The sequence below is a fragment of the Rhamphochromis longiceps genome, linkage group LG4, assembly GCF_057381845.1.
Source record: "Rhamphochromis longiceps isolate RC_006_pf linkage group LG4, R_longiceps_female_GT1.1, whole genome shotgun sequence".
NCBI classification, from domain to species: domain Eukaryota; kingdom Metazoa; phylum Chordata; class Actinopteri; order Cichliformes; family Cichlidae; genus Rhamphochromis; species Rhamphochromis longiceps.
In genome coordinates this window covers 33,152,798-33,441,155 of record NC_140560.1, presented here as the reverse complement: position 1 = coordinate 33,441,155, position 288,358 = coordinate 33,152,798, and the positions used below count along the sequence as shown (strand labels likewise).

General features: G+C 41.1%; 12 protein-coding genes, 2 long non-coding RNA genes and 3 other non-coding genes across 25 annotated transcripts; 9 read left to right on the top strand and 8 right to left on the bottom strand.

Moving 5' to 3' along the window:
- Nucleotides 1–2,320: 2,320 nt before the first annotated feature.
- On the bottom strand, nt 2,321–30,189 carry LOC146672132 (protein kinase C and casein kinase substrate in neurons protein 3). 2 transcript variants are annotated; one of them, XM_085404635.1, is made up of 10 exons: nt 29,952–30,189; nt 27,304–27,371; nt 12,520–12,676; nt 12,154–12,389; nt 9,946–10,101; nt 8,347–8,522; nt 7,487–7,607; nt 7,335–7,405; nt 7,158–7,237; nt 2,321–5,519 (listed from the first exon to the last, which is right to left on the bottom strand). In XM_085404635.1, the coding sequence occupies exons 2-10, from the start codon at nt 27,361–27,363 to the stop codon at nt 5,410–5,412; spliced, it is 1,167 nt and encodes a 388-aa protein (XP_085260761.1). In that variant the 5' UTR covers nt 27,364–27,371; nt 29,952–30,189; the 3' UTR covers nt 2,321–5,409. The 2 variants fall into 2 exon arrangements, with proteins under 2 accessions (XP_085260761.1, XP_085260762.1); XM_085404636.1 differs by lacking the exon at nt 29,952–30,189 and adding an exon at nt 29,503–29,789.
- A 2,021-nt stretch (nt 30,190–32,210) lies between these two features.
- On the top strand, nt 32,211–34,108 carry LOC146672128 (uncharacterized). Its single transcript, XR_014911535.1, has 4 exons — nt 32,211–32,313; nt 32,915–32,955; nt 33,738–33,779; nt 33,985–34,108. It is a non-coding gene; the product is annotated as an uncharacterized LOC146672128 (long non-coding RNA).
- Nucleotides 32,746–32,837, top strand: LOC146672131 (small nucleolar RNA SNORD88). Its single transcript, XR_014911646.1, has one exon. It is a non-coding gene; the product is annotated as a small nucleolar RNA SNORD88 (small nucleolar RNA).
- Nucleotides 33,567–33,658, top strand: LOC146672130 (small nucleolar RNA SNORD88). Its single transcript, XR_014911645.1, has one exon. It is a non-coding gene; the product is annotated as a small nucleolar RNA SNORD88 (small nucleolar RNA).
- On the top strand, nt 33,820–33,908 carry LOC146672129 (small nucleolar RNA SNORD88). The gene has a single exon (XR_014911647.1). It is a non-coding gene; the product is annotated as a small nucleolar RNA SNORD88 (small nucleolar RNA).
- A 1,986-nt stretch (nt 34,109–36,094) lies between the features above and the next one.
- On the bottom strand, nt 36,095–109,139 carry shank1 (SH3 and multiple ankyrin repeat domains 1). Its single transcript, XM_085405364.1, has 28 exons — nt 108,684–109,139; nt 89,060–89,263; nt 88,420–88,491; nt 87,937–88,045; nt 83,783–83,937; nt 80,403–80,570; nt 80,016–80,101; nt 78,916–78,937; nt 77,814–77,930; nt 77,515–77,592; nt 76,221–76,287; nt 75,815–75,981; nt 75,011–75,132; nt 74,276–74,448; nt 70,802–70,915; nt 68,583–68,658; nt 55,628–55,710; nt 55,411–55,535; nt 54,720–54,855; nt 53,842–53,922; nt 50,567–50,575; nt 50,266–50,292; nt 50,099–50,155; nt 49,769–49,884; nt 48,424–48,547; nt 44,289–47,817; nt 41,943–42,833; nt 36,095–38,735 (listed from the first exon to the last, which is right to left on the bottom strand). Exons 1-28 carry the CDS (start codon nt 109,137–109,139, stop codon nt 38,648–38,650), a joined length of 7,452 nt encoding a protein of 2,483 aa, XP_085261490.1. The 3' UTR covers nt 36,095–38,647.
- A 44,355-nt stretch (nt 109,140–153,494) lies between these two features.
- On the bottom strand, nt 153,495–168,552 carry kmt5c (lysine methyltransferase 5C). Its single transcript, XM_085404634.1, has 9 exons — nt 168,174–168,552; nt 167,641–167,773; nt 165,120–165,285; nt 164,880–164,989; nt 164,609–164,772; nt 162,877–162,896; nt 162,528–162,664; nt 162,233–162,405; nt 153,495–160,180 (listed from the first exon to the last, which is right to left on the bottom strand). Exons 2-9 carry the CDS (start codon nt 167,751–167,753, stop codon nt 154,941–154,943), a joined length of 6,123 nt encoding a protein of 2,040 aa, XP_085260760.1. The 5' UTR covers nt 167,754–167,773; nt 168,174–168,552; the 3' UTR covers nt 153,495–154,940.
- Nucleotides 168,553–175,079: 6,527 nt separating this feature from the next.
- Nucleotides 175,080–189,871, bottom strand: ppp1caa (protein phosphatase 1, catalytic subunit, alpha isozyme a). The gene is made up of 8 exons (XM_085404633.1): nt 189,713–189,871; nt 189,352–189,469; nt 178,160–178,291; nt 177,689–177,919; nt 177,468–177,572; nt 177,140–177,363; nt 176,533–176,667; nt 175,080–176,342 (listed from the first exon to the last, which is right to left on the bottom strand). The coding sequence occupies exons 2-8, from the start codon at nt 189,404–189,406 to the stop codon at nt 176,226–176,228; spliced, it is 999 nt and encodes a 332-aa protein (XP_085260759.1). The 5' UTR covers nt 189,407–189,469; nt 189,713–189,871; the 3' UTR covers nt 175,080–176,225.
- Nucleotides 189,872–193,615: 3,744 nt separating this feature from the next.
- Nucleotides 193,616–196,496, top strand: cldni (claudin i). The gene is made up of 3 exons (XM_085404631.1): nt 193,616–193,734; nt 195,079–195,211; nt 195,428–196,496. Exons 1-3 carry the CDS (start codon nt 193,616–193,618, stop codon nt 195,929–195,931), a joined length of 756 nt encoding a protein of 251 aa, XP_085260757.1. The 3' UTR covers nt 195,932–196,496.
- A 74-nt stretch (nt 196,497–196,570) lies between these two features.
- coro1a (coronin, actin binding protein, 1A) lies at nt 196,571–205,241 on the bottom strand. Its single transcript, XM_085404630.1, has 11 exons — nt 205,113–205,241; nt 203,809–204,012; nt 202,305–202,427; nt 202,087–202,216; nt 199,735–199,916; nt 199,204–199,323; nt 198,336–198,440; nt 198,097–198,242; nt 197,523–197,580; nt 197,209–197,424; nt 196,571–196,912 (listed from the first exon to the last, which is right to left on the bottom strand). Exons 2-11 carry the CDS (start codon nt 204,004–204,006, stop codon nt 196,820–196,822), a joined length of 1,371 nt encoding a protein of 456 aa, XP_085260756.1. The 5' UTR covers nt 204,007–204,012; nt 205,113–205,241; the 3' UTR covers nt 196,571–196,819.
- An 11,866-nt stretch (nt 205,242–217,107) lies between these two features.
- paqr4a (progestin and adipoQ receptor family member IVa) lies at nt 217,108–234,333 on the bottom strand. The gene is made up of 3 exons (XM_085404629.1): nt 233,186–234,333; nt 220,590–220,808; nt 217,108–217,891 (listed from the first exon to the last, which is right to left on the bottom strand). The coding sequence occupies exons 1-3, from the start codon at nt 233,457–233,459 to the stop codon at nt 217,458–217,460; spliced, it is 927 nt and encodes a 308-aa protein (XP_085260755.1). The 5' UTR covers nt 233,460–234,333; the 3' UTR covers nt 217,108–217,457.
- A 5,867-nt stretch (nt 234,334–240,200) lies between these two features.
- On the top strand, nt 240,201–243,420 carry LOC146672121 (perforin-1-like). The gene is made up of 5 exons (XM_085405292.1): nt 240,201–240,225; nt 240,499–241,081; nt 241,177–241,315; nt 241,414–241,628; nt 241,836–243,420. Exons 2-5 carry the CDS (start codon nt 240,549–240,551, stop codon nt 242,716–242,718), a joined length of 1,770 nt encoding a protein of 589 aa, XP_085261418.1. The 5' UTR covers nt 240,201–240,225; nt 240,499–240,548; the 3' UTR covers nt 242,719–243,420.
- A 3,035-nt stretch (nt 243,421–246,455) lies between these two features.
- Nucleotides 246,456–248,632, top strand: LOC146672120 (perforin-1-like). The gene is made up of 4 exons (XM_085405291.1): nt 246,456–246,988; nt 247,084–247,222; nt 247,321–247,532; nt 247,750–248,632. Exons 1-4 carry the CDS (start codon nt 246,456–246,458, stop codon nt 248,630–248,632), a joined length of 1,767 nt encoding a protein of 588 aa, XP_085261417.1.
- Nucleotides 248,633–250,901: 2,269 nt separating this feature from the next.
- LOC146672119 (uncharacterized) lies at nt 250,902–254,511 on the bottom strand. Of its 3 annotated transcripts, none has more exons than XR_014911533.1 (6): nt 254,469–254,511; nt 254,216–254,347; nt 253,738–253,801; nt 253,227–253,379; nt 252,769–252,859; nt 250,902–252,174 (listed from the first exon to the last, which is right to left on the bottom strand). It is a non-coding gene; the product is annotated as an uncharacterized LOC146672119 (long non-coding RNA). The 3 variants fall into 3 exon arrangements; XR_014911534.1 differs by having other exon boundaries at nt 253,738–253,773; XR_014911532.1 differs by lacking the exons at nt 254,216–254,347; nt 254,469–254,511 and having other exon boundaries at nt 250,904–252,174; nt 253,738–253,999.
- Nucleotides 254,512–259,192: 4,681 nt separating this feature from the next.
- On the top strand, nt 259,193–262,561 carry LOC146672118 (perforin-1-like). The gene is made up of 5 exons (XM_085405290.1): nt 259,193–259,246; nt 259,565–260,147; nt 260,243–260,381; nt 260,480–260,691; nt 260,909–262,561. The coding sequence occupies exons 1-5, from the start codon at nt 259,237–259,239 to the stop codon at nt 261,789–261,791; spliced, it is 1,827 nt and encodes a 608-aa protein (XP_085261416.1). The 5' UTR covers nt 259,193–259,236; the 3' UTR covers nt 261,792–262,561.
- Nucleotides 262,562–263,072: 511 nt separating this feature from the next.
- On the top strand, nt 263,073–269,647 carry LOC146672117 (perforin-1-like). 3 transcript variants are annotated; one of them, XM_085405289.1, is made up of 7 exons: nt 263,073–263,166; nt 263,740–263,851; nt 266,739–267,290; nt 267,378–267,516; nt 267,615–267,826; nt 268,159–269,056; nt 269,149–269,647. In XM_085405289.1, the coding sequence occupies exons 1-6, from the start codon at nt 263,073–263,075 to the stop codon at nt 269,036–269,038; spliced, it is 1,989 nt and encodes a 662-aa protein (XP_085261415.1). In that variant the 3' UTR covers nt 269,039–269,056; nt 269,149–269,647. The 3 variants fall into 3 exon arrangements, with proteins under 3 accessions (XP_085261415.1, XP_085261414.1, XP_085261413.1); XM_085405288.1 differs by lacking the exon at nt 263,740–263,851 and having other exon boundaries at nt 263,134–263,166; XM_085405287.1 differs by lacking the exon at nt 263,073–263,166 and having other exon boundaries at nt 263,738–263,859.
- A 213-nt stretch (nt 269,648–269,860) lies between these two features.
- Nucleotides 269,861–286,292, bottom strand: LOC146672116 (uncharacterized). Of its 4 annotated transcripts, XM_085405282.1 has the most exons (24): nt 286,163–286,292; nt 284,838–284,885; nt 284,162–284,191; nt 283,870–283,929; nt 283,747–283,779; nt 283,467–283,541; nt 283,261–283,344; nt 282,665–282,694; nt 282,387–282,431; nt 280,016–280,936; nt 278,307–278,369; nt 278,152–278,199; nt 277,977–278,033; nt 276,711–276,764; nt 276,411–276,440; nt 276,249–276,308; nt 275,879–275,923; nt 275,595–275,636; nt 275,334–275,393; nt 273,340–273,411; nt 273,070–273,102; nt 272,889–272,927; nt 272,340–272,396; nt 269,861–270,225 (listed from the first exon to the last, which is right to left on the bottom strand). In XM_085405282.1, the coding sequence occupies exons 1-24, from the start codon at nt 286,227–286,229 to the stop codon at nt 270,221–270,223; spliced, it is 2,058 nt and encodes a 685-aa protein (XP_085261408.1). In that variant the 5' UTR covers nt 286,230–286,292; the 3' UTR covers nt 269,861–270,220. The 4 variants fall into 4 exon arrangements, with proteins under 4 accessions (XP_085261408.1, XP_085261410.1, XP_085261411.1 ...); XM_085405284.1 differs by lacking the exon at nt 276,249–276,308; XM_085405285.1 differs by lacking the exon at nt 280,016–280,936.
- Nucleotides 286,293–288,358: the final 2,066 nt, after the last annotated feature.

Here is a 288,358-nt window from a genome sequence, read left to right as displayed (position 1 = left end):
GTCAAAAGTGAGTGGACGCACGCCGGCGCATCATATCTAAAAAGGTAAGACACTACCTGTTGAATTATTTCCAAAGTGTGTCAAATTGGGCTGTGAAAATTAAGTCTACTCACTGAAATTACTGGTGGATGTCTGTTTTGATTTTGATTTTGATGAAAGTCTCTTGATAGTATTGAGGATATAAATGATTGAATGCGGTTGGACCGCTTAAGGATTTAATACGGTTGGACCGTGTAAAGCAGTTGAAATGCTGAGTGGATTTAGTTTAATAGGTAATTGGTGAAGTGTTTGTGACAGTAAAGTCTCAATTGAATATAAAGCCGGGCTTGGACATCAATAGAATTGCTGGCGTGATTTTATGGGGTGTTTTCAAAGTAATTAAAGTTTTTAGGACGGGAGCGGTGCTCCTAGGACTGCACCAAGTTCAGGGGTGGGAACCCCCTCCCTTTTCCAGACGTGGAAAAGGGTCCTCCGGCGTGAGGTTATCCCAGGTGGCACCTGCCAATGACTTGGGACCTTGGTTAGAAATAGCCACTGGTATCTACCAGTTTGTCGCCCGGGACGACGGGGTGCAGTGTTTGGACAGGTAGAAACCGGGTTTCGGGCGTGAAACCTTAACTTAAAACTTCGGGCCAGGACTCTGCAGTCTATTTACACCTACAGGCCAGTGGAGGATTTTTCCATGATGAGGATGTACACATCCTGGACAGGGAGGAACGCTGGTTTGAGTGCGGAGTCAAGGAGGCCATTTACGTGAAAAGGGAAAGACCACCTCTGAATCGAGGAGGGGGCCTAAGGGTACATCTTTCGCCATCTTACAATGCTGTGATTGCAGCCATTCCCCAACACGCTGATCAATGGCCATGAGTACCATTCACAGTGGTTGTTGATCAATGGTCATGAAGATTTGCATAATTATGATGAAGGAACTGACCTCACTCTACCTCATATACTAGCTTTATGCAGAGGTTAGAAAATCATCCTTGCTGCTTGTAAACTATCTGGGTGTATCTTGTTTTGCTGAATTCAGATGTCCAAGTCCATAAAAAATCAGTGACCATAGCATCACAAAACAAGTTATTATGAGATTGTAAGTAATGATTTTCTCTGTGTTGAACTGCTACACCCAATGCTGTGTTCCTCCACCTGCCAAATCCAACTTTAACCTCTGATCACTGTCCTATTTTTCTGCTGCAGAAGGTAAAAGTCGCTCCATAGGCTAATTGAGTTGTTTAAAACCAAACAGCAGACATGCTTAGAAACTCTCTGCTGAACATTTGAGTACATAGAGGCTCTACAGCCTGTTTGTCTCTCCTCACTAGCTTGTGGAAAAGAAAACAAATGCTTGAGTTACATTCATCAAGTGGCTATTAAAATGAATGAATAATGATCTTGGACTGTAGCTGCTGCAAACAAAGTGTTTAGCATCAGATTACCAGTCTGTCAGTGTTCACAGCTTCTTTTTGCTGCGCCCAAATGCCAAATTAAAACAAGATTGGAGCTTTGAAGACTTTCTTCTACTCATGCCTTTTGTTTGCTAATGCAGCTGCTTTTCTGTGACTATCAAAATCCCAGATGAAATCCATCACAGCCCTTTTCAGCATACCTTATGCTTGGTTTTATTTGAAGTTTGTACCATTTCAAAAAGCACTGGCAAACTGTAGAAAAAGAGTGTCAGAGCTCATGTGAGATCGTCCGTGACTAAAGATCAGTGTGTATTTGCTGCAAGCAACCAAACTGTCATCAGGTATGAACGCAGAAGGAAATTCCTACTAGGGTGACATCATTATCTCCATTACTGCTATGGAAACAGACGTGCCACTATCCTCCCCTGCTTGTATTCAAGGCAAAACAGTGTGAGAGTGAGGAGTGTAACAATGCTCAGTCTTATCATTTTCACGTTTTGCTATTGGCCAGCTTAAACATAAACATCAGGGTGAGGTAGTTTTCTTGGCTGGCGGCCATGAGCTGATGTAAGAATACATCTGACGCTGCAGAGGAGTCATCGAGATAAAGAGCAGCGTTTGACCTGGACACAGCTCTCTTGACATGGACACAAGACTTAAAAATGACTGTGTGTGTGTGTGTGTGTGTGTGTGTGTGTGTGTGTGTGTGTGTGTGTGTGTGTGTGTGTGTGTGTGTGTGTGTGTGTGTGTGTGTGTGTGTGTACATGTAATAACATCCACAGGGAGGACTGTGGGACTCCAGGGGGTGATGTCATAGTGATTCATAACACACACACACACTAATGACTCTTTTTCTCTGTCTCACACAACACACACTTTCCATCCCACATCTAATAACGCTTCTTTTGTTTGTGTAACAGGTTCGGTTTTTATTTTAAAAAGACAGGGGATTTGAAAGGTCATACATTTACATGACAAAGAATGACACACAGCAACAGCACATATAGAGATACTATAATAGGCAAACCCAGCACGTTCCTCACTTTGGTAAAGATGCTCTCTGTGATAGTTACAATCTAATAACAGAAGATTAGATATTACAGACAGACAGAAAGACTAACTGTTCCCCAGGAGTTACCCAGAAGGAACAGTGTGACATGCTAAGAAATATTACTATTCCCCATGACATTTTCTCCTTTTCTAAAAGCAACTCGATGCTTTAATGACTTTAGTCCCATAGCAAAGATCATTGTGAACCATAATGACAGATAATAGGGCTCACCTGGATGTTGCACCTTTAACTAAAGGTGCAACATCAAAATTTTTAAATTATGAATGGACTTCATCTTTAAGCACTTTTCCTCTTTGATCTTCATGCACCTCATTTATGATTTTCGTGATAGAGTTGCTAAACTTTGAAAGGCCTTCTAACCAGGAGGGGACTCCGAGGTTCAGTGCAAAGGCGCTTTCACATCTAAACCTAATATTTTCGATTACTTGTGCTGCAGAGTTGAACAAATTTGAACTTAAAAATGAGGCAGGCAGCCAGCAGCAGGCAGGTGAGGTGAAAAAAGGCTTTCTTGGAAACAGATTTACTTCTTGTATGCAGGTTGGATCACATAGCTAGTTGGGCAGTTTTCTGTTCTCTCAATTGCTCTACAGATCTTTACATTTGTATCTGTTTGAAGTTGTGTATATTTATCTGCTAAAATGTTTCCTATAATGAACTTTCACCTCTGTACCATAGTCGGGTCTTTATCTTACAAAATAAAAAGGGGAATTTGTTGTGATTTGGCGATATATGATAAAGCTGAACTGAACCTCTCCCACAGTCTTATGGTGTTTTACATGAGGTGGCACATTGATGTGCAAGAGGTAACTGATAGTTGTGTGAAGTCATATGTATGATCCCTGCAATCCATGATTTCCATTCCAATCCATTGCAGGTTTTTGTTTAAATCTACATTGCGATGTTCTTTGCAGATACTTAATGCCCAAAGTGACAATGAAAACAGCTCGTGTTAACACTGGAAAATCTATCACAAGTAGAGGAATAAGCAGGTATAACAAACACAAATAGAAATGAAGTAGTCCTGAATAAACATAACGGGGTATTAAATAACCCCACTCAGACATTTTAGTTGCTAAAATAGCTCGGGCCCAGCCTTGCACAATGTCTTTTGTGAAAGCCCACAAGCCACTGGCTGACCCACTATCCCAAAATATGGCTTCTAATGACTGTAAAGCTGTCCTGTTTATATGCTGTGTGAGTGATAATGAATAACAAAGCGTAGGAATACAAAATTTAGGGAGTGTGTAAAAATAGAATGCAATGTATGCTAACAAGGCCCAGCTAGGAAGTTTTGTTGTTTATGTCAGCGTGTTATTAAATCTGTTTTTCAGCCTTCATCATATTTTGTAACAAGGCGTGAAAAATAAGTGTGTTTTATAATAACCTGCAGTTTAATATACCTGCTTGTTTTTAATGTAATACGTGTTAACAGACCTCTAACAGTTACTGGTTCAGTTTAGCAGGTACAATACTGGTGAAGAAATATTACACCATAAACTGTTTCTTAAACTGCAGTGTCATTCCAGCGCAGGGTGTTAAACTTGGACTGACTGATTGGGGTCAGTGGAAACAAACTAGTAGTGATCGTGTTGCCTTCACAAAGAGTATATGGCAACCCTGACTGCAAGCATTTCCCTCACTGATGCAGAGGCTGGGCAGAAAAGGACAAGCAATAAGAATTTCAAAATGATGAACAGCTGCAAATTGATAAACACATTTGAAGCAATATAAAAACATTTAGTTGTGTTTTTAGCCTTGTTGGAAATATTTGGTGTGTCTGTTTGTCTGCTGTAGCTGGTGCTGCTAAGGTCACATTGAGTGGATTTTAAGAGCATTTTCTCAGCTTGAGTAAGAGTGAACCAAAACTGTAAAGCTGTGAGCCCGAAAGAGTAAAACCAGCGAGGTGAAATATTAAGAGTTGCTTGAATATTCTCTGGATTCTCTTCTGGGTTTGCCACTGGGTTCAATCTCTTTCGCATACAAATAGTCAAGCAATAAATTCTTAATAGGAAAATAGTGATGAAAGCTGATTTAAGTCAACTCGGTATGAACTAAGACAGCATTGGACTTTGTGGGGTGTGAGTGGATGCTGGTGTGGGTAAAACAGCTTCACTGTTGGCTAACTGAGGGTTATACAGGATTCCTAATGACTTTCTGTTCCTTTAAACCACAAAAACAGAAGAGAAATACAGTCGACATGGCTTTCTGCATCTATTAGGCTGACTCCAACTGTACGGCTGCTTCGGAATAATTATAATCACAGTTTTAGCAACGCTTTCTTCATATATTGTGAGGCTTTGTGAGCATTTTAATTGCACGAGGCTTAAAAACAGCTTAAAGAAAATAGCAGTCCCACACACATTTTATTCAAGGGATAAGCCAAGGGGTGGCAGGAGATGGCTGCTGTAGACTAGCCCTGTGGCCACCCCACATAACCAATAATGACACCTATTAAAGGGCTATGTACAAACATACTCATACATTCTCTGACCTGCAGTGATTTTCCATGCAGGAAAAATAAAAATCCATGTGACGATGGATGTAATGGTCTTAGCTTGGCCACCCCTTTAAAATGTTCTGGCTACACCACTGACTCCAGCACCAAATAACTGTACCGTTATACTCCAGCATGTTATTTCTTTCTTTACATTAAAGCATTGTTTATTTATATGGCTTCAATACAAGTGGTCTATGCATAGTGTGTATATTAAAACATATATCAAAAGTCCTTCAAGAGATTACAAACCTGGGCACTTTTAAAAATCTCTGTATGTCAAAATCTCCATCGTCTTGTGCTGACACGCTTCTTTGGCTAACAGCTACTTTATGTGGACTTTTACAGCACTGATTTTGTGTTTTTTAGATGTTTATATATTTACTCAGGCTGTCATGTGGTATTTGATATAACAAAGATCTTTCACATTCAGGTAACTACACCACCTCCACGTAGTTGGCTGGGTAAAGCCCCTCCCACCCATCATCCTTCTTCCCTCGACACCATCCTTGGTCATCCTCATCCTCGATCTTTAGAAACTCTTCACCTGGAGGGAGGAAGAGAAAATTAATTTCTGTATTTGTTTTTTAAAACTATTGCAACATTTTTTTAAACATCAATTCAATTCAATATTATTTATATATAACAGTCACCTCAAGGTGCTTTATATTGTAAGGTAGACCCTACAATAACACATACAGAGGAAAAACCCAAAAATCATATGACCCCATATGAGCACTTTGGCGACAGTGGGAAGGAAAAACTCCTTTTTTAACAGGAAGAAACCTCTGGCAGAACCAGGCTCAGGGAGGGGCGGCCGTCTTCTGCAAACAGTTGGGGTGAGCGAAGCCTTATAACCCTTATTTGTTTTGTCAGGCCAGCAACCATAAAAAAGAGCCTATAACAGTTTAAACATATATTTTATTTAACTGTAAAATCAATGATTCAAACCATTCTGCTTAGTAATTTCATGTAATAATAGTCGTAGTACATTTGAAATAAAGCTGCTTTCAGCAAGTAAGGCACCAAAGTGCAGTTTCTCTAACGGCCACTTGAGGCAGCCTTCAAAAGCTAATACCCAAAGATTCACCGATAAAGTTGCGATCGATACATAAATATGTTTCTAGCTTTATTTTCAAGCTGATATACTAAAGTTCAGAGAAGGCAAGATGGGTAAATAAGGGCAACTAATCAAAATGTACAAAAGCTATCAAATAATCTGGGAAAACTTAAAGAGTAACAAAAAAAAAAAAAAGAGGAAGACCCTTGGGATTGAGACACAGATGAAAAGAATCACTAAAGGAAAAAGGAAAAATAATGCAAGGCATGAAAGGAACACAGCCTTCAACATATAAAAAGAAAACAACCAAAAGACACACTAAAATCAGACCAGACCTGAAAAATGTGGTGCAGACACTAACAGAAAGATGAGATAGAGGAAGGAACTGCGAAGTATAACTGCAACGAATAGCAACCAAGACATGAAACAAAACAATGCTGAAACTCATTACCAGAATGATCGTGAACTAGAAACAGGAACCAAATAAGGCGCACTATACTAGGATAATAAAGATGTGAAACAGGAACCCAACAATAATCAAAAACTGTGAGAAAAAGAATCTAAAAACTTAAAATCAACTTAAAACATTGAGACCAAAATACGTCGGCACTGCTGGTCTCTGTATATTTCATATACTTTTGTATACTTGGATTGTTACCGGTTTTTTTTTTTGATGTACAGTACAAATAAATGGCTTGACTCGACATTAATGTAGCAATGTGGCCTCTTTGAATGACAGCTTCAGGTCACTGAGAAAAGCTTTTCTGCTGTTGACCATATAGGATGCAAAAACCTAACAGAGGGTCAGTTCTGACTGGCTACCCCATTGGAATTGAAAGTTTGCGAGCCAATGAGTGTGCGGTTTCATACGACAGCTAATCCTCCACTTTGAAATATGGTATGGACTTAATTTTGTATTCAGTGTGAGCCAGAATGTGTGACTGAGCCCATACACTAGGCAGGAAAGTATTTATGTGAGCCCTGCGCCCTCTCCTCCAAATATGGTCCACATTCTGGCTCCAAAAACATGACTGCAGCCTTAAAGCCAAAGCTGAGGCTTCAAAATATGAATATACAGAGACGCGGCTGAGTTCACAGTGACGTCATTCATCTTGCAGTGTTTACCTGCTTTAAAGGACAGCTCATCTGTCTCCTGGCCGACGTAATCATACAGAGCTCTTACTTTCACTCCCCCGATCATCACGCTGTCAGTGGAAAAAAGAGAAGAAAGAGATTAATCTTTGATTGCTTCAAAAAAAGCTAGACAACATTAACAGTTCCCGTTCGGAATAATATCCTCACCTCTTCTCTATTGTTCCTGATTTTTCCACTTCTTTTTTCCCTTTTTTGCTTTTCTTTTCAGGTGTCCATTCCTGAAAAAACATTGGAATATAAGTAACTAAAATAAAGTGCACAGAGTTAAACTTAAAATGCTGGAAAATAAAGGGAAATACCTGGAAGTGAGGCCAGTCAGTTGGCATGCCCGGGCCGTGGGTGTTTTTCCACCAACGAAGGTCCTCTTGCTCATCGATGGCCATCAGTGTGTTGTGGAGCTCATTGTACACGGCCCGCACACTAAATGCCGAGAGATAAACACAAAAATCTCAAATTTGATTTTAATCTATGCTGATCCGTTCCTAAAATTTTGCTGGAAGAGATCATCTCTCCTCTAATAGTCCTACTTATCAAAAACAGTCGTGCTGTCTCGTGTGAATTTTGGATATTTTCCACAGCTCTTTTCTCACATTTAGCTTCAGAGAGGTTCACACTGCTGGAAATACCCTGTGTCCTTTAGGTATAGTATGTCTCATAGTACTTAATAAACACCATGCTATAAGAAACCCAATGATCTGGAATATATGTTACAAATTTTATGTGTACTCTGGATACTGATGATTATATAATTAAAAACATACTTAATTCACTTACACTGCAATCCGGGACACTTTAAGTTAAGTGTTCCCCCCAAATTAAGCAGATTAATAGTGTATATAATTTCTCTCCTCTCCCTGTGGCTTTGGCTCATTTTTATAAAGTAATTAAGTTGCCATCGTATCCAGTATTTCCTTTATCAGAGTAGAAGAGAGTCGGTGATGTGCTAATATGTAGTGGTATAGCTTTTAATTAGAGGTAAATTAAGTCAAATTATTGATTTCAACATACTTAACTCTAAAGACAGCCCGACACAAGCTGCAGGGTTCACACATAAGACGAATCTGTGCTACTTGTTTAATCAAATACATCAATCCTCTAATCAGCAGCGGCAGCAGCACCTTTTCTCAACACCGCACACGTACAAAGCACCGTGCTTCACCTCTCATTGTTGGTAATGTCCAGGTGTTTGTGGATGGAGAGGAAAGCCTGTTTGAGAAATACAATCCTCTTGCGCTCCTCCTCCTGTGATTGGTCAAAGACGGACTCCATCTCCTCCATGTAGCGAGGAGCATAGTTGTTCACCTCCTCCAGGACCTTCTCGTAGCGGGCACGGACCTGAAAGTATTTCAAACCAAATTGGCAAATAAAACTTGAGCAGTGGAAATCTAACTGTCAAAAAAGCAAAACAAAAATTGTATTAAATGTGTGTCGAATGTCTTACACAAAACATTTCATCCCACTAAAAACATGCGAAACAAAGAACTTCAACAACAGTCTTCTAAGAAAAAACTTTGATAAACTGAAGCTAGCTCGCCAAGATAAACAAAACCATTTCAAAATGATTTCACCAGGTTCAGTCAGGTGATTAACTGATATAAAAATATTAACAAAGCAAAAAATTGCAACATTTAACCTCCCATAGACTATGCAGTCACAACTGGTAATGAATTTTAACTTGATATAACGCTTCACCCCAGTGCTGACATCACAGGTTTCCTGTGAAGTAGACATTATTACAGTACAACAGCAGAAACCACGTCATAAACTTGTGAGAGGATATGAAGATGACTGATTTAAACCACACGAAACATTTCCAGCACTCTTGCACTCCTTGGTCGCTCCACTCTGTCCCGTTTGTATAATTTGACTGTTTTCTGCGCTACTCTGGAGACTAACTATGCTGCTGATTGGTGCTGGCACCTGTCCGTCATCCTGCCTTCCTCAATTGTTTGCTCCTTCTGTGTTTTACCTGCTGCCACTTTGATTCATCTGGCGCCGTACTCCAACCGCAGCGGGGCTAATTATTGCAGCTGCTTTAAAAGGGGCTGTCAGGCCAGGGAGCAGTCTTTTCCATGTTTGGAATGGTCACTTGTACTTTGGTCACGTAATTTATAGTGAAGGGTTTACGCCTGCTAGGTTCTGATTCATCAACCTGCTTGTTTTGCTCTCCACTTGGGGGATTTGTAAATTAGGAAAGGTAACAGTACTTCTACTTATTGTTCACCACACAGTTAGATTCCTTTTATTAGAGATACTAGTAATAAGGGTCTTTCTTTTCTCTCTAACGTTTGCTTTGGACAGGCTAGTAAGACGTGTAATTAATTTCTTTGCTTTTGATAACTAGAATACAGATATTACATACTTAGCATGTGGAGTTGCATCCACATGCCCTCTGATTTATTAGTTTAAAACCATAAAGGAACACAATAACCTACTTAACAGTCACTAAACCTTTTCCCTGTGGTTTATTAATGTCACTCCCCTTTCTCCTGGTAAACCAGGATTGTAACAGGCACCCTTCCACCGAGCATCAGTGGTAAGGTACGGATCTACTCATGTTCCAAAGTGAGATTCCTTAACTCATCATTCATGCTTCACCTGTTTTAATTAATTAATAATTATGCAATAGTATTTTTTTTTAATGCTCCGTGGCCAGAAACTCCACAGTGCACGTAAGACAAAACTTACAGAAAGTTCAAGAAAACAAAATTAAAAAAATAAGGAAAAAAATAAGAAAGCAGTGACATGTGGTGTGCACCTTCTCGGCCTCCTGTTGAGCCACTTCTCTCTCCTCCTGGATCTTCTTCTGTTTGTCTATGGAGACGTCCGGGTTTCCCTGAGCGTGTGCCTCTCGCTCTCTGGCTACCTGCTCTTTACGGCTCACTTTATGGTATGCTCTTCTTGCTTTATCCAGCTGTGGATGCAAACCAAAGCACAGACTGACTATATGGAGTCAATGCACAATAGATAGGGATAGAAATACACCGATTACACTAACACCAATTCACTTACAGGCACTTCAGAGGCACTTAAGCTAAGATGCACCTGACTCTGAAAAGCACATTACTGAATAAATTCATTTTGAAATAGCAGTGCATTAGCTTCCTGTTTTCTAAATATAGTATTTGAATTGAGGCCATTTACTTAATGAGAAACCATCTGCGATGCCACAGTCACTTCTAGTATATATGAAAAATTGATCCCCTAAGGGCTCGTCTTTTGAGGCAAAATTATATTTTTGATGCATGTCCCTTGCTGCTCTCATTTCACTGTAAGGTACAGATTCAAGTGGCTCATTGCATCAGAACACAAACACTCTTGAGAACTGGGTTTCTGGCACTGGCACAAAATAAGGCTTGGGAATGTCACAGAGAAAAGGCTCCCAGAAGCGAACATTAAAATGTCATGATGACCAGAGCTGTCTGGAGTGGAGCTGTGAAGCCATGGACTGTATATAAAAGATGTATTGATGCCCTCTAGTGGTTACAGAGACTTTACATGGACTCCACTAGCACTAAGTTAGACTCCAGAGTAAACCTCCAGAGAAGCTAAGCAAAATGAAGTTAAGCAGGAAGTAGCAAAAACTGTAGTTCCTCTGGTGACCACTTGAGGCTGGCTTCACGAGAGTGAGTGAATCTCCACAGACTTCCATGTTAAAATGTTCAACTAGTGTGTGTTGCACCTGGGTAGTTTATCAGTTTATGAATGCAACTTGCGAACCAAACATGCTAGCATTCACTGATTACTTAGCATCCTTTTACTCATATAAAGTGCAACAACAACATGGCAGCTGACATTATGGCTTCAAAATGCAGAGTTCAAAACCAATGTGTAATCTCAAGATGGCTACATCCTCATTTTATATATTATCAACAGTTACACTGCTAATAAAACATGTGCGTAGCCTCTCAGGTCTGATAAATGAAGCTAATGTGGTTGCTAAATCTTTAGAAATCTAAAACAAAAACACATGACTTCAACCTCTCTGATCACTTTGGGGTTTTAACCACTAGAAAAACTAAATTAAATTGAAAAAAAAATATTAGCTACGTTTTTCTTTAGGAACAGGTGTATTGCTGCTGGAGCGCGAGAACTACACTCCACTTTTATCTCTCAAAATCAGGAAGGAAAATATTGCATCGGTGAAGCTTATTTCATTAAAGATTTCATTAAATGAGAAATAATTTCAAAATGGTAAATGAACTGGTTCTTATATAGCGCTTTTCTACTCTTCTGAGCACTCAAAGCGCTTCACACAACTTGTGCATTCACCCATTCACACCAGCACATTTTTCTAGATGCTTTCTAAGTAACATTCATACACATTCGCACTCCGATGGATGCTTCGGAGAGCAACGTGGGGTTAGTATCTTGCCCAAGGATATTTGGCATGCAGACAAGGAGCAGCCTACGATCGAACCACCGACCTTCTGGTTAGTGGCTGATCGGCTCTGCCACCTGAGCTACAGCCAAATGGTCAAAATGTTGATTAAGTAAAAATGTGAGTGAGTGAGTAAGATGGTAGCGGTCTTCAAAAGCCTCCAGGCTGCAAGTTTATTGTTAATTTACATATCAGTAAAAACAAATTCTTTATTTTTTAAGACTGAATTTGGGAAGAGCTTAATTAAATGTAAAATAATACTGTACGTTTTGAAACTGCTTCTAAAACAAAGTGCTCAAAGAGGCAAAAAGCATGTGTGCAGAAAAAAGAAAAATAAGAACATATTGTTCAAAGATTATCCCAATCAAAGCAGTGTGACAAATAACAGCTGCCACAAGCACCAAGACAAACTGTACTTTAGTGGCTGCCTCAGTATGTAATTTATTGCTTCACAACATACTAAACTAACTTTAACGTGGCATTTTATATCTTTGTACACAGCTCAGTGACTGAGATCAGACAAAAGCTTTTAATTAATATGACGATGTGTAACTACCATAAACAAATCTGGAAAAAAAATCTGACCTTTTTAAGTCGTTTGGCCCACGGCTTCTGAGCACGTGCAAACCCCGTCTCAATGTCGTGGGACTCCTTGAAACCCCCAAATAACTTCTTGTGGAAGGTGTCCTTCTGCCAGGTCCTGACCCGGTCCCCATCCTCCGACACCAGGGAGCGACAGATGGTGGCGTGTAGGGCGGCAAGCCTGTCGGCGGAGGACAGAAAACACTGCCAAGCCTTCATAAGAGAGCCATATAGAGGACCTGAGGGAGGGAGGAGGAGAAGAAGATGACACACCATTAAAATTACTGTTGTATTTCAGTAATAATTGGGACATGATTTAGAAATAAGATCATTTCCGCGTTCATTATGTGTTGCGGTTACTGATCTTACTAGAGTCCACCACCGGCTTCCACTTGTTGCTCCATTCACTGAGCTGCTGGGCGTACTGCCTCTCCACGCGCGCTCTCTCTTGGAAACATGCCACTATGTCATTACAGGCCTGGAAAGCATCTTCTGTTCGCTTCGCAGTGCGCTGATAGTTCCCAGGCTGCCAGGACACAAAGAGAGAGGAAGATTTGCTTTCCACATCATAAACACATGAAGTGGATGGAAGGTTAAATTGATTTGATGCTTTAAACTCTAAGTCTTTTAATTTTTTGGCTTTAAAAAGTTAGAAGTTAACAAAAAATGTTCCAGTGTTCAGTGATTCAGTTTCTTTTCTTTAGTTTTATTATTTCAGTGCCAGAGAATCCAAAACGGTACATTTGTTCGGTGTATTCTTGGAAATATGGAGACCCAAAACTGAATAACACAAACAAAAAGATTACTCCAACTGGTATTACAAGCACACTGCTACTGTTGCTTGTTACTACTACTGCTTCTAATTTGTAATACTAGTAACATATTAAAAATAGACTAATATTATAAGTAGAAATATTAGGGCAAATATTCGCTGCCTGAAGCTTCGTTTTTTATAGTAACTCAGTTTTGTTGTTTAGATTACTCAAAGCAGACCTATTATGGTCATTTCCAGCGCCATGTTTTTAATCTCGGGCTCTACTAGAGTAGCTTAGTATGTGTCACAGTTTAAAATAATCCTTATTTAACCTATGATGGATCTTGGTGCAGACCCTCAGTTAATCTTGTGTCCACCCCCTTTCCTTTAACCTAGCCGTCTTCTGATTGGCTGCCCCTCGTAAACAGAAGGTTTGAACAGCAAGTCATTTTGTCCTCAAGAAAAGGGAATTCAAATCTTTGTCTAAATTGTAAATAAATTTGCCACATATTTTAAGGGTAACTGTTTAACTACATTTAGTACAGTTTAAACCCTCAAACCCTTGAATGGAGCCGTGGATCCTGCATGTTCAAACCTTACTGCACACTACTAACATATCAGAAGCAATTTTCCTGGCAACAACTAATAATCTATACTCAAAATGAGATTTGATTGCAATACTGTGGAAGCTCATTGAGAGAGAGGTGAGAAGATTGAGCCCTCTCTTAACTGTTCCCTTAATATATGACTGCTCTCAGGAACTGCAAACAAAGCTTGGCTTTGTTTAAAGCATGGCTTTAAACAAAGCCTCCAACACATCTAAAGCTCATCAAAAGCTCACTAATTACATTTTGTGTTTAAAACAATGATTTGTTTTAATGGTTTTGTGCCAGAATATTTGTTAGCCAGAAACTGTAACTTTCTGGAGGTTTGCTGTCAGTTGCTTCAGCTTTCTGCAATGCTAAGCAGACTCCAGCTGCACACATTCACTCTACATATGTATAGTAAATATATATAGTATTGATTTCATTTACTTGTGTGTGTTTCTCTAAATGATCCTCTAAATCATTGTCATAATGACGTCTTACTAAGTTCCACTGAATAATGCACAGTACTGTGGTGGATCATAAATTTGATTAGTTTTGAAGTTGTACATCTCTGTTCCTTATATTTCATGTGATGCCCTTATTAATGTTTTATTTGTTGCTTTGACTGTTTTCGAATAGAATATGCAGTGGGAATATAGAGGGAGATAAGCAGTGAAAGTTTTGCCTGGGTTGATTGTGCGTCGATCCATTGTTAATGCCTCAGGGCTCCAGTAGGTGGGTTCGCGCGCTTCCTCCTTCACTCAATACAGACGAGTGAGAGTGAGAGCTGCGTGTCTGTGCCGTTCTTTCACCTCTCCTCACTATTTCCCCTGTTTAAGGTAACTGTCATGCACAAATCTGTATAAATGTATGTTACTGTTGATTATTACATTGTTATCATTGTTCATTGTAGCGGAAGATGTGAATTGCAGACTATTTTGCTGAAAAGTTCCAGTTAATCTCTGTTGCTGCGTATGCTAGTTTTCGCTATTACTCCGCCATATTGTGTGAAGATTTTTCTGTTACGATCTGTATAAGTTAACTACTGAAAGACATGCAGTACTTAAAGTATTATTTCATTGCTGTGAAAAGTTAGTGACTGTGTCAGCTAACATGTGCGAGTTAAAAAGATGTTTTTGTCTAATGCTACAGTTCATGTTATCTAAAGTATTCTCATCAGCTAATGCAGCGAACAATAGTGACTTAGTTTGGATACAGTTGTCCTGAGACTGAGTGCATCCATAAGAATATTGTTTTGGTTGTATTGCTTCTGAAACTCAATACAGACGAGTGAGAGTGAGAGCTGCGTGTCTGTGCCGTTCTTTCACCTCTCCTCACTATTTCCCCTGTTTAAGGGCACAACATTTGGAGGCACCGCTGGGATGATTGATTCGAGGACCATCCCTGACCTGTAAGAGAAATCCTCTCGTTGATCATCCCCCCCAGACGACCCAGGTATCAGAGAGGAGCATAGTAAAGCAGCAGAGACATCGCTAGACCTACGTTGGTATCTGTATCCTGAAGTGAAAAAGTGGCCACTAGGGGGCAGTAAAAGCCAACTAAGTCTGATCATTTCTCAACTGACTGCTTGTGCTAACTCCTCTGACAACATGGAGTCTGAATTAGAAAAGCTTCAGCTGGAGATTAAAGGAACACTGTATCAACTGACTTTAGAGCAGCTGACTAAATTATGTGATGTACTTCAAATCTCAGGACCAGGAAAAGAGTTTGTGATTAATAGAACGCGCAGTCAGCTAGTCTGGCATTTAGTTAAGCACCTTGAACGCACCGAGCTGGCTACCCGAGAGGATGAAGGTATGTCAGAACTTCTTAATGTCCAGGACATTATAAGTGACATACAAATAGATAAAAAACAAGGTGTGAATGAAACAGTGGATCCAGCTGTTCAGGACCAGGAAAGTAGCCAGGAGGAGTTAGAGACATTAAGACTGCTCTTACAACAAAAAGAGGGTGAAATGCATGACTTGATGAGGAATAGCATGAATCCTGCCTTAAGTCCTCGCACCCCAGTGAGAAACATTGTTCCAACAGCACCAAACAGTTCCATGTGGCGCAAAGATTTTAAGATATCAGGCCAAATAGGAGAGCCGGGGCAAAAAGACAGGCTGACATTCTCCAGTCTGGCCAGACAAATTGAAAGCGGGCTTAATAGAGGCTACCCAGAATCAGAAATCACTGATGCTGTAATTCGTGCTATCACACCAGGCTTGCAGCTAAGGAGTTATCTTGAAGGAAAAGAAAACCTCACATTACCTGCTCTTAGGAGAATCCTCAGGTCTCATTACCAGGAGAAAGGTGCCACAGAGTTATACAAACAACTTACCTCTGAGGTTCAGAGTAGTAAAGAGACACCCCAAAATTTCTTGATCAGGACAATGGACTTGAGACAGAAAATCCTGTTTGCTTCTCAGGAAGTTGAGTCCAGTCTAAAGTATGATCCAGCACTAGTCCAGAGCCTTTTTATGCATACTGTCCTGACTGGTCTTCAGAATGACAATATTAAAAGTGACCTGCAACCTTACCTCCTGCAAACAAATACTTCAGACGAGTTGTTGCTCGAGAAGGTAAATATTGCAGTCGCAAATGAAAAGGAAAGACAGGACAAAAAGAAACATGCCGCTCCATCACGAGTAACAGCTGTAAATACTGTCCAGTCTAATGATTCCCCAGTGGGAAAGAGAAGCACAGCTCAAGAGAAACCAGCCCCTCCACCCCCTGATCTTCTAACAGAAATAAAGGAAATGCGTGCTGACATGGTGCTGCTGAAAGACTTGAGGGCTGAAGTTTCCCAAATCAGAGAAACCATTCAAAAGACAACCCCAGCACCTCAGCAGCCTTTCCCCATTAAGGCTGAACAAAACTGCATGCCATTTTACCACCAGCACCCTCCTGCAGCAGCACAGGAACACCACCCAGCACATGGACCTGGGCATGTGTATGGGACAGCACAGTTTCAACAAAGATTCGCACCACAGCGATATTATCCCTCACCAAGTCACCGTCCCAGATGTTTTGCATGTGTGCAGGCAGGTGAGGCATATTGCCAGCATTGTTTTAGGTGTGGGAGTAGTGAGCATTTACGTGCAGGTTGTAAAGCACCTAGACTGACAAAATCAGATAAAGGGAGCCCTTTAAACTAAGGGAGGTTGCTCCCACGGGACATGGGGCAACCGACAGCATTGAAAAGTCCCAATATTGTGCTAACTGTGAGGGAAAGGAAGAGAGTATGAAGTTAAAATGTTGTTCTGTTTGTAAAATAACATTGTACTGCTCAAAAGACTGTCAAGAGACACACTGGTCTGTGCACAGAAGGTACTGTAAGCCACATACATGTTCATCTATTAAGAAACAGGAAACACAGTCAAGTTGCAAACCAAAGTGTAGGAAAAGAAGTAATCCAGTGAAGATGCCTACTGTAAAAGAGCTTGTAGGAGAGAAATGTCTCATTCAGTGCTTTCTGCACAACCAAAGAATCCAGGCACTTTGGGACACAGGTTCACAAATTTGTGCTGTAGATGCGGCCTGGAAACAGACCCATTTGCCTGATGTCCAACTAAGAGATATAGCAGAACTAGTAGACCCACTTGAACCACTGCAACTTGAAGCAGCCAATGGGACGGAAATACCATATATTGGTTGGCTCGAGGTAAGCTTCAGACTTGCTGCTAATGATAAAGATCTGCTAATACCTGTGTTAGTGTTAAAAGGCAACCAACAGTCATGCCCCATAATTGGCTTCAATGTGATTTCACACCTAGTTGCAAACAGAGTACAGGATAAGACAAACACTAAGAATAAAGAGAAACTCATGAAAACAGTAAAAGTAGCTTTTCCTCACCTCAGAAAGAGTAGGGCAAGAGCTTTTGTTAATGCAGTGACAGTGGGACAGCCATGTGAGCACAGTGTAAGAACAACAAATGAGAGAGTTGAAGTGCCTAAACAGAGTTCCGTCCAAATAGAGTGTCGTGTGCAAGCCCCGCCTTTCAAAGAAGATAGAACCCTGATCTTCGAGCCTCATGAGAACCCACAGTGGCCTGAAGGACTCGAGTTCTGTGATACCCTTGTTTTAGTAAAGACTGGTATGACACCAAAAATTGTCATTAGTGTACAAAATCCCACCAGCCATGACATCACACTGCCAAGTAGGACTGTTATTGGAACTGTGCAGTCTGTTGCATCAATATATCCTACTAATGTATTCAAAACTGACTGCCTCCCTACTGCATCAGTCCGTCCCATCCAGGCTAAGAGCTCAGGTGAGAACACACCTAAAAGTGAACAATGGGACCCACCTGTTGACTTGACTCACCTGAATGACCACCAGAGACAAGCTGTTAGTCAGATGTTAAGAGAAGAGTCAGAGTCATTCTCTAAATCTGATGATGACATAGGCTGTGTTGAAAACTTGCAAATGAACATTTCGTTGAAAGATAATGAGCCAGTCACACGGACTTATCTCTCTGTACCAAAACCCTTGTATCAGGAAATGAAAAACTACCTACAGGACCTAATAGCTCAGGGGTGGGTGGAAAAATCAAACTCATCTTACTCCTCTCCAGTAGTCTGTGTGAGAAAAAAAGACGGTACATTGCGCTTGTGTATTGACTACCGAGAGCTGAATAGGAAGACTCACCCAGACCGCCACCCCATTCCCAGAGTACAAGACATCATGGACAACTTAGGTGGCAACACTCTCTTTTCTCTACTGGACCAGGGTAAAGCATACCACCAGGGGTTCATGGGCAAAGACAGTAAACACCTAACAGCTTTTGTGACCCCCTGGGGCCTGTATGAGTGGGTCAGAATCCCATTTGGACTGATGAATGCTCCGGCAGCATTTCAACGCTGCATGGAGGAGTGCTTAGAAGGGTTAAGGGATGAAATATGTGTGCCTTACCTCGATGATGTCCTTGTCTTTAGCAGAACGTTTGAGGATCATGTTGAGGATGTCAGGAAAGTGCTGCGCCGACTCAGGGAGTACGGAATCAAACTCAAACCAAGGAAGTGTGACCTGTTTAGGACAGAAGTGAGGTACCTTGGCAGGATTGTGTCAGCAGAGGGAAGCAGGATAGACTCCGCAGACACTGCTGCTGTAACAGCTTTGAAAAACAAACAGCCAGGTACTGTTGGTGAACTAAGAGCAATGTTGGGCCTACTAAGTTATTACAGACAATACATCAAGGATTTTGCCAGAATTGCAAATCCTCTGTATGACTTGCTCAAGGGACCTGCAGATGCTGAAACCCAGCGAAACACAAGATTAAAGTGGCAAACAAAGCGAAACAGGTGTAGTGTCCCTTCGAGTACACCTATTGAGTGGACCGACATGCACCAGTTAGCACTAGAGCAGCTGATAGACTGTCTAACTCAGCCCCCTGTTCTAGGCTTTCCAGAATTTTCACAGCCATTCACCCTTCACACTGATGCGTCAAACCAGGGATTAGGTGCCGTGTTGTACCAAAAGCAGAATGGAAAGCTTCGTGTGATTGCTTATGGTTCCCGCACTTTAACTGCAGCTGAGAAGAATTACCATCTGCATTCAGGCAAGTTAGAGTTTCTTGCTCTCAAGTGGGCTATCACAGAAAAATTCCGTGATTACCTATATTATGCACCATTCTTCACCGTGTACACCGACAATAATCCACTTACCTATGTACTGTCCACTGCCAAACTGAATGCAACAGGGTGTCGATGGGTAGCAGAACTGGCAGATTTTCACTTCACAATTAAATATCGCCCTGGTAAAGAAAATGTGGATGCAGACAGCCTCTCCAGGATGCCGGTAGACATGGAAACGTTTATGAATGAATGCACAGAGGAAATGGCATACGATGTAATTGGAGCAACCACACAGGCAGTGGAAAGGCAGGATGACTCCAATGTGTCATGGTCCATGGGTGTCTCAGTCAGGTGTTCAGCCATGGCCACAGATGTTTCCATCATTCCACTGACAAAAGGCCAGATCAAACAGGACCAGAGAAGTGATCCGACTATTGGACCTGTAACTCAGTGTAAACTAACACAGGAAAAACCATCACGTTCAGAACTAAGAAAACTCAGCCCACAGGTCATATGTCTCCTGAGGGAGTGGGACAAATTGGATGGCCCTATATGCAACGGGAAGTAGAGGATTATGTGACCAGAAGGTGTGTTTGCATAAAACAGAAGAAGCCGTGTCATGAGAGCAGAGCACCACTGACTAATATTGTCACTATTCACCCATTTGAACTTGTCTCAATTGATTTCCTGCACCTTGACAAGTGCAAAGGGGGTTATGAATACATCCTTGTAGTCATTGACCATTTCACATGCTTCGCCCAAGCGTATGCCACAACTTCCAAATCAGGTAAAACGGCTGCAGACAAAATCTTTAATGACTATGCTTTAAGATTTGGCTTTCCAGCACGAATACATCATGATCAAGGTGCTGAATTTGAAAATCATCTGTTTGCACAACTAAAAAACTACTGTGGAGTTGCTGGGTCCAGGACTACTCCCTGCCATCCCCAAGGGAATGGACAAGTGGAGCGGTTTAATAGGACACTACTCCAGATGCTGAAAACACTCTCAGAGAGTCAGAAAACTAACTGGAAGGACTCTCTTAACAAACTGATTTATGCCTATAATTGTACCCGCAGCGAGGTAACTGGATTTTCCCCTTTTTACTTGTTATATGGACGCTCCCCACGATTGCCAATCGACATGCTGTTCAGCTTGACCTCAGAACAAGGAGATGGCAATCATCATGACTACATGGTAAAATGGAAACAAGGCATGGAAGAAGCATATGAGATCACGAGAGAAAATGCTCATAAAGCAGCTGTAAGAAGTAAAAGACATTATGACAGCAAGGTGAAGAGCTCAGTATTACAGCCAGGTGATCGTGTTTTAATAAGGAACATGACACCTCGAGGAGGTCCAGGCAAGCTGAGGAACCACTGGGAGGATGTGGTTCACACAGTCGTTCGTCAGGTCAGCAGAGATATCCCAGTTTATGAACTCAGACCTGAGAAAGCAAAAGGGAGATCAAGGATATTGCATCGCAATCTTCTTCTGCCATGTGACTATCTGCCTGTTGAAACTGAAGTGCGACCACGAACAAGAAAAAGAGCCGTGGAGACAAGTGAGGAAGTGGAACAAGCTGAGGAAGAGGATGACGATGATGAGTACTATCCAGTGTCATCTCAGCAGCCATTTGAGCCACTTTACCCTCCGACACTGAATCCTATGAGCACTGATGAACCAGCCAAACACCTTCAAACAGTGGAAAACATGTCATCTGAGCCAGAGAATGAACATGAAGTACTGAACCAATGTGAACAACTACCCGACCAAGAGGAAAATTATGTCGAGGAACCATCAGTGGAGGAACCTGTTCCTGCACCTGTTCCAGACAAACACAGCAGGACCTGTGAGCAAGAGCATCAGCGACCGAGTAGAGAGCGCAAGCCACCAAAGATCTTCACATATGATCGGCTTGGTTCACCAGCTTGTTATAACCTGAGAACACCATCACATCATACACACTTCATGGTTCCACGGACTGTTCAGGCATACTGCCACTGATAACTGTATGGACTTGAGTGAAAAGAAACATTGTGATCACACACGAAACACATTACTGAACAGAGACAATGTACTTACACTCCACACCAACCACAAGGAAATGGACTGTTTAACACAGAATTCATATTCAAAGTGACTTTTGGACATTGAACTGATTCATATTGTGCTTGCAGCTTAACAGACACATCCAAAGCACACCACATGGCTACGGCCACTTGTATCACTCTCATGGACATTTGTCAAAGGAGAGAGTGACTGCTTTGACAAGCTGCACTAAAATGACTTTGTTCTCAAGCCAGCAGCAGACTGTGTTAATGTAACTGCATGGACACTGTAATTCATACAGACTGTATGAGAACACTGAAAGACTTTGGGTAATAACCCACACTAAAGAATGTATGAAAAGAGTTCCAGCTTGTGAAACTATTTTTGTAGAGTACATATAAGGTACAAGAAACAGTTATAGTATGCAATGGTTTATTGTATGTGGTTTTGGTGATATTAATGTTCATAACTCCACGTTTGTGCTAAATGTTAAACATTTGGATGTTGAGGACAACATCTATTCTGAGGGGGAGTATGTGGTGGATCATAAATTTGATTAGTTTTGAAGTTGTACATCTCTGTTCCTTATATTTCATGTGATGCCCTTATTAATGTTTTATTTGTTGCTTTGACTGTTTTCGAATAGAATATGCAGTGGGAATATAGAGGGAGATAAGCAGTGAAAGTTTTGCCTGGGTTGATTGTGCGTCGATCCATTGTTAATGCCTCAGGGCTCCAGTAGGTGGGTTCGCGCGCTTCCTCCTTCACTCAATACAGACGAGTGAGAGTGAGAGCTGCGTGTCTGTGCCGTTCTTTCACCTCTCCTCACTATTTCCCCTGTTTAAGGTAACTGTCATGCACAAATCTGTATAAATGTGTGTTACTGTTGATTATTACATTGTTATCATTGTTCATTGTAGCGGAAGATGTGAATTGCAGACTATTTTGCTGAGAAGTTCCAGTTAATCTCTGTTGCTGCGTATGCTAGTTTTCGCTATTACTCCGCCATATTGTGTGAAGATTTTTCTGTTACGATCTGTATAAGTTAACTACTGAAAGACATGCAGTACTTAAAGTATTATTTCATTGCTGTGAAAAGTTAGTGACTGTGTCAGCTAACATGTGCGAGTTAAAAAGATGTTTTTGTCTAATGCTACAGTTCATGTTATCTAAAGTATTCTCATCAGCTAATGCAGCGAACAATAGTGACTTAGTTTGGATACAGTTGTCCTGAGACTGAGTGCATCCATAAGAATATTGTTTTGGTTGTATTGCTTCTGAAACTCAATACAGACGAGTGAGAGTGAGAGCTGCGTGTCTGTGCCGTTCTTTCACCTCTCCTCACTATTTCCCCTGTTTAAGGGCACAACAGTACCACAGCTAAATGAAATACACCCATTACCATCTTCCTGTTAATCGTGTTGTGCAGACGTTGGCTGCAGTTAAATCTGGGGTACAGCAGAGGGTGCTACCAAGGATAAGAGTGAATTGAGCTAAACAGCTAAAATAATTATTTCCACATGCTTCTTAATAAAATACCAACATGAAAAGAAAACTGAATTTTATTTTACTTTTCACAATTAATGTATGGAAAACTGTCTGACCAGATGATGACTGCTACATGAGACTCTTGCTGCTGTTTAATGCATGAAATCAAAATGTTGGATTCAGTAAGTGAAAGCATCCCCTATGAAACTGAAAGTCCACATAAGCGTGATTTCTTGAATGTTTAGTATTCCTTTGTTTTGTAGTACAAAAGACAAAAATATTAAGGTAGAAATGCTACCCTTCCATCATAGTCCTTCCATAGCTGTGACGCTGCAGCAGCAATGTAAGGCTAATCCTCCCACGTGCCACGAGTGACACTTCACTGGCACTGAGTTTCCGCTGGTAGCACAAATGCCGGCCACAGTGTGAGGCGCGGTCGAAGCCCGTCCATAAAAAGCCAGACAGAGTGAGGACAAGAGAGCAGCAGAGGCAGGGCCCTAAATGTAATAACATCTCTGAAGCAAGTGTGTTGTTTGTGGATGTGGAATTTGGAAATCTCTGCAATTTTCCTGGCAGCTGTCATCAGCTCCTTCTCAGCACTGACTCCTACTCTCTTTTTCACTTTCTGTCAGACTCTATCTGGTTGTCACTGACACATTTAGACAGCTGCTTCAGTGTGATTGTTCGCCATGCTGTTTTAAATTACTTGAGGCAATATAGTTGATGTAAATACCACAAAAAAAAAAAAGACATGAGTGAACAAGACGTCCCTAAAGCCAATGTTTTACCTGTCAAACACACATGTAACTAATAACCTCAATATTGGGGCTCTGGTTACGGGTTTTGTACGTGTTGGATCACAGACATGGCTTACTTGGATAGCTCCAAGAGACTATAGTAAAACTGTCTGCGTGCTTTCAGTGCGTCATATACTTTTGGATACTGTAACACAGAATACGCTTCTTTACTTATTTTCTTTGGCAAATTCAGTGTAAGATGATAAGCCTCTAGAGTTACAACAACAGCCTTTTCTTGCAATGTCCAAAGTCTGTAATGGGACTCTTAATTAGTAGTTAATTAAATGCAGGGACAACAGAAAGGTCAGTTGTTGTTTGTGAAAAGTAGTGCTAGCAGCAAACATTAAACAAATATGCAGTTTTGTGCTTCAGGTAACTAAAGCAATCAACCGATGCATCTTTATTATAATGTGACATTTTTCTTAACTCATATTTTTCATATATCATACATATATCTCTTTTTCATTCTAATTGCAAATGATTTGTTTACTAATCCTGCATTTTAATGTTTCTGTTCAAGTGTAGTTTAGAGTGCTTTAAAGAGTGCTGCACGTAGAAGGACAAAGACCCTGAATGTAAAAGTTTTTCATTGTCTGTATTAACACCCTTCAAAAAAAGCAATCAGAGCCCTCAGTGTGCCTTTAATGAAACACTGTAGTTTTAAATGCTTTAATCACGAGGAGTGTTTCACACAAGCGCCCTCCTCCTTCCTCCTCTATCCTTCCTTTCTTTTTGCCTCTGTTGTGGTTTGCACTGACTTTCCTCACTCGTCTGCGAATTAAGCAGAAACAGCTGAGGAATCCAGTTTGAGGCCAGCGGCAACGCTGCAGAGACCCAGTTGGCCAATAACCGAGGCAGATGCAAATCCGCTACTAGAGAATCAGTCCAAGCAACAAAAGCGGTATCGAAGGAAATGACTAAAGACTTCTGCTGAAAAAAAATTACCTCTCATATAAATAAATGATCGCATTCAAACTGTTAAAAGCCTGGCGAGTTTTCATTATAGAACTGCATTAGTGTTAAATGTAGATGAATGGATGGGATGATGAAATTGACATGTTCCAGATTTTATGTTTCACAACCTGCATATGTGTGTCAAGTTAAAGTATTAGCTGGTAGTAGTGTAGCAGTACCACAGTAGATGCTGCTCTGATGCTTCGTAGCTGTGATAAAGTTTTAAAGTAAATGTATAATAAGTAAAAGGTAGTGAAAGCAATGGCAGTAAAACTATTAATAAAAGATGAAATGGCATAAAAGAAACATTTCCAGACTACTCCAAAGTGACTTTACCGCAACTCAAGCAAAGAGCAGATGACAGATTCAGGGAAAGCGAGTCAAAAATGTTTGTTCTAGAAAGGAAAAGAAAGTCTGTTACAAATCAAACTCTTAAATCTTTAGTTTTCTACTTGAAAACAATTGAAAATGTGTTTGAAATATGTGATAATCGCATTTTTACTTTAGTAGCAGACATGCAGGTGTCACAGAATGCCCTTATTTAATATAACAAAGCATATAATAGCATATATAATCCCTTTATATAACTGTGGCATTAATGTTTTAAAAGGGACATGCACTGGGTCCAGAGACTGTTATCACTATGTATAAAGTTGAGGTGACTTTGCCAATGCAAAACCGAAATGCTGAAGTTTGCAGTATAATGACAGGCAGGCAGCCTTTGAGCACGGCGGCAGGATGACACAGACGGGAACTGGCCTGGAAACACATCCAGCACAACAGGAGGCTTCCAAATTACAGGAGGGGAGAGATGAAAGTGGGGCAGCCAATTGAGGCCAATAGCAGACAAAGCCAATATTAAAGCGGCAGCACACTCAAATTAGACAGTCAGGCACTCTGAAATGTTTACAGCCTTAAAATATGGTGGCAAAACTGGGCTATGACTGGTAAACAGAGTGTACGGTAGTTCACAGAGATGGGTATATGGCCGATATGCTGTGTGTACATTTAGGCTTCGGTGAGAGAGATAATGCTTAGGATTTATCTTTTATGTTTGTGGAAACAGGTCTGTTCTACAGACTGTTTATTTTTCTCATTCTGTCTACGTTGGTGCTGTGAAATAAAAGCCACTTTTGTATTGTATATAAAAATGCAGCAGAAGGTCTAAACTTGATCCCTGTTTTCCTTTTGTGCTGCAGATTTTATTCTGTACCTCTCTGATGTCTCTGTTTAGTGTGAAGCTGCAGCCTGTTAAATGAGCTCGGCACTTAGCCTGCAGCCTCGTTATCACTGCACCAGGTAAAGAAACGATCTGGGACTGGGACACATCCATCATTAATATATCAGCGTGTCCTAAGCGTACTGTTGTTTTCTTATGGATTAAATAAACATGTTAATTAGCGACATCTGGAGATGCTGGTGGAATAAGTGCAACAATGTAATATAACCAAGAACTTTTTAGACTTCTTCTTGATACAGTTTGCACTGAATGGATCCCGATGGACGTGTAGCCCATTTTGGAGAGGAGGTTTTGAAACAGAAAATATAGTTACATTTTTAGATGATTTTTTAACTTAATATCTTTCTTTCTTAAGATTTCATTTTGACAGTTTTGCAGGGAAGCGTAGAAAGGAAAGAGGAGGAGAGAGAGTGGACTCAAACTCAGGCTTCTGCACTTCAGACATAAGGTAGAGACACCTGCTTAACTGCACCAGCCAAACCAGAACCCTAAGTAAGGCCTTTCTGTCAGTACTGGGAACACTGAGGCACCATGAGATACTTTACAGCACTCGTCAATTTATATTTATTCATCAAGCAGCAGCAGACCCCCTGATAGCAGTCACCTTCAATCACCACAGCCAGCTGCTTTGTGTATACATGTGGAAGTTTCTGCTATGGCTTGACTTCTAACATCTGTTTTAGTTGTCATTTGGAAATGTGTGCTTAAGAAAGTGTGTCACGTCCAAAGACAGAAAAAAAATGGAGAAAGCTTCAAGGTCTGAAAAGTGAAGCCAGCTTGAAAGTGCGTAAACCTGATTTCTTTTTTCATGTGCACCAGGGGGTGATACCTGTGGCTACAGAAAGACCTCGTGTCCCATATAATTCAATGGCAAGACAGTCCTCGGAGCTGATCTCTGTAAACACTTTTCTGATAAGTTTATGGGCTCAGTCAGCGATTTCAGCCCGTACTGAATAAAACATTAAATCCATTTTGTTTTAGAAAGGAGGATAATCCAGGATACGCTCGTCTCATCTTTGTGGTCCTGATGTAAATTCTTCACAAACAAATTAAGATGTATTAGCAGAATGCAAGCATTTCAGGTTTCTTTTTTTTTCCTCTACAAGGAGCTGCATAGAATTATTTCAGCTGTATTTTCATTTGCTACATACGGGCTGTCACTGCTGCTCCTGAGACTGAATTTCGGCCAGTTATGTTCCACAATGGGATCAACAGGAAGTGAAATGGCTCCCATAGTTCTAAGGCTAGCTGGTGGCAAGATATTAAGTATATATATCAAACTATTCTGTTAAGTCTCATGCAAAAAAAGAGCACAAAAAAAACAAAGAAAATAACTTTCTGTGAAAGCATTAAGTTTTTATAGGAAAAAAACATTTTTTATTTGGTCCCCAGACTCAGTCCAGACAAACACATAGAATAAGTCAATGAGCCAAAAGCCTTCAGCGAGAGCTGTGTTAAATCCTTGCGAGGCGGTTCGGAGAGTAACTATTCATACTTAAAAATGAAAACACAGCCTTGTTTAAAAAGTTGTGTTGCCTGAACGACAAAACTCTGGACTGTTTTGGCTGCATGTTCGCTCAGACTTGAGATACGGGGGGGAGCTATCTTGTGTAGTATATCTCCCTGTCCCATCATAAGGTATAAACATGTAAACACACAAAGCCAGAGCCCCGCACACACACACACACTGAGTACACATACCATCCAGAAGCTGCGATTGTAGGCATCTTCAAGGCTGTTTTCTGATGGCAAGGTCGACATCCTGTTTTCTGAGAAAGTAAAGAATATCTGATTAGTTTGGACTATATTTTCTATCATGCTGCCTTTCACTGTGATCTTTATGTAGCTGCCATTATCACCTTTCATTTATTGGCTTTAGATTGTTGCAGCTTCAGTATTTGGGACAAATGTTTGAAATAAGGGACACGTTTAGCCAAAATTATTTTCAGGTACAAAATGTAGATACTTCATAAAATTTAATACTTGAGTTCTTGTTTTATCAGACATGCCCCACAGACCTGACATCACTAACACCACTGTTATAATGGTTACACGATAAACTACTGGATAAAACAGGGATTTTACTTTTATAAATTTAAGCTGCAAATATTAATTTAAGCTAATTACCAGTCCACTCTGTTATTTTAAATGTAGTTATTTTTACATATTCACTGTTTTCAAGTCTTTATCTTTTACTTTTATGTATCTATTTAACAATTTCCTTGGTTACTTTTGATGGACTGTTTCTCTGTCTACTGCATTTAGCTATCCCTTTCTCCTTGTTGTGTTTTTCAGTGCTCTTAGTGATAGCTCAGTGGGTGGAGATAACTCTAAATTAAATCAGCCCTTTTATATAATAATGTATTTGATCAAATTACCACTTCCCATAAATCCCTTGGCACCAACATGATTCACCACTGGCACAAGTGCTCCGGGTTGGAAATCAATTCTCTCCTGCTATTTTAGGCTCCATGACATGAAGGCATTTCATATCTGTTCAGATAAATAACTAGTTCAACACATGTCAGGACCCATGTGAGACTATACAGCAGGTGTAACACAGTGACTGAATCAAATATGGAGGCTTTGTACGCCCATCTAAGCGTTGGAAGTTGACGTGCACGTTAAATAGGACCGGGATAGTGCAGAAGCTCTGACAACACCAGCAGACATGGACTGTCCTCTCCCAGCATTCCCAGCTTCTGAAACATGAGCTATCCAAAAATAAACAGGGGCTAAGGGTCGGCACATCCTATCACACACTCATTTTCTTCCCATGCTAGTCGCGCTTTGCTCATTTAATATTGACCCATAAACATCACACTTTCTTTGAACGTAATCATGCTCTTAGCTGAGTGTTACTTTATGTTCATGTGGTTCTACCTCAAAAAAAAGAGAAAGTTTTCCAGTTAAATATTTAAGCACACAGCAGCTTTGCTTCAAATCCTCGAAGCACCCAAAAGCTGAACTCCACCCTGACAGAGCCTTCGTGACTGGCCTGTTTTTCCTGCCTGCAGACATCTCCCCTCATGGCTCCGTTATGCTCACAATTAGATTCAATGATCTTCCCTCAACATCCTGCTGTTCACGGGGCATCACATGCTCCGCTAAGAGAATAATGTCCTGCCTCTTCCTGGCCTCAATCTGCCTCAGTTTGCTTCATCACCACCACTGAGGACTTGTAAATTACGCAACCCAGATCTCTGCAAGAGGTCATGAAAATAAAGAATACCCTCTCTTTTAACCCGTTTGACCCTGACTTCCTTTCCCTCTTGCTTTCTGGCTTTCCTCATTGTATGACCAAGTTTCCAGATAAAATGTGGGAGTGGGGTAGCTCCTGTCATGATATTAATTAATGTGACTACACGGTTTACTACAAACGGTATACTTTTTACTACGTTTTAGAGTTGCAACCACACTACTTGTGTCTGTGTAATAGCAGATTTATGTATAAATCCCTTATAAGCTGGTAGGAAAGTAAAATCTTTAACCTCCATTCTGGGTTAGCTGTGACTGACTTGTATGTCTCTCCTCAGGTTTATCAGCATTATGCTTCAGTTTATGTGTTTAAAAAAAAAAGAAAAGAAAAGTATGCCGTGCAACTCTGTATCTACTGGGAATGTTTTGTTAGTGACATACGCCTTTCAACAGTGATTTCATAACTCCTTAAATCGATTTTGAGATCCTCTAAAAATGTGGGACTGGCCTAAAGATTTAAAAACCTCCAGAAATATTTATATAAAGATGAAATAAAGTGATCCCTAGTGTCATTTCCAGTTAGCTCACTGTGACGTCTGTGGTATTAGTGAGGCATACCCCATTACTTCTTACTTTCTGACTAAGCCACAAACTATGCATCACGTGGTTGCTTTTTCACACAAAAAATATACTACTACTTACCGCCTACAAGCACAAATCTATATCCACCATGAATCCTCCAGACTTTGTATAATATATGTGCATGTCAGATATAAAATTAGCTCCCCCCGATTCTAAAAGGTTCGCGGTTGATTATCAGTATCTTGCATTAACTCAGACTTCATGGATCTAAAACTCCAACTTCTTCACTTGAAAACCCAACCAGCTGAACCCAGAGCCCGTTCAAGTCCATCTGGAGCTTTGATCCAACCAAACTCTCTCACATCTGTATGCTGAACGCACTTTTGCACACACACTCACTCCTCCCTCTGTCCCCGTTTCATCTGTCATGCATAACTCAACACACACGCATTGCATAGAGGAAATATATAGCAACAACTGAACACAGAGCAGAAATAGGAGCGCCGTCACTCCATCTGATCTCACTGAAATGCATCCATTCAGCCATGGCAGGCTAATAGTTTCCTTACCTCTGAACGCTGGGGCCCCTCTCTCATTCACCCCCTGCTCTCTTCTTTTGTTTGCCTAGTTAAAACAGTTTTTTCTTCCCGTCTCCAGTCTGTGTGGAGTCTCTCAGGCTCTTTCCCTCTCTGTCTAGTCTTCTTTATGCTCTTCCTCACTCTCTCCAACTTTGATTTTTCCACCCCTGTTGGACAGTGTTGCTCCTGCTCTTCCCCTTTCTTTGGCCCACTGTTTGTGTCAGATGAGTTGGCTTTTTTCCCCCCTCCCTTCCTCCTTCTCCTCTTGCCTCCCTCCCTCAACGTCTCTCACTCTCTCTCTCCTCCTCTCTCAGTAAAACAGCTACAGGAAGCGTATTCCTCTTGTTCTTCGTCAAATATCTACTTTGTCTTTTTCCCTTTCATTTGGTCACTTTACCTCCCTCACACCACTGTTAATGAAGTGTAGCAGAACATTGGTTTGAGGTGTTTCTTTGTGTCTGTGTGTGTGCATCTCTAAGTGAGTCAGACAATAGCTGATTCACCGAACCAAAGTTTATGTTTGGCATGTGTGTTTGGGAGTTAATAACCCTAGTAACCACCTTTTAGAGTTTTAAAAAGAAATACAAAGCAGCATGGCCAGATAAGGAAACTCCATCTCTCTGCGCTTGCCTTTAACCCCCTTTTTGCTCCCCACTATTTTCCCTTGGGATCATTTGGTAGGCCTGCTTCCACAGCTGGAGGACACATCCGGTGTGTGAGTGTGCATATGTGCATGTTTATGTGTTAAAGGCAGAGCTGTTTGAGTGCAAAGCCCTCTAACGAAAACTTGCCCGCACTCACATATGCTGCTTTTGGTGACATAAAGCCCCGTGCAGTGCTGAACTCATGAAACTTCTCCTTGCCAGAACATGCCATGTAAATAACTAGACAGCTGTACATTGCAGTGCTTACACACAGCTGCAACCTGCTGTTAGGAGACAGTAATCCTATGCTGGGAGTACTATAATCAAATGTGGAAGCATAGGAGACAGATATCATGACAACACCGTGAGATCCTGTCATTAAAATGATAATAGACATAAATGTCAACACCTGATGTCAGATCCCACTCAAACAGTACAATTGTATTCACCATGTACACTTCATATGTTTAACCCTCAAAAAGCCAAGATGTTTTAGTGATTAAAAGGACCCAGTGTGTTAAAGTTTTGTGTTTATCATGTGCTGTTTCCCTTGTGCAAGATGTATTGCACATATCTGCAACATGGAGTTAAAAAAAAACAAAAAACAAAAAAAAACTGAAACACTAAATCACATTTATTTAGGAATTCTTGTCTCTTCTTCTTACAAAGCAAATTTTCTTGTTTCAATAATACCACAAAATCATACTTTTAAATTTCAGGCATGTTTTCAACTATCCTTGCATCATGTTCATCCCAAAATGCAAATGAACTGGTGACTCAGTAACATCGCCTGTTTCTTCCATGCATCCTTTTTAACTTTAATTTAAAACTTTTTTTTTGTATTTGAGGAATATTTTAAAATACTTTGTGCAGAAAAAAGCTCAGAATACTTATACATTAAAATATCTGAAAATCGGGACTTTAAAAGTGAGGTGCACTATGTGGAATAGTTACAAACAAATACATTTCAAAAATAGCCCAACTCCATGCATGTGTTTGGACTGTGGGATGAAGCCAGAGAACCCAGGTAGACACTGGGAGAGCATGTAGACTTCACAACCCAAGACCTCCTTCACCACAAGTCACAGACTTTGGTCTATTGTAAATGACGACTCATCCACCTGCATTGTTTTATAGTCCCAACGACTGCAGAAAACAACAGCCAACCACTGACCACATTTTGGGACCTATGAATAAAACTGCCCTCTACTGGTTACTAAGGGTAACTGTACCTGCAACCCTCTGGTCTAGCCTTAACTTTAATGGTAATAAAGTAGTAATATTAATCATTGTGACCACCAGGGGGCAGAAATCCATACAAGACAAAATTACAAACACAAAATCACGTTTTTCACTAACTCTACTCCTCACAGATTCACTCATTACAACTGCTTCCCTTTCATTCGCATACATATATTCTAGATTAGAATAAAGAAAAAAATAAACATTTTAATAAAGTATGCTTTCAGTTTTATCTATTGTTTCAAGGGCCTTTTTACCACATTGTAGGTTCAACATCTACAATCGAAACTGTTTCTGAAGTCATGGTGCTATTATACTCTGGTACAGTAGGTGGCGACATACGCCTTTAAATAGCTTCACAGTCTGCCACTGAAGCCAAAGAAGAAAAAGAAGACGAAGACTACCGCGGTAGCAGAAGCAGAAGCAGAAGCAGAAGCAGAGGCACGCTTTGTTTTCTGGTGGAAATGGTAAGATCATATTATGAATGTTGCTCAGGTTAAGGTTTGTTTTGTGTTGTTATCTGTGGCAGTTTCAGGTGAAGCGGTCCGACTGACGGCACATCTGTAGGTGGAAACAGTTGCGACCTTTTGCTCGGACATTACATTTTTAAGGTCTCTTCTAAGTATTGTGAGCAAAGGCACCTTTGAACATATCTGAAGTAACTTGAGCTGGTTGCGATGCTGTTGTTGGTTCACATGTTTACTAGCAGTGGAAGTAACCCGACCATCGTGGGCCTGTCTCCACGTGGTCAGCCTTTAGCATGGTAGCTCACAGTGTGTTGCCATGTGAGGAGTAATTGGAGTATGATCAGGCAGTAAGACTTGAATTAATTTTGGGTTGTAGTGATTAGTAATACTGCATGATCGCTTTTATTTCAAGCGGTATGAGGATGTGCTTCCCCCCTCCCCTGATGACTTGCACTGGGCTCTGAGTCTGGATGAAGACAGCTGTGCATCTTTGGCCCTGACAAGCCAGAGTTTCTGAGGAGAAAGCAAACCAAGTGTTACACGTGCTGAGCTTCTTTACACTTCACTGACTTTGTTTTTTCTTATTTGTTAATGTTTTCAGGACTTTGAGTGAAACCGCTCAGCTGCAGCGGAGCCTTAAAGGTAAGGATTATTTGGGGTTTTCAGCACTCATTCTTTAGTTAGGATGTGTAATCTTATGAGTCCTTGCAAAATTAAGAGACAGATGCAGTTTCAGTCTGTGTCCACTTGAGAACATTAAAGACTTCCTGAGGACTATGATGGTGGGGTGAGCATCCATCCATCTGTTTATTCATTTTCAAATACTTGTCTGGAGCATGTGGGCAGCAGTCTAAACAGAAAGGCCCATCTCTACCCAGCTCCTCCAGGTCTTTTGGGGCTGTTCACATGCCAGCTAAGAGATGAAATCTCTAGTGGGTCCTGGGTCTGCTCCAGGGCCAGCTCCTTGTTGGACATGTATGGAAATTCTAATGTTAATCTGTGCCAGAGTAAATAAAAGCACCCTTAAAAAATAAGTATTTTATTACAATCCTTCGGAGGAAAGCCAAACCCTGTTAGGGTTCACAACAATCATTTGTATTCAGGAAAAAAAGATAAAACAGGATCTGTTTTATTGTGACTGATCAGTTATTAACCAATAGGAGTGCAGCGTTCCTCAGTTTTTCAGGCAGATCCTCCTTACGTTCTTGGTGGCTGCTCTGTTTTATATATGCTGTCTATGATTTGTAGCTGTCCTTCTCCCCTGATGACTTGCACTGGGCTCTGAGTCTGGATGGAGACAGTCGTGCATCTTTGGCCCTGACAAGCCAGAGTTTCTGAGGAGAAAATCAGAAACTCTGCTGTAAAAGTAATGGCTGTGACAAAAAAAAAAAAAAATCCCTAACTCTTTATTTTTGTCCTTTCAGTTCTGAAAAGGTGGAAATCCTCCGAGGATGGACATTAATCAGGTTCGTGTCATGTAACACTGCTTTTTCATATCTAAAGTCTCATTTCTGGTGATGCTTTGCACTGGGCTCAGAAATCAGTGGTGACAGAAGTGCAGCTCTGCCCTTGACAAGGCGGAGTCTGAGGAGATGAGCAAGCAAAAAATTAAAATTGTAGGTCTTCACTGACTGAACTGTTTGCCTGACTGCTGTTTTGTTACTTTTTCAGGTACTGATACTCCAGAAGAGAACTTCCTCATAACAATTCTGTGATTATTTTCTTATTTGTTGTGATGTTTTAATTGTAATATCTCATATTTGCTCTGATTCATCAAATAAAATCATACATCTTATGTTTGTTTGGTCTCTCTTCTACAAATATCAGCTGAAGATGTGGTGACTTTGTGTTGGATAGCAAAAGTCTTGAACAAGGGGGTTTGAGTGAGTCATCACAGGTAACACACCTGTGATTACTCAGTTTGTGGTGTCATGCTCACGTGCTCATAACAGCAGGCATGTATCCAGGATTTAAAATGGAGTGGTGTCTTTGAGTGGATCCTGGTTTAACAATCGAGCAGTTAAAATACCCTGACATGTGCATGCATTGAGAGACGTGGCTACACTGAAGCACCATGGGGATTCTATTGAAGCACATGACATAGATGGGTGGCTCTGCTAGGAGGCCTAGGGGTACCACTGTTCACCTCTGGTACTCTAAGGCTTTTTTTTTTTTTTTTTTTTTCCTTCTGTCATTCACCACAGCACTACATGTCTGATTTGACATACTTTATTTTATTTACATCAGGTAACTTTTCTGACGCAGCTGAGGAATTTATCTTCTCCCAGATCTGAACCAGCGATCTTTTGTTTGTTAGGCCAGCATGTAAACCACTGATTCACTGTGTGTGTGGTATTGTAGTATTACTGTTATGTATTTTGATTGATCTAGTAAGGTCAGCGCTGCTTCCCAGGAAAAAAAAGATGATTATAAAACAGTCAGGAAAACACCTTAGGCCGGGCTTAAAGTACAGAACAGCACCACTGCTCCTTTGGACATTCAGTAGCTAACATACGAGGACAAACAGGCCAAGAAAACTTTCACTTGTACCTTACGATTTTCTGTTACCTCATTAAGGGTATAATGTGATTAGTTTGTGGGTTTTTTTTGTTTTGTTTTTTTTTTTTTTTGCTGCTGCTGCAAGAATTACTTTGTTACGGCTGTATTTGCAGATTAGAAGTGGATAACTTATTTTATTTCTGTTATTATAAGATAGTGACTTGTTCTTACACAGTATTGATTTAACAAATTAAAAAATCGGAGGCACCAATTTGATGATCTCAAGAAAATATCACATATTAATTTGGACTGATATCTATCTGGAGATAGAGTCACTTAAAAGAAATGATTCTAAGGCCCTTTAATATTACATTTTTGCTCTGTTATTCACCTGGGTGTAGACAAAAAGTCTACACCCAGCATATATTCTGCACTGTGGGATTATAAAGTAACACTTTCATCCCTAAGGTTGCTTAATGTGCTAAAATATTGCTATGCCATGTTTTTTCTTTAATGGCACAGTATCAGGCTGTTGCCAGATTAGCATGAAGTCTTCAACAATTTCTTCAGATGATGATAAATTTGTGACCTAAAAAGTGAGTTGGGTAGATGGAAAGATGATGAAAGAAATCATTCAAGAAATTACAAACCATTAATTAGAACTTTGTTTCTGTATCTTTATTATAATTCTAACAATTTATCTCTTAAAACATTTGAAATTCATATATGTTTTATATGAATGTGTGTATATGCATATCACATATACATATATATTCTGTAAGTTACTTTTCAGCAGTTCATATTCTCATTTTTTTAAAAGATCTCTTAAAGGAAAAGAAGTGCTTTCTATAGAGTCAGACCGATTCCCTCCGATATTCACTTCTCCAATGCGACTACGAAACGCAAAGAAAGGCTTAAAAAACAAAAAACAGCATCTCACCAGTCACTTAACAAGATCGTTGTATGAGCAAGATGTTTTTTTAAATCTTATCCAGAGTTCTTAATTGGCCCTATGTGCACTAGCAGACTTTGAGACATGTAGAGTCACACTCGACTTGTTCACCCCTTCAAAACCTCCGAAAGGGAAATGTGAAAAAGCTGGTAGTGGAAATGGGGCCGTTGCATATTATGCTGGTAATAAAACAATGAGCTATGAGCATACTAGCACATGTTAGCGACTGCAGAGGGTGCTCTGTACATACGGGAAGATGCAAACGATGGGTGAATACGGAGCAGAGCTCCTAATCCCATCAGATTATCAACAGTGGGAGGAGGGGGTGGTTGCAGAGAACAGGTCGAACTGTATAGAAAGCAGAAGAGTTAAATAAATACAATTTACCTTTTCATGTTAAACATTATTTGGAAGACAGAGATTCTTTAGAACTTTTGAGATATTTTTTTCTTTTTTACATCTTAAACCATAGTTAGACCATTATTTTCATCGTCCTTATTGCTATTTCCCTTGAATTCAAATATAGTCTTTCCTTAGCCATCTGCAAAGAGCAAATACAAAAACTGTCCCCCCTTAGTTACCTTTGCTAAATCGCATATATAGTCTGTATGGATGCATTCATGCATGTGCACTTTTAAGCAAGGTGACTATGAAAATTCTTAAATCTTTTGGCAAAAATAGACTGACGAAAGCAGAAAAAATGCACATTTGATATGTGTTCATGGACTCAAAAGCAGCAGGAGAGGTGAAGCGTTGTTCAAGGTAGAGAGGTCATGACAGAGCCCTTATATTTAATCTCAGCAATAGTAAGACAAGCAGGACTTGGGGATGGGATGAGATGTAAATGTGCCACAAAAGCTGATGTCGGGGGGATCACACCGGGTCACAGGAGAAGAGTTAAACTTGGGTCTCAAATCAATCGCCAGGGAGTGAGATATATATATATATATATATATAGATTAGAATGTTATAGAGAATTTAAAAAATATTATTTTGTATTATTCTAAATCATTTTCACTCAGAGCAACAGCTGCTACATTTTTACAGCATATTAAGTGGTGAATAACTTTTAAAAGCGTGAGAAAAATATATTTTGAGGCCTTAAAGGTTAAAAGGTGATTTTGATTAAAGCTTCACAGTCTCACAACAAGAGAAACAATAAGGAGAAAGGGGGGAAAACATAATATTCTTAAATGTGCTTCACATTTAATTGCAGTGCTTCTTGTCACATAGAAGCTATGTTAAGGGTACATTATGCATCTTTCAGTTCAAAAATACCTACATGTACATATATATATTTATATATCTATATAACCACAACAATTATCTTCACTTCACAGTCAGAGAAATAAGCTGACTGCACGAAAGCGCCACCTTAGCCACCAAAGGCAGAAACCGGGACTCTCTGAAGATCCAATAACAGTAAGGACGATGATAGTAATGATAGATAGTAACAATAAATCTCTTCATATCAATATCAGTATTCCAGTATTCCCATTTAAAGTTTAAAAAGTGTAAGAACAATCATAGTATTAAAACTCGATATAAGCGTTTTTCTCTGGGATCCCCTCGGCCGGGTTTTTCCTCCTGGGTTTCGTCGACAGACGGAGAGAGGCCACTCCTGGAAGGAGCCGGGGGGATTAAGTGGGAAAGAACAAGAAAATGGCAGTTTTTACTCCTTCCCTCCCCTCTCCTTTCCAGTCTGCCTCGCACAGAAGGCCTGAATGAGAGTACAACACTTGCCTTGATGCTGAGAAAGTCTTTCTCCGTAAATAAAATCAGTCTCTTTGCGTCGTCGCAAATCCCAATGAAAGCACAGTCTGTCTCCGTTTTGTACATCTCGGATCCAAACGTAGCGTGTGTGTCTATATATAAGGTGTCCCATAAATTCTAACACAAACACAGGGAAGTGCTTGTGTTTGTGTTTACATGTTGGTGTATGCATGCAGGCATGGATAGAGTAACTCGGGTGCCTGTGTGTGCATATCTGTGTGTTCATTTACTTTTATGTTGTTGGTCTGGGCACTTATTTTTGCTACAAATTTGTGATACAGTGACCAGTCTGTATATACGTCATTATAAGACTTAAGATAATAAAGAGCTATAGAGAAACACACACATACACGCGTGATCCCGATCACAGGATCTGCAGTGAGGACAGAGCCCTACCAGTGGTGAGGTAAAAACAAGACGCAACCAAACACGCAGCTTATCCACACGCAGCTTATCCACCGGCGACCTCGCCTCGTTTTAAAGAGACGCGGAGGCCGTCGCGATAACCTGCCCTACGTTCACCATTCACACAGATAAAGCCTCACTCTGGCACACATTCATCCTCATTCACCCTCAAGTACTCAGTCCTCTGGGATATTTATTATGAAGTCAGCATCCGCTCTTTAATCGTAAACTTTAAACCAGCCAGCTGAGGGGGTAAGAGCACTACTCAACAAGATGACTACGTGACACCTTTTCATTTCTTCAGGCTGCCTCTTTTCCAGTCTAACTGGCTTATTTTTGTTCCTCTCAAGTATTTGTAATCTCTGCTGCAGCCACAGACATTTTGGATGAGAGGGCGTTTGCGTTAATTGTGTTGATTGGTGTGACCGTGCGTGCGCGTGGGGAGTGTATTTGTGTAAATCAGCCTGCCACATGTGAGCAGCGCCAGCCGGTGTCTTTATGGATCGCCAGCCCTTCCTCCATCCCTGTGTTTCCACCTCCCCTTGGGCCTCGACTTCCTCTTTCTGATGCTCTCTGTGTGAAATCTGGCCCCCCTTCATTTGTTGTGTGAATCCACCATGGATAGCAGCAGCAGTTGTGTCTTCCTCCCTCATTGGCTTCAACCCCTCCTTCTGTGCCTCTCTCTCCATCTCTGTATTTGCAGCCTCAGCTCCGACTCCCGTCGTCCCTCCTCCTGTCCGTCTGTCCATCCCGAGGTGAGAGAACAGAAATGGGAAAGGGGCTGCTGGACAGCCTGCGGACAAAAGAAAAAACGCAGGACACGCGTGATGTTTCCAGCTTTCTGTGTTTGTTCGTCCGTGGTGTGGTTGTGTGTAGTTCTACCCTCTGACCCACGTTTGTAAAATGGAGAGAATAAATTGGTAAATCTGCTGTGACTCATGCAAATGGACAAGCAGTGTGACTAAGAAAACCGGGAAAACATTGGCCATCGCACTTGATGCCTGAGCAGTTGGGTGTATCTAAGTTCACCCTATTCTTCCTGTAACACTGTAGTTAATGTTGCTCCAGGATCGTCACTGCAGCTGACCGATCATGGTGCTCGGAAGTCACAGCTTTGTGACACAAGTTAGGAAAAGTTTGACTTTAAAGTTTTCTGGAAGTCAGGTGAGGTGATAAGACCAGCAAGATGGCAGACGAAGCAGAAGTCTGTACTAAAAGGCCGAATTTGGGGCTTGGCAAGATAACTTCATATTTGACCTTGAGTTGTGTGTTACTGTTCCATAAACCCCAACTTATGATCTTATAACAGGGCAACTATTTGTACTCGTTGACCTTATATCAGATTTATTTATATAGTGCTTCTGTATTCTTGCCAACCATTCACAACACTTTATCTGCCTCATATTCACGCCGATTTAAAATCAGAAAAATCTTTATTTTTATATCTGTATAAGCTTATTGGTGCTGCCCTGCACAGCAGTTTCAGTTTCTGCATGACCCTTGGAAAAATTAGTTGCCACTCTTAGAACAAATAATTATTATATCTTTGTCAGATCTTCCTGTATCTAATGATAGAGTTATAATACTAACATTATCGTGAAAGGTCTGCCTTCTGTTCAGATTTCAAATTAATTAAAGTGCACACTCTCTCATACAGAACTTTTATTATCACACATACTCAGTTATGCTGTTTAAACTCTTCAGATATTTCTAACATTACAGTTTGCTCTGTAAAATATTCTGGTCAGCTGCCAGTAGAACCGTCCATACTCATGGCTGGTCATAATGCTGACAACATGCATTCTCATAGCCACATTGGGAAACCCTGGTTTGCTTTATGGAGTTGGTATCCACCTTTCGGTCACCTCCTAGCCTGATTGGTAAAGTTGGGAAAAGTGTATTCACACAAGGAAAAGATATCGTCGGCAAGTTAAATTCAGTTCCAAGCACAATCTTCAGGTTGTGTTTGTTAAATTTCACTGCACAGACTGTAGTTTTGTCCTATGCAAATCTAAAAGTAATTGTTAAGTTTTTATTTTTAGACATTCTGGAAAATTTGTTCATGCATTCATGTCTAGTGGGCCTGATTACTGCAATGCTCGTTTTGCTAGAGATAAGTAGGCTGCAGTCTATTCAGAATTCAGCTGTAATGTTATTAACTAAAACTCACTCCAGTTTTGGAAGGGCTAAACTGGCTTCCAGTATCCCATAGAAGTGATTTTGGAATGCTCTTATTGTATTTTAAGCCCTAAATGGTCTTGGACCATGGTACAACAGTCTGTTACTTTACGTCCCATCTCGCACTCTTAAATCTGTCACTGCCAAAACGTTAGACATATAATTTCCTCGGAGAGATAAATTTGGGATGTAGTGTTTTCTGTTGCCAGCTTATCCTGCCCAAAACGTTGGAACAACCTACCTCAAAATATTCAGGAAGCAATCTCTAAGAGTTTCTCGAAAGCATTGGTCTTTAATCTTGCAATTAACTTGTGGCCCTACTTGAAATTAATCACTGAATCCAATTCAAGCAAGAGGGTGCTGTTCTTCAGTGACAATAAATCTAAAGCTGTCAGGATCCTGAGGTAAGAGGGGTCATTCTAGGAACCCACCGGGTGTCCTCTGCTGACTTTGCAGGGCTTGCAGTGTAGCCAGCAGATATTTCTCCAAAGACTTCCTGTGCCACTAATTGATTAAAAATCCAAAGGATTATTTTTTTAAGGACTATGATAAGCAAAATGATGTTAAAGTGATGGTTAAAAGATTGCATTACAGCAGTCATTTGTTCTGAAAACTTTTTTACATGTATGCACCAAAGTCAGTTCACATATGATTGGTCAACAGAAGTCACACCACAAACAGGAAGTGGAAATCGCTCACCTACAGATGTCTAGACAGACAACCTGTCTAGACAGGGCTGACTAGTTTAAAGGGCTGACAACCTTTAAACTATAGTAACTGGCCCCATGTTACTTTTCCCCATGGTGTCCCCAATCACCACTATGTGTAGACTTGGAGATATATAACAAAATAAGAAAAATAACCCGAATAACAAGGAGTAATAACACAAAAATCTTTTATCTTTACCTAATTCCACTGATAATGAAAAAAGTAACATTGATGCAATGTCAGGTCAATTTATGTCTTGGCAAAAATCATTTTAAAAATACTGAAACTGCCATGTTATTTTTATCTTATGGAGCCCTGGAATTCCCAAAAGGTGAGCTTTTTATCTGCAAACAAGATCACTGAATTGTGGTGAATTAATTGTCTTGTGCATGCAGAAATTAATATGCTGCTCTAAAAGCTTAAGCTACCCTCAGCCACATTACAATGGGCAGAAATAAAATAGCAAAGTTTTATATTGACGAATATAATTTACAGTGAGTCTCTAACACTTTCAGATACACTATATTTGGTAGCTGTCCACATTTGAAGTTGTATGTATGTCAAGTTATCAAAGTAATAGCTTATGTATGCACAAATGAGAATAATTTAGTGCATATGAGTACGAAATTTTACGACATAGGACTTCAGTAGCATGTGGATTTTTTAAGGTAAGATAAGGAGAATGCTTATTATTGGGGCGATCGTGGCTCAAGAGTTGGCAGTTCATCTTGTAGCCCCAGCTTGGACAGTCTCAGTCGTTGTGTCCTTGGGCAAGACACTTCACCCACCGCCTACTGGTGATGGCCAGAGGGGCCGATGGCGCGATATGGCAGCCTCGCTTCTGTCAGTCTGCCCCAGGGCAGCTGTGGCTACAACTGTAGCTGCCTCCACCAGTGTGTGAATGTGAGAGTGAATGAATAATGGAATTGTAAAGCGCTTTGAGGTTCTCGAAAAGTGCTATATAAATGCAATCCATTATTATTATTATTATTATTATTAACATCGGGTGTAAGTGCTATAAGCACACATAGTACTGAATGGTATTAACCAGATAGAAATCGCATTTTAAAGGTGGCATTAAAGAGGCTTTACAGGTTGCACTTAGCAGCCATACCTGTCCATTACACTCCTCAGGGCTCGTTCTATATTCATGCGGTGACCCACTCGTGTCACACCCAAATCCAGATAGTCGTCCTTGGTCAGGGAGGGCAGGTGGGTGCCATCAATCTCATTATCCAGGAAACGCTCTCTGTGCTCCCCCAAGTTCAGGTATCCCAGCCAGTCTGCGACGTCATACTTGGTCCAGTAGGGCAGCGGCTTGGAGGCGAAGGGCTTTGTGGGAGAAGGGGGAGGTAAATGGGGGTAACTCAAGCAGGGAGGCGGAGGGAGAGGGTGTAGAGGTGGAGAAGAGGCCCCAGACAGGAAATGAGTTGGAGAAAGTGATCGAGAAACTACTAAGGTTGAGTTTGGAGGAGGCGGCGCGCCAGAGGGGGCAAACAGGGGAGGCGAAGGAGAGAAGTAGGGGTCTCCGAGAGGGTTCCCAGGTGATGGCGGAGTGACCGAACCGCGGAGATCATAGATGGCACTGTACAGAGGTGAGGTAGGGAGAAGTGGAAGGGATGATGGCCGTGGTGGGCCCATATTGGGTCTCTCTGAGGGTGAGATGAGGGGGCTGGGTGCTCGCCTTCGCTGGAGAATGTGTGATTCTGCTTTACGGGACTCACGACTGGGGATAAACTGGAATTCCAAGGCTTTGGTCCTGTAGACAGGTCTGTGTTTGGGAGAAGTAGGATAAGGGGAGTAAGATGTCGGTGACAGTGGGGAATGTGAACGTGGCGGCTGAGAAGTTGCTGGAGGCTGCGGAGATGGTGATCGTCCCCAGTTGGGGTACTGGGAGGCAGGGGTGGGAGACAGTGACAACGATGGCTGCGATAATGAGATCGGCGACGGCGACAGAGATCGAGCTGAGGGCGGGCTCAGAGCTGAGGCTGAGTCTTCTGAAAATCTGTGAGAAGAAAGAGAGAAATTATCACAGGGGAAAAACAGTGATGTAAAAAAAATTACAAACATACACACACTAAGGGAAACAGTGTCCAGCTATTTTAGACCGTGTGGAGTAAAGTGCAAAAAATTGATTTGAAGGTTAACATTTTTATATTTTTTCCTGTCACATTATCAAAGTTATCACAGCCATGAGTCCATGATAATGATAATATCACAATATTTACACAAAATTAATTCCTTAACCATAGTTTTACAGTATTTTACAGACAAAGGGCTTCAGCATGGTTTGGTATGTTGCATTCAAAATGAGAGGAAACAAAATAAGCAGAGTGTATTTAAAACTTTTTAAAAGGCATTATAATATTCAAAATATTATTATATCTTGGTCAAATCATCACAACCTCCTAGCATTAACCAGGCTCCCAGTCACATCATTTAGATTAACCTCCCTCTTTATAAAGATTTCTTATAGAGATTTCTCTAGTTCTTCTTATAAAAGAACTGTGAGGCCACTAAATACCTGAGACTTCTCATTTCTGATTCTAACTTGTTTAGCACGTGGCTAAAATGCAACCTAATCCTATCCCCGGTGGACGTTAAGTGACAAAATAATAATTCCCTATATATTTGTAATGTTATATATGTAGTGTTCAGTGTGTAGACAAAACATCATCAAAGGAAATAGACCAACAAACTGCAGAGACTCAATCAGGTCAGCCACAACATGTGACACACCTTTGAGTCAAGCTGCGGGGCAAAGTAGTGTATTTTAACGGAGCTGCGAGTAGTAGAGGAGAAGCAGCAGCAAGAGTGGACAACAAACTGGTCATTAAAAAGAAAATAAAGTCCTCAAAAGCTTCACTCGGCAGTGTAACAGCTTAACTGAACCTATGCGAGTGACTCAGTGGGTTTGTTTTGGAACGTGAATATCTCCCATGTGAGAAAAGGAGCTGCAGGAACAGAGAAGCGTAGTAATCTCCCTACTTTAGTCAGCAGTAGTTAAAGCAGTTACTGAAAAGCAGGAAAGCTGTAATTAACCAAAGCACAACTCTCTAATAATGACTGTCCTGGCATTGGATTGTTTTGTAATATTATTATGTGCACATTTTTATATTTATATATATATATATTTTCATTTTTAATTATCACTGTCAAGACAGTATGCTGCAATATCCTTGATTAGAGATAGAAAACAAAATAGTGTGGAAGTGCTCTATTACCTGTTTCTGCTTCTGAGAGAAAAACATGGAAAAAGCCAGAGAAATAAGAGAGGTTTACACAGTATAGACACACTTACGCAAGACATAAACAGACAGTGCACAGTTTGAGGTTTTTTCCACAGAAGCTTGCACATCACAAGTGATGTATTCAGACATTGACAGAATGACAGTAACGAAAAATGAAGTTCATGCTTTGACGAGAAAACATAATGCAGTCAAGTTACGGCAAGCCGTACCTGTGTCTGCTCAGCTGTGTCTGGCTGCTCCAGCTGTCCTTGGTTCTTTGCTGCAGCTTGCTGCTCAGTTCATTGATGATGCTGGGCTTCATACTGGATGCGGGAGGGTAAATTTTCTTCCCCTCTAAAAGCGCCCCACGCTGGCCGCTCCCATCGCCAGACATCTGACTCTCTCCCCAAAGAGGCTTCATCTCAGGAGTGCGTGGCCGCTCAAAATATGGTGAAGTGGGACGTCCCAGATTCTGCATGTCCCTTACTCCATATCCGTCCTGGCCGCTTTCGTCCTCTGCCACTCCCTCCTCGATCTCATCCTCTTCCTGTTCATCTCGCCGCCTGTGGGAGTGGAAGGACGCGGGAGCAGTGCTGGTTTGTCTTTGTAGCTCCCCGGCACGACCTCCCTCTCTGAACCTGCTTGTTTTAGGGTAGGTGGATGCTGCTGCCGTAGCGTTCTGCATCTCAAAAGTCTGTCCATCCAGGTAGCTCATGTAAGACTCCAGAAAATCTCCTGCCCTCTCTGCATCCCCTCCCCCTCCCATCCGTCCTCCAGGTCCTCCTCTCTCCCCTCTATCTAGTCTGTCTCCCCTTAGAGCCAGGATGCTGTCCAGGTGGTGGTCACTGCTGCTGCGACTGTCCAGCTCTTCGATCCCAGAGTCCACCACAGTCTCCTGGGACTCTCCTTTCTTGGCGGTCGGGGGAAGACGGTGGTGCTCTCCTGGCCTTCGGCTTCCTGTGATTGCGGCAGAAGATGCTGAATGCGTGGTGTGTGTTCGCTCCTGGTAGAGCTGCGTGGAGGTGCTTGTTGTGGTGGCAGCGGTGGTGGTTGTAGCAGCACAGCTAGCGGTCGTGGCATGAGAGGCAGTGCCCCTTTGTGGGACAGTGGTGGCAGCAGTGGACGAGGGCGCTGGGGGACCACGGTAGGCTGGAGGAGGAGCAACAGTGTGAGGGGGAGGTGTTGGTGAAGAGCGCCCATGAGTGTGAGTGCTGTTGTAAAGATGGTGGGACATAGAAAAGGGTCTGTGGTAAGAGCCAGGAGGAGGTGGGGGTGAGACTGATGGTGGAGGTGGAGGGCCCGAGGTGGGCTGCAGAGTAGAGGGTGAGGGTGGAGGCTGTGGGTTGGGTGATGTTTGTGATGGGGAGGGAGCAGACTGAGTCAGGTTTGCCACCTCACTGTCATAAGATGTGAGACTAGAGGCGGTGGAGTCCCCGGCCTGAGGTGAGTGAAGGGGTGTATGAGCAGGAAACCCACTTATAAATTGTTCTTTTTGGGGGGGCGGAGGGGGCGGTGGTGGAGGAGGTGGGGGTGGTGGTGGAGGGGGCGGGACCTGCTGTTGGCGGGAGGTCAGGTTGTTGGAGAGCATTGCGCGTTGTGAGTATCCCGATATTCCCCTGTCGAAGCTGTTGGCGAACTCTAAAGGGGGCGGGAGTGGGTCTGCGTAGACAAATTCATCATCTGCATCGACTGAGGGGGCAGGGGGAGGGAGAACCATCAGCCCACTTCCCGTGCTCCCTGTAGTGCTCCTTGTCTGCTGAGCACTGGTAGGAGGAGGAGAGGGAGGTGTGAGGGATAGTATAGTGGCATCACTTTGACTTTCCATCCTGAGAAAAGTGGGCCTCCGCGGCTGCTGTGACTGAGCGGCCTGGTGGGCGGCGCTTTCAGCCGCTGCTGCATTAGCAGCTGCCTGTTCCACCCTCCTCATGTAGCCCTCTCTCTCCTTGTCCCTCTCCCTTTCCCTGGACAGCTCCCTCTCCCTTTCTCTCTCCCTCGATCTCTCCCGCTCCCTCTCCTTGTAACTTGGCTGATACGGCTGAGACTGATAGTGGTGTGTGTGGACTGTTTTGTCCTCTGAAAAGCGAACTCTTAGCCCCTCACGGGCCCCTCCTCCTTCCCGCTCCCTCTCCCCACCGCCACCGTCCTCACCCCAAACTGTCCCAACTCCTCTGAGGATTCTGGGTGAGGGTGGCCGTCCGACAGTGGCTGTTGTGGCCGCCAGAGAAGAGGAGGTCACCAGGTACGAACTTGAAGACTGGGAGGCGGATGACACTGGTTGAGAGGTGACACTAGATGAAGGAAACACCACGCTCGACATTTGGCGGGTAAAGTGATGCTCCGCTCCCCTCCTTAACCTGCTGTCATCTCTCAGAGCACGCTCTCTGGCAGCTAGGGCAAGGCCTAGTGGCGATGTGGGGTCAAGAGCCTTTCCTGTTAGAGGGTGGATGAAGGTGGTGGTAGTAGCGGGTGCTGGCTGCCTGCCTGCTGCTGTGTATAAATCAGTAGGCACAGACTTGGGCTGATAGTCCAGAGCAGATGAAGAGTACTCAGGTAAGCCAAAAGCAGGAGGCATACTGCGAGTATGATGGATGAAAGTATCCCCAGAGAACATGCCCTCATCAATGGACTTGGACGGGCGCAGCCTCGTTGATGAACTTTCAGCCTGTGTGTTAAGCGGTTGCTGTGATACCTGAGTCCGTGTTACTCCTCCTATTCCATCGCTCACTCCTCCGAGGCTCACATCCTCCTCAGCAGACATGAACAAGGAGGCACTCTTTCTGCGGGCTTCGTGAAACCGCTCCCTGTCTCGCCGAGCTGCGCCCACAATGGCGGCCCCAAACTGGCTGGTAAAGTCCAGATTATCCTGGGCTCGAATAGAAGGCAAGGATGGAGGTGGGGGTGCTGGAATGGATGGTGGAGCAGGGGGCTGTGGAGCAGGGGTGGAGGGTGGAGGACCATGCGGTGTTTTGGATTCATCTGCCTCCCCTGATGCTGGAACGTCAGCCTCCACGCTGCTGCCCTGGCTGCTCCGCCCACTGCTGCTGGTTGAGGGGGCCTTAACGATGATGGTGGGAATAGGAATGGAGCTTTTCTCCATGGAGCCTTTGCCCCCCAGCGTGCCCTGGCCCATACGCAGGTCCTCCACTTTAGACTGCTTTACCAATGGACCCTTACCTCGCCGCGCCCCTCCTTTAGGACCACCTGCTCCAGCGCCAGCTGCACTGCGGTCTGCACGCTGGGGTTGACTCTGGGTAGTCTGTTGTTGCTGAGGCATTACAGTGGCAATGCTAGACGGGGGGACAGCAGTGCTGTATCCTCTCCTAAGACCAGCTGCCTTGGCCCCTGCACCAGCCCCTACGCCAGCTCCAACAGGCTCCCCAGTGTAGGCAACCTTCCGCGAAGCAGTCCTGCTTTGAGCAGTGTGGGCAGCTGCGTGTGCATACGGGGTTGTGTGGTCCACCGCTCCAGCACTGGGGCCTGTGCTGGCACCACCAGTCCTCTCCCTGCCTCCATGAGTGAAGTGTAATGCCTGGGAGTAGGGCTGGTAGTGTGCAGAGGTGGATGTGGACTGGGACACGGAGACAGAGGGCTGCTGCGATGTTTTTGTTCTCCAACCGAGTGGCGGAGCAGAGGAGAACGGTGGATCCGGTGGGGCTGTGGTGGGAGGAGGGGGGATGTCATCTGGGCCAGGCACCGACAAACTCCGGGCAAACTTCATGGCTGGAGGATGGAGGAACTGCTTCTCCTCCTCAGGCACCCCTACATAAAAGGAAAAAATAGGGATGAATTGGGGTTTAACTATGAGCATATAAGAAATAAGAAAAAAAGAAAGGGGGGGGGGGGGGGGGGTGTTAAATGTACAAAGGTAGAGAACAAGAGAAGCTGAGAGTAATATATGAGAGTGTCTGTCTAAATCTGCCTGCCCAAGCACCTGCCAGCAAGTCTGTCCTCAAATCTTATGTTTGTTAGTATATAATTCAGTTAGTGCTACATATTCCACAAGCACTAGCAATTAGTAAGCGAAGCACAGCAGCATTTTTGATGTGGATCACAAGAGAGCACATGAATATTTCTGAGGGAACCTTAGCAAAGCCTTACTAAGCAACACACCCATAAAATAACCCATCAGAGGGAAAGAAAAATGTAGGTTACCAGCACTACTTCAGCACTACCAGCACTGTTAGAAATAGTATAAGACAAACAAATATCTTTTTTTTCTACAGATAAAATGCACAGAGTTTAGAGCCACAGACAGGACATTTTTGGCTACAGACAAACAGGTCAGCACAGCACAGACCTCTACTGGCCCAGAGGACAGACGGACAGGTGGACAGAGGGGCAGACGGAAAAAACAGACAGCCTCACCGATGGATTTTTGCCGCAGCATACCGTGCGGTGGGCCATGACCTGAGGTGTATTGTCCACGGTCGTAGCCTAGGCCCAACCCCGATGACATCACCCCCATCCCGGACTGATCCCCGTAGTTTGGCTGAAATGATAAAAATCAAAAGCCTGAGAGTCATGAGACGCACATGTATATAACACTGCATGGGAACAACAATAGATGAGACTAAAACAAGTCTGCAAATAGTTTCTTGTTTTGTTCTTCTTCACCGGTACAGCACTTGTTCACTTAGCAATATTTGTATGATTTTAAAGGTACTTTGTGTAATCATCCTCAGCAGAATTTGTCTTAACTTTCGCCACCAGGTGGCAGCATTCTACTGCTCATTGTTGCAAATAAAATTTAAGATGTGCTGCTATTCTTTTCACAATTTCTCTTTAGCTACAGCCATTTTTTCAAGGTTCTTTTCCTTTTGCCAGGACTTGCCATATATTGTTATGTTAATTTTATTATAAATTGTAAAACTTGTTGTGAGCAGTTTCATGTAGGAACTATTTTCTTTGAACATTTATTGCCATCTGCTTTGTTTATAATAGTTGTGCACCAATGGTTGGTTAGTAGATTTTCATCGTAGGACCATGTTTAGATTATAGCAGTAACATATAGAACTTATAGACAAAAGTAAATACTACTTCTGGCTACTTTCGGCTTAGTCATAGTATGACCAAGATTGTCAAAGAAGACTTCATTTTTTATTCAATATGATGCATAATGAGTGACTAAGACCATAAAGTCATCAGCAATTGGTTTATATGTGGTTTCTAGTCTATCCTAAAGACTTGTATATTATAGGAAGTCTTTTGTCAATTACAGCTATCGCCATCTTGTGGTCGTTAGATAGAATGCAGGTTTAGACACTTCTGTATTGTTTTAATTTTTCCAATGTGGAAGAATGTCTATACTTGTGACAAAGACCTTCTTTCCCCATAGGCCTATATGTCCATTCTAACAGGCATTGGCCACTCAATTATTTGTTTTGTTTGTTTGTTTTTTAGCTTAGTTAGTTTTTTTTTTCTTTTTCAGCCCTAAAGCTTCTTTTATAAGCATAGTTTAACTGGTAATGTATTGATAGCATTTTTTTACGAGATTAAGCATTGTTTTAAGTGACCTGATAATACTGAGAAAGGCCAACTGACCACACTTTACCGCGCTATTATCTAAAACTACTTCTATCATATTTTTCTTTGAAATTTTATCCCACATATTTTTATCTCATTTTATGGTAGCCATGTTGGCACATACACACAAACACACACACACACACATCTCTGAACACTCGTAAATTTACTGCAGCACAATACACACCTCATTGCCATAGAAACTTCTTCCCCTGTCCCTTTTTGGCCCCTGTCCCCGTGTCCCCGGCGCCTCATTGGTGCTGATTGTCTGCTGAGCTGCTGCAAGAATTTCATCGAGTTTATCTGAGAGAAGAAAAAAGGGGGAAAGAGACAGACAGAGAGAAGCAGAAAGAAAGAGAGCAAGAGAGACAAAGGAACATACGACAATGAAACAGAAAAATGGACAGCAACAAAATGAAGGGAACAATGTGCAGGAAGGGCCACACTTGACAAAGGTGGATGAGAAAGAGAGGAAGAGGTTCAGGAAACATCCGCTGAAAGACACGAGGTTTCTTACTCAAAGCCATCTGATAGACTGTCCTCTTCTTCTCGGTAACTTGTGAGGATTCGAATTCTATAGGAAGAAACGCAGGACAAGCTCGGTAAGACACTGCGTGGTGAGTGCCAAGTCATTTTGGACAGACATAAATACAATGCCTTAAACGGGAGTGCACCAGAGCATACCTGATTTTTTTTTCCAAGGGGTAGCAGCTGGAAGGAGGACAAAAGGAGACTTAAGTTTTGGCAGGATTGAAAGTGCAATAGCGTTGTTAATGTGAATACTAATCATATTCCCCAGAGCCCGACAAACTGAGTCACCTCTCCAAGCTTTTTCGATCTTCGATGTAAAACAACGTGCATCACACCCACGCTTTAGGACGGCTAAAGCATGCACACTAGTGTTACAGTAAATATGCTGTACACACATACAATATGCTCTGACCAACACACACACTATTGGAAGCAGACTGAAGCCAACTCCCACCTCTCTCCACTGTGAAATGGTTAAGATCCCGTCAGCAGGGGAGTGAGGACAAAGGAGACAAAGAAAAGCAGAGTTAGTGGTTAACCGAGTGAACAGGCAGGAGGAAAGTCGAGGAATTAAAGGTGACCCTTAGCATTCGCTGGTTTGAGTGAGTTTGTGTATGTGTATGCGTGTGTGTGTGTGTGTGTGGGGGGGGGGTGCTCATCTGCGCTACTCATACTCGAGCAGTTATATTTCATAATGTGTGGTTTATTGAGCTTGATTAAACAGCAATTAAATCTAATGCACAATGGTTAAACCAGCTATGAAGGGTTTCTGTGCTTGTGTTTGTTTCATCTCTCACAAAATCTACACTGCACACATCTTTTCAAAATAAGCCATATTTTTATTGAAACAAGTGTCCAAACATATTTAAACAAAGCTTGAATGTAATTACTGTCAAGAAAACAACAATTTGTTGAATAAAGTGCACCGCAGGATCACTCTGGTTTTAATGCCCTTGTTATCTTGCAGCATGACTTCTAGCTGAACCGGGACACTGCACCAATGACAGGGGTGAGATAGTTTAATAAGCATCACAGCTAAATGAATTCTAATGCATTAGAGTAAGCATATGGCAGCGGCTGACATGGCTTCATCACACATTGTGCTCCTCTCACCTTGATTTAGTAGAGGAGGCACAAGCAACCAGATTCAAGTGCAAATGAAGAAACCAGATCTCAACTTTGGTTATTAAAGGACGAATGCACTTTATATTGAGTCAGACTTTAGATAAAGAGAGATTAGATTTACATGCTAAGCATCGCCATGGAGTATAGTGAACAGCACCCATGGGAGACTACTGTAACCCCAAAGATGGCGGTTGTCCCACCTCTGCCCTTAGAATAAGCCAATAAAATAGTCGAACTGGGACTCAACTATGATATTCATTTTGTTATACTGACACATGCAGACAGCAGAGGTTCACGGCAGATTTAGTTGCCTCGCATAAGGTAAAGCTCCTTGTTATCAAAGCAAAGATGTCGTAAATGCACTTTTTGACATTGTTCTTGGCTTACTATATCTATAACTTGAGTGCTCTGCTGTTGGTGAAGTCATAATATCGTGCAACTTTTCTACAGAAGTATAATATTCTGGGGCAAAGTTTTCAAGCCTGAATCTAAACTTCTTTTTTTCATCAAATTTCATGCAGTTTTTATGTCCCAGTGGCCAATGGTGTTATAGTTATGGATACATTCTCACTTAATTAGTACAGGAGTTTCAGAATAGTTGCCCAGAGACATTTAAAAAACCACTCCAAAGTGGAAAGACTTTCTTCTGCCCTGGCTGGGCACGAAGTTTTCAGGCCAAAAACCCGGTATGATCATATGATAACAGTATATAAGGCTTGACAGATTTTTCTTGTTTTAAATTAACACATAAATAGATAATATCGATGCAGATACCTTGTTAGGAATTGTGAAAAAGATATACAATAGAGTGGTTACAAATTATGCAGCATATGCTTGTATGTTTCTTAAGCTTAGTTTGGCTCCTCCCTCATTCATAAGGGGTCGCCACATTTGGTAGCTCAGCATATTTTTATACAGAATCCACTTCCTGATGCAACCCCAAATGGATTTGGAGTTGCATCAGGAAGGGAATCCTTCACTTGCTAGGTGAACAGTACTAAAAGCAACAATATTAATATGACTATTATTGTGTGTGCATTAACACTTTTGTTGCTTGGAGTGAAACTGTAAGGATCAGATCATACATACAGTGTTACTGGTAAGATTGAGGAGTCTATAGTGAGCATTGGGACAGTAGGAAAGTGGGTTAAGGGGTTTAGGAAACCTGCACTTGTGTGTCAGACTGGGTGCTCATGCTTTGGGTGGTCAGGTGAGATCACACCACAAAAACAGGGCAGGTGAGGGGAGGAGATGGGGGCGGAATTAAGCAAAAGCCTAATCTCTACACTCAGGTTCATCAAGTCTGATCCTGATTTGGACAAGACTAGAATAATAAGAAGAACAAGCTACTTGAAAATGATTAAACTGGACGCCCCAGAGGGGGCATCTCCTGCCAGGATGAAACCAGGGATCTTTTGCATGTTAGGTAAAACCACTAAAACAAGCCCAGATATTTTTTTGACACTGGCCCCTGGAGAGTGTATATGCAGCGACATCATGTAGAAGAGTGTGTATAGCTCTGGATAGCACATATGGGTCAACAATGCAAGGAGCTCAAGAGTTACCTAACAAAGCCTAGCTGATCATTCTACTTATTCTCATGTCATCAGCTCTCATATATTATTAGCCGTTAACTGGGCATGGTCAGAACCAGAGCGTTTTAAGTGCTTGGAAGATATAACCCAATCAGCAGTAAAATACTGGCCAGCGTTCTGATCAGCAACTCTCCTCCCACTATTTTGCCTCAAATAGAGATGGCATAGCCACACATAATGCAGTCACCATAGCAACAGACCTGGAACAAAGTTTTTTTTTTCTTTCTTTCAATTTTTTTTTTTCAAAAATTACTCATCTCAATAATTTTATCCTTGGTGTGATTTTCTTCCAAATCAATAACAGAGATTTTCAACAAAAAAATAAATTAATTAAAAAATGGAGTGGCTATTTTGCAACTTTCTCACAGATGTATTAAGACCAGACACCTCGCTCTGATGCATGTAGCACCCGCAAACTCTGTTCAGGTGATACCTTTGCAGTTTCAGTGTTACCTTGGCGACAAATGCTTGCTGAGTGTCAGCATGAGTGCGAGCAGAGGGGCTGGTAGGCTACTCTGTGGGTGCTGGGGTTAAGTGGGCGGGGCCAGGGAGCAGTAAGGGGTGCAAGGGGTAAGAGGCAAGAGAAGCGGGCAGTGAGAGAGGGATCACAGGGTAGATGGCGACGCTCGTTTTGGGTGGGGTTACCTGTAGTGGGGGTGCTGGAAGTGACAGTGTGGAACCTCTGAAAGAACAGTGAAATGCATTGAGACTGTCATCCATGGCGGCAGCCAATCTTCTTTCCTGCTAGTTTCTATCACTGAATAAGTGCGCTCTCTCCTCACTACTGTCTTGCCATCTAAATTTAGCCCTTGCTCAACTCTCCTTCACACTTACAGCATCTTTAACAACCCCCAACTCTGGTTTCACACTGTCCTATCATTCAACACCACCTCAATCTGTTTCTACCCAGTACAGCACCCCGCTTCTTTGTCTACATCTTCCTAGCTCCCCTTACTTGTTTCAATTCATCTCTTTAAAAAAAAAACAGTGGTTTAAACTAGTTTCTTACCCATCTCCTCCAATTCTGACGTCATTGATTTGGACCGCAGGGCAATAGCTGGAGTGCTCAGCCTTTTACTCTGCTGGGGGACTGGAGGAGAGTGAAGAGAAAAGGAAGCAGTGGTCAGTCAAGCTGTTCACGAACAAGGTTCAATTAGGACCAGAATTCATCAACAGCAGCCAACACCAACGTGTTCTCATCCCGTATACTGCCGTCCCGTCAGATGCCGCTGGCATCACTGAGATATCCACAAGATGTCCTTTGGCACTGGTTATGATGGTTGAGTGCCAATTTAGGGAGCCAGCATATGATTCAAGCCTGCACAGGAAAATTATACAAACACTTTTAGAGAGTGTTTTTAAAGGTGAGACCACAGTTTTTGTCCATTCAGATGATGGCAGTTTGTGCTGCATCACAGTTTTTCAACCATCTGTGGGGTGTCTGGTAGGGCTGGTTATTTAGTCAGATTTTAACCACAATTAGGACTTTGACTTCCTACAGTAAAAAAACCCCAAAATAATCTAAAGATGAACTAAAACTCATTTGTAGTTGAACCGTGTTTCCCATCTGGGAGCTTTCACTTGTTGGTTGGTTTAGGCACAGAAAACTTCTCGGTTAGCTCTGTTAGACTGTGCTTTAAATATACTTCTTCAAACATTAACCCTGCAAATTGACAAATGATGCCTACACAGTGATTAAACATGGCTCTGCGAGAGCTGGAAGTGAGAGAGTTGTCTATGCATTATGATAGACCTGTGTGCCACAGCAAAGGACATCTTGCGCAGTCGTCTGTAAGTGTCAAATAGTGACATTTTGTCAATGTCAAATTTGACACCCTAGGAATGAGAACAGGATGGCACTCCAGGAAGAAGAAAGCAGACTCTTACTTTTCTTCCTTGAACCCTCCTCCATGTCAGGGTTGCGGGTTACCATTACAACCTTGACCATGAGGCTGTTACCACCCTGCCGGATCATGTTGACGACCTGCCGGTGACCAACTTTCACCACATTCTGACCGTTGACCTGGGGCACAACACAGGTGTAGATATTTATTTCTTTTAAGAAAATTCATTTTTATAACTTTCCCCTTCATTTACAGCATGTCAATGAACCAGATGGTTGACAACGTTAAGCACTTGTAGTTTAGAGTTTCTACACATCACTATTTATAAAAATTGTTCTTTGTTAGCTTTGGCTCACAAGGAATTGTTTCAAACTTTTTGTTTTTTGCTACTCTTGATTCTGTGTGATGTCAATGAAAGTTGGCTTAAAGGAAGAGGAAAACTGATGATCTGCACCAAAGCTTAGTAAAAGACAAATAATGACCTTTTTATTTAACTATAGAGCTACTTTAGCAAACTACAGAATAAAAATACAAACCAGGAAATGGGCAGAAGTAGTCTACTGTAATGTCTTTTTATTCACACTCACACTTGTCTAGATTGCTTCTCCTCATCTGCTGATTTTCATGGTGATTCAGTTGCAGATATAGCATTTTAATCAAGTTTTCTGACTTTGGAAATCAGATTCACTGGTAAATAATGACTATAATAAATAATAAATAATGATAATCACTACCTCTATTAGGAAATCCCCCATCCTGAGACCGGCTCTCCAGGCCACACCTCCCTCATCCACTGACTCCAAGTACTGCAGGGCAGGGAAGGCAGGGGTGGGGGTAAACTCTTCGATAGGAGTCTGAGCTGAAGATGGTGTGACAATATGAGATTGCATTAGCACTGCGTGTAAGATACTGTATTTTCAGTAAGGTTTTGTGAGCGTGCTCATGTCTTACCTTTTGCACCTCTTAGGACAAAGCCAAAACCCTCGCTATCTTTTTTCTGCAGAAGCACTGTCTTCTCCTTGATTATATAGTCACTACCAGAGAGGAGAAGAGGAGACACAGAGTATGATGGTTAGACACGTGCTGTACATCGTTGCTCATTCACGATGATGGTTGGAAAAGCACATCACATCAACCTTTTTTCAACTATACCACTCCAGTCCAGTCTTCACGATTCCAACTTCCCCCCTGCGGTTACATCACCTGAAACTCCTATCAGCTGTGTATGGGTGTGAAACAGGTGCTCTGTATGAGGTTATACTTCAGCTTAGATTTTTTTGATATTATTAATATCTGCTCAAGAATTTGTTTTCAAATGAAATTATATCATAGCATCCTATTTATGTTTTTAAAGTCTAACATCCAGAAAAGTCCACCTCCAAGACTTCAGAGTTTGTCATTCATTATATTTCCAAGGTAGCTATAAAAGGGGCTTAAAATTATAGCAGATCTAATATAAAGCCTAATGTGACTGGCATTTTATATACTCTGAAATATGTTGCTCCTGAAAACATTAGAGAGGGATCAAAGGTAAAGGTTTATTCCTGGAATATTGTAGTTCCAGCCTAAAACTAGTTAATCTTAGCCAAACTTTAACCACCTTTAAATTGCAATCTATGCCAGTACAAGTACAGTGATGACTTAGAATCGTGTCTTTTTGCGCTTCACTTTCGTGTATGCTTTTTGACAGCGAGCATGGAGCCAGTTTTTACCAGAACCTCAGTCAGAGATGCTATATACAGTTCTATGGCGCTGCTTGTTGCCTCAGCAACAGCTAGAACTGGACGCAGGGAAATTTGGGTAGGTCCACACCAGAGCCAAGCTATGTAATGGTAAACTATTAGTCACTGACAGCAGAGAACAGGCACTGCATGCTCACAGGTGCGGCTCATATAGTATAGTATATTTTCTGTTCTGTGCTGTGGCACAGATGGAGTGTAAGCAGCCTGAGGTGTGATAGAAGTGCATTTACTGAAGTTCAAGTATAACAGCATTTCCTTTTAAACTTACTCTTTACAGTTATGGTTACAGAAACTCTCTCAACACCATGTATGTCCAAAGACAACACACAGAAAACAAAGTTATGCTTAAGCTAACTAATAGCTCTAAGGCCAGCTTACACTGGATAGGCTAACATACAAAAACACACAAAACAAAGAGCAATTCAGAATCACCAATGTGCCCAACACAAGAGAAAGGCCACCCAGAAAGATCCCAGCAGGTTCGAACCCAGAGCCTCCTGGTATGAGGTAACTACACAAGTACATAAAAGGACTTTTATTCACAGTCATTGCATTTCAGTGTTTGTCTTTATATTTACTTTGTGATGACAAAGATACGATGATTTATCAGCCAGCAGTGCTGAACACACAATACTCCAAAATTTTAATATATAATCACCGAGGACATTTTTCTCGACGAGTACTTTTTTTCCTTCTGATACTTCCTGGTAGGGCTGCCACGATTAGTCGACTAGTCACGATTATGTCGACTATTAAAATCGTCGACGACTAATTTAATAGTCGACGCATCGTTTGAAGCTTTGTAAGATCACAAAGGACGCAGGAATGAGTACCGGCAGTAGGATTTAAGAGTGTAATAACGGACTGAAACAGAAGATGGCAGCACTGCATGTACAAGGATGCCAGCTGCCGTTAAACCCCGAAGAAGAAGAAGCTGTGTCCCAGAATTCATAGCGCAGTTGTCAACAATGGCGGCAGCTAGTTAGTTTTAACTTTACTCTTATTATTCTTTCTGGGGCACAAAATAAACGTTTAACATATTTTCAGGCTTGAATGTAGCTGTGTAAACCTCAAATATCTGCTCAGTTTATCAAGACACCACATATTTTCAAAAGCGCTCCGACGTTTTCGGAGACGTCTGTTACCCACTAGCTCGTTAGCTAGGCGGGGGCAAGGCTAACTAGAGCCGTGAGAACACCGGACTCCCGGCAAATCGTTTTCAAACCCACCGCCGTCTTTCGCTAGTCAGGTTAAACATATATATAAGTCACTTAGATAACTTAAAAATGTTATTGTTTGGCTTTCTTTAGTATTTTATTTGTTCCTGAGTAAATCGGTTTGGCTGAGATTAAAGTTATAGTTTTTGCACAGCTAAAACTGTCAAGCAGACAGCTGATTGTCAGAAGTGTGAGACGCTGGAGAATATACTCCGGTGTCTTGTTATATTTTAGAAAGCAAGGAGTTTATTAAACTTCACCGAAATAATCTGCAAATTTCATTAAAAATTAATAAACTACCATCTTGTCTTTATTTTTAGTTAGCACAAACACTTCAAGCTGTAAGCTAATGATAGTTATATAAGAGCAGATGCTGCTGGTGCAATAAGCTGTACGCTGTACATCCAATGGATGATGATCTGATTAGTCGACTAATCGCAAAAATAATCGGTGACTAGTCGACTATCACAATAATCGTTTGTGGCAGCCCTACTTCCTGGTTATTAAAACCTTGGCTGTTTTCTTTATAATGCTTTATGTAGACAATATAATCACTTCTTACATCACTGAACACAGTGGTTCACAACATGAAGGGCAAGCAAATTTAGATACTACATATTTGTGCATTATATTTTCATAACCAGACGCTTTTGTTGTCCTGTTAGCACAGAGGTCAGACATATGAGACAATCTAAGGTCCACCACAACCTCAGAGGTATGCAAAGCTTGTTGTTATGAATGAAAAGGCCATACAAGCAACCGCTCAGTCACCAAGTGAGTCAGAGAGGTATATACATAAAACACGTTTCAGCTGTAACATACTGTAACCACTTGCTGATAATCCCACCGTGCACCAAAATAGTCCCAACCCACTCCATCTGTTCATCCCGCTCTCTTTTTCTCTTTACTGGCTTTTTCCTTATTTTACATTTTTCCATCCTGACGGCCTTTCCATAAAGCTCTCAATATTGGCTTCTTGCCCTTGTTCTCCAAACTTCTAATCATACAGTAACTTTTTTTTCTAATCACATTTCCCCCTCTTGATCTTTTTCTCTCAGTCCATTGAGTGCATGGTACTCTACAAGCTGTGAGAGCCTCTCTATCTGTGCCAAGGCTGTGTCTCTTTGTTATTCTCATCCGTTTCTGTCCATTTCTGCTACCCAGCACAGATCTCAAATGAAGGACCAAGTTAATGACTTTGCACGCAATACGGCAATAGGCATAATTACCAAAAAAATAAGGTAGGAATGAGCAGTAGCAAAAATCGCATTCATCCATAGAATTGCACAGCGTAGCACATTTTCTATAAAATATGACCTGTCAGAACTGTTAAATGCACACAGACATCAGACTGACGCTGGGTTAACCTGCTCTGTCTCGACATACAACATAAGCAACAAGTCATTGACTTATGTGCAGGTAACTTATTTCTTTACTGAAAAGGTTTATAGTCAAAAGGTGGTTTTTATTTCATCTGCAGTCCTTTATATTAAGTGGCATGGCTGTAATCTTCAAAAGCAGCAGCTGCAGTGAGACCAGAGAACAGAAGAGAGGAGGCACTGATGACAACAGATGTGATTACAGCAATGATAAGGAGAAGCAGTGGAGAGGGTTGCAAAGTGGCTTGCAGACGTTAAAGCAGCTTAAATATGGCATCTTTACAAATGGCCAAAAAATAAATGACTGATCACAAAGTTTTCATAGATTTGTTCAAGTTTTAGAAGAGAGGTAACACTACAGAAAAAGATCCTTCAAGAAGTGTTACATCTATGATATACCCCATGAATAAGCTCTGAAAGTTGAGGCTTTTATTTCTGAAAACAAATGATGCATTATGAGTGCCCAAACCCAGAGCTATTAATCAATCAGTATTTGGGAATATAAAAAAATAAAAATAAAATAAATAAAAATAAAAAATGCAGAGAAATGTGGAATATTGTATCAAAAGTTTAAGAACCAAACAGTTTAAATTATTTACATTTTTAATTAAAAGTTAGTCAGTGGAAGATGAGTGCGATCAAAAGTCACTTACTTAGTTTATCGACATGTGACTTCTTTGGACATCAATAAAAAAAACCTGCCCATTTAAAAGCTACTGCAAATGCAGCCTAATTTTACTCATCTTTGGAATCTTTCACCATGCTGGTCAACAAACTGCTCAAGCAAGTTTTATTATTCAGATAATTACCAATCAGTTGTACACAAGGAATTTGGTTCAGTGTCCCAATGACAGAAGCCAGCCATGAACACTTGTTGTTAGCAGTCTGGTCATGTTAGAGAATTACAGAAAAATCTTAACATTATTTCCAAGTTATGTGTGCTTGTCAAACCTGTGAGCGGATTTAATTGAACGTATCCCTGATTAAATCTCCACTTTTCTTTTTTTTTTTTAGTTTTTGGAGATTGTTTTCTTCTCAAGTTGACACCTGAACACAACACAGGTTTCAGACTGTGAGCTTCTGCCGTCTCATTTAATGAGGAGGAAGAGGTTCAGGCGCTCAGATACACCTCTGTGCACTGCATCGCTCAGAGGATCCAGCCACTGACCCAGGACACAGTGTTGTCATCAGAAAGCGATTGAGCTGGACAATGCAGCACAGTGTAGAGTGTGTCTCATGCTGCATAGGTAGGAAGCCAAGGCATTAAACAGGTTTGGCCAAGCAGGCTTCCATAGAGGTGTCAGAGAGAAGCTGGAACTTGTAATGCATGCTGCATCCTTAAAACTCCCTCACCATGCGCTGTTTCCTTTCTGTCGGCAGTCCCCCCTTTTTTATCTCTCTCACACACGGACACATGTACGTACATTCTGGTAAACATACAGAAACACGCCACACAGCAAACAGGACACAAGAACATATACAATCAACCAGCCAATATGGGGGGACGGGGGGTAATTTGCTTGCCATTTACCTTTTTTTTTTTTGTCTTAGATGGACAGCAGCAAACATGCCATCCATCTATCCAGAGCGCGCACACACATACAAACACACAGACATTGGCATGCATGCACGCAAACAAACACGCTATCAATCTGCACGTCAGTAAAAGCAGCAAGCGTCACTTCTCCTGGTGCAGCATTGCAAGAGAACAGTTGAGAGAACAGAGAGCGATTCAAAGCAGAGAGAAAGAAGATGACACACACATGTTCATACAGCGAAACACAGAACGACTGCACTGCTCATACACCGGGCTGTGCAGCAGCAGCACTCGTCCGTCTTCACACACATGCATCACACACACTCACACTCAGGCACGCTGAATCACAAACATCTGTCTGCAGGCATGCTTTGTAACATCTGTCAGTCTATCTAATCGATCCTGCCCTGCCATCCATGATGTCCACATGCATGCATCCCTCCCTCTGCCCCTCCATCTCCTCCCCCCCGGCAACTGGAGGAAGAGGGGGGAAAAGAGAGGCAGGAAGCAGAGGGTAGGGGGGGTATAAAAAGCCATGGCAGGTACCTGTAAATGAACCAGACGCTCCTATTCACAGGGCCGAGCGATGGCCAGGAAGAAGAGAGGGAGAGGGAGAGGGAGAGATCCTCCTCGCCGCATGCCCCCATCGCCATTTCCTCCCCTCCCTCTCCTCCTCCTCCTTCTCCTGCTCCTTCTCCTTCTCGTCTTCCAGCGAGACAGTAGAGAGCGCGAGCCGCGAGAGAGGAGGAGAAGGAGAGGAGGAGGAAGAGGAGGAGAGAGAAATGGAAGAAGGGAAAGGGAGAGGGCCGAGCACTCCCAGCCCCTTCATACTTAAGACAGAGAGAGAGGAGGAATGGGAGAGAGAGTGAGGGATGGAGATGGTTCGCTGTGACTGCGACACAGAGCGAGAGAGAGAGAGAGAGGGAGAGAAAAGAGAAGGAGGGGGAGAGGAAGGAGAATAAGGTGGCTTAAAAAGAGAAAGGGAGAGAGAGAGAGAGAGAGAAAGAAAGAACTGAGGGCATTTAGGAAGAGAGCGAGAAAAAGAGGTGATTGGGTTTCTCCGCGGGGGGGGCTTCATGCACACACAAACACACACATACAGTCCAGGCATGGCAGCATTCATGCAGTTAACTCACACACAGCCCCCAAAAACACGTACACACTCTTCCCCTTCACACACTTCCCCTCACTCCTCCACTTCCTATAGTTTATATGTATAGTATTCACTCTGCCTATTTATCACTGTCATGATTTCCCATTCATAAAAATGGATGTGACTCTGATAAGTCTGCTATCGAGGGAATGACAGAGGCCTCTCACATTACTGAAAAAGGTATTACCATTGTTAGACACAATATGAAAAGATAAGGCAAATTAAATTATCTAACATTACACAATTTTTTTAAAATGTAAAGAATCCACTTGGCTTGTGTGTGTAATAAAAATAAATCTGAGTTTGTACAGTTTGTCCTGGAGCCTCTTCTGCTGTCCTCCTGCTGTTATTGACCCCGCATGCCTATAAATCACACTTAACTAACCTCACCCACCCCCTGTTTTTTTTCTTCTTCTATTCTTTGCTGCCTCTAACATGCACACACACACATACCTCACATAAACCATGCACACACTCAAACATGCGTCGCCCCCCCCCCCCCTCTCCTCACATTTGCTGTAAACGAAGCATGAATGAGAGGGTCTTGCAAACGGGGGTGGGTGGGCATCGATGCAGACAGGAAGCGGAGAGAGGACAGAGAAACAGCTGGTGGATGAGTGGCGGAAGAAGGAAGAGGAAGAGGAGGAGGAGGAGGGGGAGAGAAAGAGAGAGGAGAGGTACAGATTCTCCCAAATAGGCACTCACATCATCTCTTAGTCAGAGGCTCCGTCCACGTATGTCGTAGTTGTTATGCCGTCTTACCCTCCCTCCCTCCCTCCTTCCTTCTCTCCCTTCTCTCTCTCTCTCTCTCTCTCTCTCTATATCTACGTTTGCTCAATCCCTTTCTCTCTCATCCTCTTGCCTCCCTCCTGCATCCAAGGACGATCACAGCTCTTATCCTCTCTTTTCTCGCATGCCTGCCCATTTGTTACTCTCCGTGCATGTCAGGCCATACCACTGTGAATTTGTGTGTATAATATGTGTGTCCATGCATGTGTGATGAGGGAGAGAGAGAGAGAGGAAGAGAGGGGGAGAGGTGGGGCAGGAAGCAAATGTTGACAGAAGGTCCACATGATCATGTGTTTTTGTTTTTCAGCCTGTCAGTCTGTCCTCTGTTATCCTGTGTGTGTGTGTATGTGTGTGTGCAGTTTATCTACAGCAAAGCATGTTCTTAACAAGACATGACAAACCACCACAAGAGCGTTTAACGGGATGTTCTCTGTGCGCCGCTCGTCCTTATTTGACCCGCTGTTGGCCCAAAAGACGAGTCTCATGTACAGATTGTGTGCAGTTGCTCAGCGCATCTGTGATAATGACACTGAGAGCTAATGATCTGCCAGTTTAGCTTTCATCTCTTTCACTGAGAGCCCAAGTGTAGGGGCTTTTAAAGATTTTAAAGCCAGTTTAAAGTTAAGCATGTAGCAAAGGCAGCCTAAATACAGTAGCAGAGTTAATAAAAATGCTTTAAAACAATACACAAGTTGCTATATGCACTTGGGCTCATGTGCAGATTCAGATATATGCAGTGTCTTCTCATGTTAAGGAAATCCTTTTGAAAGAATGGGATGGCTGAGTGAGCTCAACTCACTCTTCTTGCTTGTCTTTCTGTACAGCCTGAGAGAGGCTGAGTTTGGGTCCAGATGGACGTCTGGATCTGGATTATATTGAGAACATCAACATGATGTCTCCCAGTTGTTCTTATTTCAGTATGATATGTAAAATGTTCAGTTTTTCCACTTTTACATTTAATCAAACAAATCAATGAATCTAAACTGACCTCTGATACAAATTTTAATTACAATCCAGATATCGTAACAATCCTGCAAAACAGACAAATAAACAAGTGCCCAAACGAATCATATACCTGACGTGATTATGTGCAAAAACCTTTTAATCACTTTGAGAAAACATAAACACATTCACCAAAGTCAACAACGAATGAACAAATTTACACAGGTGTTTTCAGCAGACACCGACAACAAAGTAATTATTAAAAATTTAATGTAGCTAGTTTATGGTAGTATTTAAAAAATATTACAATTAAAAGAATTTACTTTTTCCTTCTTTCTTTCAAATTTTGCCTGTTGCTGAATTTCATTGCCACGCCACACTATCTGGTTGCGACATTGCTGCTAGTCTCTTCCTGTGTGCACGCTTCTTTAATTAATTGGATGCAGCTCATTACAGAGCAGCAATGACGCTGCTGAAAATATGTGTGCTGTGATGATGATGGTAGCAATCAAATGTTCACACATTTCTTGTTTTGACTGTGCTAAATTTGGATATTGAAGATCGTTATACCAAGGTCCAAAAAGAAAAAAAACAAAAGATACATGTGGAATTATTTAGAGGAATTTAGGAATATATATATCAAAAGTTGAGTGGCATCGGAGATATACACATTTCTCATTCGTCACCGAGATTTTTTGATCTTGATCACATAAATTAATGCGTTTAAACACCACTTTGCCTTTACTCATTATTATTATTTTTGATCTCAGTCTTCTTACTCGGTCTTGTCTCCCTTCTGTCACCCCCACCCGGTCACAACAGACAGCTGCCCCTTCCTGATCCTGGCTCTGCTGGAGGTTTCCTGTTAAAAGTGAGTTTTTTCTTCCCACTGTCACCAAGTGCTTGCTCATAGAGGGCCCTTTCATTGTTATTGTAGGGTCTTTACCTTAAAATATAAAACAGCAACTGTTTTTGTGATTTGGCACTTTATAAATAAAACTAAATTGAACTTGATCTTTTTACTATAACTATCATACCTTAAAACTGAGGGAAAGCTTTATGCTTTGACTGGTTCAATTCAATTCAATTCAATTTTATTTATATAGCACCAAATCACAACAACAGTCGCCTTAAGGCGCTTTATATTGTAAGGGAGACCCAATGATAATGCATACAGAGAAAAACCCAACAATCATATGACCCCCTATGTGCAAGCACTTTGGCGACAGTGGGAAGGAAAAACTCCCTTTTAACAGGAAGAAAGAACCAGGCTCAGGGAGGGGCGGCCATCTGCTGCGACCGGTTGGGGTGAGAGAAGGAAGACAGGATAAAGACATGCTGTAGAAGAGAGACAGAGATTAATAACAGGTATGATTCAATGCAGAGAGGTCTATTAACACATAATGAGTGAGAAAGGTGACTGAAAAGGAAAAACTCAATGCATCATGGGAATCCCCCAGCATCCTATACCTATTGCAGGATTCAGGGTCACCTGGTCCAGCCCTAACTACATGCTTTAGCAAAAAGGAAAGTTTTAAGCCTAATCTTAAAAGTAGGGATAGTGTCTGTTTCCCGAATCCAAACTGGAAGCTGGTTCCACAGAAGAGGGGCCTGAAAAGCCTGCAGTGCGAGAGCGAAGTGCTCTAATGGGGTGATATGGTACTACTGGTGGGTTTAGGATGGCAGGTTTTGCTACAGTGGCACAGTTTATCTCATTCTGTCCAAGTCAGGCTACGAAGAATATCCAGGTTTCAACAGGAGAATTGACAGACATAAAGATGGAGTTACAAAGATGTGTCTAAGAGATGAGCCAGTATGTTGAAAAGGAATATCATTCCAATTTGCAAAGCTAGCCTCAGACATTCCAGTCCGCAAAACAAATCCTGTATTAGAGAAAGTAAAGCTTTTGAAAACTTTACAAAGAGAGAATTTACTTCAAAGTCAGTACAAATAATTCAAGTTGTTGTTTGTTTCTTTTGGTCAGAGTGGGGCAAAAATAGAAACTCATCCATTCAAAATTACTTCTCTAGCACACAACTTCTTCGACTTTTTATTGCCAGCCCGAGCTATACAAGAGCCAAAATGTCCATTTTTTAAAGATAAAGAATTTATCAGTGAAATTTCTTTGGAAGAGAAAAATTAAACTATTCGACCAATCAGCCAGTTAACTGTCAATAAATTCCAGCTGATGTTGGCTAAAAAGTAAATGTCAGCGTCATAAACAAGATGCTATCTTGCTTTGGTCATTCCAATCAGGATGAAGAAACTTAAAGTAAGCCAAAGGGTAAACTTTTTCCTCCTCAGACCTCCTGTTGCTTCCATAAAACACAGTTCATGTCTCTTGCCACCTATTTGTGAACACGAAATTCCTGTCTTCCTTTGTCCGAGCACTTCTTCCCCCTCGATAACTCTCCGCTCCCATTTGAGTGCCCTTCACTGTCTGACCTCCAGATGGAGACACCACAGGGAGGAGAGGGTGATAGAAAGAAAATTAAAAAGTACAGGGGGGTTAGCAATGCAGTGATAAATAGAAAGCGAAGGAGGGATGCAGAGATGGTCAGGAGACACGGCCAAATATAGAGGGATATAAGGAGGAATAGGTGCGATATTACATGTAGTGATAAAGGCTGTGAAAGTGGGCCCATGTGAGGGCGGCTCTGAGTCAGCCATGCCTGCCTGCCTGGCCAAACCAGCATCTCTGCTACAACGCGCCTTTAATTATCCATGATGTGTGTGTGCTATAGAGTGTGTGTGTGTGTACAAACATATGTGTTTGAGTTTGCACTGCTGAGTGTGTCGCTTCCATGAAATGTCACTGTTGATGAAAAGCCAGTTAATAATAAATGATAACGTGCGTATGCGAGAGAAGCACAGTCAGAGCAAATGTAGGCCTTTTGGTTAAAGTTGAGGAATCAAGACGAATAATGATGAGTGTGAAAATGATAGAAGAGGCATGGCTTCACATAAATAATGAATAATCTAACTGATAATAGCTTTATTTATACGTCTTTGTTGAGTACGAGTTCTGGACACTGAAAAGAGTTTACCTGAAACCAATTCACCGTGATGCTGTGACACACAGTGAATGACGAGTTAATGGGAAGATGTTGGTTTCAGACTTGTGCTTTTACAGACCAGAATATTACACTAGTGGGAGCCTCGAAGGCTAGAAAATCACGCCCTTTGCAAAAAACTGCACTTCCTCTAATGGCCACTTGAGGGCGGCTCCAAAAGGGAGTCCCCATAGACTCCCCTGTTAAAAAGCTAAACTTTACAGCAGCAGTCCCCAACCCCAGTACCAGTCCGTGAGTCGTTTGGTACCGGGCTGTGAGAGTTGAGGCTCGGGTGTGAAATTTATGGTTTTCAGGGTTTTCATCGGTTTTTATCGTTATTTTTTATAGTTTTTATCATTAACTCGGTTTCCCTGGGTCTTTTCTGTGTGTTATGAATAAATCTTCTTTTGTTGGTACCGGTACTGGTTTTATTTTGTTGTATTTATCCAAAAAACCTTAAAGGCTGGGGGCTAGGCTTAAAGTTAGTGTGCTGAACAAGGAAGCTATAGCTAATAGAAAGACCTAACCTCCACCAATATGAGTCACTAAACTGGATCTTTCCACCTTCTATTTTAGGATTGGTTTACTGTTTGCCACAGCTTATCAAAGATATTTATCTCCAGTTTTGGTAAGTGAAATTCATTTTTTTTATATTAGTCTGTTACTTAGTTACTCACTGATTAGCACCCATATACTAGGGCCTGCTCAACAAGCCTCCTGGCATTCCCTCGTTTAAATATCATCACTTCAGGGTCCAAAAAGCAACTTAGAAGCATGCAAAAGGCTAAAGTTTGGGGATTAAAAAATGGTCACAAACCAGTTACTGATTACTGATATCCAGTCTACAAGTATGCACGGGGCAGGGTGAGGTAACTGACTGAAATATCCACAGTTTCAACTCAACTCAGGCGAGTTGTTGCATCTGTGAAGGTGCCCTTTAAGAACGAACACTGAGTAAAAGCGGATGCTGATTAAGTCACAGTGGGTGGATGACTAGCTCTATTAACGCAGAAAAGTACAATAATCTTCTGTCAAAAGTTAAAGATCTCAGCTGTTGTTCTGAGATTATTTCTGGCCGGTCCCACAGAACATTAATACATATGCATTACTTCAGCTTGCGTGGTCATCGGGGGCAGTAATGATCATCTGGTGATTTCATAACTCCGGTCAACACAAAGAAATTTCAGATGTATTAGTCACCGAAGTGCACTAAAAGCACCAACAAGTTCAGCCCACCCTGAAATCTGCAACCTAGCAAAGCAGCTCTGCAGCTTGGAGGCAAAAAGCAGACATCAAAAAGACGAAGCTTACTCTAAAATCCTGATATGACACAAATTTACATCTCAGCACAGGTTAAATTCAGCAAAACCTGCTAGTCAAAACACAACTGGTACACCTCTGCCTGGAGGATAACTTCAGCAGCAGGCAGATCAGCTTCTAGACTGGAGGCAGCGAACCGTCACACATCGTCATCCTGCTGCATGAATCACTCACAACACATCACATCATCAAAGTATCACTGGAACTTATGAATCATCTGGGTAGATGGATACAGTATGTTACGATACAAACAAATCCCCTGCCAACATGTGCAGTATGTCTAAACAGTGAAGCAGCAGCGTCATAATGAAAAGGCTGTCAGCTCTCAGTGCCCCCTGGGAGGACTGACGAGACACATCATGCTCTTTAGCAAAGTACATAACCCCTCATTTCCTGAGCTGAGCTGCTCAGAGGCCAGTGGTAGAAAACAGCAGTAGTCATGTTTAAACCTTTATTTATCCACAATGGGACACTTTCTTGCATCATTCTGGTCACACTTAACAAGCAGCTGGAGCATCTAAACGTCTCTTTTGTCAATCCAAGTGCCCCAAAGTGCTTTTGTGTTCAACTCAAATGCCCCTCTGTTAGGTGGGGTACCACTGTGATGTGACCTCACCGTAAACGAACCCTTCCTCTTGTCCTGTGAGTGGCTAGGAGGCGTTTGTCTGTGCCCCTGCTGCTTAATGAATCTGTGCACACCACTGTGTCTTTTGATGAAACTGGCAGCTGCTCAGCTCAGGTATCAGTAACAGCTAGATGCATGGCAGCTCTTACCTGGGAGCGTCAAAGCTGTCGTAGGATCCCACAGTGTAATGGCGGAACAGTCTTTTGGCACGCTCTCCGCGGCTCTCTGTGAAACATGAAATCACACAGACATCAGAATAGTTTGACCTATATTAAATACATTTGCAGTTTCATTACATAACTGCTAATACTGTAATAATATGGAGCCATCTCTCTGGATTTTTGTCCCCAAGTCACCTGTAAGCTAAAATAAATATGCATATTAATCATGAAATAATTAGCTGACTAACTGACTGGTGTAAAAGCAATTATATGAATGAATTTAATGAGTAGGTTAAAGAAATTAACGGGAACTTATTATGCTTATTTCCATTTAAATTTCACTTCTGTCTGTAACAAGCCATTTTAGCTCTTCTGATTGGCTTAACCTTATATTTAACCCTTAACCTTACTAGTGAAAACCGTGACTGTTGAATAGGACGTGAAATAAACACAAACCGAGACCATAACATCGCATTTGCAGGCGACTGATGAATACGAAAATCTAAAGAACTGGGACCTATAATAAATGCTTTGAGTTTTGAGATGGGCCCACACGCCCACAGAAATAGGTTACATACAGATTTGTACACCAGATAGATATATACATATATACACTATGATCACTATAGTAAGATACAAAGGCAAGAGTCGGAAAACTCAACTCTTAAAACTTTGACCACGCTAATATAGGCATATACCAATGCATCATACATACAGTGTGTGGCAGGAAAAAAGTCTGCTTTAATTTTTAAGTAGTCATTTGTTTCCTGTCATCTAAAAAAACACTCATGTAAGTGTCCTGAAATGTCATTTGTAGTTCTGTACAGTAAAACAGTGACAAAAATCTGTGTTAGGGACTAATACTGACTTTTGACCAGGAGGCTGGGTTCAAGATAAAACAAATACTTGGAAAATCTTTCACTTTTGCTACAAGACTTGTCAAATTGGTTGAGCTCATATAGGCAGAAACAGAAAAGAAAGAAAGTAAAAAAGTTTGACCGACCTCTTTACTTGAAGGAATATTTTTTATTCACACTTTGATAAATCCTGTTAACCAGTGTGTTGTTTGTCTGATCATCATTTCAAGGTCAGAGTCAAATTTTTAAGTCATTTTTTGACATACTTCCCACATACCTGTTTAACTAGAGCATCCAGTCGTATGAATTGTTAATCAATAAATGTTAGCATGCTAAAACATGTTTCTATAGCTAACTGTCCAGTCCATATGTTCTGTGCTTCACTTCCTGGTCACCTCTTGATAAGATTACTGTAATGTCATTCTCTCTGCTCATGTTTTATACACCTTTGTTATTTTGTGGTGTTAATGTGGATCTTGTTAATTGTGTCTTGTATAACAATTAAATGTCATTACCATTAAAATAAATCAGCACAGCATAAGCATGATAAACAAAGGTGAAGATGGGAACCATATCTACTACATATCATACTTACCACTACATGCTGATAGTGTTAGCTGTTGCGTTTTGTGGTCTCTTAGTTCTTCTTTAACTATATTGAATATTTCCCTAAAAAAGCATGTCTATCACATTGGTGATTATAGTCAAAGTGAAAAATTGAGCTGGTCTTGCATAAGGTGAAAGAAAAAAACATTTTATTTACCACTTAAAATAGGATATGGTGTATAAGAAGAAAGTGTTAAACAAGAACTAAGGCATTGTAAGCGGACTCTCTGTCAATCTGCAGATGGTGGTGCTTTGAGCTAAATGTTAATGTGGTTACTTTAACAATGGCAGGGAGCGAGCATACAAAGGTGACAAGACAAGAAGGGAACAAACAGACTAAATACACAGAATATAAGGCACAGGCTGAACTCAAAAAGATTCTATCGATGTTGGAAAAAAGAAGAAAAGACGGAAGCAACTGCTTGAGGAACTAACCTTCAAAATAAAACAGGATGGAAAACACAAACGGAGACCATATGATGCATGTGATGATTCATATTTACCAATAATCTAAAAATAGCCCTAAAATTGAAAAATCCCATGCTTATGATGCTAAATGTTCTACAAACCACCCTTAAAATTCAACACCATAAGTTTTTGATCTAGTAACGGATCACAAAACAAAGGTTTCAAATACAAATAAGCTGTATACTCAGGGAGGGTAAATGCAAAACTGAAATGTTTTCTCAGCACTTTTTTCCTCCTGTGCATTTGTGAGTGTGCGCCACAGCTGGTCGTCCTCACCTGATCGGTTGTCTTGGCTTCGAAGCATCACTTCCTCCACACAGTCAGAGGGAAACCATCCCGTGCGACCTCTGACCGTCCCCTCCCAGTAACCGCCCTCGCCAACACTCAGTACTAAAGACGGGGACAGGGAAGAGAAATATGTTAAGAAAAAAAAGGTGACACAACCAACACAAACACACACAGACACATCGATGAGAAATGAACGCACACAAAAAGACAACAAGTACAGACGGAAAAAAAATAAATGTGGACACACACGTGGACATGCAAACCTCCTACATACTCACCAAGACATACATACCTGGCGACACCTTAGACTCACTCACAAACACACACATATTCATACCTGCAGACATTAAATACAAACATATATAGAGACCTTACACTCATGTCAGGACATGACCATCTAACAAACTCATCTGACGACACTGTGGACTGGATTTGGATTTGGCCCACGAGACAGAGAAGCTGCCTTTACAGCAGGGCCCTCATTTATAAAACACTCACGGCTCAAAGCAAAAAAACACTCATAAGCAGTTATTTATAAAGCCATACTTTGATGAGGAAATGAGCTCATCTCTGGGCAAAGTCGGAGCATTGCATTCGCCAGCCGCAGATTTTGTCTTTGCTGCAACACGCTATCGAGCTCTTTGTCAGGCAGTCCTTGAAGGTTTCACGGCAGTTCACGAAACAGTCACGCCCTTAAATCTATCGATTTGTGTTTCTGGACATGAATCTGGTGTTGTTCATGAATCTGTCTGTGCATGTTCAAGTATATGAACTTATTATTTTTGACTTTTAAAGGTCAAAAAAGTCCACATTTGGAGGATGGAAGGGTTACCGGGGGAGTGAATCGTATCACCCGTCACACCACAGACACAGTTTGAGTCGTAAACCTGACAGATTTTTACACTTCATTTGTTTTATTTAAACAATTCAATCGTTTAAAATTAACTTAATTATCATTAAACTGACTTGGTTAGGTTTATGTAATAGTTTAAAGCAGTGGTCCCCAACCCCCGGGCTGATCCGTGAGTCGTTTGGTACCGGGCCGCACAAGTTAAAGCTCGGGTGTGAGGTTTATGGTTTTCAGGGTTTTTATCGTTAACTCCCTGGGTCTTTGTAGTTGTGTGTCTTATTTTGAAAGAAATATTTACATGTTACCATAGCGTCCAGGGAGCGTTAAAGGGCTGAGGGGAGGATGTTACTCTCAATGTTGTTGGCACATTGTCAGGAGGGCGCTGCTAATGAAGTTACACAATTACACAGTGAATTCGCATTTATTATTATATTTACAAAATACCACAGTTTTTGTGTTAGCCATATCATTTTTTTTTTTGTTGTATTTATCCGCAACACATCAAAGGCCGATCCGTGAAGATATTGTCTGACATTATACTGGTCCGTGTAGCAAAATAAGTTGGGGACCGCTGGTTCAGAGTAATACTTAAATAAATGTAGCCCCCGCTGTTTCAACATGGATATTTTTTGCATGTCTCTAACACTTTGATCTCGGTTTAAAGTTTGGGTGGACTGCAGTAGGGCTGCCACAAACGATTATTTTGATAGTCGACTAGTCACCGATTATTTTTGCGATTAGTCGACTAATCAGATCATCATCCATTGGACGTACAGCGTACAGCTTATTGCACCAGCAGCATCTGGTCTTATATAACTATCATTAGCTTACAGCTTGAAGTGTTTGTGCTAACTAAAAATAAAGACAAGATGGTAGTTTATTAATTTTTAATGAAATTTGCAGATTGTTTCGGTGAAGTTTAATAAACTCCTTGCTTTCTAAAATATAACAGGACACCGGAGTATATTCTCCAGCGTCTCACACTTCTGATAATCAGCTGTCTGCTTGACAGTTTTAGCTGTGCAAAAACTATAACTTTAATCTCAGCCAAACCGATTTACTCAGGAACAAATAAAATACTAAAGAAAGCCAAACAATAACATTTTTAAGTTATCTAAGTGACTTATATATATGTTTAACCTGACTAGCAAAAGACAGCGGTGGGTTTGAAAACGATTTGCCGGGAGTCCGGTGTTCTCACGGCTCTAGTTAGCCTTGCCCCCGCCTAGCTAACGAGCTAGTGGGTAACAGACGTCTCCGAAAACGTCGGAGCGCTTTTGAAAATATGTGGTGTCTTGATAAACTGAGCAGATATTTGAGGTTTACACAGCTACATTCTCGCCTGAAAATATGTTAAACGTTTATTTTGTGACCCAGAAAGAATAATAAGAGTAAAGTTAAAATTAACTAGCTGCCGCCATTGTTGACAACTGCGCTGGGCTGCGCTATGAATTCTGGGACACAGCTTCTTCTTCTTCGGGGTTTAACGGCAGCTGGCATCCTTGAACATGCAGTGCTGCCATCTTCTGTTTCAGTCCGTTATTACACTCTTAAATCCTACTACTCATTCCTGCGTCCTTTGTGATCTTACAAAGCTTCAAACGATGCGTCGACTATTAAATTAGTCGTCGACGATTTTAATAGTCGATATAATCGTGACTAGTCGACTAATCGTGGCAGCCCTAGACTGCAGTAAAATTATCTACAGTCATTCATTGTCCTTAATGGACGACAGCTGAAAGTTCTCCAGGTATTCTAGTCTGAGCAACTCAGGCTTCTTCACTGTCACCAGAGGATGGCTCCTCCTGACTGTAGTGAATGTCTCATTTTTCTCCAAAGGTTGTGGAGTTCCATCCATTTCAAAGTCTCTGTTTTCTCAAGATCCATCTGTAGTTTGGTTGAGAACGCTCACCAACTCCCAGCTACAGTGGATATCAAAGGGCTGATACTGTAATCCCAACTCTGTAGCCTGACACACATTTTTAGCCACTGTAGCCACTTTTTTTTTTGTTTTGTTTGGATCCTGCAAGCCGTGCAACATAAGCTGGATGCAAATAACAAAAGCTGAAAAGCTGAAAGAAGAACAAATATTGAACTTGCTTGTGTTGTTCTGTGCCTTGATGAATGTATTTGTAGTCATTTGTTTGGCATGTTATACATATCAATAAAACCTTGATTAGGCAGTAGTATATTAGGTTCCGCTAATACTCTGATGGATGCATCATCTGCCATCCGTCATCAGTTAGCTAAATAATGTTAATGTAAAAGCTGTCACCTCTGATCTTGTTAAAGCCTTACAGTCAGCAGCTTATATATTAGAAGGAACTTTTGGGGCTATGCCAGACTCCCAGAGATTTCCAGTAAAATGAGCTCATGTGACATCATGTTACGTTAAATGGTTTCTGCAGTGTTGCTTTTCATGTCTTAAATGTGCTTTTCTTGTGCGCCTATTAAAGATACCTCTTGTGGAGCTTGTGCTTTCTTACAGTCTCTTTGTGTCAAGTACCAGGTGAGAAACAGCATCACTAACTTTGAGTTGACATGGAAGACAAAATGTTTTGACTGTCTGCCACACAAACCTTCACATGATGTGAAAATGGAGTTACACTCACCTTTGACCCTGTCCCCCTTGTTGAAGCTGATTTCTCTCTCCCCCTGTGCAGAATGTGATCGAGTGGCTATAAAAACACGTCCTGGGACGGCGCTGTACAGGCGTCTTCGCTGTCCCGCAGTTTGAACCGTGGTGGTGGCTGGGCCAGGCCTGAGAGGGGAGGAGGATTTGAAACTGCAGTTTAAGGTTCAGGAACCTCTGTAGCATTTTATGTCCAGGACTGAGCTGCTGACTGAGCCCTTGGTACATCAAATGAAACTTTCTGGGACTCAAGTGACTTAAATTATTTTGAGAAATTAGCTACTTTGTTTTACAGAAAGAAAGAAAAAGTCACCATTGAACTGTTTAGTTTACGTGTTTATTTCTATGACTTTTCAGGGAGCTGTTATAAACGTTCCCTAAACATTGTGTGATTTCTGTTGAGTGTGACTTTGTTCTTTAACATAAAAATTAAGAATTGGCTGAATTATCAGAATTATTATTGATCTGAATGACTCTTAGTTTCCATTTTCAGAGAATACTAACAAATACTAACAATACTACACCAAATGAACCATATTCAACTCCTTTCATGGCTCTTTAAGAACGTGACTCACATAATCCACTTAAAAGAGTTTAACATCTGTCACCCAGCACAAAAGCCTCAAAAGCACTTCGATTGATCCATCTGAATCTGCAGGAAGTGGAAACAAAGCTCCTGTTTAACAGCACTTTGTCCTCCGACTCCTCCACTCACCCCTGTCTCCGACTCTGCCTGCTCCGGTCCTCTTTGTCTCCGATCCTCCCACGGGAAGGAGAGCGTGTCCGTGCCCCCCTGGGACTGCTGGAGCTCCGCAGGGTTCCTGTATGCTTGTAGCCCTGTCGGTCAGAGAAGGAAAGGTGAGAAATCTCAAATATGACCTACTTTAATGACATTTAACATTTTTCTGGGCTGTAAACCTAAAGAGGATAACAATAAGAACTGGTGATTAATCTTCTGCTCCAAAGCACATACTATATAAAATGTGAGAAGATAAGGCCCTGCAATTAGCAGTATTCACCACTAGAGGTTGATAAAGGTCATCCCCTGCGTTATATTGTGCACATGTTCCATCATGTTGGAAATGGGTGTTTTGCAGGCAAGCAGTAAGTTTAAAGAACCCATATATAAATCCCCTTCCAATTAGACAACAAGCTCCACATCCCATGACCAACCCTGCAGAATGGAGCAGAAAAAAATACTAGCTCTGATGGATTAAACTATGTTTGATGCACTTGTGCACTTAGAAATGCTTGCTGTGTGCTTTGCATCATTCATTTCAACAACACAAGTTGCTAAAATGTTTTAAGCTTTGAGATACGGCTGTTTTATCAGCTGCTGTCTCCATTGTTGGTAAAAAAAAAAAATAATAATAATAATCTGAGCTTTCTAATTAAAACGAGTAAAACATCCAGTAAAAATCTCTCTGAAAAACGAAAAGGTTACAAAATCGACCCATAGGTGTTTCCTGTGTCGATAATTTGAACTCTGACCTCCTCACACAGAGACAAACACAGACACCTGCACAGAGACGATGTTGGTGCCTGGGGCGTTGGGCACTGCCATCCAGTCTGGAAGGTTCATGCTGCTGTCGCTGTTGGCTCTGAGGAAGGGATGAGGAGGTATTGTCAGCGTCCGGGAGCTCTCCCGCCTCTGGGGGGCGTACTTTGGAGACTCCACAAAGGGGACTAGGGGAGACAGAAGAGATTTCATTCTTCTTTTCATATCATCCTACAAACCGTGATGCATGTTTCTTTACACTCTCCATCCACATGCTACTTCTTTGTATTTAAATTGTTATTGGCCCTTGCTGCTGAAAGAAGTCCTGCTGATTTAAGGTTAAGTAAGAGAGCCTGTGTGTTGTGTTAGCTTAAGAAAAACACCTTGCAGAACAAATCTGAGACCAGACATCAGTTATAGCACTTACCCACATCTGTGGCTCTGTGGTTTTTGATTATTTCTCCCAGCTCAAAATGGCCAGACATAACAGCCACCTGATGAACAAAACGCACACACACACACACACACACACACACACACACACACACACACACACACACACACACACACACACACACACACACACACACACACACTCCTTATGTTTAAGATAACTCTAATTAGGATGAGCAATATAGCCTCAAAATTATATAATGATATTTCAGAAGTATAGGGAAAAAAATTATTGAACACTTTATTTATTATTATTTATAAGTCTAAGTAAATGAAGGGCATTTTCCATCCTCTTTCTTCAGTGACGTGCTCTCATTAACGACACATTTTCTGATATGAAGTGTGAATGCACAGTAGTGACGCATCATTATCATAATAACAGAGAAAAAGTCATATTTAAGCACAAAGGAGCTTTGGTGGTGTTTTCCCTGGAAATTTAAGTAAAATTAATATCTTAGTTTAATAATTATAACAGTGTCTGCACAACACATTACTTAATAAAACTGAAAAATAGTTTCTACCTGGGATCTTATAGTTTTAAGCATGTACTAAAAGTTAGTGTGGGATAAATAAGGATGCTTTTGAACAATGAATCATGCAAAGCTACTTAAGCAGAGCACTAGATGAAACTATATTGGAATTGGAAATTAGCAATATTAATTTAAAAAAAATTATAGAATGAAAATTGATAAAGTAAATAAAATTAAAATAAATAATTATTTATTAAATAGAATTAATAGAAAATCATTACATAAAAACTATATCTCTGATGCATAAAATTTAAAATTATATTTTGTTTTCCTTTGGGAGTAATTTTCTTAGGTATCTATGATGGTTTTATCTTGTGCAAGTCAAAGGTAAATAGACAGTTTGCTCAAATTATTACCGTTCTGTTGCTTTTACTAGTATAAAATGTTTCTTCCATGTTTTCTTTCATGTTCTTTGTGTGTTCGAGTGTTACAGAAACATCTTTTCTGAATTAGCTGTTTTCCCTTTTCTGGAGCTTATATATATATATATATATATATATATATATATATATATATATATATATATATATATATATATATATATATATATATATATATATATATCCATATTTAGGGGTCACGTGCATTTCCAACACCTGAGACATCTGTATGCACTGCAGCACAGTGCTGGCCTGAAGTGAAATTAGGCACTAGCACTTTATACTTTATGCTATGCTAAGTTAATAAGACAATAAACCACACCATGCATAATTACCCAGCCAGACACTCAGCATTTACCTGAAAGGGGGTTTGCCCGCTGTTATTCTTTGTGTCTTTATTTGCTCCCCGGTAGAGCAGAATTCGTGCACAGCTTTCCTGTAACAAACAGCATTGATTAACGTATCTTTAATGCAAGTGCAATACAAAGGGCAGGATTCTCTACTGGCATTCCCCTGTGGCATCATTGCTTTTACTTAGTTTGTTGATGAAAACAAAAGCAGGTTGATCTTTTTTAAAAACACAGTTTTAAAGATCATTGCATCAAATTTCGGTACAGTCGGGGGAAGGCGATACTTGATTTGTACTCTGTGAAATACCTTATTGTATAAAGCACAGATGTGCAAGGCAGTGTTTCCAGAGGCATTCTGGGAGGAAGAATCCGCCCCGTAGAATAGGAGGTGCTCCAGATGCTGGGAGTTACCATTCTGACAGGCCTGAGAATGAAAACAGTTTGGTAGTAAGACCGAAAGAAAGAGCGAAAGCAAGGCGTCAAAGAGGAAAGATTTATGTGGTTGTTTAATAGAGAGAAAAGAGAGACGGGGGGGCAAGCAAGGGTGAAGAGGAGACGATGGCCAAAGGTGGCAGTAACACCAAATTTAATTAACACAACCTCCAAACTCAGGGGCAATAAAACACTGACAATACAAATATACACAATACAGTATGACAGTAATAAAGTCATTGCTAGAAAAACGAGCAGCATTATACACGCAGACACAATGACCCACGTGATTTACTTATTTTTTTAATTTAAAGTGAGAAAAAAGTCAACATGTTAAAGTACATGTGATGTAAGTCACAGTATTTTGAATAACTGTTTTATTTAATATAATAATATAATAGAATCCATGTACTTCACTGATCTTGAAGTCAAAGCTTTTTAAATCGTTTTTGCCTGAAATATCAACTGTGTCTCAAACATGCTTTAAACATTTTTCACTTATTATACAAATAAATAACCCACTCATTTATCTTGCAGCTATTACATATCATAGCCCTAAGCTAGGTTATTTTATCTCTTCAGATTTTTTTATTTGCTTGTAATGTTAATTAATTTTTAATTTTTGTTTAATTTATGGTCAAACCACTGGTTCTTATAGGGCACTTTTCTGTACATAGCACTGTAACAGATGATCCTATACAAATAACAGTGGGCCACCTTTACAGGCTAAATTTAAAATTCAAGCATATCATTAACTGTTATCTCATCATTATAGAGAAATGAAGCCACAGTTATAGAAATGCAAGAATATTTGTCTTCGACGGCAAAGTGTACAAAACAGGAGAGAGATTTTCTGAAGGTGCGTAAATATATTAATGTACTCAACGCAAACCAGGACAGCTGAGTCACAGCTGAACACATTTCCATTTGTTTTGCTATTTTCAAGTAAAATTGTGCTTTAAAGACAGCCTTGTGACCTCATGAATTTCTTCTTTTTGGCTCCAAAGAGAGGGGTGAGGGGTATTTCCTTAAGTGTGGTTTGCATAGGCCCTTACGCTCCAAATTCAGTGCCCCGTTCAGTCATGCTGCTGCGACTGCTGCAGACTCACTGAGCTATTATTAACCGAATAATTGACATGAGTTAATTTATCAGTGATGTGGTTAATTTTTTTCATTGTTAAAAAAAGTTAAAAGTCAGGAAAAACTGCCAGGCTGACCTATAGCACGCTATACACTCAAAACAGAAAACATGGTGTTAAAAAAAAACCTCAATGCATTTAATACTGACATGCAAAATTTTGCCCTCATTTTATTAAAATTGCTCGAGTTACAGTCTCCTGGAGTACACAGGGCTCACAATGCTTAATCCCTCATTTCTTAAACCACTTTTACATTTAACCACATTTAAGCTCTATAAACTTCACACTCTACATGACAGAAATCGAAATGGTGCAGTTTTTGATGTCTTTCTGTCTCTATAATATATCCCATGATGCTGACGCTCAGTCATGATTAATAAAATGAGATTTAGGGTTGATATTGTGGAACTTGAAGTGAATGTAAAATCAATTTGGTTGCAGTTTTTTGTGTTTTGGCCCAGAAAACGTTATGAGGATCTTTCCTCTATTAATGAAATTTTGAGTATTCAAATATACTGACAAATATAGCAAACTAAAGAGTGCAAAATTTATCCCCGTTATATCACAAAATATTCATGGTTTAGCATCCTCTCATTGAATGTACAACAGTTATTATGGAAAAGTAACAGCTGATTGCTAGAGGCGGGCTGACATGATGTGAAATTACCCTGCACCCAAATGCAACAGAACAATCTTCAATCCGTCAGACATGAGATAAAATGCAGCTTCTTTTAGTGGCCTCGTCCAAAAATCTTATTAGTGTTGAATTTATGAGTCAAATCATACTTAACGCACACACACCAACGGTTTCTTTTGGAGTCCCTGTCTGACAAATAGAGCCGAGGAGACAGATGCTTACGCAGTGAACACACTGAGATGAACAAGCTGATACCTCCATTTTTCCTCGCGGCCTTCCCTGTCCACTTCACAGCTGTTACATGAGGCCACTGAAGCAGGATGGGTAGGATGTGATGTGAAAGGTGAAGTGTTTCATGGCATGAATGGGTTTTGACGCAGACACACACTGGAACACAGAGTAGACTGGTACATTACAAAAAGTGATGTGGCATACTTCTGCAATATGAACAACAAGAACATGAGCTCCGAAAGTCCAGACGCCTTTTTCTGGTGCTTTCACATCTCAGCTCCCAAATAGATGTAAATCAGGCCACTGACCTCATTAGAGTTTGTTTCAAGGATCCTCAAACAGAAAGTTTTACAGTTGATTTGGTGTTTTCGCTTTTATTGAAAACACAGGAGATTAACTGTATTTATTTTGTCCTAGATTTGCTTGAGGTGACTTATTTTTTTTAAAAAGTGTTTACCTGATGTGTTTCATCCCAGCCGTTCTCGTCCCTGATGCCCAGTTTGGCGTGATGGTAAAGCATTGTTTCGCAGCAGGAGGTGTCGCCCCCTGTCAGCACAGTGTGGTAAAGAGGCGTCAGCCCTCGCCGGTCCTTATAATCTGGGGACGCCCCCAGAGAGAGCAGAACCTGTATGATGGCACAAAAGAAAAAAACCCCTCATGCTGAAGCCTTTGTTAAACTCTGACAGTAATGATAAAGATAAATTACTAAGATAAATAGCAATGATTTAAAGGGGACATGTTTGAAAATAATCCACTAGACCCAAAGCTATTTCCACTTTGTTTGCGTCCAGAAGAACATAATTATATTAAAAATTAATTAACGTCAGTCTTTTAAATGCCAAAAACGAACTTTAGAAAAATAAAAAAAACCTCATTTACGAAATGTTACACACTTGGTCGATAACGGATAAGATAAGAAACACTAGAAAGTCTAGCGTACATATAAAAAAATGTTTGGAGACACTATCTGAATCTATAAAAGATTTGAAAGCCAGTTTGAATGATAGATTCTCATCAACCATGCACTGTCTCTAAGAAGCAAATGATTTGATACAGATTCCCATGTAAGAGGACATTTGTTGTTGTTGTCTTTTGTTTCTGTGTTTTCCTTCGTTCCTTTTTTGCACCAACACAGAGAGACCACCGGTGCCTGTTTTCTTCGCAGTCACTTTCAGTGATTTTGGCATCAGAACAGGATAAGCACTGCTCCTGGCTGACGAGCGGACATGCCTTTTTAAAATCAGCAATTCCTTCACAGTCCGCCATTTTTATTTAGTCCCCAGAGTAGCTTCTGCCAGCTTTAACTTTAAAATGTCTCAGCCATAGGCGTTGCACACCAAATGTTCAGTTGTTGGCTGCAAGAGTGAACGCAAGAGTCCTTATGCGCTCCCTGTATCTGAGCTACTGAAGACTGAGAACTGGAGTGGAGTACTGTAATTCTTGATTTTCACTGTGCAACAACAACAAAAAAAGAAAATCCTTACCCCTAGCATGTTGTGTGGCTAATGTAGCTAATGTAATGATGGTGAACGCAAAGACAGAGAGGCCACCGGGAAAGGCAGGCAAGTTCTTGGGGACTGAGGGCAAACTAGAGAAATGTGCCAAGTTTGCAGTGACAGTACGAGAGGCCTGACTTCCTGAATGGTTGCGTGATTCTGTCTAAACCTAACGATATCAGTGAAAGCCTCTCATCATCTTTCTGGGAGTGAAAAAAGAAAGAAGAAAAAAGAAGAAGAGGAGAAATAAGCCAAGACAGATTCAGCACAGCAGTAATTGACTTGTTAGCATTCATATCAGGCTAGGAGAACATATACAGTAATGTTTACAGTTTACACAACACTTCATAAATGATCGACTTGGTTTTTGGCATTGACTCCAAAATAAACATGGTTTCCTCCATTTATGGATTAATGTTTTATTTATTTATAGGACTGTTGTTGCTGCTGCTGCTGTCAGATTATTTATGTCATGATACTGATAGAGTCTGGTTGGTTTGGTTTACCTAGATCACCAACAAACTGGAACCATGACTGTCCACAGCCTCAGCTATATCGAAATGTAGAAATGCAGACCAATTTGAAACCAAAGAACACAGACTTTAATAAAAGTTACTGCAAGACTAAAACTATATATTGAATACTTACTAAACTAGTTTTAGTAATCTGTCAAGATTTATGTCAAATTTATGAACAGAAATAGCACGAGGAAGCATTTGTGCAAGTGTGCATTGTCAAAATAAAGTGCTCTGCATGAATAATATTAGCTTTCAGAACTCAGAAATCTTATTATAAAAATTACCTTAATATTGTAATAAGAAAAGCAAAAACTAATATTAAAAACTTCTACATTCGTTTAAAATAATAAAAACTAAACTTCAAAGTCACTCTTAAAAATAACCAAAGATTAAACTGCGAACTATAAAAACATACAACTGTGTCTTAGCTCCTTCCTTTATTAGCATTTCATTAATGGTGCACATGTTTATGCTAATTATATACACATTTCCATTTATATTTAGTGTTTATGTGTTTTGGGCATTTACATGTTTGAATGTTTACATATACACCTTTCAAAACAATAATAATAATGTGTTGACTCCACCTCATTGGTTTTCCCACATCTACCTAAGTCTAGGACTTCCTGGCTTCTGATTGGTCTGTAGAGTCACATGGGGAATCCGAACAAGGAAGTTGTTGTGCTGAAGTGGGCCAATAGCATAACTGCTGCTAAGAAAGTTATCCGTCTCCGTGTATGGAGTTAAATCAGGGCCACGCTGTTTATCTTAATTGAGAGAGATTTATTATCGTATAGAAACCCTCATGTCACACAGTTTTAATGAAAACATTGTGCTTTGTGTAACTTAAAAGATCCTACAGGAGTTTTTTTCTTATTATTATTTTTGGCTCAATTTCTGTTCAAACACCTATTCCCAGTTGATGCTTCTTAAAGGGCTACACTTACACTTAAATCTGAGGTTACAATACGTAACTAAAGTCATTCTGCCTTGTTTTCTTCTTGAGAGGGCGTAGGCAGCTTATTTCTTTTCAAGACACGAAACTAGTCCATTTTTATCATGGAAGAATTGGCAATCTGCACTGTATTTTGAGCCAAAACTTGCTCCAACTAGTTAAATATATAGAATGTAGAACCTTTAAAACCTTCATCAAGTAAAACAATAGTACAGTAGGAAGGAAAAAATATATCTTGATGATAGTTTCCTAATTCAAGTTGAGGAATATTCATAGAATTCAAATCAGGATGGAAACTCATAGCTGGGGGTTCAGAGAGGTCACGTTACACCCCAGGCTGGGGAAAATGATGTATTCAATCAGAGTCTGATGTAAACCTTTGTGCAGTTTAGCAGAGTTTCTTTCCTTTGTGGAAAACATAGGCTCTAACAATGTTAACGCTTGCAATTATCTCCCCCAATGAGGTTCTCGTCTACAGCTACCTGTATTCTCAGCAATTTGAGAGCTGAAAATCTGGATAAACGCCTAAAATGTAAATGTGTCAAAACCAGGCAATCTGGATGTTAACGCCTCTCTTTCTCTCTGGCTGAATCAAATAATAGAGTTATTTGTTTGCATATTGTGTGTGGGTGGGTGTGGATCGCTGAGTGGGAGGGTCTTTTTGTTCGGGCTTTAGCTTGTTTAGATATACAGCAACGCAAATGAAGAGAATACAGTGTCACTTTCAGGGCAAATATCCATCTTGCAAGATATACACCCTGTTCTAGGTTGATGTTTTTTCTCTTTTTGTTACATAATACATGCAAAATCATCACTTTCCACAGGCAGATAGCAGTATGAAAGGACTCCAACATATGCAAATGTTTACCAGCAGGGCTGTATGGTGGTGGCCTCGAACAGCCTTGTGTAGCGGTGTGAGTCCATCTTTGGCACGGAAGTCAATATGAGCTCCTCCATCCACCAGGACCCGGATGGCCTCTCCTCCACCTGGCTCACACTGCACTGCCAGGGTCAGAGGAGTCTCTAAAGAACACACACAGAGACACACATATGCAGCTTTATTTAAATGGGACTGCTATAGAGCAGGGAGTTCACAGCTGATTTGCTAGAGAACAGTAGCTCTTTCCAAACTCCTGAGACAGAAACAAACATTTAAAAAAGAAACATTTAATGCATTTTAGTTTTTATGGTTATGATTTAACAATTGAATGACGTGTGAGGTGAAAAAGAGTTTGTGCATCACAGTAATGAAGCTGAGAAAGTGCAGCAAATGCCTACACATCTAACCTACAATTTACTGATAATCATGTAAAGTTCTTGCGTTTTCCATGTATTTTCAAACCAAATCTTCTGTCTGTGTAATCTTATTGTACCTTTAGATCTGGGCAGATCCTGTTTCCATGTAAGGAAAAACATGCAATAAAGAGGATTTAATGAAGTGACTGCACATACATAAATGTGCACAACTCACTTTGGAGATGACCATCAATCCTGCAATTACATGATGCTGCCCGTCCAAAAACTCTTCCTATGCAAAAGAGTTGAGCAACTAAACTTGGCACACAGGTACATCCCAGACCTCTTAATGTTTTTATCTATATCAGATATTATCATAACATAACATTACTTAGCATCCATGTTCCAACAGACAGAAATGACCTATTTTTAGCATTCTTGCAGGTATAACACCCTTAAAAAAGTGTTGGATAATTTAAATTTTACAACAGTAATCATGATGCAACCATTTATTTATTTTTAAAGAAGAAGGTTTTTCAAACGATGAATATACAATACATAGCTTTCCCATATTCCATATTTTTGTCTTTAAAGTTGTGAATATAGCAAATGGCACATGTTTCATGGAAATCTATTCAAGAGTCATTATAGACTAAAAGAACACACTAATGTGAAATTCATCTTGACAAAGTGTTTCTATCATTGTCCTCCACTTCTACAACTTTAATAAAGAAAATTAGTTAACTACCTTTGTACGACAACATGTAAATTTAAAATAAAAAAGCTGAATTTGGGCAGATATAAACAAGTAAAATCCCCTTATGTGTGACAACACTGTTTTATTATTTTGAACATGAAAGTTAGACAATCCTAAATCTCACCACCATCAACTTGCTTCCTGATTACGACATCCCGATCAGCCAACTTTAAGTCTTCTGCAAATATTTATATTCCTTTCTGTGATAGTGTGAGGGGAAATGAAAAAAGCCTCTGCATTAGTTCCATCTAACAGGTAACATTACTACTTTCCAGCTGAATGTTTTGCCAGTGCACTGATGTTTTGCCGTTATCCTGATGTCATATAAAGAAACAAAGAAGCTCAAAATATCATTTATTGCAGTCAAAAAAGTGCTGTGTCACTTTTTTGGCTAACTTGATCCTTTCCAGGAAGACAGTTCACCAGCACCTACAAGAATAAAACCATTCAAAGTGTTCCAAGTTGAAACAGGGTACACAGCACCGTCTGCAAGGGGATTTTTCTGGCAAAGAAGAAAATGACTGAAGGCTTTCATCACTGAACACTTTCTGTAGATCTCAGGTTCAAACAATTTGGAGAAATGTTTTGACTGCGCTTCCTCTGAAGTTATACTGTCAGGATGAGTCAGGGAATACCCATTTATGAGTTTCCTTGGCAGTGATCGACATGAGTGTGTGTCCTGGCCGGAGCCAGGCTAATTATGGCAGAATTATTTCATGTCCTAATGAAGGCATTCTCTGTGAGGCTTCTGGAAGCCCACGGAGAAAGTTTCAAGGAGACAAACGGGTCAAAAAAGTATTAACAAGGTTGGATATATCTCTGTCTGCAGGCTTTTTATCACCTCTCTGCCCTGTCTGCATAGGACTAATGCTGCATTCACTGTTCCTGGACTTCCTTTCAAAATACCTTCACATAACCATAAAGTCAAAAGGCAGGAGAAGCTATTTCAGGACGCAGGGATATCACTTATATCAGACTTTGACTGATATTAAACAGCTTTTTTCAACACCCCCAAATCTAAATCCAGTTCATACAAAATTCAGTTAAACCAACAAATCTCATTCAATTCATTTCCTGAAACCACAGAGTCATATACTGTATATATGTTTGATTCCACAAACTTTAATGCAGAAGGACAGAAACTAGGATCCAGCAACAAGTCCTCCATCCGTTTTCTTCCTCCTGTCTAATTCAGGTCATGGATTGGCTGGAGCCTATCCCAGCTGCCATTGTGCAAGAGGCAGGAAACATTCTTGAACAGGTCAACAATCTGCAGCAGGTCTAACACAGAGAGACAGCCAATTTAGAATCACCAATTAACCTAACATACCCGGGGAGAACCCACATAAACACAGAGAGAGCACGCAAACTCCACATGGAAACGCTGTGGCCAGTCAATAGATTTGAACAAAGGATTAGTTTTCATGTGGTCTCACATCACTGGGGCTAAAACAAATGCTTTCCTGCTCCGCCCCACAATTACTTTTACCAGGTTTGTTTTGCCAAAATGCCAAGGAGTGGTTAAATCGCATGCATTAAATATACACATATATATCAGTACTAAAACTACACCTTTTCAGCTCAGTCATAGAAAAGACTATTGTGCCCCAGAACCTTGAATAGGAGGACCCTGAAACAACAGCACTATTAGCTAATTAGCTCCCACTACTGCTTAGAGCAGAATCACTGATCAGACTAAAAACACATAATCTGTACTTTCTTTAACCCTAGTGGCAAAGTAAGAGAAGAGTTTCTCCTCAAGACATGATAAATATTATTTTAAAGTGGCCCTGCGACAGACAGGCGATCTGTCCATAGAGCGTACCCTACCTCCCGCCCTTTGGTAGCTGGGATAGACTCCAGCCCCCCTGCGACCCTGATAATGATAAGCAGAAGAGAATGAATGAATGGAATTAATATTTTAAAGTGCTCTGGTGGATGTGGATCATCCAAACTTGCAGTTTGTACAAAAAATCTTTGTTTCTTTTCATTTAAAGGGTGATGAGAGTATCCAGGACACGAAACAGATGGAAAATGGTCACGCTTGCGCTTCTGTTCAGTGTATGATATGCTAGACCAGCAAAGATGGTAAAAAAAAAAAACAACAACAACAACAAAGTGTAATTTTTATGGGGGGGAAATGTTTTTTAAAAGAACTGTATTTAGGGAGAAACGCCACAGACATTTTAAACAGTTTTAATTCCATCTGATTTCTAAACTGGCATTGGTATGGACGTGAGGGTCCTTATTTCTATCTTTCAGGATAAAACCCTGTGATTTACTGGCAACCTTTCACTCTTCATTTTTATATTCTAGTGACCACTGAAATGAAAAATATCTGCTCAAATAAGTGCCTAGAGTTGAGGTCCAGCCCATTTAGATAGCTGTTGCAGACTTTAACATGACTAAAAACCATGAATGCAGTACAGGAACAGCATGTTTGTGAGGGAGGCTCATCGAGGCTCTCTGTCTCCCCCCTGTGTTGTGCGCCGGGAGCGTGTTTCACACCCATCATGACAGGCTGTGTTTTGTGTTTTGACACTTGCTCCCTGAACGGCTGGAGCAACACAGAGCAGCACACCCAAACTGTAAATGAGCCGTCTGCTGTGCCCCCCTGAGCACTAACAGGATCTAGGAAAAGCCACCAAAATTGTGAACAGCACTGGCTCAGATCCCTCACAAAGTGTTAGGCCAACATACTGCAGAGCTGAGGGCAGAAAACAGAGGGGGAGGAATTGAAAACAGTTTAAAGAGTCCATACAGGAGAGCTTCAGGTTCCATAGCTGCTGACTATCTTTGTGCTTTCTTAGCTGCTTGCATATTTGGAGTTCCCGTTTTGGCTAACTGTAACAGAGAGATCATCACCAACTCTTTTATAAATGTGTTTGTTTTATCTTGTGAAACACCTTTTTAAATTGGGCTGCATGACAGCTGTTACATGTTATCCGTGTAACAAGAGAAAATTTGCACTGTGTAGATAAAATAACTAAGTGCTCGTGTGCAGTCGTGGGAGTGGAAGGAATCCTTACCACCAGTGTCAGAATCCTGGTAGTTGGGATCGAGGCCCTTGTCTAAGAACTTGGCCATCTTGTCCACAGCGCTGGTTTGAATGTAATCCATGAACTTCTTCAGGCTGGCCTACATGTAAAAGAAATAAAAACAAAAACTTCCCACGTGTAACTGATAAATATTCAGAAAAAATTGGATAGTTTGGTGAAAATAAAAACAGCAAAAGCAGGTTCAGGAAAAGCTATCCATATAGTAGATTTTACAATTGCAAAAGGGTTTTTGTCAATTTTATGTCATTGGTTTGTTTGTCTAAGTTAAGCTTTAATTATTTATTTCAATACAATAAATTAACATATATAAAACATTACTGAACAATCAAACGCATCCTGCATAAATCTGCACAGATGTACACATGCACCACTGCATGCTTAGTGACACTTACACAAACATGGAGATGCAAACTGTAACACATATCACATATTAGCGATCTGGAAGTTTCATACCTTAGTGTGCAGTTTGGCCAGCTGCTTCTCATCTAGATTTGTTTGTTTGTACACCCTGGTTTTATAACGAAACTAAACCAGTGACAGAAAAAGAGAAAGGAAACCAAGAGTTAATCCTAACACAGAGGGCCTTTGTCCTCAATTCTCTTAGCTTTTGGCCTAGATCCACAAAATAGAGCCTGGAGAAGATTTATCTGGTTTTCTATACAGGCTTTCTTCTCTGTTGCGCCAAAGACAAGAAATGGGGAAGAAACAGCCTGACGTCACAGCAGTTTAAATACTCTCTAGCTTAAAAAGTTGGAAAACTAATAATAATAATAATAATAATTACAATTATACTTTTACTTTAGTTATAATTATAATCTACTTAACAGTGTCATGCACCCGCAGCTTTGCTGGGTGACAATCAATATAAGATTTCATAAATAGTCAGCAGCTTGGCATGAACTTTAGATTAATTAGCCTAGGTAATTAAACTTTTCTGACTTTTCCTGAACATATCATTAGATTTATTTTAAAATCCTGTTAATAGGAAACAATCAGAATCTGTTTTATTGCACAAAAGTGACATCTTGTGGGCAAAAAGCTAGTATTACACTCTGTGTTTCATGAAACTGTCAATAAGAGGATCGGTTATTACCTCCAAATATGGTACACCTTTCTCAAAGGACTGTGGGTACTCTTTTAGCAGCCTCTCTTCCTCCAGGAACTTGGCATCGTGGCCGTCCGTGGCAGGCTGGAACAGACCATAGTTCAGGACATCTCGCAGAGACTCGGTCAGGGAGCACAGCACCTGCTGCTTGGCCTTCCACACAGTGGCATCTGGATTAAACCGCAAACATTTCTGCAAGAGATACCAAAGTAAATATTGAAGCTAGCTCAGGTGAAATATTCTGAGAACAGTTGTGGTTTGAAAAAGAGATTTACAGGATGAGTATATACAGTGGATACAGATTCAACACGGCAACAATCAAATGCATGTAATACACAAGTTAACAAACCTGATTTTAAAACACATATAAATCTAAAAAGTAGAAAGGAAATGGAAACATATTCACTGATCTGACAAAAGTGTGTAAACTGTGATAAATCAGTCTGAGGGCTTTAATCTGATCATATGAGGTGAAGTGGCCTTTGAATCTGTGCCTTTAAAACGAACAGTAACTAATGGAAAAATTAGATGAACTAAAATCAGGGGAACTTTTCTACACCAGGAACAGCCCAACTTCTGCCTGAGTGTTTCACCTGCTAGTACTCGTTACTTTTCAAAAACACAACTGATTTGGATTAAATCTTTAAACAACTGAAATATATTTGTTTTTTGTAACAAAGAACAACAAATAAATGTCAGCTAGCTACAGTACCACAGCTGTTTTTGACCTCCTGTATTAGGATATAATGTAACTCTTATTAGAACTAATAAGCTGTCGCTCAGCGATAAAGAAATCAGACTTGCGTCCAAGAATTACTGATTTGAACTACAGTGCTGACAAGCACTCTTCCCTCTGGGTGTAACTGTATCCCATGTCTGAATATACAAATATGTAACCAAGTGAAAACTAATATTGAAAACACAAACTTCGATTCTATACAGGAGTTAAGAGCAGGTTAAGCTTCTCGTGCTCATTTTTCATTAGTGTGATGGCCCTCCTGCCCTGCCTGGGCCTGCTGTGTGTTTTTCCCCTCCTTCGCTCTGCGTGTTGCTTTGCCCCATCTTCCTGTTAGTGAGTTAATCAGCACAACTAAAGGACATGACCAGTCTCCCTGGAGCATTTAGGAGCTGGATGCCTTAGTATTTTCTCCCTCTCCGTCCACTCAGCACTGTGTTTCTTGCTTGTTTGGCTTCAGCCTTGTTATTTTGGGTTATATATCTATGTAGCAATTTCAGACCATCATTTAAACACTGACCCAACTGCTGACATGGGTGGGGTTAGGTTAATTGGTAATTCAAAGTTGGCTGTAAGTGTGAATGTGAGTATAAAGGGTTGTCTGCCTCTCTGTGTTAGCCCTGGAACAGCCTGGCGACCTGTCCAGGTGACCCTGAGCTGGATGAGCAGAAGAAAATGGATGGATGGATATGAAATAACTTATTAAGTCTGAGGAATACTTTGTAGACCTGAATGATAAAAATGTGGTGAGACATGGATTAGGGGAAGGGTTTTCAACCTATTTGTATAAATCTTCGAGTGTCCTAAGAGCACAGCAGCGTCAGTAACTGTGAAATGGAACAAATGTGGACAACCAAGACTCCCCACAGATTCGATGCCAAACTGAGTGAGTGGGCAGGGCCTGAAGATCGCAACAAGTCTTCAGAAGATCACCACAGAGATTGAGATGTCAGCTGAGAAGAACAATCACCTCAGCAGCAGTTACGACAGCCTGCTTGCAGTTTAACAAACTTTGAGAAGGACTTTGAGAATATGAAGATAAAGATTTTCTGGACTGAACAGAACTCCCAGTACTGTGTCTGCTGAAAACTAGGTGCAGCTCATCATCTGGCTAAGATCATCTGTACGTTGAAGTGTGGCAGTGAGAGCAGGCAGCAGAAAACTGAAGCATGAATTCGCACAGACGATGGCAGTTCACAGATGGTTCCCATCTAATCTGACAAAGATTGACAGGATCTTTTAGGAGGAATGGGAGGAACTGCCCAAATCCAGGTGTGCACAGCCTTTATAGACTTATCCGAGCAGTGTCTTGGATAACCCAGCTGTTCTAAGAAGAAATAATGACTGCCAAAGAGACTACAAACTTCTGAATGTTCTCTAAATGAAGGATTTAAGTTTTCATTATCTTTTGTTTTATTTTTAAAATATATCTATTAAAAAACATACAAACAAAAAGGAGCTTCTACCCACCTCCACCTCCATATTCTTTTTTTTTTTTTTACGATGATATATGGGAATATAACAGTAAATACTAAATATTAAACATTATTGTGCAGTACGTGAGATCGACAGCACACAGTGTGCTTTGAGGTAGGAGCCAAAAAGGGTGTAGTTTGTGTGTGTGAGCACCTCCATATTCCTATTACAGGGATTACTTGTGCATATGCTGACCTCTCTGTTGAAAAGTTGACCATGTTTAATGTGAGCGTTCTCCAGTCTTACATTAAATATATATGAAGGAAAATAAGGTGAAAGAGAAGTTTACAGGAGTTTGAAAAAAGTGAAAGGTCTAAATGTATTATAATAAACTGCATATATCTGAGTAGACTAGAAATCTGGTTCTTTTTTCTAATCTGTCTGGGTAAAAAGATTATAAACATACTTCTCTCCTGCTGCATAAACTATTTGCTGGCTTAAAGTGGGCCTTTGGTAAGCTAATAACAAACATGAACTAGCTGTGCAGTCATAACTTTTTCTTTTTGTAATTAAAAATTTTAAAAAGTAAATAAACTCCCAGTGCTGCACGCATTATGCGGTATTATGCAGATGGTTCAATTGTGTGTGGTTTTATAGAATAATGAGATTTTTGGTGACTATTGGTCCATGCGTGGTTAAGGTAATAAATCTGTGCTGTATTCATTTTCCTGTTATTTCTGGCTGTTTGATAAACACAATTATCGTTTATCAGTAAAAACTCTTCAAGAATCCTTTAGTGAATCAGAAATGATTGTTTGGATGCCTGAGAGGGGTCATGAGATCAAGCTCTGTGACAGTGTATGTTCTCTTTGGCTGCAGAACACTGAGGCCGGCGCCCCCCTGATCCAGAAGGGGGAGACAGCGGCTGAGTAAATCGGGTGATTCCCAGAGGTCTCATTCCGGGATATGAATGTCAGTTGGGTGCAGCTTTAAGTGTCTCCGATGGGGTTGTGAATGGCCAAATGCATAACGGCCTAGAAGCTCAGTCAGCAAAGTGGAGCCTAACTCACTACACAGATGGCTGACAAAAGGTTTTTTGGCATTGCTCCCCTCCCGCCTCCCTCTTATCGCCCAGAGTGCAGTTGGGCTGCTTTCTGACCTTGAGGCAGCAGCAGCAGGACGGTCGGCCCACGCAGAGCACAGCCAGCTGCAAGGATCCCTGCGTACTGCTGCATTAGGCCCTCTGCATGGGCTCAAGTCTCCAGCCAGCACTGCGTGTAACACGTTACACTCATTCATTAATTGTCACTCATCTTAATCTCTTCACACACGCACACACTGACACACATTTCTGTGACTGTTCGTGTCCTACAAAGGGAAGGATATAAAAACCCCACACGGGGGGGGGGGGGGGGGGGGGGGGGTGCAGAGGAGTAACACAACATTTTCTCCCTCTATTTTATTCAGTGTCTCCATTCGCACACAGCCAACCCGGTCACCACGGCAACCAGTTCATTAGTGGAGCAAGCTGCTTGTTGCCATAGAGACATCCTTGTGTTCCCTAGGAGATGTGGTACTGGGAAGGTGTGCGTGCATTTGTGTGTGTGTGTGTGTGTGTGTGTGTGTGTGTGTGTGTGTGTGTGTGTGTGTGTGTGTGTGTGTGTGTGTGTTACAGCAGCGTGGCAAAATAGAACAGAGTAAAAGGGAGGCGAACGCCTTCGATTTTGAGTTTGTGAGAGGGAGCAAGAGGATGAAGAGGTGTGTCTGTTTGAATTAGATTAGTTTTCTCTATCTCTCTCACACACACACACACACACACACACACACACACACACACACACACACACACACACACACACACACACACACACACACACACACACAACCTACACACTGCACTTACAGTCCCATCAAAGGAAGCCAGCAAACACTTTAAAATGAATCACAATCACAGCATGAGGGAATGAAGGTTAAGGATTTGGTTATCAGAGAGGAAGAATATTCCCACAGTCAACCGTAACAATATTAGATCATAAAACACTGATTATCATCATAAAACGCATTTCTGTAATAACCCTGCTTTTGGCCTAAAATGGTTTTAGACGCTTGGAGACTTTACTGAGGCAGCCGTGTTGCTTATTGATCTGTACACCTCCAGGAAAATGATTGATCCTCTAGCTTCTAACTGAACCAGCCAATTAGGGGCATCGCCCATTTATTATTCTGATCAGGCCTTCAAAATGCTGCTTAGTTCAGTTTTCTCACTGATCCTCCAATCCTACAGGCATTTTTGTATTGCTCGACATTAAAAAAAGCAACACTATGCTTTTGCGTCTGGGATTTGCAACACTGACAGCTGCCTAATCTGTCCACCAATTGCAGACTTGCAGTGTTTAGAGCACCCTCTGCTGGGTGTAGAAATCTGTATGTTCAAGGATAAATGTAAAGACTTAAATACCAAACACATATACTAGCTAATTCCTTCAGCCTATTCAGTGCTTTGCAGATGTCTGTTTGGCTCTGATTTTTTAAATACATTTGCATAAATCTACAAAACAACAACGACATGCTTTTACTTTATTAAATGGTGGGACAAAATGCCAGTGAGGGTCATATGAAATTAAAGGGGATCTGAGTCACTCGCTCTTCGCTATTTGTTACTTTGTTGTGAGTTCAGCTTGTGGTTGTTGTTTTTTTTTTTTCATTTTGCATAAAATAGCACATCTATTTTACTCACTTTGCTAAACTTTAGAAGGGAACACCTAATCCCTGTGACACTTGTGGTTTATACTCAAATGATCCTCTGATCTTGAGGTCCTCTGTGGATCTCAGGATGTCTACATCATAGACATTAGATTTTTGCACTTTTCTTCTTGAAAATATGATAAACTTCCATAAGTCACAAGCTACCCTTAGACACAAGGAGCCACCACAACAGGTACCTCCACATATTTGAATTGGCAGATTTTTATGGCATCCTTGCATATCTTTCAGTTCCATAATGTAGTGGTTTAAATGTTCACCTAATACGTACAAGATCCTACTTGAAAACATGCTATATCCTCTGATAATGATGCTCAAACTCAGTAATAGAAAAAAATGAACAGAAGCAAGATTTTGGCTTTAGATTGTGCGACTTGAAGTGGCTATAAAATAGCTTTATAATAGTTATTATTAACCTGTGTCTCTCTTCCACATTCTTTCTTTTGTTCTGTCTTCCTTGCCTCACCCCAAACAGTCACAGCAAATAGCCACTGTTTTCTGGTTGTGCTCGAGGTTTCTTCCTGTTAAAAGGGAGTTTTTCCTTCCCCCTGTCACCAGGTGCTTGCCCATAGGGGGTCATTTGACTGTTGGGATTTTCTGTCTCTTATTCTAGTGACTTTATAATATAAAGAGCCACGAGGAGACTGTTTCTCTGATTTGACACAATATAAATAAAACTTCAACCTCAAATTGTGTGATATTTGGTTCCACCGTTAGGGTGTGTAATGTTGCTATTATAAATGTAAAATTTAGCCTGCCTTCACTAAATATAATTAAACTTACACGTAAGTTCAGTAAAAATGATCTGCAATCACTCTTCTGCCTGCTTTCCTTGGTGTTTGGCTGCTAGTCTGTTCTATCACCTCCTCTTTCCCTTGCTGTTAAACTCCATACTGACATCATTAAACTAGTCCAATCATATTCTTGCTTTTTGCTTCTTCTTCTTCTTCTTCAGGCCAATCAGCCGTTATTCTGTGTGCATTAAATCTCAGGGCTCTTCCATCATTCTAGCTTTTAGATTCTCATTCGTGCAACCCACTTCTTCCCCATCTGCACCTCACCCAAGTTACTCAGCGCTCCATCCAAGCTGCCATCGTCATCTTCACCACAAGTAGCTTCTAGACTCCGGGGGTTCCTGTGTCCGAACTCCTATCATTGCTGGGATTCAGTTCTGTCATGATGGGTCATTGGGGTCTATTCAGCAGTCTGGATTCATTAATTTTTTTCTCTATAAATCATGTTCAATTCTTCCAAATGGTCTCCCCTGAACTGAAATTATTGTACATAAAGAAATCCAACTGTTAGTTTCTTTATGCTTCTATTTTAGCCCTGGAAATCTAATTTGTTTCTTTAAAGTGCTCTTTGCATGCAGCATGTTAGCTAATGTTAGCCCTACAAAAAAAGACCCAGTGCCAGCACAGGCAGTCAAAACAGTCCTTTTATTCTAAGGGACATTACACATAAAAGTTGTACATTTCGAGTCCAGCAAATAGTCAGAAAAATAGTCAGCTTTCACATTATCAAAAGTGAAAGCATTGCCCTTCTGGGGGAAAAAAGCAAGCTGGTTTATTAAAAATATTACATTAGGCTTTTAATATTAACATCAACTCAAAAAGCTGCACTTTTGGAATAAACTGGTCTCCAACCAGACAGTGGTATTTTTTTTTTCAAGCGAATGCAATTCCAAAATATTGTGAGTCACTGGTTTAATCTTTTGTAATAAATTATTTATTCTCTTATATTTTATTAATCTGAAATGTAACTGTAGGTCTGAAATAAATGTAGCAGAAGCACGGCACTGCCCTCTGAAATAGGATAACCCATCCCCACTGCCCTATTTATTTCAAAAGAAAATGTTAAAATGTTCACTACATTTAATCCATTTGTCAAATTCAAAGTGGTGGAGAGTCATCATCTCACCCAGGGGTCAACTTCAGCTGTAAACCAATGAGTCTTTGGTTATGGTGTTCCTGACCCTTTGGTCAAGAGAGCAGACTTGATCCTACATGTTTTTGAGGGTAAGAGAAACCAGAGCATCAGGAGAACATGCAAACACAACAGAGAAGAGCTCATCCCTGGTAGGCATAAAAATGCAGGTAAGTACGTGAGATATAGGAGATATATGAGAGAGGCATGGTGCTCCTATGGTCCCAGAAAGCCAAACTAGGATTCATGCTGTGCAACTTTGCTGAAATAAAATATAAATTGTGGGGGCAAAAAAAAACATATTTAGGTAATTGTGTAGATGCTGATAAACCAGTATTAATGCTAGGTTTGGGTTTTTGTTTTATTACCCTGATATTTTTTGCAGTGTAGAAAGACATCATCTGGTCTGCTGGGTGAATCTCTGGGGCAATGCATGATTCTTTTTCAGGGTTTCTGGTGCAGCCAGACAGTTTGATAGATAGATAGTTTAAGATGTTCTGTTCCATAAGTAGGTCGTGTTTCGAATTAAACTTAATGTAACAAAACAGGCATCACAAGTGTGCAGTGGTTAGCACCGTTGCCTCCCAGCAGGAGAGACTTGGATTTGGATCCACTGTCCTTGGATACTATGACGTCCAACCACAATCCAAAGACATGTTTGAAATTCATGACTGGCTGTAGGAGTGAATGGTTATCTGCCTCTATGTGTTAGCCCTCTGATCTCCAGGGTGTAACTTGGTACCCGTGATGGTCTCCAACCCCCCCCCCCCCCCCCCCCCCACAACCCTGAATTGGATAAGCAGAAAAAAACTGATGGATGAAAAATGTATGTCAGACAATAAGCAATAGCATATACAATCTCCCTTTATGCTACACATAGACTGTTTAAGTGCATGAAACCAAAGCCTGCTTGAAGCATTTACATGCTTTTCATCTCTGAATACAGGTTTATCTAGATTAACATGATAGCAAGCATAGTCAGATTTCTGCAGTTTTTCATGGTAGTGAGTTTTGACTCATCAAAATCTGAGATTTACTTTTCTGAACTCTGCATTTGCTTCTCTGCTGGATATGGCTTCTCCATCTGTTCATCAGTAATATAAAAAAAAATTGAAAGTCAGACTCTGTTGTCTCTTTCATTTGGTGCGAGCAACATAACAGCGAATGAGGTGTTCATACTCCACAGGATGCTGATTTTCATACTCCAGCTCCAAGAACGCTCCAACATACACGCACTCAGTCTCACAGCTTTTCCAGCACTTAAAACTTCCATATGATTCTTAGTTTTACATTAAAATCTTTATGCACCTTTAAGCCCTTCTGTTCCTCTTGTGGCTTTATCATTATGCAGACCGAAAATTCTGTCTTGCCTCCTAAAGCTGTGATCACACTTTCCCACTCACACACGCCCACTCACTCTGTCCATGCTGCTCTTTATCTTCCCCTGCCTATCTTATTCTCCTTCCTCCTCCTCCCCCCCTCGCTCTCTCCATCTTCCTATAACAGCTCTGTCACTTATCTATGCAGAAATAAGACACTGTGCTCGCTCTCCCACTCCACTTTCTGTCTCTAGCTCTCTTTATCGCTGCCCCCTCTGGCCTTTTTCTGCAGGCCAATTGCAGGGGGACTAGAAGCCTTTAATGAGATCTATGGGGAAATAACCCCCCACCACACACAGACACACACACACATATGCGAGTGCGTGCGTGTGTGCCTGGCATGTCGTCATTTAACTACTCTCTCCCTGTAATGCACTCCAACCAGACGTTTTCTTTACAGAAGATGAGAACAATGAATTCATTTTAAAGCATTCCTGTCATCCCTTATCTTCCCCGTCCTTTCTTCCTCCATTGTCTTCATCAACTTTCCATCTCTCTCACATGTATACTGCCCTGCCTCCTCTCCTCCTGTCATACTTCCCTCTCTATTATCTCAGTACTTCTGTTCACCTCTGGGGCTCATCTTTCATTAACATGCAAACCCTAAAGTGCTGTAGCACGTCGGACTCTATGCCTTGTAGTCTGACTAGTTCACATATCTTAACAAGGCACTGGAAGATAATAGTGCGGAAGTTCGTTTGCGAGGCCAAATCCTGCACGAGGGCTGCAGCTTTCACTTCAGGGTTTGAAAGAATTCAGCTCAAATCAAACAGCGTAGAAAAACTCATCTGTTTCATGCTGTTTAATGCACTCAGCGGGCAAATGCCAACTTGACTTGGCGTGCACGAGTCTGACAATCTAATAAACCTGCAGATACGACTGCCTTCACCTCCCGCTGTGACAGCATGGTATGAACAACTCGTGATACACAGATCTAAGTGTCTCTGTGCACACGAGTGAGTTAATGTACCAGCAGCTTTTATGTGTGCTACCAGTTGATGATAAGGTAGGATCAGATGTTTATGCTACTTCATACACTTGATTATGATGTGCACTTTTATTTCAAAAACATAGTGTGTAATCAGATACTTACTCTTTATTGCAATATGAGAAAATCTGGAGTCATTTCTGTTATCAGGACATGTCCTTTAACTGCTCATGTGATTGTTCTAAAAGCCAATATGTCCCCTTTACTGAATTATCTTCACTGCCTTCCTGTTAAATCCAGAATTGCATTTAAAACCCTTCTCCTCACATACAGTCTTAAGTGAATAGGCCCCATTATATCTTAAAGATCTAATAGTTCCATATTGTCCTAACAGAGCTCTTCATTTTCAGGCTGCAGGCTTACATGTGGTTCCTACAGTTTAAAAGTAGAATAGGAGGCAGAGCCTTCAGCTTTCGGACCCCTGTCCTGTAGATCCAGCTCCCAGTTTAGGTTCAGGAGACAGAAAACCACTTCAAATTTTCATTTTTCAGTGACGCTTAGATTCATCTGACCCCGAAGCATCCCTTAATGCTGGTTCAGGAAGCTGGACTCCATGCACTCGAGCACTTCTCCTCAACTCCCCCCTTTACACCCCCTTGCAGTTATACGCCACTGCTACATGCAATATTTGTCTACTTTCTCTTGCACTTTGTGTTTTTGTGTGTTTGTTGTTTGTGATGTCATTCTGATTATTTTTCCTCTTTTATTTATTTGCCCTCATCCCTTAAACCAGGCCCATCCCTGAGCCTGGCTCTGTTAAAAGCTCCGTCGCCTTATTAGAGCTGATATTTCTAAGAGTCTTTCTTTAATATTGTGGATTCCTCATCTGACCATTTAAAGCGCCATCAGACGACTGTTGTCAGAAACTGGAGATATTAGAATGAAACAGAATAAAAGTGAACGTATTTATTTGACCAGCAAAAAGACTTCAGCTCAGCTACATTCCAAAATGTGGCGTCTACCTCAATGCACTACAGAGTCTCAATAAAGTTTAATGAATCAAGGTCTGAAAGCACACAAATCGTGCTATAGTGTATGTGGCGGAGGCGTGGCCCCGGGCGCAGCTGCAGGGGAGGAGTGGAGCGGAAGGCTCATCAGGGCGGCGCTGCGAGGCCGGTAAGAACAGCTGATGTTGTTTATGGACTGATGATGGTTTCCCTCCCCTGTGTTATAGTGAGACGGAGAGGAGCGGGAGAGGAGAAAAGAGACACACATCAGCTGGGATGGACAGCTGTCATTCTGTGCGATAGTATCAGTGTGTGAAAGTGTAAATAAATGTGGAACTTGGCGATAAAGACCTGTGTGTGCGTGTACCTGTGCCTAGTATATTCCACAGTGTAATGTTATAAAGCTTAAGCATTTTAAATAATTGGGTTAAAAACCTCAATCCTTACAATAATGCGTCCATATTTTTGCTCTTTGGTTGTTACACCAGCACGGATGTGAAACATTGACAAGCCTAAATAAAGCGTCTGACCCTTGTATGTTTTTTCACTTTACATTGGCTTAAGAACCACAAAGCAAGTTATTAGTTTACACTTTTTAGCAACCAAAATAATAGATGCAAAGTTTCCAGCTGGCCAACAAAATCCAGATGATTATAAACAGATCTGTAGTAAATACACAATATATAAAAGAGTACTTCCAAAAGGAATTCACCATTAGAGTGTCACTGTGATCTCTGAGCTGGTAATTTGTAGGTCAGAACCTACCTTTGAAAAAAAAAGTGGACTAGATTACAAATAAGAGCATTTCAAAGACGGCATTTTAACCTGACTCAGGTCACAACTTTGACTCCTTCAAATACCGAAGACATCTGAAAACACTTTAAGCAGCTGGATTTGACATAGCAGACATAGCTTCGACCTTTAGTGAATAAAATGTGAAATGACTGTGACAGTGAAAAATATTATTTTACATAACACCCTGAACTGTCTCTTCCTTCTTCTTAACCTATAACCACTACCTGCTAAAGCCAATATTTTTGTCTACATAGATCAATGCTTCAAATCCCCTCTTGATAAATATAATAAGCTGCTACATCTCCTGCTCTCTTTGTAAGTATCAGTGCACCAGCGGTGCAGTCTCGATTGATAGTGACTTGTGAGAGATCTTCCCAGCAGGATTGTGCAGCTCTATTAAGGGAGTTTTAACGCCTCAAAGGTAAATGCCACTGTGTGGGGAGAAAGGATATATCCTCTGATTTTCACAGATGCCACATGTGATGTAGCAAAGTAGCAAAGGCAACAGAAGTAAATGCAGGAAGAAGGTGCTGTGTTCTGGACAATTACACAACACTGAGAATTTTTTGTTCATGTCACAGCTAATTGCTCACCTGTACAGACCTTTGCACATCTATAGTACCGTCCACCATTTAAAATACAAAGCATACGTGGCTAAATGTTTTGTTTTTTAGCTCAAACTTGTAACGTACACCTGGAAGTTGGTTCGGATTGGGGTCTGATCACTTTCACATCATAAACGAACCGCTCTGGAGTTAATTTGGAACCGTACCGAGACCACCTACTCCAAAGGGTCTTGGTGCGATTACTGTGTTCACAGGTGCCAAGGAGGAAAACGAACACAAGTTCAATTTAAATGGACTAAACACAGCAGGTGTGAAACATCCTAAGACCGTGTGATGGATAGGAATCGTTTTGACAGAGCTCAACTTTAAGCCTGATGTATTTCAGTGGAAAATGTGTTTCATATCTGCAGCATGCATATTCGCAAGAGTCTTCAGTGGAATCCCTGGCAACCAAGAAAACAGAGCTTTTAGATAAGTAGCAACAATTTTCTCCAGCCAAACAATGATCTTTGTCTGACCCTAACCGAGCTTCTAATGACAGTTAATAATGCGATTAAAGTCTAAAAATCCGTCCCCGCTGGTCCAATCACTCTTAACGCTGCTGACCCCATCCAGCCTCCAATGCACATGAACACAAATCAGTAGACAGGAGATCGGTCAGATGAAAAATCATGTTCAAGGTGATAGAAAAAAATGGAAAATTCATATTCAGAGACACAAATTAATAGCTTAAAAGTTGTAACTACTTAAAAAAGCTGCCACAAGACTGTTACTGTGACTGCTGTAACAGTATTCTGTGACTGCAGCTACAACCCACAGCTACCAAAGAGACTCTCTGTGGAAAATGGATGTAGAAGATGGATCGAAAAAGTGAAGCCTATGCAGAAGTGTGATAAACCTAGCAAACAGGGGGGATTGTAAAAGAAGTCATATTGCATAGACATTTATGGTAATACAGTGTTCAGGTTCCTTGATCTGTCGCCTCAGTAAATAGAATAGAATAGAAGAATCCTTTAATTGTCCCACAAGGGGGAAATTTGGTTGTATCAGCAGCAACAACAAATATGCAAACAGAACAGGACACAGAACAAAAACACAATTTTTACATATTTACATCATGGACAACGGTTACCAAAGCAGAGTACTGTACAGTTATTAAAATTTGAGTACAGATAAGTGGCAAACCCAGGTTGTAAAAGGTTGTAAAATACTGAGTTTGTCCACTAACCAGCTGAAAGGAATATAAAATGATGTCCTGGTCAACTCAGCTCAGAGAACACCAAAGCAAATCCAATAAGAGCCATGCATCTAGATAACGTGCCCGTTTCTATTTATGTCCCACAATGTGGATTACAGTGTGCTTATAAGAGTGCTAAAAATGCACAGCATCTCAGCACTCGTAAAGAAAGCAAAGCTTAAAACACTCAGAACAACCGCCAGTCCAAACTTTTACTGCATACTTCATGTCATCAATAGCTTGTATTTGTGGATACACTGAGAAATTTCCTTATGATCCAGAATAGATTTTAAGATCATGCTGATTTTTTCCTGTCTACTGTACAAATATAATCTGCTGTGCAACAGCTCCAATGAAATCATAATATAAATTGCCATGTCAGAGTCAATTGGTGTAGGTCAATTTGTATTTAAACTGCATCTAATGCATCATTTCCTAGATGCACACCACTGATTAGTGCACATTAAATATTAGAGCTGGTTTTCTGCAAAAAAAAGAAAAAAAAAGGCAAAATAATTACCAGTGTCTGTGTGTATTTATCTGTGTCCTGTGCATTACTGCATGTAGATGCTCTTCCATCACTCCATATCCTCCTCCCTCAATTAATAACCTTACCATTTGCATACTACGGTCAGTCCCTTGATTCATTATAATACAATTAAAATGCAATTAGGGCTTATTTAGGAGGAATTAGCCGAAGTGTAGAACAGAGCTAAAGCAGTGGGTGAAGGTGGGAGGGGGAAGGAATGATACTTCACATCAGTGACAGGACAGAGGAGGTGGAGGAGGATAAAGGGCCCGGTGGCGCCAGTGTCCGGCAGCCTCGCCTCTGTCAGTGCGCCCCAGGGCAGCTGTGGCTACAATGTAGCTTGCCATCGCCAGTGTGTGAATGTGTGTGTGAATGGGTGGATGACTGAATGTAGTGTGAAGCGCTTTGGGGTCCTTAGGGACTAGAAAAGCGCTATACAAATGCAGGCCATTTTCCATTAAAGAGCAAGAGATTGACCAAGAGGGATAACTGTGGACTTCAGATGTTTTCATTCTGAAAGTACAGTCTGAGATTGAGAAAGGGAGTTAAACAATGACCCAAGGAGGCTGAGACAGGACAGGAAGAGTGCAAGAGTATGACACAGTAAATGTCAGAGAGATGCCGCTGGGTTCTAACGCTCATGACCTTGAGGAGTAAGACAATATGCACTCAGTCAGTACACCTCGGCAGGAAGTCGATGAGGTTATGTTTCAGCTCTTTCTTATGTTAATGTTTATCTGCAAGTGTGAGTTTATCTTTAGAATCAGCTCAGAAATAGAGCACAAAAAATGGAAGAGATCAAAGGGGCTTTAAATAACTGAAGAAGACATTAAAAGAGTGCACACTTAGACAAATATTTCAAAACAAGTTAATGAATGCGATTACAAGCCTTTTAGAATTGTTTTTAGGTCTGTGTAATTTAAGAAAGCAAATTACACAGATTGCAAAAGCAATTCAGCATCTAATTGCTTTGAAGACATATAATTATTTATTATTTATTTTGTGTAATCCTTTGCACCACCCGCACAAAAAGAAAAGATCTGAAGTGTCAGGGTCCCTGTGCCTACCCGGTCGGCTCAGTATGGCTACATATGTTTTTACATTCTTTTTTGTTCCTGCTCTCTCCCTTCCCCCTTTCCCTTCTCCCTCTGCCTGGGCGGAGCTCACCTGTGGGCTCCTGCCCTTGGCCCACGCACCGGGTCGCAATCACGCACCTGCGGCTCATCATGAGTGTTCCAGCTCCTTTATAAGATGGCAGCTCTGTGTTTCTCGTCGCTGGACCGTTGCCGACCCTCGTCAGTGTAACCCCAGCTCAATTACTTCTAGAGTGTTTTCACAGCGATTTGCCTTACAATCCCTTCGTGTCTCTGTGTACAGATTCCCTGGACCAACCCCTGTGTTACCCGAGTGATTGGAGTGTGAAGAGGAGCGTGAGGAGTGGACGGAGTGTGTGTGTGTGTGACTATCGGCATCTTTCCCGTTCGTGTGTGGACCCCCGGAGCCCGGCTTTCCCCTCACTTTTGTAAATAATCACCTGACGTATCATAATAAAGACTCTTGTGCTTTCAAGACCTAGAGCCTGCGCGTGAGTCCGTTCAGTCCCGCTGTGACATGAAGAGGCATAAAAATCTTTCCTATTAAAAGACTGAACTCAAACAGGCTTCATTTTTGTTGTTTTTCTCAAAAAAATATTTGAAAGTTCTTCTGTGGAGGAGTTCTCCGATAGTACCCGCCTATCTCAGTGTTTTTAAGTGTTTTTGATCCATGTCAAATATTATTTGATTATATTTGATTCCTGATTTGCTCATTTCCTACTTGCCCACCTAGTTTCACAAAAGACAGAAAAAACTGTCACTGATTGCATTCCTCTACCTCAGCTCTCTCCTTGGTAAAGACATTTTTTTAAAAAAAACTGAGAAATGTTACACATTAAAAGCAAATCTTTATGCTCATTTCCAGCTTCTTATTCTTGTACTTGGACTTCAAATTGCTCCGTATTTAGCTTAAATGAGCTTTGGTGGAACCCGTCACGTCATCCTCTGTTTGAAACAGCCTGTTTTAGCTTCCTTCTGATTGGCTACCTCTCACAAACAGAGTGTCAGAACAGCAGGTGGGGGGTTTAAGTGCTGGAGCCGAATGTAACTCGACTTCTTTGGGGGATTATGAAGATGTTGGGATTGTGAAGCTTCTTCAGTGCTAGACAATGATGGGGAATCTTGGGTATTTAACCTCTTGGAGTACCTGAGAGTTGAAGACCCACCCTGAAGCCTTTTGGATGAGTCATGAAATTTCTTCATGAATCTAAGGAAAAGTCAAGTTGATTTCTAATGGAGGAGAACCTACAGAGACGTATAACAGGTGGCGCTTCTGTGCTCACGCCCGGAGCTGTTGGATTGTCTCGGCTATATTATAAATTTCCACTCTCAATGACATCATGCAGAGCCAAGAGTAGAAAAACTGAGTGTTTAGATCAGACCAAAGCCAGGGTTTTCAGCTCATATGAATTCCCTGCACATGCTGCGATCTGATTGATATTCTGGGCAGGTTTAATATGGGCATCCACTAATGGAGCAGCATATGTGATGGAACATAAAGAAAAGCAGAAGAGCTCCACTTAAAGTGTAGCTGATTAATGCGATGCTAATGCTAATACTTTTTAGTATTGCAATCACAGTTTTTAAGGTGGCTGCAGTAACAAGTTATTTCAGATTGAAGTGAATCTTAAATGTTCAGATGTAAAGATACAGAAAAATCAACATAAAAAATGGCATAATGTTAGCTAAAGGTCAACATGAACCTGCAACCACCTCCTTTCTGTAGAGCTATTTTCATTTCACCTTTATTTACTTCTGTCTGCTTCACTTTATCAATCTCAATCCCTCTCTAACTCCTACATCTACCTATCTCACAGCTTCATTCCACTTTGATCTACTCCCATTTCCCCCCATTTACCTTTGCCTCTATCTTCTTCGTACTTTCATCTACTCTGTCTCCATCTTTTTACCCCTCTCTCTTTTTGCATCAGTGCCATTTTCTGTCTTTATGGAACTGTCTAGTAAATTTCTGAGGTTTTGCCCCCAAGCATAAATGAGCATCTTCCCCCAAAACCCTTTTCATTTATTCATATTTTTACAGTAAAACTTTGATTCTGTTGTTAGAATAAACAGGGAGAAGTGAATTATTTACGGTCTAATTTAAAAAATACCAAATCACGCAGACACAAACACATGCATGCACACAGATACACACAGCAAAAACACAGCTGAAAACACCCATGCACAGATCAATAATAAATCACACAGCAGCAAGAGGGAGGAAGAAGGCATGAGCGAAGCATTTATAGCGCTCTGGGATGGTAAATACAAAACATGGACAGTCATCCACACGTTTGGAGTCATATTCTTGCTGTTGGTGTATAAAGCAACCAATAAATACATGACAGAGGCCAAGATCACATAACCAAATAAAGAAACGGGGACAGATAGTAAATGGTAATGGTAAATGGCCTGTATTTGTATAGCGCTTTTCTAGTCGCTAAGGACCCCAAAGCGCTTTACACAACCAGTCATCCACACACAGGTGATGGAAAGCTACATTGTAGCCACAGCCACCCTGGGGCGCACTGACAGAGGCCAGGCTGCCGGACACTGGCGCCACCGGGCCCTCTGACCACCACCAGTAGGCAACGGGTGAAGCGTCTTGCCCAAGGACACAACGATCGAGACTGTCCAAGCCGGGGCTCGAACCAGCAACCTTCCTATTATAAGGCGAACTCCCAACTCTTGAACCACGATCGCACCGTTAGCGACTTTAATCTGGACATGAGCAAAGATGCATCCACAATGATTTCCTCAATTATCAGTGAGTTTAATTTTAACAGATCGCTCATCACTGAGATTCAAGTGGGGGGGAAAAGGCTGAAAAATGCCTGGCACCGATTTCTGCCTGATTTTTGTGAGTGGTTAAAGTAAAGTACTGTACACGGAGGCAGCTCCATCTCCAACCCATAAAGCCAATTTAGACACACTTGTGTTGCACTGATGTGATGTAAGACCGCATCCGGGGAAATGCAGAGCGATGGCAGATTGGTCTATCGTGATTCTGGACAGCCCTCTTAAAACCAGTCACACCTAAAAGGGCTTTTCACACCATGCTTTATTGCACCATTTAAAATCTCTTTGGTAACATTAAGCTAGGGCCCCCCCGTAACTCCTCTCTCCACTTTAGCTTCACTCAGTTTGGCTGAATCCTTTCCTGCTTTGCAAAATCTAATTCTTGTCCACATACTCTCATCCTAATTGCTTTTGTGTGCATTTTGGCTCTGCCTCTCGCTCTCTTCGTCTTTTCTCGGGAGTTGGGTCACCTTGAAAGTCCCTCTCTTTCTCTCTCTCTCAGAGAGCCACTTTGCTGAAAGTGTTTGCGCTTCTCTTGGTTGTTCACTGTGGATGCAGTGAGACAGCAAGAAAGAAAGAGAGAATTATACTCTCCCACACTGCACATTGTCCATTTAGACTGAACTGGCCGCATGTACTGTCATACATTCGTGGACGGATTAAGAAACGACTGGCCCCAGGGCAACAATGCTGAACACGGCTCCCTCCTACCTAACACCAAGGAGTCAGTACAGAGGCATAGATGTTCCACAGTAAACCTGAGGCGACGTGTATTTCTTTGAAGGTGTCACGAAGGCTTCCTTGTTTTCACACCTTGAAAATTTTTATTTCTTCACAGATCTTTCGCTCAACTGTACTATCTATGTCTCTGGTCACTGAAAGCAGCTGCGTTTTTTACAGCTCTTTTATAAAAGCAGGCACCAAATTGGTGATTTTTTTTTTTCTTCAGTTGTCTGCTTATGTTTTCTAAATCATGCCACACTGATTCTCATTTAAAGAATGTAAAATCTTGCAGGTTTTCAGTGCAGCTTTCGTGGATCAGTTGTGTTCAAGTTCTTCATTAAAGCATGGAGTTGTGGTGTGTTAAGGAGTGTAAGAGTGTAGTGATTAGTTAGTAGGCTGTCACGTCCAAAAACTGGGAAGATTTAGGCAAAACTGTGCTGTTTACGTTGGAAATCTAACCTGAACTGAAGACTCCAGGTTGGACTCGCTGTAGTTGTTGTGCTGGAATATCAGCACAAGCAGTCGTGGCAAGATGCAAAGTGATCATGGAGTTTTTTGTCAAGGTTTTCTCTAAAAATTCTCATCTTCTCAAGCTGTTGCAGCATGTATTATCTAAGGCCATATAATTTAAGAATCTCTGAGTTCCTGTAGTAATATGTCAATAAAATTGCCCACTTGTGTCATTGTGTCTTCAACCCAGCAGCATAAATAAATGATATCAAACTGTACCGGCAGTTATAATGGCACTTTTCATGCTGCCGCTCGTGAGGGAAACAATAAGTGTAAACTAGCTGTCACCCTCCAAATGCAGACTTTGTAGGTCTGTAAAACTAAATAAGTGCATCATGATGTCAAAGATGTCAAAAGACACTTTATGCATAAAGTTACCAAATAGGAGGCATCTGACCAAACAGCAATTGGACAGAGTAAGTATGATTATATGCAACTGGAAACATCATAAACTGGTACCAGAAGCTTCTGCAGCAGGTGAATAAACTCCCCAGAACACTGACAATCCTCATCAGTACAATTCAATTCAATTTTAATTATATAGCGCAAAATCACAACAACAGTCACATCAAAGCGTTTAATATTGTAAGGTAAAGATCCACCATTAATTCAGAGAAAACCCCAACTATCAGATGACCCAGTATGACCAAGCACTTGGCGACAGTGGGAAGGAAAAACCTCCTTTTAACAGGAAGAAACCTCTGGCAGTACCAGGCTCAGGTCAGGGCAGCCATCTCCATCACAGGAGAGGGCGACAGGACAAAAAAACACATCTAACAACTTTTTGATTTGGATCTTTGGATTCAGTTCAGCTTTAGTTGTTTCCTTAGATGGAATTGTTTTTATTGTTTAAAACTATTCCGCTTTAGTATTTTTAATGTGTGTGTTAGGAGCATTTAAGCTGTTCAGAACATATAGAGTGCTAACATGTAAGTATTACGTACACATCCCAAAGCCTCCCCATGATGGTTATGATCAAACTGAAAAAGACTAAAACTAAAGATGTTTTCTCCATACACACAATATTAAGACAGTTATTATTTTTCATTTTCTGATATTATATTTAAAAAAGAAACCTTGTGTTGCATGATTCATAACTGAATGAATCTTGATTCTTGGGTGTTGAAACTGTTGGAACAGCAGGTGGACTTCAGGCTGTTTATAAACTTGTCAGTGATTGTTGCTGTGTGCAGACAGCACTCACCGTTTGCTTTATGTCTGGGATGCCAATGCGAAACACCATCATGGCAATGTGGGCGTCCTCAGATGGCAACGAGCTGGCGCTGTGTTCCTTCAGCCTCCTCTGCTGCTGCTGCTGCTGCTGTATCTGATTGGCCTGCTGTTGGTGTGTGGGTCCGGGGTTAGACGAATAGGGGTTTCCAGGATTCCCCGGTCGGACCTGCCTGTCCCCTGTGGGACGTCCGGCCATTTTACCTGACTGCCTGTGTCCCTCGCCTCTGCCGCCCCGTGAGAGGCCTCCACGCCTGACCTCCTCCACCATCTCCTCCTCGTCGTCTTCCTCCTCCCCCTCTAGCTCGCCATTCTCCTCCTCTTCCCCTTCATCATCGCGTTCATCTTCCTCCATTTCCTCTTCCTCCTCTTCCTCCTCCTCTTCCTCGTCCTCTGCCCCAGGATAGAGATGTTGACTGTTTCCCAGCATCCTTTGTTGCTCCTCGTCGCTGGACAGGGGGCTAAATGGCATCGTCATGGCGACAGAGAGGGCGGCAAAAGTGGCAACACCATCATTCCCAGAGATACACTGCAAGGTGAAAAAGAAAGGAGGAGAGGACATGATCAGGAACAAACTGCAGAAGAAAAAGTTTTTAAGTAGAGCATCTACACAGCATCACTCTAAAATAATGTGGTCGCTATGGTAACAGACATGCAGTACTTCTAACCCTGAACACATGATGACATACTATTCACACCTCATCTATAATTGAAGCCACTTGTGATGTTAATTTTCAGCTCCCCGACTCTCGACAGACATTAAACTCAATACAAGTCTGAACTTTTGGAAGCTTTCCGTCTCCATTACATGCTGGTATTTGACTCTGATAAATAGAACTGTACCACTAAGTGCTTCTGTACTGACATAGACTCTTAAGGAGTTACCACTGAGACAACTTGTACTACATATACAAGGTGGACACAGTCAGAGATCAGCTGGTCCCCAAGTGAACCTGGTGAAACCCTCGAAGATCAGCAGATAAAGGCTGCTGCAGGTAGCCTGAGTTTTAGTTCCTGTTTTTTCTTTGATATTTCCTTCCTCGTGTTTCTGAGTGTTTGCTTTCCCCCCATGTTTTTTCTGTTCTGGTCTGTTTATCCCTCTGTATGTCTGAATCACTCATAGTCGCTCCCTATTTTGTTTTGGTTGTTGTGTTTTATACTGAACTTTCTACTCTTTTACTTCCTGCCTTGGTTAGCTTCACACCCTCAAGTGTTCACCTCCTCTGTTTCCTTCATTCTTTGCAAGATAGTCATTTATCCTGCTCCAGTCTACTTCCTAGTGTTTCCCAGCGGGGTTTTTTCTGTCAGGTGTTTTTTATATGGTTTTTATTCAATTACAAATACAACACATATGTACGTGTAAATCACTTTTATTATTGCTACTTTGCTCAGGTGTGCAGAACCTGTTAGGCCTACGAAATTCCCTAAGACTTCTTTCAGCACATTTCAAAGAGATTGTTTCAAACTTTTGATACAAAAATCCTCCTACAGTAAAAATATCTGTAGCAACTTCTTCCAGTGATCCTGGAGCAATTTTGTGCCAACTGTGCATTTTTTCCTGTAATGATGTTAAATGGCAAAAGTGATAACTGAATGGCTTGGAGTTTACTAAATTTAATACTTTGGATCCATGGCCAGGAATATTCCCAGATCTTAATCCAATTGAGAATCTACAGTCAAGCCTCAAAAAAGCAGGTGGACAGGCTGAAACCAACAAATTGAGATCAACTTGCTCAAAGGCATCTGAGGATTTGACCCAGAAGCTTGAACTATCACTAATGATAACACCGTAAATACTCTTTGCATAAGTTTGATTTATCTGCAAATTAAAGTCAGTATATTGTAGAAACATGTTGAAAGCAATCTGAATAAAACCAGAAGTGAAAAAGTTAATGAAACACAAAAATTAGTTTTTACTGCCAAAACCTTTGTCTTGGGCTATACAAATATTGTTCTTACACTTTCTTTTAGGCAGGATTAAACTAAATGACAGTTTTTGGTCAATCAGTGCCTCAAAGCTGGGGGAAATATCTAGGATAGACTTTTCCATTGGTGAGTTCTCACAATTTTGATGGAGCTTTTTTGGACTGGACCATGTTCTGTGTGGCGTTTTCTGCCTCTACTGAATCATCAGGGACAGACTGGCTGCTTGTTCTGTGCCGAGGCTCACTGTGTTCCCTTATTTCAAGGAGAGAATAAAGAAAAAAACTGTGGGATGTTCATACCAGCTGCATGGCTGTTTTGATTTTTATTTCATACGTTTTATCCTTCCCTGTAATAATCATCAATAAACCAACACAGCCAAATCTAACCCTACATAGCAGACAATGTGTCGATGCACATCTGCAGTGCAGACACTTGTAAAGGACTATAGCACTTCATATAACAGAAAAACCATACACTCGTGCTCTTGCCATCACCCCTGAGAGAGCTGAGAAGCCACTTCAGAGCGCCAGTGAGCAAGATAACAGATCTGTCCCTGAAGGACTCCGCTTGGCTCTGTGCACTGTTTTCAGGATTTTCAGCACCACTACATTCTGGACAGCTCCACACAGACCCAAACAGCTGAATAACAAACGGCGAGGAAGACACCGCACGGGTTTACACGCGAGGATAGACGAGTCAACGGAGAGAGATGCCAGAGAGAGATGCAGGAGAAAGCAAGGAAACATCTCATTTATCATCCCATTTGTAAGCAATTACACAAATTTCCTCAAGTAGCTCTAATTACCAGTCATTTTGCAAATCTTTACATGCAGATGTTAATGCCTTTCTCACAGCTGATCTAAAAAAGTATGCAGCATCAAGTATTAAGTTGGTTTTGATTTGACTTGAATGAATGTAAAGCCCATATAATAAGGGAAATTTACAATTTAAATGGACTTATGTGGTGTGTGTGTGTGTGTGTGTGTGTCTATGTGTGTGTGTCTATGTGCATGTGTCACGAGGCTGCCGAGAGACTCAGGGGGACTCGGAGTCATGTTGTGGATTGAAAAAATGTGTCAGACTTGTAACGTTGAGGCTTTGGCTTTCCTCGTGGGAGCGAGAGTTAAAACTACCATCTGTCCAGCTCGAAGAGAAACAAAAGGGTCGAATAAAACAAATCTACACGGAAATGAAACAGCGAAGACAGGAGTGGATGACAGGGCTATTCATGTGGCAAAGCATAATCACCTTAAGATGCCATTTGGATTGGTATAAAGTCTGAAATTCCTGAAAAATAGAAGCACCTTTCTTTAATATAACCAGCTCAAAGAGTTGCCTTGATTTATTTAATGCGAGTGTAGAAAATATACATCGATCCGAATAGCTGAAATAAATGAAACTTATAAAAAATACAAAAATACCAGAGTCCAACAAAAAAACATGATCTAAAACCTTAATTTGAGGCTAAACGGCTCACTGTTTTGATACTTTGTGTCTGCCTTGAGATGCTATTCTATGTCAGCCTTCTGTGTCCTTTCATTTTCTTCTCACTTCTCACACACACAAACAAACTCAGTCAATGCAGAGCTGGTTGTGACAACTACTGACTGGCTGAAAACATTTCTGTCTGAACTTCTGCTCACAGTCAGGAAAAAAAGGGCTTGTGCAGCAAACTGTAGAGCACAACCCCCCACCCCCCCACCACCACCACCACCACAAACGTACCAAAGAAATGTCAAATCAATTATTTTATAATTAGCATTTTATCATTAACATTAACGCAGAAGTAGCATTTCAAAAATGTGTCTTACTGAGTTTTTTTGTAAGAGTTTCTGCAGAAACACGTCTAGGTGACTGATCATAACTGAACATGGAAACAACAAATTGACTAAATTAAAGGAAAAATCTCAAGTTGTCAGCAATTCTGTGTAACATAAACGATTTATCAAACCACAGTGTTTGGCGTATAATTTAGTGCTCACTCATACTCATGCCCCTGAGTACAAATGGTTGATCAGCCCTAGCAAACTTGGTTTTAATGGCCAGGCTTTTGTTCTCTTGCTTTGGTAATTAGGCACAGCTTACAGCATATCTCATTTGAAGGTAAAACAAAACGCTAAGAGCTGTTATCAGAGCTGACATTAATTTGAAAATGACGCACACAGAGTATAAACCCACTGCATTTGTAAGTTGCTGTTACAGCTAGCCTTCAGAATAGCTTTCATGTTAGCTGCAATGTCTTGTTAGGTGGCAGTTTCTACTCACTTCCTTTGCCCAATGTGTGCCTTTCTCTTTTTTTGTGTATATTCCTCTGGATTGTATACATCTCTTCTGTTTGCTATTGATTCCTGCTCTCTTACTATTTATATTTTACTCCTGCACACTTGGCATGGAGCACCCATAATTTCATTGTACATGTACAATCATAATAAAAGACTCTTCTTTCCTATTCTATTCTTTAAGTGGGAGGAATAGGAGTACCCGGAGAGAACCCAAACATACAGAGAGACAGCATGCAAACACAGAAGGTCCCCAGCTGGCTGATGGAGGTGAACCCAGGACCTTCTTGATGTGAGACTATTAGCTTTGCAGTGTAGAGGAGAAAGGGTCAAAGATTACAAGGGCTGCTGTATTGTACTCTATCATTTATGATGAAAAGATATGGTTTCAAGACCAAGCATTTAAAGAAACGAAATTCTGGTTATTTTTTGCTTAATTTGTTCTTTCTTCTTGATTCAGTTTTTTTTTTTAAACTAACAAAGATTTGAGGGTCACATGCAAGAAGAATTTTGTTAATTTTGTTGTTTTACTTTGCATTATTTCTTATTTTTGGACACAAGAGTAGCTTTAATTAAAAGACCGGGTATACAGTCACTATTTGATACATAGATTGTGGACTTTATAAGCAAATAATAAATCAAAACAAAATCTTTTTTCTACTGCAGTAAACAGTAAACACAATCATAAGATAAATGTAGTGGATAGAGAAGTGCCTAAGTGCACTTGGGTCAAGTAAATATATAGAGTATTAACTTGCAAATATTGCATTTTAAAATTTCAGGAAAAGGTTAAAACTCCCATAAATGTCAACAAATTCATGAGGCCTCTATAGAAACATCAGTAATCTGACTAAGCATACAGAGACGATGGCTGAGATGGAGAAGCAGGATTGGAAGCAATTTTCTTTTAAAGGAAACTGACAAACAAAAAAGACACAAGGGCAAAGAGAGAGAAGGAAAGAGAACAGGCCGCCTTCTGAAGTTTCATCAGAAAGCTGACCAATCAGAGATACAGTAAGTACCTCCAGAAGATATGGTAATAAATGGAAGTGAACAATCCATAATTTTGCATACTGCTGATTAAGCAAATATGTACAGGGAAGCAGCGAGGTGTGAGAGATAGGAATGAAGAAACAGGAGACGGAGAGAAAAGTGCAAATGTAAATCCTGCCAATCCATAAGAGCAACTCAAAGGGTCACCGCGACTTCAATTTTAGTCACCTGCTCATGTTTGTGAATATTTTGTACTGCAAAAACGCTTACTGTACACATCGTAGAAAAGAAAACTAGACTTTTGTTTCCGACACTGTGCATATGCTCGCAAAATAATCATAAATCACAACTAAGCCTGACAGATAAGTCATTTGTTTCGCTTTCAAGTTAAATATTTGAACAGATCTATCAACAGATAGATCAAAAAGACTCCATTTCCAGTTTGTGGCACATATGTTCAACATATTTTCAACTTTTGCTATTGCTTGGTGGTCAGTTAGCAAGTGGTTGCTATAGCCACATCTGCTCGTAACCGAAGTAATCACCAAACCAATGAAAGAAGAACCAGATAAATGTTGTCCAGCTGAATGCGCTGGAGAAACAGTTACAGTCCAGACAGTTTATCCTCTCATGGTAGATTAAGTGTTAGTCTTTAAATAATTTAATCAGCTGGCCAGTCAGTCTTATTTAAACTGAACTCTGAATCAGGCTAACTTTAAACTGAACTTCTGCTCTGTTTGCTAAACTATGATTAACAAACAGAACACACACAGCCACCCTTAGAGGCAATGTGGTATCTGTGAGGCGAGAGCAGCACGTTGCAGAAAATATAACAAGAAAATGGCACACATGGATGATGATGACTGAAGAAGAGTGAGAGAAAAGAGAGGAAGGATATAAAAAAAACTGTGGAGATATTGTGATGGAACAAATGAACTCTGAAGGAGGAGAGTGAGGATGGGAGTCGAATGTGAGAGGTGTCTGTGAAACCAGAAGGTGTGAACTCACAGAGCCGATGGTGGAGAGAAGAGAGGAAAAGAAGACAGCGAGGAGGAAGGTCAGGTTGAACCATGAATCTACTGCCAATTTTTTTATTATTATTAAAGCTGCCAATTCCCAGAGTCAACGCTGTTTTTAGATTTGGCCTTTTCCCACATTTTCACGCCAAAAACTTGAAAGGAGAACACCTTTATGCATAATTCAATTCTGTCAGGTTGGAGAAGGCTCTGAAACACCACTAAAACACTCATGAGATGCTAAAACACTCCAGTGAAAGCCATGATGAAATTTATTTTACGGTGAGGAGCTCGTTAAAGCAGGCAGAGCAGGTTGCTTTGCAGGTTTTTAACGGACTCGTACCTTGAAGCTGTGGAGTAAAATCCTCCCACACTGCACAGCGATCATGCGTGACAGAGCCATTTGTCACACATTCTTAGCTATTTATTCATATATTTTTAAGCTAGATACTAGCATGGTCCCAAAGGATGGAGCAGCAGCTAAAAAAGCGTGATCCAAACTTTTGAAAGAATCACTCATCGTCAATTACGCCGGAACAGGTCAGAGGGAAAATTATGAGAGGGAAAGTGATAATCAGCTCCCAAGAGAAAAGCCATGACTCACACATAAAAGATCTTCATAATGAATGCTCTGTGTGTGCGCACTTATGTGTGTCTATCTCAGTGATGAGGAAGAGGGCGATGATGCGATTAGATACTGCCTAATTCCAACAAGTGATAATCGTCTCCTCAGCTTTTGTATCTGACTACAGAAAATCTCCATCTCTCGCCATTCTCCTTGGAGAGCTGTTTTAGTTTCAGGTCATATCATTAACACTTTAGTCAGTCCTGCAACCTAAAACTGCATTAACCCTGCTGACCTTCACCTCATTGAGCAATCAGGCTGACATTAGCCACACAAGGGAAGCAAGGAAAACGTGGGAACAGCGACTAAGTCGATCAGATTAAATACAAAAAATGTAATGCTTTTTTCCCCTTACACCCAATGCTGAGGGTCGTGCTGTTAAAACCTGCTAACATGTGACGCGATATGTTGCGTCATTGCGTCAGTGTGTTTCTTACTGCAACATGTATTTTAGAAACAATGTGTTTTCTTCCTTGTTGCAGAGGAAGATCAGAAGATTGAAGAGGCTTTCATGTCTGTCCAGTAAATTTAAAATTAAGCCTGCAGCTGGTTATCTTAGCTGAGCACAAACACTGGAAGCGGGGAGAAGCGAGTCACCGAGAACAGTGCTGATTATGGATTAAGGATCACTCGATATCAGGAAGACTCGCCCTGCTGAGGAGGTCCACATGGTTCTCACTCACAGGGTGTCAAATACTGCCTATACTGGGTCATTTTTCTGTGTGAAGGTTTTTGGCCTAAAAAGGTTCCAACAAACAGTATGCAAAACAAAACTAAACAGCAGGAAAAGCAGCGTTTTGATTTGTGTGACAGCCACGTTTCCTCTCAGCAGTTTGTGCATATCTCTGAGCCACCATCACTCTGCAAGAAAACACATTTGAACCCCTGGGAGGGGAAAACTGTAGGCTGGTCAGGAATACTGATTTTACAGGAACGATCAAGCAACCAAGTTATTTTAGAAACTAAAATCACCATTTATGAGCCCAGTATAGATTTTGTTTTTATTGAAGGATCTACTTGTGTTTTTTGTGACAGACATTTTGAAACATTGATTACTTCGGGCATCAGATATCTCCTGCATTGTGAAGTTTGCGGACAACACTACAGTGGTGGGTCTTATCACCAACAGTGATGAGACAGCTTACAGGGAGGAGGTCAGCGCCCTGACCCACTGGTGTCAAGACAACCATCTCACCCTCAACGTCGCAAAGACAAAGGAGTTGATAGTGGACTTCCGGAGGTGCAGAGAAGTACACACCCCCATCACCATCAACGGCGCTGCTGTGGAGAGAGTGAGCAGCTTCCGGTTCCTTGGAGTACATCTGGCTGAGGATCTTACGTGGTCAGTACACACAAACAAAACAGTGAAGAAGGCGCAGCAGCGCCTCTTCTTTCTCAGGAGACTGAAAAGATTCGGCATGAGCCCCCGCATCCTCAGGACCTTCTATCACTGTGCCATTGAGAGCATCCTCACTGGATGCATCACCACCTGGTATGGCAACAGCACCGCCTACAACTGCAAAGCTCTCCAGCGAGTAGTGCGGTGCTCTGAACGGATAATTGGAGGTGAGCTTCCCTCCCTCCAAGACATCTACAGGAAGCGGTGCCTGAGGAAAGCGGGGAGGATCATCAAGGACTCCAGTCACCCCAGCCATAAACTGTTCAGACTGCTTCCATCAGGAAGGAGGTTCTGCAGCATCCGGTCCCGTACCAGCAGACTGAGAGACAGCTTCTTCCATCAGGCCATCAGACTGCTGAACACGTCATAGACACCTCAGCTTCACTACTGGAACTTTAACATTATGCACTCCATACTGTACAGTAATGCCACTGTTTTGCACATGTCTCAACTCTGTATATTTTTATATATTTTATTTATTGTTTACTCTATTTAATTTGTAAAATATGTGTACACACACACACACACACACACGTAGAAAAATATTTAGTATACACATCCAGAAATGCATATACTATTATATATTGTACATATATTTATTAGTTTCAGATGTAGCCATTCTTGTATTTTGCTTGTTTACATTATTGTATTTTGCACAACTCTGTTGCTTGTGAAGCTCGCACACAAGAATTTCACTCACATGTGCTGTACCAATGTACCTGCACATGTGATGTGACAATAAAAGTGATTTGATTTGATTTGCAAGGCCTCTGCAGCAGTAAATCTTGATGCTCTGTAGGTCTATTAGCCATGCTTCACTGCACAACAGTGCAATGCAGTAATTAGAAGTGGAAAATTAAAATCTTTGCCACCTCAGTGGAGCAGTCCATGAGAAAACTATGAAAATTTGCAGGAGAGGTGGAGAGAAAGAGTCAGCAGCAACTTAATATTCAGCTGCGGTCACTTGAAGTTTAACAGGAAGAGCTAGCCATTAGCTTTCTGAGCCAAGCTACCTCATGAGCAAGATGTCAACAAGTCACAGCTTCCTCCCAACAACATAAATCTCACAACTTTGCTGCATTTAAACTTTCTGTGTGGACATAAATGGTAATTTGTGATTTTTTTAGACATACTGCTTGGCAGATTTAGGGGAGCTTCTGTATAAAAGATGGTGGTAGGCATACTTTGTTAAGCTAGGGAAGGACTTTAAGCTAAATTAGCTAGCTTTTGGCAGTAGCTTCATTTCATCATAAAGACATGACAGGATGATTAATCCTCTTATCTAACTCTTGGCATTAAATTGAGCAAAGTTATTGCATTAAATGCCAAACTGCTACTTTAAACACCCTCCTTTTATCCAAGAATGCACTTGGATCAATAAGCGTACGAGTACGAGGCGTGCACAATGAGTTAATGGACATTGGCAAACTGAAAACTTTATTTGTTCTGCTGCTGGCAGTGTCGAGCTCGTGTGCCCCTGCCTTCACACATTTGCTGGAGATTCATTTGTACTCCTGAGAAGATCTGACAGCTTTCATATTTATCTGCTCTGTTGGCAGTGTCGCTCTCAAAAGTGTTTGTCATTGAGTCTCTTAGTTCAGACACACCAGTGTGTTATGCAAACACAGTCTGCGTCAGTCTCGTTTTTACGTGTTAGAGTTTGTATTGTTGATTGTCATTTATGCTTAGAAATATTTAACCATAGATGCTTAGAGGTGTATAATCAATTGTGTAGTGATAAGTTGTGTGATCTTTAACAGGCTACAGAGGCTTGGTGTGTATTCCACACTAGAATGCACACCTATATCCTGGGAGCATGGGAAAGTTCGTACCTTGTCTTAATTGTTTTATGGTAGGATTAACGTAGCTACGTCTGTTCTAGTCTAAGTGCTTTTCTGTTTAGATGAACTGCTGGACTTCCTCACCGGGGGGGGGGTCTAGTCTACCCTCTTCCTGACCAAGGATGTTTGACCCTTTGATCAGCAACACACACACACACACACACACACACACACACACACAGGCAAGGTACTCTTTGTTTGTATGTAGACGTCGTATGTTAATGAACCTATGCATATTCATGTAACCTCAATAAAAGGACAGTGGTACGGGAGGACGGACGAGAGCGACTGGGGTCAAGCGAAGGGACGGCGCTCTGTCCGGTCTCTCCCGTGCACGAGTAACATGAAGAACTTTGCCTATTTGTGTCTTGCTTAGCAGTGTAATTATATTGTCTTCAACGTTCCAGCGGATGGGTTCAAGCTACAAACCTATCATTACGTGACGATATGCAACTGTGCTGTGCATGCAGTAATGATATTTCTGCACTTTAATAATCTAGAGAAAGTCTTACACAGCATGCGGAACAACGTTTTGGCTTTTGCTCTTTAGGTGATCTGTTAAACATGTATGTGAAAAAAAACGTACCATTTTCTGTTATGTGCGCTCCAATCGAAACGTTCGCCTCAACCGTGTAATCAAATAATGTCATTTCAATTACAGTTTTGGTTTCCGATGATTATTAAAACAACACAGTTAAGATCAAATGTTCTACCCACCTTCTATTTTGCATTAATGCTCTCATTTTACCTTGAAGCACATCATTTACCTTATTTTATTTGCCCCAACATAGAGCCACAGTCACTCCACAACAGGTTATATTTTCAGTTCAAGCAAATCTACTCAATTAAAAAGACAAGGGTCTATTTTTTTAAAGTTTAACAAGCTCATTATTTTTTCACTAATAATTGTTATCTTAATGCCAACAAAAAGAATTATATCCATGATTTTTGCCATAATCAAGCAGGTCTGTTGTTCCATAATTAAACTGAGCGCTAATAACATGTTACCATCGGGGAGTCGATGTGTTTGCACACATAGACTTTTTTCTTGGGTGGGTCACCCAGATATATAACAACAACAAGCGCATTACGCTTTTTCAAATTCTCTTGCTTCATTTTTTCTCTTCCCATACCCGGGAAGGCTGAACGGGATAATGTCTCATTCATCTGCTCTTCCAAGAGTCTCTCATCCCGCTGTTGAACAGACATCCGTAGTTCTTGTTCTGATTTGAGATGCACTTCGACATGGAGGACTACTCTCACCACACCGGCAGGTGGAGAACTGGTTCATATGCTGCTCTGCTGACCTCACTGAGGCTACAGAACTGAAGAAGGACAGTTCTTCCATGGGATGAAGAACTGACTGGTGAAACAGCTGAATATTATTCAGTTATTAGTTGTTACAATATACATAATTTTATTATTTATAAATGTAATACAAACGTTTGTTTAACTTTTTCATTCTAATTATACTCAGCTCGAATGTGAAGAAAAGAAGGAAAGTAAACAACCTCTCTATTTTCTGTTGCCTACATGAAAATGTGTACAGTTACAGTCAGGGGTTAAAGTGGGATTCAGGAGGTGGGGAAACCCTAAAATTGGTTGTAATGGGTCAGTGTAGGGAAATAAATCACAATAATTTCACGTGTACAAACCCAATATCTGATTTAAAAACTTGAGGACTTACATGTAAGCTTTAAATTTCCAGTTCTGCATCTGTACTCAGTAAGTACAGATACCTGAAAATTCTACTTAAGTACAGTACTTGTCTCCTCTGCTACTGCATATATGTGCACATATACATGCAAGCACAAACCGCTGCCAGCAACATACCCTGTCTCTGCAGAAATATTGTGCTGCACATGTGAAAAGCCATTGCAGTGTTACATAATTCAAGAAGAACCAGCAGATATCCACGACGGCTCAGCTGACACCCTTCTATACGTCTTCTTTGCAAATCTCATAAAGGACATGCTATATGAGCAGTTTGCCCATCGATGCTACGCATCTAAAAGCTGTTTTGAGCCCACCTCCACCCAGTTTCTCCTTTCATGCTGTGTCTGACCCAATCATGTCTGATGTCATACATTGTTGCTCTGTTCTCTATGGGGAGGTCCTGCAGCTGCTTCCTCTAACCACACTCGTCATGATTGAAATAAAATATTAGAATATGATGCTGTGCTGGCTGAGCTCTTGTTATTTAGGCTGGATCAGTCTATGTGGTGGACAAATAACAGAAAGTAAGCCCACAGGAGCATTAGCTGTTTGTTTTTTTTTTCTTTTTGGCAGCGCTAAAATGTTTCTGCATTGCTGCTTTGTAATTACCTGTAGCAGAATTTGAATTCCAGGGGTGTATTTACTCAATATGTACTTGAGCTCAAATCAGCAAATGAAACAGGTGGCTGGCAGCTCTGAGTAGTATCACACTTGTCAGAAATGAATTGGTAAGATATTCATGGATAGGGAACAAGCGAGATGAGCCATTAACATCTGCTTTTGAAAGACACAAAGCTCACAGAACAAAGTGGTATGTCTGACAAATCTGTGTCTGGCAAGGGAAAGGTGGATTTGAGCACACGGCTACATGGAATAAGTGTAATCTATACAAAACTTTTCTTAAATACACAATCACACATCTGTGCCACACTTTAACTTTCTACTGAAGGCTGAGGGCAATGAGCAGGGAAAAAATGGGGTTATGAGGCAGCATTTCCAGTTCTGCTTGAGACGTTTTCGTGTGACAGAAGTGAGAGGGAAATGAGGTAACTTTCCTGGGTGACTTGCCAGAGTCTTGACCTCGTTCTACTAAGCTTCAGTCTATCTGCAGTCTGTGTGATGCCATCAAAAGACTGACATCCCACCAGCACAGTGACATCTAACCTCCCTCCCTTTCTTTTTTATCTCTCACAAACACACATATATCTTCACACGCTCTCCCTTTCTCCTTCTCCCTTCTCTCTGTGGTGCACTCTCTTTTATGTAGGACATAGTGTGCATATAGATAGATATTTTCAGTGTCTTGGTCCCCAGGAAATTTCACTGGGAAACTTCCAAAGAACAGATCGCCCCAATTTCCTGCCACTAAACTGGAACGGCCAATTTCCCTCCCTCCTTGTTTGACATCTACACACAAAGTGGCGCTCTGATACACACAAATGGACACAAATCTGTGGTACAGCCCGTCTGTGTGTGCAGCAGGGTCTCGTATACACATACAGGCCCCATAAAGATGCACATAAATAAAACTACAGTCGCACGCACATGTTGTCATCTCTCGGCACAAAGATATGTAAGTCAGGTAAAACACCTCTAAACTGTAGTGACCCAAGGGTGCTCGCACAAAGGAGAATGAAGCCACGTGTATTACGCACATTCTGATGTAACCATCCCCTGTGCTATCAAACTAGGGTGAGCGCCGACGGAGGAACCTGGTTCAAGTTTAAAAGAAAAAGGGTGGAGTGTGCAACAGCATCACTGGTGTTCTCATCATGGAAATGTCACAGAATTAGGCTCGGGACACCTCTGAAAAGAACACCAGCACATTTGGTGTCCCAGAATCTCCCTTCTGTGCAGCCTCCACTCGCCATCCCACCATAACTACACTCAACATGCTAACAGGAACACTGGCAGCCATGCTAGAGTTCCTGTTAACAGTGGCTAATGGCTCTGCTCTGTGAGGCCATGTTCAGACACAGTGGTGCCCACTCTGGCTCAAACAAGCATGAAGCAGGTACGATATTTATTCCTTTTAGCAATCGTTGTCATCTGTTGTCATCAACTGTATATAAACGATGGACATAACCCCTCCCTCATCTTGTGGTTAGTGAGTTTCTACAGTGAGAATTTCTCACTGTTGCCATCTGACTGTGAAATCCTTTGTGACTGACAAGTTGTTAGATCATGAGACTAATCTGGTCTATCCTTCTTTCTGATGCCAGTAATGCCCAAAATTTACTAAATGAACTTCATATTTTCCTCCTCCTGTACTCCTACTGACTTGAAACTAGCGTTAGAAGCAATAATAAAGTCAGCAGGAAAGAGTTTATTGAGGTCACAGAACAAGACTCACAGAAGTAAGAAGTAATTCTGCAGATAGTGTCACAAAGATTGGCAGTTTAAGGCACCTCATCACAAACTTCCCCTCAGAGCTGGAAGCTTTGCGAGTCTGTGGGTCATATTTATTTAATGGTAAATAGTTTTACGGGTGATTTTAAAAAAGTGGTGCTGCTTTCTAAACGCAGGCGCAGTTGGTTCATTTCAGTATCAAGCACAAAAAATAAGACATGTTTTTCGGCATTAAATATTGGTTCAACTAGCAGTAATTTGCACTTTCTAAATGATATTAGATCAGTTTGTGTTGAATATTGATAAAGAAAATCCCAGAAATACATATGCAACAGGGTCAGTTGCAAAAATGTTGTAGTTCCCACATCTTACATCCAGTCTTCTCACTTCTCTCTTTATAAATGCAGATAGTGCTTTTTTCATGCAAAACCTTTTGAAAGTTCATAATGTACTGTTAACCTCCTTTTTTATTTGATTTTACTTGAAAAACTCTTGTACCATAAACCAAAAACACCACATTTTACTTAACAGTAGCCAACCCATGCATGCTTACAAGAAATGGAAAACCCTTCTCAACAACAAAAAGCCCAAAGACATCTATCCAATTCCGCCTCCTTCTTTGAGCATCTAAAGATCTGGCATTGTGGTACAGGGAGAAAATGTAGACATGTTGCAGAAACGCAATAAACCACCCCCCAAGAGGGATTCCTATCTATATACAACAGTGGTTTATAGTGAAGATGTGAGTGGGTGTATGAAAAGTACATAAAGACACAAGCAAAAATAAGCATGTGGGCTTATGCTGAGGGGTAAAAGTGACCCTGTGGTTTAATTCCCTGTGCATCAAAATTGTGTTACAGGCTACAGCCTACCAAATCTAGCCTTTCAGCAGAGTGAATTTTAAAGTATTTTACAGTCAAACCAATGCATTAGAGACTTACAATTTCAATTTAATAAAGGTTAGCTGGAAGCAGCCTTATTCAAGTCAGTAAATTCATAATTAGCAACACTGATTTAATAAGGTTTCTCTTTCTCTTGTGGCTCTCAGCAGCTATTCACTCCTTTTGTGGATCACTTAGGTCACTCGTAATGTTGATTTGTATATAAATGCTCTCTAATCTTTTGATCAAATTAAGGTTATGTTGTTAATTTATAAAAACTTGAAGAAAGTTTGGGCAGTTAAAGTTTAAAATAAGTAAATGCTGGTCTAGAAGCACTCATTTTATTACGGCTTAAAAGGCTCCTGATAAGCAGTTAGGTTTGACACCCCCCCCCCCCCCCCCAAAAAAAAAAAATAAATTGAAATGGTAACACTTCACTCTGTGTTCTAACAGGCTTATAAAACACTAATTTCACTTCCCAAGACTAAAACTGTAATGCCTTAGGTAGTGGTACCACAGATCAAGCCAAATAAATTATCAGAGGGGAGGCCTGGAAGACAATCAGCTACAGCTCCCTGTATCTGCACGCCTGTCAATCAAAGCTGCTACACCTTTAACTTTAAGCCTTGTCGGTTTACAGCTGGGGAAGGTACAAAAAAAATCACTCATGTGCAGTTGTTACAAAGAAGAGTCTCATAGGGGTCTTCTGAATCACTCTTTGTCTGGTCCCTCACCCAGGACCAATTTGCCATGGGAGACCATACCAGGGGGCAAGAGCCCCCACACAACTTAGCCCCTGGGATCCCTGGGACACACAAACCCCTCCACCACGATAAGGTAGCGATTCGGGGAGGAGCAGATGGGAAAGGTACAAAAAAATCATTAATGTGCAGTTGTTACAAAGAGAGGAAATTATCCACAGAGGGCACTGTTCTTTTTTCTACCAGAATGTAAACATGCTTTTTATTGGAGTACAGTTGGTCATTGGGAAACCATGACAATCCATGCTGATTGGAGCCTCCAGTGGACATTGGAGGGACTGCAGTTTCTGCAACTTCACAACTTCTATATTTCAGTCTATCTGCAATGTGATTTTCCTTCATTTACTTTGTTTCCATGGTAACAAGTCATGTTAATCACCACTGATTTTCTGAATAAGTGAAAAACTTTACATGCACTAACTCAAAAGACTGTAAAAGATTGGTGTTTCTGATATCATTTGAGTTTTTCATGCAACTGGCCAGTCACGATGTTGGGATGTCAGTGATGTCAGAGATATGCATATCTAGTGGGGCTCAGCATGAAAATAGTTTGTGGTGTATGAAAACACAGGAATTTCATCCAGCTCACTGAGGTTTGTGTCCCATGAAAAATGAAAATCAAATGCAGAATAATTACTTTCAGACTGTGCTGACGTTTTAGTTTAAGTTAAAAAAATATGATTTTTTAGTTTTCATTTACAGTTTCTGTCCTGGCTTGACTAGTTTTACAATCACACAGATTATTTTAATCAAACAGCCCTTTTTACAATCAGTAGAAGCAATTCAAAGGCTTTTGAGGCAAACGTGTGCAGGCTTTTTCCCAAAGTTGTAAAACTCTAAGATCACAAAAAGGCGATTGTTGAGCACTGATTATGAAGTAGGAAGAGCAATATGAACAAAGATCACACAGTTAGCTTAAAGCTCTTTAAATATCAACCAAAAATTTCCCTGGAAAGGTCACCGTAATTAACTTTGTTGATAACATTTAAGAAATTAAACAATTAAGAAATTAATGATGAGGGCTTGGAGCAATTTTTGATAATCTATGTAGATATGATACCGTGTATTTATGAAAAGGAAACACTCTAAAACTTTATGTTTAACTAAATAGTTGTTCAATAAATTAACTTCTTGTTTTGCCTGTAATAATTTCATAAAGCAGAGGAAAGGTCACATTTAAAATGCCATGTTTAGTCCAACCACCATCATAGAAGTGGAAAATATACAATTAAGCATCACATGAAAGGAGGAAAAGAAAGAAAAATGATTGTAATTGCTGCTCATGAACATAGCAGCTGATTATTTTTCTATTCTTCACCTACTTGATCATTTCAGCTCCACTTAATAACAAATTAAAGCTTCGCGAAACGCAAGCGCTGTTCATCTTTACATGCGTGGATTCGAGCACCGTGTTTGTTCAAGATCCCTCCTATAGAAGAGATGAAGACAGTCGATCAGCTGGGGAGTCAGAGAGCTGAGATCACTTTCAAATAGCCTGCTAATTAATTCGCTTTATTTGTCATTGCCACTAAATCTCTGTGGAGCAGCACAGAACCTGTTCTTGGTTTCTGCTAGCAGCTATATGTGCAGCCTGTTTTAGAGAGCTGAGTAATATCCTCCGTCGCACAGACTCATGTCTCTGGTCTGGCTGTGGAGCTGAAGCGGAGGCTTGGCCCAGAACGGCAGGACCCACTTGCTGCCGTCTAGGCTCAAGTGGGGGGTTTCGTTGGCAGAGCGTGGGGAGGTCATTAATAAATAAGCCAAAACGAGAGTAGCTGTAGGGAAGGAGGCTGCCGGAACATATGAGGGGCTGTGAAATATTAAAGGATACTGCTCCACTGCTCCAGGCGCCAAATGAGAGGCTGACCATGTGGCAACCTCCGGGTCGTCCCTGTTGCTTTCTACTCCCAACCAGCTTCACATGTCTCCCTGTCGGTCACATTCACCACAGCGTGCTGGATTTCTGCTTTGCTTCTCTCTTCCCAGAACAGCGTTCTTTGAAGTGGTTGTCAGAAAGTGCCAAGCGTCAGCAGAGTCTGCAAAGCAATTCGAGTTTTGATCTGGACCCGCTGGGAATTGACCAAAGCTGAGTTTGTGATGAGCGTGCAGCTCTGACAACACTAAAGATGGGCTTTATGCAGTAGTTGGAATTCAATAGCGTCCATCAGGAGACACAAGAGTGATTCATACTTAAATACACTCAAGATGAGGTAAAAAAGTATGTGGGGACAAAAGCCGGACAAAGCTGTCACGTCTGAGAAAGCCCTCTCTGACCGAGTGAGGGGAGATTTTAGCTCCCTGCGGTCCAGCAGTGGCTGAATCAGCGCTTCTTTCAGGGTCTGTGGTTTCATGTTTCAACGCTCTTGAATGAAAAATCTATTTTCTCAGACAGATACAGAATCCTAAACAGGCACAATACGGAGGGGCTTTTACCCACTAACTACTTCACAAGGGCCTCGTTGCATACAGGCTCATCAAAAGCAGTCAGTATTCAGAACCTTTTTCTTTTTTACATCGACCATATACCAACATTTGTATGACAATAAAATGATCGAGAAGACATTTGGATAAAGCAAATATTCTGCATTTTACTCCAAAACACATTTATTTGGCACCTCTAGGTTTTGTTTACTTTGAAGCCAAAGGTTCTTTCCTCCAAAACATATGATCTCCCTCTTAAACATAATGCACATTCAAGTTTTTTCCTGACTGAGTGGTGATGCATCAGGCATCAGCATCATCACGATTTCTTCTCGCACTAAGTTAATGTATTTCACAGCAAGATTTATAAGCAGGCCTGTATTTGCTTTTAGATTTGTTATTTTTGGTACTGAGTCACTTGGTAACTTAATGCTATCATTAAGCTGATGTATGTGGGTTAAAAGGGTGCAATGACATCACTCTGTACTAAACAAAAGGAAGCATTTATGTGATAAATGTTTTATTATTCATAATTCTTGGGTGCCACACCAGTTTGTTTCTTTTATGTTTGAATCCTCTGAAACACTTTTCTTGACCAAGTTTAAGAAAGGTGGATTCTCCTGATGTCTGTGTTGACACCAAGTTTCATTAGATTTAACTCTGCTCCTTGTTTGTTGCTGACAGGAAAAAAAAAGCCCTGATCTCCGACTAGGCTACATGTGGACAGAAAACGACCCATGATAATCCACCCCAGGATGTTCTGAAAGGAAAGGAAAAAACCCACCAAGGCATTTTGAGGAAGGATTTTACTTTGTGTCTCAAAGCAAATGACCACAATGAGTCTGTTAACTTGACTCCAATACAATACAAATCATCACTGATATCAGAATATATATTATAATATAATACAATAAGCAAAATTTGGGCTTTTGTTTTGTTACATTTGTTTCAGTTCTGTTATCCAGTGTGTGGTCCTGCCCCTTGCTGATACTCTACCTGAGGGGGGAATATCTTCTTTAGACTTCAGATGATCACTTACATGTTAGTGTGTCACTAAAATTAATAAAGAAAATGTATTTTTTGCTTTAGATATTTTAAACATTTTAGTTAAAGTATTTACTTTGGTAGCACAGTCTACTTTAAAATCAACTTTAAGAGCTAAAAGAGAGAGAAAAGTAGCTAAATTGTTTGATTAAACAATTTACAAAAAAATAAAACTAAAATCTTTTCCACCACTTTACCACTTCTCGTATTGTCTGGAGTTTGTGTGTCCAGCAGTACGTCCGCCTTCACTGACTTTATCTCATTGCAAATGGAGCTGATTTTGTTTTGGAGCTGCAGCATCAGCATCATTTTCTTCCATGGAGCTGAAGGGCTTTACTCTGCTTGATGGGGCTTCTTTATATCTGAAGTGGAGGCAAATGTCCCCAGAATGAGCTGAACTTCCCCTTCCGTTTAATATTGGATGCTTCCAAAAAGCGACATTCATAGAGCTCTTTTTCTTCTGATAGTTTTGTTCAGCTTTTGATAGATGCTGAGCAAATATGATCATTATCTTTACAGGATGACTGCTGAAAAACAGATGCTGACTTTGTTCCTTTGTGCAATAATGCTCCAGTTAAAATATTTTTGCAAAGCCAGAAAACCTCCGCTCCAGGTACACAGACTATTAAAAGACGCCTGTTTTTGATGTCTCATGTGCACGATGAACTTACTTTATGTGGACACCCACCATCGCCTCTCTGCCCCAACGAATGTGCTATAAACTTGTGATGTGATCATTTAGTTCCAAAGGACACGAAAAAGCAAAAACTCTCAGCCTGAGCCCCCACAGCATGATTTAACTAACCAATGGGTGACGTGTTGGGGGGCTGTAGCCATCAGAATCAGGATATATTCCACTATCTAATGGCTAAGGATCAGGAGAGACACGGAAACACTGTGAATATCTCGATTCAAGGTGTTCACATAGTTATTTATTTGAACTGCAAATTTCTAGCATTGCATTACTGGTTACAAGAAAAGATAATTTGACTACTTTAATGAGCTACTTTGTTGTGCATTTCTTTTAAATTGTAGCATTTGCTGTCGTGATGCAAAAGATGTGAATACTTTTTCCACAGCTTTTCAAACAGCTCATCTGTGAGCATCTTTATCTAAACTCTCTCTAGCTTCTTTGGCTTGTATTTTCTAACAAAGCCCCTCTCCTCTTTTAAAAAACAACAGTTCCACATCCTTGCCCTTCACTTTGATGATTCACTGGAATTTGGTGACTTTTGATGTGGTCTTGTGTGCTTTTTGTTTTCTGGCTTGAAAGTGACAGATAGGTAACAAAAGCAGAATGACTTTGAGCCACAGATTCAATCTGAATTCATAAGCTCCAGCTAAAGAGGAAGGAAACCATCACATATCAGCTGCTGTATAGACTGCATCCCCTTTGCCCCTTTCCATATGCCCTCTCTTGTCTACTTTCACTTTCCTCCTATAGCTTGCACTAACAGCTATCTAATCGTCAGTGACACGTCTTTTTGCCCACTCGCCTCCTCTGATGAAACACCTTAAGTGCAGAGATCACAGGAGAATATTTGTTGAATATGTCCAAGTATGTCCCCTCTGTCAGCTAAGCTGTGTGATGTCCAGGCGAGCTGCCACAGTGTACTGTATCCCATATATCACCTCCCATTCACGCTGCCACAGCCCCCTGCCACTGTTACTATAAATACAACCAGCTGTGTTTCCATTATTAATGCAACAAGACGCCCAAGCCTTCCCCGGCCTGCACAACGCCGATTCATCATCTCTCATAAACTTTAAAACACCCACTGCTGCCTACTGCTGGTGCAAACGAACACACAGCGAGCAGGTGCATGGTGCACGCACACACACCAACTCACACTTCTCTCCATGACAAGTTCACTGTTGAAGGAGGAGGCAGGCAGAGAGAGAAAATCAGGATGAAAACCAAAAATAACACATTGCATCTTGATGACAGACCGGTTGCAATTGGACTGTAATGAGATATGGAAGCAGAGGGCTGCCGCTCAGCGGAGGTGAATTGAATTAGACTCTATTCTTTCTTGCAGTAACAAATTGAGATACGGTAATGTAGTTTAAAGGAGGTTACATAGGCAGAAGAAATTAAGCTTTGTTTTTCAAATGCCATAGTTTATCACTACAGTCAAACAAGAAAAGCCAAGCTATAGCAAGCTGAAGGTTTCACGAGGTCTGTCCCAAAGAATGTCTAAATAACGAGCATGTTCACCTATCACTACCCAGCACGGGTCAGATAGCGACATTACCTGTTTATAGGGGCCAATGAGACGATAGCTTAGAACAAATAGGGCCCGGTGACACTCAAGGGGTTTTTTTGTACTTTGCTTCATGTCTTTGGGGTCAAGATAAAAGATTAATTTTGGACTTTTTAACAACAATCACATCTGTTGCCGCAGTCATAAAAGATGTGAAATAGTCACAAAAAAATAAATGAAACTGTTTGTAATCCTGGACAAAAATGGTCATGATTTTTTCAGCCAGTTAGCATAATTGTGGGCATCACCATGGCAACCAAGAAAACAGATCTTTAAAAGAAGTATTTGGCTTTTTTAACCAAACCATTATCTATTTGTAAACCTAACACAGCAATTTTAACGTCTAAATCTAAGCCGAACCTTAAGATATACCTTAACCCCAGAGTAAAAGTTTTAATGCTTAGTCTTAATCAACTGACACAATTCTACTTAATAAATTTGAAAAAATATTGAATCGAGTAAGAAAAAAATGTTGTGTCTGATTTGAACTTGGGTATCTGGAAGGAGCAAAGAAATGATTCTCACCTACTCCTCTAAACATGAACTTTTTTATAAGTTAAAGGTCAAAAATATCATTTCAAGGTTTGTAGCTTGCGGACCCCAATGCAGACTTCTGAAAAAGGATTCATATTTGTCATGGTCCTGGGCCGTGTTGGCCCAGTATTCTTAGTTCTCTTGTATTTTTGTATTCAGTTCCCTGTTTAGGTTCTGTTTCCTGAGTTGCCCTGTTATGTGGTTCCCTGTGTGCTTTCCTTTTGTGACTCTCACCCCCTGTGTGCCCCTCTATGTATTCATGAGCCCTTGTCCCCTTTCGTGTTTTATTCCATGTTTTCCCCAGCCTGTTATGTCTGTGTTCTCCCCGTGCTCTCTCCTCCTGTCTGAACCTCTGTACTTCCTGTTTTACTTTGACAGTCTCTCGTCAGTATGCGTCATGTTGTGTTCACTCCTGCCCTGTCTCGTTATGATTATCTGTGTCAGCTGTGTTCCCCGTGTGCTCCCACTTCCCTCGTTAACCCTCTGTGTATTTATGTCTGCGTCTCCCTCAGTTCTGTGTCGTAGTCTCCCTCATGCTGCGTGGATTTCCCTGTGTCTCTCTCCAAGTATTAGTTTATTGTGCCCAGTTTAAGTTTTGTATTTTCCTGTCATCCTGTCAGCAATAAAGCTGCCTTTTGAGTTCATCCCTTGAGTCCGTGAGTTTTGCGATTGGGTCCTCATCCTGCCTGCCACACAGCCGACCATGACAGAAGACTACGACCAGTAATGGACCCAGCAAACTCCGTTCGGAACCGGCAGCGTGCAAACTCCGCCTTCCCTAACGAGAGGAGAAGGCAGGAGGCTCGGCACGCCCGGGAGCACGAGTCTGCCTTTCATGGGACTCTATGGGCGCTAGGTGGGCCGCGCAGCGTCCAAATGGCAAAGGCTGCTGCTTTTTCCCCACACCGCCCCACGGTAAGAAGAGTTGGAGGAGTCAGCCTATCGCCTGCCACAACTCCTCCGGCATTTTCGACTTCTGGTTCGCCTCTCCGGTCGCCGCCCACGTCCCGCGCAAAGAAGAGGGTTACTCGGCGGTCGGGGAGTGGTTTCGAGCCGACGACAAACGGCCTTACCCCGCTGCAGGCTTTTGCGCTCTACCTGGGACTTCCGCGCTCAGAGCTGCACAAGCTCCCTGTCTCTCCGGCGCAGCCTGGTTCGTCATCGGCTCAGCCAGCCGACATCACCGAAGTGCCTGCGCCCACTGCCTCGGGAACTCACGGCACAGTTCCCGGGAAAACACGACGCTCACGCCGTCGCCACGCTAAAGCTACTGAGCAAGCTCCGGTGGTGAGTGAATCTGACTGCTTTTTCCATGCGAGTTCCAAGCCCGACCGTCTCGGACAGTATTCGTTTTCTGAGTCCGCTGTTTTTTCACGTCCGTAACTCACCAGAGAAGAACAAAAAGGTTGAATATGACTGTTTCTAGGCCTCATACTGTTTCTACGTTCGCCTCCGCTTCTATTACGCACGAGACTGACTTCATCACCACTCTAGAGACTGCTGTTCATGCTAAATTAAAGAATCCTGGCACTATAAGCCCCGTGCGCGTCATCCCTGAGGCCATTAACTCTGGGTCTGTTAATTCTCGTCCTGCAGTGCCTACCCTCACGCCCGTGTTTGAGAGCGACTATGTTTCCTGTGCTCCTCCCAGGTCAGCAGCAATTAACTCACAGACAGATTATTTCACCGTAGAGAAGCAAAAGACCGTTTTTTGAGCCGCATACTTGTGAACAGCACTGTGAAGTTAACAGTTCTGCGGTCTCTGTACCTGCTGAGTGTGAGACTGTGAGTGGTGTGTCTCCACTCCTGGACTATGCTGCTCCCCAACCTGTATATTTAGAAACGGTCTGTGTGAATGCTCCTGTGTCCATAACGGATCCCTTTGTGCCCGGTATTACAGACTCTGACTCTGCTAAACCTGGATCTTCCTGTGCAATGACTGTTTTAGAGACTGCTACTCCTAAGATGGACAGCTTAAGGCCTACAGAGTCGCTAGGAGTGGCCCGCCATGAATCTCTGTTCGCTAACACTGTTTCTAGCTCCACTAACTCTGTTTTCCCTGTGTCTGTTTCTGCTCCTGAGCTCAGCTCTCCCGCTTCAGTTTCTGTAACCAAGGCAGCGTGGGCCCAGCCTTCCCTAGCTCCCGTATCAGTTCTTCGGGAGAGGGTAGCTGAGGTCCAGCTGGTCCCTGCTTCTGTTCTCAGACTGGCAGAGGCTCCTATCATCCCGGGACCCGTACCTGCTCCTCGGGTGGGGTTGATGGACACCCAGACTTTGCCTGCTCCTGTTCCGGTTCCCCGGGTGAGGTCAGCCGTGACCCTGCCGACTCCTGCACCCGTCTCAGTTCCTCGGGTGGGAGCGACAGAGGTCCAGCTAGCTCCTGCACCTACACCAGCCCCCAGGGTAGAGGCAGCCAGAGCCCAGCTCGTCCCTGCACCCGTATCTGTTCCTCGGGTGGGGATGGCTGGTGTTCGGCCAGGCCCAGCACCCATTCCTGTTCCCCGGAGGAGAGCAGCCCAGAGCCAGACACCTAATCTACCACAAGCGCAACTCCCACTACAACTGGCATTGCTGTCCATAACTCAGTCAGTGGCTCAGTTATTAGCAGTTTCCTGTTTTGTCACCAGTTCAGTTTTTAGCACAGTTAACGGCTCCATTACCCACTCAGTCATCCGCTCTGTTACCACAGTGTCTTACTCCATTGCCTGTTCAGTTAACGGCTCAGTCATTGTTAGCTCTGTCATTACCTCTGTCACCAGCTCAGTTCATAGCACAGCAACCCGCTCAGACACTGCCAACCTCAGCTGGAAGCCTTTGTGAGCTTTCTCCGCCAGCTGAGGACTGCGTGGTGCTGACAAACTTTGGACAGACTGTTTGCCCTGCACAGCCCCAGCCGTTGCATCCTAAGCAGACTGCGTGCCCTGTGCAGCTACAGTTAGCGTCCGTTCAGCCTCACGCCTCGTCAGCTGGAGGGTCCGAGGGGCCCGTTCAGCCTCCTGTCTCCGCTGGAGGGCCCGAGGGGCCCGTCCAGCCGCCACCTGCGACCGCCTCGTCGTCGCCTGGTCCTGCCTCGTCTGGTCCTGTGCCCACCAGGCCATGGCCAGCATGCCTAACACTGGAGAGCCGCCGCTGCATTCCATGCAGCCGGCCCCCTGAACTGCTCCGTCATCTCCTTCGCCGCCGCCGCTGCCTTCCGCGCGGCCGGCCTCCTGAACTGCTCCGTCATCTCCTTCGCCGCTGCCTTCCGCGCGGCCGGCCTCCTGGACTGCTCCGTCGTCTCCTTCGCCGTCGACTTCCGCACGGCCGGCCCCCTGAACTGTTTCCATGTCTCCACCGTTCCCGTCCGCATGGTCGGCCCCCTGAACTGCACTGTGTTTTGGGTTGTTTTTCTTGGGCTCCGGTGTTTGCTGTGCTCCTTTGTTTTCTGTTCCGTGCCCTCCGTCCTGGGCCCCCGCCGCCCGCCCTGGGTCGTTTTCTGTTTGGTTTTTTGTTTTCCTGTGTTTGGGCTGTCTGGAGCCAGCCCTTAAGGGGGGGGTGATGTCATGGTCCTGGGCCGTGTTGGCCCAGTATTCTTAGTTCTCTTGTATTTTTGTATTCAGTTCCCTGTTTAGGTTCCGTTTCCTGAGTTGCCCTGTTATGTGGTTCCCTGTGTGCTTTCCCTTTGACTCTCACCCCCTGTGTGCCCCTCTATGTATTCATGAGCCCTTGTCCCCTTTCGTGTTTTATTCCATGTTTTCCCCAGCCTGTTATGTCTGTGTTCTCCCCGTGCTCTCTCCTCCTGTCTGAACCTCTGTACTTCCTGTTTTACTTTGACAGTCTCTCGTCAGTATGCGTCATGTTGTGTTCACTCCTGCCCTGTCTCGTTATGATTATCTGTGTCAGCTGTGTTCCCCGTGTGCTCCCACTTCCCTCGTTAACCCTCTGTGTATTTATGTCTGCGTCTCCCTCAGTTCTGTGTCGTAGTCTCCCTCATGCTGCGTGGATTTCCCTGTGTCTCTCTCCAAGTATTAGTTTATTGTGCCCAGTTTAAGTTTTGTATTTTCCTGTCAGCAATAAAGCTGCCTTTTGAGTTCATCCCTTGAGTCCGTGAGTTTTGCGATTGGGTCCTCATCCTGCCTGCCACACAGCCGACCATGACAATATTAATAATAGTAATGGAAAAGACTGCTAATTTAGTAACAACTAACTAAAATTTAACAGCGCAAGCACACATGAGAAAGAACATTGTATGACTCAAGAAAGAACTAAGACAAACCGAAGCTTTAAATTAGACGCAGGGCTATCAGGGAGACTGGAAACACCAGGGTAAGGAGACATAGCTGAAACTAATCAAGTCAATAACAAAGGAGGTAAAAGCAAGGCACAAGCTAAAGATGGTTAACAAAGTAAAATAGAAAGTAACTTCAAAGGGAACCTGATAACTTGACAGCAAGGTCCAAGATGACACCTCAGAAACTGATTAAACTAAAAGGGATAGTATTCTCAATACTAAAGAAAACCAGATAACAGAAGTAGCAAGAACTAAAAGCTAATCGGAGCGTAGAGATTAAACAGAAAATAGCTGCAATAAGCACAAGCATAGAAAGAACCCTTACTGTAATTATAGAAATAAAGAAAATCTCAAAAGTTGAACTAAGAAGTCTGAACAGAAAACTTATAATAATTCAACAAAACCCACAGAGCACAGCATTTCATGTATAAATGGCAGTACGCATGTGAGATCACACAGATTTAAAAAATGACATTAAAAATAATGAAACGTTTGTGTTCAGAAACACAAATCAGTAGATCAAAGGTTGTGGGCATTTCACATGCACTGTAAGATTGAATTGGTCTTAGTTATCATTTGGAAACAAGCACCATCAGGTTGGTACTCTGTATATAAATAGTTAACAGACTGGTGTTTAAATAGCTTGAACAGTCAAAGCACATTCACTGTACATGAGCTGGAAAAAATCAGCCTGTAAGCAAAATAATAGGATACTAATTTAGTTTTTTCTTCAGACTTACAATTAACAACACATTTGCTAACATGAAATCTGGGCTTTTGTCTTCATGACAAGTTCAGTGATGAAGTAGCAAGCATACATAGAGGGAGAACCATCATTAAAACCAAAAATAACACATTGCATCTTGATGACAGCTCAGTTATAGTTTGACTTTAATAAGATATGGAAGCAGAGGGCCTCCGCTCAGTGGAGGTAAATTAAATTGGGCTTTATTCTTTGTTCCTCAGATTCAGTAACAAATTGAGATACAGTAAGAGGCAGAAGAGATTAAGTGGTTTTTTAATGTCATGTAGAAAATGCAGAGTCAAAAGCTAAACTATGGACAGCTGCGGGTGCTACCACAACAGAGACACGCTGGAACTGAACCAAAGCACCTTTCAATCACAAGGAGCAAACCTGACACCAGCTGAAGCTTGCACAAAGCATCAAGTGACACACAATGACAGCAATGTCAGTGGACATCTCAGCAACACCACAGAGGTCCTGGACTGAGCTGACAAGTTATGCTGCATTTATTCCAGCATAAGGACACTAACGACTGTCTAAAACATCATGAAACAATCAAATCTGCCAAACAAGACCACCTGTTGTTCAAAAATGGCTTGACATCAACATATGCCAGCATTTGCCTGCTTCCGCTTACACATTTTACTCTGTGGTTAAAGCAGGCCTCTCACAGAGAGGAGAACATGAAGTACTCATTGTGGCTGGAAACACTTCTGAATGCTGCTCACGAGCCTATGAATCTGCAGGGAGACTAAAATTGGGATTTCCAGCAAAAACACAGACGTGTTTTTGTGTTTGAACTCATCTGAGATCAAAGAAAGAATCAAAATAGATTTTTTTCTGGAGATTTTTTATTATCCTTAACATTTTTCGGTTGTTAAAACACATGTAAAATATAAATGACTGTTTGGAAAAGTCAAATCAATCATTACTATGAAAAAAAATCCCATCCACTGGCATTTCAAGTGGAGCTACTATGCTTCTCCTTCTTCTCTGTCATCCATATGTAAAGTTCTGACAGTGAAGTTTTATATTAAAGATGTTTGAAGTTTAAACTACAAATTACAACTACTCCATATGAGCCAAAAGTTCAGTCATCAGACTGCTCTAAATGATTTATTTAAGCCCTTTTTTTCTACTCTTGGTTCCGAATGATGTCAGTGAGAAAGGATATCCCTAATATGGTTGTTATTTACAAGCGACAGCCAATCAGAAGTAAGCTGTCCTAAAAGGAAGAAGAACAGAACTAAAACAGCTTGTTTCAGACAATATTAAAAGTCTGTATCAAAGCTCAGAATCAGGTAAGTTAGCATTTTTTTTCAACTGTTAATCAAGCAAAGCTACTCAAAGTCTAAGAAATAAAAATATGGAGGTGGATATGGGCATTAATTTTCTGTATTGTTGTAGCTGCCAATCCCTGAGCTCGTATTTACCGCCTAAAAGCTGATACAAACAGTGCCTTCAAGTAGGAGGCTCATCTGCTGTCTTTCCCACAGGATCTAAATGCAGCATTACACCCTCCGGCTGATGCTTACACCGCTGCCTTCAGCTTTGTGCACAAATACACAAACACACAAATTACACCCCACCCTACACTCTGATCATCATCCTGGGCCAGCATTGCTCCACTGCCGCCATGCATTCACTGCTGCTGCTGCTAAATATAGCAACCCCACTTTGATGATGCAGTGGTTACTGTTGGGAGAGCTCAAAAAGCTTCCCCCCCACCCCCCCACCCCACCCCAGCCCATGCTTCTCAGTGGTGCAATTAGCTGTAATAAACTGAGAGTGAATTGATGATGCATGGAGGAGTCTGGTCAAAGCCCTCCACCCTCAAACTCCCAAAGAACCTCCCCTCTAATTACCACCAGCTGAGACAAGGTAGGAGAACGTGACAGAGTGAGAAAGAAACATAATATGCAAGACAAATGATAAGCACTTAAGAAAGTGATAACACACCCATCAGCTTTAACTGGACTGTTTTTAGTGCTCCGGCTGGCAGTGCTCCGGCTGGCAGTGTGGAGAAATATTCTAACAACCTTCGTACTGAATGACTTAAATAGTTCTGGTGATCAGTGCCGTTAGATCAAAAATTTCATTTGCCATATGGTTTGGTATAAGATTTAGCACAGCAAAAACTACACAGTGACATTCTCATCAGACTCAACGGTGCTTTGAATAATAAAGTTGAAACCTCCAAAGCTGAAAAATGACTCGAGCAATAGATGTCAAAAACTGCAATTCCTCAACCTGCCACTTGGGGCTTGCTCCAGCGAGCCAATCCCCATTGACATTTATGTTAAAATGACCAACTTTTGTAATGGTGATTTTTTTTCAAATAATAACACTTTTAATTGTATTAAAGGTGAAATATTGAATAATTAGAGGCATGGCCACTTCTAGTGGCAGACGTGTGCCAACTAGGCCGCTACCTTTGTTCCAGGCATCACACGAGCTCATTAGAGGCCACTAACGTTTGTGCTGGTGTAACCTTTTATAACGTTTCTAATGGGACTGTTTAATAAGCGCATGATCAGTTGTACTGGAGCTCATATAAGTTTGATATTTCATTTACCTGGTTGTGTATCGTTTTAACCAAGCTGATAAGTTAGCACTAAACTGTCTCGTTCAAATGTTCACTTTTGGTTTCAAAACCATCCAAGATGACAATGGTCAGTGGCTAGTGGGTGACATCCATTCATCTTTAATGATTCAAATGACCTAATTGTGTCTTTGAACATGCCAAACTGTCATGGCAAACATTGCTCTACCTGCAGAATCCAGCTCATACCTTTAGCTGTAGGACATGGGTGCAGAATTATATTAATCAAATAATAATAATATATCTCGATATGAAATGAGGTTATTTCATATTTGAAAAAATATTAATAATATCACTGAAATTGAAACATTTTGAATAAAAAAATATTAACTAACAAGCTCCTCAAGCCCAAAAGCAGTTATTACAAGAGTTCCCAAATGTAATCGGTTACACAGCTCCACAAAAAAGAGCCAAATGAACAACCTTGTGTCCTAAGGATATGAGATACTTTGGAGAATTTTGAAATGCATTAGGTGTCCTTGTCACCGGGCCAGACTGAGATTCAAAAAGCTCCCGTGAAAATTGGCTTTCTCACTCACTCTATCAAAACTGAAATTTAAAGAGTAAACAGTGATGTTACTGAATCTGTTCTCTCTGCCACATGAAAGGCGACAGTCATGACGCACGGCGAGGCTGCACCCATCTTAGTCATAGTTGTACTAGCCGGCCTCTTCATTGAAAGCGGTGCCACGTGTGGCAGCCTTCGAAACATGCCAGGAAGGAAGTCCTTTTGCAGGTGAAAATTGAAAAAGAAAAAACAGGTTCACTTTGTCGCAGATATAAGTCTAGTTCTTCAAACTTCACTGCAATTTTCATCCGGGAGCTATAGCTGGTTTGTGCCGTCGGGCCACATGTGTGATGCTCCTAACTTTATAAGATAACACTCGAGCTACAATAATAATGGATTGCATTTATATAGCGCTTTTCGGGACCCCTCAAAGCGCTTTACAATACCACTATTCATTCACTCTCACATTCATACACTGGTGAAGGCAGCTACAGTTGTAGCCACAGCTGCCCTGGGGCAGACTGACAGAAGCGAGGCTGCCATATCACGCCATTGGCCCCTCTGGCCATCACCAGTAGGCGGCAGGTGAAGTGTCATGCACAAGGACACAACAACCGAGACTGTCCGAGCCGGGGCTCGAACCGGCAACCTTCCGATTACAAGACGAACACCCACGAATGCCCCAATAAGCTAAAACTGTTGCCTAGACACAGCTTACATTTTTCTGTCTATAAATGCTGAGACCCACCTAAGCCATTATTAACCCATCACGTTACCATGCCAATGTCTTCCAGGTTCTATAGTTAGCAGAAAGATGGTAGCCATAGATTTCTGTTCACTTTACATTTTGAATATTAACCAAAGCCTCTAAAGCGACACTCACTGCTGACCATGTTCCACCTTCCAATCAAGTGGGAGGTGTTTCATGACAGACAAGCATCAGTTTTTTGCATCACGTCATGTGGAGAAAAATGGACTGTAAGTAATGATAGCACCTCTGTCTCCCAAACACCCTGACAGCCTATTAACACTAGACAGAACCATCACTCTGGTATGATGAAACAGGCGCAGACAGTAAAATGATTAATGGAAAAAGAGACAGAGCGAGTCACCAAGAGATAGGTGGATAGAGGTAAACGACACAGGAAAAGGAAAAAGGAGAGACAAGAGAGGGCAACGCTGAAGTAGGACAGAGCGCAGGGGAGGCCTGTCTGTCCCAGATCAGTCGTTTACATGAGATGGAGAAGGAATGAGTGAGACTGGAGGAAAAACAGAGAGAAAAGAGTGAGAGAGTAAACGACATGGCTAAATCTGGAGTTATGAAATACATCTCGCTCTGAGCAGTGTGGCAAATATTGAAAAGAAAGCCGTGCTGTACTCCCTGCGCTCGGGCAAATAAACCAGGAGAGACTGAAAATAAGAGACACAATCCCTTAGAGGAAACAAAGGCTTTGACAAGATGTCGCCACAACAACAACTGAACACAGGGATAATCAGTCCAAAAGTCACAACATTCATCCTCCTTCTTTCCTTCCCACGCCCCTGTGGATGAAGATTCAGTGCAAACATGGATTGAAATAATCCAATTAATTCCAATTAATCTAGATTTATCTCCGTCAAGGCCTGTTTTGCGGCCATGAGTCAGGTAAGCTCTGCCTTAGTGTACTGATAAATCCTCTTTTTGCCAAGCTTTGTTAAACTGAATGAGTGGCGAGAAGAGATTTTGGTCTCTTGATCCCCAAAGAGGGCTCTGCATGGGTGGAAATGTCAACTGTGCGCTGTGTATACAGTGGAACTAAAGTGCGCCGTTTCACAACACTTTACCAACCAAGAAGGAATTTGTGGTATTTTCCTGCTAACATGAGCTGAATGGCAATTCAGCTGTGAAGGGCATCCGATTGTGCCTGTTTGTTGGACCTTGCTCGCTTTGTGCCAAACAAGATCTGAAGTACAAACGACGTTAATCAACACTCCACAGAGGCGTCGGCCTGTTGAACCACATCGATTAAACTCGGCACCCAGGGAGCCAAAGTAACAGATTTAGATTCAGCCGATCTGGGCCGCATCTCCAAACTTCACTCCCTCAGACTCCTCTTTCTGTGTCACTCAGTGGATTCTGTACCAATATAACCAAACTGAGGACTAGTTAAACAAACTGGTTTCACTCCCTGATGACGAGGCAGAAACAAGAGATAATGGTGTGAACTAGTTCTTACTTTCTACAATCTCAGAAATAAGGGTAGATTTATACAGCACAAGCACCTAAAGGTAGAAACGTATACATATTATGGCCTGATCCCAACTAATTAAATGTGAGACATAGAAGGACAATGTGGAACACTAATAATGCTGAGAGTTAGCCTGACATGTTGATAGATGACTTAACAAATGATAAAGAGATCATGTGAAGCTACAGTTTCTTTTATGCTATGGCCTTTTTTGCACCTGTGTATTTGCTTGTGCTTTTCTTTCAGGTCATCTTGAAAGATGGATTGTCATCTTTGGATTTCAGTAGGAATCACATTTTTGAGCCTCGTTTTTCTTGTGAGGTGAAATATATATATATGGACACATGTTCACACACATATATATATGTAAAGCCAAAATCAAAATATGGGATACTGTGCCAGTATGTGGGACAGGGGAATAAGGGATATAAATGATGTGCACTGCCACATAAAGTGGGACACTTGTGTCCATAATACCTATGGGGGTCATGCAGGTTCTCAAGCAATAAAAAGCACGTTTGCAATTCTCTTAAGGTGTAACATCAGAAAATCAGCTGTGTCCACCAACAGGGAATTAAAATATTAATTTCACTTGTAAATTTTAAGGATTTACTGTTTAGCTGGTTAGCACTGTAACCTCACAGCAAGATGGTTCAGGGTGTGAATACAGGCTGGGGCTTTTCAATGTGGCATTTGCATCCGTGCTCTCTGAGTACTCCAGTTTCCTCCCACAGTTCAGAAAAATGAAAGGTGTTAGGTTAATCAGTGATTTTAAATTGGACACAGGCGTGAATGTGAGTGCGAATGGCTGTCTGGCTCTATGTGTTAACCATCTGATAGACTGGCAACCTGCCCACAGTGTGCATTCACCCATATATGAACAGGTTGGAGGCTGCAGCCTCGTGCAACCCAGAACTGGATTGGGGAAGAAGACAGACGGACAGATGGATGAATGGATGGACGGACAGACGGACGGACGGGCGGAAGGATGGATGATGGATGGACAGATGGATGGATGATGGATGGACAGATGGATGGATGGACAGACGGACAGATGGATGGATGGATGGATGGATGGATGGATGGATGGATGGATGGACAGACGGACAGACGGACAGATGGATGGATGGATGGATGGATGGATGGATGGATGGATGGATGGATGGATGGATGGATGGATGGATGGATGGACAGGTGGATGGATGGACAGACGGACAGGTGGATGGATGGATGGATGGATCTTTAAACCTTGATCTGATTTCTATATCAGGAAGGTGCACATGTTCATGGATAAAGCTTTCGTCAATGGGACTAAAGGAGTTCTACACAAATGTCAGTTAATTTCCAAGTGTTTGAATGAATAAAACACTCAGTTTTATGGTACTCAGTTTTGCACCTTCATTTTTAAAAGTCTGTTATCTTTGTGGAAAAAAGCTGTCACCAGAGGTTCAAAATTCACATCTGTAAGATGCAAACTCAAAGCACCGTGGCAGAATCTGGGATACTGCCCCATTGTACTCCTAAAGGTGCAACAAGGTACTGTATTTTATTTTTAGTGCATAAGAAACCTTTAATGGATAAATAAGACCTAGCTTGTCATATTACAGAGTACTTTAAACTTCAATTGTGAATTTTAACAGTGAATTTTCATCCTTGTATAACTTAAATGGCTACTATTGCATGCTACTGCTGTGGGCAAATAAAAAAGCGAGTGAAATCTTTATAGAGATCTTTATACTTGAAAAATCATTTTCAAGTATCAAGTATTTTTGTGATTTCCTGGCTTTTATAGAAGACTGACCTTCCAAGTTAGTCCTGTAAATGTGATATCTGTAATAACAGATCATCAGACACGGTGAAGAGTTACAGATGCTCATGAAACAAGAGCCTAATGCAGATAGACCATTATAATCACAGCCCTCTCTATGCAGAGACTCCATCGCCTATAAATCTCCCACAGAAAGTGTGGATTCGCCAATTAAATCGGAAACTTATGGCTTTGAATTGTGCCTGTGCAGACTGAAACTTATTACTTTTATATGAGCAAGTGAAGCGTCACTGACACTGATCTATGGAGAGCTGGTAGCGTGCGTTAGTGTGCAATGACTGCTTGACATCAGCATGTGATGAGTGCGTTTGAACTTAGAGCACCACTCAAAGGCAGAGACTGAGTTGTGTATCTGTTCACCAACACTTAACTCAATCCTCACTACAGAAAAGCCCTTCACTGTTATACATCAAGCCAGTCGATACGCTCCTCTAAAACCACAATTAATGCACTGATGGAAATTGATGGAAAGTGAAAATTTCCATTGTCTTGTGGACAAACCACATGCACTAAATAAATTGCACGTGTGACTTTTCATTATCGAGAACTCTTTTGTGTCTTTTCTTATGCAGCTAAAGTTTTGCTTCATTATGTTGAAATCCACCCCGCTGATCTGCACAACACAGAAACAGTTTGCGTGTAACTATGTATACCATGTAGACAGCCGTCACCTTTCTGTGCCGCCGTGTTCAGTAGAGACAAAGGCGTCTATAGATAGACTGAACTCAGTTGGCGAGATAATGACAGGACCAAACCAAACACATGTTCCCTGCTGGCAAGGTGACCCTTTTCTTGTAGAAGCAGTCGCTCAAGTGTGAGGAGAGCAGTTTGACATTAATTTCTGCTGCTGTTTAATTCATGGCAAACCCACTGTGTCCACTCCATCGGTCCACACATTTCTAACGCAAACGCGCATCTGTGTCCACGCTCATCCATGCGTACCGTGCACTACTGCCAGTGTGTCGGGTTATCCAGAGTGGCTTTCTTGGTGATTTTTATGCACTGTTTAGCTTTTTAAATGTGAACACTGAGCAGTGAACTCCTTTGAGCAGCAGATTATCACCAATCGTTGGCATGCATGCAAATCTATGTGGGTGGGATTATCAGTTTGACACAATGATAAATCGAAAAGCTGGCGTATCTCATATTTTTGCCTTTTTTGGAGTAGCTGCACATACATTTACTCATTCCCCAGCTTGTCTTTTCTTATTCTTCCCTCCTCAACAAATGTTTGCTCCTCCAGTTCTGCTTTCTTCTTCTTTTTTTTTGTTCGTCCCCACACTTTTTGCCCTCTTTTCTTTTCTCTCTCTATAAAGCTGTGAAACACTAAACTGGCTATAGCGCTGGCATGAGGAGTAATCCACTGTCAAATACTGCTCTGTTTGCCTTCCCCTGTGTCTGTGCATCCCTCAGCAGATCCTCTAGTTTTCCTGCAACTGCTGCATATTTTCCTTTAAAAGCTGGGACTCTGCATGCACAGACTGCCATGTGGCACAGGAATTAATGTTTCACATCAGTGCAGTAAACTTGAACATGCAAACCTCCTCCCTGCCTCCCACCTCCTGCTACACACACACACACACACACACACACACCCTACAGACTCCACCACCATCTCTCCTCAAAAATAAAATCATACTCTCTCTTTTGCTTTGGCATGCACCCTACTCCATTTCCATGCATGTCAAGAAAAAAAAAAAGGAAAAGCAGAAAAAGCCAGAAAACATTCTTACTGTCTTCTACAATCCCTGATGAATTACAGAAATCCCTCCTCTGGAAAAAAGGGGACAGAAGTAGAAAAGAGAGGAAGGAGGGGTAGGGGGAGCCCAGCGGTTGCCAGTTGCAGAGGAATAAGGAGTGAGTAGGGGTGAGCAGGAGGATGTAGTGAAAAGGAAAGAAAAAAAAGAAAAGACAATCACTGCTGCAACAATAAAGACCCTCCTCCTCCTCCACAACCGCCACCAGAACAAGAAATTACAAGGTGTCCGGCGTGCCGCTGTACGCGGAGGTATGGAGCATTATCCTCGGCTCCCAGCTCGTCCTCCAGCAGCGGCAGCAGCTCTGTAGTAACACTTCTCTCTCTTTGGTCCGGCAATCTCCCCATGCCTCGCTCACTATCCTCCCCTCCTCCCTCCCTCCTCTCAGCTTGTTCACAGTGCCCCCCGCTCCCTCTCGCTCCTCTCTCTCCTTCTACTGGTTGGCTGGCTGCTCTCCCTCGCCCCCCTCCCTCCCTTACCTCTCCGTCTCTCTGTCTCTCTCCATCCCTCCTTCTCTCTCTCCTCCATCATTACCCGGATACAAGGCATACCCCTCCCTCCTTACATCGGTCTCTCCTCTTTCTCTCTCTCCCTCTCTCTGTCTTTGATGTTTTGGAGTTAGACTCTTAGCTGTGAAAAGAATCTGCTTCTCTTCTCTCTCTCTCTCTCTCTCTCTCTCTCTCCGTCTCTCTGAAAGCACCACAGAACAGAGAAAGAAGTGGGATCCACCCAACAGTGCAGAGATACATACACCAAACACTCATGCACACAGATGCAGAAAGGATTATCTAAAAATCACCGTGCAATATCAGCAACAAAACCACACACATCAATTAGAGCCACAATTTTCATTTATTTCCTTCCATAATCTGATAGTTTATCCAAATCAAAGATGCAGAACAGTGCACTGTGCAGCAGTTATCTCACACACAGACATATGAATAAAGAATGAAAGAGATGTCTAAAACAGGACAAGGGAAGCCACTGCTGCAATGCTTATTACCATACATAGAGAGGGGGTGAAGAGGACCGTGGGTGGAGAAGGAGCTTTCTACTGATGAGCTGAATTGAATAGCAAGTAGAAACCAGTTCCATTATGCCAATTGGATTTCAATAGATGGGTACTGGGGTAGCACTGGGATCTCCTACTCCTCCTCTCCAGTGTGATCAGCGTAAACTCTGGCCTGCTGGCTTGTCTGGTACTTGTTTAATCAGGTTCGCTTGTACCTCCCAGAACCAGAGAATTACCAAGAAAACATGTTTGTTTTCTGTTGATTTTGGTGTGCGGGACTCTGAAATATGAAATATGAAGTGAAATATGTGAAATATTAACTAAGTACACCGAATTCAAAGTGCAGGGTGGAAAAAACCTTTTTGGCATCTGGTCTTGGTGTGGATTTGTATTGCCTTTTTGATTTAATGTTGCCTGATTTGCTGTATATTTGACATTTTATTGTATTTTACGATACGGGTTTGATTTTCCTGAAATAGTTGATTCTGCACATCCTTTAAGTCAGATATAGCAGTAGCATGTTTCCATCCATTTTTTACTTATCCATTCAGGGTTTGGGTGACTGGAGCCTATTCTAGTATGAGAGGCAGGGTACTCTCAAAGACTTTACAGTTACTTTTTTATTTATCTTTATTTACTTTACTATAACTAATTTTACAATTAGCTTTTATTCTATTTTATTCATGTCAGTAGTTACACCTTTGAGTAATGGATTAGACCTGCTTAAAGATGCTCTGTTGGACTGAGATCTGATGATCACCCCTCTGGTGCTCACTGTAATGCTCAAGAAAACAGTTTGAGATGATCTGAGCTCTGTGTCATGGCACATTATCTGGCTCGAAGTAGCCATCAGAAGATGGGTACACTGTGGTCATAAAGGGATGGACATAGTCAGCGACAATACTTGAGTAGATAAATCAATGGTATGGGGCCCAAAGTGTGTCAAGGAAATATCCTGAACATCATTACAGTACCACAGCCTGAACTACTAACACAAGGCAGATGGATCCATTTTTTCATGTCGTTTATGCTAAATTCTAACTCTCCCAGCAGAAATCAAAACTCCTCAGACCAGCCAATGTTTCTGATGAACAGTTTAGCCATTCTCCTCTGAGCTCTGGCATCAACGAGGCATTTTCACCCAGAGAACTGCCTGCTTACTGGGTATTTTCTCTTTTTCAGACCATTATCTGTATACCCTAGAGATGGTTTATGGAAAATCCCAGTAGATCAGCAGTTTATGAAATACTCAGAGCCATCTGGCACCAAGAACCATGCCATGTTCAAAGCCACTTAAATCATCTTTCTTCCCCGTTCTGATGCTGGGTTTGAACTTCAGCAGGTCGTCTTGACCAAGTCTGCAGGCCTAAAGGGCTTCAGCATCTGCCGTGTGATTGGTTGATCAAATATCTGTGCTAATGAGCAACTGAAAAGGTGTCCCTAATAAAGAGGCCAGTGATTGTATTTTATCCAGCGACGAAAGCGTATTGATTACTGTTCATTTCATTCTAGTTTCTTTGCTTTATTTAATCTGTCCTTATTTTTAATGCTATTTTAAATTGAATTGTATTTATTTAACTGGTCTTTTCATTTTTAACTGCTTATCATTGCATATTATTTGCTTTGTTCTTGCGCTGTCTTTTCAGGCTTGTCATTCTTCAGAACTTTGTATTGCACTAATATGCATACAAGGTGCAATGCAAATGTGATTCACTGGCTGATTGCTAAAGAAATAACATTTTCAGTGAGGCTGTGATTTATGAAACTCCATACTACGGTGCTGTTTTATCTGATAATGCACTATGTCTTTGGTTCTACGCTAACAAAAACCCAGAAGTCCAGTAAAACTCCTCAGACTGTCTCTGATTCAGATGGCCTGCACTCTAATATGGCAAAGACACACACACACATTTCGTGATTCACACTGTTAACATGAGTGAAGCTGATGCTGTGTTATGGATTCATATTACAGGCATGATCACGCAGTCTGTGCTGTAACTCAAAGGTTACAGAGACAGGAAAATCCTGACATCTCAGCTCTTTAAAGCGGGTTTAATAATAATAAATATCAGCAGCATTCACTGTATTTTGCCTCACCGACATGACATCCATTAGCTCCGAGGCTGTGCATTCAGAAATGGATGCGAATGAATCTGCACACAGGGAGGCCTGTCCACCTCTTCACTTAGTCAGTGACTCATGCGGAGGTCACTTTCATACACAGTATTACAAGAAATACCATCTGATCTATCAGTTTCAATAAATTGGGTCTGTGCTGAATTTTAAGGCTGCATATGCCTGCCTTTGACTGATGAAGCCCAGGGGCTTTTCTCATTTCTTTATTTTATGCCCCCTTGGCTGTTCCGTCCTCCTGTTGCGTGAACTGAAATCAATCTTAGTGCGCCATCTTGAAGGATGTCTCAATTCTCGAAAATGCATTTGGACGGAAGAGGAGACTGGGGGCTTGAGAGGAGCTGTGACTGAGGATGCTGGTGTATCTTGAAGGAATGAGGCATGACGATGTTGTATAAAAATGTAAATTTTATGAGGTAAACATTATTCTTTAGAAATTTTCATCAGGCTATTGCAAAGAGGGTTAATTAATTTAACCTAAATTGATCTAGGTTAGAGTTAACCTAGGTTAGTGTTAGATTACAATCAATCAATTGATTATAGAGAATCCTGTTATGTTAAAAAGCACACCTGTCCACAGAATCCATTTCTTCCATTCCAACCTCTTCACCACCAAAGAGCTGTCAAAGGACAAGATTAGACCTGCACAAGGCTGGAATGGGCTACAAGACCATCAGCGAGACGCTTGATGGCAAGAAGGTGCCAACTGTTGGTGCGATTATTCAGAAAGAACTGAGCTATTTGGTATCAACTTGACGCGCCGTGTCTGGGGAAGAGAAATGCTGAGCATCACCCAAAGAATTTCATCCCCATAGTCAAGGAAAGAGGTGGAAGCATCGTGCTTTGGAACAGTTTTTCTGCTAAGGGTACGGGAAGCCTTCAAGGCATTGAGGCACCAATCAGCGGGACCATGTGACGTAAAGTTTTGGAAGAGAACCTCCTTATGTCAGCAAAGACATGAAGATGAATCGTGAAGGGGTAGTCCAGCATTACTATGACCGAAAAAATACATTATGGTCATGAAATGGTCTAGCCATCCTACAGATCTCAAACCTACAGAAAATCTGCAGAGGGAGCCGAAGCTTAAAGTTCTCAAGCAGCAACCAAGAAACCTAAAGGATTTAGAGAGTTTCTGTAAAGATGCATGAGCCAAAATTCCTCCTGAGATGTGTGCAAACCTGGAGACCAACAACAAGAAATGTCTTACTGCTGTGCTCGCCAACAAGGGTTCTCTGCAGAGCACTAATTCAAAACTGCTTCAAAAACAATCAGTGTCATATTATTTACATTCCAACACTATTGTATTTATGAAACTAAAACAAAGGAGGGCAAAACAGAAAGTTTTGTCCAGATGCAGAAAACCATCATTATTTTAGTTGTTAAGCCCTTTTCATCCCAGGGATATCTGTATGTTTACTGCAGCTAAAGAGTATTGGTCACTTCCAGCACAGGTTAGTGTTGTAAAGGAGTCAAGCCAAACTACCAAAGTAGTTTTTTTTTTCATTGCCTAAATATAACCGACAAGTGGAAGTGAAAGTAAAAAAGCAAGACGGCGCAAAGTACAAAGATCCTCCCAGATCCTCCTTCCTTCCCATCATCTCTCCAATCTTCTACTGTGGACTTTGCATGTCTGATAAATATGGTAATTATCTTTCAGTGACCAAAGTAGCTGCTGTCAGAGAGTTAGACCACTCAGAAAGATTTCTAGCTGACACTTGGGAGATGACAGGAACTGGACAAAGCTACCTTGTATTTAGCTCCATTCACTGGGAAGCGCCGCCTGCTGCACATGTGGCTGAACTGCAGACAATTTCTGCTCAGTGGGATTAACAGGGAAAAGGAAGGGCTCCCATAGATGGGCTCTGATCCTTTGGAGAAGCATTCCTACTCCTGAGGCATGAAAGAGGCTTTGCACAAAGCTGAAATATCAAACACAACTAAGTATCCATTTTATTCATGAGTTTCTTTAGTTATAAAAATGATAAGATGCATGGTGAAACTTTCTGCAGTTCACCACTTGTGTGGTTGGTAACTTTAAAAAGAAACATGGTATCGTTCTTGTCACATTATTTTAAAGCAGGTCTTATTTAAACGCTGCCCAAACACCAATAAGCTCATCTGACCTCAGAAATCATAAAATCTAGTAGTAAAGATAACGCAGCTCCACCACATGTCATAAATACAAATAAAACATGTGAACAGGAAATGAGGATGTGCAAAGTGAAAAAGCAGAAGAGGAGTGCACAGATCGAAGGGTTTGTTTTTTGTTTATCAGCTTCTTGCTACTTCACTGCTGCTGCTGCTGGTGATGATGACGATGGCACCAGTAGTCTACACTCAAATGTAATCCTACAACATCTTCACACAGCCAGCCATTTTGCAGGGCTACAGTTGTCATGCACGTGACAGATTATAATCCCCAGAGTGGTGAACAGAGGGAACATGGCGTCACATGTCTACATGCATGCACACTGAGCATGTGCTGCAGTTTGAGTTTAATAGAGTTGCGACGTACGCATGAGTAAGATGAAAGGGACGCTTCGATGAATAATTAAAAGTGTGGAAACCCTGTGTTAAAATGGCTGGAAAATATTTGATGTGCCACAGAATGGAAGTCTGCTGTATTTTGTATAAGGGAGGAGACAAAGGAAAAAGCAGTGCTGAGCAGCATCTAAGCAGCCGAGAAGTACATTTACAGTTCTACAATACAGAAGGAAGTATTAAGCTACTTACCTTGAAGTCAATCTCCTCCTAAAACACATGTTTTATTGCCCTTTTTATTGCCTTATATGGAGCTTTTTTATTGTTCGTGTATCATTTACAATTTTCTGGTGCATTATCTTTACTGTTTTGTTGCTTCTGTTAGTATTTATAAATTATACTGACAATTTGTATTTTGCAAATTGGAGTTTTCTTGTACGCCTCTTAGCTTTTTGCTCTCTTTGCATTTTGCTTGTGTGTTTAAGCACTGTATTTAAAGCTATTGTTAACATTAGCTCCCACCGTGGTGCAGCTGGGTCATCATGGAATTGCTGTTCGATCTGGAGCGTTGGTCAGATTTTAGTGTCACTTGCACACAGTGATCGACCTAATAGGTCTTCACCCAAAGTTGTTTGGTGCCTTTTCATTTTCACACCATAACATTCATGCACAGCATTTAGTTTCACTAAAATCTCGCTCCTGATGTGATGAACAACAGATTTTCACTGTTGATGAATTTTTCATGCAGAAAATGGTAAATAAAGAACTTGATGACGACAGTTTGAAATATCTCTTTGTCACGCATGTTGCATGCCACTGTATTCTCCTCTCAGACTCACAAACAGTTAAATACCTACCAAAAATACACGTTTACAATAGATCCATGATAATATGTGTGGTTAGCCAGTGTTTTTCTTATATGCCTGCCGATTTCTGCTAAGCGAGTACTTAAAAACCATCTCCACCTCACCCTCTCGCACATGCGCACGTGCATTTAGAGCCTAATGATGCAATCCATGAAAGGGGAAATTTTGCTGATGACATGAATCTGATTCACCCTGTGAAATCATGAATTGATCATTCGATGCAACCAAACCGGTGCGTAAATCTGAGCAGAATAAAAACGTGCATTCAGTTATGACAGCCTGAAAAACTGTCTTTTAATATTAAAATTTGTCACAGTTTTCTCCCTTTTTTTGTCTCTTTAACTCCACCGTGTCCTCACTGCCATAACGGATAATCTCTCCCTCTCTCGCTCTCTTTTTTTCTGTCCTCATTATGAGAAAATTGTTATAGTTGGCAACAGAATTAACTGCTCGTCTGCTACCGAGAGCTGGAAAGAAAGAAGTGGGTCATATGTTCAAAGAGAGGAGGGGAAGAAGAGAAGAACGCAAAAGCGTTGGTTGGGTAGGATGAAAGCATAGGTAGAGAGGAAGGAGCTAAAGGCTGAGCACTAAACAGGAGGGTGAACAATGGCCATGAGCTGTGAAATTAACCAGATGAATAAATTAGAGCAGGATAGAAAATGAAGCAAAGCGAAGGTGAATGCAAAGGAGTTTTAACTGACAGTAAAAAGGAATTCTTTGCACTTGACATAATCTTATGATTAAATTATTTGAATTTCTTTTTCTGACTGAATGCTTTGATGAATACACCACGCTGTATACTCATACAAGATGAAATATTTTACTTGTATTGTAAAATCAACACTTTTTTTCTAAAATTAGATCATTTGTCTAACACGATTAAAGAAGTGAAAGGCAAAACTATATAGTTAGCAAGTCAAACGTGTCCCAGGTAGGTCTGTTTTTAACTCCCAGAGCATGAATATGAATAACAAGTTCATGCAAGTGCTGATTCTTTTGTAATAATTACCCACAGAATACATATTCACACAGTGCTGTGATGACAGTCAGCAGCTGCTGGCTCCCTGTAGCGGGCAGGTTGATAATCATGGAAGGAAAAACACAGAAAACCATGTAAGTTGTGAGGTTCAGAAGTGTTGCTGGTTTGATCACTTATAAGGAAATGTTGTCTTCCTGGTTTTCCGAAAGGTGCTGTGTCTCAAATCTGCATAAAGTGTTGAAAATGAGCACGAAATCTCGGGATTACCATCAGGGGATAAACTGAAACGGTTTAATTTAGACCACAAACCAGACTGATACTAAATAATTCTAAACTACTTTAAAAGGTGGTTGGGGATTTCCTTTCCAGGATAAATATTGGGTTTCCTGGTTCCAGTTTAGGGGACTGGGTGCATTTGTTTGCTCCTAGTGCTAAGAAAAGCAGCTGCTGGCTCCTTGTAGCGGGCAGGAAGTGAAAGATCAACAGACTACGGACAGACTAACGCCAAGATAATGATGATTAAATCAGGGGACGCAGAACAAATGATACAATAAGGTACAACCCTGACAAGATGTTTAATGGACTAAATGATTACATGCGCCCTTGAGAAAACCAACAAGATGGGAAAATGTTAGAATTGTTTTAGCCCTGTCTAAAAGTCTGTCAATCTCCATAGACTCGCATGTTAAAACTTTTTCTGTTTGCATTCACACAAGCAGCATTTTTCTCTCTTTATTTCTTTTACTTGTGCTACTGCACATTACTGTGGAAGCTCATTTCTGTCACTGAAAAACTCCTGAGCTTGAGTTGGGTGCCTAATGGCCCTTTATCAAAAAGAGAGCTGATGTACTAATTCTGGTACTTAGTATCCACCTGTGAACCGTTTTCCTCTAATGTTATCTGCTACACTATAACAACTAGCTCCAAAATACCAAAAAGGATGTGGGTAAAACGCTAACACTCGGAAACTACAGGGTCACATTGTGATGGCTACGTCCATTTTTATATATAGTTTGTGCTTTCCACATTTTTTTTTCCACTGTAAAGGGATTAAAATAAACTAACAGAGCAAATTATACTCTGGAACAGATTAGCTTTCATATAAACACATTAAAGGACACACACGGGATGTTTAAAACTGCTTGGGAACCCTTTTTGAAGTTTGGAAGGTGCGTGCATCTAAGGGAAAATGAAAAAGACCCATTTAATGTTGAGAATCAGCCAGCTGGAGCAGATTGTAGTTTCTGCTCGTTTTCCCACTGCTGTTCAACAAAAAAATTCAAGAAGCAGTAAAAGAAGAAAATACCAAAAAAAAAAAAGAATTAAGTGTCTTTAATGATATAGGCTACATTTGTACATTTTCTACAGCAGACTTTCAATGAGACTAACTGCCAATAAGAAAGAGAGAACATTTCACCTGTAACAACTGAAAAACTGGATAAGATGTGAAAAGCTCTGAATTTAAATACTCAGTGTAAATATTCAGCTCAGTATTTTGTCCCATTAAATAATACAAACATTTAATAGCTTGAACAATCAATGTGAAATATAAATTACATTAAAGCACCTTTTCAAGAATGAGGATATTAAAATAAATAATTGGCCTTTCCATATCAAGACAGTACATTTTGATGGTAGTAATGTAAGGCTGTGCAGTCACACTGAATGCTCCCACTCACTGATGTAAAACGTACAGTAATGACACAACGTGACTCCAACAACAGCAAATAACTGTGGTTACAATATGAACACCTACGGATGCGTAGCTCCATCAGCAACGACAGAATATTAGTAACTGCTGCGGCATTGTTTCCTTCAGTTCCTTCTTCGAAAAAGAGACCAAATAAAGGACAAAAGTGAGAAGATTGTCACTTAGTCTGCCACCTGGATGAAGCCTTGTTAGAGATGTCGATTCATTTAGCAAGAATAAACCAAATCGCAGTTCCTCACTCAGTCACTCGTCCACACTGGGACACTGATGAAACCCGTCGTCACCCAGTAAAGCTGTCCTACGATGAAGTCGCTAACTGTACACTGTTCATGCACGAGCCTTTCGTTCACGCGCTAACGATTCTACCTAAACCTGGCAAAGCAACAGTCGCGTGATCGGGTGCGGCGACACACACCTTACACTTTGATCCCTCGACACCTGCAGGTCTGCCTGTCAAATGCATGCACACACACACATACACCCACACGCACGCACAAACACACACCAAGTGAGAAAAGCTTACTGTGAGTATAAAATTGAGGGTAGAGGGTGTTTCAATGGGTACTTCAAAAAGTCACAAGAACATATCAAAGACTGAGGCACAAAGCTGCCTTTTTAAAATCACCAATACAAGTACCAGCAACCGGTGACGGTGGCTCCTGCCTCTACTGCCTTACGGGGTGTAGAAAAATGCATACATCTATGTTACAGTACACGAAGAGGGCTTTAAATGTTTACAGGGCCTCCCAAACACAAATATATTTAATGCTTTGTTTTATTTATACACTGGAAATTTGGTAATCTAAGGAAATTTTAGTGGACATACTATTTGAGAAAAAAAAAAAAAAAAAAAAAATCGGACAGCAATTAAAACACTCGTAATTTTTCTTTACATAAAACCCTGTACATGTTAGCATTATCAGTCAATTAAAATTATTATTTTGAAAAAATGTCAGTCAGATAGTTTTAAAAGCTCTTTTTTCTTACAAAACTGTTTTTGTTATCTGTGTGTGCAACAGACACGATATATTCCCAATTGTATTCTGGGATTGGGAGACTAATTCAGTCCGAGTACTGAAGATCTAAGTCCACTGTGCCGTCTGTCACCACTAACCTCACCCTCTTGGGTTTTGTGGCACCCATGGAGTGAGATGTTGTAACAGGTCCATAGTGTGATGTGCCTTGGTGATCCCCAGCGTGGCACTGCTGCTGCATATCCTTCCTGCAGTGCTCGTCGTGACCTTTGAGCCCTGAAAATCCAGCCAGAGAAGCTGGGTTGGAGAGCTGGGGTCCACAGGGCTCGACGACCAGCCGCCCCTGTGTGCCCGAAGGCTCCATCAGGCAGTGGTAGGTGTAGTTTGTTGAGCCCAGTCCTGGGTAGCCTTCAGCACCATCCCTGAGACCCAGGGTCAAAGAATGGTCTCCACTGAAGTTTAGTACGTAAGGAGGACCTTGATAGCCGTAAGGGAACGAGGCTGAGGGGGCTGAGGACTTGTTTGCTGGTGCTGGTGTAGCAGGTGGTGTATTGTGAACCACTTGGGGGCTGTTGTGCTGAGACATGGGCGAAAGAGAAGTGCCAAAACTGAAATCAAAGGGGTCTTGCTGAGTGTAACACGGCTGGTGTTTGTCTGAGGTCGGCGTAGTGGATTTATCCTGTTTCATGCTTTTCTCGTGCGGTGCTGAATAACTGTCGGACATTTTGCTAGGAAAGTAGAACTGCCTCGGCAAGATAGAAAAGTTTTTGTATGCCATGTTGGCTTCGGCACTTTCATGTTTGTCTGATGACATCTTAGCTTTACTATAAGAATGAGAAATTGAGGAGTTGGGTTTATTGAAATGAATGTTGGACCTGTTGGAGGAAGCGAGGTGAACGTCCTTTTCGAACCCCTGAACAGACAAGTTGCCTTTCTGATGACTGTCTGCACTAAAGCAGAACTTTGGACTCTGCTGGGTTTTCTCCATAGCACCTGATTTTGCACCTAGCATTCTGGACGAGACGGTCGGGCTGCCGGCAGCCGTGGTCTCTTTGCAAGGTGCGCTGTACAAGTTCTGACTCTGGTTGCCCCCCTGAAACTTGAGCACCCTGTGAATAACTGTAGAGGTTTTCTCAGGAAAGTTGAATGGATTGTCGGGAGGGTTGGGATTTTTCACAGTGAAGAGCTGAGGAGAGAGGAATTTGTTAGACATTTGAGACGACTGTACGGGCTTTGTTAAGCAGCTCTGGGACACTGCTCTAACTGCGTTTGGCTGATTGCTAGAAAACGACTGGGATTTATTGGGAATGGTCATACGATGGAAGGGACCCTGGGTTTTGAGGTTAGCCTGGGTTTTTGATTGGCTGGTGCTTGGCTTTATGTTCATGGCAGGGTGGGGTAAAGTAACAGGGCTTTGAGTTGTAACCGAAGACGATGACGCACCCATAAAACGAGGCTTACTGGGTGCCATGAAAGACTGATTTTTTAAGTCTTCTTTGGAAAACCTCATTCCCGGATTTTTACTTATAATTCGATCTTTAGCCGCCAAGTCGGGGTTGCCCAGAGCTGAATAACTGAAACTGGTGTTGGGTGGGTTTCTGTCTTTGGAGGTGTCCTTTGCTTCACATTCCAGAGGAACTGAGTCACTTTTGGAAGGCATTAGGCCTGGAAAAAACTGCAAATCCTCACTGGTAAAGTTATTTCCAGGACTGGGAGGGCCAAGGTATGGCGTTTCCGTGGTCCACGTGTCGGTAGGGCTGTGAGAGAGGGGACTGCTGAAAGGATCTGTAGGAGGATCCAGGGAACACAGATCTGATGGGGAAGATGGAAGCATGTTCTGTGGCTGGTAATAGCCCTCAAAGTTGAGACACTGAAAGTCAAGAATGTCATCACAGCAGTTTGTGAAGCTGGGCTCGCTGGTAAGCATGTTATCTGCTGTTGCAAATGGAGGAGACTGGGACGGGGGTTGGATGACAGAATTAGAAGAGGCTGTGGGCTTTTCCAAAGTCTGAGATGAACACAAGCCCTCGGAAAGCCGAGAGAGACTGTTATCAATTTGCTGAAGAGTGTGACTAAGGCAAGTGGTGGGTGTTTCGACAGGCCCACACTTGTGTGTTCTGTCCATTTTGTGCCTCTGTTTCCTTCCTCCGCTGATCATCTCTGGCCTTTCAGTGATTCTGTCTGCAGCTACGGATATAACTTCGGTTTTACTGTCGTTGAGGGGCGAGGACAGCGACAGCGGTGATAGGGACAAAGAAAATGGTGGCGGTTCGGTTTTCAGAGAGCTGTTGTTCAGTCTCTCAGAAGATGGGCACTCTTCTTTGAGCTTGCAACAATCGGAAAGTCCTTTTTGTTTACCTAAAACGTGACCCTTCATCTCTGTCTTAATAATGGTCTCTACTTTTAAATCGGGCTGTATGAGCTCCTCTTTACTATCCACCTCCCAAATATCCTCCATCTTCCTACGCAGTTTAATTACCGGTAATGGACAGCCATTTATGTCCAGTTCCGGCTCTTGCTTTTTTTGTGACCCACTTTCAAACAAGCAGGAACTCTTTAAAAAACCTTCTTCGATTTTTGTTTCCAGCGCTGCCGCTGACAGGGCTGTGCTGTCATTTTTCTGACTCTCTGTTTTTTCTAGCAGCTGCTTGACTCCAACCACGGGGTCCCTATCGATTTTCTCTTTGAATTGTACTTCGTTGCTGGCAGACACATCGGGCCCACAGACGTTTTCCCTGTCATTTTCAAGGTCCTTGTCTGATTTTGCACCAGTGTAGAAATTTATAGCTTGCAACTTCTCTCCTCTTTTTTTCAAACGATGCAATCTGCTCTTTGACTTCTTACTAGCTTGCACGTGAGCCTGAGCTGCCTCCATCTCCATGTTTAAAATTGACACCGAGTCCATAATAGCTTTAAAAGGATCGAATGCCACCAACTCATCTCCCTTTTCTGCTTTTAATGCCATGTTTTCCAACCCTGCACTTTGCATCTCCCATACTTTCCCTCTTCTCCTCTTAAGCCGAATTTTAAAAAAGTCTGGCTTTATGTCTTCCAAACCACTTTGTTCCAGGGTCATCAATTTCCCCTGATTTCTACTTTGAAATTCATCTGAAGTCGGACTTTCGGCTACATCCTCAACACGCTCGCTCTCTAGTGTCTGTGCTTTACCGGCGTCATCCTCATCCAGCCTCTCTAATTTACACTTTCGAGCGTTCCTCATTAAATGACCACGCTGAGCTTCAGCAGGTCTCGAGCGAAGGACCCTGTTAAAAGAGGAGTGTCTTCTGGGGGCTAACCGCTGCATTTCTGTCCTCCTAACTCTGACTTTATTCTCTCTTTTCACTTTGCTACTCTCCCCTGAAGACGGGGCGAGGTCCTGCCTCAGCACTGCAGACGATTTCAACTCTGTAACATTTTTAGAAACCTGATCTAAGGCAGAGTTTAGACTTTGTTCAGAATCTAGTGCCGAACTGCGAAATGTACGTTTCTTCAGAGGTATATTGGACTGCGCGTGCACTTGTGCATTGGTGTCTGGATTAGTCGTGGTTTTAGCCGAAATCAGTGACTTGTGAGGTAGTGGGTTGAGGCAGGTGGCCGGTGGGTCATTGTGCCTCTGTGGCAACTTAGGCTCCACACTCTCCTGACTCAACTCCGTCTTAACTGTAGCTGTAATGTCTTTGCTTAAGTGTCCCTTGGTGCTTGGCTTATCTGCTGCTTTTCTTTTCACTGCTCTGGGCCTTATCTTTCGTCTTCTAATAATCCTCCTCTGCACTGAACGCCGGAACCTGCCTCCATTTATTTCAGTTTGTTCTGATTCCTCCTCGGCACTCTCCTTGGAGGCCCAGGTAGAAAACCGTCGTCCCACATTACCTCCCTTTAATCTCCCATCTATTAATGATTTATCTTTTCTTAAAATATCAGATAGCAGAACCTTTGCCTGTTTTATAACAATATCATCTTCATGGCTACTTACTGGCTGCGTACTCAAACTCATTTGTCCTGATCCTTCCTGCGTGCAAACCCCCTTGGCTGTATTTTTAACATCCTGGACATTATTTTGACATTTGCTGGAAACCATTTTGCAATCAGACCTTTTCACTTCTTCTAGGTTTCTGTTACTTTTACTGTCTCTCTGCCCTTCTGTTTTGCCTTTTAAAAAATCCGTCTGTTCGTTTGTTATAAAATCTTTGTCATCTACCGAAGCCGTTTGTATTTCACTAAATTTCTCGCTTCTCTTTTTCTCGCTGTGGGATAAGTCGCCCGTGCTCTCGCTCGAATGCCGTTTCCTTACACTGGTTTGATCTGGAGACTTGAAAGACATTTCCCTCACCCCTCTGTTACCGTCAGCTGTGCAGACCTCTGAACTTCTCGCCTGCCTCTGCTGAAATCTGGATGCTCGTTTTTCTGTTGCTGGGCCTGGGCGCTGGCTCTGCATCCTCCTTCCTCTAACCTCCACCCTTACTTTCCTGTCTTCACAGCTTTCTCCAAGTTCCAAACTTTGTGACACCGATAACCTCGTTAGATTGACTGTAAGATATTGCTTCAGAGATATTAGCGGATTGTCTCCAGTGTTCTTCAATCCATCCGTGTTACTCGTGGATAAAGCTCTGATAGTCTTGCGCTCAGTTTGCTCGGCAGCAGGATTTTGAGCCGTGGTGATGACGCTGGTTTCGATGGCGCCGCGGTTTTGACTTTCTGTGATTGCAGTTTCGACATTCTCTTGTTTTATTGCACTGCAGATTTTGTCGCCCTCATCCGGGTGACAAACAGTTGTAGTGTTAGTTGTGTTACTGGACTTCGTCTGGTGTGCGAGTGTGGTGCGAACACTGCTTTTTGTTCTTGAAGAGGTCCTCATGTGAACGGGCTTCCTGCCCACCACTTTTGCAAACCTCCCATTAAGGCCTGCGCCTCTTACCGCAGATCTGCTTTTCTGACATGCTGACATGGAGGAATTCAGAGTAAAGGGCTTCAAGTTCACCGCACTGCTGTTGCTTTCTTCCCCAGTCATGTTCAGTCCCCTTGGCCTGTTATCTTGTGGCCTCACTTCCTCGAGTTGCAGCAGCAGTGCCCTTTCTTTGCTTTTTGGATCCTTACAATTGAGTAAAAAATCCAAAGAGTGGCGCCGCACTCTGACTCTAAGGTCCTTTAGTGTAACCTGGGATAAAAGCGGAACCGTTCGCCACTGTTTGGCTGTAGAGGAGGACTTTAGTGGGTGCTTTCCTGATCGTCTTTGCTTCTCCTGTCTCCACTTCTTTGTCTGACTCAGTTTTCTGTTCTTCAAGGCATTTCTTCTCATCTGCTGAGTGAATGAGTTCCTTGAGGGGATGGCTTTGAAAGAGAGACAGCAACAAAGAAGCAAATTAACTTTTTGGTTTCTACACAAAACCCATTGTTCTGCTTTTCTGCCCTGTGAACAACTTCATGTGCAGAGTCTGGTCTATAGTGTAAATCAAACTTGTGAAGACAACAACTGTAAATTGCATCAAGACGTTGAAGCATTTTCTTTTTTTTTTTAAAAAAGAAGAAGGAAACAAAGCATGTTTACTCTGAAACAGTGGAACACATAACAGTTTGTTTCTAACAGGAGGTAAAATTACATTTTTTCAGTTATCAACCCACTTAAAAATCTAAATAATGGACGGCAAACGTAAGGTCCGGGCACCAGAATCCCCCCAACAAAGACTCCAATACACTCACTGGATAGCTTTGGAAAATGTGAAGGGCATGAATTGTTGGACTTAAATGTGTTTTACAGCTTTTTCTGCTGATAAAGACCTCCCTGTGGCTAATCATACTCCACAACTGTAATTAAGTAATAGATAAACAATCGCATAACAAAAACAGTTCCTGTTTCTCACTACTTACAATAGGTCCACGTACAAAAGGATATTTTCTGTGAACAGAAGCTGTGTGTTTTATAATTACAGGACACTCTAGGCAATGAGCTACCAGAATTTCTTTTGTAATTTTACACATTTATTTCTTAAAATTTAAGCCCAAAGCTGAAAGATTTCTTTCGTCTACTACATAAGCATTTCTATAGCATTTATATATGAACAAACCTAAAAAAAAAAACCAAACAACAAACAGTGGTTCCCTAGAAGTTCTTTAAAGGACAAATAGATAATATAAACTGAGAAAAGAGGCGGGTTAGGGTTGTTGTCCTTTGGTAGGGGACCAGTTTAAGGGATTGTTTTCTTGACTATAAAGCCCGTTACACAAGAATAACCGCCACTCTTTGCCTGCCCACAGGCTCCCATGAGAAAGGTCTGCAAAAGAAGATCAAGTGAGAGGCCCTCAGAGCTGCAGGAAAAAACTTTCATTAGATTTACTCCTCCTAGGCAGATTTCATTGAGCAAGGGCTCACTTTCAGACATCTTGGGTAGAGCTCAACTAAACTGGGTGAGGTTGAGCTTTGAAAAGGTTGAACTTGATTCATACGACAAGAAAAAATGAGAGCTTTGTAGCAAAAATGAATGATGAAAAGTAATTTAGTAAGTTCATCCTGATTACCATCTTTTCATGATTGCTGGAAGCCAAAAATGTCATTTGAATTAAAATCCTCTTAAAATCCGAGTCTAATCACAACTAAAGCTCCATTGTTATTAATCATCGACACAGATTATTGAATAACTTTTGATAAATATAAATATTTTAATGAGGATCCATTTGTGAGTGGTCCCTCATAATGTTTATGTTGGCTGTCCCCGAGGAAGATCCCATCTAATTATTCTAAACCCCACATAATAAATCCTTTATTTATATGATTGCATAAGCATGCATATGCTACCTAAAGCAAACAGATAAGAACAAAAGGATATTAAAACATCTGGATTTATTTAGTTTATTTATTTAGTAGAATAAGTAAACAAGTTTGGAGATTTTAATATAATATAATAACACAGATATTTAATAGTAGACCCTTTTTAAGGCATAATATTTTACAGGTTATGGATAATTGCACTGCCACTGTTGAACGTATACTTTAAACAGAGCAATAATTTTAATCTGAACAGTGTAGTCACGGCAGAATTTAAGCTGTACCAGGTATTATTGCAGGGCTTGTATTAATGTAGTCTTTACTTTACAATATAAAGGACTTCGAAGCAACTGTCTCTGTGATTTGGAGCTATATAAATAAAACTGGATAGGATTTAATAAAAAAAAATTTGGCAAAAACTCTGTTTATTTGTGTGTTTTCACACTAACATCAGGGTTTTTCCTGAGTGGCCTTGAGCACGAAAGGACTGCATATAGTTTAGGTATTTTGTTATCTTACTCAATAAAAATCTATGGATTTTCCCTTTATGTGCAATCCCTCTGATTGTGCTTTGGGGAAAGCCCAAAAGCTCTTTAGTAAGAAAATCCCAAACTGGTTACCTTTAAAGATTCCCGAGTGTATTCCTGGTGTTATTGGCCTTGTAGAAAAGTGACCTCTCTCTCTGTGATGACGAAGATATCGCTCTCTCAGGCGGTACTTTTGGCCCACGGGGTCCTTTGTTTCCTCGATTTCAGGCTGTTTCCCTCTGTGCTTGAAGTGACCCTCTCCATTCCTAAAGAAGAGTTAAAAAAAAGATTAAAAGTTCAGAGTTTTCATCTCTTAGATGAATAAAATCTGTTGAGAAAAAAAAAAAGACTTTGATAAAGACCACGTCTGATCAGATAATGGACGTACCTCTCACAGGTGCAGCATTCACACATTTCATTGCCTTCACCAAAAAAGCTGGCTCCATAGTAACACGTGATCTCTTCCCCAGGTGCTATGGGTCGAATCACCTCAACACAAGCGATATTCTTCTCACCGGGGACGAACTGGGCGGGTGAAAAAGAAGGAAAAAAAAAAAACCAAAAAAAAAAACCAGACAAAGACAAAGGTTGGATGGCCCGTGGGAAACAACAACAACAAAGCAGTCAGGAGGCAGAAGGCAGGTCTAAATCTGCACTTAAAATAAAACATTTGGCATGAAAATAACATGTTATAATTTCAACTTGAAGTGTTTTAGTGAATTATTATTGCAGATTACCTTGCAGTTTGGCTTGCAGTCTTCAGTGCAACGGGACAAAGAAAAAGAAAGATAAATAAGGTCACTAATAAAATCACACCAGTGAATGAAAAACTCAACATTTTGCTAATCTACTGGTTTAGATTGGATTTATTTTCACTAAAGAAATAAAGAGATAGCCCTCTGATGGAAAAAAATGACCCAGTTTTTACTAGGCCTTTGGCATAATTGCAGTTAGGATAAGATATGCTTTGTTTTCTTTAAAATATGGAGCTGAAACATTAAACAGACCTACAACAGAACACCTCAAATACAAAATATATCAACACAAATAAAATGTGACAAAACAAAACAGCTCAACAAGGTTCAAAAAACAAACAACATGCAAAAGAAAAGCTCTAAATCTAAATGAAATACAATCAGATGCTTAAAAAAAAAAAGCTTGATATAATATAATATGACAAAGTGGCTTGAAAAGTAAAAGAGTTCAAATTCAATAGAGCAAAAAGAAACAGCAGTGAAAACAAGCACAGCATATGTCATGTCACATTAAAGTGGTTCACTATAACAGGATGTGAAGTGTTGAGACAACACAGGGCCGAAATAAACTCAGACAATTTACTCTCTGCTAGACAGATGTTTTGTGTAATAAAGAGTTATTGCATGAGGTATGAAAGACCTCCTGAATCTTTATTACTGTGCACCAACATGTCATCTGCTAACATGATTTTCTCGCTCTTGTAACTAGAAAGTCAATAAATCATATGAGGAAACCTATAATTTCTCACTATAATTATGATGACGACACAGACATGGGTGCAAAACATTGACCGCTATCCCTGTGTCACTGCAGTGCAAACCGAGTTCAGGATAAATCTGTTTTGGTGCACTCTATGAATTATATACATTCATCAGCTTGAGTAAGGAACCGAAAGTCGGCCTATTATGCTCATTTCCAGCTCCATATTTAGCACAGGTTTGCATGATTTATTTATTTATTTTTATTCATAATTATTCATATTTATTCATCTATTATTAAGCTTTGGTAAAGCCCCTCAGTTCCTCTTCTGTTTTAGTTTCCATTTTCCTCTTTTTAAGCCAACATCTTCCGATTGCCTGCTCATCGCAAGCACGAGGGTCAAGATAGTCCCTGTTTTTATCGTAACAGAAGCAAAGAGCAGAAACGTATCTGAAACAGAGCATTCAGAGCAGCCTGAAGCCTCAGCTTTCGGCCCACAAAGTTAACTGTACGCACACCAGCCTCAGCATTTCCAATGTGAGCAATCAAACTTTAAATAAAGGGTTGCTCAATGACAGCTAAAATCATAATCAGTTAATTTGGTCACCATGGAGAACTTTTTAAACACATTTTTAAACACAGACTACAAAAAAATACACAAAAAAGCATTTAAATTCTCTTTTTTTTTTTAAAAAAAAAAAGGAAAGAAACTTGCCTTTCTATTGAAGTTAATTTCCCCAAACCTTCATCATAATAAATCAAAGTGAAATGATCTGACCCTGAAATCCTATTTGAGATCTCTGAATTTTAAAAGGACTGCTTGCACACTATCTGAAACTCTGGCATGGTCAATGTAAATCAGTATCAATCACTGTAACAGCACACATATAGAGAGAAACACAGTAGGCCCACTTTAAGAGTAACTACAGTGTAATACTGAAGGCATGGCCTAGATTTCCATTAAGATGCATATATATGTGTACAACCACTAGTCTCGAAGGTAAACACACTCACCGTGGTTAATGAAAGCTGCAGGCCCGAGCCAGAGCTGAGCGCAGCGTTTGCGTGTGGAATACATCACGCTGAAGTCATTGACTCCCGCCCTCAGCACGGCACTGTCAGCAGGACTCAGCTCTGCTATGCAGCCCAGCAGGACCTCCACCCGCTCTCCTACAAACCTGCAGAGGAACAATTCAGGCATCACATTTTCAGTTGTAAAAAACAACACCATACAGGACGCAGTGCTGCTGCAGTGGCAGCTCGTGATGCTGCTGCGTGTGAATACCAGTGCCTAGTTGAGGTTATCTTGGCTCCGTTGGTCTCTGAGGAGTATCTGTCACAGGACTCTATCTTGACACCGCTATCCAACAGGAAGGCACTGAGGTAGCGATAAACCTGCAAACATCACACACGGTCTTTGATTGTGATGTTACACTCGAGTGACAAATCCAAGTATCGGTGATAAACACATACACACATAGACAATAAAGTCAAATGATAACAAACATTTTTGTTTTATGCATACATGTTGTCTCAGCAGCTCCTGTCGATGGCTCCCCAAAGCATTAAAGTAGTCACCAGCCAGCTCGCCCACCGTTAGAGCCTCAAACGTAGCGTTGAAGTCGTGCGTACGCTGAAACCTCAAAAGCGTCTCTTTGAGGTTACCCCAACGTCGGATCTCTGGTGGGGGGCTGCACAAAGAGAGAGGGACAGATATAAGAAGAGTCTAAGAAGCTTCCTTTTAACACTGAATTTTAGATATAGCATCCAAATATATTTTTGAACCAACAACTTTAGGAAAAAAAATAAAAAAGAAAATAAAAAGAAAATCACACAAAAAACACCCAAATCAGCTCACAGTTAAAAATATTTGGACTAAATGTTCCACAGTTCTGTTCTTATAAGCTACAATAACAATTAATAAATATCTGTGCATCTTTCTCAGAAATCTAACCTTCCTTCACTTCTGTATTTAATACGGATGCACCAAAACATGCACAACAGGTGCACACAGGGTTTTTCCACGGCCCTCTGGGAGGTCGCTGCACCCATAAGTATGACTGGTCAGGATGTAGATGGGACAAAGAGTTTACGTTACCTTATTTAATAAAAGCCTATCCATTTTTCGGTTCTTATATTATTTTCAATTATTCATTTTAAAGTGGATTTAAATACATTTCATGCAGGAAAAACACCACCCAGAATTTTACAAACACTTAACAAACTCATTCATTAAAACGGCTTTAAAATAAGCGGTTGTCAAACTACTCATGAAAAATCTTGGAAAATGAACAGCAGTTTACTGATGCTGCTGCGTACACCTTCATTAAAGTAAAATTCAGGTTTTTCTTTTTAATGACTTTCTCTAATGACTGCTGAGGTGTGAGCTTTTATTCGGACACTCATCGTTATTATATATTAACTTTCACTGAACGTCCAGGTTTTGCAGTTGGCCTGAAGTGTCACTGCATTAAAGCATAATCAGAACCACCTGGTATTCTTAAAGTTTTATAGAGCTCAGGGGCCGCTTTAATAGGAATGCATGGATTGCGAAATTCTGGACTGATGATTAACCTTCAAGTGCCCAAAGAAAGTTAATTTAGAACTCAAACTGCACATTTCTGTGTGCTGTAGTGATATTTCTAATGATAAAAACATTTCCAATTTACTTTAACAAAATGTAAAGCTTTCTTTTTTTCACTCCACCTTTCAAATAACAGGAATTAGCCGACTGGTGTTGGGAGGATAATAGAAAGTTATACAGAGTAATTTATGACCCTGGAAATGTATGTATTTTTATAAAATTACAGGCTCTCATTTTATTTTCCACTTCTAATCACGACATTGTAATGGTCTGCAGTCAACCATGACTAACAGAACTAGAGCAGCACCATTTACTGCTGCGGAGGCCTTGAGGCAGACACTTGAACACCTGAAGTAAAACAGCTCAACTGACAGAAATTAGTTGGCAAAAGTGACATAAATAATTTGAATGTTTCTGCGCAAACACACACACATCAAAACAACATACGTATTAAGATTTTGTTTTAAACAGAACCCTGGAAGTAACAAAGGCTGAAGAAAAAGCCTGATTAGGAAAATTTCACTGTAAGTTGCTGTTGATGAAGGCGTCACCGGTTCATCTAATGTTACTATTTATTACACAACAATATGGACACACATAAGTAAAGGCATTGGTGGATTTAACAAGATCTGCTACATGTAAAGGAAACAGTATGATAACCACAAGCAGAGCCATTATTGCTCTATTCCTGTATAAAGTATGAGTCATGACTCCGCTTTGTCATTTCAGACGCTAAAAAACTCGGCTGTTTGAGCGTTTAAATAACAGTTTGAGTCAATATTGTTTTTCTGTTAATAATATTTCTTTATTGTTATTAATTCCCCCTTTGTGTTGGGGCAACAAACACTGACATTCTAAATAATAACTGACATGCTTTAAAGTCTTTTCAGCTCTTTGCTAATTTTTTTTTTAACATTTTCCCAGCACAAAACTGATGTAACGCAACACAATCGGCTGTTGACACAAAGAAATATTAATGAAATGTTGAAATTGAGCGCAATCTGATATCCACATGTGGGTTTTGTTCCTACATCCTCATAACATCATTATAACAGTCTTTTTTTTCTCAAGTTGCAAAGCTATGACATCACAACAATGTGATTGGTCAGGTGCAAAGCTAAAACCGGACCAATATTATTTTGATGATGCACAAAAAACACCAGTACGGGATATCAGATACACCTTACGTGAGAGCTCATGTTATGGTTTCTCTTTCACCCTCACATTTATTTATTTTTATATTTCACTATAAAATGAAATTCACCCCTTAACCCTATTGTGGGATTATTAATTTAGATCAGTTGCTTTCTTCTGCCTTTGTATTTTTTCCACCCAACCAAAAATCTAAGAAATCAAGCCTTAAAAAAGCCAGCGAAACAGCAGTGATCACACTCTTTCCAGCCATACCATAGCACTGGGTAGTCACTGGACTCCATGATTGCTGTATTGTGTGTCAGATTACCTGATGTTCATTTTGTGGGTGCTGAAGCCCAGCAGAGGGTCCAGCACCAAGCGGGTGGCCAGGTCATCCGTCTCACACAGCTCCTTCACACTCATTCTAGTGCTTCCGTCCATCGCCTCCCACCATCAGCATGCTGAAACCACAGGCATCAAAGTAACGCTGTGACAGCAGCAGCAGCAACAACAACAACAAACCACAATCACCTACGAGTTTTGCATTTCTGCACATCACACAACACCTGCATTAAATTTCTCACCGGTGCCCTGATATCTGCGTATATAACCGGTCTGCTGCTGGGTTGCATCATGTTGAAGAACAGTAGATAAAATCGTTGCGTGAGAAAGGAATGTGGCTGTGTTTCTACGGGCTTCCACAGTCCATTAGCTTAGCAGGGTAAATATGTTATCAGCTGCGGGACGGAGGGAGCTAGCGCTATGGCCTGCAGCTACAGTAACGGGATTGCATCGCAGCGCTGATGAAAGCCAGCGCATCGATGCATGCTTGACACACCTATGCGGGCTTTCCAAACCTACCTGGGAGTCTTTTGTAGTCAACGAAAGTATCGTCAGGTTGACCGTTTAGCAGCAAGCCGCTCACTCGCTCTGCTCCGGCTCTCGCTCTGCTGGCTGGGGCAAAGTTAGCCTAGCAGCAGCAGCGAAGCCCGCTAGCTCTCTGCCGCCTCGCTGGCTCTCCCCGAAGATGGAGTCTCCTCGTCGCTTATGGAATTTTACTGCTCCTTCACGACTCCGGGTCCCAGCCGAAATTTTAAAAGGAGGACAAATGCACAACACCGGGGAACGATTGAGACACGAAATGTGTGTGTTTTGTAGCCGCTAACTAGCTTTTACAGGCTCGTCTAGTAGCAAAAGTTGATGATGAGCGACGTCCAATGCAACCGAACTAGCTGTTAGCCACGCCCCTTGCGCTGCGCCATTCGCTTAGGTCAAGGTCAATTTTACAAATCAAACCAGAGGGCTTTGTTTTAAGCTCTGTGATTGGTCAGGCCTTTTTATGGGCGGAGCCGATCCATACCCTGGGTTTACTACGACGTGCAGAGGGGAGTGTTTTCTTGTACAGCGGCCTCTGCCTCTATTTGGCTGCTGGAAAGCATTTCACACAATCACACTGTTAGTACACAGTCAGAATGCGCTCATCAGCAGCGACACTAAAACCTGCCTGAAACCCTCCTGCACTGTTAATTACACTAAAGCTCACAGTGAGGAACTCCGTGCATTAGGTTAATGCTTCAGGATTGAAATTTTGCTATTTAAACACTTTATATTTGCTTAACCTTTAAATAATTTATTTTAAGTTTTAATTACTGAGATGACAAATTTAAGGGCCAAGCTTTAGATTGTATTACGTCATAATAAAAACAAACAATAAGCCATTCTACTTTTGCAGGACATTTTCTGTCCGACCCACGAAAATTGAGAATAATCCCTGCGCAAAGTACATAATACACACATAATACATTTGTCCTGTAAATTACTCTTGTCCTGGGACAAACTGTAAGCCTCTGGGTTGGAAAGGTGATTCCAAAATATTATTTAAAATACAAAATAGCTCATGAGAACGGCCCAAAATAGTATTTTTCTTTTCTTTGCCATAGCCTTCTGATAAGCATGTCTAATAGACTAGTTAATTTAAGATTGATGATTTTGTTGACACGTGTCTCTTTTTTTCACATCAACATATTTTTAAAGAACAGTCATTATGCACTGCTGCTGTGTCTAACAACACACGTGCAACCCTGTTACCTAAATTAGCCTGAAAAAGAAAGAGATAAAACAGTGACATGATATAACAAGGAAGAAGTGGCATGATCAAGTCATGTGCTAACAGCATGGAAAGACCAAAGGTCAGTCCTCTTTGACCTAGTTTGTATTTTTCCAGTCTTTTCTTATTAGATTGGTGTGTCAGTCTGGATCTGGTCATCTTTATCTCCCAGGTTGACCCAAAGCCACCAAGGTGTCCTGCTTTTGGCAACAGGTGACCTTCAAATGGACCCCTGGATCATGTGAGGTCAATGTTTTAGATAAGAATATAACAGATAAGCTTCCATTCACCGACATAGGTTTTGATTGCTGGGTGGGATGGCCATGTAAAGTGTGGGATCACTTGGTCTTCCCTCAGCAAACTGTGAGCATCACTTACTTTTCTACATTTGTTGAATTTTTGGGTGCCATCCGCATCTAAAGTGGAACAAGTTAACATAAAATGGAATATAAAGCCACGAGACCATCAGGCATTATCCTCAAATGGTCTAATTTTATCACTGCTGAGTCAACACACACATAAAGGCTTGGGATAAAAGTCAGAGTATAAACACACTTACAGCGTTTTCTGACATCAGGCCATAGGCACAGCACGGTGAGCTGATATTCTCTTTCTTTAATCTTTTTCAGCCATCTGCTGTCCTCCGATGTCCATCCGTTTTCTCTCTGTGGACCCTCCCTTCCTTCACAATACTGCAATATCACAGTGTTGTGATATTGTCACAACTTGTTAACTATAAATTAACTACTAAACTTAAGAAAATAGGATTATATCAGTTATTTGAACACAGCAAGCCTGAAAAGGGGTTCACGTGGGTGTAAAGTAATACTATTCTGAACTCCCCAGACAAATGGCATTCATGATATAAGTTAAAACTAATATAAAAACTAATAAAAAGTGAATTTGCATGAAAAAAAAATCACCTTGGAAAGCAGCTTAGACCATTTAAAACTATATAGAAACAAAACATTGCATGTGGCAACCTTAATTGTTCCATGCAAGCTTTTTTAGCTTACTAAAATACGGAAGTCATGACCACATGTGAACATGAAGTTGGCCAAAGAACATGTCTAACAAAGTGTTTTAAGATGGTGCCTCTAAGCAGCCTGACGTCTTCACTCTGTTCTCCCATATTGCCAATGACTGCTCCAGGCAAACTGCTTCGATATCAATGTGTAGTCATCTTGCTTCTGCCTTTCAAAGTTCATTTAAATAGACCGTTTGCAGTCTGAAATACAGACATTGGACCAATTTGAGTTAAAAATGTAGCTTCACACAGATTCTGTTTTTTTTGGACATAAAACATTTTAAAGTGAGCCGTGCCAGCCATCTCAGCCCCGCTGTTTGAAACACAATCCATCTTTCTGTGCTTCTATTTTCAGACACACTGAATGCAGATACCTCACTGCTCTTTGGATTTTTGCCAGCCACTATTCTGGAGAGCTGAAATTTCTCAGAGATAAATAAGCACCCCCTAAATCTCTATGGACAGGTCTCAACTGGAAAACAATCCAAAGTAGTGTTACTGCATATTTTAAAGGGTGTCAAGCATTCAGTAACCCGGTGGCAGCATGCTTTACAAGGAGCAGAAGTGGAAAGCACCAATCGCTCTGTCATCACAAAGGCTCAGCTGGAGTATTCAAAGTGGCCGGATGACTTCATTCAACTATCAAAGAGTGTGTCTCTCAGCTGCTTGGAGGAGGAAAGTGTACCTCCCTTCAGCACTTGAGGAAACCTTAGTAACTGCTCTGTTTGTCTATGAGTTATTTTTTCTCTTTTTGCTAGATTTATTGAGCCCTCGAACGAGCGAGCTGTTACAGTGACTAAAATGACTGAGTCTTGTTTGTAGAGGTTTATGATTTTAAATATTTTATGCAGAAAAATTCATAATCAAAGCTTCTGTAGCAGTAAATCTTTCTCCTCTGGATCTTTTGGGCCTGCAAAACATTCCAAGTGAACAGATGTGGAAAATGAAAATAAAACCTGACAGCTTCCTGTTATCGCTGTTACACAAATGGGCATGTCCCTGGAAAACAATGAGAATTTGTAGTATTAGACTGACAAACTGATGGAAGGAAGTGTTTTTATGGCCACAAGACATAAAATAATACACTGCAGGGGCCATAAATGCTCCCACTGTTTGTTTACGCTGTCCAAGCTTGTGTTTATTTTCTATATTTTATTATTAATAAATCTGCACGCAAGAGCATACAATGCTGCTGTTTGGTATGACAACTTCCTCATTAGAGAGGCAACTGCACAAAATTGTGACTTCTTGTTCTTCTAACCCAAATATTCTGGCAGTTTCTATTGACTGTAGTTTATAAGAGTCAACACACTTGACTCCCACAAATAAATAAGAACATGCAGCGAATGTGCAGAGCTGCAGCTACATCCCTACTGAAACCAAAGGAATATAACCAGATAGATAAATAACTAAAAAAAAAAAAAGCACTAACAGGGAAACAGGAGTTCCAGAAACCCTAAAAATAAACAGCTTTCATTTATGAACATTTATCAAGTGATGGAGTTAGAAAAAACATGCATTCAGTTCTGATACATTATTTTTGATATTCATGGGCACATACGCTGTATACTGCATATCTAAATGTACCTCTCAGTGTCCTAGATTGTCCCACACAAGCATCCTCTTTGCCCCATATTTCGCGAGACATTAGCCTGCATTGAGAAATAAGCCACCTAATATACAGTTTGCATGTATAAAATGAGTGTGGAAAGAAACATTGAACAGGCATTTGATTAGAAACCCACAGAGCGCGTGCGCGCACACACACACACACACACACCTCACTGAGGTAAAATTTGGAGTCAAAACTCTAAAATTTACCTGATGTCTGTGTTTTTAATCTTTAAATGGGTGAATTTTTGTCGATTTATGGTTAGAAGGCAGAGCGTTACAACCTTCCAATCACATCACGTGTTTTGTTTCCTGTTTATTTAATTCAAACTAAACTGTGCAACTACCTACCATCAATATCTCGACTTGCATTCATTTTTTTGTTAATTAAAATGATTACTTTTGATAACTTTGAACCACTGCTGCATGTTAGAAAAACTCAATCTTAAAATAAGCATGATTTCACTGAACCCATTTCCACTGAAATTGAAATATGAACGTGTGTGTCCGATGTCGTCCTGTTAGTGTGGTGAAGGAAAGCATTAACGTGAAACCCGTCAGCCTACATGCAGTCACAGATTGCACTGTGATCAACAAAATACCAAAAGGCACCATTTGTCAGTTTTAGCTTAGGCTTGGTCCTCATTATAGTGATTTCTAAAAATAAGAGGGGGTGTGAATCCAACTGTAATAAAAGAGGAAAGAAGAGGCTGGCAACATGATTTCATTTCACTTTTTTCAAAATCATCCAGTTCACGCCCAACACGATCACTTGTCACACTCCTTTTGATTTTGTAAAGCATCTCTCGGTGCCGTCTGAGCCAGCTGAAGTCAGATGAATAAGTAAATGCACATCCAGGGGGATAAATGGGCCAACCGTGCCACTGACTCATCCTCCAAATGTTTGACAGACAATACAGGCAGCCCCCGCAAAAGAAATAAAGCAAAACAGCCTTGAGGCAGGAAAGACGTGGAAAAATTACGCTCTCGCTCCCCTCGAACGAAGCTGCTTTTGGTCTTCCTGCAGAAAGCTTTTAGTAACAATTGAAGATGAAAAGAAAACCAGACACAAGTGTATAAATTCCATTTTATTTCTACCTTTAAACAGAGACAAATCGTGGTCGACTTGAAAACAAATGAAATACAAATAAAAATACTATTTATATCCGTTGTCTTGTTATCTTAATCGTAACAATCTAATGATTTTATTTCTACCCAGCGACAGTGCATGGTGCAAAACATCCCTGATTGATTAAAAAAATCCTAGACTAAGAAGCTTTGCAGTATCTGGGGTTAAATTTGTCAATAAAAACCAAGACTGAGAGAAAAAGCGATGAAAGCGCCGATTCTTAGAGGTAACAACTGTAAATATAGCGAAGCAATTTAAAAAGTCATAAGCGTTTGTACAGCTATGAAATGGGAGTGAAAGTGGCCTTTATTGGACCGTTTTACAGTAGCCACTTACTGTTGTGGAGATAGCCTCAAGCCTTGTATAAACCCTTTGTTATCCTATAATATCACAAATTTCCATACATTTTCAGATATCTTTGTAAATCATATCAGCTTCCCCACCCACCCACCCACCCACCATGCACCATTCACCAGCATGCCAAGCCCGAGCTTCATTTAGCCACTTTGAAATATGAACACAAACTGAAATCACTCACACGTACACATATTCTGCAATAATGGCATCTAAGCTTGGATTTTTCTCAGTACATGAATCATATCATTTTATTTGAATATATTTAAATTTCACTTCCTGAGTTGAAATTACTCAATGTGAATCAGACATGAGCACACGATGAAATCTAATGATGCTCCCCCCACCAGCCTTTTTCTGCACTATCCGCTGCAGTTAAGAGTCCCACTGTCTGTCCCCTGTTAAAAAGCCATCACGCACGGCTTTCTAACAGCCACGTGGGTTTGATAGAAATCGCAGTGGGGCTGGGATGACTGTGACTGTTTGTGTACATGAGAATGCAAGGACAGATGAATGAAATCAGACCGACCAATGATGCAACGGGGCAAAAAAAGAAAAAAAGTTTCAGAAAAGGGCAGTAAGACACCCTGAAACACTGCAGGGAGATTTCTCCAGCAGTTTACAACAGCCTGCGCTGAACTATGGCCCGCTTTCACTGGGAACACCCTGTTTGCCACGGAGGGGGTGGGGGTTGGACCAGCTCTAACATTAGGAGGTAACAGAGATGGTTCTCATTAAAAATTCATGAATCTGGAATCTGAATCAAGTCAAGGTGATCACATAAGAGGGGCAGCAGGTGGTACACTTGAATAATACCCAGTAGCATATGCTCAACTCTTGTCTATGACTCTTTTTTTAATTTTCAGTGAGAAGAAATTCTGAACGTGCTCAAAGCAATGATTGCACTCAAGCAATTAAAGTAATTCCACAATCTGGGCAACATATTTTACAAAAAGCGATCTAAGAAGCGTAGATAATCATCTACCTCGCTGCCACACAGCATTAGCTGCTCAGCCTCACGCTGGATTCACTGAGAGTTCACTGCACATGATTATCTTTAATATAATCCAGCCCCCCTTGGATTTATTTATCTTCTCAAATATCAGTGTTAAAACTGGCAAAACACGAGCTAAACTTGCTTGCACCCCCATTCAGTGTGGGTTTTTACATTTAAATAAACCCACTCTTCGTTTCATCATAGAAAACAAAGAGTGAAGTGGTCTCAGCTGGAGCATTTTGAAAGGTCAGAGTGAATGAATCACCATCTCGTCTCCATTTGTTTTTATGTTTTGCTTTTTTTTTTTTGTTGCTTTTAATGAGTGAAAATGTGGGGGAAAAAAAAAAAAAAAAAAATCTCTCATCTCCTCAGCAGGCATCTTAAGTATCGTGTGCAAAGTTCAATACAGATGCAGTGTCAGTGGCGCCTATTTGTGCAACATGTTAACTGCACGTGGTGATGTCATTTACCTTCCTGGTCCTCTCAGCCTTGCAAAAATAATCATTAGCTGCATCAGAAGCCAACAATCATTAGGAAAAAAATAAACATTTAGGATTTTATTTGATAAAAACAGCAACGTCTGGCTCAACCAGATTTGTGTTGTTCATTTGTTCACGATTTTTCCACTTATGTGTAAATGCCACTTTGTTTCCACTAGGTGTTAAACTAACCCAAACTTACACATCCTAGCTTCTACGCTTTGAAAGTCTCGCTTATAAAACACCGCCTGTCAATTCAAGGTACCACAGAGAGAGAAAAAAACGAAAAGAAAAGCAGCCATTATGCGTGACAAACATAAAGCAATGGCAAAGTGATCAACATGATGGCATGCCTCAAATAAATGGTTATTTTTTATTCAACTTCAGTGAACTAAAAACGAGAAAAAGAAAAAGTAAAACCACATTGGTTTCATTTATCTACAGAGAAAAGAGGAAGAGAAAAAAAAAAAAAAAAAAAAAAAAAAAAAAAAAACTATTTCACATCCATGACTGAAATCATTGGTTTTCAAAAATGGAAGAGGAAAGAAAAAAAAATATATATATATTATTGTGAATCCATTTCATTCGAGGACTCACCTGCACATATATCCACCCGTGCACCCAGTGTGTGGTATGTGCCGTTACCGTATGACCGTGCAACTTGATCCCCAAAAACCCAGCACCCCCCTCCCGACCCATCACATAACACAGAGATACACGGACCTCAGAGACAGGATGTACAAAAGCTTGTGTTTAACATCAAACAGTGCAGGCCTTACTGTAAACAGCTAAGCCACCCCCCCACCCCTTTTTTACTCCTCCTCTGCAAGGTTTGAGCTTATATGAAGGATGGGCAGAGCCCACCTCTACAAAATGACAGGAAAACCAAACGCAGGACACAGGAGGAGGCAGAAAACATACGTACAGAACACAGAAGCTCCCTCTGCATCATTCACTTTTTTTTTTTTTTTTTTTTTTTAAACACACTCATTCACGCAAAATTCAACCAGTCAACCAAACGAACAGTTAAAAATAGTTTTAGTGAGAAAAAACATGATTGAACCCTGGACAGTTGGTTTCTTTGTTGCCGTTTGGTGACAAGGGAGACAAAAGGTTTGGGAGGTAGAGGAGGAGAAATAAAACAACAACAAAAAAGAAGCATTGGGCCAACAGGGGGTGGCAGGTTGTGGGAAGTGGACCCAGTGGGTGTTATTTCTTGGCCTTGGTGGCCTTGGCTGAATTTCGCGGAGGGGTGACCGGCCTCCCTGATCCCATTCCTCCCCCAGCACCGTAAGGATATAATTTCTTATCTGCTGGCTTCAGAATCTGTGAGATGGACAAAGAAGTAATCAATTAGATCGACAGACACACACAGTGAACTCTAATTTTATAGTTAATTACAATTAAAATTCTACCATCACTACATATGCGAGCCATATATTGTATCATTTTAGTGTGAAACTACTAAACGAAACAAATTTGTTTTCCGAAAAGTTATTAGTTCTGTTCTCCACACCTGGAAGGAGCACATGAGCGTCTCATCCACACTCATCATGGCACCAGCGTTGTCAAACTCTCCACAGTAGTTGGGAGCGGAGAACAGAGTGACGAGCTGCCTCTTTGCAAAAAACTCGTAACCATCTTCAACCACCTGAAGACCAAAAGGAAACCATCAATGTTACATATTAAAAAAAAAAAATTAAACAAAAAATAGAGGCTAGTGCCATTCAAGAATCAGATCTATAGTTTAATGTTATGTCACTCAGGCATTGTTAAAAAATAGAATATATCATACCTACATTGAAACACCCTCACAGTTTTCTTTATAAGTATTTCCACCAGTGTTTGTTTGGTCTGGGGCTTATTTTTGTTTGTGTTTTAGATGTTTTTGTCACAGCTTTGAAGTTAGCTAATGCATCTTCATAATCTACAGTTCACGTCCCGTTTTCTGAAGACATTTAAATTTTTTTTAAATATGGTAAGAAAAACACTACAAATGCCTCTGATTAGTCCTATTAAAACACAGCCACACAATGCATCGTGATTAATAAGAATTAAGGGAACACTTCTTCAGTCAATGAGTCTGAAATGTACTATACAAAGATGAATTTAGTAAACATTACCTGATGCGCCCTGCATATTAGGTCCATGTCATGTTTGTGCAAAAATTTGGCCACCACATCTGCACCGAATGTGAAGGAGACTCCACGGTCGTTTTCACCCCAGCCGAGCACATCTTTGTCTGGGTCAGCCCACAGCAGGTCGCACAACAAACCCTGGTCAGGCACGTCTGTGGGTCGCATAACTCTGCGGATCTGCTCCATTGACTGGAGATCAGGAGAGAGGCCTGAGAGAGGAAACATTTTTGAAAAATACATAAATATGTGCCAACATTTGCTTCTTGGATCAAATGGTTTAGGCTTCGTAAAGTCACGTATTAACAAGGCCCACCTCCATGACAGCAGAAGATTTTCTCATCTACAATGGCAGCCACAGGTAAACAATTGAAGCAGTCTGTGAAGGTCTTCCACAATTTAATGTTATACCGTCGCTTACCTACCCCCCCCACCCCCCCCCCCAAAAAAAAAAAAAAAAAAAAAAAAAAAATTAATGCAAGATTTAAAGTTGCAAATTTGCCTTGGTTTCCTTTTAGAAGCCTCTTTTGTACTTACACTCATCATAAAAGCCATAGATTCGATTAATAGAGGCGCATTCATGGTTGCCACGCAGCAGGAAAAAGTTCTCTGGGTATTTAATCTTATAGGCTAGAAGCAGGCAGATGGTCTCCAGTGACTGCTTTCCTCTGTCGACGTAGTCACCCAGGAACAGGTAGTTGCTTTCTGGGGGGAACCCTCCATATTCAAAGAGCCGGAGCAGATCATAGTACTGACCATGGACATCACCTGCAGGGGGCAGCAGAGATGTGCAATTTAAAAACAACATGCTTTCACTGCTTCTGCCAGAACAGCCCACGCTTATCAGCTGATAAAAGCGTTAATTACAGACAAGCAAACAAGGAGAAAACCCTCTCATAATGACCGTCTTCTCCTGCGCCAGAGTGCGCCTGAAGTGCATCCTCTGAGACCCACATCATCTCTTTGTCCTGTGAAACTCACCAACCCCTTTGGTTAATTAAAACTCACCACAGATTTTCAGGGGAGCCTCCAGTTCAAGCAGGATCGGCTGGCTCAGGAAGATTTCACGAGATTTGAGGCAGAGGCCACGGATCTCATTCTCGGTCAGCTGGACGTTCTTCCCTGGCCGAGATCCTTTGACTAAAGAGGGGGTTAAAAAAAAAAAAAAAAAAAAAAAAACAACACACAGGGATGAGAAATTTAAGAGATTCAGCAACACCACAAAGAGAAGAGATCTGTAAATAAGACTGTTTTACGTCAGTCTTCATTCAATCAAAACGTGATCCTCAGATTTTGAACCAGACCACCAGATTGGAAAATTAACACCTCCCACCAACCAACTGCTGACAAATTCTGTTAGCAGACCAGTCCAACAGACACTTTAGCAGGTAGACACATCATTTGGAGGTAATAATACACTACAGATTTTGGAAATAACACGGTACTAACACAAGACACACTTTTAAATGCTTACCAAAACATAACACCACAACATGAGCTTGTGAAGTATGCAACGAGAGGCAGCATCTGAGAAAACCTGATCAGTGGAAAATTGCTAGATATGCACAACCTCGTGTTTCTGCTTAGGCTGCAGTTCAAACCAAAGCTAGAGGACGTGAAACCCACTTCCCCTTCTCGCTAATGTGGCTGCAGCAAAGAGATAGCAAACACTTCATTAGGACTGTAAATATGCACAGTGAAGAAGCAACGATTGGCACGCTACTGGCTGTAAAACCAATGTCTCAAAAAAAAAAAAAAAAAAAGCAAAGAAAAAAAAAAAAAAGCAACGACACAGGCTGTATCATAAACATAATCAAGGGCCCTCTACCAGGTTAACACTAACACACACACACACACACACACACACACACCAAATTAAATCAGATGCATCTTAACAAAAAGTATTAAACAAAACAACAACAACAAATTATATTCCAGGTTTAAAAGAACGACTAAACTAACCAGCCATGTGTTAATCCCTGAAACTGTGCTACATGGTTTTCTTTATAAACAAATGACTGCAGTGAACTTTGGACTAATTTTAAGACAAAACAAGGAATTTGAAGACGTGACTATGGTTTGTGGCTTTAACAATTACTGCTCAGAGCTTCCACCAGTGCATGCATGACAAGCCTGGCCTGTGATGACCTTCCACATCAGTGTGTTTTACGTTTTTAATATATGAGTAGACACATTGCTACAGGCTGCAACATGAAGCAAAGTTAAACTGAAAAATGTGCCAAAATTAACCATGGTGGAAAATGAAACAAGCTGCTCATCTGCACACACCTTTTAAAACTTGTTCTTAATTCTTTAGCTTTGTCATAACATAAAGCAAACCTCCAGTGGATGGGAGGAGCCCACAAGACAGCTTTTCTTCACCTTTAATCTCACTAAACAGGCATAATGATAAAGTGCTCTTGCTTCTTTCCCCACAAATGTTTCCAAGAAAACATTTTCTTTCACTCCACCAGTGTTCAACGTCTAAGTGGCACCACTGTCTTTGCTGCTTACTGTATCAAAGCGGATTAGCTAGCTTAACCAGAAACTATGACATCTCTGATCAACTTCAACCTTGTTGTGTGGAGAAAAAAAAATTGTAATAATTGTGCTTAATTTTGCACTTTTTATTAAACCCTAATCTGTTCTTAGCAGAAAACGTGTGAAATGCTTGCACTGTGGGGTCCTGCAGCAGTCACCTTCCTGCTGCATTTTCCACACCACTATGAAATGTTCTGTTCAGCACATAACAACATGTTACCGAGGGCAAGAAGAGGAAGAAAACAAAACAAAAAAAAAAAAACATTGATATTAATTAGTGAGTGTTGCTTAAACCGGTTTACTTCACAGACCAACTCATAAGTACCGTAGTAGTGGTCGGTGAAAACTGTCAGTGGTCCGAACAGGCCAGCAGGTGACTTAACTTGCCCCACCAACTTTGTTTAAACTGTCCTCAGCCTATCAGGTCATGGTCAGTTATGTCAAACACTGCACACTTGGCTTCCTGATCCGTACGGGTAACCGGATTTGTTTTATAAAGGTACCCTTAAAGCTGAATTAAGGCATAGGGAGTAACTTTTATGGCCAACAAAGTGAGCCACAATTAAAGCGGTAGCGACAACATCTACACTCAGCCTGTGGTGTCAAACTGGTAACAAGCCAGTAAAAGACATCTGTAATTATGCCATTAGGTTAGCATGTTGTTCTAGATAGTAAGAGATGATAGATATGCATGATAACAAATGGATCAAATTGTTGAGCATCTGCAAATTTAATACTTACAGCAATCTTGTGAGGAAAAAAAAAAAAAAAAAAAAAAAGGCTTTTGAAAACCTAATTTTTAACTTTTATCTTCCAGGTAAGACTTTAATGACTAGCAGGAATCCTGATTATATGTAAACGGGCTCAAAACAAGTCCATGGGATATGAAAATGTTCAGGAACAATTAGTAAGCATATAATTAAGACAAAGAATCTGTGCTAACAGTTTTCCTGTTATTTTTGCCCATGTGATAAACAAAAAGCTTGAGTAATTATGACCAAAAATTTTGTATTTTTTGACCATCCTGGTTAGCGTCTTTTTTAAAATAAAAATTTTTTAAAACAAAAAACTCAGTTTCTGTCACAGAGAGCCTTTGCTGATGGGATGTTAAGAATTCAGCAGGTTTGTCTAGTGTGTGTTCAGCCATGTGTTTTCACACTTACCACACAGTCATGATAAAGACTTGAACAAGTCCAACTAATTTTCCTGACAAACTGTCGGAGCCACATCACATAAAACAGTCGCCGACACAGCTTTAATGCTAGAAAAGGTAGGAGTGTGATGTAAATGACAGCCACAGGAAGAGGGGAAAAAGTATCTGGGAGTCTCACAGGCAGTGTGAAATGATTCAGACCAAAATATTTGTCCACTGACACACCAGCTGCAGGGTGTGGATGTGATGCCATGTTAATCTGCAATTCAGTCCACTGCACACTTACACAAGACTGCTTGCGATGGAGTTTGGAATCAGGTTTGTTTGTATCGGCGACAGAATCAATCACACCCCCGCTCGTACATGTGCTGCTTGATGCCAAAGCAGCTCCTGACACAAACTGTATAAGCCTTCTAATGAGGAGTCTCATTCCCACCCAGTACATTTCTACACAGGCTAATGAACAGAGTAATATACTTTATGGAAACAACTACCTCCAACAGTCTGAGTGACAATTATATTCAAGCTGCAGGTAAACAGAGCTCTCTCTAATGGTACTGATTTAATGGCTGTCAGGTGTACAACGGCTCAGAGATAAACACTTCCCTTTTACATACCAAAAAGAGCGAACCAATGCAGGGCAGCCCTTTTCACACTGGATTTCTCTGACAATATTAAACATTTGAGATGGCTATACCTGCTGCTGATGAACCTCAAAACAAGCTCAGCCAAAACTGTGTAATTATATTTAAACTGTTCCTTGTAGCGCTGCAACGATTCATCGAGTATTTCGAATAATTCGATTATAAAAAAATTCCTGATACAAATTCTTTGCTTCGATTAACACATGGCTCTGTAGTGTGCTGACGTGTCAAATGATGTAAATGTGAGCATTACACCCAGACCTGCAATACAAACGTCTTTAAGGGCAACGATTGAATACAGAGTCAAACAGTCCCTAGTATTTATATAAAAAAATTAAAAAAAAAACTCACACACACACAAAACCCCAAACAAAACAAAAAAACATTGGCAACGTCATCACTTTTGTGTTATGTTATCAGAGTTTTAACACTGCGCCAGAGTCTGTTTACACACAGTGAAGAGCAAAGAGGCGGAGCCATTACCGAGACAGTGAGCTCAGGCTGAGTGAGAAGAAAAAAAAAAAACAACCCAAAAACGTGTATCTAGTGTCCAAAACAGGAGCGCTGTTCCTGTGATCACCTTTAAAACCTTTGCCGGGAAAAAAAGCTAGCAGGAGTCCTTCATCAAACCACCCGATCAACAAACTCCAACGTGAAGAAGAGTAAACTTTATATCTGCTCCATCCACCGCCATTTGTTTTACACCGTGAAGAATCTGCAGCAAGCCTCCAGAAGTTGTATCAAAATATGCGGATAAACTGTTAACTTAGTCTGATACCCGGGCGCCAGTTTAGCTCGGTGCATTGAGCAGGCGATCATGTGCCGTACGGCTGAGAGCAGCCAGCCCAGGTTTGACCCGCGGGCCGCGGCCCCTTGCCGCATGTCTTCCCCCGTCTCTCTCTCCCTCTGCTTTCCTGTCATTTCTTCACTGTATCTGTCAATTACAAAAAAAAAAAAAAAAAGCTGTAGGCTGGTTTATTTTTAAGAAGTTTGAATTTCAATATGGCATGTAGATACAATCAAAGGTTTTAGCTCAAGTATCTCTGATCTTGTTCACTAGTGAGGGGGTGAAGGGAGCGGGAGATTGACAGAACAAATGGTGCTGCAGCTGCAGCGATGCAGATGCTACCAGTCCACATGGTAAAAAAGAGAGGTGAGCATAAAAGTGAAGTTCTCAATTTACCGGTCAATCTGCATCCCTACCCTCACCCTATGTTCACGAGCTTTTTGTAGTGAACACAAAAAGAAAAAGAAAAAAAAGATCATCAAGGCTAATCAAAAACAAGACCTTCCACGAAAGGTAAATCAGCAGAATGACCACAAACAACATGATGACCTTCTGTTGAGTAAGGTAACAAAGATCAGTTGCGCATTTGTGTATGATTACATCACCCCAAATGGCCATTTCGTGCCAGGAAAAACCCCAATTTCATGTCCTAACCATTAAGCAATTCGTCAAAAACCCACTTCAAACATGCCCCATGTCATTCAATTTAACTTCACAAAGCCACATTTAAATGAAATGCCATTCTAATGACACCAGAGCAGTGCTAATGATTTGATCTCCGTATTAAAAATGTTGTTTCATTAAACTTGGAACATACCCTTGTGGTTAAAGTGCATTTCTCTGCCATTAGTAAGACCAAACATTTAAGAAGTACTGACTAGTGAATCTGAAGCAGCTGAGCTGTAACAGTAAAGTTGTCAAACACTTTTTGCAGGCTCATTCATAACCTTTAAAAATAATCCTGTTATCCACGAAGCAACACACAGAAGATGAAGATCAGAGCAAGCAGCCATGTTATGCCCTTATTATCACGGTCATATTTAAAGCAGAGGAAGGCAAATATTTATTAATACAGCTGATTATTACTACAGCTCTCGCTTACTCATCATGCTAATAACATGGCTTGTATTCTGCCAGTGTAAGTGTTCTTTTTCTTGTTTTGATAACACAGGAAATGTGTAGACGCAGTCCTGTTTGAAAACTTCTCTACTTTTTGCTTTTCAATAAAAGTAGCTGTTGTTAATTGTTTATCAGGTCCAACAGTAAGTTGTGATCCAAAAGCGATGCAGACACCACCACACAATGACCAACATAAATAAACATACTACAGTACCACATTAACTACACTTAAAGAATTCAAAAATCCTTTATGGGCTTTGAATAAGCCTCCAAAGATATGCCACTACTTGTGTGTTGCTAAACACAGCATGAGACATAATTAAAGGCCATCTCACATCAAAATAATCCAGGTTTTAACAGTGGCTGCGGAACACTTTTAAAAGGGATGGAGAGAGTAGAAATCAGCAGACTGACAGAGAATAATGGCAGTGTCCTGAAGTGACAACTAAAAACAGTGAAAGTAGATATAAATACTGAAGTGCTGCTTCCCACTTTAAACCTGGATTACAGAAGGCTAAGCACTGACAGAGCTTACTCCAAAGTTAGCCACACAAGCCAGTGGGCAACAGTAAGCTTATCATGAGGGGGTGCAGACAAAAGGCTTTCCAGTACACTGGTCAGGCAGTGGAAAACAAAGAGATGGAGCACAGCAGAAAGCTGAGGGGATGTCAGGGGTGCTGGAATCAACAGTTGAATCGCCCCAGCGCTGCCTCACTCAATGCCGGCTGTTCTGGCCTAGCTTACGTGATGCCACACTTGCTACGCATGCTACTAGAAGCACAAGCTAAGAGTTCAGTTAGCTCTAGACCTACGCAAGTAATCCAATTGAAACTACTTGCTACCCAAACACATTTAATTGGTTTGGTCTTGAAACATAGCCAGCATGGAGCAGGGATACCTCCTTGTCCACATGGGAGACTGAACTAGCATGAGGATAATTTCTCAACCTTTTGATGTAGTGCCTGCAGTGGGAGTCTGCCGCCTTTAACAGAACGCTGAGAATACAAATATCAGCTTACGAGTGGTTATCCTCACCAATGTGGATAAAAAAGGTCACGGTAGTTACATAAGTGGATATAAATACAGCCATTATCAGGCGTGTTTGCCTTCTCCTCTGTTTGGCAGACAGTCTTATCACAGCCCAAGTACAACAATCTATGTACAAAACACTCCAGCAGCAGCAGCAGCAGCAGCCAGCATGGCCCACAAAAGCACACTCTCTGGGAGGTACTTTGACTGCACATGCATATTTGTACATAATCCCAATCACCTCCACCAGCTCAGCTTAGGCTGATCATGCAGGGCCTATATTTAAAGAAGGTAAACAAACTGAGGGCTAAGGTCAAATTTATTAACAGCAGTGATCCTGGGATAAAACTCTATCCCAAATGTTATTTCTCAATTTACTGGTCAAAAGAACTTTTTTTTTTTTGCATCTTTTGGAAAGCTGCAGTGGTAGAGAGAGAGACAGAAGGCAGTGGTGGAGAATGAAGGTTCGACCTGCTGGGAATCAAACTGGAGACTGACTACTGACGTCATTTATACCCCTGTGGTAAGGCCTCCAACCACTCGGCTATCAGGTGGCCCCTAAAGGCATAATTTCAATGAATCACACTGTGTGGGAGAGATTTACCTCATCCATAAAGCACCCTGAAGTAATTTTGTGATTTGTCATGCTAGGTTATATCAGAGGTCAATAACTTTTCTATGTGCATGGAGCCACAAAACACATTTGGGCCTTAAAATAAAAGCAGCAAAGCCTATTTTTATATACATATATGAAGTAGCCTTTACTACACAAATGAAAATCTAAACAACACTTCTAATGTGACAAAATAACAAAAAGATTTTTCCATTTTAGCAGTTTCACATGGGAAAATTCATAATTGCTGTGCCCAGTGCACTGACATGCAAGGACAACTACAGGAGGTCACAACCTAGTTTCTTCTAACCGCAGTTTGAACTGTACCGCTGGGTCTGAGTACATTTATTCTTCTGTTTGATGTCCTCTGGGCTCCTATTACACAACCACAGCGCGGATGTGAAGATAAAACAGTCCTGTTTATTTCGCACACACTTAAAGCCACGACAAATTTGTCAGTGAGCAGTTAGATTTAAAGCAAGCATTTCCAGGACAGTTAGCATGTAGAGCAAACACAGAATATTGCTTACTTCATATCTGCTTCAGGAATGTCTCGGGATTTTTGTGATGCAATTGCAATACATTTGTTTACAACAACTACATATTTTACAGTAAGAACATAGCTTCAATAAATTTTAATACTAATGCAATTCTTGTTTTGAGAAACAAAGAAGTGACGTAAGCAGTTTGTACTGTGCTTAAAAGCAGCAGTGGAGCAAATGCAGCAAGGAGTCCCAAACAGTACTGACCTTTTATGGTAATAACACTGAAACAGTTTGTTACAATATTGTTAAACACTTAGGACTCTGGCAGGATGCTACACTCACTTTTAAAACCCAAATGGAAGACAAAACTTTTTTTTTTTTAATTATAAACACATTTTTCTTTATGGAGCTGTTGTTTCACTTTCACTGTACTATCCAAAACTTTGCCCCTGTTTGATTATGGTGATACTGTTTACACTGATGCCCTTGAGTCTATCACAGAGCACTGTTTATCAGCAGTGATGGTATCTCACTGCGGCACTGTCTTGTGTATGGTTGTTTGTTTTTTTTTTGTTGTTTTTTTAAGAGACTGTCAGATGCTAATCAACACTAAAAATTACTTTTGGATTACATACTCATTTGCAGGAGCATTGATACCACAGTGCCATCTTTAGCTCCTCCAGTTCAAGTCAAGTGGCTTCAATGTCATTTCAACCATTTGCAGTGGAACACTACACAGTGAAGCAAGACATTTCTCCAAGACCATGCTGCTACATATAACAGACAATCAACAAAGGACTACATAAAGTGCAAGTGTGCAAAAATTGCACAAAAAACCCAACCACAAAACAGACAGTCTAACACGCAGAAGTGCAACAATGACAGTAAGTTGTGCAAAAGACTGAGCATTGTGAAAAAAGTAACTTGATGTACAATAGTGTGCGTGTGATTGTGCAGATTAGTCCATGAGGTAGTGACGTACGTGTGTGTGTGTGTGTGTGTGTGTGTGTGTGTGTGTGTGTGTGTGTGTGTGTGTGTGTGCCAGTCCAGTCACTGAGTGTTCGGGAGTCGTGGGGTAAGAAACTGTTTTGCAGTCTGGCAGTGAGGACCCGAATGCTCCGTTATCTCCTGCCAGAAGGCAGCAGGGTGAAGAGGGGCACACACAGCCCCTCCCCTCACTAGCAGCTGAACAGTACTTGATGTTTAAAAACACTGAAAAATTTCAAGAGGTCAGTTCTGTTTCCATTATCAGACAGTCATTAATGTTAATCTGGCTAGTGCATACATTAATATTAGCCAGTATTCAATGGACACAAAACCAGAATCGAGGGGTCCACAAGCTAGTGTACTCCAAGTGCCATTCCCAAGCCTAAATAAATGGGAGAGTTGCATCAGGAAGGGTATCAAACATAAAATCTGTGCTAAATAGCCACAATAGCATCATGTTAGGTTATCATTAAGGTGGTGGCTAGCTAGTGTAGCTAATAACAAAATTATAATGTTAATGTGAAACCAGTCAGCAAAAGTTATCAGTCCAGCCCATATAACATAAACAATGTTAATTTAACAGGATGATATTACTGTGTGTGTCTGAATATGTTGTGTTCTCTTAAATTTGCAGACTGAAACAGAGAAAAGAAACTGTCAGCCGACCTTACCCGCTATATTTGTTCAGCAACAGAAATATGCTGTCAAGTCCTCGGACGTACAGCGATACCTCAGACAACCTAAATTATAGGTTTTGTTGTTTTGTTTTTTTAAATTCCCAATCTTGAAATATTTGCCATACACGCTCACCCTACAGTTATCTCACTGTCTGTTTGTTTTGGCTGTCTGTATGGTTCGAACTTCATGGTATCAAAAACAGTATAAAGCATTTTATTGAGTATTACAGTTTTCCAGGCATTTATAATCTGTATTTTTATATAAATTATATTTATAATTTTTCTAAGTATCATAACATCCCTAATATATTTTACAAGGCTTCTAAAAAAAAACTGCACTTCTAAATTAGGCCTAGTTATTGCCACTGCAGACTAACATTAAATGCATCTTTCATGGTATGTTTATACCAAATGCAAATCTGTTTTACCACTGCATAATTACATACGAAGACCATGTAAATGAATATAAAACAAGGCAAATCCTGATTCCAGGAAATTATAAACACCTGTGGAAATTCACTTTACACTGAAATGGAGGACAGACTTATTGATGCCATTTGAGGGCAGCTGAAACTCTGTTTCAACACCACTTTTAGATTATAAAACAAAAAACAAGAGACACAGGTCTTCATGTTACCTTGAAAATATGTTGTCGTTGCTGTAACTTGATTCAAGTTATTGGTTGCCCTTTTCCTCACGTGATCTAAGGCAAAAGTTTAAATACTTGGCCAACAAAAAAAAGGCACATTCTTCATATTTGTGTATCTGCAGATTGTCTTGCACATACCTTTCGTGACCTGAGAACATCTAGTCTTTGTAGTATGCACCTGTCTGCTCCTAAAGTGCATGTCTTTTGTACAGAGGCATCCTAACCTGTTTAAATAACCATTACATGGAGTACGTCCCAATCAGAGCATTTTTGTTTGTACAGCTCATTAACAAGTCTCTCAGGGAAGCAGACTACAAACGAACTCCAAAAATGCAGTTGCAAAAAAACAAAAATTCAGACAGTCCAGCCAAGCCAGCGAGAAGCAAGGTTATTATAATCAACTAGAACTAAAACCAGTTGTAAAGAAACATTTAAGCAAACTGAAATAAAAACAAGGTATATCCTCATTTTTTAGTCGTTGACAATTTGATCAAATTGGTTATCACAACCTTTGGTTCACGTAGTGTGAGCCAGATACCTTTTAATTTTGACATCCATTCTGAACTTCTGAAAATATCCCTGACAAATAACCTCCACAGTAAAATAAATATAAAAAAAAATAAAAAAATAAAAAAAGCTAAAAGACACTAAAACCAAACATTTTTGAAACAAAGAACGTGAACAATGAGAAAACCCCATCTGGAAACTAACTGAAACCAACTAACCAAAATCTGCATTTCGTTCTGAATAACTCAACAACTCTAGTGGGGAAGGGGCTGACTGCAAAAGAATAGAATAGAATGGAATAGAATAGAATTAAACTTTATTGTCATTGCACATGCACAGGTACAGGGCAACATGCACAGGTACAGGGCAACGAAATGCAGTTTGCATCCATCCAGAAGTGCTTTAGTGATATAGATATATATCACTAAAGCATATATATATTAGCAATAAAACTACTCTTACTCAAAGAGAATTAACACGTAAAATGGAAATAGTCCACTACGGCTACCGAGTCTGATCATTTCCCCTACATAAACTCAGAAGAAAAAAACAAAACAAAAAAACAAAACAAAAAAAAAACACAGGTAAAAACACAATATCCCTACGCAAATAGCGCATCAGAATGCGTAATTTGCATAAATAGGCGAGTAATGCTCATCTTTTCCAATTCTACAGCACTCTATAACGTCACGCGTTTCCCTTCTTTTGTAGACAGCACGACAGCAAATCATCTAAATTTAAAAAATATATAAAAAAAACAAAAAACCAGCACCCCCAATCTTTACGGTTTGCTAAACAATCTATAAAGAGCACTGTTGTTTTGGTTTCAACCGCTGATCCAAAACCAGCCACCGAGCCTGAGAGTAGAGCGATCTTAAGTAGGCTACTACAACACACTGTGTCCGCTTTTAACTGCAGCTGACCTACATGATGTACACAATTCACTGCCACCAAGACATGCCCTAATATAACAAACACTTGGCTGTGACGCGGATTTGATCCTCCTTACCTTCCAAGAGACGCTGAATTATAGAGTCGATGTTTAATTTGTCCGGCTCCGCCATTTTCTTTATTTTCTGACGTTCTCGGGCTCAAGACGATGGTTTTCTGTGTCTCACCTTAGATTTCTGTGAGGGAAAGATGGGGAATGGACGCTGAGAGTTACTCAAATTATAATGTCGTAATTCACTGAATGAGTCACACTTGCTAGTCGACCAATGTCAAAAAACAGTCAATGAGCTTAACCGAGCTTCTGCTAGCTAGGTAGCTATTAGCTAAGTATCATAAACTAGCAGCAGCAAAACTGAACCTTGGCTAGTGAGCAAACGTTAGCTAAATAATCAAACCTGAAAATAGATAACACGTCAAACCTTGTGTCCGGTTTAATATTAATCCTCCCGTGTTGAAATCTGTGTAAATATTTATCCCCTGAGTTCGATCTTGGCCCTTTTCCCCTCGGTTTGTCCGGGTCGCCCCACTCTTCCCCCAGGAACTTTAAAAGAGGGCCGTTTCTAGCGAAGCGTCTACGGTAACACAGGAGGGTGAATCAAACCGAGGTCTTCACACGTTTCTCAAAAAGCGATTGGTCAATCGCAGACCTCAGCTCCCCAATATTCGCATCTGATTGGATACACACTGGGTCCGTCTTATTCTTAGGCACCGCCTACAGCACTTTACAATGGCATCAATGAAGATTTAAATTAAAGCTCAAAGCGCGCCACCCAGTGTGTCGACGTGGAACTGCACTTTAAACCCTAAAACCACACTTTGATCTTAGTTATGCATCTTAGTTAATTGAAGTTGAGGCTTTTAATACAAGCAAAAATCTGACACACACAAGTGTGTGTTTAATAAACGAAATAAAACGATAAAAAGGTCTGTCAATGTGGTGAAATGCGCACGAATAATACAAAGGGCTTTTGTGCATCTTTTCATTAGTACTGTCAGTCATCTGTTACAGTCAGCTGTAAGCCACTATGGAAAATAAACAGTCTGATACAAAAACAAAAGTCCAAAACTAAATAAAAAGTAAGAGTACAGTTTCATGTGAAAAGCATGATTCTACATTTTTTAATTTTTATGCCTAGATGACTAGTGACATTAAATTTAATTTTGATAATACTTCAAAATAGAACTCAAAGTCTCTGAATGTGTTTAAAGGTGACTGCCAACTGGCTTGACTTTAGAAGGACTTTGGTAAAAATCTATTTTTAACAAAGAAAAACCCAGAATTCTTTGACCCCTACAGTATTGATCCCTCAGTCAATCTGAGGGACATTCTGCTGACATAGTTTGGATAGAGACCCTTTAAAGCAAGAACTGGGCCACCAAAGGGTCCCTTTGCCACACAAAAGCGACAATGAGAAACAATTAGAAGTATTTCTAGATCTACACAAGTGGTTCGATCTATATACTTAACATACTTCTCTCTACTTACATTTTTACATGTGGTTTTGTGCATTTTCCGCTGTGAGCAGGGAATTGTGGTTGCACAATCAAATTACAGTAGACCCACTGAATGTGTAAAGCTAAAATATTGTGTTTATGATTCTGAGTTATATAAAATAAAACGTAATTGAATTAATCGCTAAAATAACAAGAAATAAGTAGCAACGAGTGTCTTTCACTTGGCCTATGTGAATGTTTTTGGAATGTATCTCTTAATGTGTAGTGCACATAAAATTAGAAGTATTATTCCTTGTTCACTGTGTCTTTGCATCTGTGACATTAAAAGAGGTTTCATATCTTTCTCCTGATTTTGTTAACTTGTAGATGATCATTTTAAAATTTTATCCTAACCAAACAAGACTTCCTTTTAAGGCTAACGACATCAAGCTAGTTTCCTCTGGTCAGGTGGCAACCAGCTTGATGGTGCATCATCCTGTCATTAATAGTTGTGTGTCAGTAGGTTGTTTTTTCCAAAATGCATCACCTTTAAACGATGTGATTACCTGATGATGTGGCTGTTGGATTGGGCTGCTTGCAGAATTTATCAGCATTTGGCAGGTGGGAGGTGTTATCTTCTCAGTCTGGTGGTCTGATTCAAAATGTGAGGATCTCATTTTATTGCTCTCCATCAGTCCTTGTTCTGTCTGTCTTACAGCTTAGAGCATTAAGGCATAAAAGAAGTCCAGAGGCTTTGAGGCTTATTTAATGAGGAAAATCAACGCCAAAGACACAAAGACACACACTTTGAGAGAGCAAGAGGAGAACAACTGTAAATATGACTTTCAAATAAAAATACAGCGGATATTTATGTTGTTAGTCTCCTACTTTGTCTCCTTTACACTGATTCAAATAAATCAATCTAAAAACCTTCTCAGAATAATTAGATGGTATCTCCACTTCATTAGGGAAGGCATGCTAAATTTGACTATTATCACAATCATAAATCATTTTAAGATTTACAGGTTCTTGAAGTACATATGGGCTGAAATTTGCCACATTTTTTCCATCATTTTGAGCCTTCATGATTTCATTAGCACAGAGATAACCACATGAAAGTTTCAGTGGAGTAAAACACACTTAAACTCCAATCAAACTAGGTTTACACCGACTCCAAGAGTCACAATATAAAACTAAAATCAAATTTTTATTCAGAAGGATTTTTTCAAACACTGCTTTTAAGCAGAAATATTAATATACATTTGGCATTTTGTTTTACTTGCTTATGCTAAACTTCAAAAGGAATCATGTGATTGCTTATCTTCATCTTCTAGCGCATATTCAGATCATCCATTGATCCAGAGACCCTCTGTGATCCAGTTCCTTCTGTATGTTCAAATTGCAGAGATTTTGACAAAGATTCTCCATTTTATGCACAAATGTCAAATAAATGCAACTTTAACACATAATTTTCACACAGCAGGAATGATGACTAGAAGATGAGCCTGGCATCAAAATGTAGATAGAAGAAGACCTTGTTTTGCCACCTATCCCACATGGTGACATGGCCTCTGAAAGTTAGCCCCAAACACTTTTTTCCTCCATTGAATTATACAAAAACATATCAAGTATTCACTGTCTCTGTTCGTCTGAGTCATGCACATTAATTAATGCAGTTTTGCCATCGAAGCTATGATAAATCCCACGCTCAGAGTTAGTTATAGGAAAGAAATGCTGATTTTGATTTTAGATTAGGACACTCAGAGTGGGCTTAGGTTTCCACAATGTGTTTTTGAGCCCTGAAGATTTCACCTCAAGTAAACAAGTTAGAAGGTCTGAAAAATGCAGGAAAAATCACACAAATTTAAAAAGCGCATAATATTGATGCACGTCAGGGGCCTGTGATTTGGAAAATATTTATATTTTTAAGGTAAATCTTGCGTGGGCTCCCTAAATATGTCAAAATTATGGCACAAAAATGAAAAGAACAGAAAAACAACAGAAATCAAGTGAAAACCTTCTTCAGAATAGCTCCATCACACAGACAGCTCTGAACTGGAGATAAGAGGGGAAACACAACAGTGGACAACAGCGAACATGTGAGCAGAAGATCCTTTTCCACAACTGGAGCACTGTGATGAAACTGGGCCAGGACAAGCCCCATGTTGGTATTCAAGGCATTTACTAATTAAAAAAGAACAAATAACAGTTTTTTCTTGTTCTGTTTGGTTTGTTCTCGATTCTCATTGATATAAAGTTCACAGCTGATGTTCAGTTTCTGTGAAAATACAGTAAAATTCAGCTGTGTAGGCAAAAACAAACAACAATAGAGGCCACATTCCTTTTTATTTCTTCATGTCCTCATGATCCATGAAACCCAGCTCATGGTCTTACGTAAATAAACCCATTCCATCTCGGTTTCCAAAACTGATCTCCGTACACTCGTCATCAGAGTTTCAACAGAGGTAGGTGCGTAAGTGAGAGGAGGGGGGATGCAGGTAAAGAAAGGTGGGTGGTAATTGTGTAGACTGGGAATGCAGAGGGGAAAAAAGAGGAGTCATTCAGATGACTCACTTTTCTATTCTAGACAATTTGTAATAGCAACAACCAAAAATATTTAAATTAGCATCAGCATCACTGTTATGACTACAATCCCACAAACCTCTGTATGTGCTTTATGACTTCTGGTGCTGAGACATAATAATCTTTTTCCTAGTGGCTCTTTTTCCCCTGATGCAAATTAGGTAAGCGCTCCTTGTCTCCACAGCAGCGTTCAGTGAGTACAGAGCATGCTACAGGGCATGTCCAGCCAGGTCTTGTGGTCCTTCCATCATCTATGTTCCCATGTTTGTGCTCAGCCCCGCCCACACCTTCGCATTTCTCCATATATGTCCCATGTTGTCTGTACAAGACAGGAAACAGCATCTTCGAGACAACACGCAGACAGGAAAACAAAAGAAGAATCTCCACTGAAATCTCACCTAATTTTTTTCCATTTTAAAAAAAGGTAGGAATCTATTTATCCACTTTTTATTCAAAAAGACTGCCTGAGCTCTGAAAGGAGACCGAAATCTGAAAAGGCTTGAGGATGAAAGGGTTGGTTGAGGATTAATTTGATAATTACTCAAATAAAATTATAAGAATCATAATAAAATAAATAGTCTTTCATAATGGACATAAGAGGGGAAATTAAAAGGTGCAAATAAATAAACAGCTGTGAGAGTAAAAAAGGTTGAAATAGTTTGAAAGGCCTGCTTTTCTTTTTGTTTTCTGTTTCTAAAGATTTCACGAGTCCCACCTGCGGTCACAATAAAACTCAGAAATCAGTCTTAATGAGGATTAACTCAAATCAGATTTATTTTCAGGGTTTAATCTGCTCTGAAAGTTAGTTACACTTAAACACGGAGTATTTTTGCTCAGTGCAGTCCCCTCCTGTTAATCCTGTACACACCTGATTGGACTTCGAGATCTTTTTTCGTTATTTCACCTAATTTAAGTTGTTGGATGCTAGTTTTAATGATGATCATCAATACGATACATTTTGGGTAACGGAAAAAGGTTTAAAGAATGCGAGAAAAAGTGTCCCTATACTTGCTTTATCTGATGGTAATGATTGTAACACCCCCTTGATTTGAAGTGGATTAAAAAAATTCCTCCAATTTGTGCTCAAATATGTAACTTTAAATGTTACACTTTTCATGAAAACAAGGGTTTTTTGTTCCTCAGTTAATCTGTTCACTACAGGTCTGTCTTACTTCCAGCATTTATGACTCAAACTTTACCTTTTGTATGATGATGACTCATATAATGGCCTTCAAATAATTAGGTAAAGCAGAGATTTTCAGAGTATGAAGAGCTCCGCCCAGATGTGGCAGCTCAGCGTCTCCTGGGTGGAGATTCAGCGCTCCTGGACCTCTCAGGACATGAATTTGTTTTAAAAACATTGCCCCAAAGCCATGTTTTCTGTGAGGGCCTGTCAGAGTATTGTTTACCCACATGATTCCTCACCTACACGACCACAAAGGAAGGACCCACCCAGCAGTAAGGCTAAAGCACCACATGTAATATTTTGAATCAGCGATGGAGACTTAAAGCAACTCCACAGCTAACCAACAGAACGAGTGCTGCAAATCAGAAGTGGTGAATTAAAATTTTTTAAATATATATATTTATCATAGCAGATTAATAAAACAGATACAGCAAAAATATTGGAGAAACATTCAGCAGATGTTAGAAAATGAGCTTTTTAAAGCCAAAGACAGAAGGAGAACATCATTAAATAGACTGTAAAGTAACAATGAAAAGCTTTTAGTGATGCTCCTGTGCCTTTACACCATTTTGCCTTTTATAGAATGGGATCTGCTGTAGTTCAGATGGCATGTGTGGCCCTCGGGGTCGTGGGCCTGATTGGGATTGTTGTATGCTGTGCCGTCCCGCTCTGGAGAGTGTCGGCCTTCACAGGATCCAACATTGTGACAGCAGAGGTAATTAAACATATGTGTGTAGTGTTGTATAAGCAATATTGGATTGTTTCTGTTTATTGAGCTTATTTTACTTGATTTTGAGTAAGTGAATGTTTACAGTTCAATTTTTCACAAATGTTCTACGTGTATGAGATTTAATTATGTAGCACTCAGTTTGCCTCATGTCATGAAATGATGTCTATAAGTGTATATTTCTTCCTCTCTGCGTGTGAGTAGAGAAGTCAGGAGGGCCTGTGGACTACCTGTGTGGTGCAGAGTACTGGCCAGCAGCAGTGCAAGAACTTCGAATCCCTGCTAGATTTGGGTGCAGACCGGCAGGCTGCCAGAGCCCTGACCATCATCAGCGGCATGCTCTGCTGCCTCAGCTTGCTCGTTCTTTTCTGCGGGTCCGACTTTACCACCTGTGTGGAAAACGAAGACGTCAAGCCCAAGATCAGCCTGGTGGCCGGGGTGGGCATGCTGCTGGCTGGCATCCTGGTAATCATCCCTGTCAGCTGGTTTGCACACAATACCGTGAGGGACTTCTACACCCCCCTGTTGAGTTCTTCCCCAAGGATGGAGATGGGAGCATGCATCTTTGTAGGCTGGGCTGCAGGTGTGCTGCTCATCATAGCTGGAGGTCTGCTCTGTTGCTTCAGCAGGCCCAAGCAAGGCAACACAGGAGGAAAAGCCAAGTATTACAGCAACAGCGCCTCAGCCCCAAACAAAAACTACGTGTAGTGGTGTTTTAAAAGGAACTGGTGTTTGAGAGAAAGGAGGGAATGGTGATCTAGTCGGACTGGAAGTGATAAAGTAGACAACACCGGTTGAATGTTTTTGGGGGAAAAACCCCAAAAAATGTAAATATTAAATTCTCACTGCAGTTTGTACTTTCACATTCATAGAGCTGCTGGTGATGTAAAGCTATGAAAGTAACGGCTGTAAAGTCCACATTAAATTTGCAAGATTTTTGTAAAGTTTAAAGTTTTGGTTTCAATTATAGCATAAAATATATTTAATTTGTTGAGCAATTAAATAATCAAAGGCCTTTTAGATGGTTCATATTTTACAGTTTGAATGTTAATCAATGCTCTGCTTGTCTTTTTTTCCTTGATATTTTTATTATCTCTTCTTTAAAAGTCTAACCAAATGCACCTCAGTGAACCTCAGGAAACATCTGGTGCGCGTGTTTCTCTCTTGATATGTTCTCAAAAGTCCGCAGTATATTTTATAATCATGAGATGTTTGTTTGTACTCATTTTATTTTGTTTCACATTTGGTACGGTAATGAGTATAAATGATTAAAATGGGGTCAAAATAAAGTGCGTGTATGCATTTCATGTGTGTTTCCTTCAAAAGAAAGAAAAAAAGGGGTCAAAATGTACTTTGAAAATACAGACAATTTTATTTCAAACTAAAAGCATATATTATGGTTCTTGTTTTCTCAAATTGATCACACAAACCAAATAGACAAATTCAAGCTTTACGCTAAAAAATAGTTTCATGACATCTACCATCTTAATCTCTCCCTTTGTCTCACTGTAATCAAAAGTTAACAAAAGTTTTCTCGCTGTAGTTTTTGCTCCACTCTTCTCGCGTGATTTCTGCTCTTTGTCGCTTTCTTGCCGCTTAATGCTTGCTCTCCAGCTCTTTCACACGCGTGGTCAGCTCCTCTAGCGCTTCTTTCAAGTCCTTCACCTCCTTCCTCAAAGACTGAACCTCCTGAGGGACAGAGACACACTTGTGATTGGGTGGAGTCCAATGATGTCATGGAGTTGCTCATGTTTAGCTGATGGTCTAATTAGCCATCAAGGTTTGGTTGAAGCCAATAATGTAATCATTGACAGATTTCTCCAAAAAAGTCAAAAATAAATTTGCAACTGAGACACCAAAAGCAAAGTTTAAAGACTCATAAATCAGTTATGAAATAAATTAAGGAAAGTCTAACTCCTAAAACTCATTCACTTATTATCTGCAGCTAAAACAGAAGCAAAACATTGTGGATCTAAAAGACTCACCCCGCTGCTGTCATGCTGATTCCCTGCAGAAGCAGTGGTGGTCTTCAGGAGACTCTTGTGAACTTTGAACTCCTTAGCTTTAGTCGTAGCTACAAACCCGTCCTTCAGGGATATCAGATTAGGCGGGGCCTCTTTTCCCTCAAACCACTCATCAGCTTCGGCCGAGGGCTCGGGCCCGACGGTGTCTGGGTACAGATCTTCCTGGAACAGGTCCGACTGCACAGGCAGAGACAAAAAAAGAGAGTCAGAGTTCAAATTCCGCACAGATTTTCTTGAACCATGAACCTAAAACCTAGGATTTGCTAAAACCTTACCTTGCGTGGCACGGTCATGACTATAGGCTCACACTTCCTCTCGTGCAGCTTGTAGAATCTGAAATTAAAATAGTTTGTTCGTATTTTAGGTTGTTGTGTCAGATTAGGCTGAAATAATACGCTTCAATTTGGAGGAAGAAGAAAGATTTTGCCCTCAAAATGTTAAAGAGCTGAACAGTAAGCTGGGAGCTCATCTAACAGTGCTTTTAGTATCAAGTTGATGTTGTGGGTGCCATCCCATTCTGCATTAAGAGAATGAGAAAGCAGAAAAGATGGATGCAGACGCTGTGAAGTCACCATTTGCTTTGGAAAGTGTTATGAGTGCTTAAGCTTTCGCCATCTTGGTGTTTTGAAAGCAGATGTGAGGCATGGATTCACTGTGAAACCACATGGTCACTGAATAATGATCCAGCACAGCCTGGATAATCCTGTGAGGCCTATAATGATCTCATAATCTTCATGTTTTCTTCACTATGACCCCAAACTAGCGGCTGAGCCCATAAAGTCTTCACAAAGGTGTTAAAGAGGTCACCTTGCTGCTTGCATAGCTAAAACCACTGAGATATGCCATTACCTGGCGATTTCACATTTGTTGACCTCCAGGCCCCTCTTGGGCATGTACCCCATCCCCTTCTGGCTCTCCTTGCTGCTGTACATGGACAGGTAGTGGACATAAGGAGCTTCATCTGTCACCTCGAAGTAACGGATGCTGCTGTCTCCCTGTGAAAATGACAGGATCAACAAGAGGGCTGACTGAGTCTGTGTGGGTGGTAGTGATGCAGAAAGGCTGTTGTTTCATAATCTAAATCTAACCTTGCCACAGAGGTAGACGACGCCAGTGTCTGGGTCAAAGAATGGCAGGAGGACGCCACTGCTGGTGTCCAGCTCCTGCAGGGTCAGTGCCTCTCCAAAGTTTTTCTGTTAAAGGATAGAGAAATATTTAGCAATTAATCACATGTACTCTAGCATCACATGTACCCAGCAGACTGCAGGTAAGCTGAGGATTTAATTGAGGCTAATATTTCAGCACAGACACTTAATACTGTAATCTGGCTGTTGTGAAACAGTGGTGTTGTAAATGCGAAGAGATGCTCCCTAAAGGCAAACACCTAAAGTTTGGAATCCACCATTAAGGTTCAGCTGTAAAGATTTTCGCACTATAAAAGGGTTTTTACTTATTGTGTAACAGGTCAAAATGATTCACGAGTACAATTCAGCACAGCAGGCTGCTCTTACAATCATGTGCTGAAGGAGGAAAGCTGACGCTGGAGGCGTTTTGTGCTCTGCAACTCAGCTTTTTAAGTAAAAGAAAAGAAAAGAGTCTCAATATTAAAGTTGGGGCACATGTCATCTTACAAAATCTGTTTGAGGATAAGCCCAGAGTCTTATCTGAGAGAAAGGTTACAACTCTTTTATGAGACTGTTTTGTCTTTATTTCAGGTGGGAAAGTGTGACTAAACTGGACCCCACTCTGAATTTAGGAATACAAGTCCCAAAGACTACATTTGCTACATTTTATTTTTTTAAATTTTCAAACATTAACGAATACACATTTTATGTCCCAGAGATCTCAAACCACATGCTCAGAGGAATTTAAGACATGACTAAGGATTATGAATCATAAAGTTCAGTAAGCAAGATGCTTTGTCTGAGACTGACTCTGTCAGTTGTTGACACTCACCGGATCCCACAGCGCCACCTGCCTCTCACTCATGCGACTGAAGCCGGTACTGAGGATCTTCCCGTCGGACACAAACACCGCCCTGACAGGCCTGGAGCCCTCGTGAGGCTTCTCCTTCTCCTGCACACGAGAGGTGGCGCAGAGTAGCAAAGTGGAAGAAAATTGCAAATTATATGGAGAAAGAAAAACTTTTCAAAATAAAAGTGCAATATTAAATAATTTTTTTATTTCTCTTTTTCCATCATCATTATCAACAAATCAACTGAAAAACTCTATATTTGGTAGTTTCCTGGTTTAGTCATACAGCAAAAGGCCAAAACCAAAAAATAAATGTTTTTTTTATGAGCATTTAAGAGAATTCCCTGTAGATTCATCAGTAATGATAAAAATAACTGGTGTAGCTCTGCTGAGTGTGGCCAGTGTTACTCAAGATCTTTGTGCAGAAACGTGACTTTTAAAGACTTCCTCTGTGACACTGAAGTGATGGTGGTGACAGAGCGAGATAGCGAAGGCCGATCAGAGGAAACCTACGTAGAGGACGGTGCCCTTGCGCGGGTCCAGCACCCTCAGGGTCTTGTCCTTGCAGGAGGTGAGAATCCAGGAGCCGTCCCTGTTCCAGCAGGCGCTGTAGATGAGGTCAGTGTGCACGGTGTCGATCCTCACCACCGCGTCGCCACGAGCCACGTTCCACAGGATCACCACGTTATCACAGCCTTCATGGACACAATGGTGACATCAAAAACAAAAAAAAAAAGCTTAGAGTCTCATTAAAGGCTCATGAATTAAATTTAAGTGATTGATACAGAGTTTCTCGTTTCTTTTTTAAAAAACAGGCATCATGTGCAATTCAGCCTGATTTAGATTTTCACTTTTAAACAGTCAAGAGCTTCAAAGTTTCACGTTTGCAGTGAAGAGGAACATGCAGAAAACAGAAGTTCACAAATGAAGTGGACGCGCTGTTTTACACCAAATAAAGCCTCTGGATTACACTATGATACCAGAGCACCATATAAAGATCTGAGACACATCTAAACCTCGCGTGGCCAAACATTTGCATGTGCATTTGTGAAATTTTTGATTGCAAAAAATGTTTCTGATTATCTACCTCTCATATAATTTTTTATAGTTTTTCTTTAAAGGAACTGACTCATTGTTGCAGCAGTGACACACATTGATTCAACTTTCTTTTCTTTCAAACAGACACGTGGAAGAAACAAAGGATGGAAAATACTGTGAATGTGTAATTCACTGTACTGTTTCATCTATAGTTGGTTGTTAAGGTGTTCTTTAAATGTTAATATCTGTTAGTGAAAGAGGAGAACTTGCTTTTGTAAGAGCTAACAGGCAAAAAATTGTCTAAATAAATGTAAGTTTCTATTGTTAACTCTTTTTGCATAGAAATAGTTATATATTTTCAAATATCTAACACTGATAAGGGGAACAGTACCTAAGGGGAACCTAATTAGCCAGCTATGTAATAGATACACCAGCTTGGTTACCAGAAGGTAAAAAAGCTGGAGTAACAATAAATAAGTGATTTGAACTATATTAGCAACAGTGGAAACACTGGAGCAAAATTAATTGACTTTTCTGATTAGATGCCCACTATGACCACAAATCATTTCCTCTGAAGCAATGTTACAGTTTGAATGTTTAATGTTTTTAATGCTTACTTAACTAAAATAATAATTAAAAATGTAAAAAATAAAACTAAATGAAACTATTTTGAGAACTTTGAAAAGTTACTAAAATAAGGCTTAAAAAACTAGCAAATATTCTTTTATTACCTTTTAGTTTGGTAAAAATAAATAAATAATAATAATCATATATATTGAGACTTTGGATGTCTTTAGATGGTGAGTCAACTGCATTAAAAGTTTTGTGTTTTCACTGTAAAACCTAAATCTTTTCCTAAATCTTGCCTTTGACATATGTCGCCCATACAATAATAACTTAAAAGACTCAAACTATCACAAAAACTGATGAAAGGTAAACTAAAACTAGACATTTTTAAACAACAAAACTTGAACTGAAACATTAAAAATCTGCTCTGGAAATTTACTGAAACTAAACTGAATTAAAAACAAAAAGTCAAAATGAAATCAAATAGAAACTAATTAGAAAATGCAAAAACTATAGTTGGACCTATAATACGTGCTTACTTAGCAAATTTATTAGACCACCACCCAATTTTAAAGTGAAATATGCTGGAAATGTTATTGCAGCTTAAATTACAGATTGTGAAAATATTTCAAGAATATTCTGAATGATGTGCGCCCACTCGGTGAAGATGTGCACTGTGCACCTCTTGTGCTGCACCCTGCTGGGCAAAAATAAGACCTTAAGTTTGTAATGATGGCATGAGATCACTTCTAAAGACACCTGAATGATTCAGCAGGAGTCGAAACTTTTAAAGAAATTCCCAAGTCTAAACTTATTTTCAGACTTAACACCTGTTAAAATTAAGTCACTGGGTTCTTTTTAAGGATAAGATTCAGAACCACACGCTGCCAATCCCAGCTGTCTCTAGGACAAGGATCTATATTCTCCTTCTTCCTGTGCTTTTTCCTTATTTTTTGTGATTAGTTTTTAATCTGGAACGCTGAGTCTGTAATTAAGATGAAAGATTAATAAAGTGTGACTTCAGCGTCTGACAGACTGAAGGTTCAGAGAGTTCGTGTAAAACCGTGAGCGGAAATGTCATGGTGCTGCTGATCAGAGTTCAGAGCGCAGAGCGAAGGAGGGTGGAGGCTTGAGAACTTCCTGTTAAGCAGAGGTGTGAGTCTCATTCAGCAAAACATCTGCGATATGTTACGATCATCCCTGTCTGCTTCCTCATTACACATGATACGCTTCTGTGTTTTTAGAATCAGCGAATAATACCTGCACTCATTAGCACATTATGGGCAGTGGGGTGCCAGCTCAGGATGCCAACACGTTTGGAGTGACCTTCCAGCTTGACAACGGGATCTGTGAGCGGTGAGGTGAGCCCGCCTTCCGGGATCTCCCAAATCTATTCACAGACAAAGACTTTTAAACATCTAGTTTTTGAAATCACAAATAGCATTAGGAATATTTCATGTCAGACTTTATTGCCTTACCATGACACTGCAATCCTCAGAGCCACTGGCAATGATGTTGTCATTATGAGGACAGAACTCGATGTCCAGGACCGGACCCGTGTGGCCACATACAGTGGGGTAGGACATGTCGATACGTCCTGTCTGCAGAGGCAAGCATCAGGATAGGAGGACATTGACTATGACTCATGCATGCAGTGCAGAAAACACTGCAGCTACAAAACGTAAAGAACAAAAAGCTAATGCAAGAAAAAAAAAGACAAAACTAGATGAGAAGTTTATCAGCTGACACCAATTAAACAGCTTTGCCTTCAATTAGTGCTCATTTCTAGTAAGTGGGTTAAAAATGAGATCAGGGCCAAGAAGAGGAAACCCAGTCATGAAGCGGTCTGAGAAAAATAACAATTACACATCATTTTTATTTTTATATCTTGCATTATAAGTCAGTCACATTTAGCTCCATGTAGTTGCATTCATTCTGGTAAAACCTTAAAAAAAAAACACTGGGCCCTGAAGCAGGATGACACAACCATGCCAGCATCACGCTCAAAACAGGATGAGTTTTTTTCCACTACAGCGCAGCTCTGCAATTTTATGCCCACTGGTCCCTGCACTTATTTTTGTCCTTTGAGAATCCCATGCTAGATGCGAGATAAGACCATGAATAATGTGATTTCTGCAGGCTTCACCAAGGTAAATATAAGATTGTTTAATACCACAAAGTGGGACAATATAATTGTCAGGTAAAATAAGGCCAGGACATTAGATTCTTGTCACTTTCTCTGTCATTTCTAATGATATACTTAGTTACATGAGATGGTAATTACTTAGTCTAGAGGCAGTGATCTCTCTACAGTTAACTGCAGCAGCAAGAAGCAGTGACATTATTCGGTGATTTTGTCTGACAAACCTGAGCAAAACTCCACGAAAAAAGATTACACATCTTTCTGAAGTAGTCTTCATACCACAATCACATAAAAAACACCTAACCTCACTGTAAGCATTTTCAGTGCCTGCACAGAACGAACTTCCCAAGCCCGAGGGAACACTTCACTGAGTTCACAGCCTCTGACAAATTCAGCTGGCCATTAACTCGGCCACAAGGTTTGCAATTTTGCACTTTTTCGGGCACATAAAATGCAATAAATGAGCTGCAAGGCCTAACCTAACGCCCTCTATAAGTGACTGCACAATAACTGGGTTGAGGCCACATCCTGTCCTCCTACACTGAGCTGACAACAAACTCCTAATATGGTGAAAACTTCTCAACAGCAGAGCAAGTGACGTGTAGACAGACTCAAAGACAGCATCAAACTTCCTTATTTAGCTGAATGTGTGATGGTGACTGGCAGCATTCAAATTTTAAAGTGCAAGAATGCTGCTAAAACAACATTTAATCCCTAACCTGCATCTGTAATAGTTAACACACCTAAACATAGTATTAAGAGAAGTATATAAAACAGTATAGAGCCGAACGGTGGGTTTATTTGTGTTCTTTTGTTTCCTGGTGATTCCTGTGACCCACCTTGCTCAGCGGAAGCACCATGAAGGCTCCCCCACCGCTGGCGTCTACAATCATGGCCACAAACTTGGGGTTAACGGAGCAGAAATTGCTGTCCCAGGTCATCTGGGAGATTCGAATGTCATCGTAGCATTGGTCGGCTTTCACAGCCTGGCCAAAGACGTGACGGAACTTGCTGGACCTCACAACCTTTCTGGACATGGTGAACTGAGAAAGAATGAAAAACAAAAAGGGTGGAAAGAGGAGAAAATTAATGTGCAAGAAGTGCAAGAAGTCTGTAGCAGAGTTGAGAGAGATTTATTTTATGGGTCATCATAAATCATATTGTTTGTTGGTGCTCTTTGAGTTCATGCGGAAATAATCTGACAGACACAAAGCTGATGAAACCGTTGAAAGACTCAACAGAGGAAAGCTAAAAAAGGAAGAAGCAAAAGCTTTCACAACTGCTTCCTCTGTGACTGGTACTCTGGCACTCTATCTCCTTCTCTTTTTAACACATACATATTAAAAAGCAAGAAAATGTACAAAAAAACAGTAGAAAGGAAACAAAAAAGTAGGCCTTTTATCATCTAAAGCACATGCAGTGTCCTTAAAAAAGGTACAGAAGCTGCCCGAGCGGCAGTTACACCACATCCTACAAAGAGAGTAACAAAACCACAAACCTTTCTTTTCCTCAGTTCATACAGTCATGCTGTTACTTAATTCCCCGCATGTAGGCATGCTTTAAATGACATATTTGACGAAGTAAGCTGAAACATATCCGGTAAATGTAAGTGTCTGCGTGCGCAATGAGATCAGAACTTCAATCAAAAGCAGCTGCAAAATATACGAACTTTGCATCACGCAGGAAGAGATGAAAAGCACTAAATAAGTCTTTCTTTACCTCCATTTGTAGAGTTTACTTCCTGAAATCTGCAGCCGCGCCTAAGCTCAGATTCGGTAGCGTATGACAATTTTGCTGCATGTGCATCACAAGACCTCTCGGGCTTCTCTGCAGCTAATTTAATAATCCTTTACAGAGTGAGCCATAATTTTATCAGGACTCTAAATGCATGTCAGTAATCTGTCTCGACCACTATCTCTCTGTGTTGTGATGGAAAACATTGACCAGTACAAAGTAGGAAACAATTCACTGCCTTGAAATAGGAGAAACTCAGGCCATGTGGAAGATGAGAAACAAAAATGTGTCACTGAAATTAGTGACATACGGTTAGCTTCAGCTATTTCCTTCTTTAACCAATGCACCGATTACAGGTAAGATGATATCTTCAAGAGGTTGAGATTGCAGAGAGATGATGCGGGCCTACCTGGGAGTCGTGTGGGGGTGATTCAGCTCAAGGAGTTTTGGCAGTGCACCAAACGCCCTGCCACCAGAATGAGAACACAAGAGGAGACTGTAGGTTAAAGTACATGACAAATGACAGGGAGGAAGTGAGAGTTTCAAACGAAGGTGGAAGTAGGAGGTGTCGGCTGTGACATGTGCCGTCTGCAACAAGCTGCAGAAACCAAAGTGAAACACAGGGCACCATATAAGATCTTTTCTAGGATTGAATCATGATAAAAGCGTCTAGCGGTGCAATGCAGAGTTCAATCCACACTTACCAACAACGGCAAACAGATGCAGGCCATTGCTGCTTAGAAGTCACCTGGTTATCAAAACCACTTCACGTCCAACAACACAGATAAATGCAGTATGTCTGAAGAGCTCACAGAGTTTAAGTTAGCGTGAAAAAGACTCAATATTTTCTTGAGTGACGGATGTCAGTGCATGTCTGTTCTTTTTGACTCATGATTTCTGCAGATATTAGAGTTAAATACTCTATAAGAGGCTTCTCATCTGCTGCTATTCTTTCATTAGATTTATATAAGGCATCAGACAAATCTTAAGACAGACAAAGTATGTATGAGGGAAAGAGCAAAGATGAAAAAAACCCCAGTTTTTTAAGGCCTAATTTTCAGTTTTTAAGCAGTTTCCCAATTGGGGACACCTGCAGTTTGTACATGCTGATGATTTCAAATGAAATGAAAGTTATTTAGATGATGTTTCAAATAACCTGTCAGAGTCTGAAGACTTCCATGTGTTTCAGCTTCAGAGACTGGCTTCTTAAAGGACCCTGAATTTCAGGTAACCCCTAATCGAACCCACTTTATTTACATATCACATTTACAGCAACCTGTTCTCACACCAAACCTAATTAGACTTAAACTGGCAATCAGCTGTTTTTGCACATGATGTCACTTTATTAGTCATGATTACTCAGCCTGTGGAAAGGCTTACACTTACATTATGGGAAATCAGGGATGCTGTAATTTAATAGTTCAACCATTGCAAGAGGTTAGAAAAAAAGAAGGCAGGAGTGCTTGGAGGCTAGGTGTACTTGAAACTGAGGGGTGGCAAAGAAAAAGGCTTGGTGAGTTGTATCTGAGGCTGGACACTCAGCAAGGAGAAAATGACTTGTATTGATTGGCTAGGCAGAGAGATTGAGCTGGAAAAGATGTGCAGGGTGATTAAGGAAAGAGATGAAAATGTACTTATGAGTGAAGAGAGAGTCGAGAAGGTGGAAGGAGTATTTTGAGGAGCTGAGTGAGGAAAATGGGAGAGAGGAGGAAAGATGGAGGACAGTTAGTGAATCGGGAAGTGCAGGAGATTAGAAAAGAGGAAGTCAGGGCAGCCATGAAGAAGCTGAAGAGTGGAAAGGTGGTTGGTAAAGATGATATACCTGTGGAGATGTCTGGGTGAGAGGGAAGTAGATTGGCAGATCGTTTACCAAAGCCTTGGAGAGTGAGAGGATGTCTGAGGAAGGGAGGGAAAGTGTACTGGTCCTAAAGGGCACTATAGTGAGTTCTTTTGCTTTGAAGAGAGTTGATGGAGAAGCATGGAGAAGGTCAAAAGGAGTGTCAGTGCATCTTTGTGGCATATGTTAAGGTGTTAAGAGAAGAACTGTGTTGCTGAATGAGGAAGTCACGAATGACAGCGAAGTATGTGTGGTGCAGGACAGAATTCAAAGTTTGAGTAGGACTGCTCTGAACCCCTTCTTCTTTGGAGTGGTGATGGACAGGCTACCAGATGAGGTATCCATGATTTATGATGTTTTTAGAGCACATTCTGATCTGTAGCAAAAGTAGGGAGAGGTCACAAAGGGAGCCTGGAGAGGTGGAGGTATGCTCTGGAGTGAAGAGCAATGAAAGTCAGTAGAGGCGAGGTAGAATATCTGTGTAGATGAAAACGAGACAGGTGCAAAAGGGGAAGATGCATAGGCAAGGCTGAGATGGTTCAGACATGCGCAGAGGAGGTTAGTGGATGGTGAACATGGATCTGCCAAACTGGAGTAAAAGAGGAAGACCACAGAGAAGATTCATAGATCTTGTGAAGGAGGACGCACAGAGGGTTGGCGTGACAGAGGTGATTGTTAGAGACAAGGTGAGATGGAGGCACATGATCCCGTGTGGTGACTGCTAAAAGGGGCAGCCAAAGGAGAATCATCTGAATGCATGGGCCTCTAGGTGTGCTCTTTTAAACCTCTTTTAAATCCTTCAACTATAAGGAAGTGCAAAACTCAAACAGCAGGGAGAACCTTTCAGCTCCTAAAATTCTAAACTTTTAGTCTATAAGTTTTATTATAAAAGCAAACTCAGTCTAATCCTTGAGTAGCAGAGCTAAAGCACTTCCTGTTTTTTGTCGTTTTGACACAAAAAACCTCATGCACACATGTTTTTACACTTGTCCTCACAAGCGTAAAAACATGTGTGCAAATGTCACTGAAATATAATTTGGTTTAATGCAGCAGAACTAGGACAACTGTTATTTCCTTACCAGGGCATGCCTACGTCACATTGGACTATAGTACTTTTTTTTCTGGGAAAGCCTTGCATACTTCAGCAAGACAATGCAAAACCACACACCACATTTATTGCAGCAGCATGGGTTTATAGTAGGAGTGGTTAGTTTGCAGTCCAGATCTTTGACCAATTGAAAACATTTAGTGTTATGAAACTAAAAATACAACAATGGAGACCCAGGACTGTTAAGCAGCTACAATCGTCTGTCAGACAAGAATGGGGCAACATTCCTCCCTCAAAAGTTCAACCTCTGGTCTCCTCCTCAGTTCCCAGAGGTTGCAGAGTGTTGTTTAAAGAAGAGAGGATGCTACACAGTGGCAAAAATGGCCCTGTACAAGCCAGTTCTGAAATATATTGCTGCAATCAAATTCAACATAAACTGATTTTTTTCTGAAAATGTATTTCCTCTTGCAAATACCAAAGTCCCCCAAAAAGAATTGATAAAAATAAATAAATAAAATATAAAATAAGCTTTAATTTCAGTGCATAGAATCACCAGTCAAATATAGTAAGACCAGACTTATAGCATTTACTAACTTTGGCCCCAATAAAGATTTTAAAACATTTTCTTTAATCTAGAAGTTACACTATAGTACGACAGAGTATTAGGGCCACATTAAGAAAAGTGTCCATTTTGAGATTTAAACTGAAATTTCAAGATTAAACTCAAAATAGTATTTTGAGAAAAAAGTCAAAACATGGATATTACAGTTGTCATTTCAAGCCAAACAACTGCCATGGCTCCTATACTCTCTAGAAAATCTGTAGATGAGTTAGTGAAACATCTGGACCAGCTGTGATTCAGCATACATTCTCTGTCACTGCCAGCCTTTTGTACAAATCTGCCCAACTCTTCTACTTTTGTGTGTTTTTTCCTTCTAACCAGACGCAGCTTTATGCACCGTCTTTTCAACATCCTTATACTTATAGCCACACTGTGTTTATGTTCTAAAAGAGAAACTGATTCTGACATGGCTGAATTCATGTAGTTTGTTGAGATGCAACTTTGACTGGCAGCTGTTTGAATGTTTTACACCTGTGAATAATCTGGGGTGTACAGTATACAGTACAGTTAGATATCAGCCTGTGTGTCGGTAATTCAATTAAAATCAGCCAAATCTGAAAAAGGATTCCCATCTGACCCCCTTTTTGTAAATGTTACTTTTAATTGCACCATTTTCACTCACGCATTTGTAATTCTTTGAGTAGACAGAATCTCAAACTTAAATCTGACAACTATTTAAAAATGAGCATATAAGACATTTATTTTCATACAAGGGGAATCAGAGTGAAAAAAAATCAACCTGGTACCAAAATGTTGGTTGTTTTGGACGTTTTCACCACTGAAGTATCAGAAAAAAATCCAGGTCTCTGTAACTCTACATCCTAGACAATAAACCGATGTAGTGTGATACACTGTTCAAACAAATTTAAAGAACGCTTTTTAATCAGAGTATAGAATCAAGTCAGTTGACTTTCTGGGACATTCGGTGGCAGTTTAGCTCTGTGGGTAAGCAGGCGACCCCATGTTGCATGACGGGTGAGCAGCAGCCTGGGTTGGAGTCCAACCTGTGGTCCTTTGCTGCATGTCTGTCCCTCTCTCTCACCCTGCTTTCCAGTCTGTCTTCACTCTTACAATTCAATGAAGGCAAAAAATGTCAAAAGGCCCCCGCAGGACCGCTATCTGATGAGCACTGCCAGAGCCTCCAGCAGGCCACTGGTGTGAGGGCTGGCCTGAGGGCTTGACGCCCTCTAGTGGGCTCTGGCAGACGTGACAGGGTCTGGAGACTGTTATGCAGCCTCTAGCGTCATTCAGCATCTCCGATTTGGTGGTCGATGCACAGACCTCTACAGGCTCGGCAATGATAACCGAGATAACGGGATGAAAGTTTTGAACCACTGTCAGACTACGCTGGTGCAGTGTGTCCTGCAGTTCCTGGAGGATGAAGAAATTGACACCATTGACTGGCCCCCACGCTCACCTGACCCAGTTCAATAGAACACCTGTATGACATTATGTTTTGGTATATCCGATGTCACCAGATTGCACCTCAGACTGTCTAGGAGCCCAGCGATGCCCTGGTCCAGAACTTGAAGGAGATCCTCCAGGAGAATCATTCTGAAATGCCGCAATGACATTTTGGCTACCTGGACTAGCCTCCCACATAACTTGTGTCTTTGAATTCAGCCAAACTATGTGGCATCCTTTTGTTCCAGTCACATCACTATAGATATTCAGCAAGATTTTTTTTCCCAGTGAGATCTGATGTGTTTTCGGTGTTCTTTTATTTTTTTTGAGCAGTGTATATATCCTGTGATACTGATGCGCAAAGTTGAAAATCGTTCTGAACAAAACGGGGATCTAAGATTTAGAAAACTGAAGTGCATCTACCACCTGAAAACTGCCTCTCTCCTGTAGTTAGTTGCAGGAAATATAAAAGTATTAAAAGCATCTATGTTTTTAACACACTGCTCAGGTTGTTAATATGATGTATTAGAGTCATATTATAAATTCTTCCTTTTTTGGTGTACAATCAAATAAAACATTGGATAAAAAAAAAAAAACACCAAATCTAATTTTAACCCTGACACTAAGTCTGAACTCCCTGTTGTACCAAACACCAACCCTAATTCCTAATTTTTACCTACACTCTAAAACCAACCCTTAACCCTCCCAAAATGAGTGGCCTCAGGCAGGGATTATATTACCAGGCTGACGAGGACAGCTGCTTTGCTTACTGTCCACCTGAAGGATGCATGCGTAGGTAGGGAGCTCACAAAAAACTGCAAGGCATGGGAACATGTACTCAGATACTTGTGGACAAGTAAAAAACCTCAAACTCAAATCATTCCTCACAAAGACACGCATAAAAGTATAGTCTCTCTTCCTCTCTCTCACACACATACATCTTAAAAGAAACAGCAACAAACAGGAAAAAAGAGATGACAGATTTAAAAATATAGACTTCAGTTTATTGCACAATCGTTGCTGGAGACTGAGGAGTGTGAGAGCCTGTCTGTTACACAGGACACTAATGTCGCACAGACATGTGAACTACAGCACAGGAACAAACCGTCTGAGTTCGTGCACATTAATCGGCAAGCACACAGACTGGATAACGAGGCACTCTGGGAATGCAATCAGCATCCCGTCGGTGCAACAGGCGAAAGTAAACGGGACAACATACAGATTTCATGCTTGCATGGGTTCTGCAGGAGAGCTCATACGCACATGTGTACATACATGATCTGGGGGATCTAAATAAATAACGCTGGAGGATAACTGCAGACCAGCAGTGACAGTATTACCACCAGTTAGTTACGTTTCATTTGGCTGCAGTTCAGCTACAGTAATGCCTGCATTAGTGAACATGAACTTCCACTAGATGGAGCCACACTCACTCATTTGACACATTAAGAAAGCCATGCAGATATGGAGACAATAACAGACAGACCCTCCAGAAAGCTCCCTTCATCCTAAAGGAAAGGGCTTGTCTCATTACCTGTACACATAGACCAGTGTCATTATAGGATCCACAGAATAACAGCAATCATTAATAATCAGTATATAACAACACAGGTGATCCGTTATAAACAGGTTGTTAACAGGCTGTCCGGCACCTGTGTAATATTTAAAAAAAAAACAAAAAAGGTTTTAGATTTGTTAGTGATGCTTTTATACATCATGTCTTTTCTTTTTTCATTAAACATACAGACAAAAGGACAAAGACCAATTTTCTGACCGGGTTCCACTCCTGAAACATGGTTTTCAGAGAAATGCTCCACCTTCCTTCGCCCTTGCGCCCACCCTGACAGCTGGGTTCCCAGCGTGAACAGACCGGACTAAAGAGGGCAGGTGAGTCTCGCGTCCATGTTTCAGACAGCAGCGGTCAGGCTTCAGATGTTACAGCTACTGTTATGGCACCCTGAGAAGCGGGAGACTCAGGATGTTGGGAGAGAGCCCTCCGTTACAGCGGATCAGAGAGCCGTTTGACAAACACAAATTGACTTCACTGTTACGTATCCTTCGGCTGATAATGCATAGATAGACCAGTGGTAGTCACGAGGTATTCACATGCCCGCCAAGATTCCCCTGCTATGGTCGCGCATATCTTTACCGTGTGTCTTTAAAAAAGCGGTTACATTTAAATGATCAGAAGCATTCTTAGTCAGGGCCACAAAATGGTCAAACAACTCTACATTTGAACAGAAACCAATGCCAGTCTTTTTTTTTTCCCTGTGTTTTTCACATATATATCATCATAGCTAATCAAATACATAACTCATATCGATCTGAAGCTCCACATCGAGCCGCGTCTGCGTCCCTCATTACCCGCCAAGCACCAGGAGTCCAACGGACGATGTTTTCGGGGCTAAATCTGGTCAGCCAGTCCTTAGCCTTTAGACAGATGTCCCTTTATGTCAGAATTTATTAAAAGTTGAGTTTTCAGGCTGCTACAAAGGCTGGAATTCACATTTTCCCGCTTTCAGTTTATTGGAGGTATAAAAGACATCTAAATGGCACACAGCCTGCAGGCTAAAGTTAGTTTGATTTCTGACCTCAACATTGACCAAAATAACTGAATTTGGGTGCGAACTGCTGGTTCTCTGAGGAGTTTGTAGTGTGTTTCTTTACAACCACGTTTAGCTGTAAAAGGGCATCTTTTTCTCAACGTCTTTCCATCTTTTAACCAAAACTCAACTTTGGTAAAGTCGTCTTAAGCATCTTCACTGGGTGGGTAATCCCATTCCTTCCTATCTTTCTTCCTTAACCAAGTGTGCGTGTTAAAAATGAGTCACTGTATATTCTTCTGCACTGTATATAATCTACATAAATGTATTTACATTATTTATATGGACTTTAAGTGTATTTCAGAATTGACTTGAATTCAAAGCCCTTTGGAGAACGATGAACAGTGCAGTTTGTTTTGATTGTGATGCATGGCCTCCGATCGCTTCAAATCCTCTCCCTGCAGGGTAACGCCACACTCCAAAGCCCACCTCCAACTAACCACACAGTCATTTCCACGGCCGAGTGAATGATCAGTTGCTGGCTACAGTGAACTAACAATCAGCTAACATTATGAGACATCAGTTTCTGTTTCACAGCTACTTTCATGCATTTTTTTTCATTCAATTGCCAAAAATACATTAACTTCAGCTTTTACATTGTACTCATAATCATCACTGTAAGAGTGAGACTAGCAGACAAATATCTGACTTTTTAAATGAGGGCAAGTTCATAAAGTCGGGTCGCGTTGGGGTTAATGCATATCATTCAGACTCTGTGAAATCCTTCTTCATCTGTGAGACAGTGTCACGGGAGCAGACGTTGCTAATTTGGCGAGATGAAGGTGGGCTAACATGGTTGGCAACTAGCGTGGGAAACAAACCCAATGCTTAAAAAAAAAAAAAAAAAAACCACTAAAAAAGGTCTAGGTATGAAATGAGGCTTCAGAAGCCAGTCCTGAACATGACTGAAGAGTGCAACGATTACTTCTACAGAACAGTAACAAGCCTGGACACACATGAAGGTGCTGTGACTCATACATGACAGGCAGGCGGGTTCAGAGGGGTTCATTCCTGCATACGTAGGCCAGCTTAGTGTATAAACCACCACTTTAAAAAGGCTAAACATCAATTCAAGAAAAGTGCAAGCAAGTACAGCTAAATAAATAAATAATGTGGCAAAAATGACTGACCATATAACAATATTTAGGGTCAATATATAAGTAAACATCTAAGCACAGCACATCTACATTCATGCCTGAGGACATAAATAACTTCAGAATAGACCTGCACCTGTTTTAAAGGTCACATTGCAGCTGTTTTCCTCGCCGAGCTGCGACGTGTAAAGACAGATCTGATCCTGTGTGACTGAGACGTCACATATTACAGGAAGGCAGGAAAAACTGTACGCAGAGAAAATGTGGAGCTAATCCTCCGGAATTGCTGGGTTTAAATAAAACAATGGATTTTCTTTGACCTCTTATTTGACCTGTCAGTCAGAGCGATCCTGCACTGCAATGATGTAAACTGTTTAAGCAGCTGACACACACATTCAAATTAATACAAATGAATAAAAACAAACATAAATATAATCTATTTCTTGATTAAATATATATCCTTACGCGTTTGGGGCCAGAAGACAAATAACTATAAATAGCATTATAAAGTCATTACCCCTTTACATTTCAGCACTGCCACATATAGTTTTATGTATTATGTGCACCTGGTGGCATTTTAGTGTAAAACAACTACGCACATTCAATGGCTTTTATACACAATTGCGCAGAAGACTCACAAAGCACTCAGGCTCTGCCTTTAAAAAGATAATTACGTCTCGCACAAATGGAAACGGTCGTCTTCCAAACAAAGGGAGGTCATTAATAAATGCGTAAGACCAATCAACTTGGGGTTGGCTGGACATAAGCAAAAGTTTGGCAAAGGCAGCTCATAGACATCAGTTTCTTTTCTGATTTAAAAATGCCTGAATTTCTTTGGCACTGGTGCAAACAAAGCTGATAACACTCAACAGATCCCATCTGGTGGTCTGGGACATCTCAGCAGGTAAGCTCATTGCTGGCACGCTTCAGGAATGAGCCCCTCGCACGCCTTCGGTAAGGACCATTCAGACGACAGAGAGGACAAAGAAGAAAAAGAGGCAGTGGCAGAAAACAGGGAACTAAACAGTCCTGTAAAAGTCAGTCTGTTGGACGAAGTTAAAACTCTAAAAGTGCTTTGTACATGTGTAAAAACAAAGGTGCGTGAGAGCGCGTGCTGTGTATGTGATGTGAGATATGAATATGCTGCACAAGTGTAGACAAAGACTGTCATATCATTTGGACGAGGGGTTTTTAAACTCGTCTGGGGGCAGGGAGCCTTTACCCCAGGAATACACCGGTCACTGTTTCTCATGCAAATCGACGTCGGGTTGAGGGGCGTTTCATTTGGTCTGCATAGAGTGTTTATTTTTAAAATAGTGCTTGTGGTATGAGCGCAAATTTCTACAGGACGGTAGAGTTAGAAGTTGAAGAAGGAAGAATCCTGTACAGAGTTTAGGGAGGAGATGAGATGAGTTTCTGGGTGGTAGTGAAAGTTAATTAATGATTAGGAAAGCAGAGCTGAAAAAGTGAGGACAACTGCAATGAAGGTATTTTGTGTATCTTCAGGATGACAAGGAGACAAGAAGCCTAGGTGGTTGACTGAAGAAAAACAGGACTACTGGGATGCTAGGAGTACAGCAACAAAAGAAATGGCAAAGCAAAGACTTTCAGTGAGTGTTACGTGAAGTTGGAGAGGAAAGAACTTGTATTGATTGGCTAGGTGGAGAGATTCAACTGGAAAAGATGTGCAGGGTGATTAAGGATAGAAATGGAAATGTACTTATAACTGAAGAGAGTGTTGAGAAGGTGGAAGGAGTGCTTTGAAGAGCTGATGAGTGAAGAAAATGAGAGAGAGGAGGTGGAGGACAGTTTGTGAATCAGAAAGTGCAGAGGATTAGAAAGGAGGACGTGAGGGCCGCTATGAAGAGGCAGTTGGTCCAGACATACCTGTGGAGGTATGGAGATGTCTGGGAGAAAGGGCAGTGGATCTTCAATCAGCTTGTTTACCAAAACCCTGGAGAGAGCAGGTGTCTCCGGAATAAAGTGTACTGGTGCTGATTTTCAAGAACAAAGGTCATGTGCAGAGCTGTAGTAAGTACAGCAGGATGAAGGTGATGAGCCATGCCATGAAAAAGAGAGGTGATGACCAGTCAGCAGCAGTATGGTTTCAAAACGAGAAAGTGCACTACAGACGTGATGTTTGCTTTGATAGTGTTGATGGAGAAGTATAGAGCAGGTAAGACTTGTGTCTTTGTGGATCGAACGATATGACAGGGTCCCAAAAGAGGAACTATGTAACTGCATGAGAAAGTCAAGAGTGACAGAGAAGTATGGGAGAGTGGTGCAAGACATGCATAAGGATAGAGAGACAGTGGTAAGGTGTGCGGTAAGAGTGACAGATGGCTCCGAGGTGGGGGTGGGAATTAAAGTCAGTAGAAGGTAAAATACATGTGTGTGAATGAGAAGGAGACGGAGAGGTGAATGAGTTAGAAACGTAGGTTAGTTTAAATACCTGGTGTCAACCCTCCAAAGGAGCAGACAGTGCACAACAGAGGTGAAGAACAGAGTGGAGCGGGTGGAGACAAGTGCCAGGAGTGATTTGTTAGTAGCAAGAATGAAGGGAAAGGTTTACATAGATGGTGAGACCTGCTGTGATATATAGACCCGAATTGGCAAGGCTGAGATAGTTTGGACATGTGCAGAGGAGGAGTAGTGCATATACTGGACAAATGATGTTGAAGATGAATCTGCCAGGCAAGAGGAAAAGAGGAAGACCACACAGGCGATTCAGGAATATAAACTTCGGACTTTTTCCTCATAAATGTGCCATTCTGTGCTTTTTACAGCTTCAATCTTGAAAGTTCTGAGGTTGTGTCATGAATTTTCCTCCCACTCACCCAGCCCCTTAAATTTTTATGAAACCTTCAGTGGCGTTAACACACAGTGGTAACCTTGAGTTTGAAAAGTTAATACAAGCCCCTTCTCAAAACACTCCAAAGTACTTCTTACACAAAATGTTTTTCCACATATAAACCCCTCCAAAGGTCACAGTAAGTGTTTTGTCTTTTCTAGGTCTCTACCAGTAAAAAGCCTCGTTTATTTTCTTAAATTCATATTCAGATGAATTAAATTAGAATCAGAATACCGCCCAGCACTCTTTCAAAATTGGCAAGACACTCTTTGCTCTTCTGGGTCTGAATTCCGGCCCTACTCTGTGCATCTTAATGCAGCTTCCATAAAAAACACTCAGGACACAAAGCTGCTTCTGGGGCGTGCCGCAACCTGTCTGATGGATTTGCAAGCATTGTCGTGAGTGGGCGAGATCAGCTTCGGGAGCAGCATGAGACTTGGAATGCAACACAGCTGAGCTCGGTGTATTCCTGAGGCGACGGGCAAGAACATTTTTCCAAGGTCTCGCTTATAATCCCAACACTGACAAACCGCATGCTTACTACCATTTCTACTCTTGCATGCCAAAATTATGAAACTTTTAAATCTAAACATTTTAGACGCGTGTCAGTTTCTACTCGTCCAAAGATAACATGGGTGTGATTAAAGGACACAAAATATAGTCTCCATCTGTAGATCGCCACTTTTTAAGATCAGAATGTAATTTCAGCAATTTAAAGGAAATTTATCACTAGATATTTTAGCTATGGGCCGTAGACCCAACTTTCAGAACCACTGATTAAGACCATTTTAATCAACGACATCAAGTAATCCTTAAAAGAAACTTCTATCATTATGTAAAAGGCTTCGAGCTGTAACCTTTACCTAAGACATTATAGGGTTTAAAACTTGGTTAATAAATTTACTTTTTAAAATTTTCCACTTTTTTTATCGGTTTGTGTATGAATGTGTGTGTGTGTGTGTGTGTGTGTGTGTGTGTGTGTGTGTGTGTGTGTGTGTGTGTGTGTGTGTGTGCATGTGTGTATGTATATGCCTTTGCACCAAGTTTGTGGCAACTGAGCAAGTCAGAATGATTGTGCGTGTTACTCGACATACTTTTACCTGCATTCGCACAAATCAAGATGGACGAAGATATGAACATTCTGAGTTTCAGCGCATGAAGTGAACACATGCACAGCATTAGTTTCTGTGATCCCTGTCCTTTCCCTTCCCTTTCCATGCTCCCCCCTCCCCCAGAGGTCTTTCAATGGTATGTTCCAGCACTCCTTGTGAGGGGCCGGGGGGCTGCTGTGTGGGTCAATCTGAGGGGCAGTCGTAGCTGGTGATCCAGAGAAGGTCGTCCAGCACGCCCCAGTGCAGGTAAAGGATGGAGATCACCACCAGTACATGCATGATCTGGTGGCTGTTGCACCAGTAGTCGAAGAGACCCGGCCAAAAGCGCTCCGGGATGCGCGTGATGTTGATGACCCCGCCCAGCACGGCCAGTGCATCCATCGTGAGAAAGTGGCGTAGCGAGGTGGGACTGCCGCCGCCCACGCCCACCCAGCGGAGCAGGAAGAAGGAGAAGCGAAACAGCGCTTGCCAGGCGAAGGAGCGCAACCGCCGAACGCTGCTCCGAGCGGTGACGGCGCAGTAGATGGCGTGGCTGGACAGCAGGATGTAGACTAAAAGGGCCACAGTGCGGATAAATGGGTAGCACAGCAGTGTGGTGTAGACGATAGGCAGCGCTCCTAAGACACGAAAAAAGACAGAGGGAAGTCAGGAGAGCGATGAAGCCACGCCTCGTGAAAAGCACAAATCATTGACCTTTTAAAGCTGCGTGTGTAACTCTGCGCTTTTGGTCAAAGCTTGATGGTTTCAGTAATCACAGTGCAACTGTGCAGGGAGGTGGCTGAAACAACCTCAAACTTTGTATTTTTTATGTCACATTACAGGAAGTGGATGATGAGGTTACTGAAATAAGGAGGCAGTTCTCTTTTCTAGAGAACTCAACAGGAAGGCAACACTGATGGGACAGAGATTTACAGTGTGCGACTAAAAATAGAAGCATGTGGACTGTAAAACGTATTCAGGACCAAGTGTGTGAATCGTCAGTATTGTAAAATTTGGCCCTTTGTTTTTCTCTATGTTGTCATTAGGGGTCTGCAGCCTGTCCTCTCTGACACACAATCAGCAGGTAGTGCCGTTACAGAGAAGGTGAACCCAGGTTGAGTGAAATCATTTTATTAGAGTTAATAACTGTGTCATTCATTGCTGTAACCATAGTCATAACCTTTGTGGGTCAAAAGCTAATGAGGGTCCTTCATCAAAGTACTTGTTCAACAAGCTTAATCATGAATCAAGACTGCTAATATTGCCGACTCTGCCCCTTAGATTTGCAGCGTTCAGTTCTTCTAATGTTCAACTGAGCTTTAAATGCACTGTTCCTAAATACAGCTACTAAATAAGCTAAGCTTTCTAGACGTGGATAACTCAGTAAAATAAAGGAGGTTTTTTTAGCACAAAGGAAAAAATAAAATAAGTAGAGGACGTTGTTTCAACGGAAAAGTTATTATTTCGTAGACTGAAAGCATTTCTGTTTTATTAAACTCACAGTCACCTTGAGCTGAGGGTGATGAATCCATTAACCGAACAAGACACAATTAATTTGTGACTCAGATGTGATCATTAACTGTTTTCTTCTGATTCATTTTAACTGCAAATGGAAAATCATTTGTAGGCAAAGAGAAAAAGAAGAAGTGATCCTTGTTATAGATTACATTGTTGTTAGACTTCTCCTGCCCTCTGTGTTCTCCTACCTGAGTCCTCCTGTCGGCAGGGTGAGTTATTAGTCTTTTAGTTGACTCATATTTTACTGTAAAGGTTCATTTTCTTACATGTTTCATTGTTTCCTGCCTTTGTGGATTTTCCTTCCTTTTTGGATTTCCTGCTTTAATTATTCTCACGTTTATTGTTTCCCGGTCTGTCCTCTGTCTAAAGCTATATTTGCCTTTGCCTTTGTCTTCTTGCCTAATTCTGCACTGCTAACCATCTTCTGTTCCCTTATGTTGGAGTTTTGTTATTTACTTGCTGAAAATCCTGAAAATTACCTGTAGGTCTGTCCATTAATATTCATATTGTTTTACTCTCTGTCTGCCCTGCATTTGAGTCTGTTTAACTTCACTAATCCTGACAGAGTTTTCTTTACGTTCACATGAATTGTATGCATTAGTTAATTCGGGAGGACGTGTATCCACTCGTCTGTCTGCATTCCTGAGAGTTGTTATTCTGTTCTTTTTATCATGTCAACCCAACCCTAGTTGTTCATAGCCTCTAGACTTTGCTGCTAAACCTTTAGATAGAAAGGATTTCAGATCCTTTCTATCTAAAGAAAGGATCTGAAAGGCCTATAACAGTGAATTTAAGGGGATGAAGGAATTTAGTGCAATTAAATGATGCCAACTGCTTTCATGGTATTTTCTTAACAACTAGTTGGGTAAAACTGTGCAACCAAAGCACAGGAAGTCACAAGTTAGTGTTCTACTAGTGCATACCCTAACTCTGAATACACCAGGAGGGTTGTGCCCTATTCCAATACTCAGATGCTTATGTACCATTGCGGCAACCCCTCAAAAACAGTGCAGCCGACAAACGACTAATTGATAATTGCTGAATGGCACAGACAGAAAGACCTTTGTCTATGCAGCTCTGTGATGAAACACAAAGGATACTTTATCCACAACTAGCATGAAAAGAACATTCATATCATATTTAACCTTGTTAACATACACTGATGAATGATTTAGCCTACCTAAATGAATAATTAGTGGGCATAAGTGGATTGACATCAGATTATCAGGTAAAACAGTAATACATCACAATGTTTTCTTGGGTGTTTAATCCCTTTTTTAGACTTTATTGTAGATTTTCCAAATATGTTTTATGGTTAAAAACAGTTAATGGGAACAGGAGGCCTGTAAGCTAACGTAAGGGTTGTAGCTTTGGTCGTAAAGATGAATAAATATCCCCGGTGCTTAGGCCTGGCAGGTTGCAGGGTTGGTAAAAATTCCTGGCACAATTCCTGTTATTCCCATGCTTTGTCACAATATTAATATTGAATGTACTGTATTATCGATATCGGTGTAGTGGGCAAATCTAAAAGGTTCATTCAAAGTGTAGAAGTCTATAAAGAAATAAAAAATAATGTGCCTGTCATTTTTTCTTACAATAGGGTGATGTAGGCAGCATGGACAGATCAATAATCATTTCAGAGCTCGAATCATTGCTTGCAAAGTAAGATCGAATCAGAGTGTGTTGCGACAAATCAATACTGGTACACCTCCAAGCAAAACACTTGCACGGTAAATCACTGACAATCAATTCCATCCTGGAAGAAAACAGATCAGCAATAAGAGAACAACAGCTGACAATGAATCCATGAGGCCTCACCCAGTGTGTTGATCATGCAGATTCCACACACGTCCAGCTTCAGGAGGGTGTGGTAGACTGGCTCCCCTCCCTCGTGGTTCATGAACAGGTGGTAGACCACAGAGCCCAGCTGGGGTGACAGGCAGGCCAGGAAGTGCACCACACCCAGCCATGTCACGCTGATCTGAGACCAGGGGATGTTAAGAGGCAGCAGCACCAGGAAGCAAACCAGAGGGATGCCTGAAGAGTGAGCAGGCAGAGAAACCGAGAGAGCAGTGGTTATAAAAGAAGGCTTTACCTATACCACACAATAAAAGACTTGTAAAAGACTGACTTTATCACATCTGCAGAATGTGGCATAACTCAAGAGTTTTTAGTTGCTCTGGAATCAGTCTCCAAATACAAATACTCGCTGAATGGGAATGTAGTAGTATTTAAAAATGTATTTTTTACTACAGAGGGGTTTAATTTAAAGTCCTTCTAGGGCTCAACAAGTCAATTCATACAGAAGTGAAACACTTTTATTTTTTATCTTTGTAGAACCACTCTGATCTGTAAATTTAAAAGCATGTGTAATGACTGGAAGTGGAAAAATAAACACACTGTGAAATATGCACACAATGAAACAGGAAAAGACTGGAGGTGGTTTTTAAACTGTGTAATTAGGCAGAAATTGTAATGTTAAAACGACACAAGAGAAAAATCAAATAAACTTTAAATAAATAGAAAAAATAAGAAATTGAATAATCAAATGAAATTAATGAGCTACATAAAAATCTAAATAGTCTAAACAACAGAACGTCATGTAAAAGGCTGAGCTTAATACAGGGCAATGATTGAATTAATAATTTAAAAAATGTCTTTTGTAAAAACACAATAAAGTAAAATATTAAATAACAATACTTCATTTTATTTAACCTTGTAATCTGCATTTTATATTTTAAAATCATTATTATTAATACATGCATATATCTCATAACTTTGATTTAATTAACATTCATATCACTATTTAATTTCTATATTTTATTTATTTTATTTTATTATATTTATAAATAATATTACCTGCTTTATGTACCTCCATTTAATAATATAATTGCTGTTGGTATTATTATTATTATTTAGTATATTATTTTCATTGTTATTCCATACAAGAAAAAATATACTTTCTCAAAACTTCTAGAATGAATAAAGTAAAGCTTATCTTATCTCATATGTAAAGACACACACGTCCTGACAGCAGTGCTTCTTGTGTCACAACACTTTTAACAAATCTGATGACATGCAATTAAAACCACTAAAGCACCATCTTTTACTTCTGCTTGTAAATAGAGTCCAACGGATAATGTTGCCTGAGGTAATATGCCCACATGCTGGTATGAAAACCATCCGCTCAACTCTGACAAAAGCAAATTAAGGTGTCGTGTTTACGGTGATGGATTATCTCGCTCATGAGTTTCTGGAATCGAGGACGCTGTTTTTCACACTATATGAGAATCAGTAGCTGTGAATGGCTGCTGAGAGTGCACAGATACCAGCAAGAAGAGCCAAAGGGGAAACCTACGTGATTGGCACCAACGTATCAGTGATTCCCCATTGAGAGAAAGCCAAAGCTCCCACTAAGCTCTAATTCTGATGCAGCAAAAGGCCACGCTGCTAATGGCTACACGGCTCCCATTTAAGTTTCCCTGTTTGGCAGGGAATTTGACTGCTACGTGAGCAAAATGCAGACCTTGAAATTTGATCCGCTTACATACAGCTCTTATCACTCTGAGACACACCTACAGCACTCCTCCCTTTCTCTCATATTTGCTCTCACTGAAGACAAGGCAGGTGATACAAGGAATGGCATGCAACTGTAACACATCTATTTTAAGCACATTATCTCCCTCTCAGCATTCGCCCTGAGCTGGCGAGTTGAAGTCAGGCGTGGACACAGCAGCGGGAGCGAGGACCTCTGAGTATCTGAGACCAGGGCCCTGTGCTTCGTACGTCGCTTACTACATCCAAGATCAAATGAAACATCCAAGACCAAATCATCGCGCTAACTCTGAGCTCGCTATTCCGGTTCCCCGAACACACCTGTTGTTGACGATTAGTATAGCTGGATGAAGTAATGTGACATCACTGGGTGGCCCAACAGGGGCTACGCATCGATAGTAGAAACATTGATCGGCAACCCTTTGATTGGTCGGCGAAAATGTCGAAGGAGCGCGCTCGGTATTTTTCGGCAGCAGAGCAAGAACTCTTGAGTGAGGGATTTCAGGAGTTTCAGAGTTTAATTAAAACGCAAGGGAACACTGCAAAGGCTGCAAAAGCAAGGAGAGAGGGCTGGCAGAATGTTGCTGACAAATCAAACTCGTAAGTAATTCAATAATAACAATAATAATGGAGTGGATTTATATAGCGCTTTTCAAGGCACCCAAAGCGCTTTACAATGCCACTATTCATTCACTCTCACATTCACACACTGGTGGAGGCAGCTACGGTTGTAGCCACAGCTGCCCTGGGGCAGACTGACAGAAGCCAGGCTGCCATATTGCGCCATCGGCCCCTCTGGCCAACACCAGTAGGCGGTAGGGTAGATTTATCATATCACACCATATTATCCAATATTATATTACATTATATTATATTATAATATGTTATATTTAGGGCTGGGTATCGTCACTGATTTCTAGAATCGATTCAATTCCGATTCACAAGGTCCCGAATCGATTCGATCCACGATTCGATTTAATTCGATTCGATTTAAATCTGGGAAATTTTGACAGTCAGAGATATAATTCAGATCAGGACATTTACATATTTTTGTATCTATAAAAAGGAAGCTGACACTCTCAAGACTTTATCCAAGGTGTGAGCATCACAGCAGATGCCTTTGTGTCAAAGTAGCTGAAGATAAAACACAGAAAAACATGTAGGTGATTTTCCTGGCCTGGGATTTTATAAAAATATTCTGCAGTACATCAAAAACGAAAGAAAACCATTAATTAATGAACATTACCTCTGACGTTACAGCGGTTTTATTAGAGACACGGCTAAGCATTTTGCATTTTGAATAATTTTAAAAAGTTTCAATTTGTTCAGTATTGAACAGCAGAAATTAGGTTTTCTTTTCGGAAGAATGTAAAAGGGGAAAAAACAGCGGCCGACAGCGCTGTAAGCAACAGTAGACTTGTGTAACAAGCAAGCGAATAATGAAGAAAGGGAAACTGTTCGAGAGAGAGAGGGGGGGGGGGGGAGAGGGGGGGGGAGAGAGGGAGAGAGAGAGAGCTGCGCATCGCAATGGAAGCAAAACAGTAAAAGAGTGAATTCATCACGATGTTTATGTGAAGCGTTTGGATCTTCTTTTGCTGCTGGTTCGGTCAATATTGTTTGGAAAGAGATCAAACTAACAGCTTTAGAATCAGCGCATAAAGGGCGTGAACACAAAGCGCAGACCTGGATCAGCGAGCTGTCGGCTTTCAGCCCCGACTGTGAGAAAGGCGACATCTAACTGATTCTGATCCGCGGGTCGCGCTGTGTGTTTAAGTCTATGTGCAGAATCCCTGTACCTGCTCTCATTTACTGTTTGGTGGTTCTTGAAATTTTGTGAGATGTCACCAGAGATTCTGTCATGGTCCTGGGCCATGTTGGCCCAGTGTTCTTAGTTTTCTTGTATGTTTGTATTTTGTTCCTTATTTAGGCCATGTTTTCTGAGTTGCCCTGTTGTGTTGTTCCCTAAGTGTTTTCCCTTCATGGCTTTTACCCCCTGTGTGCCCCTCTGTGTATCTGTGAGCCCTCGTCTCTCCTTATGTTTTATTCCATGTTTCCCCTGCCCATTATGTCCAAGTTCTCCCCGTGCTCTCTCTCTCCCCCCTGTGTGCCCTGTGTATTTATGAGCCCTCGTCTCCCTTTGTGGTTGTTTCATGTTTCCCCAGCCCGTTATGTCTGTGTTTTCCCCGTGCTCTCTCTCCTCCTGTCTGAACCTCTGTGCACTTCCTGTTTACTTTGTGACTCTCACGCCCGTACATGTCATGTTCAGTTCACCCCGCCCTGTCTCGTTATGATTATCAGTGTCACCTGTGTTCCCCGTGTGTTCCCACTTTCCTCGTTTACCCTCTGTGTATTTCTGTCTGCGTCTCCCTCTGTTCGGCGTGACGTCGTCCCTCATGCTGTGTGTGGATCTCCCTGTGAGTTCTTAGTTTATGGTTTCCCAGTTTAGTCTAGTTTGTATGTTTGTTCTCCCAGCAAATAAAGCTGTGTTTTGAGTTCACCTCCCCGAGTCTGTGAGTCCTGCATTTTGGGTCCAACTCCTGCCTGCCGCACAGCGATTCCTGACAGTACGACGTCACCACAACATGGACCCAGCGGATTCATCCCGGGAACATGACCTCTCCCGCATCCACCGCCTGATCGAGCGGGTTTCCCTCACTAAGGACGCTAAGACCATGGCAGTTGGGATTAACGCTATAGAAGCGATCCTGGAGGGGAATCCTCATTTGCGCACACTAAAGGGATTTATGGGCTTCATGGACCAGCTGCATGAAGCCCAGGAGGTGCTACAGGCTCGGGAGCTTGCAGCCTTTGTCCGCGCCCAGTATTCTTCGCCGAAGCCGCCGCATCGGCATCGGCCGCAACACAAGGAGCTCTCCGCGGAGTCGGCCGCCGTACAGCAGCAATTGCAACAGGGGAAAGGCGTTTCTGCACCGCGGCCACAGAGCTCCACTTCTTGCCGCTCAGGGCTTAATTCACCTGCCTCCTGCTTGGCGGCGATGTGGTCGCAGGACGAGGACGTCTTTTCTCCATCGTCACCAGTTTCTCCTGTCGCCTCAGCCCCTGCCGCCAGGAGGAAGCGGCGCCACCGCCGTCATTCCTCACTACAACCGGAGCCCAATCACTCGTCAGAACAGCAGGCAATGGTGAGTGATGTTGACTGTACCCCTATTGCTTGTACCCCTATTGCTTCACCTGCAAATAGTAATGGGAACTGTTTTCTTCTCACGGCTAAGAGTAGTGAGGTGAAGGCGGTTTGTTCCATGGACATTCACCCCGGCCCAGTAGAAAGAAAAGACTCCCTGACTAATTATGTTGCTGCTTTTTCCGCTGAAGAATCAGAATGCATGGGCAAAACTCTGATTGTGCACCCTCTGTTGGAGCCTGCTAAGAACTCTTCTGTCGATACAGAGTTAACCCCGGACAGTTTGAATTCAGTTTTGACATGTACTGCTGAATCTATGAATGACGCTGTGGGTTCGCAACCCAAGAATGGGGAGGGGGACTTAACGGGCTGTTTCTGCCCTGTTCTCTTAGAGCAGAGAAGCCTAAGCAGAACTGTTTCTTCTGAACTCGTTCAGCTAGTTAAACCGAGCCCTAGAGGCTCAGGGGAGCCTATACCACCCCCTGCATCACGCTCACTACAAACACCTCCTCAACCGTTAGCCCATTCAGCAGCCCAGCTCGCTGTTCAGCTGCCCTCAGCTCAGTCAGCTGCCCAGTTAGCTACTCCGTTACCTGCAGCTCAATCATCTGCTCCTTCACTAGTTTCATTCTCACCACAACGGTCACTTCAGTCTTTCTCAACCCAGTCTCCTGCTGAGCAGCCAACTTTTCTCACTCGTATTAAGCAGGAAAACATGCTCAACAGGACTGTTTTCGTCCCTCGAAAGCTGGCCCGATTAGAGACATTTACTACCTCCAGGGCCTCCCCAGAGTCCGAGTTTCAACCCGCAGTTGACTCTGGACCCCTGGGGGCTAAGGAGTCAGCCGAGGACTGCACCCAACTGTTGCCTCCTGAGCCTAACCTATGTGTTGCTCAGCCCCAGTCAGCATCAACGCTGCCAGAGGCCCGTGCGCCTGCTGGTCCTGCTCTGTCCCTGCCAGAGGCCCGTGCGCCTGCTGGTCCTGCTCTGTCCCTGCCAGAGGCCCGTGCGCCTGCTAGTCCTGCTCTGCGTTTTCCAGAGGTCCCCGGGCCTGCTGGTTCTGAAACTGTTTTTGCTGGGGGGCCCGAGGAGCCCGTCCAGCCTTCTGCTTCGTCAGCTGGGGGGCCCGAGGAGCCCGTCCAGCACCATGCCTCGTCTGCTGGAGGGCCCGAGGAGCCCGTTCAGCTTCCTTCCACGTCAGCTGTACAGGCTGGGAAGCAGCCTGCTAGGAATGGCGTGAGCTTTCTCTCCGCCTCGGACTGCTTTCTGCTTCAGCCGTCTCTTCCGGCTGGAGGGCCCGAGGAGCCCATCCGGCCTCAAGCCACGTCCGCTGGAGGGTCCGAGGGGCCCGTTCAGCCTCCTGTCTCCGCTGGAGGGTCCGAGGGGCCCGTTCAGCCTCCTGTCTCCACTGGAGGGTCCGAGGGGCCCGTTCAGCCTCCTGTCTCCGCTGGAGGGTCCGAGGGGCCTGTCCAGCCTCACGCCTCGTCAGCTGGAGGGTCCGAGGGGCCCGTTCAGCCTCCTGTCTCCGCTGGAGGGTCCGAGGGGCCCGTTCAGCCTCCTGTCTCCGCTGGAGGGTCCGAGGGGCCCGTTCAGCCTCCTGTCTCCGCTGGAGGGTCCGAGGGGCCCGTTCAGCCTCCTGTCTCCGCTGGAGGGTCCGAGGGGCCCGTTCAGCCTCACGCCGCATCCGCTGGAGGGTCCGAGGGGCCCGTTCAGCCTCATGCCGCATCAGCTGGAGGGCCCGAGGAGCCTGTCCAGCCGCCACCTGCGACCGCCTCGTCGTCGCCTGGTCCGGCTGCATCCGCCTGTGCTTCTGCCACGCCTGGGCCAGCCTCTGCCTGTGCTTCTGTTACGCCTGGGCCAGCCTCTGCCTGTGCTTCTGCTACGCCTGGGCCAGCCTCTGCCTGTGCTTCTGCTACGCCTGGTCCGGTCTCAGCCTCTGCTTCTGCTACGCCTGGTCCGGTCTCAGCCTCTGCTTCTGGCCCAGCTTTGGCTTCAGCCTGTGCTCCGCCTGGCCCAGCTTCGGCTTCAGCCTGTGCTCCGCCTGGTCCAGCCTCAGCCTCTGCAGCTCCGCCTGGTCCAGCCTCAGCCTCTGCAGCTCCGCCTGGTCCTGCCTCAGCCTCTGCAACCTCGACTGGTCCTGCCTCGACTGGTCCTGCCTCGTCTGGTCCTGCCTCGACTGGTCCTGTGCCCACCAGGCCTTGGCCAGCATGCCTGAGACTGGAGGGCCGCCGCTGCCTTCTGCGTGGTCGGCCCCCTGAACTGCTCCGTCGTCTCCTTCGCCGCCGCCGCTGCCTTCCGCGCGGTCGGCCCCCTGAACTGCTCCGTCGTCGTCCCCCCCTTCGCCATCGCCGCTGCCTTCCGCACGGCCGGCCTCCGGGCCAACTCTGTCACCTGTGCCACCCGCCTGGTCGGCCCCCCGACCGTGTGGCCCGTGAACTCTTGTGCCTGTGGGCTCTGGGTCGGCCCCCTGAACCTTATTTGGACTATAGTCATGTGCTCCTGTGTTTTCTGTTGTTTGTTTTTGTTTCCCGTTCTGGTCCCTCCGTCCTGGTCCCCCGCCTCCCGCCCTGGGTGGGTTGTTTTCTGTTTTTGTTTTTTCGGGTTTGGGCTGTCAGGAGCCAGCCCTTGAGGGGGGGGGTACTGTCATGGTCCTGGGCCATGTTGGCCCAGTGTTCTTAGTTTTCTTGTATGTTTGTATTTTGTTCCTTATTTAGGCCATGTTTTCTGAGTTGCCCTGTTGTGTTGTTCCCTAAGTGTTTTCCCTTCATGGCTTTTACCCCCTGTGTGCCCCTCTGTGTATCTGTGAGCCCTCGTCTCTCCTTATGTTTTATTCCATGTTTCCCCTGCCCATTATGTCCAAGTTCTCCCCGTGCTCTCTCTCTCCCCCCTGTGTGCCCTGTGTATTTATGAGCCCTCGTCTCCCTTTGTGGTTGTTTCATGTTTCCCCAGCCCGTTATGTCTGTGTTTTCCCCGTGCTCTCTCTCCTCCTGTCTGAACCTCTGTGCACTTCCTGTTTACTTTGTGACTCTCACGCCCGTACATGTCATGTTCAGTTCACCCCGCCCTGTCTCGTTATGATTATCAGTGTCACCTGTGTTCCCCGTGTGTTCCCACTTTCCTCGTTTACCCTCTGTGTATTTCTGTCTGCGTCTCCCTCTGTTCGGCGTGACGTCGTCCCTCATGCTGTGTGTGGATCTCCCTGTGAGTTCTTAGTTTATGGTTTCCCAGTTTAGTCTAGTTTGTATGTTTGTTCTCCCAGCAAATAAAGCTGTGTTTTGAGTTCACCTCCCCGAGTCTGTGAGTCCTGCATTTTGGGTCCAACTCCTGCCTGCCGCACAGCGATTCCTGACAGATTCTGGCATTTCGGACAAAATAAATTTATATTAAAAAATCGATTCAGGATTTTAATGAATCGATTTTACGTTATCCAAGCCAGAATCGATTTTAATCGATGAATCGATTATAAAAACCCACCCCTAGTTATATTATATCCCCTTTCACATTAGAGCCACAACAGGACCCACTAGAACATGGGAACAAGTAAAAGTGAAATATAAGAATATTCTACAGAATGGTAATATTTATCACTTATATTGCTTGTCGTCTCTTGGAAAGAGACCCTGGAATACTCTGTTTGTTTGTTCATAACAGCAACCAAGAAAAGGGCAGAGCAAAAAAAAAGACAGGTGGTGGTCCTGCACCCCCTCGTCAACAAGTTGGTTAAGTGAATAATACCCTCACGGGAAAATCGATATCTCTCTATGAGCACACTGTCGCGCTGAGCTAAAGGATCCTGTCTGTCCCGCAATATACGCTGAATTCTGAGGACTCTCCTTATCAATCTTGCACCTTCCGCAATGGGTTGCTCGCGTAAACGGACAGGATATGACTGCGACAGACTTCCCAAATCCACCTTCGCTTTTATAGCCGTGGTCTCTCATCTTGATTACACGAAGTAATTTACAATTACTACTCTGAAATATGAATTACATCTGTAATAATCACATACATGTAATAGAATGTTAATAGTACATTTCCCTTTTTTAGGGAATGACCTGTATGTATCTGTGTGAAATCAATAAAAGGATCAAGTGCTGCATTATCTTTGGTTACAGTGATGTTATTTATTTATGGTGAAACAGTGGTGGAATATCGCTGTTGCTTTCGTATGAATGACGCGGGCATACCTGCGTGGCCGCGATCTAATCCTGTTTACATAAAGTAAACCTGCTCCCCAGCAGGTTTACGCTTACGGCTCTGTTGCTATGACAGCAAGTCCCGGATGGGCTTCAGGGAACCGAACGATCCAGGATCACGCGAAATCGTCAACAATCAAATCCAGCTAACTCACTTAGCGCGGTACGAAGCACAGGCCCCTGAGCTGCGGGCAGGATGTTTTCAGTTTATATGCAAAACAAGCCGGCTCATGAAACTCAGCCGAAATGTTACAGCACAATAATAAAGAAGAATTACAAGCACAGCGCAGCTTTTTCTTCTTCTTCTCAGATCTGGAAAACTGGAAAATAATGCTCATTAGATTAAACATTAGCCTGTTATGTTGAGGTCACACGCTAAGCCAACATCACTGGAGTGCAATAAAGACATCCAGAGCCACTTAGCTGATAATCACTGATGCTGTTTAACTGCGCCGTGACTGCTGGATGCTGGAGCGCCACAACAAAGTTAAATGACACCATCCAGATTGCACTTTGATATGAAAAGAGGAGGGCAAAAGACACAAGTCGTGCTGCTGAGTGCCACATTACAGGCTGTCTAATCATCTCAGTTTGAAAATAGAAAAAACCCACCACGCAAACTGCTAACAGGCCAACACCTCACTCTCACCTTTGGCTGAACAGATTAACACAATTCTGCAATTAATCTGGGCTTGTAGCAAACTATTAAAAGAATTGCACATTGTGTAAACACAGAGTTCAAGAGAGATGAAAAACAGCGTTTTTCATCTGCTCTTACGTACAAGTCTGCTATTACGTGCAAGTCAAACTGCTTTTTAAGAATTCAGTCCACGTTTAAACACTTGCCTCCAAGCAGGAAAGTCTTGGAAAAACATTTCTTGGAAAAACATTTCTTTGCCAACAAAAATTCCCTCTTTGCAAAACTGCCATACAGTTAACATCTAAACCAAAAGAAATCACCTTGGGAGGGTGACAGCTTTTGAAATAGAGTCCTTTGAATAAGTTGGGCACTACTGGCTTAAATCAGGGGTGTCAAATCCATTTAATTTCTGTTTTTAACAGGGCCAGATTAAGGATGCTCTGCTCTGATATTTGGATTGGATATAATTTTAATCCTGAGTTGAAAAAGCAAAATCAAGCAACGACAGTGTGCTGATCTACGGGATGATGTATTCGGTTCAGTCCGATGCATTTACTTGACCACCACAGTATAAAAGATAGACGTCACGATTTGTCAGTCACAAGTCGTTAGCCAGTGAGCGAGCCACAGATTATCCTCATTGCTAAAACTATAAAACTAACTTTTTATTTTGATCCAGAATAGGTCTTAGATGACATAGGTACAGTCACACTCCTGATCACGTTGTGATTGCTGCATTTGTTCTAAGCAGGCGTGGAACTGCACATGAAAATGACTATGCAAAGTTAAGCCAAGATTATTTCTTTGCAGGCAAGACATCCGGGACCTAATGTTTACTAAACTAGTAATGAGACGTACACAACACGATGGAAAGTTTCATCATTGTGAATCCTGACTGAAAGAAGACTTTTAAACGCTCAGTAATTAGGCAAGACTATTTATTCTTACAAAGCTGAAAAACAAAGTTTAAGTGGAGACTAATGCTGCCTTCATATTCCCCATTTTTTATCCATGTTAAGGATTACAGCTTATTTATCTAACACTACTCGGCATTGGCAGATACTCAAAGCCAAGGTTTCGAAACTTGGAAAAGTTGGGCCTGTGAAAAACACCTAAACTTTTAGTTAATGCAAAGAAGTTTAAGCACATTCTTTAAAACATCAGCATTTCAGTGTTTCTCATGAATTAAAAATGTGCCTTTCAAGGGTGAAAATGCACACAAGCACGACTGGTGCAATACAGTTAAGACAAAGAGCCTTTGTTACATTAGTTAATACAAGTTTTTGCTTTTTCCTGTTATTTTTGGATGCTTGTTAATCAAAAATGTATTTTAAGTTTGAGTAAATTAGATCCTCTTCTGCAAAAGGCCAAAACCTAAGTGGTGGGTGCCAGATTTCACATAAGCTCAGCCTTTAATAGAAGTAACATGTATAAAACTGATGGACAGCCTGAGAAATCTGAAGAAAAATCTCTGCTATTTCAAGAATATGCCTCAATTTTTCCACATGTTACATTTTTCTAACGTCATGACAGAGAAATGTAACAGTATAGTGGATAGGGCTGAAACCCATCACTTTTCAGTGGCATGGTATGGCAAACAATGGCTGTAAAACTGACATGACTCAGATGAAAATAACAGGTCGGCCAAACATTTTCATGATGTGATCCTTTGTTTTAGGTATAGCAGCAAAGAGCAGCCTGCAAAATGCAGTCAAACGTCAAACTGATGTCCTTCTTCTCCGCAAAGCATTCCAGTGAGCTGGATTTCAGCTCTTTGGTGGGCTGAGTGTTTCACATGAATGATATTGGCCCTGGCAGTATTTATCAACATGAAAACATTTTCTTTTAATAAACATCATGCAGAAAAAGATGCTTCATCCAGCAAATCTATTGTTTTAATACTCTCAGCACTGCCTGCAGCACATGTACCAGAGCTGGTGCAGAGGCCTCACAATAACTTACCAACTAGTTTATAACATGCAGTGCTAGAGAGTTAAGAGACCTTTAATTTTCATTTTAATATAATTCTAAAATACTTCATTACAAACATCATATGCTCATTATATATATATATATATATATATATATATATATATATATATATATATATATATATATATATATATACATTGCAACAATGCAAACATTGCCTTGCAAACATTACAGCTTTTCAAAGTATATGATTTCCTGCTTTTTTTATTCATTGAAAACTGAATAAACTTGGCAGTAGTATTTCCAGTGTAATAACTGGTGATAGTCGCCAAATCTTATTTTATGCTTAAAAATAAATCAGTTTATTTTGTATTGTCCTTCTGTGATAGTTAATGAGCTCTTTGTCAAACCATAAATGTGTTGATACGCTGATGATGACTGAAGATGGTTTTTAATCATTTTTGATGTCTATGAGTCTGCTGCCTTTGCTCCTAATGCGTGAGACTTCAAAGCTGGATTATTTCTTTAGTACTCTTGTAATTTGTATGGTCCTACTCTAGCTCTGGTTTCTTCCTAGTTGTGCCTTGTAAGCCTGTTTGGATTGGACTGATTCCCTTATGCATGACACATTAAAAATGAAAAAATAAAAAATAAATAAATCAGTCAGTCAAACCATGTTCTGCTTTTGTGTTCTGTTATTGTACGTTTTAGATGAATCACACTGAAGAGTTGTACAAGAAATAAACTGTAAATTGCTGTCATCTGGATAAATAATGTATATTTAAAATAAAAAAAAGAGTGTGAGTCATGTATGCCTTCATGAAAGCTTCCCAGCCTGTGTTGCAGAGTCTGGCAGTGCATCCTTCAGCAGGTACAGGGTCTGTCTCCCTCTCTACACAAATCTCACATGCTGACTAAGCATTCCAATCTGATTTTTGTTGTACTCACCGTGAGTGTATATGTTTCCAAGTTCATTGTGCAGGTAAAACAGGCTTCTGATGCAGTCCTGCACGGAGGAAATTGGCCGGTATCCCGTAAGGACGTATTTGTTGAACTGAAGATGTGGAGGTGAACTCGCCCAGTCCAGCAGCCTGGGTCCATTTAAAAATGCCATAGCAAAGAGGACGGTTAAAAGGACACCGCCGAATAAGTAAAAAACTGACTGTACACCTATATACACGTTCAGTAAGATTATTGCGACTAAAACCTTATGGGAAACCATTGGTATTGGTTGTGAGGTTTTTGTTTTGTTTTGGGGTTGTTGTTGTTGTTTGTTTGTTTGTTTTTTGCTTTGTTTTTTTAATTATTATTTTGTGCTGTTAGCCGCCTAGCTCGGCGCTAGCTAGCTCAGGAGAAGTCTCTAAGCGCTACCCGGCAACTGTGTGCGCGCGCCGTCGCTGCTCGCTTTGAACCGCCGGTACCTGTGCGAGTGTCATCCGCGAGGCTGGAGACAGACGCGGAAAGCCACACGCATGATGCAAGCTCCCGGCGGACATTACATTTGACATCTAAAGTGTCCGTGTGCCACCTACAAGCGCTAGGCGTTTGAGAGGCGAAGGGTTCGCGGTCATGTTAAAGCCATTTCCTCGTTAGTTAGCATTCCGGTGCAGCGGCGCAGGCAAGGATGCTGTAGGGGAGCCGCGCCAGCGTCCAACTCCAGATGATGCTAGCTCGATCCCAGCGGTCAGATGTGAAATACAGGACTAGCAGGTTACACCTTCACTGCATTGAAAGTAGACGTGCGCTTTTTGTTAATCCAGCCCCTTGTATACTTGCTAGGTTTCGTAATGCCACTGAAAAAATAAAAAAATAAATGGAGAAGGTCCGTGATTGTGGAGCAGAGATTTTGAAGGACTGCGGGCTAGCAAGCCGGGCAGTCGCCTACCAACGTCCGGTGGCTGAGGATGTAAAAGCGGATACTTGAGCCGGCTGGCTTTAAACACGCCCAGCCTGCTTCATACGGCGAGTATTCAGTGTCTTCATCAGGTGTTTGAGCCAACTATGATCCATCATTATTTCTAGGTGGCTGTTTTCCTTGAAATGCGGAGTCCTCTCCGGCGGCCTCGAGTCTCCCCTGCATCGTCTTCCAAGCGTCAAGTTACTCAGACAGAAACCTGGACATTTCCGATCGTTGTTTTCAAAATAAAAGCCAGGAAGTTTCGCACAACTATTCTCAAATAAGGTTATTATAGTTACCTAACACTAAAGGATAAAGTAAAGCTGCGAGTGAAAAATACGACAGGATATTAGGGTTTGGAAGGTTGCTTCCGCTAGTGAAAAAAAAGCCAGGCAGAGAGAGGTAGGATGAGGTCAGGCAGCGGTCTCCATGGACAGTGATGTTGGTACAGTGTGATCTTTAGTGATAATAAGCACTCTTCGTGGAGAGATGGCTCTCATCTCTCCAAAGTCGGTAGAAGCAAGACAATGCATGTGTTGTGCATGAGAGGGAGACGGATGTAACGGCGAAGCTGTAGGGAGCAGAGAAGACAGATGAGTCTAAATACCTAAGGTCAAAAATCCAAAACAACAGACAGCGCACAAGAGAAGTGAAGAACAGAGTGCAGCCAGGGTGGAGTGAGTGGAACCAAGTGTTGGAGGTGATTTGTGACAGAAGGATAGAGTGAAAGGTTTACAAGATGGTAATCAGACCTGATATGATGTATAGTTTGCAGACGGTGGCAATGACAAAAATACAATAGTGATGGGGAACATGCAGGTGACTGCTGTGACAGAGAAGGATGGTGGGAAGGAAAAGGAAGCCACAGGTAAATCGAAATTATGACTTATTGGCCTAAAGTTTTGAGTTAGTTATCTTAAAATTTTAAGTTACTTCTAAATAAGTAACTTAGTAGTACTTCTTAACAAGTAACTTATAAATATTTTGAGTTACTTCTGAGTACCTCAATATTTTGAGTTTTGAAATCAGTTTTACTTACGGATAGCAAAAGAAGCAAAAGCAGAAACAAGCTTGCATATCAGAGGTAAAAAATTTTAAAAAAGTAAAAAAAAAAAAAAAGAATACAGAAATAACTAATGAGAAAGAAACTTTCAAATTTAGGAGAAAAATATTTAGAGGAAATTCAGAGAGTCAAAAAGGCAAATATATGGAACAGAAAGGGCAAATTTACACAAATAAAACTGGTAGATTTACAACAAATAATAGCTACATTTACAAAAAGAAGTCAAGGAACTTTATTGTTTCACTTGTCAAAGTTGAGTTGGAAAGAAATTCTCATATTTCAAGATTCCAGAGCTTTATTGTCAATACAACCGCATACACAGTATGCATTTGGCATACCCAAATGCTGTTTGACCCCAAGCACCCCGGGGTGCATTTACGCGTATATAAATAATTTACAAAACCCGAGTATATAATTTCTAAGTATATTTTATATCTCCCAGAGATATAAAACTAGGAATTACAAATAAATAACATGCAAAATTTTGGTAAAATTAGGGGACAATTACTAACTATATAATACTATACAGTACTATAATGATAACTGTACAATAAACAAAGACAGGACATAGACAATACAAAGTGGATTGTGCAGTAGGTATTGAATACTGGGTTCAAGTTGTTGTCAGGAAATTGTAGACAAGACAGGACGAAGACATGTGCAAGTTCCAAAATGTGCAAATCTAGTATAATTTAAATGTGTTTTCAGTAACTATGTGACTGAGTGAGCAAATAAGCATATTGCTTCCAGGTCCAGTTTGCAGCGGATTTGTGGAGGCTTTTGTTGTTTTTGAGTCTTTTGGTGAGTATTGTGAGGTGTATTTGTATTTGTAAAAGTGTATGTGTATATCAGTCCTTTGGTGGTAGTGAGCTGAGGGCTCTGACTGCTTGCGGAAAGAAGCTCTTGCAGTGTCTGGTCGTTACAGTTTTGATGCTGCAAAACCGTCTGCCAGATGGAAGGAGGGAGAACATTGCACGTGAGGGGTGGAAAGTGTCCTTCACTATGCTATTTGCACGTCAGATGATGTGTTTGTCATAGAGTTGGGAGTTGGGAGCCTTCTCCCAGGCTATTCGGGCCCTGAACCAGGTGTAGGACTGGACTCCCACACACATCACATCACCACACGCAGTCTGGTTTTTCTTCATGCACACTTCCTATAATTTATAATCTTTTTCTGCTATTTGCACATTTTTACTGTAAATTTCTCAGTTTAATCTGCAAATTTTGTAATAACCTGTAAATTGTAAATACTGTAAAACCACTGTGATCTAATGGTCGGGCATTGCATTGCACTACAAGCATTTCACCTCATGTCATACTGTGTATGGTTGTGTGTGTGACAAATAAAATTTGAATTTGAATTTTGAATTTGAGCTTGTGATATAGCAGCAGAGGACGCTCTCAATGGTTCCCTGGTAAAATGATGGGAGGATGGGAGGAGGGAGACTGGCCTTCTTCAGTTTCCTAAGAAAGTGAAGATGTTGTTGGGCTTTTTTCATGATGGTGATATTGTTCAGGTTCCAGGAGAGGTCATCTGATATGTGCACACCCAGGAACTTCACACTGTTGACCATCTCAACAGCAGATCCGTTGATGTGCAGTGCGGTGTGGGTCATTGAGCTCTTGTTGTTATTCTGACACCAGTCCACCAGGTGTTGTACCTCCTCTCTGAATTCAGACTCATAGTTGTTGGTGATGAGACCCACCACTGTTGTGTCATCCGCAAACTTGATGATGTGATTTGAGCTGTACTGTGCAGTACAGCCATGTGTTAGCAGGGTGAACAGCAGTGGACCAAGCACACAGCCCTGTGGCGATCCTGTACTCAGTCTGAGGACTTTGGAGGTTTTATTTCCTATGGAGACAGACTGCGGCCTGTCAGTTAGGAAGTTCAAGATCCAGTTGTGGAGAGCGGTGTTTATTCCTAGTACAGTGGGGCAAAAAAGTATTTAGTCAGCCACCGATTGTGCAAGTTCCCCCACCTAAAATGATGACAGAGGTCAGTAATTTGCACCAGAGGTACACTTCAACTGTGAGAGACAGAATGTGAAAAAAAAATCCATGAATCCACATGGTAGGATTTGTAAAGAATTTATTCGTAAATCAGGGTGGAAAATAAGTATTTGGTCAATAACAAAAATACAACTCAATACTTTGTAACATAACCTTTGTTGGCAATAACAGAGGTCAAACGTTTACTATAGGTCTTTACCAGGTTTGCACACACAGTAGCTGGTGTTTTGGCCCATTCCTCCATGCAGATCTTCTCGAGAGCAGTGATGTTTTGGGGCTGTCGCCGAGCAACACGGACTTTCAACTCCCGCCACAGATTTTCTATGGGGTTGAGGTCTGGAGACTGGCTAGGCCACTCCAGGACTTTCAAATGCTTCTTACGGAGCCACTCCTTTGTTGCCCGGGCGGTGTGTCCTTAACACGGATCAGTCGTCCTGTCCCCTTGGCAGAAAAACAGCCCCATAGCATGATGTTTCCACCCCCATGCTTCACAGTAGGTATGGTGTTCTTGGGATGCAACTCAGTATTCTTCTTCCTCCAAACACGACGAGTTGAGTTTATACCAAAAAGTTCTACTTTGGTTTCATCTGACCACATGACATCCTCCCAATCCTCTGCTGTATCATCCATGTGCTCTGTGGCAAACTTCAGACGGGCCTGGACATGCACTGGCTTCAGCAGCGGAACACGTCTGGCACTGCGGGATTTGATTCCCTGCCGTTGTAGTGTGTTACTGATGGTGACCTTTGTTACTTTGGTCCCAGCTCTCTGCAGGTCATTCACCAGGTCCCCCCGTGTGGTTCTGGGATCTTTGCTCACCGTTCTCATGATCATTTTGACCCCACGGGATGAGATCTTGCGTGGAGCCCCAGATCGAGGGAGATTATAAGTGGTCTTGTATGTCTTCCATTTTCTGATGATTGCTCCCACAGTTGATTTTTTCACACCAAGCTGCTTGCCTATTGTAGATTCACTCTTCCCAGTCTGGTGCAGGTCTACAATACTTTTCCTGGTGTCCTTCGAAAGCTCTTTGGTCTTGGCCATGGCGGAGTTTGGAGTCTGACTGTTTGAGGCTGTGGACAGGTGTCTTTTATACAGATGATGAGTTCAAGCAGGTGCCATTCATACAGGTAACGAGTGGGGGTCAGAAAAGCTTCTTACAGAAGACGTTACAGGTCTGTGAGAGCCAGAGATTTTCCTTGTTTGAGGTGACCAAATACTTATTTTCCACCCTAATTTACGAATAAATTCTTTACAAATCCTACCATGTGAATTCATGGATTTTTTTTTCACATTCTGTCTCTCACAGTTGAAGTGTACCTCTGGTGCAAATTACTGACCTCTGTCATCATTTTAAGTGGGGGAACTTGCACAATCGGTGGCTGACTAAATACTTTTTTGCCCCACTGTATGTCCAACTTCTTTACCAGCTTTTTGTTGGTTTACTCTACGAAGTGTCATCCTGACATCTGCTGTGGACAGACAGAGTACTTGGTCATTAGGAGAGGGGGGCATATTTGAGCTCCTGGGATAAATAACTAATAACAAACATTATAACAAGACCAACAAAGGCCTTTGCCAGTCTAATCATTAAGGCAGACAATAAACTACAAGCCCATTGTCATTAATATGAGTCATCCTACAGCCTGGACTAACAACTCAGGTAAACAACTTAATAATTCATGAGTGACATGAAACTGAGTCAACTGTCTTCAGAAAGTGCTAAAATTGTAATACTTATTGTGAATTTCTTATATTGTTTGTTCTACAAAGATATACTTCTTATACTTCATAACTCATGGTGTAATTGTTCTTTGTGCATATTTTTTGTACAGCTAGAGTTACATACTCTTCAACCTGAAAACACTACGTCCAGATGAACAGAATCAGTTTTTTAGTCCTTACCTTGATGATTGAGCATGCATCAAGAGATATATAACTGGTCATTAGACTAAAAGGCTCCTAGCCTTAATCTGTTTGACTCCAAGGTTTCTTTAACACTCTGAGGTCTAAATCATGGAACTCATCAGAGATTATAACCCTAACCCTGTATTTTTGGGAAGTCCAGAGCACACTTTCTGAGAAAAATCTAAATAGTTATTGATGGGTGACAGTAATAATGTTTTGGTTTGGATTTTTTTTTTTTTTTGTTACCTGATTGCCAAAACTAATAAAAACATTAATTACATGTTCAAATTGCTGAGGGTTACACCTCAAAGGGTCACTGACATAAAAGTACAGATTGACACAAAAGTACAGGTTGAAGTTGGATCCTCAGTCAAAAGTTTCTGGTCTATAGTGTGAAATTTTTATTACTTTAGCAGTGAAGTATATGTGAGGCATGGTGATGTTGTGGTTCACACCATCACATAACGATTCTGGGTTCAAATCCACTGACTTAGATTGGGGACTTTCTCTGAAGAGTTGTAATGTTTTCCCCATCTATACGGGTACTCTGGGGTCTTCCTACAGTTCACAGACACGCATGCTTTCGAAGTTCCTGAGAAGCACTGAAAGGCGGCAGGTGACATCCTGTAAATGCTTCTGGACGATTCACACCGTTCTTTTCCTCTCACTCAGTCATTCTTTGGTCTGGACAGCCTATATGTCGCAAATGATGTGGTGCAGGTTTCACAATGACTAATTTCTGAAAAAAAGAAAATGAGAAAGGAGCTTGAGTTTTTTTAAAAATAATTTATCTTTTACCCGATCACACTTTTGACTGACCATGTTATTGTCGGTTTTTTTGTAACCTCATGTCCAGTTTGTTCTCAGTTGCTGTCAAGCTGATTTTAGTTTGATAAACAAAGAAGAAAAAGACATGCTAAAATACTTTCCATGATCACATGAGAAAAATAACAGGTTCGCTTAGTGTCATTCAGACCGCCTGCATACTTGCTTTTCACACCTCTGCTACCCCACTGTGTTCATCCTTTGTTCTCTGCATATAAAAGATTATATCGTGACACTGCTGCTCACAGTCTGATGCGTATGTGCAGCGGGAACACACAGAAAGTGAGTAGTCTTACCTGTAGAGTTGCTTGATACATTTTGGGGAGCTTTTTTGAAGATTTTTCAAAGTGCTAAGGAAAAAAATCTAATTCTGGGGCTTATTTTATTTAATAAGATGGCAAAACTCTTAAAATTAATAGACATCTTTCAGGTTTAGACAAATCAAAACCGTGATTGAGTTTAACCACAAATGATATGTGGTCTTTCAGGATGCACTATATACTACAGAACTGCTTCACGTGTCTGTTTATTTACCTGAAATTGTTTCTTTTTCAGCTTTCAATAACACAGGCTCATTAAATAAATATTTCCAGCTCAGTAGCAACATGTTTCACGTGAAAATCTGGATCTGTGCTGGCCTCCTGCTGTCCCTCCCTCACTGCACGTATCAGTCGTGCATAGACGGGACACCAAAACAGTGCGCCGATGCAGAATTTGCTCCGGGAGCCAATTTGGCCGGGGAGGGCTTTGATATCACCAAAATGGAACGTAAAGGAGCCTTTGTGCTCGACATGAATCAGTGGAAACGTAAAGATAAAACATGCATGCTGTGTGCCAACCCTTTCTTGGAGAACAAAAAGCAAAAGCTACCCCTGACAGTGGTGGACTGGAGGGCAAAGCAGTCCTGCAGCGCCAAAGTTTCCACCAAACTTCACAAATCCAGCGAGTCACTTCTCAGTTCCAGCGTTTCTTCTGTTGAAAACAACTGGAAGGTGAATCTAGATCTTCAAGCGGGGAGTAAAAGTGCGTCACTGATGCTGGGTGGTACCAATTCTCATCTCTCGAGTTACTCCATGGAGAAAACCAAGAATGACAAGTACAGCTTCGCAAGCCACAGCATGTCCTGCGAGTACTACAGGTAAGAATACGAGTACTCTGATGCGCTGTCTCTTTTTTATCAAGATAAAAATGCTGAAATGCAATTCTGATGTTTAATTGTTGTTCTGAAATCAGCTACAGAGTGTCCAGTGCTCCAAAGCTGCACAGAGAATTTCGCAAAGCTCTGAAAAAGCTTCCCAAAACCTACAGCGCAGAAACCAAACAACAGTTTTACAAACTCATTGATGACTTTGGGACCCACTACATCACCAAGGTGAACCACAATAACAACAGTGCACCTGAAACACAGCAAAATTGTGTCAGTCATTTCTGAGTAACACATGCAAATTGTGTTGGATTATTTGATTCCAGGTGAAACTGGGGGGAAGTATCGAGTCTGTCACCAGCATCAGACAGTGCCAGGCCAGCCTTCAAGGGCTCAGTGCCGAGGAAGTGCAGATGTGCCTCGAAGTTGAAGCGTCTGCCAGTATTAAAGATAAAAAAATAAGTACTGAAGCAAAACACTGCAAAAAGGATATACAGCAGACAGACAGTAAGTCTGCCTTCTCCAGCCTCTTCAATGACAGGTATGTAAAAGTTTTCTCAGATATTTCTGATTTGTTATCTCTTCTAACCCCAGCGAGGTGTCAGACTTGTTCTTCCATATCTAAACCATAATAATTAACAGCTATATTATGCCTTGTTTCTGGTGGCTTCAGAGTTAAACTCTTTAAAGACTGACTCCTCCAGAGTTGTTATGATTTCTTTCTTTCAAGCAACTCTGTGCTCCACAGGTTCACAGAAATAAAAGGTGGTCATACCACAGAGCCAGACCTTCTCTTCTCTGCGGACAAAAATCCAGAAGCCTACAAGGGATGGCTGAGCACATTACCACAAAACCCAGATATCGTGTCATATTCCCTGGACTCTCTGCATGAGTTACTACCTAGCACGAACAAAGTCAGAAAAAACCTGCGCTCTGCCATTAGCCATTACATCCTGGAGAAAGGCTTGTGGAGAAACTGCACTGATCGCTGTAAGGCTGGAATTAGAACCGACTCGAGGGATGCCTGCGTCTGCCAGTGCCACAATGACCCTGCTGTGAACCAAGATTGCTGCCCAGCTCGTAAGGGAATGGCACGGGTCATCATAACAATACAGCGGGCTTCTGGTCTGTGGGGCGACCACACCACCGGTACAGATGGATACGTGAAGGTGAATTTCAACAAATTAGAAGTCCGGCGTTCTCCTGTCATTTATAACAACAACAACCCACACTGGGGCATGGTCGTCAACCTGGGCTCAGAGGATATTTCATCAGCTAAACTGAGATTTGAAGTTTGGGATGAAGACAACAAGTGGGATGATGACCTATTAGGAGCATGTGAGCCACTTCTGACTGCTGGAGTTAAAGAGGATCTCTGTAATCTGAACCACGGCCAACTGTTCTACAAAGTGGATGTGCAGTGCGCTCCAAGTCTGAGCGGAAAGTCGTGCACGGACTATAAACCTTCACCTATGAATTCAAGTCTGAAGAAGTTCTATGTGTCCCGTCATGCTCGTCCTATTCCAGAGGCCATCCTGTCAGAGATGGGTGTGTTTGTGGACCAATCAAGTTCATGGAAAAATCAGAGTGTTGCTGCCGAGAGTCCCAAATATGATGTAATATTAGTGTGATGCGGTGAAGAAAATTGGCTTCGCTAAGACGATGAGTTATCAACAGTTTTATTTTAGTCTTGATGTTTTTGAAACTTCTTGTAATGACTCTGAAAGGTAGCAGCTGAAAGTAGAAGTTAAACTTACGTGTCAAAAAAGCCCATTGGCATAATGCAGACATGTAGGCACTCTGCGCAAGGTCCTACTATCTCTTTAGCTTTATGATGAGGTGCTTCCTTCTTAAAGATTTGCGCAACAGTGTGGCATACAGCAGTTTATTCAGTGAAGTGTGAACAAACATGACTCCCACACTACGAGCCACATGCAGTTCTGATGGCTCAGACTGATGTCATTACTTCAGTCTAGGTGGCTTTTAACCCACTTGCATCTGGCTTTAACGCCTGGCTAGGGAGGCTATGTCTGGGTAGCATCTTGCACCAAGGCTAAGGGTGTGTACATATAACTGCGGTTACAAACTTACATATGGTTCACATGTCCTACTATGTATAAATACGTACCGGTATGTATATATATTTTTCATAAATAAATATGGAAAATGTAGTGAAAATTTTGCACTTTGCTTGCTTGGGGTTGGACCCCTTTTTCCCTTCAGAACTGTGTTGATAACAAAGATTCAACAAGGTATTGGACACATTCCTTAGAGTTTTGGTCTATACTGATGAAATACTATGACACAATTTTGGTGCCGTCCCACTCAAAGTCAACTGCCGTTACATACTTATATATGGTTCACATGTCCCATAATGTATAGACATGTAAAAAATAAATAAATCATATGCACATATGGAAAGTTTGTAGCCTGAGTATAGATTTAAAAATGACAATTTGTTCTTGTATGCCACTAGTAACAAGTGTATTAAATACATAGAAGAAACCTGTTATCCTTCAGTAATAATATTACAATAATAGGTTATATATCCCGGTATTTTAGAGAAATCCAGAACAAACTTTGTGCAAACAATGTAAATAGTTATTGATGTGTGAAACATTATTCTCTTTGATGAATGATTTCTGATTGATAGTGGTGCGTGTCTGCAGTTTGCATGTTTTCTTTCCCTCTCCCTTTGCTCGCCATTTCCCTAGGTACACAGACTGCAGGCTGGTGTCAATTTGGGGGTCTCCAGCTAATTAGGGGAAAGAGGCTTTGAATGGACAAACCTGGAGTCCACACCCTGATAAGGAAACTCACCTGTGGCTGGAGGCGTGTCTCTATTCCTTGTTTGGAATTGTTTGGCACATGTGTAGAGCTTCTCTGGTGCATTTCTTTTGTTAGAAGGTTGTGGTGGGAGTAAAGAGGAGTAGGTAAGTCTGTAGACCCCATACACTTACTGACGTAGAATCTTTACTGTTAGAAACATTAGGTAAGTTGGTTGGTGCCACCCATGTCATTTTTGAGCTTGTTTTGAGTTGAGGATTAGGACTTTTTTTCCCTCCTAGATTTTCGAGGCTAAGAGCTCAGCTAAGTTTTGGTTTTGTCTTTTTTGGTGTTTTTTCTGGCGCAACCTAACTGTCCCTTTCTCCCCCACATTTTTTGGGTCATTGTTTTTTGTGTGAAAGCTGCCATTAAACTTGTCTCAACATATAACACTTGTAATGAGTTTCTGGAGTTGCTGTGTTACCCCCTCCTGCCCTCGAGGAGGTGTAACAATAGGTAAACCCACTAATTCTATATGCTTAAGTGCTTTCTGTCTAACATTCACACAAGTTCATGCTTTAATGCATGCATCCAGGATTAACTTGAGGTTAGTATCTTGCCCAAGGATATTTGGCATGAAGACTGGAGCTGCCAAATGACCTGCTCCATCCCCTCAGCTACAGCTGAGGGGATGGAGCAGGTGTGAATAAGAGCGTAAATGGTTTCCCCTCTGTTTTGTAGCACTGCAACAAACTGGTAACCTCTCCGGGCTGTACACTGGCTTTTGCCACATGACAGTTGGGATAAGCATGAACCTATAATATGGAATAAAAATTTAAAAAACAAAACAAAAAAAACCCCACAGCTAAATAGTATAAATCACCCAAGAAATGTAAAAGTGGTTTCACAGATCAGCGGGTGTACTTGCATACAGTGTCTTATAAAATGTTTCAAGTGTTGCACTCCTTAGTTGTCAGACAACTTTATATGAGGGCTGAACTGTCATCATCAGGCCAACTATGCTATTATTACTGCACAAAGATAAAGGACGAACTTGGAGTTCTGAGGAGTACTCGAAGGGAGTAGGTGATGTCCTGTAAACCTCTCATTAATGAGAACTGTGGAAGATCTGAACAATTTACACCACCCCTTACCTCTGCAGCCATCCTGTGACATGTAGCAACTACAATCCCACCTCTGTGCAGGCCACATGCGATGCAAATCATGTGGTCCAGGTTTCACTATGACTCATTTCTGAAGAAATGCAATGGAAAGAACAACATGACATTTTTTTTTAAATTTCCTTATGTTTCCCTCAGTTCCACTTCTGTCTGAAAAGCTGTTTAACACTTGACCTTTACACTGATTTTATTCTATTACCTTGTGTCAAATGTATTCACAGTTAATGCCAAGCAGATATTAGTTTGATAAAGTTTTTGTACGTGGGAAAACAGTTGCAAGAAATGAAGCATCATTTCCTCTCACCTGTGGCCAGTGTCCACAAACACACAAGACAAATAGCTGGTTTATTTTGTGGTAATAAACTGTTAAACCAGCCGCCTACTTTTTTTTCCAACAGTATGACCTCATCATTTATCTTCAGTCTTTCTTGTTGGTCTTTAAAACGGTATACTAATACTGATGCTCACAGTCTGATGCACTTGTGAAGCAAAAGCACACAAGAGAAGGTGAGCAGTCTCGACTTTAGAGTATGCATTTAGGCTAATGACCAAATTAGTGAGCCTGAAAATCTGGGGTTACTGAAGCTCTGCAGGGACACTTTTCATGCTCTTTAAATTTACCCAACTTTGTTTTAAAAAAGAAGTAACAATGTTTTTTTTTAAGGTACAAATCTGATGTTAAAAATCTGATTATAATTTGAAACCAAAATATTTTAACTTCTGGTTCTTTTCTACTTCATTAAAACACCTTCAGTAGATTCTGAAATAATATCTTCATAACCTCAGTACAGATTTCTTTTAAAGATTTTATTTGTATAAATCTTTTGGGGTTTTTTTAATCTATATTCAGGTTTAAAAAATTATTATTTATACAAAACAAACCAAATCTATTGATAATATTGCACTCATTCTCATTCAGCTTAACAGGCTCCCATTCTTTAATGTAGAACCAAGACTGTTGCTCAATACAAGATTTCACTACTCACCTTCAAAGCTGTCAGTGAATGGGCATCCCCATATCATCTGGATCTCCTTCACCGATACGTCACTTTATGCTTTTCGCTGAGCTTCAACTGCTCTAATGAGTCCTCGTTTGAAACATGGATCTCGGACCGTTAGCTGTGCTGTGCTTCGTCTTTGGACTCATGATCACCTTGTAGGGGCTATGAATACAGACACCCAGAAGTTGAAATTTTCAGTTGTATTCAAGATAAAAAGAATGAATATTTAGGCATTTAATTTGACAGATGAAAACCATCATTGACTTTAAGCACAAGAAGGTTGTTTTAAGAAGTTAGAAATAACAGAACGTACTATATACTGCAGAACTGCTTCAGTTCTCTGTTTTTCACCTTAAATTGTTTCCTTTTCAGCTTTCAATAACACAGGCTTTCAATAAATATTTCCAGCTCAGTAACAACATGTTTCTTGTAAACATCTGGATCTGTGCTGGCCTCCTGCTGTCCCTCCCTCACTGCACGTATCAGTCGTGCATAGAAGGGACACCAAAACAGTGCGCCGATGCAGAATTTGCTCCGGGAGCCAATTTGGCCGGGGAGGGCTTTGATATCACCAAAATGGAACGTAAAGGAGCCTTTGTGCTCGACATGAATCAGTGGAAACGTAAAGATAAAACATGCATGCTGTGTGCCAACCCTTTCTTGGAGAACAAAAACCAAAAGCTACCCCTGACAGTGGTGGACTGGAGAGCAAAGCAGTCCTGCAGCGCCAAAGTTTCCACCAAACTTCACAAATCCAGCGAGTCTCTTGTCGGTTCCAGTGTCTCCTCTGTTGAAAACAACTGGAAGGTGAATCTAGATCTTCAAGCAGGGAATAAAGGTGCATCACTGATGCTGGCTGGTACCAATTCTCATCTCTCGAGTTACTCCATGGAGAAAACCAAGAATGACAAGTACAGCTTCGCAAGCCACAGCATGTCCTGCGAGTACTACAGGTAAGAATACGAGTACTCTGATGCGCTGTCTCTTTGTTATCAAGATAAAAATGCTGAAATGCAATTCTGATGTTTAATTGTTGTTCTGAAATCAGCTACAGAGTGTCCAGTGCTCCAAAGCTGCACAGAGAATTTCGCAAAGCTCTGAAAAAACTTCCCAAAACCTACAGCGCAGAAACCAAACAACGGTTTTACAAACTCATTGATAACTTTGGGACCCACTACATCACCAAGGTGAACCACAATAACAACAGTGCACCTGAAACACAGCAAAATTGTGTCAGTCATTTCTGAGTAACACATGCAAATTGTGTTGGATTATTTGATTCCAGGTGAAACTGGGGGGAAGTATCGAGTCTGTCACCAGCATCAGACAGTGCCAGGCCAGCCTTCAAGGGCTCAGTGCCGAGGAAGTGCAGATGTGCCTCGAAGTTGAAGCGTCTGCAAGTATTAAAGCTACAATAAGTACTCAAACAAAACACTGCAAAAAGGATATACAGCAGACAGACAGTAAGTCTGCCTTCTCCAGCCTCTTCAATGACAGGTATGTAAAAGTTTTCTCAGATATTTCTGATTTGTTATCTCTTCTAACCCCAGCGAGGTGTCAGACTTGTTCTTCCATATCTAAACCATAATAATTAACAGCTATATTATGCCTTGTTTCTGGTGGCTTCAGAGTTAAACTCTTTAAAGACTGACTCCTCCAGAGTTGTTATGATTTCTTTCTGTCGCAGCTGTTCAAGCAACTCTGTCCTCCACAGGTTCACAGAAATAAAAGGTGGTCATACCACAGAGCCAGACCTTCTCTTCTCTGCGGACAAAAATCCGGAAGCCTACAAGGGATGGCTGAGCACATTACCACAAAACCCAGATATCGTGTCATATTCCCTGGACTCTCTGCATGAGTTACTACCTAGCACGAACAAAGTCAGAAAAAACCTGCGCTCTGCCATTAGCCATTACATCCTGGAGAAAGGCCTGTGGAGAAACTGCACTGATCCCTGTAAGGCTGAAATTAGAACCAACTCGAGGGATGCCTGCGTCTGCCAGTGCCACAATGACCCTGCCGTGAACCAAGATTGCTGCCCTGTTCGTAAGGGAATGGCACGGGTCATCATAACAATACAGCGGGCCTCTGGTCTGTGGGGCGACCACACCACCGGTACAGATGGATACGTGAAGGTGATTTTTAACAAATTAGAAGTCCGGCGTTCTCCTGTCATTTATAACAACAACAACCCACACTGGGGCATGGTCGTCGACCTGGGCTCAGAGGATATTTCATCAGCTAAACTGAGATTTGAAGTTTGGGATGAAGACAACAAGTGGAATGATGACCTATTAGGAGCATGTGAGCCACTTCTGACTGCTGGAGTTAAAGCGGATCTCTGTAATATGAACCACGGCCAACTGTTCTACAAAGTGGATGTGCAGTGCGCTCCAAGTCTGAGCGGAAAGTCGTGCACGGACTATAAACCTTCACCTATGAATTCAAGTCTGAAGAAGTTCTATGTGTCCCGTCATGCTCGTCCTATTCCAGAGGCCATCCTGTCAGAGATGGGTGTGTTTGTGCACAAATCAAGTTCATGGAAAAATCAGAGCATTACTACCGAGAGTCCCGAGTATGATAGTGTGATGCGGTGAAGAAAAATTGGCTTCGCTAAGTAGTTAAGTGTTAGGATACCTGGGTGGTTGACCCAGTGTTTTCAATTAATACAGTTTTGAGTCTTGTTTATTCATTATAGTTGCCTTGTATCTTGTGTTTTTTAGTTTAGTTTGCTTACTCTCTTGAATTTATTCAGTATTCTTAGTTTAGGTTGTCTTGGTACGTATATGGTCCCGTTGATGTCTTTGTCTTGTCTCTGTGTCCTTCCCTCAGCTTTGCCCCCATTAAATCAGGCTTGTCTTCATGTTTGCCTGGTTCTCTACTTTCCCACTCGTGTTTCTATGTGTGTGTCTCTCTGTCCCTCGCCCTCTCCGGTTCTGTCAGTCTGTGTCTCAGTGTGCGTGATTCTTGTTTTACTTGGTGGTGTGCATCATGTTCAGTTTAGCGGCCCCCTGTGTCGTCTGCTAGATTGTTGCCAGCCGTGTTCCCCAGGTGTTTCCTCTTTGCCCTTATTCCCTCTTGTATTTAGGGTCTGTCCCGCCCCCCAATATCCCTTACTCTCAGCTGTGTGTTCTGCCTGGTTGTCTAGTTTCCAATACCTTCCAGTTTAGTTTTGTATTTCTATAGTACAGCAATAAAACTGCTTTTTGTCATTTTGGGTCCTCCAATCCTGCCCACTTCACACAACACTTGACAAAAAGGTATCTTTAAATTTTTATTTTAGTCTTGATGTTAGTTGAAACAGTTTGTAATGAGTAAATCGAGCAGCCGAAAGAAGAAAAAGTTAAATGGGCCTAATGCAGCATGTAGGCTGGGAAGGATGCCATTGCTTCACTCTAGGTGGCTTTCAACCCACTTGCATCTGGTTTTAACGCCTGACGAGGCGACCTAACCCTGTGTAGCATCTTTCACCAAGGTTAAGGGTGTGTACATATTCATAAATAGCTGTTGTGGTAAGCACCATGACTCAGAGTGGTGCCTTCTCATTCAAAATGAACTGCGGTTACATACTTACATATGTTTCACATGTCCTGTTATGTATAAATACATATGTACATATATATATATATTTCATACATACATATGGAAAATGTATTGGAACATTTGCACTTTGCTTGCTTGGGGTTGGACCCCTTTTTTCCTTCAGAGCTGTGTTGATAACAAAGATTCAATAAAGTATGTGACGCATTCCTTAGAGATTTGGTCTATACTGATGAAATACTATGGCACAATTCAGAGGTGTGGACTCGAGTCACATGACTTGGACTCGAGTCAGACTCGAGTCATTAATTTTATGACTTTAGACTTGACTTGAAAAAATGTTCTAAGACTTGTGACTTGACTTGGACTTTTACACCAATGACCTGGGACTTGAATTGGACTTGAACCGGTTTACTTGAAAAGACTTGATATTTTACCCCAAATATAAAATTTAACATGCATATTATATAGAGATTGAAAATGTGACGTCATTCACGGGTAGAACCGCAAAGGATTCTGGGAACTCGTGGCAAGCGGTACTAGCGCACGCAGGCTTTCAATTAAAATCAGTTATACAGCGATAAAAAGAAACACAAAAATGTCAAGAAGCTGTTGTATTATTAACTGCAATAGCCGGTCGCATGACAGCCACGGGAAGCCGACGAGTAAAGAGATCGGTTGTTATCGGATTACGTCGTTGAAGAGAAATTGTTCGAGCCATGTTTCCGAAGTAACAAAGAGGCGACTGGATTGCAGCCATTCAAAGACCAAATATAACGTCCCAGAACACTCCAGCTCACAGGTTAGTCTGCTCCAAGCATTTACACAAAGGTCAGTCTGCTGTTGTAGTTAATGCGTCATTTTTCTTAACATAATTGGTGATATAGGTTACAAGCAAGTCTGGCGCTGAACAGAAATTGTCGCGCTATGCTCCTTTATTTATTGTGCATAAATAGTGAATTGTCCTGACACAATATTGCGTTTCGCTTCTGTTATTATGGTACATTGACAAAAACATATACTTTTATTCACAGGATAAAACAGTTGTTTTTTGTATCACTAATTGCCCAGTACGATTACAGCATACACTGAAAAAAATATGTTGTTGGATTTACTTAATTCAATGGTGGACATTTGTTGCACACAGATGTTTTGCTTTGGCAGCAACTTAAACAATTGAGTTAAATTAACACAATTTATTCATGTTCAATAAACTTGTGCAATTTGTGTTGATAAAATGTGACTTAAACATGTTTTGATGAAGTAATTTGAGCTCTTGGAAAATTTTAATCCTTCACAATTTTCTCACGTTAGCCCAACACGATTCAATAACTTTTACCCAATACTACTTGGTCACTTAAATACTACATGTTATCTTCAAATTACATTTTGCTATTATATTCTAGTATCAAATACACAATTTTCAAATGGAGGCCTTATAACAGATTGTATTGTTCTCTTCCAAGATGGTTGCTGGCATCCACCAGTAACCTTTCAAAACAAAATGTCTAATTTCACTGCATTGACAGTAGGTAAAGAATTAAACTGACATTACTCCTCTACTGAATCTATATAAATCAACAGTTAAATAATGTCAGTTCTTCCGTGTTCTCTGGAATCAATCACAGCAAAGAAATTGGACTGTTTCTTTTGAAAAATGTTGGGAAAGAACAATACAAAACATTCTATTTAAGGCCTCTAACGTCAAGATTCAGTTAAACAACAATTATGACTAAACAATTTGAGGTAATGTTAGTTTCCATTAACATTAAATTAGGTTACTGAATTGGCAAACACCTTCCTATTAACACTACCCATTTTACCCCAATAACTAAAGAAATTAGCACTTGCAGGTCAAAACCTTTATTCAAGAGACGCAAAAATAACATTGATACAGTGACTGTCAAAAATTACAGCACTGATCATACTGTGACATCTTGGTTCAAAACAGCACACTTAGAAATATTCAACGTTCTTTACTTCAACTGAATGAAACTGAAAATACCATTTCACACGACCCATATGGGATATTTAGACTGCATAACTGTTCACGCTACATCTCTTCACTAGTAAAAGAAAGAAAAAATACAAAGAGAAATTTAAAAATGCTGCCAAACAGACAAACAGAACTTGTACAGAGCAAAAGGAAAAACAAACAACAACAAAAAACGGCTCGTCCTCATGGCAGTTGCAGAGTATATAAAAATGAACCCTGCGATCCGTTCCTGGAATTGAGCTTCAAAAATGCAGCAGAACAAGTGTGAGATTTAAATGTCCTCTCACCTAGAGCTGGTCACCTCACATGCATAACAGTGAGCTTCGTTGCAGGAGCAGTTTTGTCTTAGTTGTGAGCTTTTCTTGAGAGCTGAGTTGCATCCAACTCCATTACCACCCATTGAATCACCTCAAAAGTGTAGCAGAGTTGTGATGGGTAACTCATGTTGAAGGAATAAAAAAGGTCCAAACAGCATGGCTACTGCAAAGGTCACGTTATCCAGATCTTGAAGAACAACATCAGAAAAGTCATTGCCTGCCGCATCCTCTGGAGACAGATGTTCATTGTGGTTTTCTCAATCTGTGCAGTGGCCTCAGTCAAGTCCTGGTTAAACACAAAACATTTCTTTAAGATTCCTTTTTAAACTCATCTCTTTTGAATCTACCAGTTCTAATGTTAGAGTAATTTAAACCAATGCAAGCAACATAGTAAATAGCTATAGCCAAAGAGTGGCCTGCCATGCTGCCATTCATGGTCTAACAGAGTTTCTAAGAGAGGGTGAAAAACATAATAATTTCAAATGCTTTACATTAGTTTTTGTTAGAAAGACACTGGCCCATCAGAAATCCAGGTTATGTCACTCAGAAGATGTTAGAATTTAGACTTTCAGCCCCACAATTTGGTTAGCTGTTGGTCAGTTGGTCATTTTTTCAAACAAAAGCTAATATAAATATTGGTGGGATTTTCCTTTGTTCATTAGAATGACAAATTTAAAGTTTTTTCACACTGATGTGACCCCTAATACAGGGGTGGGGATGGGGCCTCAAGGGCCGGCGGCCGAGTTCACTACCAGGCCTCATGTGAACTTCAAATTATTAAAGAGGACTACTGGTCCTAACCAGTCCAATGAGGATCAAGTGGATAACTAAATGCATTTTTAAATGTTGCAAAGCCACAATCTACTCATAAAACACTCACCATGAACTCCTGCACCAAGATGTTGCAATTGTCTTTCACACAGATGCGGAGCACTTTGATGAGGGACTCCGAGCATTAATGTCATCCTTGACTATTATAACAAAGAAAACAGAGATTTGTGAACTTTTCAGTAGCACAGAAGAAAATGATCCCAGACAAAAACTCTTGACTTTTTAAACCAGTCAACATGCAACACCAGCATCTACAAAGCAATATCAAAAGTTCCTGTTTGACATCAACTTTATGGATATATAGTTTCCAGAACATTTATTTTTAAAAAAAAGATAATTTTTTCTCAGTGGGCCAGTAAATGCATGACGAAAATTATGGCATCCTTTTAGTGGAATCATTACTCACAGGTAATAGTTGACTGTTTCAATGGATGTAGCATAAAAATCTTTTACTGACCTAATGCAATACATATACACTTTGTAGTTAAAGAATTTTAAAGTTCTTACTGTCATTATGGCAGCTACATCCTTTAGCTTTGTGCCCTGTTCCCCCGATCACTTTGCAAACACTTTCAGCAGACTGTCAGAGAAAAACTCAGCTCCGTCAGAAACCTTGACTGTAAAGGCATGGTTGGGATGCACTGGAATGCTGCATTTTATCTGAAATGACATAAAATTATTTTGAAATAACAGCAGGCACTGTGCTTGGTTAATCAGTAATGTTTTGTTGAATAAAAACTGTGTTTCCAGATCTTATGGGATTAAAAAAAATCCAAAGATGTTTGTTTCTGATTTGCAACCCAACAACCCACAAGTTACAACCTCATTTCAGTTCAAGTGTGCATTAATGCGAGTCCAGTAATCACCTTTCTGGCAATACATACAGGTATAAGTTAAACCTATGGCAGATTTTGGATCTCTCGGTTGTATTAATAGGGTGAGTATGCATGCACCTAATAATTATAAAAAACCTATTATAATTAAGTTACAGAAACGAAAATAGAATATACTTTCTTACCATAACACCTTGAACCCACAATCCATCAGCTGACTCCTGGTGAAATGCAGAATAGAGGTCATCTCTCAATGTGCAGCAAAAAAAACAAAAACAAAAGGACAGCAGGTGAGGGCAGGAGGGGTAGGGATGTAAGCTAGCATAATGCCGCTGATGATATTAGCTAAAGCTGTTCAATGTCCAAAATCTCACTAACACCACGGTGCAGTAAATACACAATGTAACTGAAGAGTCAGTTGACAAATCTATTCACACAGAAAACCAAATTATGTTATGAGTGCCTCGTAATTAGGTTTAATGTGATATTACGGCTCTTGTGCCAAAGACAAATTCAAATGAAAAAGCGCCAATTCTTTGACAACAGATAAAACAGCAAATAAGCTAACGGCTCTTTTTTAGCATGTTACATGGCGACACTCTAGACGTTTAACTACATTTGGCTGAATTATGGTAAAAATGAATTCAAAAAATCAAGACATACCAAAAACGTAGAGTTGGCTGCTCGACTTGACTGAGATGGATGCCTTTTTTAAACCACGATCCAAAGCCCGCGAGATGAAATCACGCGTGGTTTCACGAGATTTAACGTTGCTATCTTATTGACTTACGTCACCTGAACATGATATGAACAATTTAATACACCCTTTCTGCATATCATGTAGTTTTTACACTATATAGTTACATTTAACTTTAAAACATGAGGCAATTGTGTTAAATGCATGCAAGATGCTTACATAAATCCAAGAGATGGCCAGTCCCTTTTTTTCAGTGTACAATATTGTTGTCACTGCTACATTTCTGTGATGGGTACCAGAAATTATTTCCACTACTACCCATCCCACTACTACCCACTACTACTACTACCCATCCGTCGGTAAACTGTACCTGGGCTTGTTGCAGTGACCTGAAGTTACTAAACTTCATGATCGTATGCGCTCACTCCAAGAACCGTATGATTATAAATATGCATATAAATATGCTACGATGAGATAGCTGACTTCATCTAACTAGCAAATGTTGTCCAGGCTACGTTGGTGATACAGTTTTTTTTAATGTGTATGATATTTTTGTCATGCGATTTTAAAGCCGGTCCTACAACCGCATCCAAGAATAACATGCAGCTTATCTCAGAACTGTCGGTGAAAATTATTCTTGGAGCTAGGTTTAATTGAGCTGCATTTTAAAGAGGTGCAATTTCACAATTTGTGTATATTTTCTAAGTTCACTATTTTGTCATGTGTTGAGAAAAACACAGATTTAAAAATTACATGGTCTAATATTTACATTTAGCATATAACTGCAACATTATTTTTTCGTTTTTTGTTTTTTTTTTAAAGACTGGAAAGGACTTGAAATTCAAAGTTTCAGACTTGTGACTTGACTCGGACTTTTACACCAGTGACTTGAGACTCAACTCTGACTTGCCTGACATTACTTGAGACTTGACTTGAGACTTGAGGATAAAGACTTGAGACTTACTTGAGACTTGCAAAACAATGACTTGGTCCCACCTCTGGCACAATTTTTCAAATTTGTCAAAGGCAGATTAATGATGCAAATTTCCCATTCCACCACATTCCAAAGGTCTTCTTTTGGATTGAAATATGCTGACTATCGATGCCATTTCAGTTCAATGAACTCATTGTCTTGTTTGAGGAACCTGTTTGAGATGAGTGCCTGGAGTGTGCCAAGAAAATATCCTGATATTACACCATCAGCAGGAGGTTAGCCTGTATGAATTGTAGCCTCAGATTCCTGTTCTTAGTTAGCAGATGATCTTGAAAGATCATAGATTATCTTCTGCATACCTTCATTGCAACAAGTCAGTGTTTAAGTTACTTTTACCTTTCTATCTGTTGAAAGATCTCTTTTGACTTGTGGCATCACCAAGGGTTTCAAGGATATTTAAGCACCAACAAACATGCCATCTCCAATGTCACTTCAGTCACCCTTCTGCCCCATTATGCCACATTATGATGCTCAGTTTGCTGATGCATAATTCTAGAATAATATAAAATAATGTAGATAATTATCATCAGTAGGTTATACAACCTTGTATTTTAGAATGTAGAACAAACTTTGTGAAAAAAAAATGAAAATAGGTATTACTGTGTCAGTAGGAAAGATAACTTTACTTTCTCGAGAATTGTGGAACATGGCTTTATACAATATGCCTCATTCACCCATTCATGCAAGCACTTTTTTTCCTATACGCTTAAGTGCTTTTGATCTAACAATAACACGCATTCATACTCTGATGGAATTATCAGACGGTAATCTGGGGTTAATGTCTTGCCCAAGGATATTTGACATGCAGACTGGAGCAGCCAGGGACCAGCCTTCTGATAGTTAGGCCTGCTGTTGACTTACTCTACCCCCTGAGTACAGCCACCGAAGGTGTGAATAGTTTTCTGTCTGCAGCAAACTCACAACCTCTCCAGGCCGTATCCTGCCTTTTGACAGCTGGGATAGCCTCCAGCCTACTGTCATCATTGGGCCAACTTTGCTATTATTACTGCACAAAATTAAAGGATATACTTTGAGTTCTCAGGAGCAGGTGACGTCCTGTAAAGCCCTCATGATCGAGAACCGTGGAAGATCTGAACAATTTACACCACCCCTTACCTCTCAACCCACTCTACTGTGACCACCTTGTGGCATGTAGCAACTACAACCCCACCTCTGTGAAGGCCACATGCGATGTTAATCATGTGGTCCAGGTTTCACAATGACTCTTTTCTGACGAAATGCAGAATTGAGAGAAACAATATGACTTATTAATTACAATTCTTTATGTTTCACCCAGTTCCGCTTCTGTCTGAACATCTGTTTAACACTTGACCTTCACACTGATTTTATTCTGTTTTCTATTACCTTGCATCCAACTTATTCTCAGTTAATATCAATCAGATACTGGTTTGAGAAACATTTTGTACATGGGAAAACAGTTGCAAGAAATAAAGCATAATATTTTCACACCTGTGCCCGTTGTTCACAAGCACACGAGACAAATAGCAGGTTTAGTTTGTGGTCACAAACTGTTAAACCAGCCCCCTACTTTTTTTTCCACAACACGAACCCATTAGTTATGTTCAATCATTCTTGTTTGTCTTTAAAACACAGTACACTGATACTGATGCTCACAGTCTGATGCAGGTGTGAAGCAAGAGTACACAAGAGAAGGTGAGTAGTCTCGACTTTAGAGTATGCATTGAGGCTACTGACCAAATTAGTGAGCCTGAAAATCTGGGGCTACTGAAATTCTGCAGAAGCACTTTTCATGATTCAACTGACTTTATTTGAAAAGCAAAGATAGAAGGAAAGATGGTTTTTATGGTACAAATCTGATCTTAAAATATTTTTGGTTTCAAATTAGAATCAGATTTTTAACTTTTGGTTCTTTTCTGCTTCATTGAACTACCTTCAGTAGATTAAAAAAATAATATATTCTTAACCTGAATACAGATTTACAAATTATTTTTATATTTTTTTGAGATCCCACTAGTAAGAAATATTTAAAAATATATATCTTTCTGATTTTTCTCTTTCTGATTGTGGGATATGCAAATAAGTTGTCGTAAATAAAGACTGTAATAATGAAAAAGTAAGTTCCTCTTATTCCTACTGACGTGGTATTAATAGTATTATGATTTATTTTAATCATAATAAATCTAGGTATGAGGAAACAAATTCCGTTATACGGAAAAAACATTCGACATATCATCGGAAGACTGAAGCTGGTTTCTTAGTGTAAAATTCCTGGTCTAGAGTTGAGAATAGTAATAATTTATTCGTTCTTACAAATACATGTGAGGCATGGTGTTATATTGGTTAGCACCACTGCAACAAGACTCTGGGTTCGAATCCATTGACTGGATGGGGGCTTTCTGTGTTTTCCCCACCTGTGCGGGTGCTCTGGCATCCTCCCACAGTCCGAACCCATGCATGTATTAGGTTAACTGGTCATTCAAATTTGGCCGTGGGTACGAATGTGAGTATGAATGGTTTTCTGTCCGTGCGTTAGCCCTTCAACAAACTGGCAACCTGTCCAGAGTGCTGACTGGATGCCCTTCCAACTGCCTTGATCAAAGACTATCTTCCTACACTGTAACCGATCATAACTACAAAAATTGAACCTAACCAACTATCGACCCATTTCCAACCTCCCATTTTTCTTTAACGTTCTGGAACATACAGTAGCATCAGTAGTAAACCTTTATGAGTCATTTCAGTCTGGTTTCCATTCTCGACACAGTACTGAACCAGCTCCTGTTAAAATCACCAGTGACCTCCAGCTCACATTCAATGCTGGCTTTCTCACCATCTTCATCGTTCTTGACTTCAGTGCTGGTTTTGACAAGCAGCACTGAAGCTCTTTAGTTAGAACATCTGAAAATAAGTACACAGCACTTAAAGTGGTTTACATCCTACCTGTCTGACAGAAAACTGACAGAAAAACGTATACCAAAAGGATGTCGTCCATCATTTTGGTATACATTTTTATGCAGACGACACACAAATGTACTATTCTACTAAACCCAGAACTTCCCCCTCCTGTCCTCACCTCCTTCCTACAGGCCATCATCAGTGGGGTCACAGTCAATCAGCTAAAATTCCACTGGCAATAAAAGTGAAGTTCTATAGTGTTCTATAGATGGATATCAGGTACAAAATTCACATAGTGTCAGAAGTCTTTGAGTCATTTTGGAGAATACTCTCTATCAGTGAGATCTCTCCATCTTTGTAACTTTTCAGGACTTCATCCTTTTCCTTTCTAGTTCATGCTTTGATCACCTGTTCTTTGGAATACTGGAATGCCATTCTCTCTGGCCTCCCAAAATAACGCCATAGTTTGCTCCGCATGGTACAGAACTCTGCAGCAAGCGTCATCACTCAAACCAAGACTACAGACAATATTACTCCCATTCTCATCCAGCTTCCACTCAACGTGGCACCAAGACTGTTGCCCAGTGTGACTTGAAACCTCTCACTGACTTGGCACCCCCATGTCTTTTAAACCTCCTTCAACCCTGCACCCCTTCCTCTGCCTTTCACTCAGGTTCATCTGCTTTCCTGACGCCTCACTTCAAACTTGACACTGTCAGTGCCCGAGCCTTAAGCTGTGCTGCACCTCATCTTTGGAACTCATTATAATTACACCTTCATCAGCTAGACTCTTTAACTCAGTTCATATCACAGCCCCAAACCCACCTTTCTCCATTCTGAGGAGCTGGTGTTAGTTTTAAAGCCGTTAACTGTTAAAAGAGTTGCAACAGATACAATGTTTTCTTCTCACCTTTGATCGGTGTCCACAACCACATGAGAAAAATAACAGGTTCATTTTGTGGCAACTGTTAGACCAGTCTAAACCCCCCCTACTTGTATTTGTTTTTTCTCACAAAGTAACACCATCAGTTATGTTCAGCCTTTTTTCTTTGTCTTTATAAGGCGACATTCTGGCACTGATGCTCTCAGTCTGATGCTGGCGTGCAGCGAAAACACATGAGACAAGGTGAGTAGCCTCAACTGAAGAGCTGACTGGTTTGAGTCATAAAGTTAACTGTTTTGAGAAGACATCATCTTATGTGGGCTATAAATGAAGTTAATTAAAATGCAATATTGTGCTAAATAAGGTAGAAGAACGTATTCAAAATAAAAAGAAGTAAATATTCAAGTGTTTAATTTCAAAGCTGAAAACCATGATGGACTTGTGAAAACAAGTATGATGATTTAAGATGTTAGAAATGGCCTTCAGATCTTCTTTTCTACCATTGCTTAAAACCGTTTCACTTGTCTGTTTTTTTACCTTGATTTTTTTTTTCCTTTTCAGCTTTCAATGACACAGGCTCATTAAATGAATATTTCCAGCTCAGTAACAACATGTTTCTTGTAAACATCTGGATCTGTGCTGGCCTCCTGCTGTCCCTCCCTCACTGCACGTATCAGTCGTGCACAGACGGGACACCAAAACAGTGCGCCGATGCAGAATTTGCTCCGGGAGCCAATTTGGCCGGGGAGGGCTTTGATATCACCAAAATGGAACGTAAAGGAGCCTTTGTGCTCGACATGAATCAGTGGAAACGTAAAGATAAAACATGCATGCTGTGTGCCAACCCTTTCCTGGAGAACAAAAAGCAAAAGCTACCCCTGACAGTGGTGGACTGGAGGGCAAAGCAGTCCTGCAGCGCGAAAGTTTCCACCAAACTTCACAAATCCAGCGAGTCTCTTGTCAGTTCCAGTGTCTCCTCTGTTGAAAACGACTGGAAGGTGAATCTAGATCTTCAAGTGGGGAATAAAGGTGCATCACTGATGCTGGCTGGTACCAATTCTCATCTCTCGAGTTACTCCATGGAGAAAACCAAGAATGACAAGTACAGCTTCGCAAGCCACAGCATGTCCTGCGAGTACTACAGGTAAGAATACGAGTACTCTGATGCGCTGTCTCTTTGTTATCAAGATAAAAATGCTGAAATGCAATTCTGATGTTTAATTGTTGTTCTGAAATCAGCTACAGAGTGTCCAGTGCTCCAAAGCTGCACAGAGAATTTCGCAAAGCTCTGAAAAAACTTCCCAAAACCTACAGCGCAGAAACCAAACAACAGTTTTACAAACTCATTGATGACTTTGGGACCCACTACATCACCAAGGTGAACCACAATAACAACAGTGCACCTGAAACACAGCAAAATTGTGTCAGTCATTTCTGAGTAACACATGCAAATTGTGTTGGATTATTTGATTCCAGGTGAAACTGGGGGGAAGTATCGAGTCTGTCACCAGCATCAGACAGTGCCAGGCCAGCCTTAAGGGGCTCAGTGCCGAGGAAGTGCAGATGTGCCTCGAAGTTGAAGCATCTGCAAGTATTAAAGCTACAATAAGTACTCAAACAAAACACTGCAAAAAGGATATACAGCAGACAGACAGTAAGTCTGCCTTCTCCAGCCTCTTCAATGACAGGTATGTAAAAGTTTTCTCAGATATTTCTGATTTGTTATCTCTTCTAACCCCAGCGAGGTGTCAGACTTGTTCTTCCATATCTAAACCATAATAATTAACAGCTATATTATGCCTTGTTTCTGGTGGCTTCAGAGTTAAACTCTTTAAAGACTGACTCCTCCAGAGTTGTTATGATTTCTTTCTGTCGCAGCTGTTCAAGCAACTCTGTCCTCCACAGGTTCACAGAAATAAAAGGTGGTCATACCACAGAGCCAGACCTTCTCTTCTCTGCGGACAAAAATCCAGAAGCCTACAAGGGATGGCTGAGCACATTACCACAAAACCCAGACATCGTGTCATATTCCCTGGACTCTCTGCATGAGTTACTACCTAGCACGAACAAAGTCAGAAAAAACCTGCGCTCTGCCATTAGCCATTACATCCTGGAGAAAGGCCTGTGGAGAAACTGCACTGATCGTTGTAAGGCTGGAATTAGAACCAACTCACAGGATCCCTGCATCTGCCAGTGCCACAATGACCCTGCCGTGAACCAAGATTGCTGCCCAGCTCGTAAGGGAATGGCACGGGTCATCATAACAATACAGCGGGCCTCTGGTCTGTGGGGGGACTACTTCACAGCTACAGATGGATACGTGAAGGTGATTTTCAACAAAAAGGAAGTCCGGCGTTCTCCTGTCATTTATAACAACAACAACCCACACTGGGGCATGGTCGTCGACCTGGGCTCAGAGGATATTTCATCAGCTAAACTGAGATTTGAAGTTTGGGATGAGGACAACAAGTGGGATGATGACCTATTAGGAGCATGTGAGCCACTTCTGACTGCTGGAGTTAAAGCGGATCTCTGTAATCTGAACCACGGCCAACTGTTCTACAAAGTGGATGTGCAGTGCGCTCCAAGTCTGAGCGGAAAGTCGTGCACGGACTATAAACCTTCACCTATGAATTCAAGTCTGAAGAAGTTCTATGTGTCCCGTCATGCTCGTCCTATTCCAGAGGCCATCCTGTCAGAGATGGGTGTGTTTGTGGACCAATCAAGTTCATGGAAAAATCAGAGCATTACTACCGAGAGTCCCAAGTATGATATAATAATAGTGTGATGTGATGAAGACTATAAGGTATCAGCAAATTTCTATTTATGTTAGTTTAAACCACATATCACAATATTGATGATAACAATAATTAAAAAACTATAGATTCTTGGCCCTGGATGAGACTCTATTGAAGCTTTGGAAAGAAAGAAAAATTTATCGTGAACAATGTATTCCATATTAAATATCTATTGATAATCCATCCATTCATCCATGGCTGCTGGAGCCTATCCCAGCTGGTTTAGAGTAAGATGCATGTTACACCCTGGACAGGTCGCCAGTCTTTCACAGAGCCATTTGCATTCACATTCATGCCTATGTGCAATTTAGAATCACCAATTAGCACAACCCCACCAACTCATATATGAAACTATCAACTGATGATAAAAGAAAACAAATACATCTGTGAAGAAAGAACTGGCTGAACAAAAGATCAGAAAACATATTTTATATCTTTAGTTTTCAGTGAATATGTCTGTGACAACATCTTTAGCATTTCAAAGTAAAGGTTATACTTCTGCCCACTGGTAATAAAGCATGAGCTATCTCATTATGATCACTGCAGCTGATCATATTAAAGCTGAAATCCAAGCTTAATTAAAAATCATATATATGCATTATTTTAGCAAGTGTTCATTTTTATTTCTTATGTAGAGGCACTTATAACACGCGCTAGCCTGTTTTATTCATTTTAGTTGCTTTGTCGGCCATTTTTATAGCGTGACTCCCATTCCTTAAGGTAGTGAGAGAATGAAAAGGATTCACAGTTAGATATTTTTCATGCAGTGCTGTTGAATTTCATAGGTTTCCTTTGTTTAATAGTTGTTCTTTTTTATATTTGTGCAACTTAGATTTACTTTTTTTAATTACTGCAAAATAAAATGTCTTTTCAAAATACTCTTATGCTGTATGAGGCCTCATTTTCTCTTTCTACAGATTATGTGTGTTTCTTTGTCAGTATTTGCTGCTTAAACTGTTTCCTGTAATAAGCTTTTGTGAGACCACGCCACTTGTACAAAGTAAAGAAACCTTGGTTCTCAGGAACCCACCACTCCCTCCCACCACTTCAGAGAAATGATAGGTTTGTGGTCTCTGGTTCCTCACTGACTGGAAAGCCAGTCGAGCTTTTATGTTGTCACTACTTGTGCAAGTGTGTCTGTAGACCATCGTCTCCTCCCCCTTGTGCTTGGTAAGCTGAAGACCGATAGAGCTATTAAAGCACTGTTTGTTTCCTCTCTGTTCTTTTAAAGACCACTGTCACTTCATACCACACCCCCTCACCCCACCCCCATGCCCTGCTTTTGTGACTCTTATACATTAAGCACTGGTATTCCTGCTAACTGCTGTCAGTTTCACAGTTGCACTGTGAACCATCAAGCTGAAGGTGAGTCTTTGCTTATGTGCTTACATCGATATGATCTTTTTCTTCACTGAATGTACGCAGCAATATGTGTATTTGTGTGTGTGGTGGTGGGGGGGGGGGGGGGTCATATCATTCTGCGTTCTGCAGCAGAAGTAATCGTGTGGTAGAGTTTAGTCATATTGCATCTTTGAAAGCAATGCATTTAAATGTTCAGCGAGTTGCTATGTGTAACTCAAGTCCATTGCAACACGGAGCTCGTTTAAGCGCAAAAAGTGCTAAACCACAGTCGTCATAGAAGGTTTGGAGACTCAAAAGCTCTTTAATGAGGAAAAAATACAATAATTCTGGTTATTAAAAAATCCAATGCAGTAAAAAAAAAGATCAAAGGGTAAGGAGGATGCCACAAGGTGGAAGAGCCACAACAGATAACGTCTGATCACGTCTGCAGTCTGACTGTGCAAAAGTCTTGGCCGACCCCTCTTTATAGTTTGCTGTGAAAATAATAAGTAGATGAAACTGAAGTACGTGCAGACATACATGGAAATGCAGTACTTAAGACAAAAACAGATGTTGCAATAAAAAAATATTCCTTAGGAGCTGGTGGGGTACAAGGACTGATTGAAAACCACTGTGAAAGCAACAAGTGTCCAAAGAAAACCTTTGAAAGACCTTCAGAAAGCCTGAAGAACTGTATATTTAGCTCCTTGTAAGTAGGTAAGTAACATTTTATTTGTATAGCACCTTTCAAAATAAAAATCACAAAGTGCTTCACAGAAAAGCTGAAATATAAAAGTAAAAATCAACCAAAAGCAAGTTTAAAAAGCTGAGTTTTAAGCTGTTTTTTAAATGAAACCACTGAGTCCACAGATCTCAGGCTCAAAGGAAGGGAGTTCCAGAGTCTGGGGGCCTCAGTTACAAACGCTCTATCGCCGTTCGTTTTCAGCCTCGTATGTTGGACAACCAGCAAGCCCTGATCACTTGACCTCAGGGACCTGCTGGGGATGTACGGATGTAAAAGATCTCTGATATAGGTTGGTGCAGGTCCATGCAGAGCCCTGAATGTCAAAGTCAATTTTACGGGGAGCCAGTGCAACTGGATCAGCAGAGGTGTAGCGTGAGAGTATTTAGAAGACTTGGTCAGAAGCTTTGCGGCAGCGTTCTGAACAACCTGCAGATGATCCACAGAGGCTTTACATGAACACGTGGACAAAGAATTACAATAATCCAAACGAGATGAGACAAATGCATGGATGACCATTTCTAGTTCTGAGCGTGATACAATGGGACTCAGCTTAGCAATATTTTTAAATGTTAAAAACTGGAGCGAACCAACAAATTAGCATGAGTGTCCAAAGTCAGAGCTGAGTCACCAAGGTTCAAGCTTAGGTTTTTTTGAACCAATAACCAGGGACCTCACCAGAAACCAATGAGGTATTGATAATTGTAAGCACAGAGGGACCGACAGACTGAAAGACATTTTTAAACAAAGATCCAGCTAAAATATCAAGAGAGCAGGAGGACGCTTTCATCGAATTAACTCATTTGAGCAGCTGAGATAAGGACGCAGGTAAGAATCTTTCTAAAAGAACAGGCCTAGGTGGAGTTGGGGCAGACAAGACAGACATTATGAACTTTTTCAACAAAGAAAGAAAGAAAATTTTCACAATCTTCATTCGAGGTAATTCGAAGTAATTGAAACAGCAGGTGGAGCAGGAGCAACAATATCACTAATGGTGTCAAAAAGTACCTTGGGGTTACCTCTGCTCGTTGATACTAGGTCTGAGAAATAGGCAGCCCGCGCATCACGAACTGAAGTGTTAAATGCAACTAAAAGGTCCTTTACGTGAAAGAGAGGAGTGTTTTCCTCCATAGTTGCTCAACTTTGCGGCAGGAACGCTTTAAACAGCAAATGTTGTCATTTATCCAGGGGGACGGCTTAGAAAGAGGAGCTAATCTGGTTTCACAGGACAAACATTGTCTAAAGTAGAGAGACAAGAGTTCTTAAAAAGATTTGTTAGTAAATCCACATCGTTATAATGAGGTAAAACTAACTTGAAAGCATCAGAAATTTAACAGAGGAATTTGTAATGCGAGAGCTAACCACATGACGAACAGGAGAGAGGGACAGAAAATATATAGAACGCTTAAGACTTTTACACAGTTCTCTATATTTTTGCAGGAGAATTTGCCCAGAACATCAAAAAAGTTTTGGGATAGAACATACTTGTGCCGATCAATGTTGTTCCATGTGTATTAAAAAAAAAACACGATAATAATAAAATCAGGATCGGCTCTTAGCAAACCTCAAGCAACACAACAATTAGTTTTTAAAAGTGTTATTTCAAAATAATCTTAGGCTGACTCCCAGTCAATTGTGAAGAAACATTTTAAAATGCTGGAAATGTTGGTTGGACTACTCACAAAACCCGAGAGGCCGACTAATATGAAAAGGGTTCTTTCATTCTCAGTTAGCTAAAGGAAACTTTCAGTGCTCTGAAATTTAACATCTTTGGAGCCAAAGTCAGATCTATATCCTTAGTTTTCTCTTAAAAGATCAAAAGTTTTATATTACCCCCCAAAATAACAACCCCCAAAAAACATCATAGCTGACCTTGTTACAAACGTACCAGCCTTATTTATATATTTAGTACTTTCTAAAACTAAATGCAAGTCGAAGTGTACTGAAATAAAACAATTGGTCCTTACTTAAATAGAGCTTTGAGGTACACCACAAAAAAGAAGTCTCAAAGCAAGATGTAATATAATCAGTCAGAAGTGAAACTGATCCACTTTGATGATAAGATTTTAAACCACAGGGCTCTGCAGACTACTAAAGCACCAGTAACATCCAGCAACATTAAAATAACGCTATCTTGTCTGAAGCCACCAAATATGCTTTATGTAGGAGAAAAACCTGACTGGAACTTTTCAACAACAAATGCTGTTGTAGTCCTAAGCTATAAAAAAAAATCAGCTTTGAAATACTTTAAAAAGGCCTTAGAGAAGTGACCGAATGCACAATTACACATCTGAAGAGGGCTCACGCATTATTATAGATGATAGATGTTTATCTTGACTGAAATATTGGGGATTAAACAGTGTACAAACAGGAGTCTCTGATTCAGGATTTTTAGAGAGACTGAAAGCTCTGGATTGATTCGGAGAGTTTCAGTCAAGGTTTCCCCAACTGCTGCTGTGACTCAGTGAGCGTAAAGAATAAATACTGCCTAGAGAGTGAGGAGGTTTGCAGTCTCAGAGTTCTTCTGGTTTAAAAATGGAAAACTCGATATCTTGTCAGTGTAGCTGTTCTTTTCTCTGCACTTGCATTTTAAGTTTAGTTAATTTTTCAAAAACGGAAGATGTAAGACAAATTTTTCATGCTCTGTCTTGAAAAATATTTCTTGAATTTATCATTAATTTGCATGTGCTGTTTTATTGCAGTTACATTGTTAGTGTTCATTTTCTTTAAGCGAAGATTTGATATCGTGTCAGGTCTCGTTTAGAATTTAAAAACTGGAAGGAACTCTTTGTGTACTAATAAACATACTTGTTTCTATTTAACTGAAAACCTTCATTTGTTTGTTTGTTTTTAGCGTCCACATCAGCAGCAACATGTTTCAGGTGAACATCTGGATCTGTGCTGGCCTCCTGCTGTCCCTCCCTCACTGCACGTTTCAGTCGTGCACAGAAGGGACACCGAAACAGTGCGCCGATGCAGAATTTGCTCCGGGCATCAATTTGGCCGGAGAAGGCTTCGACATCACCAAAATGGAACGTAAAGGGGCCTTCGTGCTCAACATGAATGTGTGGAAACGCAAAGATAAAACATGCATGCTGTGTACCAACCCTTATCTTGAGAACATAAAGCAAAAGCTACCCCTGACAGTGGTGGACTGGAGGGCAAAGCAGTCCTGCAGCGCCAAAGTTTCCACTAAACTTCACAAATCCAGCGAGTCTCTTGTCAGTTCCAGCGTCTCCTCTGTTGAAAACAACTGGAAGACCGATCTAGAAGTTGAAATAAATGACAAAAGTGGCTCTGTTATGCTGGCTGGTACCAATTCTAAACTGGCAGAGTACTCCATGGAGAAAACAAAGAGTGACAAATTCAGCTTCACTAGCCAGAGTGTGTCGTGTGAGTACTACAGGTAAGGAACTCCACCCTTTATGAAATAAATGCGATAGTGTCACACGCTTGTTTTATACTCTTTCTGTCTTTTCTCTCTGTGAACAAGCTACCGAGTGTCAAATACTCCAAAGCTGCACACAGAATTTCGGAAAGCAGTGAAAGATCTTCCCAAATATTACGCCCCAGAATTCAAACAACGATTTTACAAACTGATTGACAACTTCGGTACCCATTACATCACAAAGGTAAAGGAAAATATGTAAACACAGTATCTAATCAATAAAAGTTGGCATTGTAAAAGGAAGTAAACTTTTCTTTATATGTCTTTCATGTATCATCCCAGGTAAAGCTCGGAGGAAGTATTGACTCTGTGACCAGCATCAAGCAGTGTCAGGCCAGCCTGCAGGGACTCAGCTTGGAGGAGGTGGAGCTGTGTCTGGAAGCTGAGGCGTCTGCGAGCATTAAAGCTACAATAAAAGCCGAAACAAAACACTGCCAGAAAGCTTCAGAGAAGTTGGAAAATAAGAACTCTTTCTCCGACCTCTTCAATGACAGGTAGAGAACATTACACACTGATCAACAACAACATCAAAACGTCCTGTCCAATATTCCCCCCCATCAATGACTGATTGGATTGAGACAAGTAATGGGAAAGGCGGGAGCTCGAGTGAACACCTCCAGTGCTTTGTTTAGTCGTTCCTGAGGTTATGTGATGTTGCATTGTCCAGCTTGGCCAGGCTACTTTCAGTCACATTCATGTCTATTTTAAACTACATGATTTCACTTTACCTGAAATGTTTTATCTGTTTTCACCCTTTAACAACTCACGCTAATATTTTCAGCTAATATTTCGGCACATCTGTTTGAAATAGTCCCCTCTTTTGCAGGTTTACAGATATAAAAGGTGGGCATACCACAGACACAGACCTTCTCTTCTCTGCGGAAAAAAATCCAGCTGCCTACAAGGAATGGCTGGAAACCCTACCAAAAAATCCAGATATCATTTCATACTCCTTAAATTCCCTTCATGAGTTGCTTCCTGCCACAGCCAAAGCCCGGAAAAACCTGCGCTCTGCCATTAGCCATTACATCCTGGAGAAAGGCCTGTGGAGAAACTGCAGCGCTCGCTGTCAGGCTGGGATTAAGAGTGACTCGAGGGATTCCTGCGTCTGCCAGTGCCACAATGACCCCGCCGTGAACCAAGACTGCTGCCCAGCTCGTAAAGGTATGGCACGGGTCATCATAACAGTACAGCGGGCCACTGATCTGTGGGGGGACCATACCACAGCTACAGATGGCTATGTGAAGGTGCACTTTGCTGGAACAGTGGCTCAGCGTACTCCTGTCATTTATAACAACAACAACCCACACTGGGCCACTGTCATCGACCTGGGCACGCAGGATGTCTCATCAATTACCAAATTCAGATTTGAAGTCTGGGACGAGGACAGCAAGTGGGACGATGACCTGTTGGGAGAATGTGAGCCACTTTTGACTTCTGGAGTTACAACCGATCTCTGTCCTCTGCAGCACGGCCAGCTGTTCTACAAAGTGGAAGTGCAATGTGCTCCGAGTCTGACTGGAAAGTCATGCACGGAATATAAACCCACTCCTATTAATCCAAGTCTGAAAAAGCTGTATGTGTCACGCAACACTCATCCTATTCCACCGGCCATCCTGTCAAAAATGGGCGTGTTTGTGGACAAATCAAGCTCATGGAAAAACCAGAGTTTTGCTCGCAAGAGCTTCACGTATGGCATAAAATAACACGCACTTACGAATTTGGTAAGACTTAAAAGGGAAGATTATTTCTACCTGGGCCAAAGGGGGTGATGTATTGATTTGTTTGGTTATTTATCTGTTTGTCTGTTTTTCAGGACTGAAAACAGATCTCAGGATTCACTTGAAAACCTAACCAGAAGAGACTCGGCTTCGACGTGAAGGATTCGTTCTTTGCTTTCATCTTGCAATTTCTAGACTATACCTTATCCGTCACTAATATTTCTCCATATAGGATCATTTGTGCAATGTTTTAATGTTCAAGATGTCAGAAAACTGGATTAATATATTCAAATACATTTAATAAATATTTTGTGTTTGTTTATGGATGTATGCATTGTATTCCCTAAAGCCAGTTAGATATGAAGACATTATGTGGCCATGTCTGTTGTAGATCATATAAAAGTTTCTGCTAATCCGGCTCAACCTTAATTTATAATGTTATTATCCCTCATTAATTATGATTTTACCTACATCGTTAGCAAAATGAATTTTACTGCATTCATTTTGAAGCAGTTTATGTGTCAGTTCAAGTATTTGCACAATGTTCCAATATACCATATGTGTTTTATTCTCACTATAAATGGAGCTTTATTATGCACAATAAACATATAATATCTGAACACTTTGTTCTTGTCGATATTTCACCCTGCTTTTGGTGGTAGTGTTTACTTTTTCTTTGGCAATGTCACCTAACTCGAAAAGGGAAGTGGTAAAACTTCCTGTGTGCGGATGAGGTTTCATTGTGTCTATTAAAGAGCACACTATCGCACATAAAATGTTTTGACTCAGAAGCTTCTATTTAGCGTCACTGGGTGATATAATTTATTGGATTAAAACAGAACAAATCATTATTCCAAAACAAAGGGACATATTTCTTACATTTCACATCCATTTATGTTTATCAATCACCACCAAGCCTTTTTAGCACTGCCAGGAACAAACCCGTGGGTGCTGCAGGTTTGAGAGGAGGGAGACAAGCAGACAGACATCTGGTTTACAGATGTCCGTTCACAGAGAAGGACAAGGTGGATGAGAAGAATGAAACAAAAGACATACAGACATGACAACATAACAAAGTAGAGTAAATCACACAGAAAAGCTCTGCAACCTCATTGGACTGAACACTTTATGGTAATGATCCACTTGAAGAGGTCAACGTCGTGGGAATTAGCCTGGTTAGACACAGACACAGAGGAAAAGGGGAGAGCACAAAGATCATTAATACGGAAGAGAATCATTAATCACACAAAAAATGTGTGAAAAATGTACAAAACAAGCCCATCCTATGTCTAATTTTCACATTCAAACCCACATAAACCTACATATTCAATAACGATAATTAATAATGACTCAATCACAAACATAAACATATGTGTACAGATTTATTTATTCATGCTTTTATACCATTTTATACTTTCTTTATTAAAACTTCTTTTCTTGTACATAGAATACAAGTTTACGAATAGTTATACAGTTTTCTTTGCACTGAATGGAGCAGCATTTGCTTTTGTCTTAATGACAATTAAATATTCTGATTCTGATACTAATAAAGGGAATTATTGTGCCCATTTCCCGTAAGGTTATTATTGGACTCTATTAGAGTAGCTTTGCATAATTCACAGTTCGAAATAATCCTTATGTATCTTGTGCTTTACCTTGGTGCTCATCCACTGTCTAAGAGCTAAAGTTTTCACCCATCACCTTTGTACAGTTACAAACTAAGCAGGTTCAGCTTTTGTTGCACAGCTGTTCTTTTTCACATGCAACACCCAGAAATAAACATTATACACTCTCGAATACGGCTTATGGTTTAGCTTTCTGGGTAAACATGCAAGAGGTGACACACGTGATGGTGGCAGCGAGGCTTGGGTAATAGGACAATAGGACAGCATACTGTAGCTCAGGAGGACCAAAGTATTCTTGGGTAAGATACTGAACCCCAAGTTCAGATGTGTTTATTGGAGAGTGAATGTGTGTGAGTGCTAGATAGAAGGCATTCACAAGACGTAGAAGAAAAGTGGTGATTCGCCTCTGTCTCAGTATAGTTCAGAGCAGCAGTGTATGTTTGAAAACAGCAGAAGAAGCAGTTTTAGTCACCTCCACCTTAAAGGCCACCGTCCACTTAAGCCAATTTATATATTATTGGCTGCCAGTGGCAGAAAGAAAATCTAGATAGCAAGCAGATGGGCTCGTTTTCCTGTCTGGTTTGTCAGTTAGCCACAGGTATGGCATTAGAAAGACTGGTCTGTCAATCTATTATTGTTCAGTGAGCAGACCTTTTGTGAAGAGGTACCTAAACCAGCCTTTCTATCTGAGTGTAACCATTTTTTTTCACACCCTAAGACTAAGTGAGTAGTATTTGGTAGCTTAATTTCAGGGTGTGAAATAAACTAAATGAACTAAATATATATCTCTAAGAGAAAAAGTCAGACAAAGGGACACTAACTATAGTCAAACGTGTGACAACTCAAGCGACCTAATGCAGACTGAAGATCTCAACAAAGTTGTTGTTATCTCTCAGTTGCCAAAGGACATGATAGCATATGCCAGGACGAGAAGGCGCTCCTCTCGCTTTAAGCCAACTGTAGCTGACAACCCCTCATAAACAGCAGATTTGCGTCTGAGATGACAATACTGGGAATATCCACTCTCTGACATCACACAGATCAAAGAGTAGAAAACAATTCTCACAAACCAGTGGGAAACCTGAGGTTTTGACTCACGGGTCATACACTGACTTCACTATTTGACCATGTTTAATACAACCATCTGTCACTGTAACAGTAAATATATACGGAGACCCGCAGGGGACATGGGAGAAAAAAAAATTAAGACGGACTTTTGCGAGATCTCGCAAAACTTTTGCGAGATCTCGCAAAACAAACTCGGGATCTCGCAAAACTTTTGCGAGATCTCGCAAAAGTTTTAGCCGCATTCTTCGGCCTTCGACCTCCCGTTAGCTTCGAGCTAACGGGAGGTCGAGACCTACTACAGCCGGGAGGAACACCGCTTTCCCGGCACATCGTGCCTCGACCTCCCGGTCGGCTTCGAGCCGGCGTCCGAAGAATGCGGCTAAAACTTTTGCGAGATCCCGAGTTTGTTTCGTGAGATCTCGCAAAAGTTTTGTGAGATCCCAAGTTTGTTTTGCGAGATCTCGCAAAAGTCCATCTTAATTTTTTTCCTCCCATGTCCCCTGCGGGGCTCCGTAAATATATGACAGAAAACAAGAAAAAGTGTATTAACTCCACTTTATTAGTTAACCAGACCTTCGTGCACTATTTCTCACCTTTGTATCCGTTACCCAGGGCAGCATTCACTCGATCATATTTGCCAGTCTGCTCTCCTGTTAAGCAATCGGCACAGGTCAGTGTTACAAATTCACTAAAAACGAAACTGTTACATTGAGACAAAGAAATCTAACAGCTATGTGTTAAACCTGGCAAAAAAAAGTAGCATTAGAGGACTTAGCTATCACACTATGCAGGTCACATACCTTTCCTAAAGAGGGATATAATGCATAATACATGCAGCTGCACTTTCAGTGTGCAAGCTACTTAAGTAAAAAGAATAACAGTGAATAAGGTTTTTTTTAAACTGCATCACATTTGTGTTGCTATTCTTATTTAAAAAGAATCCAAGTAAAGGACACTAATATTTTGACTCCTGCAAAATCACGTGATTATTATATATGAAGGCATTTTTCAGCACAGTAACATCTGTTGTATGCTGTCTGTTGTGCTGCGATATTGTGCAAAACGACATGACTAATAAGGTAACCAGAAGCAGCAGTAGTGGTAGCTCATCACAAATGAGGAAGTGTCGGTGGTTTTCTTACCCAAAGCATCTTGAGCTGGCCCTAGCTGTGCACCGAACCCTAATAAAACACACACAACAGAAATTACACCTTTAAGGCCAGGACTTGGGACGTACGTATCTGCAAACATGCCAGGAGTACACTCTGAGAATTTAGGAGTACACTGGAAGTACTTTGAGAGAAAGAGTGCATTAAATTGAACCTGCTTGTTGAGCTCCATATCCTGCACCAGGGCCTGAAACAGCACAGAAAAAGGGCAACAATAAAGAGTCAATATCAGGCAGGATCACATAGAAACAGCCCTGCAGCTTATCTGCACTCACAATGCTTCTGATGAGTTTTATTTTTCACTATCTCTGAGGCTTTTGACCTCATTGGTACTGAACTAGAAAAAAAGAAAACCAAAACGACACAGTTTATCTGGCCGCATGGTAACTTTCCACTTTAGAGTTTCTCACACTTTTTTTCTCACCATATTTTGCAGATTTAGCACCTTCAGCTCCAAGACCAAGCTGCTGTGCAGCATACGGATAGCCGCCATCACCTGTGGGCAATGAAAGAAATTGGTTAAATGTGACTATTTAGCAGTTCACTGAGCTTTAATACTGTGATAAACTGACAGGATGTGAGAAAAAGAGAAAATTGTAAGCCTTGTTGATTTATTTGTTTATATACTTTATACTAACAAGTATACCAAGGCTGGGGCTAGGCCAGTTTCATTTTGGTTGCGTGATCATTGTTTATGCAGCATTTCAAGGCCCCTCAAACAAAGATGATGTCCCAATAACCTGCATGACTGGATTTTTCACTTTATAAATTTATAGTGAAGTGAAAAGCGTCCTCATATAACAAGATGCAAAATGACTCAAAGACAAAAGGGGAAGCCTACGATCTTCATATATGAACAGACTTTCTATGATTATTGAGTTATTTCCTATTACTATACTCATACTTCCAGTTTACAGCAGTTACCCAGTCATTCATCTTAATTAAAACACTGCTGCAGCTGCTGCCCTAACAGTTGAGACCATTCAGATAAAGGCTTATTCGCTCTAGACTTTGATAAGGTAATCAATACCTTTCCCATGTCTGTACAAAGCAACTGAAGCCAGCAGCAGTACCACTGGACTGTAATTTTAAAAAAAAAGCCTAATTTGAAAGCAGAAAATTCAACAGTTTTGAACTCTACATCTAAATCATCCCCTCATGCCCAGATCAAGAAATGTAAAGTACAATGTAAAAAAAAAAAGAAAGATAATTTAAATGAATTTATCAAATAAATTTTACAGAATTTTACTATTATTCTTAAATACATAAAATATCAATAAAAAATTGTTTGTGAAACATTAATGTTATGTCAAATGTAAAATAACATGAAAAAATGGTGAGTAATCGTGATTTTTACTGCAGGCTGACTGCTGTAGTATTGTCTGCTTGGCTGTAGAACAACTTTACCAAAATTTAAAATTTTACGTGCTTGTCTTACAACTCAGACATGCAAAATTTATTGAGACTTAGAGAGTTTTTCCTTCCCATTGATGCCGTGTGCTTGCTCAAAGGGGGATCATGTGCTTATTGGGGTATATTTCTAACAATGTAGGGTCTTTAACGTGTAATATATAGGTATTTGAGATAGCTGTGGCACATTTGGGTGATATAAAATGCAATAAAATTGAATGAATGAATTCAAGTTCAGTGTATGGTCACTTTGATTGACAGGTGGATATCATGATAGCTGGCTGTAGCAGTTAGCTGCATGCTGAGCCTCATATCTGCTAACAGGATTGTTTTCTTGAAGTAATTTTATTAGATTTCGCTTTTAAAATGTATAACTTGCAGAATTAATTATATTGGTCCAATAAGTCTGTGGTCATGGTCATTTCTAGCATTTTATTAGCCTGTTATTTAGCACTAATAAACAGATACCTGCCTGTGTGCTTATTGTAAGCTATGCTTGCTAGCATAAGCATATAACCTAGCTTCTGGCCCCAAAACGCCAAAATGGGGACGATGCTAATGTTGAGACTTCAAAATGGGTTCAGAAAACAATGGGTGGCTACATCTATTTCCCTCTTTTATCTACAGTCTATGATTTTTTTTTTTCTTTAGTCTGCAGGACTCAGAATAAGCCACATTCATCTACTTGTAATAAAGTCACTAAGTCTGTGTTACATTACATTTTCCTGTTATTTTGTACCATTTGACAAGAAAAAACCTCTTTAGTGCAGGACAAAAATGTCTCTATATAGACAATATCCTGAAAGTGTTTAGTGTAGCGTGAAAGGACATACAATATCTTCCCATGATGTGATGTACTGATCTGAAAAAGTGTAACACTACCTGTTAATAGCATGGTGAAGCTTTTATGATGTGCAAAAGTTTGATATAATATACAATGTTGTGTGGCGCAGGTATTTTGCAATGATTATTGTTGCAGCTATGATATCAAGCTCATGTATCTACTACCTTCCAGTCCAGCAGGAAGCACTGGGGCATTACCATAAGGAGCCTGACCAGCTCCTCCTCCTGCAGGGGGAAGAAGAAAATCAAATGGTCAATCTGACTCATACATCGTCATTTCTCTCTCTTCACCCTTCGACCTCCATGATTAATCAGCAAGCTGTGCACTCTCCACCACTATAGTCTGAGTCACGTGTGGAAACCCACGCTGACAGTTGCCTGACTAATAGCATGACTGAAGGGCGAGGTGCTGTCACCGTTGCTCACCATATTTGCCACCAGTTGATTCCAGGCCTGCCCCAAGTGCTCCTGAAAGAGGACGAGAGGGCTTTTTGAGTCAAGACTTCACACGTCGCAGAAAGCACATGTAGGCATCACTCCTTGCTGGTAAATGCAAGGCTTATGTTCCATGCAGGGTGTTTACTGGTTTGAAATTAAATTCAAACAGATTTGGAGGAGAACAGATGCTTTATATTCTATAACCAAATGCTTTTGAGCCCTTCTGTTTACTTCTGTTGGTTTATGTGAGAGAGTTTCCTTAAATCTCCTACCATAGCCCCCCTGGACCTGTCCAGCATAGCCTCCAGGACTGAGGGCTGAAAAAAGACAAACATAAACACACAGGTCAAACATTCTTGTGTCATTAATCGATTCAACCGATTAACTAGTTGTTAGTTTTAAAAGCATCTACGGGAGCAGGAGGGCAGAAACCACCAGATTTAACTGGTCAGCTTCAATAAATCAGAGACAATAGCTACACCCAGTGGATAAAAAAAATCACACTGAGCATATTAGAGGAAGCCGTTTCTATTGACATCTACTTTGTCAAGCTATCCAGTATCATGGGTTAAGCCTCTAAAGGTTAGTGCCATCACTCCTCACGGGTTTTTTAAGCAGGTTATCGCTCCTCAGAACTGTTACCTTCACTCTTCCCTGCTTTTTTCTCAGCACCATCGGCTAACTCTGCAGGATAAGCAAGGTCTGAAACATAGTACTAATTAGCACTAATTATGTTGTATATGTCGAGAGCTAGACTGACTTTCACAACACATTTTGCTCCAGTAATATTCAGGCTTCACTCACCAGCTCCATAGCCATCACCATTCCCGTAACCTGTTGAGAGGAGAAATGTAGAAGCACTTAAAAGATTGCAGTTATACATGAAAGAGAGGGGAAAAAATTCAAGTCTGTGATCGTGCTAGACAAAGCTTTTGCAAAACTGCCTCAGCCTACAGTGAAACACAAAAGTAACGCCAACAAAGAAAAAGTCCATCTTGACTGAATATCAACAGCTTTGATGCAGGCTGTCTTTGACACCAAGCAGAGTGACGAATGATTCTCTGCCAGTGCATGATGTATACTTCTCTAACTTGCTGAACTTACCCAGGCCGTTCCCTGCCACAGCACCAAGATATCCTGTTGCTCCATCACCATAACCTGTAATAAAACACATTCACTGTTTACTTAATGGGATGATGAGTATGATGTATAGATTTAAGTCTCTATATAGATTTACATGACTGAAGTTTACCTAAATATAAGTCTTTTTTCTTGCATGTAAAAAAGAACAACTGTATATTAACAGGAGAGTTTAAAGATGGCTGACACGTTGATTGTTTTACTTGTTTTTGTCTCTTACTTATTAATCATTCATCTGAAAGGAAACCTCTGGTGTGACCTTGAACGTAAGGTAGAGATTTTTTTCTTTACCTCCTCACATACAACTGATAAGCAAATGATTGGTTTACAAGGCAAAGTAGGAGTTATGTTGTCTGGCTTTGAGGCCTTACCTCCATTCACTTCTTTAAAAACAAAATTCGAGTAGGCAAATTACTTCGTATTTTCTTATCAAGCATATCCTCAAGTCTTTTCTGACAAGCTTCTACATCTGCACAGGACCCCGGGGTCTGTGGGAGAGACCCATGAATAGGCCTCCATTTCTTTGCCATGAGTTTAACTGACAGCCTCTGTTTAAATTAAAGGCAGTAGCCAAACAGCTTAGCACACAGACTGAGAAACACCTGATTATTAAGATAGTCTGGAAATTTACTGGCTAGTCTGGTGAGACAACAGCCTGTTTGGGGGCATGTCCGTGAGATCATTGTCAGTGGCTAGTTGTTTGCATGTCAGCAAATGCACGTTTTCTTTTGTTTTATACATGAACTATTTACCTGCATATAACCAAAGACTGTGCAACTGTGACTGGCCAACAGAATTTGGTGTGAAAACAGACTATAAACCAGACCAGAAAGCTTCCACCAGAAATGTTTTTCCTTGCCTACATGTGTTCCATGCATACAAGGATAGGGCCACACCTCTTGATCTTTGAATAAATGTCACCACATCTCTATTGACTCAGTAACTACAGTGGTCCAAACCTCCTCTGGAATGAAGAGCGACACAAAAACTGTGTGCCGGGATCTTCGTGTCCTGGGTGTCTATGGCTGAGCAGCTCCTGTAGGTGTAACGGGTAAGCTGGCCTAGTAATTTGGTTCAGATAGTGTAACTGTGACCCAAAGGTGCTTTCAAATTGCATCCAAATTATTATCTAGCAGGCCAAGAAAGCATCCTGCTAAAAGTTTTAAACTGTTCAGTGAAGCCTGGGGAAATGATGCCGACAGAGACCAAATAAATATGTTACAGCCTTACCAGTCGACTTTCCTGCAACACCTTGGGGATAACCACCCTGCCCAAGTGCAGCAGCAGCTAAAATGTAAAAAAATTTTTTAGATGAACAGGATGAAACACAGAATATGAGATGCAAAACATAATTTCTTATCTCCAAGCAAAGAAAAGACAAAATAAGGAAAATTTACATGCATACCTCCAAGTTTTCCAGCTGCTCCACCCAAATACGCTCCCTGTCCCAACCCTGCTGGCAACACATCGGAAGTCTTTACCAAAGTTGTAAACCTACCTCTCCATCTGCTAAAAACAGCAGCTAGTCTTCATGAATTATGTGTCATTGCCCAGCATTACCTGCTCCATAACCCAAAGCGCCCAGGCTTGCTCCCATGTAGTTTCCCGCTCCACCAGCATAACCTGAGGAGAAGGTAAACAAGCTCAGCAAAATCACCCGAGATTTACTTTAGGCTAAACGCACTTCACTTTTCCTTTCCTTACATAATAAAGACAGTTATGGAACGCTTTTTCAACCTCATCAGGCCATAAATGTCTTCATCTTTGTCAGACTTGTATTGGGAGATCCTCTCCACTGGACTGAGTCCTAAAAACCACAACGACCACCTAAAATCACTCCCTAAGTCACAGATACCCAGATGAAAGACTGAGGTATTTGGGATTTTTTATGTTTTACTATTGCTCCCAGCAAAACAAGTTATACATTCCTGGGTTCCAATCTGGATAAATATGAGTTTAGATATGATCTAATTTGATTAATAAAGACTCCAGCAATATTATTACACACAGACAGTAAACCACACACAAAACCCGGCTGTAAGAAGGAAGAATGTACATGTGACATATATTGTTTTAGAGTTAAATTTCATACAAAACGAGAAAACATAAAAACAAATGAACAACTCAAAGCTCCTCCCAGCACTCGATGTAGTATGATCAGAAGCCTGTTACCAAGAACAATGCAAATCTCTTACTGGAATGCACATTAGCATAAAAAACAGGCTGAAGCCACACTGGTTTCAGTTTTGTGTCGTGTAGCAGCTTCTGGATTTGAACATGGAAACTAAAATCTAATCAATGATCACTGCTCTCACCAGTGATTAAATCTTGAATTTCCCTCAGTGCAATGCCCAGATTGACTATTTTCAGTATCACTGGCAACTGCAGCCCAAGAGATCTAAGCTACTAAGATAACAAACAGCTGTTTACTATGGCTCAAGCGGTGTGCACTGCATGTGTTTTGACTTTCCTACAAAATGCAAAGATATCCAAACAGACTTGAAGGTGCATCAGAGCTGAAAGCCAAAATCACAAACCTTCACCAAACCGAGGTTAGAAGTCATGATTCAAGGTTTTCCAAGGTGATTGCTCCACTGCCTTGCAGCTTATATTTATCATGTTAATATGTAATTATTGTGTGTTATATATAACGCAGTCTAATTTGTTTATTTATTTTTTGGTTAATTTGCAAACTAAATATGAACATCTGAAAAAAACAACACTTTTAGTTGAGAAAAGGTTTTCTGGCCAAAGCTTGACTGCTTTCATGCAGGGTTTGACCATCATTAAATAGCATCGATAGTTTTTGGTTGCATACACTTGGCTACTTAATCATAACGCATTAAAATATTTAGGTGTAACTGGGGTGAAAACAGCTCAGTCGCTAGTTTTTCAGCATGAATTTTACATTTGGTCACATTAGAAGAGGGAAAACCTTTCAAAAGTGCCTCTTTTGTTTGACTAGTTCAACTTTTTTAAGCCAAAAAATTTGAACTTGGATTTTGGCAGAACTATACTGGCAATTAGAGTCACTAGTTTAAAAGACTGACTTGGTAAAGTGTTTTGTTTGACTAGTACAGCAAAAGTCTCAATGCCAACTAGCAGAGGAAACTAAAGTCTGTTTAAAAGCATAGACATCACACAAACAACAATCTGAAAGCCAGTCTCAGAAATATGAAATTGTTTCTCAAAAATCTCAAGAACGGACCACAGACAGACAGATATGAATCAAAAAAGACATTTAGATGGTGAAAAAGCTTTGCTCTTACTTGGAGTCTGGGCATTCCTCCCAGTCTGCCCTGGGATAGGGAGGGCTTTTGGCTTTTTGACATCATGTTCAGTTTGGGAATTCTGTTTAGCACTCTGATCATCTCCATTAAAGCCTGGAGCTTCCTGTCCATCTCCTCTATTAGAGGCACTGCCTACACTTAGGGTTCCACTAGTACCTGGGATCACTGCTCCATAGCGCCTTCCTCCTTTTGCTGGAAGGTTTGCAGTACTATATCTGCCATCTTGTACCGTAACAGTCCCACGGATTCTGATTCCATTTGCGTTTTCAGCTAAAAGTCCTTTGACGTGCTGCCTGTCTGCCACAGCAGAGAAATAATCTCTTATTCTCTGATCCAGTGGAGTCGCGTAAATACGTCTTCTTACATCCTCAGCTTCTGAAAAAGGTAGTCGAGAGGTTTTGTCTTTTTCTTTTTGTGACGTCGTGCTACCAAGATGTCTGAGTTCTTCACCAAGATGCGGCTGAGCCACTGAACTTTGACCCTTTTGAATTCCTGAACCTAAGCGATTGTTTTCTAGTAAATTAATAGGAGATCCACAGTTTTCCACTCGCTGATTTTCACGTTTGGATGAATCATAGTCTCGGGCACTCTGAGATGAATAAGAACCCAGACTTTGGATGTTGTCTTTATCAACAGGCAGTTGTCTTCTCGGACCTCCAGCTCCCAAAATGACTTCATGATTTGGGGCCAGCTTTCTTTTGGGTATTGCAGGGTGGTTACTTTGTCCTTGATCAGTAGGTGTTGTGTGTCCAAGACTCGATGACTGGACTGTTGAATCAAAGCTTTTGACCTCCTGCTTTCCAAACGAGTCTAGACCTCTGATTTTTTCTCGTTTAAGATCTTGAACAGCTTGACCCTGACTGGCCATCTCAGGTCCAACCAAATGTTCTGCAGACACACCTGGCAGAGAGATATCAGCATGCATTCACAACTTCATCTCACCTCAGAGACAACAGTGTTTCTTTGAGGTCCAGCAGCACACTGTAGCAGCAAACTTCAAGCCTTTCTTTGAAGTTTGTAATATAAATCGGAGCATCCACAGAAAAATCAGAACCAAACCAAGGATAGAATCAGTGGGAACTCAGACAGACTTACACATTCATTTAGAGTAATGACACCAGCACATAAAACATGACATGACAACACATTGCTTCCATCACAAATTGTTGAAATGTCAAAAAACACACCAGCGTTCAAGCACAAGACAAAAGGATATCCTGACTCGAGCAACATCTGTGTATGACACACAACAACAGAGCTGAGTGGGCATGAAAGCAGAAGCCTGCAGTCCACAGCAAAAGCAACTGAAATTTTTCTGATTCTTAAAGTGAGGTTTTACTCATAATATGTGTTTAAACTACAAGCATATTTACATTTACTATGAGCCAGAACCAGAGTCACCAAACAGTTTTAAAACATATCTCAAAGTGTGAGTGTGAGTAATTTCTTATTTTGCCTTTAAACCATGTGTGTGCAGCATAAGGAATAATATGGTGGGGGCTGGAGTGGTGGAGAGGAAGGAAGCCAATGTGGAAGTGTCTTAAAATTGCATTCTTTCTAATACCTGGCAGTGATGCTTCTGGTTGCATAAAAGCTTAGGGTTACAAAAACGTCTATGGGAAAATGGCCCTCACTCATTTGCTCCCTTGTTGACAAAAACATATATTTTAATTAGTAAATTCTTGCTGTTCTAACAACCACAAATGAGGACAAGTCATTGGCTAACAACATGTCAGCCACAAGTCATCAGCCAATGAGCATTCGGTGATCTCAGTCAGAGCTTTCTCAGGACATCTGGTTTCGAAACACTAGGCTGAAAGAGCCAGGAAGTCATGCAACATGCAGTCAAGATGAAACACCGATAGACACGATGAACTGTGCGCACAAAATAAAACAGACCAGCTTCAGATGATAGTAAAATAGATACAGATGATCTGTTTTCATGCACATAAAGACATGAAATCAACATCAATAGCAGTGAATCATAAGTCAGCAAAGATGAAGACAGACTGATTACACAGAAACACCACAGATTTTACACCTGCACGGGTGAAACCCATAAAGCAGATGTCACTGATAACAGCAGCATCGCAGGCCAGCGTATTACAGTTTAGGAGGGTTTTTTTTTTTTGCAAAGACACAATCTCTGCAAAGTGCTTGTGTCACAGATGTGGGCGTATTATTATTGTACTGGATAATGTATTAAGACAGCTTCTGAGAAACAATCTCTGCTGATCAGCTTGATAAGGCTGATGTTTATGCATGCCTCTGCATCAAGTCTGGCAACAGGCCTAAAACAGTTCAAAGCTAAAAGAACAGGACATCACATGAAACATAGTTCATCACTTACCTGGTCGTGCTCCAAGATAGCCAATGCCCCCTAAAGATCCATATCCTGGCAAGGAAACAAAAACAGCTCATCTTTAAATAAATCAGCACTGGGGTTACGTCACTGACATCCTGGGTTTCTCTCAATACTACAAGGACACATAATCCATTAGCTGAGATGCAGTCTGCCCCATATACCATGTCCACTGACAGGTTGACAGGGTCCAACTTATTGTGTTTATTAAACCAATTTCTTTACTCTCATTTGTGCATACAGCACAAGGAAACAAAAGTGTTTACCTGGAAGTGTTCCCAAGCCAGCACCATAAGCTGAAAAGTCCCAAAAACACAGAGTTAATATTTCTTTACAAAGATCCCTGCAGCTGCTATCCAACCGTTTGTTAGATTCATCCTCATCCTTGCTGTGTAATATCTGTAAAAGGTGTGACATGAGTTGTAGCAGTTCAACCTTTCACAAAACTGGTTGCATCTTAGCCTTCTTGGTTTTCTGCCAGGATTTGCATGCAATACAGGCTGCCAAGATTTCTGCTGCTAGGTGTGAGCACAACTAAAAATAACCCCAATCTTGCACCAGACCACACTGGGAGGCTTAATATCTTAAGTACTGAGAAAATAATTGGTCGCATTGTTAATATGATAATTATGATGAATCATAAGAGTAAAAAAATGTATAAGGTAATTTGCAAATCAGAACAGTGAGGGTAAAGTTTCAACAACCTTGACATATGTAACACATTTAAGCAGCACACATAGTTATTTATTTCGAGTAATAAATAACGACCAATAACAAAAACACAAAGTAAAGTAAATGGCTCCCTAAAGAAGAAGATATATAAATAGGGCCTATTAAGTCTTTCTTTATATATCAGTCTTACCACGTTTTCCTCCCTGGCCCAATCCCAGTCCCAGTCCGTTTGTGAGCCCAGCCCCCAGCCCCATTCCTGGGCCCAGACTGGCACCTAAAGCCACAGGGAAAATTTATCATACATTTTTAATAAACTATTATTTATTTCATGAACTAGACTGACCACATCCAAGAGAAAAGAATGAAAAAGTATGCTGTGAGGGTTTGAGTGTGTACCATAGGCTCCCTGGTTTCCATATCCACCTTGCATCAGACCAGCTCTTCCTCCTAATCCAAGAGATCTGTAGCCTCCTGAGGGCACAATGAAAATAATACATATACAGAATATAGTTAAAGTTATAGTTAAAGAATATAGTTTTTAAACCAGGTGCATCAACAGAATCTTTCTGTGCATAGTAAATCCCAAGTAATATCATGGTCAAAAACATCTTTAAAAACTGTGTGATGGATCCCTTTTAAACAGGAGAAATTGTTTTTGCATGTTTGATTTTCTCACCAGCACCAAGCTGGGCTGCAGGATAACGTCCAACTGAAATATTTAACAAAGTAAAAGTTTAAATATCCCCCCTGTATGGTTAAAGAGACATAAGAGGCAGAAAATCAAGCAGATTAAACCTACTTCCAGTCTTCATTGCTTTGTTGCCATATCGGCTACCCAGTGCTCCAAGGGCACCAGTAACTGAGAGGAAACAGAAAAATTATTTTACACTTTGCTTTTTTTTAAATATTACTTTAGCTATTACAGTTTTGACCAAAATAATTGCCATTAAGATTTTTACCATAATTTAGCAGCCCTAGTCACTCATAGAGTTAATGCCCATCGAAGGAATAGACTACAATATGTACATTTGTGCATCCAAAGACACAAATCAGCCAGAACATTGCTAATGTATGCTGTATGAAAGACTTACCTCCAGGTTTCACGCCGCCGATTCCCACACCTCAATAAAACAAAACAAAAAAAGACACAAAACCGGGAAACAGTTAAAGGCACATAAGAAAATTTCAGAGTTTAAGGAAACAGTGTATTTAACCTGTTATTTTTTATCTAAATGGATAGTTTCGCCCTTTGTAACAGAGTAGTATAAATTTTTTATAACTTACCCAACACATAGGGGGGTGGCTTCCAGCGATAGGCCTTAGTGCCTCTAATTTGAGTCACTGAACTCCATCATGTTTACACTGTTGGTGCCTTTTGCAGCATTTTTAATGGATTTATCTGACAAATATTACAACCTGTGCTGTGGTACAGACTCTCCGAGAAATTTTGACAATTTTTTTGCCAGTTTTGACAATTTTTTTTGTGCTAAATTATTATTTGTCTGTTGTTTAGGACTAATTAGCATAAAAATGTGTACATGGATTGCAGCAATACTGATGATTTAAGACATTTGGAGTTCAAAATCACAGAATGATGTCACAGTGGCTGTCCATCTTTTATATACAGTGTGTGTGTGTGTGTGTGTGTGTGTGTGTGTGTGTGTGTGTGTGTGTGTGTGTGTGTGTGTGTGTGTGTGTGTGTGTGTGTGTGTTTAAATTAATTAAACATTGAAATAACTTAAAAACAATTTGAAAACGTATAAATACCTCTGGCTGGAAGCACTCTCCCCCAGGAAACACTTTGAGGTTTAACCCCTGAAACATTAAAAAAATTTGAACAGTTTTTCACCATCACCATGGTTACAGCCTGTCAAACACCAAACAGTGTAATGATAACAATACTGTTGTGTTAGTCAATGAATCTGTGATTTATAGTTAATTATACTTATATTTCTAATGAATCTAACTTATAATAAAAGTGAGTGAAGATGGTGAGAGTCTGTAGCCACATATGTACCAAAAACAAAAAGAACAACTACAAAATGTTTTATCGAGAGGATATAAATGTTTCACCTACAAATATCAGGATATCTACTGGGATATTTTCGCCTCGCTATTTTCACTTTATGCAACTGATTAAAAAATGCAGATAAGGAAAATATGATATGCATAACTGTAAAATACATATTTGTTTCACAGATTTACTGCATAAACTTTTTTCAAAGGACATTAGAGGTCCTTCAACAAAAGCATTATTTGTTTTGTTTTTTATTTAAATTTTGAATTTTAGGCCAACACTATCACTGTGTAGGAGACTCAAAAGATGACCTTAAAACTGTGGGAATTACAGTTTAGATGTCAGTTGAGGATTACATCAGTAGTGGAACCTGATTGGACTAAAGGTGCGAGACAGACAGATATCCACTGATGCGACCAGAGCACGAGATCAGATACAGCGCCAGTGTGGAGCCTGTTAGTTCTTCTCACAGTTGGATGTGACATTTTGCCTGCTTATGCCACCTTTTCATTGCATCCTTTGAATCAGTGAAATTAGATCATATAAACCAAAGCAACTTGGCGATTACTCTGCTGTTGGAGCCCAGAGTCCATACAGTCCTCCCCTCAGTCTCAAAGAGATGAGATCTAACAAGTGAGTGAGAGGGACTCACTAAAGATGCTGATTCATCGGGACTTTAACTTGGACCAAAATATGATATGATCTAATTCATTTGTCAGCTAAAGATACAATTCATCTTGACGCTAGACAAAATGAATTCAATTTTGACTAAATAAAAAAGCTTTTTTGTGCAGCATTTCTTTAGATCATGTTAAATATCAACATAAATTATTTTTCTTCCAACTAAATTTAGTAACTTCTTTACATTAAGTTGGATTATGCCAGTTAGACTTATATTAATCTTTGTGCAATTCCAATTCCAATGTTTTTAAAGCAGCAAACACAATAATTAAAACATGAATGAATACTTTTGTTTTAAAGCTCATGGATCTAAACCATTACAAATGTAAAAAAAAAAAAAAGGCCAAGAAAAATAGTTCATAAAACTTTAGACTTTGTCCCGTGAGTTTCTTACCGCCTTGCAGAGTTTGCTGAGCCAACCAGAGAACCAGCGAAGTCTGGAGCAGAGCTCGAGCCAGCATGATGGAGGAGGCACTGTGCAAAAACCAGCAGCACTTAAAGAGAAGAAAGAGATGTACAGAAAGACAAATACAAGTCTGGTACTTAAAGCACCGCAGCCTCTTTTATATGCTTTTATACACTCCCACTGGCAAGTCCTGCCCTCTGAAAACACACATCAGTCTGAATGGGCAAAGCCAAAGACCCATTTCGCTCCATTTCCTTTAGGTGAGAATGCAGACACACACACACACACACACACACACACACACACACACACACACACAACCATTTTAATGAGTGATAATCAAATCTACTGTTTTCACTGTTAACACATATAAGGAGCCAAAGATTCAGTAATCTCTTATACATTCACACTTATAATGCAAAGTGTAATGAAATGCACTGTGGTGCAATGCTAAAAGCTTGTTGTCATAGTCTTTGTAAATATTCATGGCTCTACTCTTATTATCCTAGTTTTTTTTTCTATTTTGTGGGGCTGAATATTGATTCTTGGATGTTTGATATCCTTAGTTATTGTTTTGCCGTTGCTATTTTTTCTGTGTTCCCTTGTGTCTGTATCTAAGTTTGTCTCTCTTTCAGTTGACTTAATATTTCACTTTGAAGCTTAGATGCTCATATGATTTTTGAGGGTTTTACTTCCCTCATTTGTTCTTTTGACACTTTATTTAGTGTCTGATTAAGTCCACTGGTTCTTTATTACCCCTTCCCTTCTTCTGTGTCTTGTGTTGTCCTTGTTTTCTCCTGCTGGCTCTCTGCGTTTCTGGATTTTTCCTATTTGCCCCCTAGATATGTTTTTCCTGCCAACATGGCAGTTACCTTTTTTTGTCTGTGTTTGTTTGTTTTTCTGCCGAACACCCTGAATAATATGAAAAATATGCAAATGCGTAATGTATAAGACAAGGCAAGCTAAAGATGCTGTACAAAGCAGAGTGGACAGAATTTGGCTCATTGAGCTGACAGGGGGTAAAGAAGAGCTTTGTTCTGTGTCTGTTGGCAATTCCCTGAACACATAGACTGTCATGGTTCTGCTTTCTTTATTGACATTTCAGGTGTTTCCAAATATCTCACGTATTTAAATACAGGCTGTCTGCTCCAGTGTCCATTCTATGTATAGTCTGTCTATCTGTGTACTCTATATTTTATTTATTTTTATATTAAGCCTTTATTTTGCATCTGCGGTTTTATCATATCAGCCTTTAAAATCTACTTTTTGTTTTTTAACCTGCCACTTTGTCCTTCATGTTGATCCTCTTTCCCAAATCCAGGATAACAAGGCTTCAGTCTATTGGTCCAGAGCAGTGGGATGCTTCATAATCTCACTATCTCCGGTTCTCCACCTTCTCCACCGATCTCCTGGGATCTAAGGTCCAGCAAACCGTCTCCCAAACCAGCTGCTGATGCTTTCTTTGTTTTACAAATTTGGATGCTTTTCTAAACAGCTCAGACAAAAGGCCACTGAAAAACACACAACAGTGTTTTCTCCATACCGACTCTCTTCAGTTCGAGGAACAACTATGAAAAAAGCTGATGACACACACACAAACTCAATTTCCCTGCTCACTAATGCAAATACAGCACCCATGCCCTGGAAAACATTTATATATGAAAGTGAAGACAGATGATTTGCAGATAATTATGACACATCTGAACTCCTTTTCCACATAAACTAAATAATGTTTAACAGCAGGCCGGTTTTTCCTGCTTTTTGTTAGTAGAACAAATACTGCACCTCCTAAACAGAGGGGGGAAAGGAGTATACAAAAAGAATCTGTTCGTATAAATTCAAATATCCCGGTTAAAAAAGGAACTTGGAAATTGCAGACTTAATACATGACGACATTATTATATTTGTGTGCACAAGGTACTGCTGTGTCTCCAGTAGTCTCAAACCTCAATTAAAATGTAATTTTAAGAACTTTTCTACAGGGGAGCATTGTAATCTCTTAAAACAGGCTGTCAGCTGCCATCTCTGGGACAACATAGACAGCAGTGTGTGCCACTACAGTCTGTTGAGACTGGGCACAAGAAGCATTAACCCATGGCAATATCAATGCCAAGCTCAGGATCATATAGAGTGTGTGAGGTCCTGTGCATGAAAGCCATTTTTTTAATGTAATGTTTAAGTTTA

Coding starts and splice junctions, on each gene's coding strand:
- shank1 (XM_085405364.1), bottom strand. CDS start 109,139: ATGCTGGGAAACAGTCAACATCTCTATCCTGGGGCAGAGGACGAGGAA. Junction 80,571..83,782: donor ACCACCATACAGCCCTGCTG/GTAAACATTTGC, acceptor GCCATCATACAG/GTTCTGCTCTCTCTGGGGGC. Junction 80,102..80,402: donor GCTGGGATGAAACACATCAG/GTAAACACTTTT, acceptor TCTGTGTTCCAG/TGTGTGTCTGCGTCAAAACC.
- LOC146672120 (XM_085405291.1), top strand. CDS start 246,456: ATGTTTCTTGTAAACATCTGGATCTGTGCTGGCCTCCTGCTGTCCCTC. Junction 246,989..247,083: donor ATGTCCTGCGAGTACTACAG/GTAAGAATACGA, acceptor TTCTGAAATCAG/CTACAGAGTGTCCAGTGCTC. Junction 247,533..247,749: donor TCCAGCCTCTTCAATGACAG/GTATGTAAAAGT, acceptor TGTCCTCCACAG/GTTCACAGAAATAAAAGGTG.
- LOC146672118 (XM_085405290.1), top strand. Junction 260,148..260,242: donor ATGTCCTGCGAGTACTACAG/GTAAGAATACGA, acceptor TTCTGAAATCAG/CTACAGAGTGTCCAGTGCTC. Junction 260,692..260,908: donor TCCAGCCTCTTCAATGACAG/GTATGTAAAAGT, acceptor TGTCCTCCACAG/GTTCACAGAAATAAAAGGTG.
- paqr4a (XM_085404629.1), bottom strand. CDS start 233,459: ATGGTTTCCCATAAGGTTTTAGTCGCAATAATCTTACTGAACGTGTAT. Junction 220,809..233,185: donor TGGAAACATATACACTCACG/GTGAGTACAACA, acceptor CTCACTCTTCAG/GCATCCCTCTGGTTTGCTTC. Junction 217,892..220,589: donor CTGCATGATCAACACACTGG/GTGAGGCCTCAT, acceptor TTCGTGTCTTAG/GAGCGCTGCCTATCGTCTAC.
- ppp1caa (XM_085404633.1), bottom strand. CDS start 189,406: ATGGCGGAGCCGGACAAATTAAACATCGACTCTATAATTCAGCGTCTC. Junction 177,573..177,688: donor CTATGGCTTTTATGATGAGT/GTAAGTACAAAA, acceptor TGGGGGGGGTAG/GTAAGCGACGGTATAACATT. Junction 176,343..176,532: donor CGCTCATGTGCTCCTTCCAG/GTGTGGAGAACA, acceptor TCCATCTCACAG/ATTCTGAAGCCAGCAGATAA.
- LOC146672117 (XM_085405289.1), top strand. CDS start 263,073: ATGCCCTGCTTTTGTGACTCTTATACATTAAGCACTGGTATTCCTGCT. Junction 263,167..263,739: donor TGTGAACCATCAAGCTGAAG/GTGAGTCTTTGC, acceptor AATATTCCTTAG/GAGCTGGTGGGGTACAAGGA. Junction 267,827..268,158: donor TCCGACCTCTTCAATGACAG/GTAGAGAACATT, acceptor CCTCTTTTGCAG/GTTTACAGATATAAAAGGTG.
- cldni (XM_085404631.1), top strand. CDS start 193,616: ATGTCCCATGTTGTCTGTACAAGACAGGAAACAGCATCTTCGAGACAA. Junction 193,735..195,078: donor TTTTTCCATTTTAAAAAAAG/GTAGGAATCTAT, acceptor TGCCTTTTATAG/AATGGGATCTGCTGTAGTTC. Junction 195,212..195,427: donor CCAACATTGTGACAGCAGAG/GTAATTAAACAT, acceptor GCGTGTGAGTAG/AGAAGTCAGGAGGGCCTGTG.
- LOC146672116 (XM_085405282.1), bottom strand. CDS start 286,229: ATGCTGGCTCGAGCTCTGCTCCAGACTTCGCTGGTTCTCTGGTTGGCT. Junction 278,200..278,306: donor CGCTTTGGGTTATGGAGCAG/GTAATGCTGGGC, acceptor TGTTGCCAGCAG/GGTTGGGACAGGGAGCGTAT. Junction 275,394..275,594: donor ATCAACTGGTGGCAAATATG/GTGAGCAACGGT, acceptor TTCCCCCTGCAG/GAGGAGGAGCTGGTCAGGCT.
- kmt5c (XM_085404634.1), bottom strand. CDS start 167,753: ATGGACGGAAGCACTAGAATGAGTGTGAAGGAGCTGTGTGAGACGGAT. Junction 164,990..165,119: donor AGGAGCTGCTGAGACAACAT/GTATGCATAAAA, acceptor TGATGTTTGCAG/GTTTATCGCTACCTCAGTGC. Junction 162,406..162,527: donor GAATGCTGCACCTGTGAGAG/GTACGTCCATTA, acceptor ACTCTTCTTTAG/GAATGGAGAGGGTCACTTCA.
- coro1a (XM_085404630.1), bottom strand. CDS start 204,006: ATGTCCAGAAAGGTTGTGAGGTCCAGCAAGTTCCGTCACGTCTTTGGC. Junction 199,324..199,734: donor GCAAGGGCACCGTCCTCTAC/GTAGGTTTCCTC, acceptor TCTCGTGTGCAG/GAGAAGGAGAAGCCTCACGA. Junction 198,243..198,335: donor TCGTCTACCTCTGTGGCAAG/GTTAGATTTAGA, acceptor TCATTTTCACAG/GGAGACAGCAGCATCCGTTA.
- LOC146672132 (XM_085404635.1), bottom strand. CDS start 27,363: ATGTCGACCTTGCCATCAGAAAACAGCCTTGAAGATGCCTACAATCGC. Junction 10,102..12,153: donor GGGCCAAACGACTTAAAAAG/GTCAGATTTTTT, acceptor TTGCATCCACAG/CTGGATAAAGCAAGAAGAGC. Junction 5,520..7,157: donor TGAGCTGTCCTTTAAAGCAG/GTAAACACTGCA, acceptor TCCTCCCTCCAG/GTGAAGAGTTTCTAAAGATC.
- LOC146672121 (XM_085405292.1), top strand. CDS start 240,549: ATGTTTCACGTGAAAATCTGGATCTGTGCTGGCCTCCTGCTGTCCCTC. Junction 241,082..241,176: donor ATGTCCTGCGAGTACTACAG/GTAAGAATACGA, acceptor TTCTGAAATCAG/CTACAGAGTGTCCAGTGCTC. Junction 241,629..241,835: donor TCCAGCCTCTTCAATGACAG/GTATGTAAAAGT, acceptor TGTGCTCCACAG/GTTCACAGAAATAAAAGGTG.